General features: G+C 40.1%; 4 protein-coding genes across 5 annotated transcripts; 3 read left to right on the top strand and 1 right to left on the bottom strand.

Annotated features, from left to right (window-relative positions):
* Positions 1 to 568: 568 nt before the first annotated feature.
* LOC121505156 (photoreceptor-specific nuclear receptor-like) lies at positions 569 to 13,276 on the top strand. The gene is made up of 8 exons (XM_041780271.1): positions 569 to 662; positions 6,328 to 6,478; positions 7,350 to 7,453; positions 7,789 to 8,088; positions 9,546 to 9,724; positions 10,322 to 10,562; positions 11,647 to 11,752; positions 13,144 to 13,276. The coding sequence occupies exons 1-8, from the start codon at positions 569 to 571 to the stop codon at positions 13,274 to 13,276; spliced, it is 1,308 nt and encodes a 435-aa protein (XP_041636205.1).
* A 7,954-nt stretch (positions 13,277 to 21,230) lies between these two features.
* Positions 21,231 to 37,218, top strand: LOC121510364 (receptor for retinol uptake stra6-like). The gene is made up of 17 exons (XM_041788415.1): positions 21,231 to 21,346; positions 21,760 to 21,826; positions 23,682 to 23,767; positions 23,846 to 23,985; positions 24,894 to 25,060; positions 27,750 to 27,857; positions 28,843 to 28,910; positions 29,309 to 29,388; positions 29,497 to 29,558; positions 30,797 to 30,959; positions 31,041 to 31,116; positions 31,520 to 31,653; positions 31,989 to 32,106; positions 32,190 to 32,291; positions 34,014 to 34,177; positions 34,389 to 34,526; positions 35,945 to 37,218. The coding sequence occupies exons 1-17, from the start codon at positions 21,333 to 21,335 to the stop codon at positions 36,202 to 36,204; spliced, it is 1,947 nt and encodes a 648-aa protein (XP_041644349.1). The 5' UTR covers positions 21,231 to 21,332; the 3' UTR covers positions 36,205 to 37,218.
* Positions 37,219 to 41,133: 3,915 nt separating this feature from the next.
* Positions 41,134 to 48,120, bottom strand: LOC121529026 (immunoglobulin superfamily containing leucine-rich repeat protein 2-like). The gene is made up of 2 exons (XM_041816718.1): positions 47,987 to 48,120; positions 41,134 to 45,671 (listed from the first exon to the last, which is right to left on the bottom strand). Exons 1-2 carry the CDS (start codon positions 47,996 to 47,998, stop codon positions 43,527 to 43,529), a joined length of 2,157 nt encoding a protein of 718 aa, XP_041672652.1. The 5' UTR covers positions 47,999 to 48,120; the 3' UTR covers positions 41,134 to 43,526.
* A 98,557-nt stretch (positions 48,121 to 146,677) lies between these two features.
* mpped2a (metallophosphoesterase domain containing 2a) lies at positions 146,678 to 259,748 on the top strand. 2 transcript variants are annotated; one of them, XM_041794994.1, is made up of 7 exons: positions 146,678 to 147,112; positions 150,137 to 150,449; positions 190,000 to 190,181; positions 200,199 to 200,424; positions 253,574 to 253,689; positions 256,735 to 256,848; positions 257,442 to 259,748. In XM_041794994.1, the coding sequence occupies exons 2-7, from the start codon at positions 150,337 to 150,339 to the stop codon at positions 257,558 to 257,560; spliced, it is 870 nt and encodes a 289-aa protein (XP_041650928.1). In that variant the 5' UTR covers positions 146,678 to 147,112; positions 150,137 to 150,336; the 3' UTR covers positions 257,561 to 259,748. The 2 variants fall into 2 exon arrangements, with proteins under 2 accessions (XP_041650928.1, XP_041650936.1); XM_041795002.1 differs by lacking the exon at positions 146,678 to 147,112 and adding an exon at positions 149,172 to 149,247.
* Positions 259,749 to 267,690: the final 7,942 nt, after the last annotated feature.

The raw sequence follows: 267,690 nt of genomic DNA, 5'->3' as shown, positions 1-267,690 counted from the left end.
TGACAGAGGAGACAGGAGCAGAGGAGCTGGAGGGGAGCCGGTCTTAAGTTACAAACACAGAAGTTTCCGGACCTCATCCTTGTTTGTTTTTTTTTGTTGATGAAGATCCGAGTGTGAGCACCCATGTTCCAGCAATGTGACTGATTGATCCAGTAGATGAACAGTAAAGATTAAGAGGATGACAAAGAAGCATGCTGCTTACACAGCGCATGGGGCTAATCCCTAACCCCCCCTCCTCCTCATGGACTCCCTTTTGAGGAGCCACCACCGAGGAGGAGCACCCACAGACACTGACGGACCCCAGAGGGAGGGAGCATGCGCAACCTGTCCACGAGCAACAAGTGTTAGTTGATGGCAGGACCCCGACCCATCTGCAGCTCCACACAGTAGAGAGGGACTCAACCCACCATCTGCCCACCCGGAGACCACCGGAGGCCCCACAGTGACACGTGTTCACTCTAAAGAGGAAGTTTTAGTGTGGAAATTTTATCTACAAACTCGACAGAAGAGGACCTGAAGTTTGTCATATCTCCTCTTCATCAATCCAAGAGACATTTAAAGAAGAGAGATGATGGAGGATCACCTGAGCAAGATCCCCATGATGGCGTCCTCGTCCCCCACTGAGTCCTCGGGGAGCGGCGGCACAGACGACAGCAGAGGAGGTAAGAGTTTCACACGGGTGCTCACAAAGATGGAAGGATTGAATACAAACCCTGCCTGACATCAGAAAGAAAAATGCAGAGAATATTGAACTTCTCATACCAAATATTTTATTTTAAATCATATTTCACCAATTTATAATCTTTTTTCCTCTTTTTAATTAAATGTGTATGGATATAAGTTTTGAAAGCTTCACTGACACCAGACAAGCATTAAAAACTCACTCTTTCCTTGTTTTATACTTTTTCTTGATAATCTGAACAACTATTTCTTGATTACTAGAAAATGTATGTTAATTTATTTTCAAGTAATGCATGATGTTAATTTTTCATCAGTATCTGATCTGCCAATATTTACAAATTTAGCCTCAATACTGACATCAGTATGGATGTATAAATTAGGGCTGAACTATTTAAGAAAATAATCTGATTGCATTTTTTCCCCCAATATTATGATTGTGATTTGATATGCAATTATTCCTTAAGTTCCTCATCTTATGTATTTTCCAACAAACGCAAGCAATCAACTGTTCTGTATTATAACTAACATAATAGGATATAAAACTAGGGCTGAAAAAATTGGTGGTTTTGATATGAATTGTTGTATTGAAGGGAATAATCATTTTTATGTCATCCTCATAGTACAAAAATTAAGAAAGTAGGAATTTTTGTTGACTATTCAAAAAAATAGGTCTTGAATGTTCGCATGATATGTAACGCATCATGTATCTGCTGCAAAAAAAAAAAGTTTTAAATCGGTATTTTGACTCAAATTTCAGGTTAAAGAAATATTTCAACTTTTGTGATTTGAAAGCTGCAGCAGGCCATTTTGCGATTTAATCTAATTTTCAAATTATTGCCCAGGGCTACTATAAATAAGCCAAAACCTCCATAAAAAGCCTACTTTACAGCCGATAAAGTCTGATATTAATAAATGATACATCAGTTGTAAATATCTGTCGATACAGATAATTTATTTCTTTTAAACTTTTATCTTTTTAATGCAATATTAGTGTTGGTTTACCTTTATTTGATAGGACAGCTGAATAGAGACAGGACACATGGGGAAAGAGTGGAGAACAACAGCACCAAACATGCACCATCCTGCAAAAAGCATCAATGACAGCAGCTTCTGTGAATGTGCACGCACTCTAGCAACTGAGCTAAACCAGAACATAGTAATTATCTTTATACGTCCCAGAACTGATATCATGCCATATGGTACATCCCTATTATTTTCTGATTTTTCTTTAGTCTAACATTTTTTGTACTTTGAACTCATTTCTTGTCAAATTTACAGTTTTTCTTGATGTTTCTTTACTGATTTTTTATATTTGATTTAGCAAAAACTCAGAAGAAATAGACTTTAGCTGACGTAGATCTGTTGGTCCCTCCTAAAACTACATCTACTTATTTGAATATTTGGTTGATATTTACAGCTCATATAGGCCTATATCTAAGGTCTTTGCATGCTGAGTCTTTTGTTTTCAGATTCATTTTTCAAGTCAAGAAGACTTAATGTTCTTGTTCTGCAAAGAAAAAATGCATTAAAGGTGATTCTGTGCCTCTTTCACTCCAAAAAGAGAAAAAGGAAATACAGGATCCATCTAGACAGAGACCTTTATATTTTGGTTATCGTACAAGCTTCTGCATCACTGTGCTGCGCCAAGATGGAGAGCGAGCTCAACTTTTAAAAATGATCTTTTTTACAGGCTGTGAGAACAAATTTTTACTGTAATCTTTTATGTTCAGTGGTTGGTGTCCACAGAATTCATTGGCAAATCAGGGTATTAAAGTTTTAGTGTGGGGGAGAGACAGAAAGAAAGGGAGCTGTAGCCACTTAAAAAAAATTAAAATACCCATTTCAATGACTTGGATGGATGAGAAATGAAGCAAAGTATCAAATCTGTTCGGAAAAACTGATGACTGATTAGCTCAAAATTAAGACTGTACTGTAATTCAAGCCATGAGCAGACTCAGTGTGCTCAGGCCGTTGCAGCTGATGTGTCAGCTGTGAATAATGGCAGAAATGTTCATATCTGCCAAAGTTGATATCGTGAATCCCTGTTGATCCCCTATTTAACCTGCTTTCCCTTTTTGTTTTTACTGATTTGTCTTCAAAGTTACATTTTTTCTTGATTTTTAAAACCAGTTTTTCATATTTGTACAGCATTTTCAAAATTTTTAAGCAGTTTCTCTTAACCCTTGCATGGTCTTTACATTCTCCTATCCTTGGCATAATGGTCAAAAAATACCAAGCCTTTAGTTAAAACACTGATCACCAACCTGTGGTCCAGGCTTCCTCTAGAGGGGCACCAGATATCTCATGGCTTGATCATGGCTAAATTTGTCAGAATTAGGTTGCATATATTAACTAAATATATGTTTACATTAAACTCTTTTAGTAAGAAAAACACGTGTAACATATTTTTTTAGGTTTTATGCGACTATAATCTATGCTTTTTCTCTAATATTTGGTATGCTGATACTTCAAAGCTTATTTTAGCTAATACCACTATTCAAATTATACAGTGGCTTTTGGGGGGCTCTCTCTCCAGTGTGCACCACAGCCTTCTAGGTTACATGCAAATATAAGAGTGGAGCATTGGTCAACGTCAGAGTTAACAGACGTTCTGCTACAGCAGGAAGTTAATGTCAGTACCCTGTTGATTAGGCACAATACCAAATCAAGTATTGCACAACAATTTCATTTAGAGAAAACCAGAGCAAAAATACGTCAAAAAATCATTACAGGAAACACACTGTTACACCCAAAAAATGCTTGAGAAAAACATCAACTCACTAATAAGTTCAGGTGCCTACGTACGAAAGTCTGGGCCTTATGTCAGTGCAGCACTGCCAGGCATGAATGACCCCAGCAGGTACAGACGCAGAGTTTACTTCATTTGTGGATGATTAAAGAAACTTAATTTGACACTAATGGTTTTATATTTCAGGAAATTGAATGTATATGAAATAAAATAATCTACAACTTTTCAGAGCTCAGCCAAAACATCACATTTAAGGCTTTCAGGTGAGCTGAGCTCCCCTTAGCTCCCTGGTAATTCAAACTACGGCTGATTCCATACTGATTTATACTCACCCATATCCTTTTTTACTGTAAAGAACAAGTGACTCCTGTGCAAGAATGGATGTGTATCAGTGAGACAAAGACAGGCTGAGTCGCAACAGGAGAGTAGACAGTCTGGTAGTTGTTCAATGGTTCATCTTAAATGTTCAGAGAATTCCAATTATATTATGGACTCATAAACAAGCCATATAGTTATAGTAATATAAATATAAGATGCTCACACTAATGTACTATCAATACTTCAATCAATTTAAAATAAAATGATGAAAATACTGACAAAGCTTTAAGTTGAATGGAACTGAAGTGGGGGCATTAGTTTTTATTGATATTAAAACCATCATTGATTCTCCTTGATGAGCTGAGTCTTTGTTGATCATATCAATACTTGTCTGTTGTTTTGACGAAAGATTGGACATCAATACATTTTATCAGAACTCTTGTATTTATTTTTTTTTATTGCTGGGAGAGTAAGAACATATCTCCTCAAACAAGTTACTCCAGTTAAGTTTGTTGTAGGGGCGGTTTAAGTCATTTAGAGGCCACAGGCAAAGACCAGTATGAGGCCATTCCTTATTTAGCTAAAAGCAGTCAAAGCATGTGAGAACATTTTGGAGCAACTCTTTTCAGGGACATGTTTCCAGGCCAGGTGGATCTTAGAAAAATTAAAATGGGAAATCTCTATTAGTTCAAAAACTCATTCTTCTGACACAGATCACACTTTATTTTTGAAGTGATTATACCATACAGTAATCATCATTTCATTGTCATCATCAGCTTGATATAAAGACCTTTATGGGCTTTTTGAAGGGTTTAGACCTGGCTGTTGGGATCAGAGGCTATCGAAATGGGCTTTTTTGGATAAAGATCTATTTTGACGCTATATTGTTCACTCTTATTTATATTTGATATCTTTATTATTGAAGGTAACTTTAGGCATATACTTCACTCTGATGCACCTTTATTGTAACCTGACATGCCAGATGGATGTGTTTCACATGTCCATCTGGGAAGCCTTCAATACTAATCGTCTGGGAAAGGGCAGAAAATTTGAAAACAACTCCAAGGATGACTGGATGAACGTTCTGTCACATCTTTACAGGCCAATCAGAGCAACAAAACACGTGACGTCGTCGCAGCTACCGAGGAAAAAAAAAGCGAACCATGGTGACTGTAGCGAGTCAGTACACGACTTCTGTCATTTTTGAAACGAAAACAACTCACTGCTGTTCTTTGTTCTTCTTTTAACGAAGACATGTCGTCAAGTTCTGATAAAACTGGCGCTTTAGCAGCATCCACTCTAATGCCTTCTGCCATAATTGCACCGGCCGTGCCTGAGATTACTGCCCCTCGTCGCTGATTGGTCCTGTCACTTTCTAACCAGGCCCAGACAGTTCAGACGGGAGCTTTGCCAGATGGATTCTCCAGTGAGAAACACAGAAATGGGTGTATCCATCTGCTTTGCAAGGTTACCTTTATTGGCCTTATCTTGAAGACCCTTGAAACAAGAGGCCCCCAGGTACTAGTTTACCTTTGCCTGAAGGTGAAACTGCCTGTGTATTCATTTTTACTGTACAAGGAGGAATTCAGCTACAAACGCTGGTCTTCTCCTACTTTTAACGATCGATCCCATCCAAAGAACATGATCAGCATTATATAAGAATAACATCAGGTAATAGAGGCAAAATAGATCATGAAGAACATTGAAATAGAGGTTGAAGTTTTTTTTCCTCAAAACACAATTATTACAAAATGTTCCTTGAATTATTTATAATTTCCATTTATTTTCTGCTGTATGTTTTATATGATAAATTATTTTGAATTAATTTCCTTAAATGCCACAAAAGTTTTCCCACAGTTTTAGAATAATTTATTTGCTTTTTTAAACTAATTTTTCTTAGCTGACATGATTTCTGTTTATTTTAATGCTACCTTTTGCCATTTTTACTATATTTCTTTGCATTTTTGAATTATTTTTCTTAATCCTCAGCAATTTCTTCATGATTTTCTGAGCTGCTCTGCTTTTTAATCCTTTTTTAAAATTCTTATTTATTCCTTTAACAAATTTAGCTGTGTAGTGTTAAAAGTTGAGGTGAACACATGGTGAATGTTTTTCCAGGGAGAAGACTTTTTAATGACTTTTCTTGTATTCCCGTATGGAACACTGAGTAAAAACTGAGTTCAATTTCAAGTGCATTTCTTTGACATAAGTAGTAGTAGTAGTCTGCACAAGAAATCTAAAATATAAGCTGTGATGTATCACCTCATTTAACCAGAAAAATGTGAAAATGGATAAATATGATGCAACCAGAAGCTAAATGTATAATAAACAGGTTAATTTGGATGGATATGTTTGAGTTGTTAATAATCCTCCAGTTCTTTCTTGTTAATGTCAGTGTCGTGTATTATAGTAGTTTTTAAATGGCTGTTGTTATAGTAGATTGTGGTCCGTCCAGCTTTAGTGCTCCATGCAGGCCGAGCTGACGGTGCAGATGGCAGGCACACACGTCTGCTGGAACAATAAGACTAACATGAATGCCACTAACTGACCTGCCCCGTGTCGCTCTGCTTGACTCACAGCCAAGAGCCCGGCCCCGGGGAAAGCTCTGAGCCCAGCTCTGGTCTGCAAAGTGTGCGGAGACACCAGCAGCGGGAAACACTACGGCATCTACGCCTGCAACGGCTGCAGCGGCTTCTTCAAACGCAGCGTGAGGAGGAGGCTCATCTACAGGTCAGAGAGATCATGACAACCATGTCTGCTCTTTCTAGATTGCCGTTAACTGTAGACACACACATTAACAGTTCCATGAACCCGATAGTTAGTGCTCTCTTGGTGCCCTTTCAGTGAAAGTAGCAATGAAGAACATCCTCCGGGGTGCTATCATATCAGACAAAACTTGGTTGAATGCCTTCTAAGGCCTTGATTTTGAAATGGCTGGTCTAAACCCAAAGGGGGATCACAAAGCCAATTCTAGAGCCTGGAAAAAAAAATTGTGACAAAAAGTCTATGATGAGCTTTTATTTTGAAGGATATTTCTCCCTCTCTTTTTCCACCACATCCTTTGCTCCATCTCAGTCCAAAGTGCCCCACTTTCCATTACAAACATTTTATGATGGTTATGATGGAAATATTTAAATAACTTGGGCCACTCTTGTTAAGAAGATGGTGGTGGGTCCTTCTGGTAATTCCTCATCTTTTTATTAGAGGTGTAGTGGGTATAATTACAAAATAAAATGTTTCATCATAACCTTATAACCTTTTAGACCATTTTACTAAAAATGTAAGACGACCTTTGTGCACTGATCCCCCAATGCATTAGCAGGTGCCTTTTTCATCATTTTCACCCTGCCCCTCCAACATCCTGAGTCCACCACTGCATGATTATCAAATTAAGGAATGAAAAACTGATAACAAACATGTTAAAGATGATAATTTAAGGTTGTGAAAGCTCATAGAACTTGTATATGGCTTGTGTAGAGCTGACTCTGGACATCTCCTTACATACAGTAGGTAATAGGTGACTTTCAGGTGGATTTTAGGCTGGATTTCTGTTTCTCGGATGACGTTCTGATGGTGTTTTGTCTTGTTTGTGTGTACTCAGATGTCAGGCAGGAACAGGGATGTGTCCGGTGGATAAAGCTCATCGTAACCAGTGCCAGGCGTGTCGGCTGAAGAAGTGTCTGCAGGCCGGCATGAATAAAGACGGTGAGAGAGCTATGACTGCCTCAGTACATATCACTCAGTCCAACGGTTGATACATTTTTTTCAGTTGCAATGACCCTTAAAGGCAGAAACTTTAGACATGAAAACTTCTTCCTTGGTTGAATTAACCACTGTAGATAAGAACATTTACTAAAGTCACACAGCTGCACCAGTGATAACAATATAAACATGGAGCAAACATTAAATTCATAATTAATGGAAGCATTCACTGTCACTGTAAGAGGTTTGAATTTGAATCTGTGCATGGTAATAGTGAAGGCTTTAGAGGAGATTTTCCTGTAGTCTGACTCTGATCATTCCTCCCTTATTCCCTGCAGCGGTGCAGAATGAGCGTCAGCCCCGCAGCACAGCTCAGGTCCGTCTGGACTCCATCGACTTAGACCCTGAAAAGGAGCACCTAGCCACCACACGGGAGCCCACCTCCTCATCCTCCTCTTCGTCGTCGTCCTCCTCTTCCTCCTCCAGCAGCTCCGTCATCACGTGGCCCCACATCAGCTCCTCTGTGGCCATCACCTCCTCTGTGGCCCCCCAGCGCTGCGTCAGCCCCCAGAACAACCACCGCTTCATGGCCAGCCTCATGACGGCCGAGACCTGCGCCAAACTGGAGCCTGAAGATGGTGAGGAGGGTTTAAAATCCCAAACCTAGAAGTCACAGATTATTGTGAAACATTGCTTTGAAATCATGGTGAAAAGACTTCAAGAAAACATTACTAAAAGTTCATTTTTTCCCTTTAAATGTATTGTTTTTGCATGAAACTTGCAGAAGCAGAGATATCAGGTTAATCAAACTCTTTATTGGTTTCTTTAACTGAAATATTGTGCGGCTATAAGGGGAATTTTTAATTTAATGCCACTGAAAAACTTTGAACATTTAAAACTTAATAGTTTTTTTGCAAGACATAAAGTGCTACTCTGTAAAACTATCAACAATGTTTTGAATACCAAGTGTGCAAAGTCTACCACCAGGGGGCACTCAATCAAAACAGTGACAAATGATTACTTCAAGGGTCACAGGGAATCAGGGGAGTCATTCCCATCTATCAGTCAAGCTATATGTTATAAAATGCAAAAAAAATACTACCAAACTATTCAATGAAAAGTCATGACACTAAATTATGTCAATTTCAGTGATAACATTTTGTTTTTTGGTGACATTAAAAGGACTTCCATGATATGTTTTGATGGTTAGGTAAAGTTTAGTTTTGGTCAACATTGTATATACATTACCTGGATCATATTTAACACACAAACACCGGACTAATGTGCAGAGAAAGAGAGCATTGGACAATATGCTGTGTTACGTTCAGGTGCAACTCCAAAAGGAGGACAAATAAGCTTACAAGGCATTTAAATTCTGTCCAGCGGACATATGGCCACCCTACTGTGAACCTCCTCTGTTAGTTGTTGAAGCATAATTGAACATAGCCATGCACACTCAAGAATAGTCGTGTGCAGACTTACATTTTAAGATTGTTTTAGACATTACTTTGATTTTAGTATTAATCTCACCAATGACCATGTTTTTATTTTACACTTGATTAATTTTATGCGTGTATTTTTATAAAATGGGTAAGATACACAATTTGAAATCATTTAAAAATATTGGAAGGCATTTCGTGAGTCCCAAGTTGGTCTTAGCCTCCACATTGAGAACTACTGCTTTAAATGATGTTAGATGCACACCAGTTAAGTCATCTGAACTGTGGAAAAAAAATCTGACTTTTTTAAGTGAAGGGATCTTTACTCACTGTATGTAGAAATTGTCTAACTTCACAGGTCTATTTAGAGGTTCAAGATACTAACTTTCCCCTGTTCCCATTCATTCCTAATGGCTGTCCCACACTTCCTTAACCCCAACGGACATTCACACCTCATCAGAGTCACATGACTGCAAAGAATCTGTATCCATATTATGAAGGATCAGTGAAACTATTTATCATATGTGAACTGGTGGCTCACCAGGCTGATGGCTTTATGCTGTCTTTCCTACACAAAAACACAAAAAGAGAGTTACTCTTTAGGTGGGTCACCTCCCCCTGTACCATCGATCCTAACTGGCTCTTCTCTGTTTTAGTTGACGAGAACATTGACGTGACGAGCAATGAGCCAGAGCGAGCGTCCTCGGAGTACCACATGGCTCTGTACCCGTCCAGCTCTGAAAACGTGTACGAGACGTCAGCCCGGCTGCTCTTCATGTCGGTGAAGTGGGCCAAGAACCTGCCCGTGTTTTCCAACCTGCCCTTCAGAGACCAGGTGAGCATTTATCAGGTCAGGCACTGATGTTGGACGAGAAGGCCTAGCTCATTATCTCTGTTCCCAGTTCTTCCCAAAGGTGCTGGATGGGGTTGAGGTCAGGGCTCTGTGTGGGCCAGTCAAGTTCTTCCGCACCAAACTCATCAAACCATGTCTTTATAGTCCTTGCTGTGTGCACTGAGGCACAGTCAAGTTGGATATGTTGGATAGAAAAGAGCCTTTCCCAAACTGTTGCCACAAAGTTGGAAGTATAGCACTGTCCAAAATGTCTTTGTGTGCTGAAGCATTAAGATTAGTTAGGCCTTCACTGGAGATAAGGGGCCTAGTCCAAACCTTTTAAAACAGCCCCATGCTATTATCCCTGACTCCATCACACACATGCGTTGTGTATTTCTTTGTGTAAAATGAACACTATAAACACAAGTTATAATTGTTTTACTATGGATATTTTTGTCAGTAACCTGCAGTTTAGGGGTATGTCACCTCAAGGCCCTTTTGTTCCACTCTTCTGGGCATTTAATGTGAAATCAAAATTACATTTCTCAGCCAAAAACTGCTACATTTTTTTTCACATGTCTTTTGTTCATCTCTTACCAGGTGATTCTGCTGGAGGAGGCGTGGAGCGAGCTCTTCCTGCTCTGTGCTGTTCAGTGGTCTCTTCCTTTGGACACCTGCCCGCTGCTCTCTCTGCCAGACCTCTGCCCCGGCATGCAGGGCAAAACCAGCTACACCAGCCTGGACCTGCGCCTCCTGCAGGAGGTCTTCAGCCGCTTCAAGGCCCTTGCCGTTGACCCTACGGAGTTTGCCTGCCTCAAGGCCATTGTGCTCTTTAAACCAGGTCAGTCCTCACTATTTTCCTGCGGTCACCGTCAGTGACTGGGGCTGGAAAATGAACCAGATACTTAAGTGCAAAAAGCTTCAGTTCCTTAAAGATTAGTAGATAGATGAGAACATTAAAGGAAGTAACAGCAGTACATTAGATAAGAGATGGGGCCAGATAGACATGTTAAGATCAATAAAATCACCTGACATCACATGACATGACATCACCTTCAATAAGTGAGCCTGTAAAAGTGAATTTTAGACATTTTAAAGAGTATAATAATTCTGCACACCATGACTCAGGCAGGTCATTCCAAAGCCGAGGGCCCCTGATGGCAAGTTTGAGCCTCGACTTTGGAATGACCAGAAGGGTCCCACCTGAAGATCTGAGGTCACAAGGAGGCTCATAAGGGACATTTCTGAAATTTTGTTTGCTTTAGCTTTAAATGTAATCAGCAGATTCTTAAAATCGCTTCTAAGAAGAGACGGGGAGCCAGTGGAAGGGGCCGATGATTGGAGTGATGTAATATCATCTTTTAAAACCAGTTTCAGCCTAACTGCTGCATTCTGGAGAAGGATTTATGAGTGACACCAGAAAGGAGGGAGTTACAGTTGTCCAGACTAGAGTGAGATCAGGGAATGAATAACTCTTTCCAAGTCAGCAGGGGGCAGTATGGACTTGATTTTGGATCTGGATCTGATGTGTATGTGGAGTATGTACTGGCATGTGCGTCAGACATTGATTTATTGGTGGCAGCCTGTGCATGGGAGTCAGGATTGTTGTTAGCTTTCCACATGTATGAGCAGTGGTGACAGAGGGAAGAAGGAGTGATAAGAGCACCAGTTATGTGTCCATTATCTGCTGGTGTTGATCCCTGTGAAAGATTTGAGCTCAGTTAGCATTCTAGGTCTAATTATTGAACAAAAATGGTCTATTTCTTCAAAACTAGAATCATGTTTTAGGGTAAACACATTGTAAACAGTATTTCCTCTCTTTGAGACAGATATAGATAATCCTACTATCATTCTGCATCGATATGTGGCAAGAGTGAGACCAGTGTTTTTCAGACTTTTGTTAAAATTTGTTTGTTCGTCCTCAGAGACTCGAGGTCTTAAAGATCCAGAACAAGTGGAGAACCTGCAGGATCAGTCCCAGGTGATGCTGGGACAACATGTCCGCTCACACTACCCGAGTCAACCAGCCAGGTAACAGCGCCTCCTCAGAGCTGCTACAGCCAGCTGAAACCTAAACACTCTTTAATCTGTAGATCTTAATTCAAGATTTGAGGACGTGAACAGTTACATGGATGAATGAATACAGGGCCAATGAAAAGTACTCATGCCCTTGGATGTTGAACCCTAACCCTTTAGTGATTTTATAAATCAATCATGGTAAAGATAATTAAACTTTTTTGACCAAAAAAATACAAAAACGTCTCTTTAATGTCAGAAATATTTAATTTTAAATAAGTGCATAAATATTTCCCCCTTTAAAGTGTTTGACCTAATTCAACAGAGATCCAGCCAGTTGGTGCTAGTAGTCTCACAGTTAGTGAGATGGGGATGGCCTGACTGCAGTGAATGTGTCTCATGTAATTGTAGTATAAAAATGCCTGTTTCTGAAAGGTCTAGTCACTGGTGAATTAATATTCCTGGCTACCATTACACCATGAAGGCAAAAGAACACTTCAAGCAACTCAGAGAGAAGGTTTTTGAAAAGTATAAGTCAGGGGATGGATACAAAAAGGCACTGAACATCCCCCAGAGTTCAGTTAAATCCTTCATCGAGAAATGGAAGGAATGTGGTACATGTGTAAATCTGCCTAGATCATGATTCCTCACAAACTGAGTGACCGTGAGAGGAGCAGACTAGTGAAAGAGAGCACCAAGACACCTATGACTACTCTGACGGAGTTACAAGCTTCAGCAGCTGAGATGGGAGAGACTGCATACTACAACTGTTCTTCAGCAGTCAAAGCTTTATGGGAGAGTAGCAAAAAGAAAGACACCGTTGGAGAAAACTCACCAAAAGCTATGTGGGAGAATCCATGGTCAAGTGTAAGAAAGTTCTATGGTGTTTCCTGCCTCCTGGCAGCTGGCCGTAGAGGTCTTGTAGAGTTAGGGTCGTAAATTGAATGTGGTGAAATACAGGAAAATCATGGAGGACAATCTTATGCAGTCTGAAAGAGAACTACAGCTTAGGAGAAGATTTTTTATTTTTTTTTAAGACAACAACCTGAAAGCGTGACTGAGACCTGTCCGCTCAGAGTCAGAGCTGTGATTGCAGCCAAAAGTGCATCTACTAAATACTGACTTGAAGGGGATGAATATTTATGCACTCACTTATTTGTTATTACATAAATCTAATTTGCATTACTTTGAAGAAATCTTTTATTACTTTGACAATAAAGAGCTTTTTATTGATGTAATTTTGGACAGCAGTCCAGTTAAATAGCCTAAACAAGCTACAAATGGAATTAGTTTTACTATTAATGTAAATGTACCATACAGTCAGCATCATTTCTGTCTTAACAATACTGCAGATATGGAATTGTTTGAGCTTATTTCATATTTGTTTCTTGTGTTTGTCTCCACAGGTTTGGAAAGCTGCTACTCCTTCTTCCCTCTTTGCGGTTTGTAAATTCAGAGCGGATAGAGCTGCTGTTCTTCCACAGGACCATCGGAAACACGCCCATGGAGAAGCTTCTGTGTGACATGTTCAAAAATTAAAGCCCATGCAGTCATCAGTGACCTCTGTGTTTAGAAGAAGGATGTTTGCTTCTTATTTCTGTTTACATATCAGAGATTCTGCATGCTGTTATTTTGTCTTAAAGCCACTTTAATGTTCATCTGTGAATGAAAATGTACTCCAGCTCGCTGTATCATATTTAGACTTGGATTTGTGTCTGCAGTGACTCACAAATTTCAACATCTAGCACTCTATACTTTTGAGTTTTTTGTGATAATGCAGTCATTGTTAGTGATAGATCAACTGTAAATATCTGCTTTTTTATTGTGACTGTCATATTCAAGTTGTCATGCCCTGATAAAGTTATAAAAATGTCAACGCTGTAGGTGGTTTTCATTTATTTTCTAATGATTTCACACATGAGAGTCTTCAGACTTTATAAAGAAAAGTAATTTATCTTGTAGAGTGTGGCTGATTGTGGTGAATGTTGAGCTGAATTCATGAGTATAGTGTGTTTTTATGTTTTACCATTTGAAATTGACGACATTCCAGTGCAGAAATTCTGCAAATTTTAGCGTTAAATGATTAATCTATGTAAAATATGAACCAAAAAAACACTGTGTCTTATCAAAAATAAGATGTGTGTTCCCAGAGACCTCGATACTTCTGTAGCTCTGTCAGACAAACAGTGCCCTCTTGTGTTTGACAAAATATAACAGAAAATCTTTAAACACCCACTCCCCCCCACCCCCCACCACCACCACACACACACACACACACACACACATTATACGTAACAGGATAAAAGCATGGACTGTGGTAGAGTCCTATTAAATCTGGTTCAAGATTTCTGTTCAGATAATTGATGAGAAAGTTTAAAGTTTTGACAAACCCACAACCTTCCTTACTGTACTCTTTGTTCCAATTACTATCTGGATAGAAAACTTGATTTAAAGGCCAATTAAAAAAGTTTTTCCTGGAATGAAACTGGAGTTTTCAGGTAATAAAGCTGCTCAGAGTCTCTGCTGACTTAAGGTTTAAAGACTGAAACAATGAAAGGCATGGCTGTCAATAAGCAACAAAAGTTTTAGGTAAAAATGGGCCAAGTAATGATGCTGGCCTGACTGCATGATATTTTTTGAACATTTCATTTTTCACTCCCTGAAAGCCTCTGTGTTTGGAACTAGTTTGCAATGTGAGGTTCGGCTATCTCCTCTTCCACCTCAGTTTACCTGAACAGCTGTTTGGGTCTGCAGGCTTTGTCAGAGGAAACAACGTCAAACTAAACTAAAACTAGTTATTTCAGCTCAGTTTTCCCCTTCAACAGCTTAGACAGCGTTCTCATACAGTAAACATATGGTACCAACTGTAGCTTGTCTAATTATCAGCTATTATTAGAATTAAGCCAAAGCCATTTATTTACTTAGATGACAAACTTCCATTCAGCTCTTCTGGTTGGGCTCAGTTTCTCCAATTTATCTTCAGAAAGTTAAAGGAGGTGGAGATTCAGTGTTTAGTAAGGCAGGGAACTCTGGATGAGAGTGATGCAGGCTGCAGGCATCTGTCACTTTTCTGACAAAGAAATACAAAAATACCTTCTTTAATGTCAAAGTGAAAAATGATCTCTATAATTAATGCAAATTGACTAAAGATATGTAATGTAAAATAACTGCATGAATATTCACCACCTTCATGTCAGTATTTAGTAGATGCACCTTTGGCTTCAATCACAGCACTAAGTCTGTGTGGATAGGTCTCAGTCAGGCTTGCACATCTGGACACTGCAGTTTTACTCCATTCTTCATTCAAACCGCCAAGCTCTGTCAGGCTGTACAGGAATCAGGCGTGAACAGCCCTTTTCAAGTCAAGCCACAGACTCTCTATTGGATCGAGGTCTGGGCTTTGACGCTCCAGAACATTCACCTTGTTGTCTTTAAACCATTTCTGTGTAGCTTTCTCTGTGTGCTTTCAGGTCATTGTCTTGATGGAAAAGAAATCTCCCAAGCTGTAGCTCTCCTGCAGACTGCATAAGATTGTCCTCCATGATTGTCAGATGTTTCACCACATTCATTTTACTTTCTATCTACGAGCCTGCCAGGGCTGGCTGCCGAAAAGCATCCCCACAGTATGGTGCTGCCACCACTGTGCTTCACAGTAAGGATGGTAGGTTTATACTGATGTGCAGTGTTTGGTGTCCGCCAAACATAGCATCCTGTCTAATGGCCAAAAAGCACCATTTTGGTCACATCACACCGAAGAACTGTCTTCCACTTGACCATGGAGTCTCCCACATGACTTTTGATGAACTCTAGCTGAGATTTGATATGAGTGGCTTTCTCTTTTCCATTCTCCCATAAAGCTTCAGTTCCTTAAAGATTAGTAGATAGATGAGAACATTAAAGGAAGTAACAGCAGTACATGAGATAAGAGATGGGGCCAGATAGAAGACACTGGGCAACAGATGTTGTATGCAGTTTCTCCCATCTCAGCTACTGAAGCCTTACAAGTAGTCATGTGTGGTGGTCTCTCGCTAGCCTCCTTCTTGCACAGTCACTCAGTCTGTGTGGACGGTCCGATCTAGGCAGATTTACACATGTGCTATATTCCCTACATTTCTTAATGATGGATTTAACTGAACTCTGGGGGATGTTCAGTGCTTTGGAATTATTTTTGTACCCTGACTGGTACTTTTCAATAACCATTTCTCTGAGTTGCTTGGAGTGTTCCTTTGTCTTCATGGTGTAATGGTAGCCGGGAACACTGATTCACCTGTGAGTTGACCTTCCAGACACAGGTGTCTTTATACTTCTATCCCTTGAAAGTCACATTATATTGACCATGATTGATTTATAAAATAAATTAAAGGGTGATACATCCAAGGGGGTGAATACTTTTCATAGGCACCACATCTCTTCATCTTAAATGAATTAAAGGCATGCAAACATTGTAAAACTGGCAGAATAAAGTGTCCTGCCTCTCTGGTTGAGTTTCTCATTCAAAAGGGTGAATCCAACAGTATTTTGGTATTTTGTAAATTCAGTTTCTCTGTTCTTTTAAACAGGATGTATGGGCTGATGGTAGAGGTTAAAACTGGTGGTGGTTTAGCTTAACCAAATGCCATTTTGATAAGAGATGTCACTCAGTATTACTTCTATCTTCAAACAGTTAAAACACCAGAGGAGGCGGATGCTTTGAATGAATGTTTTAGTACCAGATGACTCAGACAGCTCTGCTTTTAGCGCACACATTCATCAGTCAGCTTTAATTCAGCTGTTTCAGGAGGTAAGAATAGCCCCCCCACATGTTGAAATAGCAGCAGTTATGGGTCCTGAGCGAGTCAGAAAATCCAGGGATCAGATCAGCTGGTCCTCTGCAGGCCCCTGTCATATGAGTGAGCTCACACGTCTGGATTAAGAAACTTTGAACCCGCACAGTGAAGTGTGAGCGAGAAAATAAGACCAGTGGTTGATAACGTTTAAAGCTCTGTAGGACACAGTTTTCTAAGTCACACTTTAAAATCTGAAAGTGTGATTTTCACTTCCTGCTAAGTCACTGTCTCGCTCACATCTCTGCTCTTTTTTAAAATTATTTAACTGACATTTCCTGGGCTCACAATAACAACTGCTGGCTAGTATTTAAGTCTCTTTAATAAGAAAAAAACTTCACCCTAAGTTGTGTATTTACTGGACAGTAAACCAGCACAGTTTACTTTACATGCCCGGGGACTCCTTCTTCCTCCCAGTGTCCAGACATGCTTGTTAGGTTACTTGTTGACTCTAAATTGCCCTTAGATGTGAGTGTGGTGGCTTGTTTGTCTCTCTGTGTCAACCCTGTGATTGAAGTCCAGAGTGTAACCGAGCTCTCTCCCAATCATCTCCAGCCCCCTATGACTCTAAGATTACAAAGTTAACGGATGGATGGATTCAAACATGAAGTACCTTTGACATAAAGCATAAGTTTAAAATGATCCTGAGCTAAAGCTTTCCCTCACGTGTTAAACGATCCACATTCTCACTTTGGCCTTTCTCAATCTCTTTTCACACAAAGGTCTCTCCTGTTTCAATCAGAGGTTTTCATCTTATTATGAGATTAGTCTCTTGAGTAACAGGCGGAGGGAGGGACACTGGTTAACGGCACGTTGCAGAGAATAACGGACATTACTTAATCTCACACAGAGGGCTTTTAAGAAAACACCAGATCTCACACATTATGAGTGAAACTGCCCAGAGTGTACAAATGATAAGTGATTATCACTGTCTATGGGAGGGCTGAGTAAGAGTTCAGATATTCAGTGTCCAAAAGCTGCATAAAAGATTACAAAAGCCCAACTGAACATACTTTTCACATTTTTTAAAAGATTTTTTGGTGGCTTTTTACCTTCATTAAGATAGGACAGCCTAAGAGAGGCAAAAAAAAAAAACAGTGTGTAGAGGACTCCAATCTCTGTATGTTCTACCAGCTAAGCTAAAGTGGTGTCCAACCTGCTAATTTTCTTTTTTTCCTCCTTATAAAAATATTTTTGCAGTTCTCTCAAAAAGAGAATGTTTCAGTATTATTTTTATGATAAAAATGCAGGTTTCCACACCAAAACCAACAAGATCTTAGAGAAAACAAACAAGCAAACCAAAACAAACCCTTTATCATTAGAAAACCAGGGTTGTTTAGCTAAAACATTGTGACATTAGGTTAATGCTGGGGCTATTTTGCTTTCCTTGACATAGGAAGGTGGATAAAGTTAGAAACTAGGGAGAGAGAGAGGTGAAGTGACCTGGGGTAAAGGAGCCACAGGTTTGATTTGAATGCATGGACATCACACCTAGACCAGCCCAGAAAACAGAGAAAAAATCATGGGCATATTCGCTCAAGGATCATTTGGAGAAGTTGTTCCAAAACTAGAGTGCGTTCCCTGTTTGGCCCACTTTGTTTGGATAGACAGGTGCATTTCCAAATATAAGAATATCAAATCATAGTTTTTTTCCCCATGATTTATATCAGAGCATTCATGCTTCCATCTGCTGAGAAGCTTTATGGAGATACAGATTCCAGCAGGACACCTGCCCAAGGTGAAGCCAGAACTAACAGAAACTGGTCTGATGACCACAGTATTACTGTGTTTGATTGGCCAGCCAACTGGTCTGACCTGAACCCAGTAGAGAGTCTCTGGAGAAATACCAAGAAGAAGATGAGAGACACCAGACTCAACAATACAGATGAGCTGAAGGCTGATATCAGAGCAACCCCAGCAGTGCCACGGACTGATCGCCTCCATGCCATGAAGCAGAGATGCAGTCATTTGTGCAAAAGGAACTCCGGCCAGTTACTGAATGCATAAGTGAGCATCATTTTCCAGAAGGTCAACATTTCTGTTTTATAAATCCTTTTGTTGGACAGATGTTTTGTGATGTTCTAATATTTTGAGATTGTGGATTTGTGTGAGCAGTAATCATCAAGACTAAAACAAAAAAGTCATGAAATATTTCACTTTGTATGAGATATATCACAAATATATGAAAGTTTTACTTCTTGAGTGTTTTCCTTGAGGCCCCTTTCATTTTTTTTTAAAGCAATCTCATTATTATAAAATAATATAATTTATCATCTTGAAGAAGGATCTGCCTCTGTTTTAAGTAAGCTGACAAAAGTATTATTGTTTCTCTGGTGCTCTGACTGCAGTACTCACAAACCCTTGTAGGCAGTATTAAAGGCATTTATTCACTGCTGGTATCAATAGTGGAACAAAATATCAAATCTGTGATGAGAGAGATGCCAGTTCATTTTTTCCTCCACTTCCTCTCTTATTGACTGAAATAACTGAACCGCTCCCTCCTCTCACTCCCCCCGGCAGCTGTTAATCTGCAGGCTTTCAGCCTTAGGTTGACTGGATTGTACCCAAGACTTCAGGGAAAACTGTCCCAACACTTTGCAGCAAAACCAGCAGATCACCAACCAAAGCTGCTGAAGTGAAGGACGACCAGGACGATTTGGGATTTTTAATATTTTTCCCCCTGTCTGACTCAGCTGGAGTGAAGAGATGAATCAAAGCAAGGTGGAGTTGGAGCCTTTTGAATATTCATACTATGACTATTCAGACTGGTACTCCAACAATGCAGAGCCAACCAAACCGCCCAAAGAGTGAGTATCAGAGTCATTTATTTCATTTTTACAGTTAGATTGGACCAAATCCTGTATAGTTCTTTCCAGGGCACATTTTCTGCTGAAACATAATTATGACCACTGGTCTTACGATGTTTAAGACTAGCTGATAATATATTACATAAATAACCCAGAGCAGAATATTTGTTTGAAGATAACTGTGATTAGATTATTGCTTCTATTAGACATACAAATTGAAAGATGTTTCAACAACAGGAAGTGAGTTTGACTGAATCTTGAATTCTGCCACCAGGTCTGTGCCAAAAAATGTCTATTTTTAAAAGTTATAATTTCCCTCCTTAAGGAAAAGTATGATAACACCTAACACATTAAAGACAAGTGGGAGAAAGAAGCAGGAATGGGGCTCATGAAGACTTGGGAAACTTGTGGGTTTTGATGGTCCTCAGTGAACTTCAGTGATCAGAGAGAATACGGTCTGGGTTCTTCAATTCACCGCACCAGGAGAGATACAGGGATAAAAAAGGAAGTTTCAGTGACTATGTGGCTCAACAGAGAGGAATCATTTCCATAAGTTCTGGGATAGCAAAAAGCTTGTATTCAAATGAAACTCATAAGCAGGGGGGTTCACAGGGTTTGAAACACTCCCCCCTCCTGCACCTGTTAAAACCCCCCACCTCCATGGCTAAAGGTTCAGCATCGAACAATATTTAGCAAGGAAAAACCTCCCTTACCAGGCAGAATCCTCAAGCAAGAACGACTATGTAGATGGATCACTGTAATGCCAGCATTTATGACAAAAATGTGAATCAAAAGGGCGGGAACCATGGCATTTTGAGTCAGGTAAAGTATGGGACCATTTACCGGTTTGGCACTTCGCAGTGTTCACCTTGGCCTTGTACGGCCTCCTGATGGCCTGCTCCAGACCCATGCCCTATCTCTCCAGATATCCTCTCAGATCAGCCCTCCACAAGACCCCAAGACCTGGAGCAGGCCATTGGGTCCTGGGCGCCCAGTATGCTGTGAGCTGGATCAGGCCCGAAAAGCACACCAGCAGCTGACCCTTCCCATCCCTGCTCTCCTGAGCAAGTCAGCACTAGGCACAAAGGAGTCCGGCTGGCATTTCTGGCCCAGTGAACCCACTGCCCCATGCGCAATTCAAGTGCAGTTCTTAAATTCACTTTTACATTTATGGAAATAATAGACTTAAGGCTGATATCAGTTGTAATCAGTCAGGCAGGTTCGCACCAATAATCCAGAGCAGTGGCTACTAAAGTGGGGTCAGGGCTCCTTTGGGGGTTCCCCAAAAAAACAAAGAGAAACTTAAAATGATCAAATGAGGTATATTTTATCCATTATTGTAAAATATGCTTAAATGAGTTCAATTTCAAATAAAACCACAGCAATTGGAAGCAATATGTTTGCTTTAATGTAAGTATGTGTTCAAGAATTGTAAATTTTTACATGACGCTCAGAGCAACATCAGATGCTTTAACTATCTCTGGGGATGGTGGAGGTCACCAACCTCTGGTGCAGGCTAAAGAGTTTGTATGATGTGCATCACAGGAGTTTTAGAAGTGGGTTTACTCTATAGAGACTAAAGAAAAGTGGGTTTTTATGTGGTTTCAGTTTAGAGATGGTACAGGGGCTCATGCCAAATACTGCTGCAACATGGTTTTGCGGCGCTTGAGGTTGCCCTGTCCACATCAGTCAAATGTAACATGTTGATTCATGGAGCAGACACCTCCTGACCACTGCAGCAGGGCCCATACCAACAGGTGCTGACAATCAAGGGCCAATCAAGGCCCTGATTGTCAGCACCTGGGGGCACCAGAAGCTTAAAACAAGAGTCAATAGCAACAGCAGAATAAGCTGTTTGGTATTGGCGGGGAAGAACTTACATTTTTTTCATGGGCATAAGCCACATGCTTAGCTCTGCTGTTCATGCCACAAACGCATGTTTCTTACAAATATGGCACCATTTAAATGGGACATAGACGGTATAAGATTTACTTACTTTTAGTGCTAAGATTATCAATATACACATCACAGAAGATCTGGAAGGACATGCATGCATAGCCTTTTTAAAAATTTTTACTGTTTTCTGTGATAACTTGCACATTACAGTTGCTTTCCAGAAACTGTGAGAAATGAACACACAATCATATGAAAACCAGGATTAAAAGATAAGAAATCAGGATCTCACCAAAACAAATATCATTAATTTATTATCATGTCAAATGGATTTAAACAAAATAGATAAGCATACTGTATGTCCATGTCTTTTGGTGTCCAGTTAAAACACTGGTTAAAGGCTACCACTCATAGAGATGTTTCAGATGATTAACTAAAAAACAGCTGGTATAATGTTCTGTGCAAAGTCTTGACCACTATGTTGTCTTTATTATTGCAGAGTTATCCTACCATGTGACCCCTCAGTGGATGACAAACTCTTCAACATTTGCATGCTGTCTGCATCTGTAAGTATTCTCCAGACTCAAAGAATTCTGCACATCTCAACACTGAAAGGACAAGTATACAGAACTTTTATGATGTGTGATCACAGATTACTGGTGAGGTTTTTTTTTTCTGTTTTCAGAGTTACAACCACATAAAAACACTTGAAGTTTTTATTGCTGACTGCAGGTCTGGAGCAATGCAAAACAGCCTGAAATTGTTTGCATTTTTCCAGATGCAAGACAATATAACCCCTTAAGATACAATATGGCACAAGGCCACTTCAAAAATATGATTAGTGACCTTTGACCTAAAAGGCTGACCAGTTCACTCAAGTCCAAGTGTAAATCTGAGTCAAATTTCACATCATCTCTCATAAACTGTTGAATGATTGTGTACTCAAGATCTGAGGTTACAGTGACCAAACATTTGAACAGTCTGAAGAAGATCCTTGAAAGCATTCTTGAAAAATCATTCATAAAGAAGAGAAGAAAACCAGGCCTAATGGCCTCAGTCTTTGACCTATGACCTCCATAGTACAGTCAATTTGTCCCTGAGGAAGTCTTGATGTTTGTACAAATTTTGAGAAAGATAACTCAAAGTGTTGTTGAGATACAGTGTTCACAAGAATCACCTGGATATTAGGAGGAGGAGAAGAAAAAGTTTTTTGTCATTCTTTATTAAAGTGGTTCACAAATAAGGTCATGGTAAAGTTTTTCTTTAGCATAATTAAAGTCCTGAGGACAAACTCTCTCCTTCATTTTAATGATGTCTCAGTAAATATCTTGTCATAGTGCAGAATGGATTGAGACAGCTGGGTCACTACAGCTGATCAACAATAACGAGGCTTTAAAGTCCAGGGAGTCTTTCTGCAAAATGAGGCATTTTCTCTGAGGCTGGAATTACTCATAAACGTTTTCATCTTGACTTCCAGTTTGGTCCTCTATACAAGGTTGCATCACTTTGTTGTTTCAAGAAAGTCCTTTTCTGCAGAAATTATTTTTATCTCCACTTTGTTGCCTTTTCTATTTTATTTTTGTGCTTCTTACCAGCTTAACCGTACTGTCATTTGGTTGTCATTTTGTTTGACCACATATATTGTAGATATCTGCTACACTGTTGTCTGGTTTAAGCTTTTTATTTTTGTCAAAACCACTTCATAACTGTTCTTTTGGAGTGTGCCATATGTCCACGAACCTACAACATGACAACATGTTTATACTAGAAAAAACATGCTATACAGGTCATTTTCAGAAACCTGGGTTGTGATTTCTCATAAATGATGTGGTGGAGTCTGAGTGAGTTTAGGACAGATGAGAACCACAGTTTATGTGTTTTTTTTAAACTGAAAATGGGGAAATGTATATTTCATTCAGGAACACTCTTGTCATACATTTAATAATTTTACTGCAAAATGAATTTACAGTTTTACTTGGAGGAGAAGGTTCTGCTCAAACCATGCTCTCTAGTTTGTCAAGCAGCAGGCTTTGAACTTTCCAGGGAGTGCAAGGCTAGAAACCCTCATATGGGTGGATACTTTCGGTATTGAATACAGTAAAGTTAGTTCAAAAATTAATCCATACTAGCATGAATCTGAATATGAGAGTGCAACAAGCTTTATGCTATAAAGGAGGAGGCTGGGGTGGAGGAGGTTAAGCTTTGCCAGCAGCAAGCAGGGATTAGTGAGAAGAACCTCATATTTAAATGGGCTGCTGTGTTGAGAAAAAGAGCTGTGATAGGCTGTGGGAGCTGCGAGGTCATAATTAGCATCAGTTGGCCGATCATGCCTGGGTGAATGACTGCTGTGTCCTGCATAAACTAATGCTAAGCTGTGTATAATGTTACAGACTCCCTAATGACTCTCATCTCACCTTGTAGCTAGTCGTTATGCTAATCCTGGCCGTGGTCGCCAGGAAAAACAAATTCTGCCAGGGATTCACCCGAGGATCCTCCAGTATCTTCAGGTGAATTAAGGACTTTTAATGTGGTCTTACACTGCAGGTTTATCTAGTTTATTGAAATTTCCTTGTACTTCTTCTCAGTCCAGCCAACTTCCTGGACCAGACACAGCACAAAGGCATAGCCATGGCTGTCTTTGCACTGGTGTTCAGTAAGCTGTCCATGTTGGTGATCGCTCCAGACCCTCTGCCGTTCTCCAAAGACACATCAGCAGATGCTAAAGGTGGACAGTGTTTACTTTAAATCTTTCATTTGTAATGAAATAAGCAGCATGATCCATGAATTTTGGTCTGTTTCCAGAAGAAATTCCATGCCTAACAATACTGAGGAACTCAGGGTTCAGAATGGTGAAACTACGGAGGCTGACAAGGGCAAATGATCAACAATTGTTGGGATAACATAAATTAAGACAAACAGAATGTCCAGAAGTGCTGTGAATTGAAAAGGAAATTGCAAACATTCAAAACTAATGCAATAACTTAGTTGCACTGCAAATGTGCCTCAAAGTAATAAATGTACTGCAAAAAGCCAAAACAATTAAAACACGGCAAAATTTAAAATTACACATTTAAAAAGCAAGTACCCGAGATAAAAACTGCAGATCCGTCTGATTTGAAGGTTGCTTGACCCTTCAGTAGCTTTGCATCACAATTGGTCCATTTAAAGATTTGCAGTTTTGCAGCTTTGCAGTATATTTACTCCATTTGTAGCACCATTTTTTTCTTTCTGCAGCGTATTTATTCCATTTTGTTGTTTGGACCCTTTACAGCATGTTAGTATTGTTTGCAGTGTTTGTTTCATTTATGGCTTTGCACTGTGCTGTAATCATTGCCTTTGTTTATGATGTTTGAATGAACTTTTAAATTTGCAGTTTTTTCTGAATATACCACCCATCTGACTTATTGTTTGTCATTTTGTTTTTTTCATCAATTGTTTCCCTTATCGACCACCATTAAAAGCAGAAACAGGAACATTTAAACAGCTTTACATTATGCAAACCAGTCTGTATATTCTCAATTTTTTAAATCTAAACTTTAAACTAACTTTTAATGGTTTGGTTCATCCTGAGTGTCCTATATGTCGTCGGTCATTATAAAATGCTTCATCCCTTCTCTTGTCCCTCTTTTTCAGAGTACATGAAAATATTGGCCATCTTCTACTACCCTCTGCTCTATTATCCTCTGCTGGTCTGTGCCACTCTGCAGCATAAAGTGGGCTATGTGCTCGGGGTTCTGCTCTCCTTCAGTCACTTCGGGGTCCTCGTGTGGCAGAAGTTCGATTGTCCCAAGACTCCAGAGGTTGGGAAATGATCTTTTAACTCTTTATATAATCACTCTGATCAATTCTAGAATGTCAAAATCCAATACTATCATGTATCAGTGCTGTCCATATGTTAACTGAAGGCATTTTGAGTGCCTTTATCTCAATCAGGGACAATATATTTTGGTCTCAAGTTTACCTCATTTTAAAATAACTCCCTTTTATGAGCACTGATGTGGTACTGTGATGAATGCCACCCTGCTGGATAGTCAACAATCAACTGTAAGTGATAGTGTTAGAAAGTGAAAGTGTTTAGGAACAACAGCAACTCAGCCGCAATGTGAAGGCACATGGTGCCTGAAAGTCACCACCACTGTTGATTCCATAACTGAAGAGTTCTGGAGTTCCCCTGACATTAATGTAAGCACAAAAACTGTGGGGAGCTTCATGAATGGGTTTCCATGGCAGATCAGCTGCATGCATGCTTCACATCACCAAGTCCAATGCCAAGCATCAGATAGAGTTGTGTAAAGCGCAGCAACATTGGACTGTGGAGCAGTGGAAATGTTCTGTGGAGTGATGAATCACAGTTTTCTGTTTGGCAGTCAGATGGGCGAGCATGGGTTTGGCAGATGACGTGAGAACGTGACCTGCTTGACTGCACTGTGCCAATTGTGGAGTTTGGTGAAAGAGGGATGGTATGGGGCTGTTTTTTAGTTTGGTCTTGGTCCATTATCTCCAGTAAAGGCCATTAAGCATACCAAGACATTTTGCACAATGCTATGCTTTCAACTTGGTGGCAACAGTCCAAAATGACTGTGCTCCAGTGCACAAAGCAAGGACTATAAAGACATGGTTTGAACTTTACTGGCCTGCACAGAGCCCTGACCTCAACCCCATCCAGCACCTTTGGGATGAACTGGAATGGAGATCACGTCCAGCATGAGTGCCTGACCTGATAAATGCTCTACGGGATGAATGGATACAAATTCTCACGAAAACACTCCAAAATCTTGTGGAAAGCCTTCCATGAAGACTGGAGGCTGTTATAGCTGCAAAAGGGGGGCAGCTTCATATTAAAGTACACATATTTGAATACAATGTCATTACAGTCCCTGTTGGTGTAATGGTCAGTCATCTGAAAACTTTTGTCCCTATAATGTATGCTTCTATGACAAAAATTATATCCAGTATACACACTCCTTTTGTTCCTTTTTTAGTCTCCACCATCGAAGAGAAAAAACGTTTTTGTTTCTACTACACAACTCTCTCAAACAGTTCATTGAACTCCTGGAACCAGCTGCGTTAGGTGGCACATCACACTGCCTACACCGTTTTATAACTGCACACAACACGAGAGAATGTCAGCAACAAGGTCAGGTTGTTCACACTGATTCCTGTTTTAATAACCTGACAGCTTGCCAGCAATGTGGCCATCTCCCTTTTCCCGTTATCCTTTTGGGTCCTTATGTTGAGATGGGCGAGGAGCAAGGAAAAAGGGAGATGACAAGATACCAGGAGTGTCCGAGAAGAAGATTTTCTTGAGTTCCTTTTTTAAAAAAATGTTAACTTGTTTTAAAAAGTGGAAATAGTTTTGCATCAATATTATTCATATCCATGTTTAGCTGTGAAAGGCTCATCAGTACAAGGTATCACACTTCCCTTTGTCAGCAGGACATCCAAAATGCTAAAACGTCCTGATGGGTGGAGCAGATTCAGTGTGACTTTGTCACTTCTCGGCTTGGGCAGAAAATCAGGTTCAGGTGTGGTATGAATGCTTGTCAGAGCTGAGGGCATGCTGATGCTAAAGAATAATCAAAGTCACATCACAAATAAGCAGCACAAAAAATGAAGGAGATACAGCATCAGAAAGGCAGCCTCCAGTGGCAGATAACATAAGATTAGTATCTTTTAACCCATTTCAGACATCTTAGAGCAAAAAATTCAACATTTTTTGTTTTTTAAAGAATTATTTTGGGCTTTTTGAGCCTTTATTGATAGAGGAGGAAAGTGGATAGAACCAGAAACAGGGATGAGAGAGAAGGGGAGAGACATGCAGGAAAGGGCCACTGACTGGATTCAGATGCGTACATGGGGCATGGCTTAAACCATTAGGCCCAAAATTAACCTTTTAACTCAATCAACTTCACTGGCGAATCCATCTTGCAAAGCTCCCATCTGAACCGTTTGGGCCCGGTTAGAAAGTGACAGGACCAATCAGCGACAAGGGGCAGTACTTTCAGGTGTGACGGAGTCGTGACATATGCAAGCAGCAATAAGAGGCCGGTGCAATTATGATGGAAGAGCTTAGCGTGGACGCTGCTAACGCACCAGCTTTATCAGAACTTGACATTTCTTTGTTTAAAGAAGAACAAAGAACAGCAGTGAGTTGTTTTCTTTTCAAAAACGACAAAAGTCGTGTACTGACATGTCTACAGTCGCCATGGTTCATGTCATTCCTTGGTAGCTGTGTACGTGCACCTCGATAGCAGCTACGTCACGTATTTTGTTGTTCTGATTGGCCCGTAAAGATTTGACAGACAGAACGTTCATCCAGTCACACTCTGAGTTTTTTTTTTTTCAAATCTCTGCCCTTTCCCAAACACTTAGTATTGAAGGTTTTCCGTTTCCATGTCAGGTTAGGCATACTGCAATATGCGCTGAATATGGTGGGGGCGTTTTACTGCTGTCCTTAATTTTGTTTTTTTTTCCTTGTCCTCCTCACAGATCTATAAGTACTACGCTCTACTTGCCAGTTTACCTCAGATGTGCTGCTTCGGATATCTCTGCATCCAGTTTCTGATTCTGTTTGTCAAAGGACCGAAGACTGACGAGGTGAGAAAAATCAGAAAATCATTAGGAGCCATTAAAAGCTGGTGAAACTTTATACACCACTGTGTCTGCCTTATCTAAACCTGTAAAGTGATCTCAGACTGTTTTTTTAGAGCTGCTGAAGTAAGAAACATGAATTTCAACAATGTGAGACTTCACCGTGATTACTGTAAGCAGCTTGTGCTGAATAATGTGGGTTTAACTGGGCGTCAGGAGCAGATTATGACGATGGAGGTGGTTTTGTTTTTCTTCTTCGAACATGAATACAACAGAGTTTTTGTTTCAGCTGCACCATTAATCTGTTGAAACTTATTTAGAAGAAATCTACCTCAGGGAAAAAATAGATGTTTTCAGTCTGAGGCTGAGGTGTGATTTACCTTTAGGTGTAAAGAGTTTTTCTAGTTGGAAGCACTTGTCATGGCTCAGTTTTTGTTTAACGCTTAATTCTTTTAAACAAAAGGTCTGTGGCTCACATCAGTGGTGTCATAATCCGGAAAGGGTTAAGTTAGAGTGGACTGTGAGAGAGTCCTCCCGAAAAAAATGAGAAGAACTGTGCCATTTTGCATTGTGCTTTTGAGAAAACCAACCACTCCACCACTGGCAAAAAACAATTTCAAAGGGGTGTGAGTGATCTCCCCTCTCTCTTCCATCACACGCTGAGGTCACGTCTGTCACCTGCAGCTGTGTCTCTGCAGGTATCAGACAGAGAGGAAGAGAGAGACAGAGCGAGACCAGCACTGAAACATTGCTGCTATTAATGCATGAAAAAAGTGAGAGTTCTGGTGTTGAATATGAACCTCCTCAGTGAATGTTGACAATGTTATTTTGTATTTGATGAAATCAGGATGGTTGTGTTTCACAAAACACTCAAAAATCCGAGCTCAACACCAAGAGTAAAGAAGAAACTACTTGTTATTTTGAACATAACCAGTTACAAACACTGGTCATATGTAATGGACTAATGATTATTCTGCTTTTTTGCTTACAGGATCTGGACAGCAGCTACTACACTGAATATGTCAAACTAATCCTCAAGAAAAAACCTTCACCTGTCAGGTGAGATGACTGATTTAGCCCCTAATTATATTTATAGAAATTATGTCAAAATCCTATTTATTGACTCCGTTTACACTTCCTTTACCTGATCACTGGAACATTTGCATGTGACATCATATTTACAACTTGCAGCAGAGTTTGCACAGTTTTCCACTGACAGTTTTTACTCTGTGCATTAATGTTTCTACCCTTGTCTGTAAAATAAATGAAATTATAAAAAGATACTTAATCATAAGCTAAACAGGTATACTGCAGAATTGTGATGGTGCTATTGTGTTTTAGCCATATCAAATGAAAGAAATAATACATCATAACTATATGATATTTATTACTTTATATTATAAGGAGCTCTTATTGCCTAATCTGATTGTTTTTATCTTTTTATTCATTTATTTCAGCTCTCCATCAGCAGACAAAAAAACTCTGTTTGAGAGAATACTGGAGGTGCCAAAGAGTTACATTTATGTTCCTGAAAAAGGTTTGTGCTGTTATTTTGTGTTATGTTTAAAGTGCACATTTTAGTTTCTTTTGTAAAAGAAATAGATGAACAAAGTCCAATCATTAATGTATTGTTTTTGTCTTTCAGTGTTTTGTTTTCCTCTAAAGCTGGCTGTGTCCACGTGTGTCTCCTTTGTGGCCATTTATCACGTGAGTCCACCATCACCCCAACCAGCCACCAGTCTATTTTAAGATTCAACACCAAGTCCAAAAAATTGGGGCATTGTGTAAAATGTTATTAGAGAATGCAATGATCATTGCATAGAATCCCCTCTTTTTCTAACAACAGTCAGTAAACATCTGGGAAGTGAGGAGACCACTTCCTGGAGTTTTGACATTGGAATGTGGTATGTGGTTTATCACTGTCAAGGCCTACCCTGAAAGAGGCGTTGTCCAGATGGAAGCATATGTGACTCTAAAACCTCTATCTACTTTTAAGCATTGATAATGCCTTTCCAGATGTGTAAACTGCCCACGCCATAGGCACTAATCTAACCCCATACCATCACAGATGCAGGCTTCTGAACTGCTGATAAGCTAGTTGGTCCCTCTCCTCTTTGGTCCACAGGACACAGCATCTGTTGTTTCAAATTTTGACTCATCTGACCACAGAACAGTTTTCCATTTAGTCTCAGTCCACTTTAAATGACTAAGATGACTGTTGTAATTCTGTTCACATGGCTTCTTCAGCTTTAACCTGCATTTGTGGATGGCACAGCCAACTGTGTTGACAGACAATGATTCGTGGAAGTGTTTCTGAGCCCACGCAGTGATTTCCAGTCCAGGATTAGGTCTGACTTTAATGCAGCGTCCTGAGCATCCAGTATTGACCTTCAGCCTTGCCACAGAGATGTCTCCAGATTCTTTTAATCTTTTGATGATATTATGGACTGTATATGGTGGGATGTTCAAAGTCTTGGCAATTTTATTTTCAAGAGCATTTTTCTGAATTTGTTCAACAATTTTTAGGCACAGTTTTACGTAGATTGGTGAACCTCTGTCTATCTTTACTCCTGAGAGACTCTGCCATTCTAAAATGCTCCTTTTACCCCCAGTCATACTACTGACCAGAGCCAATTAACCTACCTAGTTGCTCCTCCAGCTGTTTTCCAGCCTTTTGTTGCCCTGTCCCTACTTTTCTGAGATGTGTTGCTGCCATCAAATTCAAAATGAGCTCAAATTTACCATTATACAGTAAAAGTCTCACTTTTAGTATCTGATATATTGTTTATGTTCTACTGTGAATAAAATATGGGTTTATGAGATTTGAAAGTCATTGCATTCTGTTTTTATTTACAGCGCTCCAGCTTTTTTGGAATTGGGGTTGTAGACTAAATAATGCTGATAGTCTTGGAGGAAAATTGATCCATGATTTGTTTACCTCTCAGACATCGTTGTTGTTGATCGTCCTGGTCGTCCCTATCCTCCACATCGTTCGAGCGGGCATCGATGAAAACATCGCCTTCCTGTTGCTCGGGTTTGGGATCGTCCTATCAGACGACAGGATGGAAGTCGTCCAAATTGTGATCTTTTACACCTGGCTGCTGGAAGGTATGTGTGTGAAATTTTTTTTGTCTAACAACAGTTTCCCATTGCAAATAATGACTACTTCTGTCTTCTTCTGTGTATCAGTGTGCTACGTATGCGCTGTGACGCTGTCTCTCCTGGTCAGTCTCGTCATGCTCATGAAGTCCATGATAATGCACAGGTTAGTTGATGAGAGTCCAGCACAGAGATGCTGGCTTTAAATGCTCTGTATTCCAACCAAAGCAGGGTGGATGAGGTGCAATTTTGAGTCGACTCTATTAATGTTGTGCTGGAAATATCAAGGCAATGGTAAGACTGAACTCTCTGAACTCTCATTTATTTTGGAAAAATACTGGCCCTGTCTTGGGAGGCAAAGTGGCGAATTGGAGGGAAAAAAATCATTCCTTTCAGCTCCCCTCATTTACATAAAAGAGCTAACCCTTTAAACTAGCTTGTTCATGCTGTTTTTTCTCAGCACAGTATCTTGTAGTTTGTATTTGACCATTAATTTCACCTCACCTCATGTTACGTGCTTAGACCTTTTATGTCTGACACTGAAGTACTGCGGATTTTATTTGTTACAGGACAAACCTGAAAGGACTATATAGAGGAGAAATCTACAGTATTTATAACAGCAAGAAGACCATCCGTCCATCGAGGCCTGGGATTGTCTGTTGGATGGGTTTGACTGGATACCAGACTGCCATCATCTGCGTCGGTAAGCCTCAAAGACCCTGTTTAGATAAGGCATAGACAGAGATTTCTATCCATTTTAAGCAGTCAGATACCAAGTGGTAATCCTTAATGCTTTGTAAACCTCAAGTAGTTTGATATGCGATAGCTCAGACTGCATACAGGCATGTTCTGAAATGCCTTCATCAGGATTGGATTGGTTATGTAGACACGGCAGATACTAGCAGGTGTTAAATACAGACCTGTTATCCGAAGAAAAAGTTAACCATGAGATTAAAGAAACCATGAATCAAATTATCCTATCATAAAGTAAGATTGTAAATGGTACTAAATGTGTTAAAATGCTGTCTCTGTGTGCAGGAATGGGCATCCAGACTGTTGTTTTTTTCATCTGCTTCTTGTTCCTGATCTTCATGATTATTGTTCCTGTTTTTCATGGACGTAACTTGTTTGTCTTTGAAATCCTGGGAAGAGCATGGTGAGTTCATAACCTTTATACCGTATATATGCTTGGTAAAAAAATCACTGTCTTTCTCATTTTGTGTCTCTGTGACGTCTCAGGCCAGTCTGGGTCACTCTGCTGCTCGCCTCCGCTCTCCAACACGTGACGGCGAAGTTTGCGTTCATCAAAAGAGAAGCTGGAACGAGAGACTTAAACAACAGGTTTGTAGTCAAGTTTATTTATAGAGCCAAGATTCATTTAGAACAAAGCATCTGTGCTGTTTATCTGAACTTACCACAAACAGTAAGGAAGTTAGTGTTTAAATGAATCTTATACTGTTAGAAAGCCTGTTTATTTCCCTTTTAAATGGAGCCACATTTGTAAGAAGCATGCATTTATGTGATGAGCAGCAGAGCGGAGTATGAGGGATGCACCCCTAAAAAATGTGTCAAATCTTCCCTGGGACTGCCAGACAGCTTGTTCTGCCATTGACTCTCTTTCAGTGTTGGTGGATTGGATGATTGAAGTCTGAAGAAACAAGACATTTTGGCAATTTAAAAATGTATTCATTTAAAAAACAGGAGCCTCAGTAGTGTGTGGAAGAACCATACACACCTACAACAGCCTGGCACCTCTTCCTCATGCTGGTCACCAGCCTGACCACACACTGCTGTTGGATGGTATCCCATAATTCAACCAGCATTTTGGGTGCCCAGCAGGACACCCAGACTGATCCCACAAGTGTGTGACTCTGGATTCTTGAGATTTTCTGCAACCAGTGGCAATCCCATATCTCCACAGTCTGGGGCAAAACTCATCCCCACAGAGGTTTATCAGAGACTACCTCCAGAATTTGGGAGTGGAGAGGATGGATCAGCCTGCCAGCAGTCCTGACCTCAACCCCACTAAACGCTTGTGGGATCTTCTTGGGCATGCGGTTTACTCCAGAGTGACCAACATAAGCTCAGTGGTTGGTTTCAGGACAAATGCTGGTTAAAGAATGGGATGACATCCCACAGCAGTGTGTGACCAGGCTGGTGACCAGCATGAGGAGAAGGTACCAGGTTGTTGTGGCTGTCTGTGGTTCTAACAAGAGTCAATGGCAGAATAAGCTGACATTGGCAGAAAAGATTTTTTTGCAGTTTTTTCATGGGTGCATTCCTCATACTCAGCTCTGCTGCTCATCCCACAAATGTATGATCCTTACAAATGTGGCTCCATTTAAAAGGGAAATAAACAGCCTTTCCAACAGTATACTATTTATTACCAAGAAGCATTGTACAATTAAGAAATGATCTTCCAAACACAAATTTCCTACTTGTTCTCAACTAATAGGTCACAGAGAAGCTTTAAACGGTGTCAATGGTGTTCCCCCAAAACAACAGAATTTCTGATCATAAATACTGAACGTTTTGTTTCAGATTCCAAATCTGAGAGGCCATGATTATCTTTCAAGTTGACAGGGAAGATAAAATCACTTTTAACACCACAGACAAATCTCTCAAGATTATATTAAGGAGTCATCCAGTCATCAGGCCTTGATGACTTTATTTCGAAGAAGGGATTTTTTGATCCAAGATCAGACTGATTATCTTGTACCCCCGTACTCTGCATTACCTTCCTGACAGACCCGGATTCCCCCGCGGGTCTTGCCTAATCCGAGCAGATTCTGTCTAATAAACTACCCCAGAACATCGTCCCAAGTTTGCTCCATCTTCAGAAGGAGAGAATCTGGCCCAACATCAGTTCAGTTGTCTTGTGTTTCACTCCTATGCTATCTGCATTCCTATGCAAAAAAGTCATGGTGTTCATTTTGTAAATCCAAAATAAAAAATTATTCCAGATATCCAGAGTCTAAGTTTGAAAACCCTCTGTTAAAATATCACTAAAAGCTCCTAACAACAGCCCAGATTGTGAGTGAAATACCTCTGTTTTACCTGCAGGGAGAGTCTGTTCCTCCTGACCTACCTGTTCTTCCTCATCAACACTGTGCTGGGTCTGATCGTCGCCATATGGAGGGTGGTGATAACCGCTTTGTACAACATCATCCATCTTGGACGTCTCGACCTCAGTCTGCTGCACCGTACCTCAGAGGCCTATGACCCAGGTACACATGTTTGAATAAGTATTTATGCAGCACTTTTACAGTTTTTTGAGTATAATTGAATCATATTAAACGGGGGAGTTATTCAAACTTGAACAACACCAACTTAACCCATTCAATAAAAGAGTAAATGTGTTATAAGAGACTTAGAAATATAATTTTCCATAGACTTGGTCTAATTTTAGTTATAATTTGTGAGTTTGACTCCATCCAGCCTACAGTTACTACACCAACGCCCTGCGGGTAGAGATCAGTCAGTCCCACCCAGTGATGAAGGCTTTCTGCGGGCTGCTGCTGGACATGATGGTGGAGGGCGGACGAGTCGGACAGAAAACGAAAGATGCAGAAGAAGGTAAAGAGACAGCTTCAACAAAAATTACAGACCCACATTTCATAAAAGTTGGGACATGGTGTAAAGTGTGGTTTGAAAATCCTTCAACTTTTTCAACAGAATGCAGCACAAAAATATATATTCAGTGTTCAAACTGATTAACTTTATCGTACTTTTAGAAACACACATGAATTCTGAGTTTGGTGAATTTAATTTAAGATGTTCCACAAAAGTTGGGACAGAAGCATATCAACCACTGTAATAGCACCTTCTTCCTAACAACACCGATAAGTAACTGGAGACTGAAGACAAAAATTCTTTCCCATTCTTGATGTTCATCTTAAGTTGCCTGAGAGCGCAGGGATTCCACTGTCATATTTTGTGCTTCATAATGCATACAGCATTATAGATGCTGGCTTTGAATGTTGACAGCAGTCTGGATGGTCCTTTTCCTCTTTAGTCCTGAGGACTAGGTGGCCATTACTTTTGAAAAACAATTTCAAATGTGGACCTGTTAGACCATGGCACACTTTCCACCTTAGGTGAGTCCATCTCTGATGAGCCCGGGTCCAAAGAAGTGGATGGGGTTTCTGAATGTTGTTTATCTATGACTTTGGTTTGGCATGGTAGATATTTAATCTACATTTGTAGATGCTTTGATGTTTCTAAGCCCATGTTGCAGTATCCACCACAGAATGATGACAGTTTTCAATTCAAAACCACCCTTAGGAGTCAAAGGTTATGTGCATTCAATGCTGGTTTTTGTCCTTGCCCTGAGATTTCTCCAAGTTCTCTGATGGTTTTATGAAGTGTAGACATTTAAATCTCTAAATTCCCTCCAGTTGCATGTCCAGGAACTTTGTACACGAATCATTGACTATTTGCCCTCACAGTCTTTTAAAAAAAGGAAACCTTCATGCCATCATTGATTGTGACCTACTAAGCCTTTCAGGAGTGCTCCTTTCATACCCCATCATGGTATGATCATGGTTCCCCTGTTACAAGTTAGCTCACTTACCTGTGGATTGTTTCAGGTGTTTTTTAGCACTCCAAAACTTCCTTATTTTTTTCTTTCCCCTGTCCTAACTTTTTTGGAATATACTACAAGCATCAAAATCAGAATGTGTAAAAAAAAAAAAAACAATTAAGTGCTGTATTCATTTGAAAATCAGTTGAAAAGGTTTTGCAAATCACTTTTTTCTGTTTTTATTTACATTTTACACAATGTCCCAGCTTTTTGTGAAATTGGGTTTTGTTCATTCATGCATAAAAACAAACATCTCCAGTCACCTGTTTTTGAAATGCTTTAACTTTCATAAAACGGTAACTCCATAAGAGATTTTCCAATCTAAACATACTTTATGGTTTTGAAGAAACTTTACTATATCTTATCATTACGTTATCTGTCTCCGCCCTGACGCTCTGCTCCATGTTTTCAGGGATTCAGGAGAACGGGTCTAACAAGGCGGCCAGCACTCGAAGGATTCGCTGTCGCTGGCAGCTGATGTACACTCTGGTCCACAACCCATCCCTGCTGGGCTTCAGGAAGCACTTCCAGACATCTCAGACGGCAGAGAGCATCCTGAATGGGACCCCCAACCACTCTGCCAAGAGCGGCAGCAAGAAGGAGGCAGGCAAGCCTGAAGCAGAGCCGGACCAGTCCTCTGAGGCCCCAACGAACCAGGACAAAACTGACTGAGATCTCTAATGTTCAGAGTTTTTGGCAGTATGCCCCAAACAAGATAATATAACATCTAATTGAGCTCTCTCCTCTCTTTGCACAAGGCAACTCCTGTTTGTTTCTCATGTGGTTGCCATGGCACAAAACTTATTATCAGGGTAGTTTTGCAAATTGCCGCCAAACTCCTGCAGAAATTTTACATTGCAAATGCATTTATACAATTTAGACTTTGTGCAGGAGTTTGCATGCATTTGCCTGAGTTTTTTTGATTCCTTCCACTCCAACACACCTCATCTTGTCAAACAGACCTTTTTTAAAGCTTCAGTACTCTTTGAGACTATATCTCTAATTCAGTTCTCATTCATCCAGGCCACATATATACATATCTTGGTTTAAACCTTGAGCATATAGACATTTAAATCAAACAGAGAACGTGACCTTTTAAACTGTAGTATTAATAATATCAAAATATAAGCATTCTGAGAAGTGTAGTTGCATTTAAGGTTCAGTTTTTGTGCATTTCATGGCTTAAATTATGTCTTGTTTGGTGTATTCTGTCAGTCATATTTACAACTCTATTTTTTTAAAGTAAAGTCCAGGATAATGCCACTAGAACACTCTTAAAATTGCCCTTCCTTCCAAAGAGTCTTTAAAGCAGGTTGCTTAAAACCCAACAGCAGATTTGTCACTGCAACAGTACAGTCTCTGAGTTTGAAATGTGCTTCAATAGTTCCTCAAAGATGGCTGCTACAGCCTCTTGAAATGAAATAGCAAATGCTTAAAAATACAAGAGACCAGCAACATTAAAGGACAACACACCAGGAAGCTAAAAGAAAAATCCTATATTCACTGTTAAAGTATTCAATCTGAAATGTAAAAATTATTTTAAAGAACCAAAAGGGGCTGAAAAAAAGAGAAAAGATGGATAAAGCCAACACAGCAGTGGGTCAAAGACCCCTACTCCCCCATAGGAAGGCCTAATAAAACTAACTAAAGAAAAGTTTTTTTTTTTTTTTTTTTTTTTGACAAGGACAAAGATAGTATAATCAATAAATTATAGCCCAAACTGAAACAGCCAATTATTGTAATCCAGTCATGCATGGAGAAAATGGAGAAGGAAAACTGCTTGGCTAACAACAACAAAAAATACCTGAACTTTGGCTTGTTTATCCAAAAACAGCAGATCTCCAGTTGAAGTAAGGGTATGGGCCCAAGAGGCTTTTTTGTAGACGTTGTCGAGCTGAATCTACCCACCAAATTTTAAAACTCTGGGACAAAGTTAAAGGAGGGGGTTTAACTTTGAAAACTGTCTTTTGCATCTGGAACTCTGAAACCTACAAAGTCTTCAATTTTTTGCAAGACCCGGTGCATCTGTATTTGATGACTTTTTAAGCATGTTGAAGCCCTCAAAAATCAAACAAAAGATTATTAGTAACAGTGTTTTGGATTTTGGAATGACAATAAGGTTTTTTAGGCTCACACTCTAAAAAGACATGCACCTCTAAATACCCCTCCCCCACTCTGATTGCAGTTTGCACTCAGGTGTTCTGCAGTTAGAGGGCAGAGTGAGACCAGAGTGCTATGGCCAGGATAAAAGTTTGTGTAGCTTTTAAGGTGTGTAACCTGACAAACCAGATAGTTGGTTTCACATCTCCGAGGCACAGGATATATTTCATATTCTTCTGCAAAAACAAGAGTGTTTGGGAAGGTCAGAACCTTTTAAACACAAAAGAATAACAAAAAAATACTCTGGTAAATGTTGAAACTTCCAGTGTTCTGCTTGTGCTTTACAGTCGAGCTCTGTGCTCACATCATAACACACAGGACGGAGCAAGAGCTGATCAATAGCTGCACAGGGTGTCACTAGGAGGTCATGGTCCATTTTTGCCTCCTATTAGTGCCACATCCATGGATTCCAGCTTTTCTGACACTCTGATTTATTTACTGTGCATTCCAATATCTGATTGTGGATTCAAACACCTGAAAATGGCCTCAACATGAATGTGTCACAGTTTATCTTTAAAACCAAAATCATTAAAGGTGATCAAACCTGGAGTCACAACATTTCCTAAGAGATGCTTCAATGAAACCTCAAACCATGTTGAACTATTCACCATGTAATATTGTTTTAGCATTTTAAAGAAGTTTGTGTAAAAAAGTTTGTAATTGTTATTATTCATAAATCATACAATGACAAATTTAGGTTAAATTTTATTGCATTTTTTTCACCTTTTCAGTGTTTATTTCTTGAATACAAATGCCTTAAATATTAAAAAGTGTTCCAAATAATTGACAAAAGGCTGCTGAAGAAAGTTGAAAATGCTGACATAGCAATTACAGGTGTGCCTTTGATATACAGTTACATATACTGTATGTTATTTTGAAATTAAAATAAAATGTTAAAGATTCAAAGTGTAAAGAGTGCGGTCTTTGTAAAAACAAAACACACGAAGAAGAAATGTTAGCTCTGCCTGCAAGAGAAGCAAAGCTACGAGACTCGCTGACCTTTTTTCCCCTCTCCTCATCTCTGCGTTTTTTTTTTTCTTAAACAGAAAGAGCTGAGGATATAAACCATGCAAATACATTTCAAAGACTTTACATGAACACATATAAGTAGAGAACAGCTATAAACGTATTTTAAGACATTTTTAAGACAAAAAGTTCAGGTGAGACTTTTAAAAAGGTAAAAAAAAATAACATAGGGTTCAGTTAATACATCACAGGACGTCCCAACTCCCACTGACAGTTATAAATAACACTGAACTTGAATAGTTATATAATCGTAATAATAGGTGAGGAAACCAAACCCATAATGAACCATGATCTCTTCGCACCGTTACGACCCTAGTATAAGGTAAGGTAAAGTGAAATGAGACTTTACGGAGCAGTGGTGGACTTATTCTACATCTCTGTGGCTGCAGGGAGACACTGATATGACTTAACCAAAGTGTGCTGAAAGAGACAATGAAGCATGAGATTAATCACAATCAAAATAATTAAAGCACTCATTATGGACCTTAGTTGCGACCAATGAATTAATGCTTACAGACCTATAAAGAATGTATAAGTATGGTGTACTATTGCAAGGCCCTATCCTCATTTTTTTATCACCTTACTATTTTTTCATTTGAATTGTTTTATTTTATCATTGAAATGATGAAAATGTAATAATGTATAAGGCCTTTTTACTCCTCTTTAGAAATTCAGTCTGAAGTAAATAACTGTATTAATGTATGACTCGTGATTTAAATGTTGCCAGTTCATTTATCAGTAGGTAATAAATTACAGAGGACTCATACTCAAAGTATTGAAAGTTTGTGTATTGGCATAAAATGTCATATTCTGATCAATAAATATTAGGAGAAAGATAGAAAAGTCAGCCAAAAGGGTTTAGAAAAACTGAAGACACAAAGGCAAAGACTCACTCAGGTTTCCTTTACTAAAACTTTATTGAGGCACAGAGTAAAGGGAGTGTTAGTGAGAATATTTAAACACTTTAGTAAAAACATATTTCCTTATCTACAGGGATAGAAAACAATAAAACACTGACCTCAAGTCATTCTTTGGCTCACTACAACAGGCAGCATGCAGATCTTCTAGTTACCACAGAACTCTGGGAAATACGACAGCATGGACAAGCATCGACACATGACCCAGATACAACAGAGCGACAACATCACACACACTCAGAGCGTGTTACACACTGCAGCAGACTGCTGGATAATACAGCTTTATTAGTGTTTTAGCAGAGAGCTCATTTAAGACAGTTTAGTCAACATTATAACATTTTAACTGGACAAACAGTTATTTTATCAACATTATATCTCCTCAAGTTTCTGTATGTTAAATCTACTTCACTCTTGAGATGGCAGCACAAATCCTCTGTTAGCAGTTTAAAGCTGAGTATTTGTTTCATTAAGTTAGTTAGCCCATTCACAACTGTCTACATCTACAGCTGATGTTCCTAATCATTTTGCAACAGCACCACAACACAACATGTGACACAAGCCTGGAATAATCAGTTTTTGTTGTTTGTGTTGGACAAACTTTCAGCCATGTCGAGTCTTTTCAGTGTGTCGGTAAAAAAGTGACTTAATTTGGTTCCTTCATCAGAGACTCAAGATATCCTCATCCTAATCCAAGAGTATTTTTCATCCTAAACCGACAGTTGATCATGAAATGACTTATTCAAATTCAAATTACGTACCTATGCTCTAAGGGATGATAAAACATTTTAATGGTGAAGATATGCAATGTTCTGATCATGTTAGGTAGCTACAATTTTAATGTTAGCTTACTAGCAAAAGTGGTATAGTGCTGTGAACAAATGTCTGCCCCTTTCCTGATTTTTCTTCACATGATTGCCACAATTAAATGTTTCAGATCATCAAAAAACTTTAAATATTAGTCATATGTAACCCGAGTTAAGGGAAAAAAGCTACTCGAACCTGTTTGGCCCTATGCAAAAAGACCCCCACCCCCCCACCCCCTGCTATTAAACCATGAACTAAATGTGGTGAACCCCAATATCTGGTAACCTGATTTCAGTTTCACCAGCCACACCCAGCCCTGATTACTGCCAGACCTGTCGAATCAAGAAATCCCTAAATAGAGCCTGTCTGACAAAGTGATGTAGACTAAATGATCCCAAAAAGTAAAACAACATGGCACCATGTAAAGAAATTCAAGAACAGATGAGATACGAGGTCACTGACATCCATCAGTCTGGGAAGGGTTAAAAAGACATTTCTAAGGCTTTAGGACTCCTGCCAACAACGGTGAGAGCCATTATCCACAAATAGTCGAACTGTGGTGAACCTTCCCAGGAGTGGCCGGCCTACCAAAATTACTCCAGAAAGGCATCTATGGCTCATCCAGGAGGTCACAAAAGAACTGAGAACAACATCTTAAGACCTGCAGGCCTAACTTGACTCAGTTAAGGTCAGAGTTCATGACTCAACAATAAGAAAGACACTGTGCTAACCATGGGAGTTCCAAAACCACTGCTGACCTAAAAGAACCCAAAGGCTTGACTAAAAACATCTCGATGATCGCCGAGACTTTTGGGAAAATATTCTGTGGACTGCTAAGACCAAAGTTAAACTTTTTGGAAGGTGTGTGTCTCGTTACATCTGGTTTAAAACTAACATGGCATTTCATCAAAAGAACCAACTCAGACACACTTAGGTTATGCAGCAGGACAAAAATCTGAAACACACCAGCAAGTCCACCACTGAATGGCTTAAAAAACTAAATGAAGGTTTTTGAGTGGCCTAGTCAAAGTCTGGACTTAAATCTGATTGCGGTGCTGTGACTTTAAACAGGCCTTTCATTCAAATTCAGACAACTTTATTAAAGGGCAATCAGTTTCATAGTCTACCAAGCCTTATCGACAGAAGAAATCACACACAAATGGAGGAACAAAATCAGGGAAACAGTCACTGCAGCATTTAGACAATCACATTCACATGTCAGTTACAACAGACTAGCAGAAAACATGGGAGCACCAGTAATATACACATTATATACAATGCCAGAATGCATAAAGAAGTAACACACATCTGAGAACAAAATAGCACCAACGACATGTAAGTTTCAGCTTTTAGTGTTTAGGAGCCTGATAGCTGAAGGGATAAATGAGTTTGAGTATCTGTTACTTTTCCTTGGGGATGCGGCATAGCGCCGCCCTGAAAGCATTAGAGAAAAGTCAGAGGAGAGACAGTGGCCTGGCTGATCTATTATTCTTTTGGCTTTCTTGACCATCTGTTCCTTCCAAAGAGAGCTCAGGTCCTTCAGCTTTACTCCAGTAATCTTGGGGCAGACTTTTATTATGTGGTTCATGCTGGAAACCCTCTAATGTAGCTGAATTAAAACACTTCTGCAAAGAAGAGTGGGTCAAAATTCCTCCACAGTGATGCTAAAGACTCATTTCCAGTTATCACAAACAACCATTTATTAGGTTTTCACAGAGGGCCAGGTAGGTTTGGGTGCTTTTTTTCCTTAATAGATAAAATCATCATTTAGAAACTGTATTTTATATTTATTCGGGTCATCTCTGTCTTCTGTTAAATATTATGCATCTATATAATCACTGTATGCTGCCTCTTACTTATCTCTTTTTTGCTATATACTTTGTTAATGTGCATTGGGGACTAAAATACAAAGTTTAATTACTGTAACTCACTTCTTAATAAACCAAATGGAAGATCTCCATCCATGTTCTACACTGCTTATCCTGTTTGGGGTCACAGGGGGACTGGAGCCTATCCCAGCTGTCACTGGGCGAGAGGCCAATACCAGCTGGGACTGGTCTCATTCAATCACACGTCTGACATCAGGAGAAGAACAACCAGGCACTCTCACACTCACACCTTTGGCCAATTTAGAGTCACCAATTAACCTAACGAGCATGTCTTTGGTGGTGGGAGTAAGCCGGAGTATCTGGAGAGAACCAACGTATGCAAACTCCACACAAAAAGGCCCTGAACAAACCAGGAACCTTCTTGCTACAGTGCCAACCACTGCACCACCATGCAGCCGTAAAGAAAGGGATCATCTCTTCAGATTCTCTTCAGAAACTTTTAAGAACAGTTTATTAAAATCTCCATGATGGATGATGGGAGAGCTGATATTTGATTGTCAATGTGGATAAATTCCCCTGTAGCTGTATTACTACTGCTCCCTTTAATACCACAAGGGTGTGATGAGAGACAACCGGTTATTTGTTGAAGCTGGATTAACTGTGTTCTCACTGCAGACAAACTGCCTCAACTCTACAATTTATAAATAAAAGATTATAGTCTTGGTAAGAACTTCACCAGGGACATTTTAATGAAACAAGAGTTGGAAACTTTGATTGCAATCCTTTGAAAACAGCCATGAGTCATTTTCATTTTGACTTGGAGGAACCAGCTTCTTTCCTAGATGCTGGCTTTTTTAAAGATGTGCATGCATTATTGACAGAAAACTTCCTACACTGAAGAGAGAAGTACAAACCCTGAAACTACCAATGATTTAAAGTAAGAGTAACAAGGCTACTGTGGCGTAAACGATGCCTGATTCAGCTTTCACTGAGAGCATTTCTCTAGAAAACCTCCACTGATGCCAAAGAGCGTTCCTTCTGGTCAGTTAATGCTGCACTTTAGGGAGTGGTTGAAAGCAAGAAAAAGCATTTGGGTCTTGACGGATGACAGAGGAACAATGCAGCATGTCTGGGCTGCCTTTGCAAGCTTGATGCAACTGAAATAATTGGCACTAACTTAAAAAAGAACCCTTTCATTCCCTTTAAGTGCTTTCACATGACAAATGCAAAACATAGCTTCAGAAACACTTTGGATATTTTAGTTACTTCCAATATTGACTGCTTCTGCTCCTAAAGGCAGCCTGTCGCTGTACTCAGATCCTACCTCACAGTTGTCTAAATTCCCCCGGCACTGAGACAACGTAAACGACTCAGTCACGACACTTTCCTCAGTATCGGCTTCTTTCTCTCCATCGCCGCTCTCTGTCTCCGTCTCCCCCTCCTCCTCGTCCAGCTGGCTGCCGTTGATCTTCCTCTGGGAGTCGGTGTGATGCCCGTGGGTGTTGAAATTCACAGTGAGGTTCCTTTCCATGTGGTACTGGTCTTTAGCCTTCAGGATCAGCTTGTAGGTCTTGCTGCGGTATTTATAAACCAGATGGAAGCACGTCGCACCCAGGAGAGGCACGGTGGACACGGTGAGGAGACAAATGCTGACTGAGATGATGATGAGCAGGTTGGGTACCCTCCTCCTGGTGGTGAAGAGGACCTGCACTTCACAGTCCTCGCTTTGGTAGGTCAAACACAGAGAGTAGTTGGTGCCAGGGCGCAAATCGCTGAAGACGTACGTGTTGACACCTTCTTTGATTCTCGACCACTGCACGGCTGAGTGTTTGCGGTCGGCGGTGACGCACAGATACAAACCATTCGACTGGACTTTTTCTGAAGAGTCTGAAAGGCCGTTGTGCTCTTCGCTGTCATCGTCAAAGCCTTCAGATGTGGCGTCTGCAGCTTCGCGGTTGGTGACTCTTCCTCTTGGTATGAGCAGGGGATTGAGTCGCACTGTTGCCTCTGTTTCTGATACTCCTAATGCAATGACGCCAAAGTCAAACGTGTACTGCTTGATGTCTTCCAGGCTCCCATTAAAGACGTGGTTGGAAATGTATCTTGTGTTAGCAGTCAAGCCACATTTGCTAGCATGGGATGGGTTTTTCATTGCCTCTTCAGATGAACGGATCTCCACGGTTGGCTCCAAAGTCGGCACAATGTCAATGAAGTCTTCACTCTCTAAATCTGGAAGACTTACAGAATCAAAAACGGACACTTTGCCTGTTGTCTTGTGCAGAAATGGTGGGGTTTTTGTGTAGGTAATTGTTGTAGTAGTTTGTTTTGTAGATGCTGGTTTAGGTGAATCAACAACGTCCAGTGACACCGAATCTTCGGCTCTTCCAAATTCATTCGTGGCAGAGCAGCTGTAGTTGCCGCTGTCTTTCCTCCTGAGGTTTGAAATCAAAAGAGTTCCATTATTGAAGATTTTAACTGGATTATTAGGGAGTAAGGAGTCCTCCGCTGCCTCTGCTGAGTCATCCTCTGTGAACGACAGAGCCACTTGTTGCTTCTGGCTCTTGCTGAGAATGCTCCAAATCACCAACGGTTTTGGGTTTCCTGTGAATTCACAAGTCAAGACCAAAGAACTGCCCTCTTGGAAAGCTGTGTTTCGCATATTTGGCGTGGTTTGTATTGCAACTTTTGGGCTGGTGCACTTTGACTCAGGGAGTTTTTCAATCGGCACCCCTTTAAGTTTTTCTGGAGATGCACAAATGATCAAATTCTGATCTGAGACTGCGACCACGGTGGTTGCAATCCAGTCTCTGAGCCAGTCGAGGGAGCAAGTGCATGAATATGGATTTTTATAGATCTGCAAATGGGACAAAAACACCAAACCATCAAATGTCCCTTCAACTATGGTTGTGAATCTGTTGTCGTTGAGTCGGAGGGATCTCAGGTCTTTAAGGTTGGAGAAAGCATCCCTCGGTAGGTGGAACATCTCGTTGTTGTTCATCTTCAGCAGCTGCAGGCTGGTGAGGTTCTGCAGATCCTCCCAAGGAAAGTCTACAATCTTGTTGTTGCTGATATCAAAGTTACGCAGATGAACCAGAGGCGTGAGGGCTCCCTGTTTGATGGTGACTATCTCATTGTGGGCCATCCACAGCGACGTTACTAGAGTGACACTATCGAAGCTCCCCAGTGGTATCAAGCTGATCTTGTTGGTCGAAAGACTCAAAGTGGATACATTAGGAGGCAAACCGTCTGGGACTTGAGTCAGTCTTTTGTAGGAACAATCAGCAAAGTGGCGGTTGTATTTATCCGTGCAGGTACAGAACTCAGGGCATCCAAGAGCAGCATCGAAGGCTGTGAAGATCCAAAACAGGAAGAAGAGGAAGTCTGCAGTCGCCATTTTCAGCTCCTGTAAAAGATCAGCCAATGAAGAGTTAATTTCAAACAAAATTTTTCAAAGTTACAAGCTATTAAATCTAAACAAAGAACAGACTTCCTCTTCAAGAAAATAAAGTAGTAACATCTCAATTAGAGATGCATCAAATGTGAAATTGGGGAACTTTTGGTGCAAGACTACAACCAAACAAAAATATGTAACGTATAATAAATGACTGCATGAATATTCCCCCACTTTAAAGTGACTGACTTAACTCAACAGAGGTCCAGCCAATTGTTGCTAGTAGTCTCACAATTAGTGACACAGGGATCAAATGAGTGCAGAGAATGTGTCTCAAGTGATTGTAGTATAAAGGCACCTGTGTCTGAAGGTCCAGTCACTCATTAGTCCTGGCTACCATTACACCATGAAGACAAAAGAACACTGGACTCATAAAAAATGTTACATAAAAGTAGAGGTCAGGGGATGGATACAAAAAAATTCCACAACACTGAACAATCCCCGGAGTTAAGTAAAATCCATCATCAAGAAATTGTAGGAATACGGCACATGTGCAAATCTGCTTGGATCAGAACCTTCTCACAAACTGAGTGACCATGCAAGAAGGAGACTAGTGAATGAGGCCACCTATGACTAATCTGAAGGAGTTACAAGCTTTAGTAGCTGAGATGGTAGAGACTCAAGCTTTTTTTCACCAGTTAAAGCTTTAGGGGAGAGTGGCAAAGAGAAAGACAACGTTGAAGAAAACTCATGTCAAATGTGGACTAGAGTTTTCCAAAAGGCATTTTGGAGTCTCCATGGTCAAGTGTAAGAGAGTTCTTTGGCCTGATGAGATCAAAATGGTGCATTTTGGCATCAGAGAAGTTATTATGTATGACGCCAAACACTACACATCACCACAAACACACCATCCCCACTGTGAAGCACAGTGGTGGCAGCATCATGCTGTGGGGATGCAGCCGGCCCTGGAAGGCTTAGGGAAGAGGATAAAATGAATGGAGCAAATTAAAAGACGATCTTATTCACAAAAACGGTTTACAGACAACAAGGTGAATGTTCTAGAGTGACCGAGTCAAAGCCCAGACCTCAATCCAATAGAGAAATTGTGGCTGGACTTGAAAAAGGCCGTTTATGAATGATCCCTGTGCAACCTGACAGAGCTTGAGCAGTTTTGCAAAGAATGGAGTTAAATTTCACTGTCCAGTGCTGTGTTTGCCACCAAAGGTGCATCTACTAAATACTGACTTGAAGGGGGTGAATATCTATGCAGTCACTTATGTAATATTTTTCATATTTTTATTCAATTTTAGTTTTTTTTGTCAAAAAAGGCCAAATTGTATTGACTATAACTGATTTATAAAATCAATAATAGGGTACAACGTTCAATGTGGGGAATACTTTTTTTTTCAGCCTATGGACTTGTTTTTTTGGTCTAAGTGGTGTGTGGTTACTTCCTCTGTCATTTTGTCATTCAGTTTGTAAATAATACGTCTCTTCATTCTCATGGTCCTCCCATTGTTTCCTCCCCTGACAAGTCAGTGAAAGCGTCAAGGAAATTTGAAAAGCAATGTGGGCACTGAAAAGAAAATAATACATACACATACAGTACATAAAAATAGGGCTGCATGGTATCAAAGCTAATACTCAAGAAAATAATGTAAATTTTTCATTTATCAGGTGAGAAAATAAACCCTTTATTATCAAACCCTCTAACCTCATACCTCTGTTCTCCTGAATTCTGTTATTTCATAATAAAACTGCATGGACAGTATAGTACCTGATTAAATGCCATTTTACTCTGAGTTTAATCTTTTCTGACAGGACTGCCCTTTTATTACAGGAAGGCCTTGTTGTGTCTGGGAAAGCAGACAAAACAAATGTAATAAACTGCTGCACAAGCATCCTCCCAGCTCATCCTGACACTGGCTGGGTTTTAGCTTGATCCTTTTTGGATGCACTGCTGCTGATAACAGAGCTGAGTCCAGGTTTAATGAGCATTGACACAGTTCAGCTTTCTGTTGAGTCACCGGCAGAAGCGTCTGGTTTTTAAAGTACGCAGCAGCCTGAGGAGCGTGTGTCCTTGGAGCTGAAATCAACCGCATGTCTGCTGTTTGTTTACTGCGCTCTGCCCAGCTGTATGCCGGTATATTCACTGCTCACATCCAGAATATCAAACCGCTACTGTCAGTGAAATGTGAGTCTACAGGATCAGAGTTCATCCCCGTACAGGCATACATGCAGGGTCATGCCTGAATCATTGATGCGGAAGGAAATCTAATCTATCAGCTCTCTTTAAAAGCTTCATGCAGTGAGGCTGGCGAGCTTACCTGCGTTTTCATCCTGATTACGTGCTCTGATATCCGGATGCGTCAGCGGTGTTTTCGGTCAGAGCAGAGCAGGAGACATGCTGCTGCAAAGTTTGAAGATGAAGAAGACTCCGACTGTTTCTACATGATGAAAACACGCATGTCCTCTGCTCGCTGTCTCCTCTCTGTGGATAAATGTGTCAGTCTGACAGAGTTATCTCCCCCCTCCTCATCCTCTCCTCTGACTGCCCCCTCCTCACAGCAGCATTGACGGTCTCAGCAATTAGGCTATTTAAAGGGAAACGACCTCCAGCATGACTGATCACTGGGGATGATGGGAGTCTCACTGACGCTGTTGGGAGATGTTCCTATGGATCAGAAGAGGTTATTGATACTAATCAATACTTCTGATAGGCTCGGAACTATAATGTGCATGAATAGGGTGTTTGAACTCTAAGAGACAAAACAAGTATGATAATTGAATATTTTATGCGTTACTATTTGCAGGTCTACATCTTAAGACCAATCAGATTGAGTGCCTTGAGTGATGTCACATGAGTCAGCTTCACTTTGGGCTGACGACTACAACTGTGCTCAAAATAACACACCATTGTGTAGCAGTGTTTGATTTTATAAGTGGGCATAAATACCCTTCATCAGACTTTCCCTAACTCAGTGGTTCCCAAAATGGGGTTTGAGACCCCATGGGGAGTCAGAAGACACTGAGAAGAGGGGTCACACTTGGAAAAAAAAAAAGAAATTATATATTTCTTTCCCACTGTTGTGAAAATATGTAGAAAATTTTGGTTTAAGTTGGGGTACGCTGATGGTCCAGTGGCTTAAGGTGAGCCTCATGTATGCGGGCGGCCTGTGGCCCTTTGCCACATGTCTCTCCCCACTCTCATCCCTGTTTCCAAGGCTATCCACTGCCCTCCTCTGTCTAATAAAGACCCAAAAATGAATCTTAAAAAATAAAAATAAAAAATAAATAAATAAATTTATATATCTATATCTATATCTATCTATCTATCTATATATATAAATATATATATATGTATTTATATAAATATAAATATATATATATATATATATATATATATATATATATATATAAAGGTTTAATTTATCCTCCTAAGACCCTGCATATTAGGACATTACATTCTGGCTATCCTACAACATATTAATAATTTAAATTATGAGAATTTTTGTTATTATTTTCAAGAATGTCCTTTAAAGTTGAAGTAATTCACTTGGAAAAATAAGAGAAATTGACAATGACATTTCAGGAATTTTCACTGAGATTTTTGGGAACATATCTTTGAAATACTTTATCAAGTATTAAAGTTTGGGTATATATATATATATATATATACAGTGCTTAAAGGGATACTTCAACATTTTGGCAAACTTGCCCATTGCCATAATTCCTACAGTCTTAGTAATAGGTTTGTTACCTTCAGTTGTCGGTGCAAGCTATTTTTAGATTGCAGCTGCCAAGTTTGGACCTGCTGTGCCAACTCAATGTAAGCAGACGGTATTCCGGCTTTCCCTCATCAAACTCATCGAATACACAATCCAACAACTCCAAAACGCTCTCGTGGACAAGTTGTGACCTGCACATTCACCAAGGTAACAAACCTATTACTAAGATTATAGGGATTATGGCAATGGACGAATTTGCCAAAATGTTGAAGTATCCCTTTAACAAATTTATTAGACCACCACCCAAAGCAAGGGTTATAACAGCTGCCTTAAATTAACAGCACTGGTAATTACCAAAATCATTTTTTATGTTTCTGCAATGGTTCATACACCAATATGTAGAAGCTCTTTAACCCAAATGATATTTTTAATGCTAAAATATAATTATTATTGTTATCCATGGATTTGCAAATTTACTGATTTACAAAAAAACAAAATAGTAAAGCACATTAATATTTCTTGGTTAATATGTCAAATTATAGTTATTTACTTGCATTCCTGAACAGAAAAATTCGTTTTGGTGGTTGAATGTTATGCTTGATTAATTTATGACTTCTCAGAGAAGCCCAGTGAGCCGGCTCAAATTTGCGTGAATTCAGTTTGAAATTCCTCATTCCTGTTCAAAATGGTAAAACGTGGAGAGCTGACTGAAAATGAAAGAGTCTGCATTAAAGCTTTAAAGTTAAAAGGTGAATGAATATTTTCATGGGAATTTGGGAATTTTTATATTTGAGGGGGATATGTTTGGATGTTTGGAAATTTTCATTTGTTTTTTCAAATTTGGGAAATGTATTTGTAATATTTAGGAATTTGCTTTGACATTTAAAGATATTGTTAAAAATCTCAAATCCTCAATCTCACTGAGACAATCATGGCAGAGCAGGGAGGAGGGGCCTCAAGAGGTTATTTAAGAGACGGGTGTGGTTATCGGCCTCCCTTTGTCCTTGAGCCCGCTCTGTCCATGCTGCCTCAGCACTTAAGTAAGTTTGTTTGTTGAATTATTCCACTTTTTACTTTGTTTACCAAACAAGTGCATCCTTTAATTATTTCATAGAAATTTCAGGGAATTTGTAAGGATGTTGGGGCAAATTTTCCATCATTTTCATAAAATCTTGAAGAATCTATCTGTACATTTTGGGGAATTCACTTTGACATTTTTGGAGGATTTTTTGAAAGTTTTTACAAATTTATATGACATTTTTGGAGATGATTTTTTAAATAAAAATTTAGACTTCATGATAAAGTTTCAATGAAACATATGAGTAATTTTTGAAGAAAATTTTGGGTACTTTTTCTGTTAATCTTTTAAAATATCTATAAGAACTTTTCACAGGGAATTTGTGTTGATATTGATCATTTCAGGTGAAATTTATTTCCTGTTTAAAGTGAGGCTGAGCTTTTAAAATGATCAGATCCTACTTATCTCCAAAAAGGGAAAGAAACTAAAAATGCATCTCAGACAAAAGCTCAGGTCTCAGGAGGTTAAAATAAAAATATTAATCTGCTGAGATTTATGCTGAAATTAAAGTAATCTTTTTCAAAAATCCTTAAAAGGTGGGCTAGTCCGCACACATCTATCCATGAATAAGCATGGCTGTGCACACCTCCAGTAGCAGTGGGGGTCCCGGTCTCTGGTGCTGTTATTTTGGGGGACATGGGCTGGAAAGTTTGTGAACTCCTGCCCTACCTTACAGTGGCTCTACAAAGATAACTGTTTAAATGCCACATTTTTGTGATGTAAAAATATTAGGGGTGCACAATATCATCGGCATGATATCGGAATCATTGGATATGAACATTCCTGCCAATATTTACATCCGATTATTTCAGCTGTAGGAATCTGCCTTCATCAGCTGTAAATGTTGGGCGAAGTGTGAGGTTTGAGATCTTAATGACATTTGAATATCAATATCAGCCGAAAGGATTTTGTAAATATCAGCACAACATAAATCTGCAAAAATCCAATACTGTTCATCTCTCAGAAATATATCATTATGGAACTTATTTCACCGTCAGTGTGACCTACTGAATACAATAATGCAGAAAAGAACTAAAACCTTTCAATGGGAATTGATATAAATAGAAAAATAACAAAAGCCTGGTTTTGTACACCTGTACATGCCAGACTGATACTTCATTGAAACACCTTTTACAACCCCAATTCAAAAAAGTTGGGACACTAATAATGGTGCTATAATGAACCCTGCTGATTTAAACATTTTGTTCGTGCAGGCTAACTAATCAAACCTTTCTATAACCTGTAACACCTTATACACTATTCTACATGGTAATAAATATCAACTCTGCATTTTCATAAATGATTCTTTATCTGGAATCACATATTCTGCTTTTTATAAAACAAATAACTTTAAGGAAAGTGCAGCAGCCTTATAAAGCTAAGAAAAAAGCAACAGAGCTTCATGACAAGAATGGTGACCATAGCATGAAGCTCACGACTTTAAGTGATGAGCCAAGCTAGTGCTCTAAATGTTCTCATTCACTGATTTAATGCATTCTGCCATTAATAAATTACAACAATGTGACCACACATTTCTGTTTCACAGCTCTCTCCAGGTACTCCGGCTTCCTCCCACAATCCAAAGACATGCTTGTTTTGTTAATTGGTGCCTCTAAATTGCCCGTAGGTGTGAGTTCGAGCGTGTTTGTCTCTATATGTCAGCGCTGTGATTGGCTGGTGAACAGTCCACAGTGTACCCTATTTCTCACCACATTTTTAGCACTTTTACTAGGAAGAGTGGGTGAATATCACCGAGTTAAGACAGGCCAGTTGAATCCTACCTAATAAAACTGAACTGTGCAGTAAAATAACAACCCCGATTCTAAAAAAGTTGGAGCACTGTTTAAATGTGCATAAAAACTGAACGAACCCTAATTTATTCACAACATAAACAACATATTTGATATTGAAACTGAGACATTTTACCGTGTCATTAAAAATGTTGCTCATTTTGTATTTGATGGCAGCAACACATCTAAAAAAGTAGGGACATGACACAAAAGGCTGGAAAAGTACTGAAGAAAAACAGATGGAGTAGCATTTTTCAGACTAATGGCAGTAGGTTAATAACCTGACTGAGCATTTTAGAGAGACATGGTCCTTCAGAAGTAAAGATGGGCAGAGGTTCCCTGATCTTTGAAAAAAAAAAAAAAGAAAACATCTAAAATTATGAGAACTTCTAAGAAAAATGTTTCTCAACCATAGACTGTAGAAAGAATTGGACAACCCCTGTGACATCAGCTGTCTGCTTAAAATAGGCGGACTCAAACTGCTTTGGAAGCCAATCCGCGGCAGGTTCCATATTGAAATCGCCGTCTCAACCGAACTTTGGATCAACCTTACGGCCCGCCCACTAAGCTTGACTTCCTGTCAGCTGGCTAGCTGGTTCTCAATGTGCAGTTGTGACGTCTTTGGATATCCCATCATCTAAAGTCTATAATATCCTTAAAAGAGTCAATCTGGAGGAATCTGTGAGCAAGGGACAATGCAGAAGGTCAGCATTGATTCCTGTGTTCTTTGGGTCCCTTTGGACATGATTCTGTCCTGGAGATAACTGCACGGGCTCAGGAACACTTCTAAAAATAATTTCTTTCAACACTGTTGGCTGTGCCATCCACAAATGCAAGTTAAAGCTGAATCATGCAAAGAAGAAGTCATATGTGAACACAATACAGAAACACAGCTGTCTTTTCTTCACCAAAGCTCATTTCAAAATGGGCAGAGACAAAAATGGAAAACTGTTCTGTGGTCAGAAAAATCAAAATTTGAAATTCTTTTTGGATGGTGTGTCCTGTGGACTAAAGCAGAGAGGGACTATCCAGCTTGTTATCAGCTCATAGTTCATGGTAAATGCTACATGGACTTGATCTTTTATAGCGCTTTTTCAGTCATCGGAATACTCAAAGCGCTTTTACACAGTAGGTCACACTTACCCATTCACACACCCAAGGATTGGCCATAAGTATTAGCTAATCCCATACCAATATACATGCCACTGAGCAAAACTGAGTTAAAGTGCCTTGCCCAAGGACTGCAGGAGCTGGGGATCAAACCCACAACCTTCTGATTATGAGACTCTACCTACTGAGCCACAGTCGCCCCCAAAAAGTTTAAAAGCCTGTGGTATGGTATGGGGTTGCAATAGTTCGATACGACGTGTGCCAGAGAAGAGCACCTTATCATGCACCGTCTCTTTACTGCTTAACTGTATATCAGACACTATTGAGATACTGCAATTATTTTATAGGAGGCCCTTTTATGTTTCTATATTAAATCTATAGGTGCATCTCTAAAAATTAGAATATTATGAAAAAGTTTAATTTTTCCTATTATTTAATTCAAGAAGTGAAACTTCTATACATTCTTTATTCATATCATGCATAGTGAAATATTTCACTATAATATATATTTTTGTTTTAATCTTGATGATTACAGCTCACAAAAATCCACCATCTCAAAATATCCAATACCACGAAACATGAGTCCAACAAATGTCAACCTTCTGGAAATCTATGTTAATTTATGCCATCAGTAATTGGTCTTACATAAATAACTGAATCTGTGTGATGTGGCATGGAGTCGATCAGTCCATGGCACTGCTGGGGTTGCTCTGAAAGCAGCCTTCAGCTCATCTGTATTGTTGAGTCTGGTGACTCTCAACTTCCTCTTGGCATTTCCCCAGAGATTCTCTACAGGGTTCAGGTCAGACCAGTTGGCTGGCCAATCAAACACAGTAACACCACGGTCAGGAAACCAGTTTCTGGTAGTTTTGGCTTCACTGTGGGCAGGTGCCAAGTCCTGCTGGAAAAGTAAATCAGAACCGGCATAAATCTTCTCAGCAGATGGAAGCATGGAGGTCTCTAACATCTCCTGGTAGACGGCTGACAGTGTTGACTCTGGACCTCCAATCTTCCTCCAGACTCTCAGATCTTGATTTACAAATTAAATTAAATTGAACGGCTCAACATTGATAACACACTTGTAGCCCATGTCCTGGACCCGTCTGTGTGTGATGGCTCTTGATCCACTGTGGCTTACCCTCCTTCTGAAGGGTGTCAGTGATTTTCCTCTGGACATTTATCAAGTCAGCAGTCTTCCCCATGATTGTGGTTGTGTGTGCTGAACCAGAGTTAGACACTGAAGGCTCACAGTATTTGTAATATTTTGAGATGTTTTTTTTTTTTCATGAGCTGTAAGCCTTAATCATCAAGATTACAACAGAAAAGTGTAGAAATATTTCACTTAAGAATGAGACGAATCTAGAAGACATGGATGTTTCACTTTTTTAATTAAATCACAGCAGATAAAGAACATTTTCATGATATTCCATTTTTTACATGCTCTAGCAGATTTAAAGCAGAGGCAGATTAGGCTTAAAACACAGACTCACATGCAGTTTAATGATACATGAATAAGAAAGTTTACCTTTTATTGTAAATTTTCTTCATTCTTGCTAAAAAAAACATTGTGTTGTTGGTTTTACTACTCAAATACAGGTAGCTTTAAATCTTTGCAGTGTTAGATGAATGAAACTAACAGTAACAGAGTTAAAAGTCAGGAAATTAAAGATATTGTTCAAAGTTATTTCCCCTTAGTACTCTGGCACAGTAACACCTAGGAAAAGTCAAGTTTTTGAGTTTTTTTTTTTTTTTGGCAAATCAGGACATTTTTTTAAAACTTTTTTTATTTGAGCTTTTGTTGTCAAACTTGTTCTCTGTGCTCTTTTGTTTAATAAAAGCAGTTCTTAATGTCTGAAGGGAAAAAACAGAAAATACAGACACCACAACTTATAAAAACTACCAGTAGTTATGCTTTTATGGTATGGGGGAAGCCGCATTAATGATCCAATATTTCTGTAATTACCCAGATTGTCCAGAAGATGGCACCACAGTCCTTAAAGTGGCAGTGGTAGGTTCAGGAGCAGCAAGAACACCAATAAATTTCTCCTTATCAGAGCTGTTTAAAGGACCAGTCTGTATTAAAAACAAATATCACAGATTATAACATGTTAGTGAAGCACCTGTCTGTCACTGATCTGCTGTTAGACTTTTTTATACTTCAATAAAATCAGTAAGAAAATAAAGAAAGGGAAATATGACAACATATAAAGCACAGAAACACACATTGGGACCTTTACTTATCCATGTCAGAGGTTTACAGGCTTTCTGAATGGATTTATTTACAGATGATATTTGCTTATATTTTATTTCAAAAGCCAGGTGTGTCTTTATAAGTATGTTCTGTGGTCTTAGTCACATTAGTGTTAAATTAATTCAGATTTTACTGACAGTGTGACCATATGTGAATATATATGGTTCAAAATTAACTCAGACCAGTCTTTCAATGAACTCTAAAGTCTCTTGTTCCTGTATTTACTGCAGCCATAAAGCCTAGTTGATCCAGCAGGGGACAGTATCTGCACGTAAAGTAACTGAACTTTGCTACAGGGCTTTCTGTGAATTTTTTTGCCCAAAAACTTTAAGTGTTGAGTACTAGATGGGATTTATTAATTCTTATATACATGAATTTATTAATTTGTTGTTTTTTTTTAATTCATTTATTTAAAACATCCTGTTCAGATTAAGCATCTAAATGCCCTGGTGGTCATTGGCACATTTTACAAAGTAACAGACAAAAGTCTGGGGCCAACCCTCTGAACCCCCTCACAGCCAAAGATCCAGAATTCTTTATTTAAAAAAAAAAAAAAAAAAAGTAAATAAAAGTACCCCCATTTAAATCCCGACAGCTAATAACTCTTGAAATGATAATAATAATAATTTAAAAAAAAAAAAAAAAAAAAAAAAAAGCCTTTATCTTGTTAATGGCATCGCTTTTGCAATTCATCGGCTAATGGTTTTATTAAGAATCTGCACATAGAATTTAAAATACTGTGCAGCTGCATGTCATTTGATGGTCAAAAGTTATTTTTTGAAATCAGGCAAGAGACGGCAAAAAGGGTTATTTAACCAGCGAAGGGTCTGAGACAAAAAAGACAAATACGTTTCCTGATCCCAGAGCACAAAGTCATCAGTGAAAACATCAACAACCTGACTGACGAGGTATGGCTGTTAAATAATGAGACTGCTCTGAGGATAAAACCAGGCGGTTCACAGTCACACTGAAAGTTAGATATTAAAGGTAGGGTTTTAACACACAACTGCTGCAAGTTTCCAATAAGTGACGTCTTTGGTTCACTGCTAGCTAGAGACTGAAGTGCACATGTTTTTACTAAGGCTTCGGAAAATGATTAGCTTAAAAGTGAGGCGATGCATTATCTTGAAATTTTTGTTGAAATTGAACAAAACAGCAGCTGAATCTTTTGGTACATCATCTGAGGTGTAAAAGAAAGCACGAGAAACAAGTCCAAACTCTCAGCCATGTTGATCGTTTTCTTTGGTCTAATAAGTAAAGGCCGTAAGTCTTAGAGCAGAAACTTAGTTTAAACTCAATTATTTTTTTACTGCTGAGAAAAAAAAAAAAAAAATCAACAAATTGCATTTCCAAACAACTTTATTTACTGAAGTTTCTTGCCTTATTTCTTTTCTTTAAGTTAGATTCAAACTAGGACTGTTGAACAGTTTAAAAATCTAATTGCTAATCTCCCGTTTGTGGCATTTTGAATTCCTCTGTTTATCCACTTTTTTAAAAAATTATTCTTATTTCTGGACGTTTTTGCCCTTATTTTTACATAACAGCTGAAGAGCGACAGGAAATATGGTGAGAACAGAGCGTATGGGCTCCTGCGTTGCATTATAAAAAAGAAAAAACCTTGATGGCTTTACGTTATTAAATTATGGAACGTAAAATAAATACGTTGAACCAATATAACTGTTTTTTGTTGGGCCAATATAAAAGAAGCATGTTGGCCAAATGCAGGTGTTTAACTTTGGCTCAGCAGTTACTTCTTGCTAAAAGCACACATTTAACTTAGGTGGACATTTTTCCATATTTTAGTTACATTCAGCAAACAAGTTATTTTTTTAGTGTAGCTCTTCAATCTTCTTTAAAGACCTACCAGTTAAACACGACAGTAAAACTTCAACCAAAACAAAAGGCATCATTTACATAGCTAAATTCAAATAAAAAGTTTTATTTCCATTTAAAATCATACACTCTCATACAGCTTACTGAGATGTTACAGGTGGTAAAATATCTCTAAACTAACTGTTGCTATAGATCTGTTTTTGCAGAAATTGATGATAACAGATAACAGTTTGTTGCAACAGCTGAGAAATGTGCCTGACTGTGAAGTGCGACAGAAAGCTTCCTCCTTTTTAAAACACAAAAAAATCCTTAACATAAGATGTTTATGCAATAGATATGACAATAAATAATACTGATGGATATAGTTTCTTAGACCATATGAAGAAAACTTCATCCACATTTTTCAGCACGTCAACAATGGTGTTAAAAAAAAAAATCTGCACAGGAGTCAGTAGTGATTACTTCAGAGAGCTGATCCATGAGTCAGGTGTAGCCACAGGTTTGTTCACTTTATTGAGGGCGACTAAGGAGAAATAATGTTTTGTAATCTTGTCCTTTTTTGTAGGGTTTGTTTCCATCCAGATCCATGACGAAGTTCTGCAGAGCTTTGAATGGACACGAACGTTCACTTTGGCTCTGTCCACACGGAGACGAAAACGATATATTTCGATACGTTTCATTTTGAAAAAGTTTTCTGTAAAGACGGGGTCGTTTCAGGAACCACTGAAACTACTGAAAATGCTGTAGTGCATATGCCAAGCCTGTACGTGGTGCTGTAATGCTGCCACTGAAATGCACCAAAGGAGAAGAAGAAGATCACAGAAAACTGACACAAACTTTCTTCTAGTCATCCTTCTGGTTGTTCTCCACGTTGGATTTAAGAAAATGTAGTTTATTCGTTTCGTGGTGGTGGTAAAAAAAGCATCAGATTTTGCTGTAAAAGCCATAACAAGCTCAGTAGCTTCTACAGCACGAACACAACCCTGTAGTCCGCCATTAATGTTTTGGTTGGACGCGCACAGGCGCTTTAAGGGAGATATGCTATGTGTGACGTAATCGTTTCAAGAAAGATGCGGATAGCTGTCCACACGGAGACGAAACGGTAGTCGTTTACGGATTTATGCACTCTGGGACCCGTTTTCAAAAAGTATCGTTTACAGTCACCTGAAACGCCGTTTCCATGCGGATGAAACGCTGATCTGACATAACTTCAGCGTATACACCTGAATTTGTTTCCGTGTGGACGGGGCATTTGTCTTGCAGGTCAAAGATTATAAACGTGGACAGAGACCCAATAAGGGGGTGTGTCTTTGAATAAAAACAGTTCCGGGAAGACTGCTCTCATGTGTCTCTGCTCATAGGTCTTCAAATCTCAGTCTTCGGTCTTTGGTCTTCAGTCTTCAGACCAGCTAAGGGTCTTTGGGACGGTCCTTAAGATGGCGGATCAAGAATCACTTCTGGTTTGACTGAAGACAGAGGACTGATAAATAAATGCTATGGGATACGGCTTTGGTAAAGATCAGAGCAGTGCAACGTCACTTCCTGCTTTCCAATGTGACCACGCCCCCATTTTGGGGAAAACAAGCCCTCAGATTGAATGGTGGTAGGTTAGAAAACGTCAGTAACAAAATTAAAAGCAATTTTATTTTGTTTTGTACCTTAACAGTTAAAAAAAAGCCATCATTTAAGGGTTTGTTGTTCTGAAATGACGACAGTGTCAAAGAGTTCTGTCTTTTAGCTGAAACTAGAGAGGAGTAAAGCATGCAAATGTTGGACCGCTGCTGTGGTCTCAATGACCTTAAGCTAGTGATGGCTCTGTGTCTGCAGCTTTGCCACACTTCAACCAACTTAATAACCACATTCAAGCATTCAGATCCAGCACACATAAGGCATGATGCGTTACAGAGTAATCTGTTAGAGTACTCAGATTACTTTTTTGTTGTAACAAGAAACGTAACACAATAGTTTTACAATTCAGGTAATCCCGTTATTAGTTACATTTTCATAAAAGTAATCCCTTTCTGAAAGAAAAATCCCAAATTTCCTCTCTTTTCTGTGGCTTCAAAAAGAGAGAGAGAAAAAAAAAGCTCCTTGAAGCATCTGCTCTGTTTGTCCTTCTCTCTTCCTGTAGTCACGTTGGCACGTAGCGCTGTGCCAGCGGAAGGTAAACATTCTGTGCCGTTATGCACGCATTGTTAGCTTGTTGAACCAACGAGATGACAGAGAGGACAGCATGACACTGTGGAATTATCCCCATAATGATGGATTTTTGGATAAAAGGGACTAGAACAGCATCCTGGTGAAACGTAAGTTTAAAAGCTCAGTTTGCTTTCGTTGAATCAGTTGTGCAGTCGTTCCAATTACGTGCTGTTATTACGCAGTGATCCTGTCTGCCTCTGCTCAGTTTGTTGTCTGCTTGTGCATGTTAAAGAGCTGTAAAGGTTTTCCTTTGAGCGGTGTTCTCAGGCTGCATAGATACAGATTTTGGACTGTAAATTAGGCTGTACATTGGCATTGGAGTCTGCACATTCAAATGGAGACGTGCGGTCGTTATCTGTCGTTTCTACAACCTCTGAGTGGAACATAATGTATTTAGCAACGCAAAAGTACTGTAACACATTAATTTTAAAAGTAGGTAATGCGGTAACGTAACTAGCTACTTTTCTAAGTATGTAACCCAGTATTCTAATGAGTTTGTTTCAAAAGTAACTACCCAACACTGGTTATGATGCAAGTTGTTTTTCATAAATGCCCTACATTACATTTATCTCCCTGGCCATTGGTCATTTTTTTTATCTGTACAGTTTTCATATTTCCAGGTTTTAAATCCCTCATGACCCAATCTTTGCTGTTGACTCATTTTTAAGGAATGTTTTCCCTCAGAAAGGGGCGGGGCTGGCATCATTTGGGAGAAGTACCCCGATGGGTTGCTCTTACTTATCCTTTAAGTTGACTCAACATAAAGTCAACATAAATTTAAAAATTTTACATTTTATGCTAAATCATGATATAACTATGTCCAACCTTAAAGCATGAATTATGTAGAAACTACATACCATCTTGCAAATTTAGCAAACAGCTAGTTTTATTTGAGTGTACCAGCTGAGCTAAACCAGGCCTGGATTTCCCTATTTTGCATTATAAAACAGTTTTGTTTCATTTTGGGTTTTTGTGCTGCCTTAAACGGAAGATGATTGAATTCCTGTTTGGATACATGCCTGCTTTTTTTTTGGAAAGAGAATAAGGAACTTTGGGAGGATTAAAGATCATGAAAAAAGAACTTCTTATGGATTGAAAAGAAAATAAGAGAATGGTAGAAAGGTAATGTTTGCTGACTTTGAACTTGACCAATGAGCTTTTTTTATTTTAACTTTTCAAAAATGAAATGAGATGTTAAGGAGCAACAGCGTTGTTATTTACATCACTGCAGACACTGGCGAGATTAATGCAATTATGAAAATTAATGCACTAGTTATGGACCTTAATTGATCATGTACGATGCATTAAAACTGGCAACCCTGTTTTGAACACATTATGATGATCTTTGATTTCATCATTTAACTTACCAGAGCTTGAAAACATAGTTAAGTTACATTGCCTTATTTCTAATCAGCTTTTATTCTGTTGGGAGCATAAAATACACATGTACAGGGCAGTTGTCGTCACGTCGTTCCAACTTTTTAAAATTTGAAACCAAAAAATGATTCAATTTTCAGCCGATCTTTTAGTGTAAAAGTGGCCTTATTTCCCCAAAAGCATCAGCCTCCTTGTGAATTTGTTAAAAGGAAACTGTTGAGAGGATAAACCTTACCCCCACCTTCCTTCTCCCCCGTGTGCTCCATCCATTTCCTGGATAACTTACACCCCTAAATGTGTTTCCAGCACTAATGTGTTTCTATTGCTCCTCCCGTGATGCCCCACGGTGTCTCTGCTGCAATGCATGGAGTGCTCTGAGGGCTTTGGAGAGCCTCATTTCCCTCCGTAATCTTCCTCCACCGTCGACATGCTAGCATGGTGTAATGCACTCAAACACACACAATGGAGAGGTAGAATAAGTCCAAAAGAGAGTCCTTGTATACGGCTGAGTTGAGGGGAGAATTAACATAGTGAAGACGCTGCATTATGCAAATGTGTTATGGTTCTTCTCTCTGACAGTGCTGCTAAATTGGATGATGTTTTATGATGATGTAAGAGTGAGTTAAGGCACGATGGATCAGTGCGTTTAATACCTCTTTGATATACCTCCTCCTCCTCGACTCCTTCCCGCTCAGAGATGCCGAAATTCTCACCAGCTTGCCTCTGTGACGCCTCCCACAAGCGGTTATGATTCTTGGCGTTGCGGCTCAGAGAGTCAATAAGACAATAACACAGTGTTGGATTAGTCTGCGGATGAGCCGGGGACGGTGCTGACTGCAGGAGCTGAGAGTGTTAAACCTTTACCGCGGGGATAAAAAGGATTGGAAATGTGTTTAGGCTGCTGAGTGGCTCGCCCTGCAGTCATTTTATTTAGTTAAAAAATAAGAGAAGAGACTTTTCCCCAGTCATGAGGAGAAGGAAGGATAAAGGGATCATCAGCAAGGTCAGACGCTTAGAAATAAACAAGAATTAATCCTGTTATAGCGGCTGAGGTTGAGTGAAATAAGAGCGTATAGCAGTAACACACACATACAGAATCATGCACACTCACACAGTGGGTGGACGTTGGCCTTGGCTTTGTTCTGAAGCTCTTAGCCGTTTGTCTGCTGTTACACAGGCTCCATTTACTCCTGATTGCCTGTGACTGGCGGCCTTTGAACCCAATCCACACAGGTGCTGCAGGACGAACCATCAATACTGGCAGCAGGTTGTTTTTGCCTCTGGGCTGCTGGATAAATGATGCCCTTGGTCGACAACCACACACTCATTCAAAGGAGAAGCACACACTCATAAAAATACGAGCAGGGAATCATGAGCCTTTTCTCTCTTACAGTGAATCACGTCTATCTGCCTGTGACTAATTACAATCAGGTTTATAGCCAAGCTTGACTTCATGTTTTGGTGCAAAAACAATGAACACAGAAGCTGAATAAAGGAGGAAAAAGACTGTGAAACTGCAGAACTCACTGGCCATACGTGACGATTTAAAGTTGGACCAGCTTCCCCTCAGCAATTAAGGGGGCATGGCCCAAATCGTAGCATGTTGCGACAAACCCATAGACTGTAAAAGAATTGGACAAACCCTGTGTGATGTCAGCCGTCTACTTACAATAGGCAGACTCAAACTGCTTTTGAAGCCAATCTGCGGTGGCTCCCAATATTGAAATGGCTGTCTCAACTGCACTTTAGATGAACCTAACGGCCCGCCCATTAAGCTTGACTTCCTGTCAGCTAGCTAGCTAGCATTCTAGTTGACAGAAACGTAGCTTCTGCCTGTCAAGCTACCTGTCAGTCAAATGAGACGCACCAATCAGTGCGCAGTGAGGTTTTCCTAAATATAATATATTTCCAAAAGTATTCATTCACCCATCCAAATAATTGAAATCAGGTGTTCCAATCACTTCCATGGCCACAGGTGTATAAAATCAGGCTCCTAGGCATGCAGACTGTTTCTACAAACATTTGTGAAAGAATGGCTCGCTCTCAGGAGCTCAGTGAATTCCAGCGTGGTGCTGTGATAGGATGCCACCTGTGCAACAAGTCCAGTTGTGAAATTTCCTCGCTCCTAAATATTCCACAGTCAACTGTCAGTGATATTATAACAAAGTGGAACGATTGGGAATGACAGCAACTCAGCCACGGAGTGGTAGGCCACGTAAAATGACGGGTCAGTGGATGCTTAGGCGCATAGTGCACAAAGGTCGCCAACTTTCTGCAGAGTCTATCGCTACAGACCTCCAAACTTCATGTGGCCTTCAGATTAGCTCAAGAACAGTGTGTAGAGAGCTTCATGGAATGGGTTTCCATGGCCAAGAAACTGCATCCAAGCCATACATCACCAAGTGCAATGCAAAGTGCCGGATGCAGTGGTGTAAAGCACGCCGCCACTGGACTCTAGAGCAGTGGAGACGTCTTCTCTGTAGTGACGAATCGCGCTTCTCCATCTGGCAATCTAATGGACAAGTCTGGGTTTGGCGGTTGCCAGGAGAACGGTAGTTGTCTGACTGCATTGTGCCAAGTGTAAAGTTTGGTGGAGGGGGGATTATGGTGTGGGGTTGTTTTTCAGGAGCTGGGCTTGGCCCCTTAGTTCCAGTGAAAGGAACTCTGAATGCTTCAGCATACCAAGAGATTTGGGAAAATTCCATGCTCCCAACTTTGTGGGAACAGTTTGGGGATGGCCCCTTCCTGTTCCAACATGACTGTGCACCAGTGCACAAAGCAAGGTCCATGAAGACATGGATGAGAGAGTTTGGTGTGGATGAACTTGACTGGTCTGCACAGAGTCCTGACCTAGAGCAGAGACTGAGAGCCAGGTCTTGTCCAACATCAGTGTGTGACCTCACAAATGCGCTTCTGGAAGAATGGTCAAAAATTCCCATAAACACACTCCTAAACCTTGTGAAAAGCCTTCCCAGAAGAGTTGAAGCTGTGGAGAAAGGAGGGTTTCAGCACAAAATGTATGCTGACACAAGCCGTTCTCAGATTTTCCCCTCATGATGTCATGTGGGGAGTTAGCACTGCCCCCAGGTTCGGTTGGCCCTCCCTGCTTGGAGGAAATTCTGCCCGCCTCCATAATTTCTCTCAGGTTCCTCCCATTTTTCTAGATCTTTGATTAGATGTTTCTACACCTTGATTGGAGTCCACCTGTGGAAAATAAAACTGATTGGACATGATTTAAAGGCACACCTCTCTATAGAAGACCTCAGAGGTGAAGATGAATATCAGAGCAAAAACCAAGCCATGAGGCCCCTGTAGCTGCCTGCAGAGGTCAGAGACAGGATTGTTGACAGGCACAGATCTGAGGAAGGCTACAGAAAAATTCTGCTGCATTGAAGGTTCCCAGGAACACAGCGGCCTCAAGAATTCTCAAATGGAAGAAGTGTGGCACCACCAGGACTCCAAGAGCAACCGGCCTTAGTAAGAGAGGTGACCAGGAACGCGATGGTCACTCTGATATTTAGTAATGATTTGTTTCAAAGGGGGACTGCTGATAAATTTATGTATTCAAATGCACAAAAAAGATTTAAAACCTTTATAGTTAACTTTTAGAAATATTTTCTATTTTGATTCAAAAGAATAAAGAAATAAAGTAAAGGAGGTACATGCAAAAGTCATCAGCATGTGTACATATAAGCATATTCTCTCTCTCTCTCTCTCTCTCTCTCTCTCTGCAGGGTGATGAATCATGGCTGTGTGGCAGGAGGCCTTGATTTTGGGACATCATCCAGTATCAGGCCTTGGGGAAAAAGAAGCGACGATACTCACTCATATATATAAACATACAAACACGAACCCCACCTCCATCCTCCTCCCATCCACTTTCCACCCTCCCCCTCTCCATCCCCGCTGTCTGAAACCCTTGTTACAGATCCTGCAGATTTAGTTAGGGAGCCAGGTGCCCAGGGACACCCCTCTCCTCTCCCTCCTCCACCCCCTCCCATCACACGGGGAGTAAATGTATTCATCTCATCCTCTCCGGCCAGAGAGGTCACAGCCTTATCTCGCCCTCTGCTGTAGCGCTGTCAGCTCACCAGCCACAAACCATAACTTCTAACTGCTAGCAGGAGTGCCGTGTGGTCGGAGGAGGATGGCAAGGAAGAGACAAGGGGGGAGACAGGAACAAAGAGGAGGACGGAGAGGAGAGGGAAGAAAGAAAGAGGGAGGGAAACGATGGAGAAAGATGGTGGAGAGAGGTGTGATAAAAAGGACAGGTCCATGAAAGAATGAAGCATATTTGTGATTATAAGCATTTATTAGGCAGCTTTTTGCACATTTTTACATTATCATATGATTAATGTTTACTCAAATATTATGGATCATGGCAAGTTCATTGTGTTTTATGGAGAAATCAGAATCATACACCTAAAAAACTCTGGGTGTTTTTTTAAGAGAGCTTCAAATTTAGACCATCAGACTTTGGATAACTGCTGGAGAGTCTGTGATCATGTTAAGGAATTTTACTTGGACAGAAATAACAGGAATAAAGGTGCCCATGTATAGTATGAAAAAAATGTTCACTTCCTTGGATGTTTTACCCTTTTATTAAGTCAGTGTTTAGCAGAGTCACCTTTGGCTGCAATCACAGCTCTGAGTCTGTGTGGATAGGTCTCTTGCACATCTGGACGCTGCAATATTTCTCCATTCTTCTTTGCAAAACTGCTCAAGCTCTGTCAGGTTGCACAAGGGCTGGCTGTGAACAGACCTTTTCAAGTCCAGCCACAAATTCTCTATTGAACTGAGGTCTGGGCTTTGACCTGGCCACTCCAGATTATTCACCTTGTTGTCTTAAAACTATTTCTGAGTAGCTCTCACTGTGTGCTGCAGGTCATTGTCTTGCTGGAAAATAAATCTTCTCCCAAGCTGTAGTTCTCTAGCAGACTGAATTAGATTGTCTTCCAGGATTTTCCGACATTTAGCCGCATCCTCTACCTTTACAAGCCATCCAGGGCTGGCTGCTGAGAAGCATCCCCACAGCATGATGCTGCCACCAACATGCTTCACAGTGGGGATGGTGTGTTTGTGGTGATGTCAAACATAGCATCTTGTCTGGCCAAAAAGCACCATTCCCATCAGATTAAAAAATTTCCTTCCTCTTGGCCATGGAGTCTCCCACATGCCTTTTGGCAAATTCTAGTCCAGATTATGAGTTTTCTCCAACAGTGGCTTTTTCTTTGCCACTTTCCCATAAAGCTTTGACTGGTGAAGAACCTGGTCAACAGTTGTTGTATGCAGAGTCTCTCCATCTCAGCTGCTGAAGCTTGTAACTCCTCCAGAGTAGTCATAGGTGTCTAGGTGGCCTCTCTAGTCTCCTTCTTGCATGGTCACTCAGTTTGTGAGGTTGGTCTGTTCTAGGCAGATTTACACGTGCCATATTCCTTCTATTTCTTGATGATGGATTTAACTGAACTCTCTGAGATGTTCAGTGCCGTGGAAATGTTTTTCTGTCCATCCCCTGACTTAAACTTTTCAGTTACCTTTTCTCTGAGCTGCTTGAAGTGTTCCTTTCTCTTCCTGGTGTAATGGTAGCCAGGAATATTGATTAAACAGTGACTGGATGTATCAGAGACAGGTGTCTTTATCCATGAGACACCTTTTAAAGGAGGTAAATATTTTTTCAGTCACTTATTTGCCAAATTATATTGACCATGATTGATTTATGAAATCAATAAAAAGGTAAAACAGTGTCTATTATAATAAAGCACTGCCTTTTTTCTCCACTCATCAGAAATAAAGCTTGAACACAGTCAGAGTTGAAACACATCAGATTTTATGTGGAAAACAGTAGAACACATAACATCTGCCACTAGATGTTAGTAAAGATACACATTTCTCTGCCTCTAAATCTGTGAGCATTCAAAGAATCGTCTTCACAAACAGAGAAACTGCAGTGGACAGAGTCGCGGCGTTGAAGAGTGTTACAGAAGATTTAAAGCCAAATGAGGGCTGGGTGAAGAAAGCAGCTTGAATGAAAGACAGCGGGATGCTGGAGCTGCTGGTTTTACATGCAGCACCCCTCCCCTCCACAGGAAGTGTTTTACAATGCAGCCGTCAGATGTAGAGGAAGCCGCTTCCACCAGAGTCCAGTTAATTAAGCACATCAGTTTCTTAATGTGATCAGTTTTAATTAAAATGGAATTTAATCGTGGTAGTAACAGGAGGGTGACAGACGGGGGGAGGGGAGGCGAGGGTGAGGGTTACGCCACAGTGGGCAGGTTGTTTCAATGTGCGTGCGCGTTTGTGCGTGTGCAACGGGTGCTGCAGCAGCCCCGGTTTCCCTCACTTCAGATTTGTGGGTGTCTAATTAATATGGATGGAGCATTAAGCCTTTTGGACTCTGGTGCCTCTCATTTCATGACTATTAATGATTTTAATGAACTGGGCTAATAAGGCCGTTTTTCTCCGCTGAGCTCTGGAAGGGCTCTCCGACACACGCCAGGGTCAGGAGGACGGGCTCCCGCGGCCTCCACATGGGAAATTAAAACAGCACTCACAAACCTATTAACGCTACATTGTCCGAGCACTCATCAGACGCTCAAACACAGAAAGCAGCGAGTAAAAAACTATTTTCTATGAAGGACGACAGAGCCGTCCGTCTGTTAGACGAACACGAAGCAGAAATGATCACTGGAGAAAATAAAACATGATTTCGTTTGTTAGAATAGTTCTTATTAGACAGTCGGGCGTTCAGAAGGTGTCAGACATGATCAGCAGATGTCAGTTATTACTCAAAGAGCTACTGTTGGCTCTCTGAAGTCCCGCCTCTTTTTGCTCTCTGCTCCAACAACAGATGAGCAACCAACTCTGTAAAATCCAATTAGACAACCATACTCTAGAAAAACCTGCAAACTGAAAGCCTTAAAAAAAACTAAGTAAAAATAGGTTTTGACCTCGGTAAACTAGATATTACGTGTTGCATTTATAAACGTTTAAGTGTTGGGCCCTTGAGTTTAAGTAACTTTGGATACTCTGTTATCAACATTTGATAAATGAACTAAGATGATTACGTAAAGATTAAGTAAATGACTAAGTGAGAGTCCAAGTAATACCTTTTTCATACTAGAAGACAATTTCAAGCAAAGTTAACCATAGTCAGCTGATTTTACCACTTCAGCCATGGAGAAAACTTGGAACAGTGGCGAACCTTCCCAGATACACATTAGACACTTTTGCACTATGATTGTCACATCCCCCTGGTTTATTTAGATACGTCTTTTTATTTTTTCCTCATGTTTCCCAGTCTGGTTATTTCCTGTTTTAGTTTGTATTCTTACCTTGTGTCTCTTTTCAGATCACTCCGTCCTGCACATCCCTACCTGTTCCCCGCATCTGTGATCACCTCATGTGTTTCACCTGTGTGTGATTGTCTGATTCCCCTCACCTGGTGAGCATCGTCTGGGCTTGTCTTCCCTCTCCTTGTGTATATTCCACTCACTACCCTTCTGTGTGAGATTGTCTTGACTTACTCCCCTTTGCATTACTTCTGAGCCTTCTTATTCCCTGTTTGATTCCCTTATGTTTTGACCAAGTTCAGCCATTGATTACCACGTTTTTGCCTGGCATATTTGTGCCTTCGCCCAGTTTTGACTGATCTCCTGTGTACGGAACCTGTGCTCTGATTAAACAGATTCTGACTTTTATCCTGTGTTCTGAGTTCTGCTTTTGGGTTCTTTTCCTCTGGCATTTCGTTACAATGAGTGAAGTAACTGACTCAGTCAGAGAAGTCCTGCCTGTGGGGAGCAACCAGTACCCTATGGAGGGTACATTGAATGTGATGGAAGAGGACTGCAGTGTGCACTGTTCTGTTATCGTCACTTGCAGTCATTTACGTTTTTCTACCTTGAGTGTCATAAAAGTTCATGGTTAAAATACATTAAAGAAATAAGGGAAAATTAAGGGGGATGAACAGTTTTACAAAAAATACTCTGACAGTTTGTTTAGAGTTGAATTGAGAATTTTTGAGTCTAGGAAAATTTAAAAACTTAAAAGAGTCAAGTTAACCTGACATAAATGCATGAGAAATGTTCACTCAAAAAATTCATTTCCACTATTTTAAAATGTAGACATAATCAGTTTCAATAAAAATGTGGAGCATTTTCAACTTCTTCAGATTTGCTAACCTTGCAAAGCTGATGGATTCGCCCGTCTCCGTGTTTCTCACTGGCGAATCCATCTAGCAAAGCTCCCGTATGAACCATCTGGACCCGGTTAGAAAGTGACAGGACCAATCAGCGACGAGGGGCAGCACTTTCGGGAGCGGCAGAGTTGTGACATAAGCAAGCAGCAACAAGAGGCCGGTGCACTTATGGCACAAGACATTTGCGTGGATGCTGCTGAAGCGCCAGTTTTATCAGAACTTGATGACATTTCTTCGTTAAAAGAAGATCAAAGAACAGCAATGAGTTCTTTTCAAAAGTGACAAAAGTCGAGTACTTACATGTCTACAGTCGCCATGGTTCGCGTTATGCAGTTCTCCATAGAGTTTACTCTTTCGGTAGTGGCTACGTTGCGTGTTTTGTTGTTCTGATTGGCCCATAAAGATGTGACAGATTGTTCATCCAATCACCCTCCAAGTTTTTATTCAAAGACTCTGTCCTTTCCCAAACGCTGTCTACGAGAGGTTTCCCAGATTGATGTGTGAAACAAATCCATCTGGCGTGCCAGGTTACAGTTTTGCAATGTAAGTAATAGAATAAAATTATATTCTATTAAATTGAGTTTCTGCAACTTACAGTTGAGTTTGAAAAAATTATAAATTAAAGTTGAGCCAACTTGAGGACAAAATTTAAAGTTTAATCGCCAAACAAATTTTTTTTCAGTGCAGTACCCTCTTTAAACCAACCAAGCAACGGCTTGATTTTCCAATGGCTCTAAAGGTTATCTTACCAGATTTTCTTGTGGTATGAGGTTTGATTAGAAATATTTGACACTCTCTGGTCTGCTCAGAAGACTCCAGTTTGAATTTTTAGTCATGTTCAGTATTTACGATCATGATGACCCCGTTGAAGGCTGCAATCTGAAACCTGCTGGTCTAATAAAGTTGTTGTAAACAAAGTGTCGCTATGTTTATGGTTTCCTCCAAGCACGGTTATAATAGCTTTGGATTTTTCATTTTTTCTTTTTTATTTCATTTTCACTTTCTGCATTCAATTTAAGATTAGTTTTAATGGGTTTTTACTGCTGGTTTGTTGGTTTATTTAGTTATTTAGTTAGTCTGAGTTACCTACTTTAATATTTACAATAAGAAATCTTGTTCTGTGAGACAAACCACAAGGACAGCTGACCTTGCACTCTGTCGATTATAATCAGGAAAAGAACCATCAGGAAGCAAACTGACTAAAGGAAAAGTACCACAAAGACAGCCACAGCAATGATAGTAAACTTCATTTATAAATGAAGTAAAACTTAAAGCCAGGAACTGCTGCCGGAACTCCTGATCTGATCTGTTGTATGAATAAAAAGTCGTTTAACTTGAGAAGGGAACGGCAACCTTGATGCATGCTGTATTTTCTGCTTCAGCTCCAGCCTAGTGATTCTCCTCTGGAGAGCTTCTGTCCTGTCCTGTGGGAATGAAAGTGTCTCATCTCATTTTGGTTCATTGAATCAACTCGGAAACAGTGAAATACTATAAGGTCGCTGTGCTGCAGAGGTGGCTATGAATAAAATAAGAAATAAGGTGCTGTGTGACCATGAAGTGTATTTGTTTCACCGTTAATAAAGTGAATTCCTTTGCTTTTTTATTAACCGTCTGTGTCGACTTTCATCTCAGACTTTGAGGTCCAAACCAAAGGTTTCTCATGCACAAAACTACAGACCTTTGCTGCCTGATCACTCTCCCTGACTGCCGCTCTTTTTGACACTTTCTCCCCCACAGGTCATCAGAAACCTTCTTCTCTCACTGATTGGCCAGCATGTGTTGAACTAAAGCCCACTTGATACCATCTCCATTTTTCCTCCCTTCTTTCCCTCCTCCTTCCATTGCTGGCCGGGTCACATCATGGCGGCGTCACTGGCCTTGTGTGAGGAAATTTACAGCCTGATGTAACCATCTGTTATGTAGCAAATGCATGATGTTCAGGCTCCTTCACCTTCTGGAAGGCGCTGCTTTGTATTGTAAATGTGCCATTAGCATTCATGAAGGTATTTACATGCATTCACAAGACACAACGCTGCTGGTATTTATATCAAACACCACAAGTTATGGCGTTCTCCTAAGTTCTCATGGTTCCTCTTAAAGGGACAGTACCCTAAAACATCTATGTATGTGAAAGAGGATATCATGCCAATAGAATAAGTTAATTTATCTTAAGTCTGACTAAAAACTGGACTTTATAAAATGCATGTGAACAGGTTAGTCCATGTGAAACTTGTACTAAGCTGAATTTCACAGTTAGACTAACAGGCCTAGATAAAGTGATCTGAGATTAATTTGCTCTTGCATTCATCTCCATCAGGCCCAAATTGGCCTGGCGTGCATGGTTCTGCACCAGGCGTTTACAGGCAATTGGGGGAGAAGGGCCTAAACGCAGACAGCCGAGACAACACAGGAGTGGTCTAACGTCCTGGAGTGGCCCAGCCAGAGCCCTGACTAGAACCCTATCGAACATCTCTGGAGAGAAAATGGTTGTCAACCGACGGCCCCCATCCAACCTGAACGAGCTTGAGAGGATTTGTAGTGAAGGATGGCAAAAAAATCCCCTAATCCAGGTGTGCAAACTTGATATCAATAGATTTGCAAAAATTTCTAAATCTCTGTTTTCACTTTGTCATTATGGGGCTCTGAGTGTAGATTAATGGAGAGAAAATGAATTTAAATGACTGTAACATCAGGCTAGAGCAAAACAAATGAAGCGTAGGTGGGTCTGAATAATCTCTGAATGCTCTGTGCTTATCTGCTAAACTAAGGCAAATATGGATCTGTATTTATCATTGTTGGGGCTATTTAGCCGAAAGATGGGCAGCTTGAGAAAAAATTGGCAAGCTTTCAATTCTCAGGACGCAAAAGTTCATTCAGGCAGTCTGAAAGCCCCGACTGTCTACATGGATGCTAGAATAAAAATCAAGCAACGGAGATGCAGCCCCCACAAACCCTGAAACAGCTTTGACAGTCATGTATGCATTGAAATGCATGACTGATACAATTTGAATGATCATGTAGTTTCGGACTACTAACATCGTGCTATCAATGATCAAGGCCATCCAAGGGGGGATAAAGGGGAAAGGTTTCTAGGGCCCAGCCAAACTGGGGGCCCATGGCGGTCAGCAAAATCATGGTGCATTGTAAAACTAAGCTGCCACAACCATACTTATTTATTTATTTTTTTTTTTACTTTAATAATAACCATTTTTATTTTAGTGCTGGAGTATATAGCCCTCTTCACAATGTGAACCCCTTTTCTGAAAACAGAAAAGAGGTTTAAAGTTGCAAAATCAGTTAAGAGAGGCAACAATAGGCAGACAGCTGCAAAATGGGTTGAAAAGGTGGAAAAATAGGATTAAGAAATAGAAAAATGGGGAATAAAGAGGCAGAAAGTGGCAATGTTGGGTGCAAAAGTGGCCAAAAGCATTAAAAATTTCTATTTGAGATTGAACTTTGAAATAATGGGCCTAAAATTGTTAACAATTGGTTAATTGTAGCAAAATGAGATAGAAATGGCAAAAAAATGACAAGGAAAGTTGTGAATAGGGGTAATGAGGGACATAATGGGTTTAATGTGTCAGAAAAAGGGGGAGAAAAGGTGTTGGAATGGGATTAAACGACCAAAAATAGGCAGAAAGTGGCACAAAATGAATTAATATGGCAAAAACAGAAAAAGTGGTGAAAATAGATTAGTTGTGGAAAAAACATGGCTTAAAAGTGGCAAAAATGGATAGAACAGTGGCAAGAATGGGTTATGAGTGATGAAATGTTTTTAAGGTGTCAAAAGGGGAAGAAAAGTTGGTGGAAAAGGATTACAAGGTGGCAAAATAGGTCAAAAGGGACAAAAATGTATAGAAAGTGGCAAAAGTTGATTTAAAATGGCAAAAACAGACAGATAAACTGGTGAAAGGAGATTACAATGGGCAAAGAATGGCAGAAAAGTGTTCAAAGGGGGTAATGGTGCAAGAAAGGATTAAAAAAGCCAAAAATGGGCAGTAAAGGTGGCGAAACATTTTAACAAATGGGCAAAATAGTGCCACAAATGGATCAAAAGTGTCAAAGTAGGCAGAAGACGTACCAAAATTGATGAGAGGTGGCACCAATGCTACTGATCCAACACACACATGTTCATACTGTCAATAAATCACAGCTGGGGAGCGTTCAAGTTTTCCTGCTTTGTCAGCGGCCCAGCCAAATCTGTGTGCAGGGCTGACAATAATCTCAACTTACTGTTTTTCCCCTTCGACTCTTTTCCACAGGATTTTAAACACCATCCCGTCCCTGTCTTTTGGGAGAGCGGGGTTAAACGTCTGACTATTAGCCCCAAAAACTCGACACTTGATAATATTGCAGCCATCTGACACTGCTGAACTCTAATGTCTGCACAGCACAGACAATGAATGAGCATAATAACAGTCATGAAACATTATGGGGAGATAAATGAGCATGGCCCGCTGGCATTTAGCTGTTTTCTTCTCTGTATGCTGCAGACATGCCTCCTCTCCTTCAGGCCTTTAGTGGCTGATATTCTGCTGGCTTTTTACAGCCACATCTATTAAAGCCTCTAACTATCTCATTTGTCCTCCTGAACAAACAGAAGCAGCGACGGACGGGGTTTCTGCAGGTTGAGGTGGATGTAAAGTCCGTTGTATGTGAGCATACAGTGAGTATTTCATTTGGTCGTTACTGGGTCCTTCTCTGACACAGTCATTATTTTTGGTCTCCATTAAAGGCTTATTGCCTCTTTTTTAATTAAGCAAGTTTCTTAATTAGATGTGCTGCATTCAGGGCCTGTCGAGGTAATGAAGTAAAGGCCCAGGTTTATGGAGGGAGAGTGGATAAAGAGAGAGAAAGTGCATATGCGTGTGTAGGGGGCTGGCGGCTTTCTGCAGCAGAGAGTGATGGTGTTTGTTCGCTTATTGTGTTTCTCAGTGATGAATGAAGGCGAATAAAGACGGAGGGAAAAAAAACATCGCCACCAGGCAAATAGTTTCTTCATATTAGTCACCATTGACATCCTATTTTAGAGCGGCTTGATCTGGTTAGAGCTGCAGCAGTCAGACGTTCGCCTGCCAAACATTAGCCTCATCTGTGCGACACATCACACGCCGCCTCACAATGAGGACGTGCCCTGAACGGCAACAACCCGCCGTCACAAATGGAGGGACAGAACCTATCCGTTTGTGCGAGATGTTTTGTGCGCTTGCATCTTTTAGCAGGGTAATTCACGGTGCAGGCGTCAATACATCATAGGCCTCTCTAAATTGAGCTTTGAAACACAAAGGGAAGGGCAAACAAGATGGACACAGAAATCAATCTCCCGCCTGATAAAGCAGAGGGAACGCACATGCCGCCGCTCCGAGAATTGACAAGGAGTCGGCACGCAGCTGTATCTGTCTATCTGCCTGTGATGTCCTCCGAAAACAATCGTCTTTGACACGCTGTACACAAAGCACCAGGCGGCCTCAGATAAGGCTATTTAGTCCTGACCATGCTTGAAGAATGCCATACACAGATACTGAAAGAAGAAAAGACAATCAGTGTGGACATTTGAAGGAAAATATGTCGCCCTGAAAACCAATACAACAAATAAAGCCACATTTTTCTTCGTCTATGTGAAGCAATTTTAATTTCAAGCTTTAAGAACAGTTCAAACTCACTTTGAATAAAAAGTGTGAAATAAAAGCTCTGTATTTGTCTGTGGGTGAGAGAAAGAAGGGATGGCATGGTGTGAGAGCAGAGTGGCTATGTTTCTGTGGCTGTTGTGCAGACTTTATCTCAGTCCTGCCTTTGAGCTACTATTGATCTGAAGCACATTAGTTCTGCACTGGGGGACTAAACGAGGCCTACAGAGCTCTGCCACAATCACGCAGCAGGCTAAGATAGGCTTTTGACCGGAGACCTCTGCAGAAAACACTGAAGCTCAGGCACAAACACGCAGGACAGCTGAAAGGAAAACTCAAAGATTTAAACCCCAGGTCTTATTTTCATAGACTTTGACCCAAAGTATCTTGTGATTGTCACAGCAGGCTGCAGAAAAAAACATTTTAAGATTCCACAGTCTCTTAACATCTCATAAAAAACTTTATTCCAGCCTTTTCCAACTAAAGATCGCCAGGGATGTCAACAGAGAAATGTAACAGATCATCAAACAAGTTTTAATATCAGGGAAAGATATTCTGGCCTCATAATTTACAAAATTCAGTTTTTCAATGATGGTTTCATTTATCAAGGGGAAAAGCCAGCCACACATACTGCACCTGGCCCTATGTCTGAGTCTTTGACATCACTGTGGGGGAATTTTGGCCCACTCTTCTTTGCAGGATTGTTCTAATTCGGCCACATTGGAGGGTTTTTCGGCATAAGCGACTTTTTAATGTCATACCACAGCATCTCAATCCACACGTTGACCAGGCCACTTCAAAACCTTCATTTTGGTTTCTTAAAGGTCACATATAATACCCTTTTAAGACAAGTTTGTATTGGTCTAAGAGGTCCCCAAAACATGCCTGTGAAGTTTGTTGCTGAAAAAATCTCCAGTATTGGATTTTTGCACGTCTATAAACCCCTCTGTTTCAGCCCTGCTCATTGCCGTTTCTGTTTCTGTGGCTTTAAATGTTAATGAGCTGTCTTACATCGCCCCTGACTCCGCCCCTCTCAGGAAATGGATTTGGCTTTATGGATGTGTCTCAGCTGGCGGATCTTTCTTCCAAGTGGAGAGGGCCAACCAAACCTGGGGGCGGTGCTAACTCCCCACATGACATCATGGGGGGAACATCTGAAAACTGCTTGTTTTAGCACACATTTTCTGAAAGTTGGAGGAAGGGGGAGGGGTTAGGGCAGGCCAGGGGCACATATTTTTGTTAAGATTTTCAGTGCAGGAGTTGCAACACTCATACAGATGGTCTGAAAGCCCAGACTTCTTTATGTGAAAAATCAAAATCAAAGTCATTAGCAGCCAGTCTAGAACAGCCCTTAGAGTATAGGACACCTCTGTCAAATCCTCTCTTAACAGTTATACATAAGGAATCACACAGGAGTGCATGTACAAAATGACTCACTGACATCACAGGATAGAACATATTAGCATATAAAAACAATCATTTGCCTAACAGACTTATGACTCTGGTGCTGATCAGTGAGAGTGATGATTCTAGATGACTAAATGTGTTCATTCCTATACATACCAGAGCTTATCAGAACCCTTTTTGCATTATATTTTGTCTCCTAATCCACCTCTCCCAATAAGGCTAGGATTGTCTGCAGCTGTGCATGATCTGTGAAAGAGGAAGCAGCCTGTGCTGAAATTTACTGAAGTTTACAGACATGTCTGAGTGAAAAAGGCTGAACTGGGAGTTAAAGGTGCAGACGCCACTTATGCTTGTTGAGAGGAAAGAACATTTTCACCAAAGCCATATATAGTGCTGCATGTTTCTGTCCCTTTTCCACATGTCACTGTGTCTGTGTTAGTGCTGGTCTGAATGTCACAGGTGACGCTGCGAGCTGTTTACTACATGCAGACACTTTCCAGGCTAGATGCTTGAACTCAGCCTCGGATTTTTGAGAGTGCAGATGCCTTCCAGAGCCAGATTCCCCGAGTGTCCCTGGAGAGAGACCTGACAGAGAAAAGCCATAAGACAAGCTTCAAAGGACACACAGAGATTGCCTCCCTCTCCTCGACCACATCATCCTCCCCCTCTTCCCTGCTCGGCTTCATTCATACATCAGATGGAAAGGATGGAGGCACGCTTGTAGGATGCCGGGAATGGGTACATTTGCAAGCCATTCCCTAGAGGGAGAGTAAGATTGCCTGCATTTGGATTGACTGTCAGTGGCCAAGGGGCTCTTCTCCCCCGACAGCCCCAGCATCATGCCCGCTTCTCTCTGATTTTCCTCAGCAGCTTCAGCCCCGGGCATCCGGCCTCACTGAGAGCCATCTGTGCCTGCCGGAAACCCAGGCTGGAGCGCTCCCTCTCTGGGTAATCTTCCCACCGGAGCCCCTTTGATCAGAGTCGGTGCACCAAGCGTGGCCACAGGGAGGCCTGCTGCACCGAGCCACCCTGAAGAACCAGTGAGAGGGTTAGTGGTAGCAATGCAGACCCGCTGAGCTATTATTGAACTCATTATCATAATGATAGTGTACATATTGACCATATTTAACCATGAAGAACCACACATTATTAAATAAATAACACTTAGAATGTGTGACATTGTATTACTCTCTGCTGGTCAAAAAGAAGTGTTTTTGATGTTGACTTTGTGATAAATTATATAAAAGAGTGCTGCACTAAAACACCTGTGTGATCTGTCAACATGGTTGAACATTAGGAAATATGCAGGAGTGCATGTACAAAATGACTTTTGCAATTTAAAATAAGAAAAAAAAAATATCACATTGACATAAGTATTCAGATCCTTTGCAAAACACTTGAAATTTAGCTCAGATTCCTCCCATTTCTCTGCATCACTGGAGTCCACCTGGGGTAAATTAAACTGATTGGACATGATTTGGAAATGCACACCCCTCTCTATAGAAGGCAGCCACAGTGAATGCATATCAGAGCAAAAACCAAGCCATGAAGTCAGAGGAACTGCCTGCAGACTTCAGAGACAGAATTTGTTGCAAGGCAGATTTGGGGAAGGCTAAACAAAATTCTCCTGCACTGAAGGTTCTCAAGAGCACAGTGGCCTTGGCTTTTATTTTTTAGTTTTTTGCAAACTCTAAGGCCTTGTCCACATGGAGACGAAAAGGATATATTTCCGTTTCATTTTCCGTGAACACGGGATCATTTCAGGATATGTCGGCGTAAGCACAGAACCACTGAAAACGCTGTAGTGTATATGCCAAGCCTGTAAGTGGTGCTGTAACGCTGCCACGGAAATGCACCAAAAGACAGAAGAAGATTACGGAAAACTGCCCAAAACTTTCTCCTAGTTGCTCTTCTGTTGGTTCTCTGCGGTGGATCTAAGAACATCTGGTGTATGTTGTTCTCGCCGGTGGTAAAGGAGCATCAGATTTAGCTATTACAGCCATAATAAGCCCAGAAGCTTCTGCAGCACAAACACAGCTCTGTAATCCGCCATAAGTGTTTTGGTTTGACACGTGCATGCGTCTTAAGCAGGCTCTGCTTTGTATGATGTAATCGTTTCAAGGAAGATGTGGTTGGCTGTCCACACGGAGACGAAACGGTAAGCGTTTACAGATTTGCTCACTCTTGAACCCGGTTCAAAAACTAGCATTTACAGCCTCCCAAAATGCTGTTTCCATGTGTATGAAATGCCGATACGACAAAAAATGTTTGCCTATACTCCTGAATTCGTCTATTTGTGGACGGGTCCTAAGTCCTTCTGAGGACTTGATGTGTTTCGAACCAAGGAGAGGCTTCTGTTTACCCACTCTGCTATAAACTCAGATCAGAGGAGGGCTGCAGTGATGGTTGTCCTTCTGAAACTCTGACATCTCCACACAGGGTCTCTGGAGCTCAGTCAGATTAACCATCAGGTTCTTGGTCACCTCTCTAACTAAGGCTCTTCTCCTGGGATTGCTCAGTTAGGCAAGGTGACCAGCAGGCTTTCAAGAGTCCTAGTTGTGGCAAACTTCTTCATTTTAGAGTTATGGAGGCCATTGTGCTCTTGGGGACCTTCAGCGCAGCAGAATTCCCCAGATCTGTGCCTTGCAACAACCCTGTCTCTGAGCTCAGTAGTATCCTGCTACTGGTCTATTATTTTGAGTATATAATGGTGCGCACTTTGTCCCGATGTGAAGAATGAGGCTCTTTATGTCCTCCTTGTTTGCCTGTATAAGCCTGTGGAGTCATTTCTCTGTGAAGAATTCGGGCCAAATTCTCCACGAAATCTTGACGGAAATGACGTCGGGTACGCACACCCCCACACACCCCCTTGCTCTGTTTATACCTGACAACGGCGTGTTGAATGAAGAAGAGAGAGAGAAATGGCAATGGAGAAGGCTGCTTCTGCGAGTAAACAACCGGCTAGCTCAGCCCAAACACCCACACAAACTCTGCGAAAAGATAAAAAACTAAGATAGTTTTATCTGCTGAAGCCCATCAAGCTAAAAGAGAGTGTGACCGACGCAAGGGGAAATCAAGGAATAAATATCAGTGGAGCATTTCTAAATCTTGCATAGAGCCCCTTTAATACAAAGTTTCATTGCAGTTATTTCTGACCTAAACTCCCTTGCGGTTAGGTTAATGCTGACAGCCCAAAATAAAATTAAACTGCATATCAGTGAGAGTTGTACAAACTCCAAACATGCTAAATATCATGAAAAGCAATACACCCATATAATTCATAAGTAGAACCTTAACCCCAACAGTTAAGACCAACTCCAGATGACGCTGTCTGACTCCATAGTACCGCCATTTCTCTTCCTCACGTTTACTCCCAGCTGAAAACAATCAGTCATCATCTCATGAGTTTATCTTTTAACCTTCCAGCCAACTCACATTTCCTGCCACTTTATGAGTTTTCTGACACCGTTTTGTTGCTACAAGGCTCACAGTTAGGAGGATATGAGGAGTGATATTACTTCCCTTAATTACAGCACTCAGGATGATTGTTGTCCAATTGCCTGTTTGCTCTTTTTTGTTGTTGCTAAGCCGGCATGTTTCCTGTAGATGTCATGAAGTAAGGTTAGAGGGGAAGCCGGGTGTGTGGAGGCTAATTTCAGATTTTTTTTGGCAGATATTGGTGAAAGAGGCCCATTCTTATGTGCTTGATTAAAGAACAATTTTAATATCTTAAGATCTTTCTACACAAATCTTGGCATGAAAGTCCCAGACAAAGCCTCCATCCAGGCGGCTGCTGCCTCAGAATCCCGATGGAGCCTCTCCAAGTCATCCCTCTCTAACAAGATCAGAGCCTGCCCTCATAGATTCTATTACCCAACCACTCTATTACATTACATCTCCATTTACCAACCTTAAGCAGCTCGGAGCACGGCTGGGGCTTCGACCTTGTCAAAGAGGAGAAACTCTGAGCAGATTCAGTAAGAGAGTGAAGGAGAGAGAAGAGACAGGATGAAAAAAAAAAACCTCAGAGAGAGTCTGAGCTGCAGGAAGTATGTTTGAGAAGATGGAGAGAGCTGGAGGACAGAGGGGGAGAAAAGGGAAAATAGAAAATCGATAAGCCAGGGGAGCAGGAGGATGAAGATTGAAGGGTGAGGTGGATGGGATTTGGGGGTGGAGTGGGGGAGGAGGTGGCGTTTGGGAGATTGCGGAGTAGCTCAGGGCTTTGAAGGTGATGGCCATCGCTGAAAACGTATCGATGGTGGAGATGTGAGGTGGTGGGACAGCCAGACTCGTCTCCTGAGACATTTGAGGGTCAAGACTTCCTGACTTTACCTGGTCGTCTTCAGTTATTGAGACATGTCCTTTTCCTCCCTCTTCTGATCGGAAAACAGCCCCCAGCCTGACACTCCATCTGCCTCATTGTCTACAAGGAACAATCGGTTTGTTGATGATATATTTTTTCAAGGTGATGGTCTGCTACAAAGAAAAACGCACTGATGTGTCAATCGTCACTCAGAGTCGAGTGTCCTTGGCTATTGTATTGAAGTAACATCGTCAACAGACCAGAGGAAAAAGCCATTTGTTCAGAAAGCATGATTGATTTATTTTATTTACCCATCTCATCCCATTCAGGGTAGAAGACTGAAGGCAAGATCCCATCATGCAATGAAAGGAAACTCATCTTTGTTTCATTCTGGACAAAATACAAACAATATCATCAAAACAGTTCGATTCTTTTTTAATAGCCAGACTGATGCAGCGAAGTATCGGAGCTGCAACTTCAGACGGAGTCTTGTTTGCAAAAGACTTCAACTCACCTACAGAACTGCACAATAAGGGCAGGAAATGATTCCTGCATAGAGTAGTGCAATCAAAATGCCAAATATTTGAGGTTTACAGCTGGTAAACTGGTCAAATTGGAGGAAAAAACAAGCTGCTATTGAATCCTGAAAATAGTGACACATACAAGTGAAAGGCTTAAAAATCTCACGGAGAAATGGTGGCAGGCATGAATTAAAAACGGCATCTTAAGCCTGCATAATCTGAGTTAAAGCATACACGTGTAGTGACCACTTTGTGAAAGGTAAAGCCCAGTTCAGACCAAAGAGTCATTAACAACAAAGTTCATCTTTCAACAGCTTGTGATGATGAGTCACCCTGCAAAATTTTGAGATCCTGAATTCACACCGCTGAGTGACATGATGGATCATTTCCTTACAAATCTCACAGTCATTCAATTTGATTTTAATTTTATAAGATATGGCAATAAAGTTGTCTCTATGAGAAGGACAGTACTGTACATTTAGTGTTGTTGGCTGACTGCAGAGGTCAGCCCTACCATGGTAAGTGACTGACTGACTTACTAACTATACTTTCAGAGCATGTACGGCTATTGTGGTGTCCCTTATTTCTGTGGGTTGTGCTATGAATGGGGTTTAGTTGTACTGAAAGCCCTCAGTAAAGGCTGCATCCACTGTGGTGATGATCTAGGACACTGATCATCAACTGGCGGCCCGAGGGCCATATCAGGCCCCCCAAAGCTTCCTAGCCGGCCCCCAGAAGATCATTCAATTCAGAAAAGGAGGAAAAGAAGATGTTGTGGTTTTAAGGGTATTGTTTAGCTTTAAATGTCTGCAGCTGTTAAACCCACCCCAAAAATTATATGATAACTTTTAATATTGAAAACGTTTTAGAATAACTAAACATTTGATCTAGTTTTACAGAAGTTCACTTGTCAGTAAGTATTTTTAAAAAATATATTTCAAAAAAATAGGTTAAGACTGGTGGAAATGTTGCAAAAATGGTCAGATAAAGATGTGAAAAGGGGTTAGATAACAGCAAAATGGGTTGTGGGGTGGCACAAAGGGACAAATATTGGCTGGAAAAGTGGTGAAAAGAGGTTAAGTGTGGCATAGATTGGTAAAAAGGGGCAAAAAGTATCAAAAATGGGTTAAAAGTGGCAAAAAAGGTGCAAACACAGTAATGAAAAGGGGTTAAAAAGTGGCAAAATAGATGAAAAGTGGCCAAAATAGTTGAAAATTGGCAATAATGGATAACAAAATGGCACAAAGGGGATAAAACATGACGGAAAAGTGGTAAAAGGGGATTAAACAATTGAAAAAAATCTGGTTGGAGAGGCCAAAAGGGGCAAAAAGCATCAAAAATGAACTAAAAGTGGCAAAAATATGGCAAAAATAGCCTGGCAAAGTTCAGTCACATGTAGATCTCAGTGTTTTTACATGTTTACAGCAACCATTTTCAAACATATATCTAGTGTGTTTTAACACAAATTATGGATTTCACTTTACTGGGTCTTTAAGGAATTTTTAAACCTACTATTTTTATCTCCTGAACACAAAGTTACCGCCTAAACAGCTTCAGTGGGACAATTTTTTGTGCCACATAATCCTCTTCTTCTTCTCCTCATCCACTCTAGGCCAAAATAATTCACATGGCCTCCTCTGGATAAAGAACAGCGTGTAACTTATAAATTATTCTCCATTTGTCAGAGTGAGCGATTGTGAATCGGAGGCACCCATCGGTGATGGTGATGCATTTCCCCTCAGCTTGCACAGTGATTATAACTCTCATTTGGTCTCGTATTACATCACTGGAAAGCTCGCCAGTGCTCAGGGCGTGCATTACTTCCAAATAAATGTACCCACCCGGCTCACATACACCATCACCAGGCCTGCTGCTCAGTAATGCGGCCTTTATTTGCCAGCATACTGATGCTCTCTCATCATGTTTGGAAACTGAGAATGTGCAGGCAAATAAACACAAACTCTGAGTCTTCTTCTTCTTCCTGTCTCTCTCCTCTCCTCGTCCCTCTCAGCCTCTCTATCTGAAGAAGACCTAATGAATATTTCCCTTTGAGTGGGAGAGTGTAAAACAAACACAAGCCCGCTGGAGCTCCGTTCCCTTTTTTTGTGTCGTTCCTTGGAGGGGGAATGTGAGACGCATGAAAAAGCTCTGAGACAGAAGATCACATGCAGTATTTTGGCATAAGCTCTGCATCCTCTCCTCTCACCAAATCCTCTCCAGTCCTCTGATCATCTCCAGAAACATGCACACGCTGATGGCAGAGAGAGGAGGCAAGGCTGATGAGGAGGAGAGAGAGAGAGAGTCAATTCTGCGGAATAGAACGACTCAAATCGAGCTTACAACTCTGTAGAAAACTTTGTGACTGTGATGCAGAGAGAACTAGATATTGAGGTTATAAATACATGCAGTAAAAAAAATGGAGATCTTCACCTACAGTAACCTTTATTTCTACAAGTGCATAAAGCGTTGTTTTCAGAGGAACTGTGCATTGGCAGTTTATGAAAATGGTGCAGCTTTCAAAGTTTGCCCTCAGGAACCATCCAAAACTCTTACTTTGCAAAACCGAGGGATTGTCCAAATTCCATGTCTGTCATCAGGAAGATCACACTCGCAGAGTGTGTCAGTGTCATTTAACCATAACCCTGAGTCAGAGTCCTCATTTCTGCATCAAACCTGAGTGATATGCCAGAAATACTTTGTGATATTACTTTCTAGAAAAATGCAAAGGCAAGTAAGCATTTCTGGCTTCTAACAACTTCCATCTAGAGCCGTAAAAGGACTGAAGATGAATCTGCACAGTTCACTTTCTGTCTTAAGATGTTGCAGGAAAGTTTTTATACACCCAGAACCATTTCTTCTCTTAAAATTAAGATTATTGTTTCAGCATTAGCTCAAACTGTATGTTAGATAGAACACAGAACAAAACAGTTATTAAAACAGTCTAAACATTAGGCACAGTGGAGTCTATAAGATAGATCAAAATGAGCTCCATATTACTAAAAATGTCAAATTTAAATTCTTATCTTAAAAAAGTTAACTTCAATATGATTAAGAAGTGATAAATTAAAAGTCTGAGTTATTTTAGCCTTATTTATCTTACTGTAAGACATGTCTGACTGAATTGTGTGTTCTGGCAGAGTGATTAGTTTTTAGGGTGTGTAATTGTGCTGTCCCTAATGTCTGTGGGTTGAGAGCTGGAGGACCCCAAAAGTTGAAAACATAAAGTCCTGTCGGCAGGAAACAGCGAAACTGACACGCCAAGACTGACTGTTCCATACATAAATACAGTTCATATTTCACATGAGAGAAAGCTCCTATAGAAAGCATGTTGGGAAGGGACTTTTAAAAAATTTATCAAAAGGTAATTCTGTCTGTCACATTCATGACGGGCAATTCAGAGTGACAAATGATGTGACCAGGGGAAGAGCGAAAACATCCTTTCTGTCACAGAAAGCTTTTAGTGTTGTGCTCTGCCCTTGTTTTAATAAAGACACATTGTCCAGTTCTGACCAAACTGCCGCTGTGGCTACATCCAAGCTAATCTTTCCACTAGCAGCCATTGTATACAACCACTAACAATACACTAGAGCTATCACACTCTTATGCCAAGCAGGTCTGCAGAAGAGCAACATCTTTCATATCATGAAAAGCTTTTACAGTTGTTTTTATTCTTTATTCATACAGAAGCGTGGTCCAGTTCTAGCAGAAATGACGCAGTGCTGATGCTATATCTGAGGTATTTACCACAGTGGAAGCAGCCATTACAGGTGGCTTTCATTATTAAACCATGCCAACAGTGTAACTCTGTATGCCTCAAAATATTATCACTTAGTCAGTCAGTCGCATACAGACCCATGTGTAGGGCTGACCTCGGTGGTCAGCCAAAAAGTACTGACCCTGGACCAGTATTTACATGGTATCGGATCGCATGGAGCATGTGTGCCACTAACCACACCAGTGCATCACGGCATGTGGCACAGTAATCGTTTAGCCTCGATTATCTTAAGGAAGCTAGAATTATAATCATAATAGAAACTCTGTGAGTTGCCCAGCACTACTCCCAGTTTTCTTGAAAGGTTCTGCCCCTCCCAAACACCATCTATGGGGTGTTGCCCAGATGGATGTACTGGATGGATGCCATGGAGATGGCTGGATGGTTAGCAATTTCATAATCTAAATCAAGTACTGGGTTGCCAGTGTTGTTCAGCCAAAATATTTGCGTTTAATCACCATGCTGTTGAGGAACTGTGATTTAAAAAAGGGCCTCAGCTGACATCATGAGTTTTTTTCTGAAACCTATCATCTCTACCGGCTCAGATCTCATATTTCATAAGATATTGTTTAGTTTCCAACACCTAATCCTCTCAAAGTAGAGAGAGATCTTACAGAAGCAGCGTGACATTTCCAAACTTTCTCTAATTTTTAAGTCGTTGAGCTTTTGTTCCTGAGCGATAAAAGAGTCGCTGTGTAGAACACCTGCAGCCGTGACCTGCTGTTGTGCTGCAGTTTGATGTATTCTTGCGTCGCTTCTGCAAGAAGCGGCCGTTTGTTTGGGTGATAGATCCTCGGCGGTGGCGTCCTTGCCTTAGCGGTGGCCCGTCTGGTGCTGCCAGGCTGGGTGATATCCCACTGCATCAGAGTCCCGCTGAAGGTCACTGCTGATGGGACGGTGGAACCAGCAGCGATCCATCCTGAGACGGGACACGAGCTTAACAAGGCTACAAGGCTGAGGAGGAGGAGGAGGAAGGGGTAGAAGTAACAAAAAGTGTCTTTTATGTGAGACAGACAGTTGTTGAACTGTCTGGTAGCCTCTACCTCTTCTCATCAAACTGGTTCAATGAAAAGAAGCCTTGAAAAGTTTTATTATCAAACATGTCAGGAAGTTTAGACACAAAAATTCTTTTTGATGAGACACATTTTATAAATGATCATTTACTTTGTCCCGATCTTTTTATTATTGACTTACTTTTATGGATTTCTGTTTGTTAAACTTTAATTTGACAGATGAATGTAGTGCAAGGAAATAAAGAAAATATACTTTTTCACAAGTTCTCAAGGACCAGTGGTATTTAATGTTTGGCATTTTTTGATTCTCTCAAACTCAAAGAAAATTCCATTTAAGATGCTATGTGGAAGAATTACATTTTTGACCCAACCTTTTCAGAATATATTTTATTCCCATAAATAAACCTGGTATTAAGAACATTTCTAAACTTTACAGTAGACAACAAAGAAAGAAATTGCTTCACAAACTATATAAACATGACAAGTTTAGGTCTTACTTTGACCGTAATTCACACATACACTGGGGATGTCGTGATCCACTTGTGGAGCACTATGTTGGGCAAACTGCTTCCTCTCTCCTCAGTCAGAGCTCTCACACTGCCCGCGCTCTGGTCTGTCTTCAGCATGTCCCAGAAGCATCTGCCTGCTCTGCTCCACTGGAGATACGCAGCGGGTCTATTTTCAGCTCCAAACCAGGTTAATCCACGTAGAGCAGATCCATCCAAACAGCTGGAAAAATGTATCAGGTCAACTTCAGAATACAATACATGGACTCCTGACAGTTAATCCTCACTATATCAACATTACATCTCATCCTGTGGCACAAACAACAGGGCATCGGGATAACACAACAGCCTTCTCCTCTACCATCCTCATCTTGCTCTCTGTCCCTGCTTCCTTCTCCTCCATCATCCTCATCTTGCTCTCTATACCTGCTTCCTTCTCCTTTGTCATCTTCATCTTGCTCTCCGTCTCTGCTTTCTTCTGACACATCATCCAACCTTTTTCTTGCTCCGTCCCTACTTCCTTCTAGCCTGTCATCCTCATCTTGCTCTCTATTCCCGCTTTCTTCTCCTCCGTCATCTTCATCTTGCCCTCTGTCTCCGCTTTCTTCTCCTCCATCATCCTTATCTTGCTCTCTGTCCCTTCTTTCTTCTCTATCATCCCTCCTCTTTCCTCTCCTCAGGCTCTGCTCTCCCTTGCAGAGCAAGTGGTGGACTAAAGCATTTGGACATTTTTGAAGGGAAGAGCAGGGGCTCCTCAGTGTTTCACTTTACTCGATTTCATTAAAATTTCCTTCTGTTGAACAATTGATTTACTTTCTTTTGATTCAATGATGGTATTAATGACTAATTTTTTTTAAATCCATGCTTCTCTAGGCCTCTACCTACTGTTGGCCTGGGTCATCAGTTTCAAAGTTTGTAATTTTTACCTGAAATGTCAAAACTAGCTCAGGACTGTAATAAAATGTGTAAGTATAAATCACCGTTCAGCTGCTCACTTATCGTGCTCACACATTGTGCACACATCGCACATCACTATTTTCAGTCTGTTATCTAACAGCCTGACACTACAGTCTAAAAAATTCATTTTTATTCTCATTCATCTACACCCAGTATCCCATCATGACAAAGGGAAAACAGAACTTTTGAAAATGTTTGCAAATTTATTCAACATTAAAAACTAGTATTCAGATCCTCTACAAGAACACTCAAAATTTAGCTCAGGTTCCTCCCATTTCTCTGGATCATTGCTGAAATGTTTCTACACGTTGACTGGAGTCCACCTGTGACAAATTAAATTGATTGGACATGATTTGGAAAAGCACACACTCTCTCTACAGATGGCCTCACTGCTGACAATGCATGTCAGAGTAAAAACCAAGCCATGAGGTCAAAGGAACTGCCTGCAGAGCTCAGAGACAGGATTGTTGACAGGCACAGCTCCCAAGAGCACAGTGGCCTCCATGATTCTTAAATGACTCTTCAAAGAGCTGGTCGTCCAGCTATACTGAGCAGGAGGAGAAGGGCCTCAGTGAGAGAGGTGACCAAGAACCTGATGGTCACTCTGACTGAGCTCCAGAGATCCCGTGTGGAGACGGGACAAAACTCCAGAAGGACAACCATCACTTCAGCCCTCCACTGATCTGGGCTTTGTGGCAGAGTGGCGAGACAGAAATCTCTCCTCAGTGTAAAACACATGAATATAGATAAAAGGGTATTAATACTGTCCTTCATCCCTTCTAGCCAGCATGCCCATGTGGGCCCCACATGGGTTATATGTGGGATCGCTAGAGATCGTAGATAGATCCTACTTGTAGTAAACATGCACAATTGCAAGGATCTCTAGATGGGGCCTATATGGGCTGATCCACACTTGCAGTTCACATGGGCAATCACAGGTGGGGCTGACATGGCACCCATGGACAAACCCACATGAGTCCCATATTGTGGCCCATGAATGACCAATATAGAGCCCACATGGACATGCTGGCTGGGCTGCTGTAAAAATGCCCTGCTGCTTTTGAAAGTCCTTCATTCACTGTATGTCAGTATTTTCATCAGTTTGAAGTAAATAAAAAGTCAAGTCATTTAATCCAGACTAAGAAAAAAAAGACTAAAATGCAACTATTGAGCATTTCTCTCATTGCAAAAATGATCAAAGTTGCACGACTTTATTTTAAACCTGGGTAAAAAAGTGTGTATGGACAGTAAACATAAAAGTCTCCAGTATTGATTTTTTTTATTTTTTTGCTTTCAAAGCAGCGTGCACATTTTTTTTTTACCTTATTTTCCTGTGAGTACCCTCTCAAAGCCGAAGAGTCCATCAACACCACACTCAACAAAGCAGATAGGAGAGAGCCTGCAGGCCGGCGTTTTTAAGAGTACTTCATTGAGTCATTTTTTCTAGTGTGCATTTACTAAACACTCCACAGCATGGTGAGAATGTGCGGCGCGCTAATGACGAGCAGGTACCATTAAAGAAATAAAGACAGTCATAAACAGAGCAGCAGCCCTGACATTTCTGCAAACACAGTCCTTGCTTTTTCTCTCCGTTCAGCCGGCGTTTGATAAACTTCCCCTGACGCCTCGTATGATTAATGATGGTTAACAGAATTGAATTAAGGTTAAGAAAGACACGGAGGGGCGGTCAGAGGGGAGGGAGGGGGCAAGGTAGCAAGTGCGGTAAATAACTTCTTTAGAGGAAATATACAGCGGCCCCTCCTCTGCGCCCTCTCCGCCATGCCAAGTAATTACTCGCCCCGGCCTCCTGTAATAATTCCTATTACAAGCAGAACGGAAGAGTCGGTAACTCAGCGCGCAGGACAAGGTGAAGGCAAGGCCACGGAGCAGCGGATCAATATTTCATTTACTCACCCCGCTTCGCCATCCCGGGCCTGGATCAAATTCACCAACAGAGGTGGACGGCAGAGGGAGAGAAGAAGGGAAAAAGAGGGAAGGAAGAGAAAGAAAAGAAACAAGGTCCACTGAAAACAACGACACAAGGCCTCTAATTTCCTCTGGGCTTTGGCTGGAGGAGGAAGAGGAGAGGGAGGAAGGCTCTGGAGATGGAGCGTGTGGAGGTCAGCTGTACGACTGTGAATGTATAGAGATGCTCCCGCAAGGTCGCCGATCACAAACGAATAACAGAGAGACGGAATAAAGACTTGGTAGGAAAACACTTGAGCGTTTTTGTCCTTGTGCTTGAATTTCCAAGGCGATTCCTTTTTCCTGACTTGATGTAAAAAGGTTAGCAGACCTTCTTATATAAAAGCATTTCAAATCTTAGAAAAGTCCAATGTGAACCTCCTGTTTTTACTTCTTATTGTAAAGAACAAGAGACACTGTTTATTTTTTTGCCCCTGTTTCTACTTCACTTCTTGTTTGTCTCTATGACAAGTCTTCAGCTTTCCTGTCAGAGCTCTGTATCAGATGGTTTTCTGAAGGATTCAGACCAGACTAAATGAACCAGAGAGTCTGTTTGATTCTCCTTAAACAGCTGATCACTCAGCGTTGATTATGTCTGAGTGAGGGGTCATCATGGCGGCGAGCAGAGCGTTAGCAGCTTATTTAGTCAGATTAACCTGCTGTTAACATCTGATCCAACTATCATGAGGACGATCATGTAGAGGAGGGATTGATCTTTGCAATCATGATGCTCCTAAAGTGCTGTAAAACTTCTATAATCAATTAAATAAGCTAAACTGTTTAGCTTTAAGATGGGACTGTTCTTTGTGATACCTCTATAGGTTGTTTGCAGCCAATGCCTGAGGCTGGACACACTCTAGATGGTTTTCAAATCTTAAAAACATGAGAGACCACAGACAAAAAGACAATATCCAACACTTTTTCATTATAAAATCCACTGTGTTAGAGTTGCAGTTAAAATCAGAAAACAAGGAAAAGAATATGAATGAAATCCTGGCTGGAATAAAGGTGAAGATTTTATGTTTGTAACATCTGGCTGGTGATGCTACCAGGTCTGCTCACTCTCATTGGTTGTTGCAGGTTTTCCATGTAATATTTCTGCAAAAATATTCACACATTTCAAGTCAGGATTTAGTAGATGCATTTTGGCTGCAATCACAGCACTGAGTCTGTGTGGAATTTTACTCCATTCTTTGCTAAACTGCTAAAGCTCTGTCACATTGCATGAGGATTGGACAGCCCATCCTAATTCCAGCCACAAGTTCTCTATTAAATTGAGGTCTGGTCTGATTCAGCCACACATTCACCTTGTTGTCTTTAAACTAAATTTATTTATGTGTAGCTTTCGCTGTCCGCTTCAATCATTGCCCTGCTGAAAAATAAATCTCTCCCGAGCTGTAGTTCTCTTGCAAACTGAATAACATTGTCCTCCAGGATTTTTCTATATTTTGCCACATTACACCTACTGTCTCTGCGATCCAGCCCTCTACCTTTACAAGCCTTGTGGGGCTGGCTGCCGAGAAGCATCCCCACAGCAAGATGCTGCCACAAGCGTGCTTCACAGTGAGGATGGGGATTTTGTGATGATGTGCAGTGTTTGGTGTCTGCCAAACATAGCATCTTGTCTGATGGCCAAAAGCACCATTTTGATCTCATCAGACCAAGAACTTTGCTCCACTTGACCATGGAGTCTCCCACATACCTTTTGGCAAACTCTAGTTGGCTAGTTGTTTCCGCTGCTAAGGCTTGACTTCTCCAACAGATGTCTCTGTGGCCTCAATTACAAGTCTCCTTCTTGCACAGTCACTCAGTTTGTGAGGATGGTCTGATATAGGCAGATTTACACATGTGCCATAGTCCCTCCATTTCTTGATGATGGATTTAACTGACCTCTGGGAGGTGATAAGCGCCTTAGAAGTTCTATTGTATCCATCCCCTGACACATGTTTTTTAATAACTTTTTCTCTGAGTTGCTTCAGGTGTTCCTTTGTCTTCATGTTGTAATGTTAGCAGGAATACTGATTATCCAAGACTGAAGCTTACAGACACAGGTGTCTTGAGACACATTCACTGCATTCAGGAGATCCCCATTTCACTTATTTTGAGCCTACTAGCATCGTCTGAGCAGTCCTCTGTTGAATTAGGTGAATATTAACCTTGCAAAGCAGATGGATACGCCTGTTTCCGTGTTTCTCACTGGCAAATCCATCTTGCAAAGCTCCTGTCTAAACCGTTTGGGCCTGGTTAGAAAGTGACAGGACCAACCAGCGATGAGGGGCAGTACTTTTGGGCAGCAAGCAGCATCAAGAGGCTGATGCAGTTCTGGTGGAAGACATTAGTGTGGATGCTGCTAAAGCGCCAGTTTTATCAGAACTTGGCGAAATTTCTTCGTTAAAAGAAGAACAAAGAGCAGTATTGAGTTGTTCTCTTTTCAAAAATGACAACAGTCCTGTAATGACATGTCTACAGTCACCATGGTTTGCGTTATGCAGTTATCTATGGAGTTTACTCCTCGGTAGGGGTGTAGCTCGATAGCGGCTACGTCACGTGTTTTGTTGCTCTGATTGGCCCGTAAAGATGTGACAGACAAAATATTCATCCAATCCTCCTCCAAGTTTTTTGTCAAAGTCTCTGCTCTTTCCCAAACGCTGTGTATGAGTGGTTTTCCAGATGGATGTGTGACACACATCCATCTGACGTGCCAGGTTAGGTGAATATGTATTCCGTAACTATTTCACATTACACATTTTTGTTAAATTGATGTTACTTTGTAGAAATTTTTCAATTTGACATTAAAGAGTTTTTTGCCCAAAACCCCCCAAATTATACTGACCATGGTTGATTTATAAAACCAATAAAATGCTAAAACATTCAAGGGGGTGAATAGTTTTATAGGCACTTTATCCACAGCGGAGAAGAAACCTTCTTGCACCACCGTGATGAAAGTCTACAAAAGTATGGACAGCCTAATATGCTTAGTGTGAGTGGACCTTATTTACGTCTGTGTTGCGTTGTGTCCGTTTTAAACTCCACAATTGCAGAGAATTTTGGTGTGTGTTGGACTCATATATGCTGTTCAAAGTCTTCCAGTAATAAATATCCTGCAACAACTATTAGCAAATCTGTTATTCAGTCAACACACTGCATGGTAGAAAATGAGGCATGATGGGCCATTGCTACAAAATTTCTGGCAATAAATTTCAAGTGCTTGCTGTAGTTGACCTATTTGGTAAAACGCTGTTTGTTTAAAACACCACAGATTGTCACGTCATTGTGTTTGATTGTTCTTAAATCCCTGCAGTGGGACCACAGAGGTGTAAAAATCTTCCGGGTCGACTCGCTTCCTCTCCAAAACCAAAGCAGCTCCCTGTCTTGTGCTTCAGAGCTGACGGGGGGGCGTCGGATCGATAAGCGGGGAGCACTCCTGACTTCCCTGGTCTTCTCTGGCAATCGTTTCGGTCCTGACGGAACCACAAAGGTCAGATTACCTGAGGAGAGGACGGCGGAGAGAGAGGCAGCTCATGCATTAAAGACCGAGGCGAGTTATGGGGTTTGGGGGCGAAGAAGGTGGAGGAGTGAATTTAATAAATAACAAATTCCCCTCAGCTCCACACAGCCATGCTTTGTGTTTAATTGCGCTGTATTGATTTTTCCCTCTCTCTTTCTTCTCCTTCTTCGGCCGGGCATTGCTCTCATTTTGGAGCAATCAGGTGGCCAAGGTGGACCTCAGAGCCGAATGTCATTTATTCTCCCCCTCCTCCTCCCCTTCCTTCTCCCCTTTCTCCCCCTCTCCTTCCTTATGATGCCTTTTGTGTTCCACACTGTCTGCTCCTCAACTGTCAAGGTTATCTTAAAATGACTTCAGCTCCATTTGTGATGCTTTTTGATGAAAATCAAGATTGCATCCACAGCCGTAAATGGTCCTTTTACTTGCCGGCATATTGTTATTCTTTATACTTGTGAAGATGGATGGAAAGAGGAGAAATAAGGCACTGGCTACAAAAGTCTAAAGTTGTAAGAAAAGAATTTTCACTCATCTAAGCTCAGGAAATTGAGTACTTCTCTTTGCAGACAGTAAAAAACACTCCAAACTTGAACCTTTTTCATGCACAAAGGGGACAGCCTTTAATTACATCTTACACAAGTCCTCTAAGTGTTTATTATCGTAATTTCTTTGTCCTTTTCCTTCTTCAGCATCATCGCTCACGCTAATCAAAGTGTCAGAAAGTTTGGAAAATACTTCTGAAGGTGACACAAAGCTCGGCGGAAGCATGAAACACAAAATAACATGAAAATCCATCATGAAAAATAATCAAACCGAGCTGATCTAACTCAGCGTGTCAGCAGCCCTCACCTTTAAATAAGCGTGTGTGTAAATTATGTGTTTTGAGCTGACGGAGGTTCAAGTTAAATGCCATGAATAAAGCTACAGGAACACAACCTCTGCTATGATGAATCAGGGAGGAAATCAACAGTGTCGACACGCCGCTCAGAGCGCCATCCGCGTGTGGATGGAGGTGTATATTTTCATCTAAAAGGAAAGCAATTTGCAGGGATCCTCCCCTTTAAAAGCTGACTTGACATTTCCTGCCATTATGAGCACAATGGGCTCTATTATAGAATGAACGGCAATTAAGCGCATGTGAAAATGTCAGGTGAATTACAGCCCGCTGAGGTGAACCTAGTGACACGCGGTCACTGTCACCCGCTTTGATCACCCACCCCGTCCAAGATGACAGCACGGCTCATCTCCATCTACAACCACCTGAAGGAGAGAAGTCGAGAATAAGAAACTTTAGTGGTTCTCCTAATGAGAGAGACATACATGCTTACTGCTCACTTTATTAGGTACGCCTGTTAAGCTGCTCATTAGCTATTTTTTTAACTGCTGTGTCTCGTCTGGACTTTTTGTCTTCAAAAGCTTGTAAAACATCAACCCTGTGGTGCACAGTGAAGCTTTAAACATCCTGGAAAACCTGGGCTTTAAGAATATGTGTGCTGCAGCAATGTCATTAGAATAAAAAAAAAAAAGATATGAAAAATAAAGACAAAAGAAAAAGCTAAACAGAGATTAAAACCCAAATATTTTTATGTATTACAGTAAACAGTAATGACTAAGGGTTCTTTTTTTTGCACAGATTTGTTCTTTGATCTTTTGGAGACCAAGAAATGAAAAAATAATCAATCTGTGAAAAAAAGCCATCCAAATATTCATATTTTTACAAAAAAAGCTCTTGCACTTTTGAGAATTTGAGTCATTATTCAAAGCAGTTTCTGTCTGCAAAGACACAGAGGGACACATCACAGCCTCTCTGTGTCTCTTTCTCTCTATTATGAGTAATCCAGGCTTGCATGTGAGCTGCTCAGCCAAGTATGACCTGATGACAAAACAGCCTGATATTGTTGTCACAGCCCAGTCACAACACATCGGACACAAACAGATAGTACAATGGACAGCATTAGCCGCTAGCTGCACAAACCATCGATAAAAATAGATTATAAATGGATTAAAAGACAGTCAATATCAGAGTTACTGGTGTGGATTTACTCTTGAAAGACCCCGGAAAGTCACCCAAGTCCCAGGCTTGTTAGAAAGCATCCTAAGAGTACACCCTTAAAGAGAGCACTTTCTCACATTTTGTCCACGGGGAGGGCTCAAATCTTCATCACTGGGGGCAGCTGGACTAGATTGAGTCCACCCCCCCATGAAGATTTGGGTAATCATGACCTGGATGAATGAGAGCCTACACGGACATGACACTAGGGGGCATTTTGTTGAATTTGTCACCTTGAAGAGCACCCCAGAGGATACTTTGTGAAAAGGGCACTTTATAACATTTTTGCTAGCATGTAGTGATTCAGCTCACCTCGTGGTGTCCAGGACCCGTTGGTTGGTCCAGACGTCAAGGGAGGCTGCATACATTGTGGAAGGACCAGCTGGGAGGATACCTGGAGAGCTGGGGCATGACCATGGTGCAGACCTAGACGATGGCACTCAGAGGGCCAGAGCAGTACAGGACCAAGTGAAGAACCAGCATACGCTCCCGTACCTGACCTGACCTGAGGGCAACCTGGATGACACTTAACATGTTTATTTAGTAAAGGAGCATCCAAGAAGGCCCTTTGCTGTGCTTTTAGCACAACCTGGTGGAACATTGCAGAGCTACAGGGACACACCAACACGCAAATATGTAGTCTCATGACGGTGTACGACAGAGGAATGAACCAAGCTTTAAATGCAAAGGGCTAAATATCAGCATTTACAGGTATCTTCACTTTTTTAATGATCAAAAACCAGGTGGAAAAATCTTATGGACCTGCATATTCTGTTACAGTGACTCAGGCTGATTGATATAAAGGGAGCAAAGACTCAAACACACACACGCCAACATTCCCCAAAACAGCTGATGCCTTCATTGGTGCCCTCTTACCTCATACTGATTCACTAATCTTCATCGACAGATTTCCTATGAAATCACCCTGAGGTCTCGCCTCTTTAATCATCCAAACGGGTCAAAGGTCATAGACACTTATCATGTGGTGAAGGGTCATAGGTCATCCTGCAGGGTCACACAGGTCAGAGCACAGGGAGCAGAGAGAGAGGTTTCTGCTGCAGATCTGCTGCTTACTAACCAGACGTGATTAGTGTTGGCCATCGGGGATTTAATCACTGACTGTAGCCTGCTGCAAGGTCTGATGGGTAATTCAAGAAAGGTAGAAGGTGCATCTGCATATGAAAGGAATGTTTTACAGTACAGATCACATATCTAACAGAAAAATGTCTCATTCAGAAGCACAGAAGAAGAAATGTTATTCATGCATGGGTTAAATGTCTTGTGTTTGTGTTGTGATTTTTTCAAAAGTAGTCATAACAACCGATCACAGAGGTGGCAGAGATCATAGCTTCATAAAGAGGAAGGCCAGGCAAAGAAAGTTTGATTGTATTGGTTATTGTTGATGTTTTATGTTGAAATTATCCATCTTCAGAGGAAATGACAACCATGTGTCAAAGCACAAAAAGAGTGTTTTCAGGGTGAAGGGCATCGGAGAGATGGCAGGCAGCAGTCAGCTATAAAGATGCTAAATACTGCTAGTGCTGAGCTCATGCTGATTACTGTTGGGGCTACATAACAATAACTCAAAAAGTATAGCCTGCACTGCTGTCTGTGCAAGGTTATTATAGTTCTGGATTTTTCATTAGTTTTTATTTCTATTTTGTTTTCACTTTCTGTGTTCAATTTCAGTTTAGTTTTATTAGTTTTGACTGCTGGTTTGTTAGTTTAGTTTCTATTTTGCAAAAATACTTTGTTTTACTCAGTTTTTAGTAGTTTTAGTGTTAGTTGAAGTTTTTTACAGATAGATATCAGGGCTGAGTGAGCATCATACATTTTTAGAAACATATTAAAACAGGCTACTCTTCACTTGTCATTTTATTAACTTAATGATGATGTCTGAATTCAACACCAGGCATAAAACTATCAGGTCAGGCAATTTTACTTTCCCCAGACTTGGGTGTCAGAACCAGTCAGTATGGTTGTGTCAAAGACTGAAACTAAAGATATTTTGTCTCCATTTTTATTTGATTTTAGTTTTGTAAGCGCACTATAAAGTTTTAGTTAGTTTCCGTTTTTTGGTAAATCTTAGTTTTTTTAGTGTCAGTTAACTAAAATGATTTTTGAATTTTAGTTTTAGTTATTTAGTTAGTTTTAGTTACTTATAACAACCTTGTGTCTTTGTGAAGTGTCCTAAAACACATCAGTACAAAATGTTTCAAAAACACCACATCAAAAAATCATCACAGAATTTGTTAAAATTTGTTAGAATATTAAAATTATTAGATAATCAAAATCCATTTGGAAAGCAAAGAGTCCCTTACAAAGTTGATTAAAATATCTGATTTAAAAAAAGAATATTAATTGAATTAAAACACTTGTTTAAACAAGATTAGAGAAGACTGAACTTATTGGAATGCAGCAGTTTTAAAAGCTGTTTTAGCTCGCTGATGCAAGCCTCGTGCTCTGAGGTAGAAACTACACCTACATGAAAAGCTGGCTCTCCCTGCTAGAAAGTACTGTGATGGATGCCACCTCTGCAGTAAGATGATTCCTGAAATTTCTTCCCTGCTGGATATTCCACAGTCAACTGAAGCGATATTAGAAAGTGGAAGCGTGTAGGAACAACGGCAACTCAGCCATGAGGTCAAGGACCAGAGTAAATCACAGGGCATAAAGTCACCAACGCTCCGTTGTCTCCACAGCTGAAGAGTTCTGAACTTCCACTGACATTAATGTTAACAAAAACTTTAACAGGAGCTTCATGAATGGGTTTCCGTGGCTGAGCAGCTGCACACAAGCCTCACATCACCAAGTCCAATGCTTAGCATTGGATTGAGCAGTGTAAAGCACACTGACACTGGACTGTGGAGCAGTGGAAACGTGTTCTGTGGAGTTATAAATCACGCTTCACTGTTGGGCAGTCAGATGGGTGAGTCTGGGTTTGGTGGATGCACTGTGCAAACTGTGAAGTTTGGTAGAGGAGGGATAATGGCATGGGGATTTTTATCAGGATTTGGGGTCCTCTCTTCATCTCCAGTGAAGTCCAGTCTTAATGCTCCAGCATACCAAGTGTTCTGGCCACAGCTGCATCCCCTCTCCTGTATGAGTGTGTGTGTTACTGATGGTGACTCTTCAGGCTGATTCCTTCCACCTGTGCTGCTGCTGCAAGGTGACGCTGATTAGTGTGCTGCTGCAGTCAAACGATCAGCCAATCAGAGGAAGGCAGCAATCAGCCTGAAATCTTTAAAAGCCTGGACTGCAAACATTTGGGGTGCAGGTTTGTTTTGTGTTCCAGCACACTACTGTGTCTCTTTGTGTTGAAATTCTGTTTAAATCCTTAGAACTTATTTTGTGATTTTGGGTTGAGCCACATTTTCCATGGACTTGGCCAGGTAACAGTTTAGTTTCAGGCACACACATTTGCACATAGATTTTATGTTGGTTTAGACACACTAGGTTTAGGAGGGCTGTTCTTTTGTTGTTGAGTTTGGCTGGTTAGTGTAGTTAGGATTTAATTTCTTTTTGCCAAGTTGTTTTTAAAATACTAGTTTAGATTCTGTTTCATTTGGTTATTATTCGAGCAGTACTCACCAGTCCTTTGTCTCATCTTTGTTTACAACACACTTTTACTTCTTTTTAATAACTTTATTTTGCCAACACCATCTGATTTTATGTTAGTTCTCTTTTCCTATAGATCAGCCCCCCCACAGCTTCCCATCTGGCCCCCTTAGAAGATCAGAAAATGTCTTATGGTATTTACAGTGTCTTTTCATTTTCAGGAACCCCAAAATTAACTGGGATTATTTTTTTTCCTGAATTTTCTTTATGCTTGAACAGTTTCATGAAAAATCCTCCTGCCAGCCATTATTAGAAAATAAGATTCATGATAAACACACACTCATCAGTCCATTCTTGATTAGGACTGCTGGTTACAGTGTCAACCTACCAATTTCCCTGCCTGGATATCAAAAACAAGACCTGTGTGCTGCATGTGTGTTTCACCAATCAGGAGAACACATATTTAACTCAAACACAGTGATGCACAACATGACAGCCCTAGAAATATGTGGTTAAAATATCCCAATCGCCCCCTTGTGGCTGGCTGCAGTATGGGCGATAGGGGCTGAATTTACTGCTAATGCCTAAAAACAAGGTACATTTCAAAGGAATTTAAAACACCTCAGTAGATCTTGTTTGCTTAATCAACAGTCTGGTCCCCACAATGTCTAACAAGAAAAAAAACTGGCCCTTGTGCAGATGTAGTTGGTGATCCCTAGCATAGTAGATGAGTTTGGCGTGGAAGAACTTGACAAAGCCCTGACCTCAACCCAATCGAGCACCTTTGAGATGAACTGAAACAAAGATTGTGAGCCTGGCCTTCTCCTCCAACACCAGTGCCTGACCTCATAAATGCTCTACAGAATGAATGGGCACCAATTCCCACAGAAACACTCCAAAATCTTGTGGAAAGCCTTCAAAGAAGAGTGGAGGCTGTTAGAGCTGCAAAAGCGAGACCAACTCCACATTAAAGTACATGTATTTGAATACCATGTCATTACACTCCCCGTTGGTGTAAGGGTCAGGTGGCCAAATACTTTTGTCCATACAGACAAAGTGGGAACAGCCAACCCAGAAGTTGCTAATTAACAATTAAAGATTTAAAGGTGAGGATTACTGAGGCAAAAAGTGATTCCATTTGCTGAAATATGAAGTGACATTTTCATCTGGAGGATCTGAACATAAACTGTAAAAACCTAAACCTGATCCCCGATGATGCTCCGTTCATCACTGAGCCTCACAAATCTACAACACACACACACGTCACACTTTTAATTGATTTTGCTCTGATTTAATTACTGCCTGTCTGCATTTGAATTTACAGCACCGTCCTTCCCTCCCCGTCTTAACCCCGTTACATTTCCCCCTTAAAAGACGCTCTCACACAGCAGGAGGAGACGACAACACACTGCACATTCACTCACAGAGATGCCAGCTGAACACACTCTGATCAAAGCCGACAGGGACGACAGGTAGAGGCACAGCAGCCAATCAGAGCGGAGCAACGGTGGTGACCTTGCTGAGCTGCAGCTGATTGGTGGTGTCAGAGTTGTCAGTCATGTCAGGAACCTTTTGACAGGAGACAGACAAAGGCGTGAGGGGAAGTGGTTCAGAGACGCACGCTGATTAATCTTCCTTTAACGTGATTAAACCTCCTTTTTACTGAATTCTTTTTATCCCTCTGAATTCATATGATCATATATATTCTCTTCTTTTCACGTCTGTTTTGTTTCTGTCTGAATCATTCATTCATTATCTGCACAAGGTGGAGAGATAATAGAGACTCACAGAGCAGAAAACATTGTGTATCTCCAGCCTCTTGTTCGAGCATCAACACACCAAAATGTAAGCGGGCAATTATGAGCGTGTGTTTCTTTATTCTGGCCGCCATCACAGAGATTATGGGAATAATCGGCTTAATGAGCTTCAAACTGAAGATGGGATCCAGATTCCCCAGGAGGGCGAGTCTATTGTACGAAGGTCGCAGCCTACACATGACTGTGATGTCAAACAGCCCCACTGCTCAGACACCGTTTACTGCAGCACCATGGCTGCAGAGCTCTCTGTTGTTGTGAGACCATGTGGTCAGGAGCTCAGGGGTCAAATCTGCTGCTAAGAGATATTTTTACAGTTTACATCTTATTGAAAGTCAATAGTGTCATTTACTTTCCTTCTCTTCTGTGCCACTCTTTAAAATAAAGCTCATCAGCCCCGTTCCCTCTTGTAGCTCCTCCTGTATTTTTACTGTCACTTTCATTTGGACTTTAAGGTTAATCTTTTTGTTCACCTGCATGAGGAATGTGATGAACTGGGCATAAACTTTTCTTCTGGCAACAGCACGACTCTCTTGTAGTAATAAGCCTCAAACATGCATATATATGGTGGCCCTTGAGGTCAACTACAAAAACATTTCAGGAAGAATAAAAATATTTAATAATATACAAAAATATCAAACAGAACAGAAGATATTACATAAGATATGAAAAAGTGTTTCACAAGATGTTTTGTGTAAAGTTTAAATTTTTTATATTCCTATAAATTATTTTTGTTATGTGAAATATTTTGCATTTTAAAGATTTTAAAGAAATTAATATACAAAATGTTTTATGACAGGTTTTTATGTTTCATGGAAAAATTTCTCAGTTTCAAGCAGCAGTTTTTTTTCTGCTTTTTTATGAAATGTGTGTTTTACCAAAACTTTTTGAGTTTCATGAACTGTGTTTACATATAAAAAAAACAACTTGTGTTTTATTTGTAATGCTGTAATTTTTTTTATTTATTATTTTATTATTATTATTTTATTATTATTTTTTTTTTTTGCGTTACTTGAAATGTTTTTCTGGTCAACAAAATATGTTGCGCTCCATGATTTCTTTATTGCTTTTTTTGTGAATAGTTTATGAAATTTTTTTTCGAAAAAGAATTTTCAAAATGACAACAGAATTCTTTCATGAAATGTTTTTTTTTTTGTCTTTCTGCTTTAAAAAAAAAGTTTTTGTAATCCATTTTTTTTTTAATAATAAAAAAAAAACTTTAAGTGTGTTTCATGAAACGTTCTTGTGAATAGTTTTTTATTTAAAGGAAATCTTTTCTGGTTATAAAATATTTTAGATTTAACAAAATGTTTTACAAAAGGTCGTAAAATTTCATTGAATATTTTGGCATTTTTAGAAATGTTTTTATGCATTTCATGAAATTCTCGCTTTACCAAAACATTTGTTGAGTTTTATTAAATGTATTTATGTATTAAAAAAGATTGTTTTATGAAATGTTTGTTTTGCTAAGGTTTGTGTTTCAAAAGTGTTTAAAATGTTTATGTATCAATTTATTGTCGGCATTTCAAAAAATACTTGTTTCATGAAATATTTTTGCAATTGAAGAAACTTGTCTTTTGCATTCCATTAGATGTTTTTGTGTTTCACAAATGATTTTAAAGTCAAAAACTGTGTTTTACCAAAAGGCTTTAGAGTTTTTTTGAAGAGCTTTTTTTTCACAAAATTTTTGTGTTTTGTGAAATTCTGTTTTCTTCTCAGTGATTTATGAAAGTTTTTTGTTTTTATTGAAATGTTTATAATTCAAGAGATGTTTCTGTGTTTTTTAAACCATTTTTAGATATTCCCAAAAGTGTTATGTCCATGAAACGTTTTTGTGGTTGACCAAAGTTTTGAGTTTCCCAAAATGTGTTAACATCTCAATAAAGTTTTTGTGATTCAATGATGTTTGTTTCATTAAACATGTTTGCGTTTAACTCAATGTTTTTTTTGCATGTTTAAAGATATAAAATCATTTTTTTTAATATCTGTGGTCCAAAAATTATTTTTATGTCCAAAAATATATGTTTTTATGTTTTTAGAAAAAAGTTTTTCTGTTTCATAAATGTTTTTGTTCTCATTAATATTTATATTTTTTGATTGTCCTTTAGGGCCTCTGTACCACACTAACAATAACAATAATATCACTAAGAAGTTACACCCTGAAGATTGACCTTAAACTGATGATCAACGCAACAAAGAATAACAATGTAGTGAGACTAAATTAATAACAAAGCAATATTGTCAAAGGAATGTTTGATAATGAATTCAGAGATCCTCACAAACATTTGTTCTGGATAAATTAACTAACTAGTTAATTTATCCGCCATTAGCCCTATCTCAATAGTGAATCCTTTAAAAATTCCTGGATCCAGACGGTGATCCGGATCACTCCCAAAATCTAATCACTTCTTCCTTATGCCATTTCTGACATTTCCTGAAAATTTCATCAAAATCCGTCCATAACTTTTTGAGTTATGTGGCTAACAAACTAACTAACAAACCCTGCAGATCACATAACCTCCTTGGCGGAGGTAAAAACCATCTTACCACTGGGACACCATGTTGCAGATGGACAACAAGAGCCAGAGTTCAAGAGAAAGTCTGCAGGAGCTCCAGCAGAGGGCGCTCAAGTACCAGTCCCAGTGGAAACTCATAAGCACCAATTCTAAAAAGAATTGACACGATGTAACTGGTAAAAGTACAAATTCTGTAGTGTGCTGTCCTCAGAGAACTTCTAATTTTAATGCTAGCTCACTTTCACTCTGCTTTGACCTCCTTCCACACTTGATGTGGAGCAAAAATAATTTTTTATCAACAGACTTGATGTTTTTTCTGCTATGTCGAACATCCTGATGGCACCTAACTTGTCTATTATCTTAAAATCAACCCCTCTGTATGCCTCAGAAGGTTTAGGAGTTCATCCATCCCACAGTTCAGATGAAATGGCTGAAAATGAAAATGACGGCTGGGGTTTCTGCTTCCTGTGCTGCTGGACGGTCGGTCTGATCTCCTCCTCTGCTGACGGAGCTGTCAGGAGCTCTGTGCTCTGCACTACATTGACATTTTATCACTGCAACTAGGATTACAGTGGACCTTTTATTTCCTTTGATAGTGTGACAGCCCGGTGACATTTTCCCTTCAACGGCCGAGGGAGGCTGGCAACAGCAGACGAAAACCTCCGTCTCATGGGTAAAAAAATGAGACTCTCAGACCCAGAATGCAGCTGGGGTTTTGTCTAAGGAGCCACTTTACGAGAGCTTTTTATCACTTAAGAGGCTTTTTGAGGTTTTAAAGGCATCTTAATGTAGGAAGAAAAATCTCTATGTAAAGCATGATGAAGAGGAAGGGAAAGTGACCCTTTTAATAGCGCAATTTCTCTGAAGAGGAGTCATTCTGTAAGCATTTTTTCAGATGAAAAAGTCCAACTATAAAATTCTTATTTATTCTTACCTTTATAAATCAGTCAGAAACTTCATATGAAGCACACAGTTAGCCTCCAGGATGTCAGCTTCTCAGTTTTTTATGCATATTGACTAGTTCTCATGTTAAACCCACATTAGACCAGAGATTTGAAACAAGAAAAAATGAGATTGAAAACAGCTCCCATTTGGCCGCTCATCACTGTTCTGAAAGCTCGTCAGGTCACATCACTGCCACTGTAAGAGACAATGCATCGTTTCCATGGCAATAACTCTCACAATCACTCGACTTAAAACTATTTGTATTTTTAAATTACAGTGAAAAAATCAATCACTGCTAATTCAAGATGCTACATGTAACTGCTGGTCATTCAAAAACTCACGAGACAACTGATGTCCGCGTTAAGGTTTTAATCTTCATGGAAGAAAAGACGTGGAGCACCGTGAAAACTGAAATTATAAAACAATGTACAGTTTGAAACAATATATGTCATACATACATCTTAACAAAACTCACAAACAATAAAACAAACAAAATTTACGGTGTCTGCCTGAAGACTAACAGAAAAAGCGGAACAAAAGGACAGTTGGAGCGCAAATCTCTCTCTGAGTCCTAGCTTGCTTCCGGTAACAAAATCACGTCACCATAAAACTTTATTTACAGGAGGAACACGGACAAATACATAAAATAATAACTTGACTAATAACATTATAAACATTGACAAAGTAGAAATTTCATGACTGAAAACAAATTAATCTAGCAACCCTGTAAATCAAATTTATGTATTTTACCTTTTACATTGCCATGACAACCCAAAGAACTCTCAAAGCATCAGCTGCACTACATGTATGTTTCTTGTCATCATCATTTCTTAGCAGCACAATTCCACAGCACATACGAACACAAAAAGCTTGACTTTCTCATGTATTATCTAGTCTATTGCTGCACTTCCTGTTTATGTGCACAAAGGGAACAAGAAAGATGGTGCAGCGGTGCCTGGATTACTCAATTTAAGCCCCACAATTTTCACATCGATCCTTCCAGAAAAGGACAAATGTCAAAAGTTTTAGCCATTTTTGCATATTTACAACACCTAAAAATATATATTTGTCTTTGCACATGGACAACTTTTGCTGCTTAACAGTTCACCCTCTGAGGTCGGCTCACTTGCCTGCACGTTTTGAAGTCTTTATTTTACACCGTAGAAATGCTGTTCACACTCATCTTCCTCACATGCCATCCCAAGTGATTCACAGCCGGAGTTCCAGGGCCGATAAGAGAGCAGTGGGCACATGTCGCCACTGCTCACTGTGCATCATTGGATGAACGCTTTGTCATCAACTTGCACATACACGGTTGGCTGAATCCTTCTTTTGCCAACTAAATGACTCCCTGGAATCTCTCAGACCCTCCCTATGACAGTTTTTGCAGGAGAGGAAAGGCAAGAGAGTTCGGCCTATTGAGCTCTGACAATGGTGAAGCATTTCAATGTTGCCGTGAAGCAGTGATGAAGATGACAGCTTCATTCTGGTGAGAATAGAATGAAAGTCAACATTTATGCTCAAAAAACGGTATGGCAAATTTTAATTTTAGACATGTTTTCTGCACTTCCCTGTTATTACATTCATATATTCCACTACTTTTGTGAAGCTAGGACTTTGGCAAATCTATTTCAAGCACCGGAACACTTTATCCACATGAGTGCATGTGAGAGGTTCAAACAATTTTAGAAATTTGATTTTAAAATTCAGCATTTGGGCTGAAATAACACTTTACAGTCCTCTTGGACAAAAATGTGCCTCCGTTATTCATAAAGCTGAGACCGTCCAGTAAATTTTGATATAAAAACTTGGGTGTGGTGTTATTTGTAAGTACCATAAAAAGGTGAATTGAAAAATAATGTAAAAATCAAGGAAATACCCTTTAGACCTCAGAGGGTTAATAATGATAATTATGAAAAAATGACACCCCCAGTGTACTTTGAGTCACCTCTGGGTGGCGTATCCCTGTTATTCATACTTAGGACTTGCCCTGGCTCTGTCTCTGGTGCGTCACAGCTGCGGTTTGTCTGCGTGCCCCATCAACATGGAGCAGCACTGCTGGACTGCGCACTGAATCACGGTAGGAAGGAGGAAGAGACTTCTGAAGTTCTGTAAAAACATAAACACACGTAAAGATATTGTTCCAGGAGTTGCAGAAGGGTGGACCTGCTATGATTTGTCTCTTTTTTGTCCTTTCATTTGAATTTTTGTGCGTCTACCATGGGTAAGTCACCAATTTATGAATAAATGTGGTCAATCAGTTTATCAATCAGTCTTTGTTTATAGCACCAACTTAATTCCTAAGTTATCTTAAGACCCTGTACAAAGAGGGCCCGTCTAGACTGTTGTGGCCTATTATAGACCAGTGTTAATGTTAATATCATAATAAAAAATATACCCTATTACAGTGGTTCTCACAGTGTCTCGCAATCCCCACTGAGGGGGTTAAGAATATTTTTTGATTAAACATTTGCCACTTCACAACAATTTTGCCAAAATTAAAAACATTATTGCCACTTAGAACCCATTGTCCATTTTAAACCCTTTCCACCAGTTTTTGTCTGCCTAGTTTTGTGAATTCTAAAACAGTTCTTGCCATTTTCTGCCTATTGCTGGCCTATTGACCCATAATTGCCAATATTAACCACTTTTTATGCCCATTTTAACCACATTTCACTATTGCTAAGCCCATTTTTGCCAGTTTAACCCATTTCTGCAGATTTCTGCCTATTTTTCTGCCTCGGTTATCCCATTTTTGCCAGTTTCAACCAATTTTTCATCCCATTTCAACAAATTTTCCACCCATTTTGCCACATAAAAACCCATTTCGGACACTTTTTTAAAATCCCCTTTTACCTCTGTTTAGCCTGTTTTTGCCACTTTAACCCATTTGTGCCATGTTTTGCTTTTTTGCAACGTACAATCCATTTCTGCTACTTTCCAATTTCACCACCTTTTCCACCAATTTTTTGCCATTTTAGCCATTTTTGCTGTTTACTCAGCTTTATTGAACGTTTCATAATCAGGTTTTGCCACCAGGTTTTTAAGCTTTAACTATTGGTATTAACCCTAATCCTGACAGGAAGTTAATCCAGTTTTATTACTTTAGTTTCAGTGTGTATTTCTGTCCTATGGCATCTCAGATGTCTGTGAGAGTGGCAGTCAGTCTGCAGCCAGACTGACTTGCTTTGACCAAATTTCCATGCTTTTTTGCTTGATGTTTTTCATTTAAGGTCCAAACTGAAATATTTTTCATCAGATTCAAATAGTAGAACATTTTCTAAAACGTGGGTCAGGATTTCTCTCATGGAGGTGGTATTGGGTCCTGATTCCCGACCAGTTGGGAACCACTGCTCTAAATAACAGACTTTGTCCCAAGAAAGACGAATACGGTTTTCCAAATAAAATTCCTTTTTGGCATTCATAAAATTCCCCTCTTTCGTACGTAACACTTACATTCTGAAGTTTCCGTGATGCAATCAACTCTCTTGTAGGGATATTTATTGAGGTAGAACTTGTGAAGAAAGGCTGTGACACAGCCAACATGCAGAAAACATGCACCCTGAAACAGTGTGAAATGTGTTGCAAATATTTGCTCTGAATTGGACTTAAATCAACACATTTCTCTGTTTTCTTGTGCTGACAGAGTACAGTAAGACATTCGAAACAGAGAGAAGCAAAAGAGTGTGTAGAGAGTGTAAATCTATTTTTAGTCTGATGGAGAACATATGAACCCCGCTGAGGGCTGACTGGTCTTGTTAAAGAGGCGAGGGCTGTTTAATAGTGTGACTCTGACAGCCGTGAGGTCATCAGAAAGAGACGGTGGAGAAGAATCTGATGGGGCCACATTGAGATAGAAAAACCAGACATTAATTATTAAAAAAAATCATCCATCCTTCATTTTTTAAGAGTGCAAAAGTGCAACTCTTAATGTTAAATAAATAAATAACAGGACATGAAAATGATTTGTATAAATCAGACTGCATACGGGCAGAGAGTCTCTGCATTCTCGCTTTTGATTTGCTGCTTGTGTCTCATTTGGGTTTATTCAAATCAAATAATAATAAATCTCTTTAATAATGAAGCAGTAGGAACGAATTTATGTAACTGTAACCAGTGTAAATTATTTAGACTCTGTGCCCGACACTTCTTCTTTATGTCACTTATATTTAGAGGATTTAAATCAAACTTTCTGCCTAAATCTCTGCCTCTCTACCATCAGGGTCTGTGTCCACAGCCACCGTTTTATTTAAGCTGGCAATAACCAAAGCGCGGGCAGAGTTTTGTAGAACTGTAAGCTGGTAGACATCATATGCACTGTAGTTCTCACTGGCCTGTAATGAATGAGACAGACAAAACGTTCATCCAGTCACCCCCACAGATGTTTCATCAGAGGTTCTGCCCTCCCAAACACTTTCATTGTTTGCCCAGATGAATGTGGGATACGAGGTATGGCTATTAGAAAATGAGATTAAAGCCCTTTTCACACTGCCGCGCGGCAGCTCGCCGCCTCCAGTCATTTTAATGAGGGACGGGTGGCAGACGGGAAGCGGTTTTAACCGTGGCGGTAGGACCCAGAAGCGGTTGCCGCCCACGTGAACGTGCACAGATTTTGCCCTGCCGCTCGGAGTTCGGCGTGTTGAACTTTCTGGCGGCAGCCCCCTGGCAGCAGCCAATCACTTTGAAGGAGGGAGAGAACCCAGAAAAAGCAGTCTTAATGGATCCAAGCAAACAATGGAGGAGCTCATAATGTTGGTGTATCCTGAATATCCTGAGCTCTACAACACGGCTCTACCTTCATATAAAGACAACTAGAAGAAAAATTCTGGAACCAATCACTGAAACATATTCTCTAGGGGGAATTATTTTGATGACGGAACCGTATTTTTCCCTGCGTTTTATAGTACATTATACATGTTAATATACAGAGATTGTGAGGTACTCTACTGTGTTTTTGGGGAGGGGTGTGTGATGGACTTGTGGGTGGGCTCTGCTGTAACGTTCACCGAAGCACCTCTACGTCATTGCTGCGTCGTACCGCGGCGGCAGCAGCCGCTTTAAAACAAGCTAGGCATTTCGGGGGACTCCTCCGGCAGGGAGGCGGTTTTCAGGGTAGTTACCATGCGGCAGTGTGAAAAGGGCTTAATGCTGTAATACAATTTTATGGGACATAAACATTTTTCAGCATCCTTCTCCTTCAGTCTCCTCCCCTTCTGCATCGACACACCGCTGCATTCAGGTCTTCACTGATCAAAGCAGTGCAGTCGGTCTCTTTCAGGCAGTTCTCTCAGAATCTCCGTTGTTCTTTTCTTAACTTTATAACACAGATTTGATCTTAGGAAAAAAGGAAATGGTGCTAGATCAGGTGAATGGGGAGAATGATCAAGCACAGTGATTTGTTCTTGGTCCAGAAACTGCTTTACTGAGAGTGCAGTGTGAGCTGGAGCGTTGTGTTGATGAAGAATGAAAACATTTTTCCACAATTGTTTCCTTTTTGACTTTTTCTCAGTTTTTTTTAATAGAACCTGTTTGTAATAGTGTTGATTCACTGTTGACCCTTCTGGAACCCACTCCTCAAAAAAAGATTCCCTTTCTGTCAAAGAAAACGATCAACATGCTCTTGAATTTGGACTTGCTTTTCACGTTTTCTTCATCCTTCATCATTGACTGCTGCTTCGTCTCAGGATTATATTGGAAGATCCTAACCTGGCACGCCAGATAGATGGTAAACCACTCATAGACAGTGTTTGGGAAAGGGCAGAGCATTTGAAAAAAATCTCGAAGGGTGATTGGATGAATGTTTTGTCTGTCACATCTTTATGGGCCAATCAGAGCAACAAAATACGTTACATAGCGGCTACTGAGCTGCGCCCCTACCCAAGGAGTAAACTCCATAAAGAACTGCATATCGCGAACCATGGCGACTATAGACATGTCAGTACATGACTTTTGTTGTTTCTGAAAAGAAAACAACTCACTGCTGTTCTTTGCTCTTCTTCTAACGTAGAAATGTCGTCAAGTTCTGATTAAACTGACGCTTTAGCAGCATCCATGCTAATGACTTTCCCCATAGTTGCACCGACCTCTTGTTGCTGCTTGCTTACGTCACGACTCTGCCGCGCCTGAAAATACTGCCCCACGTGGCTGATTGGTCCTGTCACTTTCTAACTGGGCCCAAACGGTTCAGACGAGAGCTTTGCAAGATGGGTTTCGCCAGTTAGAAACATGAAAACGGGTGTATCCATCTGCTTTGCAAGGTTAGGATGATCCAAGTTTCATTGCATTTAATACCTCCTAAAAAAAAAAGTTTCCTTCAACTTGTTCAAAAATGCCTCCATAAATGTGCAATTGTGATGCAAAATTTGCTGAACTACTTCTTCATCAATGGAGACCATTTCTGTCATTCTGATACTGAGTTGTCGTTCATCAGTGAAAACATGTCACTTCATATAGTAGCTAGCTGTGAACCAAAGACGCCACTTTTTGGAAGCTTATAGCAGATGTTTGTGAATACCCAACCTTTAATATCCAACACTCAGTGTGACTGTGAACCATGTGGTTTTATCCCCATGAGCAGAATCCCTTTATTTTACAGACATACGAGTCAACGTTTTCCAGTTCTCTTGGTTTATGTAAAACAGAGGATAAAAATGTGACAGGAGTATACATACACATACAAAATGCACAAGCAGACAAAAGACAGGACTCAGAATTCTTTAAGCTGGTACATTTGTTCTTACAACAGCTGTGTCGTGTCATTTTTGATCTCCACTCTTATTTTCATTTTTTCACACAGTGTGAAATTTGAATATATGAAGATCTTAAACCTTAAAAGTCAGTGGAAAATCATGTATCAACCCTGAAACTACAACAGCAGAAGGGTGACTTCCTGCAGCAGAGCTGATCAGAAACAGAAGCGTTCTGTAGTGAGACATTCATGATCTTCACTAACTAATCACCTATTTAACAGGGGTCAAAGGTCAGAGGGACTCTGGTGGAGCTGGCTTCAATACTCATCTCTTTACAGCTCATTGATGCTTTCTGGTGATGTCATGCGACCTTCTGACCTGGCAACTGTTTTAAAGCTCTAATTAGCTATTGACCTCCTCTCCTCCCACGTCACCCTTTACACCCTGCGTCACCCTGCCGACTCCGGCAGTGAGGTCACATGGCAGCTGACATCACCCTTCATCACTCTTCTCTGACTGTTTACATCTCTCTGAATCAAGTGGTGACAGAAACTCATTGGTGGATTTCACATAAACGTTTGCATTCTTGACCCCATCAGAATCACAGTGTATAAGAAGTTTCTGTTGCCTAGTCATCTGCATGTGAAGGTCAGAGTGTAAAGACAGTGACTTGAACCTGCATTCTTTATCATGGCCAGCAGGAGGCAACCCCACAAGTTGTTAAAATAAACGTGATAAAACGGTTTTTGATCACAACAGGCAATAAAAACTGAATAATTAAAGCTGAATTTTAGACAGCCCTTTCTATTCACATCAGGAGCGACACCATAATTCTTGAAAGTGAATCGCTAAAGTCTGCAGTCTTTTGCACCCTTCTCTGGTTATCTGAGATACATTAAAGGATGATGGAATGAAGTTTTTGTCTCTTTTTCTTCCTGTTCTGTTCATAATGAAGTTGTCAGTGCCACTTCATATCTCTGTGTCATTATCAAAGCTGCTTCCTCTCTTCAGCATCAGTGCTGTTTAGAAACTGCTCCTTGTGGCATTTTAATCCAAATTTAAGGATCATCAACTGTATTTCTTTGTTAGCATGAGGAACAGAAGAACTAGAGACCTTAGGACAACTTCACTAAGAAAAAGAATTTGCAGAAAAAAAAGTGGTGAAAAGTGTTTACAGTGGCAAAAATGGGCAGAAAATGGTGAAAAGTGGTTCAAAGGCAAACATTTGTTAGATGTATCAAAAATGGGCAAAAAGTTGCTCTCTAAAATGGATGGCTAAAGTAGTGAAAAGGCATTAAAAAGTAGCAAAAGTAAATTAAAGGTGGCAAATAAGGGTCAAAGGTGGAAAATGGGTGGAAACTGTAAAGAAAAGGTGTTAAAAAGTGGAACAAATAAGTCATTAGAACAAAGCCCACCAAGCCAATTCTGTGGGCAGGCCTGGCTATTGTAAGAATGAGACTGTAGAAACTGTGGCGTCGCATTGAGAGAAAGCACCCAAGTTTGTTGACCAAGCTGTAGCTGGGTTTCCATTACAGTTTTTCGCAAAATAAAAGCAATATTTTTAACATTTAGACTAAGTACAATTGTGCTTTGAATGTGTTTCCATTGAAGGGAGTTTTAGGCATGAACCTTGTAGTTTCGTAAAATCTCATCTTGCGAGACTCTGCTGCAAGAATGATGGATACTAGAAACCTGTTGGGTGTTGGTACGGTTATGATTACATCTACAGAGGTTGCCAATTTTGAACAAAAGACGAAAACGTCAGATGATAGTTCAGAGGCAAAGTCCATATGTGTGGCAAAAGCCACATATAAGAGTATAAGCATGATATTAAGAAAAGTCATGCCATGGTGTCTCAGAGTGAACTGGTCACGTGACACCATACGTTACATCCTGTGATGTATAAATGCGGAAAAGTGTTTTCATTCCACTTTTGAATTACATTTCTATATCAAAATGTCAGAAAAACCTCCTCATGAGAGCGTAAACACTTTTTAGCGATATTTGAGAAGTTTAGCAAAATTCAGGTGTTTCTGTTACCAGTTTTTTATTGCACTATTTAGATTTTGTGCATTTCTAAGGGTAATGGAAATGCAGCAAAGGAAGTATTTGATAGATAGCTAAATGAATGGGGTCACAGAAAAGAGAAACCAAGGCAGCTGAAGCCTTGTAATGAGTGGCATTATGTACGTTAAAGGCAGGAAAATCCCACAGCAAAGGTGAAACTCTTCCCTTCTGCAGAGGTGTCCAGTAATGATGGGAGAAGCTGCTGCTGTTGAGATGACCCTGATCCTGTTCATACAGTCAAACAGATGAGAGGAAAAGGTGCATCAACTGCAGACAAAATTGGAGTTTGGGTATGTCGTGCACACTATTTCAGAGTGTTGTGCACATTTAAGACTTATTGTCTCCACTACAACAAGGCTGAGAATGATAATAAGCCTGTGATGGTGATTAGTTTCATGCCAAAAGCATATAGGAAAAATTATTTTCACACAATTTTGAGATGGTAAAATGAACAAAAGGAGTGAGCATACATGCAATAGATGTTTTATGCCTTCCTTTCTCAGCCTTTTATGTAAAATGTAAATGTCAGATGTTTTAAACGTTAAGACATGTTGGCTGAGAAAAGATCTATTTGATTTATATTAAGCAGCAACAATCAGCACACTAACATTTTCTGCGCTCTAGATACCAGTGCGCAGCGTGGCATCGCTGCTGTTATTTGAACACTTGTTTTTCAGAAGTCTGAGCACAGGAAGTTTAAGACCTCGTCCTTCCAGGTCAGATATCTGACCTGACAAAGGTGAGTCTGTTTCCCTCTATGACTCCATCAGACATAAAGATGCTGACAGTACGCTGGGTATATGTAAGGTGATAGTGTAGTATTCAGAGAGAGGAGATGGGTCATCCATCCACACCCCGACATTACTGATAAAATGATAACAGAGAGGAGACGTTAGATTAGACGGTCTCACTGTGAAGAGTCTAAAGCTGAGGGAGTGGTGCAGGGAATACTAAGCAACTTGTACAGTAGAATCATGTGAACCAATGTGATCAGATACATTTATAGTTTGATTAGGTCACTTCACTGCTCTGTTGTTCTTGTTGTAGCACAAGGGGAAAATAAAATAAGTCCTGTCTCACCTTTGGCTTTACCTGCCTACTTAAAGAGAAACCACACTCTGTTCTTTTGTTATCCTACCTCTGTGAGATTGGTTTCTCTGTTTATATCAACATATGTACTTGTCTTGGTGTGTATGATGAGGGGTAGGGGGCTTGAAATACATCTGCCAGAGGGGGTCCCAGCATTTAAATGTAGTTAAAAAAAATTTGAGTGTTTGTCTTAGTCTGACTGAACTTAGATTTTTAAAATGCCTGACCTGGAAGTCAAACAGTTTGAAAGCAAACACCACTTTCAGACTGGGTGCATGTTTGCTGTGTGACATCTGTGGCATGGTGGATGCGGCTCATACCATAACAGCTAATCCTAACCCTGTTTCCTGCTGCAACCTTCTCTTTTTAAGCACCCTCACCAACAGACTGATCAAAAGCATGCCCAACTTTTGCTCTGATATGCATTATCCGCTGTGAGACGTGCAATAGAGAGGTGTGTGCCTTTAAATCATGTCCAATGAATTTCATTTACCACAGGTGGACTCCAATCAAGGTGTCAGCAGAGATCAGGAGAAATGGGAGGAACATGAGCCAGATTTAAAGTGCTCCACTTAACTGTTCATGTTCACTGCATTCTAAATTATTTTGTAAATTATATTTTTCTCTTATTTTCCTAAATAGTTGGTGCAAATGACACAGTATAATTTTCAAGTAACCAACCTTTAGAGCATGATTCAAATTGTATTGAGAATTGCAAAAGATTTTAAAGGTTGTAAAGAACTGAAAATGGTCATTTGTCAAATTTGGAGAGTTTCTGCTTGAATTTCTTTGCAGGATGTCAGAATAGCCTCCCAGAGCTGCTGTTTTGATGTGAACTGCCTCCCACCCTCATAGATCTTTAGCTTGAGGATGCTCCAAAGGTTCTCAACAGGGTTGAGGTCAGGGGAGGATTTCTCTCCTTTTATGCCCATAGCAGTCAATGACACAGAGGTATTCTTTGCAGCATGAGATGGTGCATTGTCATGCATGATGATTTTGCTACGGAAGGCACGGTTCTTCTTTGTGTACCATGGAAGAAAGTGGTCAGTCAGAAACTCTATATACTTTGCTGAGGTCATTTTCACACCTTCAGGGACCCTAAAGGGGCCTATCAGCTCTCTCCCCATGATTCCAGCCCAAAACATGACTCCACGCCCTCCTTGCTGATGTCACAGCCTTGTTGGGACATGGTGGCCATCCACCAACCATCCACTACTCCTCCATCTGGACCATCCAGGGTTGCACGGCACTCATCAGTCAACAAGACAGTTTGAAAATGAGTCTCCATGTGTTTCTGGACCCACTGCAACCATTTCTGCTTGTGAGCATTGGTTAGAGGTGGCTGAATAGTAGATTTATACACGACTGCAAGCCTCTGGAGGATCCTACACCTTGAGGTTGGTGGGACTCCAGAGGTACCAGCAGCTTCAAATACCTGTTTGCTGCTTTGTAATGACATTTTAGCAGCTGCTCTCTTAATCTGATGAATTTGTCTGGCAGAAATCTTCCTCATTATGCCTTTATCTTCACGAACCCATCTGTGCTCTGAATCAGCCACAAATTCCTTCACAGTACAATGATCATGCTTAGGTTTCATGAAATATCTAGTTGTTCCCATACCTTATCCAAGGCATTGCATTATTTGAGGCTTTTTGGCAGCAGAGATCCTTTTTTTCCCATATTGCTGAAACCTGTGGCCTGCTTAATAATATGGAATGTCCTTCCTTTATTTTTCCTTTAATTGGGCTCACCTGGCAAAATAATTACCACAGATGTCTGAGACTGATTTCAGTGATCCAGAGAGTCCTGAGACACAACACCATCCATGAGTTTCATTGAAAAACAAAACATTTAATGTTTATGATACTAAAATCCAAATTGTGTAATGATGTGGAACATGGTGTAAACACAATGACAAAGAGAGATATTTAAAAAATGAAAAAATATAAGTTAAATTGGTGCTTTTTTGTCTGTGTATAAATAAAATATTGTCTGATAAAAAAGTCATGATAGAGAATTGTTTAGATTTTACCTCCCCCACTATTAGAGTAGCTCCAAAGTTTGATTTCACGCTGGGTGTTTAAAGAAACACGCTGTGCTGTAGGAATGGCTCTCTGCTCCCCACCTTGAATGTCCTCTGTGACCTGAAGCCACAATAAAGCGGCCAAATCCAGGAACTATAGAGCATATGTGTGTGGGTAAGGGGAGGTGAGATGGGTGCTGAGTTACACTGTCAGGGTCACCTCTGCAGCCCCTCGTCAACACCCCTCACAATACGCCACCTTGAGGTAACAAAGAGTCCATTGTTCAGGCAGACAATGCTGTCTGAAGGACAGGGTTAAAGGGGCCGAGGAGGAGGAGGAGGGAGGGACGGGGCAGAGGGGACAGTGGGGGACTCGGCACCTGGTAACAGTGTAAGGATGGGAGCTGGAAGAGTGGAGCAGTGGGGGCATGGTCACAGTCCATTGGTCAGCTTTGGCTGTGTTTTGGCGTGGAGAGGGAACATGAAGCACTGATGTCGGGCAGGACCGCTGACCTGAGCAAGGCGTTCCCAAGCTGTGGTTCATTAGCCAGCAGGTGGCCATGAGAGGGCGTAGTTAAAACTACAGTAGGTAGGAAGGAAATCAGAAGGACCAACACCAGACCCCCCAGTCTGGGAGTGTCTCAGAATTAGCCAGGGTTTAAAGCAGAAAAGAAATAAGGGAGGGGGAAGTTAACACAGTCAACGTCTGGAAGCAGCTTCCTTTTACTGGGGGGAAAAGTAGAAATATCTGAGCATGTAGAGGCAAATTGTCTGCTTTTCCCATTAAACACTGAGGGGACTATTCAGCAGTCCAGACTTTAATTTGTGCTTCCTGAGGGACTTAAAGGTTTTACTCAGCTATTAACAGGATTTCATAAAGACGATGCAGTGAGAAGTACAGAAGGGCAAAGATTTATGTGCCAGTAAAAACAATTTTTTGTTGCCCCCCCTAACTAAATGCCAAAGTGAGACACCTGGACAGGTAAGAGTGATGATTTCAAAAACATAGTGTCAGAATATTTACAGGAGGCCTTTGCTTCTTTTATAAATAAACTCAGAGAACCTTAGTCTGATTTAAAATGATCTTGTTTCCTTGTCTTTCTCATTTAAAAGTTAGTGGGGTTTGATAAGCTATTTGCATCAGATTAAATCTAATAGGACTGTATTGTTTGAGTGCCTAAAGAAAGTATTCACCACCTCCGGTGTTTCACTCTTTTAATGATTTTATAAATCAATCATTTTCAATATACTTTACAAAAAAGAAAGAAAGAAAGAAAGAAACTCTTAAATGTCAAAGTGAAAACAGATTTCTGCCAAGTTATGTCAATTATTAACCTTGCAAAGCAGGTGGATACGCCAGTTTCTGTGTTTTTCACTGGTGAATCCATCTTGCAAAGCTCCCGTCTGAACCGTTTGGGCCCGGTTAAGTGACAGGACCAATCAGCGTCGAGGGGTAGTACTTTCGGGTGTGGCAGAGTCATGATGTAAGCAAGCAGCAATAAGAAGCTGGTGCAATTATGGCTGAAGACATTAGCGTGGATGCAGCTAAGGCTCCAGTTTTATCAGAACTTGATGACATTTCATCGTTAAAAGAACAAAGAACAGCAGTGAGTTGTTTTCTTTTTAAAAATGAGAAAAGTCGTGTACTGACATGTCTACAGTCACCATGGTTCATGGCGTTATTTTCGGACTTCAGTTGTGAGGTGGAGGTCCTCGGCTGCATCCAGGTACTCTTTGAATACTTATGCAATTACTTATTTTACATTACATATTTTTTAAATGGATATAACTTTTGTAGAAATCTGTTTTCACTTTGATATTAGCTTGTTTTTTCTTTTATTGTCAAAAAAAAAAAAGGCCAAATTAAAGTGACCATGACTAATTTATAAAATCAGTTAAAGGATAAAACATTTAAAGTGGTGAATACTTTATATGGGCACTGTACGTGAGTTTTACTGGGAAAAAGTTGACAGAAAGTTTAGTTACTCTTTAAGTAAAAGAGGAAAGATCTCCACCTTTTAATGAAACATACTGTACATCTTTATTAGTTGGACTCTCCCTTTTTAAGCAGAATTTCCCTCAGAGCTTCATGCATAGGACAGTTCTGTCAAGGTTTGTTTCTTTCTATTCAGTCTCTTGAAGCTGTATAATGAACTTATATGAAGTTTCCTGCAGTGGCTCCACATGGCCTTCAGTTTACTGCATAAAAGATACAACAAAGGTCAAAGCATGCAAACATGTTAAATATGTGACCCGTGCATATGCATGCATGCATACAAACTCACCAAGTCACCACTACACTCAGGGCCACAAACAAATATATCCCATTACTGCTTGGAAATAATGGGCCCATTTCTCTCCCACACAGAGGTCTTTATGAATAGTGTATAAACCCGGCCACGCGTTGGATCCTTGGGGGAGGGGGTCGGCTGTGTGAGGGGGGAGTGACACTGCCATGGGAGAAGGGAAGAGCTCAAACATATTTCTGCCTTTTATCCTCTCTGATAAAGAGCCTCCACTTATACAGACACACAACAAACACACACATGCATGTTTTTTTTTCTACAAGACATCGGAGTGCTTAAAAGCTCTGTCTAAACATAGACCCAAGGCCAACAGTGAGTGCTGCGGTCCTGAATGGAGCTCCACCATCACTGCACTCTGGTGCTCGTACAGCAGCAGCCACAAAAGCTGCTTCTGTGTGCAGAAAAAAAGGAGGCATTAACATGCATTTCCTCTGAAAGAGCACTAATGGATAAATATGCCTGGTAGTTTTATCAGAATAAATTCCATCATGTGTTATTAGCAGGGCGCAGGAAGACGTATGTGGTGGCGTGTTTGGGGATTACTGCAGGTGTCAGTGTCTCTCGGCCTCTCTCTCTCCCCCGTCTTGTCCGTGGTGTTGTAAAAAAAGCCCTTTGTTGTGCTCCGCAGTATAAATCATTTACAGGCTTTGCATAAATTTGTGTAATCTCCTTCATGGGGGCTGGGCAGCATATCTGATGCACTCTGGGAAGCAGGAGTGGAGGAGTTCATGTTAACTCTGTGTGTGTGCAGAAGTGAGAGAGGAAGAGAGAGTGTGAATAAGACATGCATGGAACAGAAACCTGAACACGGCTAGTTACAGCATCGCATGCAACATGTGTGAGGAAACGCAGCAATATAGCATTTCTGTACGTCTAAAAACATGAAATAAAGATTTCTCTTTTCAAAATTATTGTCAGCTAATAACAAGGCCCACACTTTACATCATTTCCAGTCATTTGTGATAAAAAGGTCTTAAAGGTGATGTATAAAGGGTCTAAATTAAACATCTGGGCTGTGCTTTAGTCAAAATTTGTGTTTTGACCCTGTATAAATCAGGGCATTACAGCCTTTCTCATTTTTGGTGTGTGCTTTTAAAAAATGCAAATGAGCCACTTCTCCTCCCGGCCCTGTCTTTAAACATGTGTATCGACATGTGTGTAGCTGTGTGCTTTAATGGCAGTGCGTGGATATCTAAAGGCGGAGATACCAGGTGATAGACAGGTGTTATTGTAATGAACCATGTGATGTAACAACAAGCAGATTTTGAATTGGACTGTTGGATTTTGTGTTTTCAGACATCAACTGCCTTTTATTGATTTTGTAAATCAATTGTTCACCCAGCCAGTCAGTATTTCTTGCAACCATTACATCACAAAGATGTAATGGTTGGACACAGAAAGAATATGGCACATGGGTAAATCTGCCTAGATCAGACCGTCCTCACAACCTGACTGACTGTTCAAGGAGATTAGTGAGAGAGGCCACCAAAACACCTATGACTACTCTGAAGGAGTTCCAAGCTTCAGCAGCTGAGATGGGAGAGACTCTGCATTCAACAACTGTTGCCGGGTTCTTCACCAGTCAAAGCTTTATGGGAGAGTGGCAAAGAGAAAGACACTGTTAGAGAAAACTCAGATTAGATCTGGACTAGAGTTCACCTAAAGACATGTGGGAGACTCCATGGTCAAGTGAAAGAAAGTTTTTTGGTCTGATGAGACCACATTGGTGCTTTTTGGCCATGAGACAAGACGCCAAACACAGCACATCGCCAAAAACACCATCATGGTGGTGGCAGCATCATGCTGTGGAGACGCTTCTCTGCAGCTGTCCCTGGAAGGCTTGTAAAGGTAGAGGGTAAAAAAAATGCGGCAAAATCTAGGAAAATTCTGGAGAAATGTCTTATTCAGTCTGCAAGAGAACTACAGCTTAGGAGATGACCTGAAGCATACAGAGAAAGCTACATAGAAACGGTTTAAAGATAATGAAGTGAATGTTCTGGAGTGGCCAAATCAAAGACTAAAGCTAAATACAATAGAGAATTTATGGATGGACTTGAAAAGGGTGTTCTCACCTAATCCCCTGCAACCTGACAAAACTTGGGCAGTTTTGTAAAGAAAAACAGTAAAATTACAGTGTCCAGATGTGTAAGCCTGATTGAGACCTATCCACACAGACTCAGGCGCTGTGATTGCAGCCAAAGGTGCATCTACTAAATACTGACTTGAAAAGAGTGAAATATTAATGCAGTCACTTATTTTACATTATTAATGGAGATTACTTTGTAGAAATCTGTTTTCACTTTGACATTATTACCACATCCTAGGTTTTCAGGGTATGTCATATATTTGATGACTACATTTGGGGGGGGGGGTCAAATTTTTGGGAGCCCCTCCATTAAAACACAGGTTGTTTTGAATGTTACATCTCATATGCTGTCTTGCAGCCTTGCCATGAATTTAAAAAAAAAATCCTACCTTAAAAAAAGCATTTAAGAAAGAGGTCACTGCACCTGCTCCATCAGTTGAGTTACAGCGTCTTTGCATGCTGACTCTGCACTACTAATATCTGATAAACATGATTAATAAAAGGAAACAACCTTTGTTTACTTCTGATAAAGACTTTATTAAGTTGTTTTCTGGAGATAACAAACTAATTAACTTGTGATCTTAAGATAACAGCATTAAAATAACTGCAAGCGTAGGCTGTAATCTCCTTCTAGTATTTTTTATACAACATACTTCTGTTTATTCCTGTTGATAGTTTTCTGATGTTTGTTTCTTGATGATTTATATTGTTTTCCACAATTTACAATACTAATAATGTCTCTCAATAAATTAAATCATAAGTTATGTCTTTACGCTGCCTGCTTTCACCCTCCTGCACATAGCTCTCCCCATTGTTCCATCCAAGTGAGTTTTATTTGAAGGGAGAGCTCATCCCAGTAAAACCAACATGGCTGCTGTCACCGTGTCCTTGCAGTTGTTTCATTATTCACCGGACACGGAGGAGCTGCAGGAATTTAGTCTCTGGGTGACATCATTGTTTCTCTGTCCTTCAGTTTAATGAAAAACGGCACAAATTCATTAATCACGCAATAACAGAGTTGTACTTTTTATTAGAGAGATTAAATCTATTTATTAAGGCGGATTTTGCTCGAAAAAAGGATGAAACAGTTAAAAAAAAATTTCATTTTAAAGCTAGAGTCGACTTTACTTTGCACTTGATAGCAAATATTGTAAATGTGTCCATTAAATTAACTTTTTGTGAGGCATTATTTGTTCCTTAAAAGATCTTCCTCACATTATATTTTCTCATTTATCTCTCACATCATCAATTTCCATCTCCGTTAAGGCACACGCACAGATTCGCACGGTTCCCCGGTGCAGTGACGAGGCTGCTGTGAGACAGTAAATCACTGAAAGGCGGAGCGCGCCGCTGAAAGCTCGCTGACAGAAGATAAAACATGCAGCGGCAGGAGGACTCTCTGCACACCTCCTCCAGGAAACGGTGTCCACGCCACGTAGAGACGGAGAGACACAGAGAGGAGACAGTTTTGTTCACACATTCATCACCTCGGACAGACGACTCAAAACAGAGGAGGGTGTAAAAGGATGTGAGTACGTACAGCAGAGCAACAGGGAGACAATTAAGTCCTACATCACTATGTCAACTAAGATTCTATCAGGTACAAGAGTCAGGTACAAACTGTATGTTGTGAGGAAATGGTTCCAGTCTACTCATGACTGTCAGGCCTGTAGGACAAAAAGATCATAGAAAGGTGGCAGCTGCTGCTAAAACATAAACTGTTCATTTACGCTGCAGATGGATTGACCAGATTCTTGTCCTGTTATCAGGAGGATCCACTTTGCAAAACTTTAAGCTGCTAGGCTTGTTCCTGGCCAGAGAATAACTTAGCCAATCAGCATCAACTAAGGAAAAGAGGCTAGCTACAGATGTGGTTTTCTTGAAGTGACTGCAAGCCTGGTTTTGAAAATGGCATCTGATGAAGAGATTACTATGGATGATGCTGTAGCAATAGTTTCATCAGAAGTGGACATCAGTTCTTCGTTAAAAATGGCAAAAGCCACACTGAAAGCTTTTCTTGGTGTAAAAAATGTTTCTGCTCTTCTCCTGGCCAGCTTCAGCAAGAGATTAATTCACTAACTGGCTCCACTAATAGTGAAGAATCCTAGATTGACATGATAAAGGCTAACTGTCTCTTTGTTGCTCTGATTGACCCATAATGGATGTGAAAGACAGGATGTTCATCCATTTACCCTCTGAGATCTATTTCAAAATATTCTCCCCTTCCCAAACACCGCATATGGGGTGTTGCCCAGATGGATGTTAACAAACTTAGCACAAAATGTAGATATTTGTGTTCGCTAGATTGATTCTTTGTTGTAACAATGCTTCTCGGCAATAAATCTTGGAAAGCCTGTTTATTTCTCTTTTAAATGGAGACACATTTGTGAGAAACATGCATTTGCAAAGAACTTCTCTGCCTTTGCCAAACAGCTTATTCTGTTGTTGCTACTGACTCTTGTTTTGAGTGTCTGGTAACCCCTGGTGCAGGTAGTCAGGTGCCTGATTAGTAGTTGGATGGTATGGCCTAAATGTGGAAAAGACGCGGGGAACGCTGTGCTGATTGCTGCACTGATAGAGTCAAATCTTGAGGTAGATGCAACGTGAAAAGCATCGGAGGCAATCTCAATGCAGGGAAATATCGAGATGAGATTCTGCAACCAGTGGAAATCCTACATCTCCTTGATGCTTGAACTCTAACCTATCCAGGATGACAACTCTCGCCCCCACAGAGCGGGGTTAAATCAGAGACTACCTCCAGAATTTGGGAGTGGAGAAGATGGAATAGCCTGCCAGCAGTCCTGACCTTAACCTCATTGAACACTTGAGGGATCAGCTTGGGCGTGCTGTTGGTGCCAGAGTGGCTAACACATCTACACTGGCTGACTTGCAACAAATACTGGTTGAAGAATGGGATGCCGTTCCACAGCAGTGTGTGACCAGGCTGGTGACCAGCATGAGGAGGAGGTGCCAGGCTTCAACACGCTACTGAGGCTCCTGTTTGTTAAATGAATGAATTGTTAAATATCCAGAATGTCTTTTTTCTTGAGATTTCAATCATCCAATCCACCAAACAAGAGAAAATGGCAGAATAAGCTGTTTGGCACTGGCAGAGAGGGGTTGACGAACTTTTCATGAGCTCTCAGCTCTGCTGCTCATCCCACAAATTAATGTTCCTTACAAATGTGGCATCATTTAAAAGGTAAATAAACAGGCTTTCCAATGGAAAGATTTATTGTCAAGAAGCATTATTACAACAAAGAAATAGTCTACCAAACACAAATTTACTTACTTTTGTGTTAGGTTTACAAATGCCATGGAAAACCCAGCTCTCTGAATGATTTAGGTAAAGTTACAAGGATTTTTCCCTCCATTTATTTGCCTTTTGGTCATTTTCATTTAATTTCTTCAGCCTCATTGTGTCCAGCTGTCCTGGCTACCCTCTGATGATGAGTTGAGACGAGTTGAAACAGAAGAAGAAGTGTTCCGAAGATTGGCAGACATTGAAATAAGTCACACAGCAACAATCAAATGGGCTTCCAGGCTGTTGTGAGGTAAAATGAGAGCCGCAGCGTGAGATCACTTCGCCCCGGTTTTTCAATCAGACTCGCTTCCTATCTCACCTGTTCGAGCATAATTGTAACACACAGACAGAATACACACAGCATGTCACATTACACAGCAAAGTCTGCCTGCGTTTTTATTACACACCCATACCACACACGCTCAAATCACTTGCCGGGATCATTTTGCACGTCCTCTGTGGGAAACCCCATCAACTTTCACAGCGGGGATCAGAGCAATGAAACACATCCTGGGCTGGTGTTCCTACCTAGATACATTTACTCTAGAGATAGAGATAGGCTATCAGAATCCAACATGGTGGCCACATTCATGCACGCCACACAGGGATGCATCACGCTGCGAGTGAGTCCAGCACTCTCTTTTTGTAAGATCCAAAACAAGGAGAGGAAAATGTCTCCTTCAGGTAGCGCTCATTCAGATCGCCTCTGATAGCAGCGGCTGGAAGCACGCTTCGCTTTAATGTGCTGTGAAATAAATAAATGCTCTTCATGCTTCTCTCATCTGAAGTCCAGTTTTGTACCCGCTCAAAAGAAGCTGTACATTGTTGGAGATAATGATGAGCTCTGCTACTTAAGAGTTTCTTAGAATGCATGTATGGTGTAAATGGAATGACGTTTCTGAGAAATGCTCCCTCTGAGTGGAGGCTTTCTTGGAAAGACTGCTCAGATGGACACAGAGGAGGCATTTTTTTCCTCTATTGCAGCATGAGTTTGAAGTTTCTGTTCAAAAGATAAGCATGGCGTACTCCTACATGAAATTGTGTGCGTTTAGAAAGAATAAACTCATTTTGCTTTCAGTTTTTCTCAGATATGGGAGCATATACCAGTTTGGCACTTTGCAACGTCAACCTCGGTCCTGCACTGGTCTGGCCTCCTGATTGCCATCATCCAAGCCTGCGCCAGGTCCACACTCCATCTCCCCAGGCCCCTCCCATGATCTATAAGGTTGCCCTAGCATCTGGACAAGCCCATAGTGATCTGGGCACCTGAAAGCCTGTAAAAGCACAGCTGTCATTCCCGTATCAACCCGCTGTCTCTTCCCATCCTCACTCTACTGATCATGTCAGCATCAGACACACAGTCTAATGCACCAAGAGAAGTCGTCACAAAGGAGTCCAGCTGGCGCCTCTGACCATCGGTCAACATCCAGGCCACACAACAGTATAGTAAGACCGGAAGGACCAAGGACTGAAAGACTCCGGCTTTCGTCCACATGCTCAGGTAACAGGAACGCCACACTGTCTTGCTCAGTGAACACACTGCCCCATTAGAGAGTGTGTGGTAGGTCTCAGCTTTGCAGTCTGAAGAATAATGGATTATACTGCCAAGCCAGGTGAACTGCTCCACAACTTCCACGCTCTCACCATTCACAGTCACAGATTCGATGGCAGAATCCAAGCATCCTAAAATGCCTGGATCTTTGATCTGGCACAGGAGACATGCATTCCCGGTAATACAGCTTCCTCACTCAAAGTTTAGAGCCCCTACAAGGATGTCTACGGTCTCTGTGTCACACCCCTGAAAAAGGGGAGAAATAATCACAACAGTGATTCTGTGCTGTTTCCTCATTAAGAGCTTTTGGTAGAATCTTTAACACATTTTACAAATATAAACACTCTACAAAATATGCATGTACAATGCTTGTTTCAACACAGGAAGAGGGAGAGGTAGGTAATACTCATATTTCCTTAAAGCAGACAAGATAAACAGTATTAACTTTGATGAATTCTTTTCTTAATTTCCTTTCTTTAAGTCAAAAATATATCTTAAGTGCTCAAAAACAAATATTCCTTCTCAAACTAATGCTAAATGTATAAATAAAAACACATAGAAAACAAACATTTTCTCAACACTTTTCTGCATCAGTTCACATGAGAAACAGAAGAATAACATAGACCACGCTACACGCAGCACAGCTACGGGTCATTCTGCAGCTCTGAGCAAGGGCTCGCTCACTAGCAAAGTTACTCTTCACAAACACGTCTTAAACTTACTCAAAACATTACAACAACATCGTCACAAAACTCTAAACATGTTAGAAAGTCATTTCGGACATGTTAGCTGTACTTTTTACCATAAACATACCTGAAAAATGGGAGAAATAATCACAACAGTGATTCTGTGCTGTTTCCTCATGAAGTGCTTTTAGTAGAATGAGGAAAAGACCGCGTGTCCCCCTAGCATTTCTGTGAGGCAAAAGCAATCGATCACAGATGATCTTAGCTCAGCCTACTAAGTAGAGCAAGGATAAACATAACCAAATCTCACTTTTAACATTAAAGAATGAGGTAAATAATGTATTTTAAACCCTCTTTTAGTACTTGAACTATTTCTCATTACATAAAACTGATATTAAAAGTATTTTAAATGTTTTTAATATTTTTAGTCATTTTATTCAACTCTTCTTGTGCATATATCATGCTCTTAAACTTAATCAACTTTTTAAATAATCTTGCAATAATAATAATCTTAACTTCTTTTTATCCTTACTTATTTATACATAACTTTTCAACTTTTCACATCTGCAGGGATCACAGCATCATCAGCAAAGTCCAGATCAGTGAACTGGACTTCGACAAATGACACTCCACAGTTCGCTGCCCCAGTTACCCGCCCCATTATCCAGTCCACACAGCTGGCCCTGGCTGGCAGATTGTTTTCCTAAGAGGACAGCTGTTTAGTACATCTCAGCTGCAGAGAATCAGCTCTGATAGAGCAGGAGAAGAAATTTAGCACTGTCCATTCTAGCAGTAGAATAAGTGGGAGGCCTTGGCCGCCATTAGATTAACTTCTTATAAAATTTTAACTTGCACATCATCGGGCATGAGGCAATGCTCCATTAAGTTTCTACGCTGAAATATCTCAGCCATAACTAAATATCATTTAGCACAGTTAAAACAAATGATTGAACGCATTAGAAGACTGCAAAAATAATTTTACTATGAAATATAGGCTGGTCAAAAAACATGCAGGAGTGTTAATTTTACAGTTTAAGTAGTGTGTGCATTCATTTACCGGTTTCTGTGTTTTTATGGAGCTCAGTGAAAGTTCAAGTTCTTCTTCTCATTTATCAGCCATCATTGGTGTCCCTTCTTTCATTCTCTCTCTCTTCCTGCCCTGGTGATCAGCTGATTATGGGCATTTACTCTCTTCAGTACTTAGCCAATCAGATTCTACCACAATCTTGTTTGACCAATCATGCTGCTGTCTTATTTTAAAGCTGTTGTCCTCTCTTTCACAGTTAGCCTGTCATTTCAGTGTGGATGCTGCAACCCTCCTCCACCCCAGCTACCTCCATTCAGTTCATCAGCGTCTCCTGCTCATCTCATCCTGCATACCTCGGTCTCCTCCTCCAAGCCAGCTCATATGCTCCTGGTCCAGCTTCTCAGAAGTCTACTCCTCAGGTGATCCTGCATCCTTCATCAACAACAACACCAGCGTCTAGTCTCTAGTGCAGTCTCGGGTGGTATCCTATTCCTATTGTTTGCATCACTACCCCTCAAGTACATGAATACATCACGATGGAGTCTAATTGCCAAAATTTTTGCACGTTTCTCTTTCATTAAAGTTGTAAAATAAATTATTGTTAAACTAGTATTAAGCTAACTTTGCAAAGCAGATGGATACGCCCGTTTCCGTGTTTCTCACTAGCGAATCCATCTTGCAAAGCTCCCGTCTGAACCATTTGGGCCCGGTTAGAAAGTGACAGGCGCGGCAGAGTCATGACGTAAGCAAGCAGCAACAAGAGGCCAGTGCAATTATGGAGGAAGAGATTAGCATGGATAGTACTGAAGCACCAGTTTTATCAGAACTTGACGACATGTCTTCGATACAAGAAGAACAAAGAACAGCAGTGAGTTGTTTTCTTTCAAAAGTGACAAAAGTTGTGTACTGACATGTCTACAGTCGCCATGGTTCGTGTTATGCAGTTCTGAATGGAATTTACTCCTCAGTAGCAGCTACGACGTCACGTTTTGTTGCTCTGACTGGCCCGTAAATATGTGACAGACAGAGCGTTCATCCAGTCACCCTCAAGTTTTATTTTCAAAGGCTCTGCCCTTTCCCAAACACTGTATATTGAAGGTTTTCCAGATGGATGTGTGAAACAAATCCAGCTGGCGTTTCAGGTTAGTATTAAGCCTATCCTGATTGGATTATTTTTAGTCCAGTCCCAGACATCCTTAGATCATTGTTGTGTGAAGACTGAGTAAAAGAAGATGCTGTAGGTAGCTCATTCTTTGAAGAATTTAAAAGAGGAGAACAAAGAAAGAGGAGGGCCCCCATGCCTGTGTTCACCTTGGACCCCAAAATTGCTAAGTTCGCCTCTGGTTACAAGACGTTGTGACGTGTATGAATTTCGTGCTTTTGTGCTTCTGTGTTTGTTAGGAAGTGAAAAATGAATTAATTTCCTCCCAACAGCAGCACACTGATTTCTTCTTTAAAACAAAGATCCTGATCTTTTTCTTAACTCAAACTTCTGTGAGTGAAAGTTTAACCATTCTCTTTTTTCAGTAAGTGTTGATATTGTCTTGGAAGATTAGATATTTTGGCTGAAATTAAACTCCTTCCCTTCTCTGGAAACATTTTCCTGACTTGTTTGTTCAGGGTCAATATTTTTGCCACTTCCCAGATATTTTAATTATCGACTCTTTCTCATTCAGTGAATAAAAACCTAATCCATGCAGCATTAACTTTTTATTATTGCTGTTGCAAATTGGCTCCATAAAACCATCATTTTAAGGAGAGGGAGTTGGCTTTGTTAGTCAGTGACACATGATGTGGTGGGATGCGATGGATTAATTCACTCTTTATTTTCTATCCAGACCACTTCATTTATTATGCTGCAATTTATTTCAGTGTCACCTCTTTGTCTGCCAACAATGCACCAAACATAACCTTAAAAACATTGATTTTTGGTCACAGTCCAACCATGCAAAGCTTCGCCTTTTGTTAGATTTAGCAGCCACATCTGTTAGTAATGATTCGTAAGTGTCTGAAATATCATTTTTGTTGCTGGTTATAGATCAAACTTGAGTTTTATGTGCACAAATGTGTAAGAGTGGGACTTATTTCAGACAGCACTGCTCTCATAATACACACAGGCTCTAAATATGAGCTTTGAACAATGAAAACCATCCCAAATTAAGCACTATAAGTAAGATTTAACTTGTGGAAATAGAGGGTAAAAGTGCAAAAAAATCAGATGGTTATACTAACACGCTCTCTCTGAGATTGAACAATGTTTCAGGGTCAATTTTCCTTCCCATCCTGTCCGTCTGGTCTTTTTTATCTCTCTTTGTGCTCGTGTTTGGTTTGTCCGATGTGTTTTCTCAGACATGTCTGCCCTCTTTCTGTCGCTCTGTTTTCAGGGTGCGTCTCAGTGTTTGGAAGTTGATCCCTCACTGCTTGACCAGCTGACCTGCTGACACGCTTTTATCCGCTCGTTATTCTCGCCTCTTTCTCTTCCTCTTCCCCTCACTCCCCGTCAGTCTATCAGAGACGAGTGTGACCAAAGCAGACACACACACACTAGACCATGGGCTGGAAAAGGAAAAACAGTTTACTCTGAGCTTTTTGTGAACAGCATAACTGTTGCATCGCTCTGCAATATTGAGCCCAGGTGCTACTCTGCAGTGGGATTTTTTGTGCCAGTTCCTGGTTTCTTGCAACATTTCCTGCTTGTTTGCATCCAGTAACCACGGTTACTACAACCAAGCGTATTAGAGCTGATGAATATTGATCAACAGTTAAAAGAGAGGAGCCATCAGAAGAGATGTAAAGTACGGCCGCGGAATCAGCTGAGACATGGATGAGGAAATGCATGCCTGATATTTTCAAGCAGTATGCTTTCATTGGCGTACATTGCCTTTAAAAAGTTTTCTCCCCCTTGAATGTTTTTAACCCTTTTATTTCAATCATGGTCAATATAATTTGGCTTTTCATACAAGAAAATGAGACTTGTGAAAGAGGCCACAACTAGACACCTGAAGGAGTTACAAACTTCAGCAGCTGAGACGGGAGAGTCTCTGCATACAACTGATGCCCTGGTTCTTCAGCTGCCAAAGCTTTATAGAAGAGTGTCTAAGAGAAAGCCACTGTTGAAGAAAACTCAGATTAAATCTGGACTAGGGTTCTTCAAAAGGCATGTGGGAGACTCCATGGTCAAGTGGAAGAAAGTTCTTTGGTCTGATGAGACCAAAATAGAGCTTTTTGGCCATGATGCACCAAACACTGCTCATCACCGCAAACACACTATCTCCACGGTACAGCATGGTGTTGGCAGCATCATGCTGTGGGGATGCTTCTCAGCATTTAGAGGGTAAAATGAATGCAGCAAAATATAGGAAAATCCAGGAGGACAATTTTATTCAGTATGCAAGAGAACTACAGCTTGGGAGAAAATGTATTTTTCAGCAAGAAAATGAACTGAGGCATACTGCAAAAGCTACACAGAAATGGTTTCAATCCAATAGAGGATTTGTGGTTGGACTTGAAAACAGCTGTTTATGCCTGCACCTCGAGTTTTAAAGGTCAGAATATGAGATAAATTTTTAAATTTTTGATTGGAAAGGTCAATAATTGGGATTAAAAGTTAGGACTTGAAAAGGTCAAAATATGAGCAAAAAAACCCCAAATCATGAGTTTAAAAGTGAAAATTTCATTTCATTTCAAACCTTTTTTTATTCTTGAAAGGACATTGAGGTTCCCCTCATTTTCAATGCCGTAGAGATTACAGGCGCATTAAAACCGCAGCACAATAAAACAAAGTACAGTGCATAGAAACAGTCACTGAGAACAACAATCACTGACAAATGTAGATGAATTCAAATCAGGTAAAGCAGTTGCAAGGTGAAACACTGGCTAGAAATCAAAGTCCTGAACTCAGAAAGAAAGGGAAGAATGTCAGTTTTTAGAATTTGTTGGAGGACGTTCCATGAGCTTGGAGCATCACAGGAAAAAGCTGTTTTACCAAGTTCAGTACAAGCTCGAGAAACTTTAAGAAGTAATAGATCAGCAGAGCAAGTCGTGTCGCTACCAGCATTCCACTCCACTAAGGTTGAGATATAAGGTGGTAATTTTCCTACGAGGGCCTTAAAGATATATAAAAACCAGTGTCTGTTGCGCCTCTCTTCCAGAGAAGGCCAACCGACCTTCTCATACAGAACACAATGATGAGTTCTGTACCCATCACCAGTAATAAGTCTAAGAGCAGAATGATCCACACTGTCCAAAGGCTTTCGAGCTGAAGCTGCAGCAGGTCTGTAAATCACATCACCATAATCAGTAACAGATAACAACTCTCTTTCTACGAAACAAAGGAAAGCTGGATTTGTTTCTGTACAGAAAACAAAAAACAAAAAAAATTGTCACACTTTAGTGACAAGTGAAAATATGTAATAAAGTTTAAAATCAAAAATAGAAGCTAAAACTCTACATCATGAATTTCAAATGTAAAAATATGAGATAAATTGTGGAATCATAGGTAAAAAAATTTGATAAATATGTAAGATTTCAAATCAAAAAGGTCATAAAAGTCAATCTAAATGGTAAATGAGGTAAAAGTCCAAATTATCTTTTGAAAAAAAGATCAAAATATGAAATAAAAACAGTCTTTCTTTTCTCACATTCCTGAGTTTTCATCAGATAATTTTAACTCTTTACTCTTTCTAATTCTTCTGATTTAACTAGGATGTTTTCAGTCATCAAGGTTAAGTTTACGTTGCTATATTGGAGGAAATCTGCAGACCTCCTACTGGTAAAATATCATGTGATCTGGTGGGCTGAGTAGAACTGTACCACGGACCAGATTCGCCCCTGGGCCTGGAGTTTGACACCCCTGACACAGAGGCTGTGACCACTGTTTAGTAAATGAAAGTGATAATGTTGCAGAGAGAGGATAAACTGCCCGTTCTCCTGCTGGGAAACCTAAACATGAGGATGAACATCAGCTTAGGGCTTGAGTTTGAGGCATTTTTCTCACATAAGGCTTCTTGACGAACTGGGTGTAGATGTAGAAAGTAACCAGGAGAGTTAGAAGTGGACAGTGGATTAATTGTGAGTGTGGGTGTTGAGGTCGTCACCTGAACGAGCAGGAGCCACTTTAGCGGAGCAGCCGAGGGGCGAGCGTGATCTAATGTTGTCCTCTCCTGAACTCCAGCTAATCAATTAACGTGATTTAATACACAGTCACTCTGCATGGAGGCCGGTGAGGCTCGGTGTTTGCCTAATTTATACTGTATCGACCCATGCACACACATGCATGCGGAGAGGGGAGAGAGAGAGGGGAGGCAGATTGTGTGGAATATTTGTGGGTAAATCTGGATCTCAGGGGAAAATCAAGTGATTGTTTTACTTTTTCTACTGTTAACATTGCTAAAGTTTAAAGAGCTGGAAAAGAAAGAGACGGAGAGGAAGCGAGGCAAGCAGAGGGAGACTGACTCAGAGCATCTTCTCCTCTGAGCCTTCGTCTAGCCTTTGGCATAGAAAGTGAGCCTGCATATTACTCAGTCTATCACAACACAGCAGGAGGATGGGAGGAGAATTAATACTCTTGGCTTTCATGCCAGTGTGCTCCCTCTCTCTCTCTCTCTCTCCTCTCGCCTTTCTTTTCTGCTGCTCCCTCTTTCTCTTCAAGCTCCGCTGGACAAAAGCACTCTGTGTGCTAATAAAATTAACTTGTATATTGCTTTTCTCCTTTTTCAAGCCAATAACAAACAAACTGAGAAAAAGGGGGAAAACCTTGAGATTGTGCTCTGTTTGTTTCCTGCAGAAGCTTTTCAGAGTGCTGCAGAGTGAAACATCTTAAGACACAAGCCTGGCAACAATTTAAAGATTTTAAACCTGATTATGGGTCTGATTTACCCCCCAGTGGTGGGGGCGGTGCAAGCAAATATCTTTCCAAATAATCCTCAAATATGTGGTGTCAATGTGATCACACCACCACAATCATAAACCTTACTGAAACATGTTTGACAACACAGCAACAAAGTAGAAGTCTGGACCCCCAGGTCCCTGAGTGACCGCCATGGTTCTCAGATGGAAGAAGTTTGGCACAACCAGGGCTCTTCCAAGACCTGGTCGCTCGGCCAAACTGAGTAATCAGGAGAGAAGGGACTTATTAAGCGAGGTGACCAAGAACCTGATGGTCACTCTGACTGAGCTCCAGAGATCCTGTGTGATGGGACGAAGTTCCAGAAGGACAAGCATCACTGCAGCCCTCCACTGATCTGAGTTTTTGCAAATTCCAAGCAGGCTTGTTTGTCGACTAAACTATGACCAAAAATGTTTGTCCACAGCCTTAACCTCCATGAAAAAACTAGACTAAGACAAACCAAAAACAGATCTTTGTTGACAGAAACTTACTAAAAGTTAGTTAATTTTTTCGTGAGGATGACTAAACGAGACTAAAATGTTCAAAAAAACCATAAGGAGTGCTTCTAGGACTCAAAGTTTGTTTGAGGTGCTCTTTGGAAAAAGGATTCATAAAGTTGATAACAAGGGCGTATACCAAGTCACAGTCGAATATTTGTCTGAGAAGTCTGCATGTGTGTGGTGTCAACACAATTAATTTACTGCTCCAAATTGTGTCGTAGCCTCCCAGACCCTGAATTGTTTGATAGTTATGATTCTGGGTCGTAGTGCCACTGACCGAGTACCCACAACAACCAGTGAGAGTGAGCACACTGGGTAGCGTCACCAGACAGATCATATGTACATTCTTCAACTTTACCTTAATTCCAGTCAGGATTTCGTTCTGAGTCTTTCCCTTGTTCTATGATTGTTGCTGCACCTGTAACACATGCCAGAACAGCCTGTTGTGGAGAGTCAGCAAGACGGTATCGACAGACATCCGTAGGTGTTTTTTTCTGAAGTCACATGATCACACAAGGTCATGGGCAGGTCGGCAGGTGTGTGGTCTTCAGTGATGTGACAATCTGGCTGAGTAAAAAATCGTAAAGTAAAAGTAAAAATCGTCTAGTGTGTGGCCGGCCTAAGACCTTAAGGTCTACACATGACCATGCCGTGAAAATAAAGGCATTTTAATGCATAAAGAGAGTGCCTTGGAGTTTTCTTCCTGTTATCAACTTTAGAGACTAAAATGTTATTTAGTTTTTGAAAGAGATTCAAAATCAATATTTCTCCATTGTGGCTAAAGCTGCCATAAAACAGTACATCTGTATCTCTTCTGCCTCTCAGCAGTAGAAAGCAGGGACCTCAGGTTAGGCATAGTGCGGAGAACACAATAACATGTTTTAGTACCAGATTCAGGCAAGAGAATAAATGCTTAGACTACAAACAAAAACTAAAATGTGAGACCTGTTAATGGACTAAAACTAGACTAAAACTATAAAGGGTAAAAATGACTGAAATGTGATTAAAACTAAAAGGCATTTAGTCTAGAGACTAAGACTGAGATTAGAATTAAAAATAGCTGTCTAAATGAACATTTCATTTGGAGTATTTTTGCAAACTCCAAGCAGGCTTTCATGTGTTTTGCACTGTCTATAGCCAAAAAGATTTTATAAACATGTCATTACTGAAGCCTAGAGAGAAATGTATTTTACTAAAGCTGAGATTGGAGCACACTTAAACAATTTCCCCCTTTTAGCTGCGTCATTAACAGAAAAACTGTAGAGCTGCCACGTAGATATGTCCTCTAGGGTTGCTTTATTACTGGTCGTTGTGTTTTTCCACACTGTCTTTGTCAGCGTTCGATATGCCTGTTCAAAATTACTCTTAAAGACACAGCACACCTGAGAGCCAACTTTTCAAATTTTGTCAGACATGCATTTATACAGTTCATTTCCTGTGCTTCCCTGTTTGCTTATAATTTAATTAAAGTTTGAATATTCACTAATGATATGTAGAAATGAACACATTATCATGGGAAAACCAGCTGTGTGATTCCATAATAATGAGATCAAAAAGCCAAGATCTTGATGTGTAATTATTGGAAAAGGGAATAATATAAAATTAAATTAATAAGTGGATGTACAGTTCACATTTTTTTGACACATTTTTGTTTTCCAGGCACACATCTACAACCTTAGAAAACACTTTAACAACAAACCTTTGAGTTACAACCCACCAGATGAGAATCAGTGTGTAGGCGTTAAGAGCAGGGGTCATCGACTACATTTGTACAAGGGCCAGCTTTTTCCTCAACAGGACCTTTGGGGACTGAACTTTCAAATAATAAAGAAATTAACATATTTGTGTTTAGATATTTCTATTTACTGTGGAATATTTGTCATTTTTAGGCTCCAACAGTGAGATCAGTCCCTATATCACAGCCAGCCACAAGGGGGCGACTGAGATATTTAGGTGAATATTTCTATGGCTGATATGTTGTCTGTTACTGAATTTGATGCTAAAAAACCCAAGCAGGAAACTTGCATTTCCAAGACATCTGAAGCCAAACATTTCCACAGAAAATGTCAGTTTTTACCAAGAATGAAATGATAAATACATGTTTGACATGCATTATAAATGCTACTAACAGCTGACTGGGGGGTTTCTGGAAAATGGATGAAACATAAAGTCATTCCTGATTAAACTGTTTCAGTCTAAGTTGTTTTTGGAGTTGTTTAAGAGCTGTAGAGAGTTGATAAAAAAAAGACACCAGAAATACAAAAATGTACAAAAACAAGTTTCCTCTCAATGCTCAATTCTCTCAATCCTTTTTGTCGTACTGTTGTCTAATGTCTAATGTTTTTTGTCTGTTCTGTGATGACACCGTTGATGTGAGCATCCTTTTCAAGTGCTGTATTGAAAGCAGATTCCACCAAATTGTTTGTGTGGTCATTAATAAAGATTCTGATTCTGATTCTGATGCACGGTGGCAGGGTTAGCACTGTTGCCTCACAGCAAGAAGCTTCCTGGTTCGCTTCCTGGTTCGCTTCCTGGTTCGCTTCCTGGTCAGGTCCTTGTGGAGTTTGCATGTTCTCCCGCATGGGTTCTCTCCGGGTACTCCAGCTTCCTCCCACCACCAACAACATGCTCATTAGGTTACTTGGTGACTCTAAATTGGCTGCAGGTGTGAAAGTGAGCGTGCCTGGTCGTCTGTCTCTATGTAAGCCCTGCGATTGACTGGCGACCAGTCCAGGGTGTAGCGTAACTAAAGGCCAGAAATATAAATGTTAATTTAACTGGGCGCCAGACAGACAATTAAGTCTATCATTTAAAATTTCAGGGTGGAGAAAAGATATTTAAGGCCTAAAGAAAATAACAATTCTGCTACAAAAGGATTGAAGGCCAAGAATCAGTTATGTCTCTTTTTGTCTTTGCTTTTAACCAAATTTCAGGGCAACAGAACTCAAAAATCCTTTAAGGACACGATTAACAGTACAACAACACAACACTTTTCAATTAAGGCAGATTTCTCCATGCATTTCATCAATTTACAACATAAATCAGTTCATTCAGGGAATGACCCCAATTGTTCCAACAGTTCAACATAATTCAAATGCCCCACAGCACAAACAAAACAATTTCAGTGTTCCCAAAGTTCATCAGACCATAAATCAAACGTCCCTTCCCCCAAAAGTTCATGTAAAATCAAATGAAATGTTCCTCAAACGCAAACAGTCCATAAACGAAACGTTCCTCCAGTGCAAACAGTCCATAATTCAAGCGGTTCTCAAGCGAAAACAGTCCATGATTCAAATGCCCCCCCCCCCAAGGTTCAGGCAAAATTAAATAAATATTCCCCAAGTTCAAACAAAATCAAAACCCAATGTCCACTGGTCAAGGCCTCTTCAGCCAAAACCCAAAATGGTGCATGTGTGTGAAAGTTAGGATATAGGAGAAATAAAAGTGAAACATAGATGTGGGAGAGAAGGTAATGCGTAACTTGCAGTTAGAAGAGTCTTAACATCCAAGACTGGAGGGTAATCCGGCCACAGAAGATTTCAGTGCCACCACAGACACAGGATCTCGCACTGCTCCAGGATTTCAGATTCCCACTTTTTGAAGGCTCCAAGAGATTCTTTTCCGGTTTTTAGCAGATAAATCACTTCTTTTTACTGTTTTTTTGTATTTGCACTCCTTCTGTTCTTTCACCCTTCCTCCAGAAATCCATTGTCTCCCTTCTTCTCCTCTCTCAGCTCACAGGTGTCTACAATTAACACCCTCTCCTCTGCTGCACCACACCCCCTCCCTCTCACTACTCTGCTGTGCAGCAGGAATCACCTGTCTGCCACAAGGGTGTACCCCGCCTATCGTCCAATGACAGCTGGGATAGGCTCCAGCCCCCCACGATCCCCAACGGGATAAGCAGTATAGAAAATGGATGGATGGATGTTTCCTTTGCACATGCTCTGAATTTGATAATGGTCCTGGGGGCTGGATGGGAAGATGTGCGGGGCCTGATGTGGCCCCCCAGGCTGCCAGTTGATGATCACTGGTTTAGAGGATTATAATTTTAACTAGCCTGGTGGTTGTATGCCTCTATGAAATTTCCAGTACAGTAATGGGTACAAAGAGAAGGACTGGGGTGTACGACTACTTTTGAAATCTAAAATCTGATCAGTTCATCCTTGGGTCAAAGTGAACATACAGTATGTGCAAAGTTTGATGAAAATCCATCAAAGCCTTCTTGAGATGTTGCAGATGTGCCTTGTGACCTTGACCTTTGACATATGACCCCCTAAATGTAATCAGTACTGGCAGAGTGAACAATTATGCAAAGTTTGATAAAAATCCATCGGTGCCTACATACAAGAGAAACCAAGACAGACCAACTACCTGAAGACATAATACCTCTGTCGGCTTGAAGGTATGAAAATTTGTTAATCAGCCCTTTTTTTTTTAATGCGGTCTCCAACGTTTTTAAGCTTGGTTAAGGTTTAAGAATCATCCTTTGAGTAGCCAGCCTTAGCTTGTGTTCATTTCAATGACATAAACAGTATCTACCCCAGTCTATCCTCAGCATCCACGTATCTGCCTCCCATAAATCTGAATGACATTAACATTTAAAAACCCAACTGTCTGTGGACAGGCCTCTCAGACAGACAGGCCTCCATTTTATTCAACCAGGATAGATGAGCCGGACCGCAGACGGGCATAAATCTGAGCGGGTTAGAGCCGATGAACCGCCTCGGCCGCCGGGTTAAGTGAATATCACCCTCCGCCTCCTGGAACCTTCTATTTCCCACTCCCATTAAATATGTGTTTCATTTCTGCCTTATTTGGATGGAAAGTCATTTTACCCTCTTTTATAGAAGGTCATAAAATATATAGTGTTTTTTAACACTCTGCATAACATTTACATTTTCTATTGTATAAATGTGATCGCGGCGACACGGAGCTGAATAAAACATTCATGGCAAAAGCCATTTCTTCTGTGACATTTGCTCCTCTATCTATCATCAGTTTTCTATATGCAGCCCCGAGAACAAACGCTGGTCAAATGTTTAAATGTGGCCTCTCCACATAAAATTCAAACCCCTGCTTTCACATTAACACCCGCTGGCTAGTAGATGGAAATGCTTTTTTCGTGCAGATAAGAGAAAAGTCAAATGGAAATGACTCGCAGGGCTGTTGTGGCGGCGGGGAGCGGACTGATGGGCCCGGGAAATTGAAGCATGTCAGTAAAATTAGAAAACGGCGGCTGTGCCTCAACTGGCAGACATGTAAATGTGGCAGAGCCCCTCAGATGAGTCCATTATGGACCGTCCCACGCAGCCTTTTCTCATCAAAAATCCCATCAGTGTATAAAAAAGGTATAGCCTTGGCACTGACAAATTAATTCTTTCTTTCCTCTGATTGGAATCACAGCTGAACTCCACGATGGCCAGCAATTCAACATTATAATTCATCTTTTCTGGACAGAAAAATATCAAACAGGAGAAATGAAATTATTTATTGTAATGCAATTGTGTTTTCCAAACCAATAATGTGAAGAAAAATTGCCCAGATAACACAGAGAGCATTATTTGAAAATTTCAGGAGCATAATACGACCTGATAAAACAGATAAGGAACATTTATTCTCCGTACATTTAGAGATACGGGCCTGGATGTTGGTACAGGATTGAAAAATGACCAAGAATAGATGATTTTAATGCTGCTTTTCCTCATATATGGAGCTCTCAACATTAATTCAAATACTAAATAAACCAACAAAGTTCTTTTATGAAGCACTTTTTAGATTCAGGGTATTCTGTGTGGTAAAGATTGACTCATAGGGCCTTATTTAAACCCCGGTGAGAAACATCTTGGCATGCAGCACAGGTGTCTTTCTTGTTTTTCTCCTCAGTTGTCATTTTTATGTCCAAAGCTCATGCTGTTTACTGAACTTGCCCCCTGCTAGCATTCATTTTCTATGATATGTAAAAAAAGATTCTGAAATGTCTGTATTAATTAAAAAACGTTGACTCCTGTGTTATATTTTTCTGAAACCCATATACAGTACCGCAAAGAAGTTTTAGGCATGTTTGGGGCAAAAATTGAAACTAAGGAGAGGTGTAGATGTGGTAAGTAAGCAAGGGCACCAGGCAGGAAGGAGGATTGACACAATCCCGGTTGTGCTTCAGGTGTCCTTGCACTTACCACTAACATGGGAAAATAATCTGCTGGGAAAAAAAAAGTCCACACCGTTTCGGTGGAGTAAGGGGTGGATGTGCCAAATAAGCACAGCATAAGGTACCATCTGGGTGGGGAGCAGGGTTGCCAGGATCCCCTGGTCATACTAAGGATGTTCCAAGGGCTCGAAAACTGCCAGTGGTCTCCGGATGTATGACCACGGGTAAAAAGGCCCCAAAAAGAGATAACGTTGAGCTTGACCTCGGCTGCCAAGCAAAACAGGTGTGTTAGCATGTCAAGCTTGGCTCTGGATGTGTCCCCAAGCACCCCAGCCCCTCTGGCCCGGGGTTGTGGCATATCTGCCCTATGATGAGTCCTTAAAGAGGTAGTGAACACTAACATTTTTACCCATGTTGATGAAATCGGCAGGTGGTTATGTAAAGGGTTTCGTATCTTTGTTTGTTTGTATGTGTACAAGATAACTCAAGAACGGAAAGTTGGATCTTCACAAAATTTTATGGGAATATTGGGATAGTGACAGGGAAGAATCGATTAGATTTGGGTGATGATCCGCGCACCCGTTCGGTTTTTCTCGAACTTAGAAATTTTGAACACCATAGTAACCAATGGGAGCGTAAGTTCCTTGGTGGCGCTGCTTAGGCGTGGGTCTGCCGGCTCAGATGGCCATTCTAGTTTTTCATCTGTACACTGAGGTATCTGACTGAACCACGATAAAACACTTCAGTGTTGGTTTTATAGCTGAAATTTGCACCAAACTGATAAAAATCGGGATTTTATAGCTTTTAATTAGCTCAAAAGGACATCTGCTTTGAAAAATCTTTTCTGTAAAGGTGGAGCTTATGTGATGTAGAAACCCACCATAGGTAGGTTTCGGGGGCTATTTATTCATTTATTTATTCTTTTCTTTTCTTTTCTTTTCTTTTCTTTCATTTTATTTTATTTTAGTTTCACTGAAATATTTGGAGAAATTTTTAAAGACACTTGTATTTTTTTTTCTTTTTTTTTGAAATGTTGAAAAATGTCATGGATTTTCTATAACATCTTGAAAATTTTAGGGAAATTATGGAATTTTTTATGTTTATTTTCTCTGATCATTTTAAAGGGAAATTTCAAGACCCTAGAACTATAAGAAGAACTTTAGCTCTTACTTGGTATTAACAAGTTCTTGTGGTCCATCATCAGAAAAATGACCCCATCCGTCTCTGTCTGACTGACACCATTTCTCTCCCACTGAACCACCTCCTACCAACTGGCCGACGCACAGCCAAAATGTATGATCAGAATCTACTCAGTGAAATTTTGTTCCAGCAGAAATAGGGCCTTCTGGAGATGTGTTGTTCTGCTTACATTGCTCTTCAGGTTTTACACCTATCAGGTCCCAGTTATCCAAAATAAGTCAGAGAAACCAAAAATGCACTACAAACAAAAGCTCAGGTCTCAGGAGGATTTATTAGTTTAGCAGAGTTTTTCTTTCTCAGATATTTACAACAGTTGAACTAGGAAGAGTCTTGCTACACCATTGTAACAGAAATGACTTGTTTATCATTGAATTATGTGAAGCTGGACTGAATGCTGCCGCTCTGTTGAAATATCTCATTCATGTTCTGAGCTGTATACTTGCTTGCAGGTTAAATCAGCCAAATTCACCCCTGGGACAAGGAGGTCCCCCCTCCCCTGTAATGTTGTTGCTCCACTAATTGGAAATTTTGGTTTCATGGATGAGTTTGTTATAAGTGGCCTACCTAGTTAATGCTGCAAGCTTTCCCAGAATGCTTGGAGTAGCTTACAGCATTAATCAGGATGACCACTTTTAACAGCTTTTCTACCTCATTGTGTGAAATTCATCATTGAAACCAAAATGTGGGTTCAATGTTAAGTAAAAATACCTTAGTGCACACTAATTTATATCAGAGCAACTAAATCCAGCCTCACTGTGCTCAGTGCATGGGGTTGCACCCAGATTTTGACTCGTGTAGATAACAAAATCTAGTTAAAAATACCCCAAACAATTTGTGCCAAGCACTCTAGACAGCATATTTCCAATCATGTCAGTAAATGCTGTGGGCATCAAAGAATGGTAGGAAAAGAGAAAAGAGAGCTGGAAACTATGTGATCCAGCTGTACTTGTATAAACCATGAAGTTTCATTATTAGCTTATAAGAAAGCTAATTTCAGCTCTGTCATCATGTACAGCGTGCATACTTCAGATCTGTTTTTAGTCATTCTCTGCATGTGTGATGCACATGTGGAGTTCAGTTGTCAGTGTGCCATAGATAGACCATGATGCAGCATGAACTGATGTTATTGGGATGGATCCATTCAGCAGAATTTGACCGTGATGTGTGGCTGATAGGATTCATCTTCAACAGCGCAAAGGAGGAAGTGCGTTTGGTGCTGGATGTAGCTCTGACTTATGAATAGGCAAAAACATCAAACAAATTCAAACACTCTTTGTGTTGGTAAAATAATCAGTTCCAGTAACCATGGAACACAACAGAGCAGCCATTCAGACATATCACTCATTTAAAAAAATGTATGTTACACTATATTGACAAAAGTATTTGGACATCTGATCATCACATACTGTAGTGACACTAAATTCAAATACAAGTACTTTAAAGTGGTGGTGGCCCCCCTTTTGCAGCCTCAACAGCCTCCACTTGTCATGGAAGGCTTTTCACAAAATTTTGGAGTGTTTTTGTGGGAATTTGTGTCCATTCATTCTGTAGAGCATTTATGAGGTCAGGCACTGATGTTGGACGAGAAGGCCTGGCTCACAGTCTCTGTTCTTCCACACCTACCTCATCAAACCATCTCTTTGTAGTCTTTGCTTTGTGCACTGGGGCACAGTCATGTTAGAATAGAAAAGGGTCTTCCCTGAACTGTTGCCAGTTGGAAGCGTAGCATTGTCCAAAATGTCTTGGTATGCTAAAGCATTAAAATTGCTCTTTACTGGAGATAAGGGGCCTAGTCCAACCCCTGAAAAACAGCCCCATACCATTATCCCTCCTCCACCAAACTTCACAGTCGGCACAATGCAGTCAGGCAGGTACTGTTCTCCACTAAACTCAGACTCATCCACCTAACTGCTAAACAGATACAAGTTATTGGTCACTTCACAGAACATGTTTCCACTGCCGGTGTCTGTGTGCTTTACGCCAGTGGTTCTCAAATGGTGGATGGGGACCCAAAAGTGGTTAGCAGAGCAGTTTTCTGTGGGTCGCGACAAGGTGTCTGAAAAAGTCCTGAAGTCCTTATTGGACATGCATCAATACCTTTTTTTTTTGTTTTTACCCTGTTTTACTATGAAATTGGGTAAATTTAAATGTTTGGTAAATATTTCAACTAATTTATCTCCCCTTCTTTTCCCATGATAATGAAATATTTTCACAGGTTCTTTAGACAACTGGCAACAATTGACACATAATGATGGGGAAAGAGGGTATAAAATTTGTCAGTTTTGTTCCTTTGTCTTTTTTATATCAGGTGTTTTGGTCCAATCATGCTCCAAACTGCAACATTCAATTAACTAAACATGAGTTGTTGAAAATGTTTTGGAAACTTGGGGTTGCGATCTGTCATAAGACAGACTGGTAGGTCCTGAGGCCGGATCAGTTGAGAACCACTGCTTTACAACACCCAACACTTGGCATTGGACTAGATGATGTGAGGCTTGCATGCAGCTGTTCAACCATAGAAATTCATCTCATGACGCTCCTGTTGCCTTAATGCCAGTGACTTTTACACACCATGTACCTTAGCAGTCCGCTTCATGGCTGAACCGCTGTTGTTCCTAAACACTTCCACTCTCTAATAACATCACTTACATTTAACTGTGGACTATACAGCAGGGATGACATTTCAGAAGCTGTTGTATTGCAGAGGCGGCATCCATCACAGTACCTTGCTTGAAGACACTGATCTCTTCAAAACAACCCATTTAGCATCCCAAATGTTTGCAAATGGAGACTGCATGGCTAGGTGCTTGATTTTATACAGCTGTGGGAACGGGTCTGATTGAAACACCTGAATTCAAAAATGAACAGGTGTGGCCAAATACTTTTGTCCATATAGTGTAGATGACAAATGTAGCTGTTTTCAGAGTCCTAACAACATTCCTCTGAATCAGGGAGAAATGAAAACAGAAAATACTAAATAAAGAATGCAGAAAAGGACAAAGAAATATGGTGTACTCTTACTGACAAATTCTAATGGTGCTGCTCTAATGGTGCTGCTGTCTTGGCCAGGACTCCCTTGTAAAAGAGATTTTTATATCTCAATGGGAATAAATCCTGGTTAAATAAAGGTTAAATAAAAAAAATAAAATAAATCCATTGATACAACTGCGTTTGATATGAAAATACACAAAAATGGGTTTAACTAAATCTAAAAGGCATTGCCCTCTAAGAGCAGTGACAATGTAAGGAAGTGTTGTTTTTATCAGGTTGAACCTTGCAATTTTCCCTATCATTATACCTCAGATTTTGTCCACATATTTAACAGACAATCAGAAAACACTGAAGATGATAAGGAACATGAAGGCTGACTTCTGCCAGATTAAATCTATAATTCTGTGCCTCCATGAGTGAAGAGACAAACCTGAGGATGAGGAAGCTGTTTTTTCCCGGAGTCCTCAAAGTTGCAGGGTTTTCTCAGTTTGGAAACTGTGCCGCCTCATTTCAGGTTGTGTGAAGGACTCCCACAGGTACTCATTAGTATTGTTTACGTTTACACCCAACGGGGCCATGTTGTCTTCTAATCATGGAGTTTTTACAACACCTACTAGAGTCTGGCACAGTTTTCACACACAGCTGTGATCTCAGGAAGGAATATTTCAGGTCAGCATTAGTAGGAAATTCATACGCAGTGATTCAGTACGGGAACTTTTAACTCTCAGATGAAGTGATATTCATATGCCGCACATTATTTCAATAAATAAATGCTTCTGTTGTGTCTAAATTTCTCTGCTCGTGTGTATCATGAGCAGGTAATCGATTGGTTTCAGCATATGATGGTTTACAAATGAGGCGGTGAATGCAGAGTTCAAACTGCAGCCACAAAACATATTGAGTTCTGCATAAAATATCGTGGAACAGATCAATAACCTTCTTGTTATGCTCTGACTTGAAGCCATGGAGTAAACCTACAGGAGATACACCTTTCTTCAGGGCAAAAAGGGGGCATGCGAGAGTGAAGAAAAGAAGGTTACGAGCAATTTAAGAGCCATAGATTTACCGGATCGCCACTTACAGTCTATGGGAGGATGAAAGTTACAACAAAAGTGGATGTTGTGTTTGGAAATTTGCTGATTTTTCTTCATATAAACAATTTTAAACAAATAAACTTGTGTAAGAATGTATAGAGATGTTTCATCAATTTATAAAGTGGTGCTGCCAGGTTATATTTCATACTGGAAAGTTCTTCATAGATTAGGATAAGGCATAAATGCCCAGTAAATTCATTAACCAGTAAATGTCTGTGCTTTGATTTAAACCAAATGATTAATTATATAACAAAATATTTCTATACAACCATGCAAAGCTCTATTTGTGCCAGGTCTGAAAATGTTTTTGACCAATCAAAGTCATTTTAGGAACCAAGCTGTTCTACAGGCTGGGTTTAGTTACAGTGGTTCCAATTGCAATGGCTGCCACCAGTGTAGTGTTTAGCTTGGATGTAGCTGTAGTACAGAGGCAGTTTTATCAGAACTGGACCATTATATTTTCTAAATAAGTGCACAGAGCCACAGTGAAAGCTTTACTTGGTGGAAAAGATACTTTTTCTTCTCTCCACCGGTATCAGCATGACTTTTATCAAACTACAAGCTCTGCCATTCGTAACCTGCGACAGCGCAGCTTCACATGCCTACCTCATTTTTTCTTGTTGCTCTGATTGGCCCGTAATGAATGTGACAGAATATTTGTCACGTTTTGAAAAGTCCTGTCCCTCCCAAACCCTTTGTATGGGAGGTTTCTCTGATGAATGTGAAATATTTTATTCAGGAAATGGATATGTCAAAGAGTCTCTCCGACATGCCAAGTTAAAATTAGTGCATTAATTATTTTTAATTACAATTGATCACATGATTTATTGTCTCTTTCAGGACACTTTGCATTAACTGAAGTCAAATTCCTTGTTGCCTAAGCATACTTGGCCAATAAAGCTGAACCTAACTTTGACCCAAAGTTCGTTATTGTCTTTAAAAAAAGCAAGTTTGTATAAAAACAGGAAGTCATTACTCCCTTAGTTTGAGACAGTACAAAAATCCAATATGAAACAGTATTAAATGCAATGATAGTTCATAGGACAAGTCAAAATTCAGCTAAACATTAACCTTTTACTGTTCACTTCTTTCCCTTTTAATCAATGACAAGTTCCTTTTTCCATAGTTAAGATCATGATAAAATCTTGAATCTACCTATCAAAGCAGGTCTGTAGTTGGACACCTTAAATGGCTACCTTCTACTATGTGATACAAAGATACACAGACAGACAGATGGACAGATACTTTATTAATCCAATGGAAATTCAAGAAGCAAAATGAATTTTAAATGTTAGAAAAAGGATGCAATTAATCAAAATTAACACAAACAATTCTGAGATTAATTGTGATTTAGAATTTCATTATTTCAGCACAATAAAAAAAAAAGATGTATTTACTATGTTATAGCTTGAGCATCTCCATCTTCTACTACAGTGATTGACAGCTGGCATCCCGGGGGCCTCATGTGGCCCTCCTCCTCACTCCATGCGGCCCATGGGTTATTTCAAATATTCTGAAATTATAAACATGTCAAATACTGCCATGAAAAATTTCTGTAATTATTTTTGATTACTCATATGTGTCAGGTTCTTAACACAAAAATATAATAGAGATGTAATTGACTTTAGTTATTGCTGTAAAAATCTACTGTATGCATCATTAAATGCACTTCTATAAAAACGGTAGCTATGCAAAAAATAAATAAATAAAAATAAATAAATAAATAAGTATATAAATAAATAAATAATAATAAAAAAAAAATAAAAAAAAAAATAAATAAATAAACTAATCAGTTCTATGTTTAAAGTTTTATGCCTGATGCATTAGAAAGCAGTTTAAATTGGTGCAAGTTCTGTGTTTAGCCGACTGAATCAAGTATTTGCATTTGAGTTTAAAATATAAATGGTACAACAGATTGGGTTGAAAGCTAAATATATTCAGATTTAGAGATTCCTAAGGGGCAATGAACTTGCAGATCACCCACATCAACAGGTGAGCTACCTGGATCGCACGCTGTAAAGCTGGGTTCCTTACATCAAATCATAAATAACTGTAAATATCAATTTGGAAGTATCCCACAATTTGTAAAATAGATGACCCTGGCAGTGAGGATAAAATATTTTTTGAATCTTTTTTTTCAGGCAACAATCACCAGCCGGTTTTATTTTCTCCCAATAGAATCCCGTGGTCTTTGAAGTGCATCTCAACGGATGTCCATCATTTCCGACAGTAAGTAAACGCAGCACTGAGCTAGAGCGCCGCCTCCATCTCTCCCGCGCCTCACCGCGCGTGTGCCCGCCGGTGAGGGCGCGCGCACGGGAGGTGTCGGGGGGTTGTGCTCGCTCCTGCTCTCTCTGCTCTCTGACCCCAGTGGCTGCTCCGACTCACTGCACTCCGGCTCCCCCTCCGTCACACCGAGGCTGCTCTCCCTCTCTCTCCCCCCTCTCTCTCTCGCTCTCTCTCTCTCTCTCTGCCTGTTGTCTGTCAGTGTCTCTCGCCCTCCTCTCAGGCTCTCTCCCCCTTCGCTCTCTTGTCTGGTTTCTTTCCACAGGAGCCAGCCGAGGTCCCGCCGGGTCGAAGGTTCTGCCCTATCCGCCCAAACTGCCGCAACCTCCGGACAGCGAACGTTCGAACCTGCCCGCCTGCCGCATGGACCCGCGTCTCTCAGCCGCCGCCGCTGCTGCTGCTTCTGCCGCCGCCGCCGCGTAGAGGGCGACCCTGACCCGACACTCTTCCTTCGGCCAAGATAAAAAACGCACAAAAAAAGCCCCACACGACGAAGGTAGAGCAACCTTTCCGCTTTGCTTTGAGAACCAGAGAGGGCGGGAGAGGAGAGGGGAGGAAAAAAGAGAAATTCCTGACACAAAGCCGACGGTTGAAAGGTGGCTTGTCATTTACGAGGACGAGCGAGAGGTTAGCGCGGCGGTGCTGACACTGACCACCTTTGGGTGTTTTTTTATTATTCCAGGAGCAGAGTTCAGGATCCGCACGGAGCTTTCTTTTTGTGCACATTTCTACAAGCGGCAGCGTTAACATAGCTCACATCGTGTACATGCATGGTATCAGAAAGGGTCAATTTATTCAGCCCTTCTGCTTACCGTAGTGATTTCTCCTCGTGAACTTAGCTCAGCCACAGCACCGACTAACGTGTTTATGTGTGAGCAGTGCTGTTACAGAAAAGCGGCTCAGTGCGAAGCTACAGCCTGCATGATAATAAAAAAAAAAATCCACAGCCGGGGCAGGTTTAGCAGGCTAAGCTACACAGCTAGTTGCTGCTACTGTAGCCACAAGGTAGAGACAGACAGCCCGACACATACACTCACTGCACACACTGGAGCATGCTGCACACAAGTCTGGAGTTTTTTCGGCCTACATTTGCAGAAATTTCTAGGAGAAGTGGCACTTCAGGTTTAACGATTTTGCCTCGGGAGGAATGATAGCAGAGGTGAAGTGTGTGCAAAGCGAGGGGAGCTTTTAATTAAAGGGGAATTATTAAATTGGAAAAGCCCAGGAATATGTGCAAACTTGTGCAGCCAGCAACTGCAAGGATTCATGGAGTTATTTGATTTTAACTTTACAGTCTTAAGGGTTTGTTCTGCTGTTCAACCTCTTTAAAATTGATCTGCATATATGTAAATCACCCACTTCATTGATGGGGCTTTTCTGGCTCTAACTGGCTTAAGGTCAATGCATATAGAAGAAGATAGCTTTCATTAGAGGCTGACAGGGATGCACGATAATATCGGCATAAAATCAGTATTACCTGATAATAGCTGAAAAATGTATTACATAAATATAGGTGGTAAATGTAAGCTGGATATTATAAGTTAAGCATCAGGTTTGTGGCGTTTTTAAGTCGAACAAACAGACCCACCTCAGATCAAGCTTTTTCTTTAAACAGAACTTTGAATTTCTTGCACTTGAGAGAAATGTACTATTTCTATTATTCCGAGCACCTTGTCAGGATTGTCTCTTGGCACTGCCATGCAAACCTGCTGTTTAATTAGGAGGATTAATTTTAATTTGAAAGAATACACTCCATAAAAGAAAGCCAGATTTTTATTTAGTGCACCGTAGAGCTCATTATGTGTCAGCAGGTTGTTTTAGTGCTTTCTGTAGCTCTCACAAAGTGGACAGATTCTCTTTTTATTACATTTTGCACACTTGTAACCCAAAGAAATTGCTTTTTTGTTACTGTATGTGTTTATTTGGAGATAATTCATCTTTCATTTATTCAATTTTTCACCTTCATCATAGAGAAATAGAAGCATCATAAAATGTGGTGTTCTTTACAGTAAAGAATAAAGACCGTGTGTATATCAGTATCGGCCGAAGTGAGTTAGAAAATATTGACATATCAGTAAAAAGCCCTTATCGTGCATATACACTCAAGGCCTAGGGATATCTGCTAACTTGTGCAGCTAATTTTAACTCTGCAATCTTAAGAGTTTGTCCTGCAGTCGAACCTGTTTAAATTTAATTTGCTGAAATTAAATTCACCCACTTTCTTTTTCTGTCTAGTGCCGTTAAACTGACTTAACTTCAGTGCATACATCATATGAGGCTGACCCAGAAAACATAAATCAATGCTTTTGCAGAAAATAGGACGGCTTCATTTTTGAGGTTGTTTGGTCAAAGATACTCAACAACTCGATGTTTTTTTTTTTTTTACTCTCATCACTTCATCACAGGATTTAACCATCAAGTGAACTCTGGTGCTGCTGATGATTACCCTACATAAAAAAAGATGACAGGCTTGTAAAATCGAGGGCATTTTTTTTAAAACCCCTTTTTTCTTCTTCGGCTGCATCAGGAAGTCTGGTATAAAAAGCCTGTCAGTGCCCACAGTGGCCACTTTACTATCAGTCAGGGAGGTCAGGAGGGAGGGAAGCTCGCACACTCTCACCGAGGAGCCCGGTGAGTGACTCTGGAGATGCAGGAAACACACTTGTTGTGCTGAAACTCGTCTGCTTTTCTGTGCAGAATCAAAGGAGCAGGAGTGTTTTTATTTTCTACCTGATTCAGCCGCTTGTGCAATGATTAATTGTTGCCGGTTCATTTCAGAATTAGAGCACCAGGCCTGGAGTCACAAAAGCTGATTTTTTACTTATTTTGTGTGAGTTATATCAGCGGGGACTTGCTCTGTTGTGTGCATGCTTTGTGAGGAATTTCTTGTTTTATTGCAACGATTTCGCCAGCTGAGATTACACCTGCAGCTTCTTAATTTTTATTACGTGGTCTAATTTCAGCAGGCTAATGCCTCTGAGACTGTGCCTGCAGCGTTTCTTTTACATTTGAATATATTAGTTTGCATTGAAGCCAGCTAGGTTATGAGCAGCAATTAAAAATGAGCCTTTCAGATTGTAATGTGTTGCCTTAGCGGTTCAGTTTTTACAAAGAATTTTCACAAAATGCCGCATTGTTTGAAAAGTTGAGTTAATTTGCTCATTAGCTTGAAGCTTTTTTTCTCATTCAAACTTTGACAACCTGGTTAATGGGTTGTTTTGGGATTGATTTGTGCAAAAATTCTGTCTCTTTTTGTACTGATTGTAACCAAAGGAGCAAAAAAACAACACAGAGTATGCAGGGAAATGTTGACCTTTTTTTTTTTTTTTAATGTGTTCTTTGCTGCATCAACCCAGTCATTTGAACTCTGAGTGTGCCTGTTTTTGCTTGTGTTTTATTTCTTTAACAATTAAGACATATATAATTGTATTCAGAGATGTTTTTACTTTATTTCTACTGGTGCATGTGTCGTCGTTACGTCTAAAGCAGCTGATGTTTCTCTCTGCTCCTGTCGCTGCAGACTGCAGTGTGTCAGGGTCGAGTTGGTCGGCTGGGTCGCTGCTCCTCCTGCTCCTGCCGCTGCTGCTCCCGCTGCTGCTGCTGCCGCTGCTGTTGGGAGACTTCCTGGACTTCTTAAAGCGGCTCTGAAGGATGACCGCTGCACGGCTCGCTGCTGAATCCCGGTGAACGAACGGCGTCTCATGTCCAAACGGTGGAAGGATGGCTCATGGCAAAACGACCATCACGGTGGACGAGTACAGCTCCAACCCCACACAGGCCTTCACACACTACAACATCAACCAGAGCCGCTTCCAGCCTCCACACGTCCACATGTAAGTATCAAACGCACAGACACTGCACCTGCTGTCAGCTAGTTAACTAAAATAAGACAAAGGAAGAGTCAGCCGATATGGACAAAGAATATCTTTATTCTTTTTTGCTGAATAGCAATTAATGGTCTTTATATTTCCATAATTTCCCGTAGAGAATTAAAAAAAATATAAATTTTGATCTGATTCTAGTAAAAAAACAAACAATATTGAAAATAGAAGTCCCACACATCCAGTTTTGTTTTTAATGATCAAAATTGCATACAATCTCTTAAATGCTGTCTACATTTGACTTAAAACATTGGCAACATCTTCATATTATGAGGTTGTTTAAAGTTTTCCATACCCATATATACCATGTCTTTCAATATGATCAGCTCTTCATTATTTTAAGGATCGGTGGTATCTACAAACTTAGCGGTTTAAGTCATAGCACTCTAATTGCACAGATACGTTGACAACAATTGGAAAAGTAGGTGGAACTGACAAGGACTCTTCCAGATGTTGCCAATATATTCTTGCAATTTGATCAAACACAGTGGGTTTTCTGCAACCTTTGGGATTATAAAGAAAAAAAAAACTCTCAACATTGCGTGTCTGGGACTGCAATTTTTGTTGCCAGTCATTAAACAGGCATCATTTTACTTCATTTTAATTCATAACAGTATAATTTTATGCCATGTGTTCTAAAGTGATAAAATCTCCATTACTTTAATCATCAGTGGTATCAAAAAGCACATCAACATAATGATTTTCTGTCAAAATAAAGAGAGAGCACAGTCTTGTTGCACAAATACATTGGCAACATTTGGAAAGTAGGAGGCCAGGCCTGATGCTCAGTAAATGACTGTTTACAATAAGGACCACTAACAGTAATATGCTCATTGACCACAAGATCTATATCCTCAGTGTTTAATTCCTTTTTTTTTCTTAATGATTAGATTTGCAGAAGCATGAAAAAGTGCAGAGCTTGCAGATCTGAGACAGGTTTGTTTTAATTGAAATGAACATGTATGTCTGACATACTTGGTGTGCAAACTTGCATTGGTTTAGGCATCATTGTTGTATGCACAGAGACTAAAAACAGTCCTAATGTAAACCAAAAGAGTGAGGCAACAGTCTAAATTGCTTAAATATTTTGGTGACATTTTGAAAGTGATTTTCCTGGCCAAAACGATTACAAAAAGGGGTGTTTACAATAAGAGTAATGTTCTCAATGAGCTTAAGATAATCTCTTTGAAATGTTTAGTCTAAACTGGGAGTTTTCCTTTGATTTATTTTGTTTAATTTAATCTAATAGCATTGATATTATTAGTAAAATCAACTGATAATGATACCTGTTTGATTCTAAAGCAAAAAAAGAATTTGAATACACCCTATATCAGGAAATGTTTTGTTTGTTTGTACTCCTGCGTACCGTCTTAATTGCATACATTGGCAACATCTGCAAAAACTGGTGGAAATGGTGAGGAAAGACAGAAAAATGTTCTCTCGACCAGTTCATCTCACTTTTCCAAATGTTGCCAACAAGTTGGTGCAATTTAGACGGTGCTCCCTAGGGATGCAATAGGCTATTTCTTACTACAATCAGAGGTGAAAAAAGTACAAGACTGTTGCTCTCATGTAAAAGTACTGCTGCTTTGGTTAAAATGCACGTAAGCAGAAGTAAAATTACTAGCTACTCAAGTAAAAGTAAAAAGTATTACTCAAAGTAGCGAGTATCTACTGAGGAGCTGTACAGTGAAATATGATCTTCCCTTAAAGGGCAGTAACAACATGAGAATTTCAATCTCCAACCTGGTTGTTTAGGTGAAAGCAAACATTTACAATAAAGTGAAATGCAACAGCTGAGATGTGGAATCATTACTATGCTGTAATGATCGTCATGTGTAGTCAAAGCCAAACAAATGGCCAGTATCATAACACTGAAAGAGAGCTCTTTGTTGACTTTTAGTCTAATTTTTCACTCATTTTTGATGCTTATAAAAATGTAATTGAAGTACAGTACTCCTCCCAAACTATACTTAAGTAAAAGTAGTATGACTGATTTTTCGTAGTTCTTTTCACCAGTAAATACAGTATTGAACAGTTCTGGGTTTGGCATGACTACCTTCCATGTATGACATATTTCGTTGAGTTAGCTCTGTTTGTGCACCTGTGAGATCTGCACTAGGTTATGAAACCCATCACCATGAGTACACACTCAGTCTAGCTTCTAAAATCAACATCAGCCAAGTGCCAAAGGCAGGTAGAAGTTCCTTTTGGTGGGTAAATTTCAGAGAATGATGTGCTGTTTGGTAGGTAAAAGTTTGTACCTAAACAGTCACATATAAGAAAACTGTTCTGAGTTTGAATTGCCTTTAGTCTAACTTCTTCTGCTCACTGCACACACAAGTGTATGGTGAAAACCTGGAGTCAGCTCATCTCTCGTGCTCCTGTTGAGGCTTGAATTGACCGAACCACACTAAGAGTGTGTAACATTCAAGGACTGATGAAAAAGTAGCATTGTGATTTTAAATGCATTTACTAAGCTTGCATATGCAACATTAAAGATCTGCTAAAACAGTTTTTCTCCTTTTGTGTCTGCACTTTTTAAACACAGGGTTCCTGCAGATCCTTGAAAAGTCTTAAAAAGTCTTAAAGCGCACATTTGAAATTTAAGGTCATAATAAGTCATAATAACGTCTGATTTTACTGGTGAGAGGTCTGAAATTTTAGCAGACACTTCAGAGAGGAGAGATTCAGTCCTGGTCTGGTGTAAAGAGAAATCTCATGCCTCTTATTGTTGTCAGTTTGCTGAGCAAAAATTGGTACAAGCTTTTCTCAGTGCAGGTCTTAAAAATTCTTTAATTTGATTTTTAAAAGCTTTAAGGAACCCTATACACAGGTAACCAATAATAACCAGCAATTTAATGGTCATACTGTTATCCCACAGCCTAGTTTAGACTTATCCATGCAAACTCTGTTTAACAGTCCTCTAAAAACTGAGCACTCAGCCTGTGATGTCTGAGCAGCCGGTGACAAAACCTCAGTAAACTCAACACACATACATGCCAGGTGTGAAATGGCTGAAGATCATGCAATTTCTGCACTTTTTATACCACTGATCATTAACAAAATAGTTGAGATTTGATCTTTTTGAAACACATAGTATTTACCCCAATATATGGAAATGCTGCCAATATGTGGAATTAAGACACCATGCAGCAGGAGTTTCCTGCAGTTTTTGATAAGTAAAATCAATAAATTATTACCCACTTTTTGGTGGGTTGGACGGTTATTTTTGTTGCCATTGTATCAAACTGGTTTCAATTTGGTATTATTCTTACTAGCAAAAATGCTCCTAAATAAAATGTAAACCTTCCCTCATTAGCCTAAACATTTCAGATAGATTATCTTGTGGTTAGTAAGCAAATTGCTGTTTATTGGTCTTTCTGTTTACTAAATGATATGCCTGAAATCTATTTTTTCTTTTTAATCAATATCAGCATAACGTAAATAGAATAGAAATGGTATTGCCTTTCCTTATATCTTGTTTAGAAATATATCTTAAAGACCTAAATATCACTTGGCCTCAAACTAAAGGAGATTTTAATGTTCAGAAATGCATTTTTAATTTAATGTATCATTCTACATCGGGCAGAAATCATACTTAAAAAGACAAATTACACATGTAAATCTTTAAAAACACTAAATCTAGTTGATTTTGTGATGATTTCTTTATTCCGTCATATTTCTACTTCAAATTTTAAGTTTTGGTGCCTTTAAGCTGTTTTTTATGCAGCTGTAGAGGAATTAAAAAGAAAATAAATTAAAAGCATAAATATAGGCAGTTTGAATTGTTAAAGGAAGCCAATCAGGAGCTGGTTTGATGTGGAGTCTTTGTTTATTCTTTGATTTAATTGGCTCAGTCTCAGAGACGGTACGGTGGCCAGTATGGACGAAATTTGAGAAAAGGCAGATATCAGAAACTGCAGAAACTTGCTGCTGTAACATCTAAGGGAATAAAAAAGCAGTCAGTGTGGAGAGAGAGCACTTGAAACACCAGAATAATGTTTTTAAAAACATGCAGTGTGAGCACAAAGACTTCCTGCTTTCTATGTTTCACACAGGTTTGAATAAAAGCTTTTCTGACTCAGGAGTTTTTTCCTCTCCGCGATGTGTGCCGCTGCTCGCCGTGGTCGCTCTGTGAGGCTGTTATCATTTGTGCCATGTTGCCATCGTGGTGCATGCACACTTTGTCCACATTAGAAGGCTCTCTTCATTTATTTATCAGACCAGTTACTTAGCGTTGCTCTTGTCTGATGTGCTTACTCTCTGCCTCTCATTAGTGGGTCAGAGCGCCGTGACCCGTCAGCCCTCGCCACGCACACACTCGTCAGAGTGCTGCATGTGTGTGTTTTATCTGTGGACAGCCTGGAACACACTGCTGAGTGTTTGTGTGCTCTCTCAGTTACAGCAGTTTTATAAAAGGGTTGTGAGTGATTACTGGCTGTGGTTATGTGAATGCTGCGCTCGAGATATTTTTGAATCACTCAGAGCGTTGTGTAAAGCGACGACCTGCATGATGTTGTCGAAGAGAGGCGACAGAGTGATGCTTGTTGGCTGGTTTTATTGTCACCACAGTGGATTTGTTGGTCTCCTCATTGTATTTCACTGAGTAGTTTTGATTAAACTAGTTTGATTTGGCTGCTTTTATGCATAGAAAAGTGAAACAAATGGTAGGGATGTACAGAAATCATGCTGATAACAAGTGTAAGTACTCATACTAATCAAACACTACAGATGCTGTCTTTGATGTTGCTGCATGGAGTTAGATGTTAGTGTTTTGAGTTGCAGGGTTTTTCCTGCCGTTCTTTCTTCATTAACAGTGCATCAAACCAGTTTATTCAGCTCTGGCCTGTTTACTGAGGAATCTCACATCTTTCTTTTTTGGCTTTTTGCAGCACAAAATACGTCTAAAAAGTCTTAAATTTTAAAGTGTTTAGGAGCCCTGATTAATGTTTATTTCCTGTTAAGTGATAGGTCTGATTAACACTCAACCTTTGCAATCACGTGCTGACACCCTGAGGTTTTATCATTTAAGAAAAGAATATTAACGGGGTATTAATTAAATAAATTAGGACGCGACCCAGCTTGTGCATGCATGAGAAACAGAGACAGTGGAAGCGTGTGCACACATGGCGCAGTATGCTTTCATATGCCGATCTACAGCATTAAATGGAGAGGAACAAGTGCAGAGAAAGCTCTCTGCTGATCCTGAAATGCTTAAAGGCTTCTCTAGTTTGTGTCTTAAACTCACACACATAGAGCACACATTCGTCGGTGCAATACCGCCAGTTAGGGTTGAAAATGACATCCACCTAGTGCAATGCTTGTTAGAAAATGAGAGTTTTCATGATGTCAGAGCTTTGAAAGCTGGGGTGACATGAAATCTGCTGGAGACGGCCTTGCAGGAAAACCCCTGGGGCTGGTTGGCAAAGTTGGAGCCATGGTTGCAGTTTGGAGATTTTTTTTTTTTTTTTTTTTTTTACATGAATGATATTGATAAAAGTAGAACAGACTAAAAAGTATGCACTGATACATTTTTAAGAGGGCTGAGGAACCTCTAATTGAAATAACTTTAACAACTTTAACTTTAGCGTCATCTAGTGCTCATATTTGTGCTCAGTATTACTGTGTACCTAAATGTAAGTGACTGTACTTGGTCTGTTAGAGTGTAATCAACATAATGAACACATTTCTTTTGCCTTTATTTGGTTTCTTGTAATAGTTTAGAGCCTTGGTTCCCAACCTGGCATCTGGGACCCTCATGGGGGAGGGCAAGGGATTTCAGGGGGGCGCGACGGCCTGTCTGCTCTGAGGCTGTTAAAATTTGGCACTCAAACTACCTAAATTATGATAATACCCATACGAATGCTTTATACCAAAGTCTCTGGTAATAACACTTGTGGTTTGGGCTATTTTGTTTGGCTTTAAAAAATGAAATTAATTAATATTTCTGTGTATTTTTAACAGAAATATGTCACTTCTTTCCATGTGGGTCCTGGGGGGGGGGCAGCGCTTCTTAGATATATGAAGGGGGGCCTTAGTGGAAGAAAGGTTGGGAACCACTGGTTTAGAGCTATCAAAATTCTAGGGATGGGCATGATTTTCAAACCTCTTAATAGTCATGAAACAATAAAGAATAAAAGTATTCAAGCAACTTTTATCGCTCATAAATTAATTATTAACAGCTAATTGACTATACTGGAGGAATTGACAGCTACTTTAAATAAGGGATGCACAGATGCATCAGTTTAAAACACTGGTATCAACCAAAATCGTCCCTGTTGAAGCACTGACCATCAGCAAATAGGGATGTACGATATTTGACTTTTGCCTCACTGAGTGTGTAGCACTCCAGACAGTTGCCTGTACTCAGGCTGTACTGCTGATATATTTGGATGATATATTGTATATATTGTATATATTGGCGGGCATCTAATTGAGTTAACCATTATGATTTTAGTTTTCCATGATCATAAACACACAATAATCAAAAGTAATCGATCACTGTTCCACATGCTGTGATGTGCTCCTTTTTTATTGTGTGGTAAAAATGGGTTGCTGCAGCCTCCCTTTAGAGGACACAGTGTGTGCTTGCAGCCAAAACTCGCTAAATGTTCATGATTTTGGTGAGAAGTGAATTAAATGGTTCAGTTTACTCATGAATGACAGCATGAGCGTAGCTCGATCTGAATTCACTGAATGAGCATATTTGTGAGGCAAAGAGAACTGAAAACCAGCATTTGCCAAAGCAGATTCACTGTAAGCCTGTCAGGCACAGCGCACTAATGGATTATATTTCAAGGTGAAAGTGCAAACAGTTCTTTTAAAAAAATGTCCCAAGTTTTAAACAATGCTTTTGTTCTGAAGTTATTTCTGGGGCAGTTATTTAGCTACTGAAGCCACTTTGCAACATCTGTATACTGCACAGGCCATCTGAAGATACTATTTAGTATTTAAATCACCAGGCTATGGCAATATTTATTCATTTAAGGTCTCTCTCTGACTCTTGAAGTGCATGCGTTTTTTTTAACCTGTATGTTTCTTAAGCTTGTGATTTTAAATGTAAAAAGAATAAGATGGTTTTACTGAAATCCCTAAAATAACTAAACCTCTACACGTTTGGTAAATGAATAATGATCAATATGTAAATCTTAGACATGAAAGAAAATATTTTAATGAAAAGAAACATCAGCATCTGTATCAGAAAACTGAGCCTTTTAACTCCATGCATTAACTACAGAATTGCAATCTTTTAACCTTTAACATTTCCTAGAAGTTACGTAAATTCAACACTGCATTGCCACATGACATGCAAGGCACAGAGGTCATACATGTTTGTAAATGTTAAAAAGGAGGCTCGTTCTTCTCTCTACACAATGTCGTTAAATTGAGGGCGAAAGGAAGAACAATGCAGTGGTGTGAGATGTGTGTGAAATGTTAAAGTGCCCCTGCTTCCTGCTCTCTTCTTCACTTGGAGCAGCACTTTTCTTATTTTGTTTTTCTCCCACAGTTCTGGCTGCATAATCATATTCATAGAAACAGGATTGTTTGGGAGACTTGGTCAAATAATGGATTCATATAAACAGCTAGATTGGTCTCTTACCTTCCTCTGTGTGTTGGCTGTGTTCACATTATTGTGTTACAGTTTTTTGTTGTGGGGTTCCTCAGCTGTGAGCGAGGCTGCCAGCAAACAACGAGCAGACGCAGTGAAAACAGCAGACGAGGTCACCTCGCAGTTCGTGTTACGTCAGCCTGTTTTAATAGTTGACAAAGAGGGCAAGAAATCAGGCCAAATGCTTCAATAACAATCAAGATGGCAGCACCAAAACAGAACAGTAGAATAAACAGTTTATGTATTGCACAGAGATTTGTAATAGGTAAGGATCAATAAAATGATCAAATGTAAGAGCAATTAAATCCAAGTTAAAATCACACACAGGCTCATGCTCTCAAATGCCTAGACAGTACAGACGTATTCATGTTGACCTTAAACAGTGGTATAATACTTCTATAATAGATAATATTAATTAAGAAATGCACCTTTATATATTAACAAACATTTGCTGCAGAACTTTGTAAATAATAAACTGTAAACATTACCTTCATGCTGCAAAACATGAGAGAACAACATGTGAAATGTTCATCCTTGCTAGATGTCAATGCAGAGTTCTAGATGTATTATTTTATGCCGCCATTATTTCCAGGTTTAGTTGATGTCACCTGGCATGTTGGTGTTCTGCACTTGTTGTGCTGTACTTTTGCACCAGTGTTATACATGTAGTAAGGGTGTAATGAGACAGGTCACAAGACTAAACCAAAATTATACTCTTAACTTTGAGAACAAAACATGAATGGAAAAATCTTCTTTTATTCAATTGAAAGTCACAAAACGCAACAAATATAGGTCCAAACAGGTCACAGCTGTGCTCAGTTTCTCCACTATTTGTTCATTTGTGTATTTGCTTATCAGATATACAGTTTGTTGAGACCTTATAATATATATTTTACAAGGAAAGAGTTAGGAAACCTGAAGGGCTGATAATTAAACCTCACCATATTATATTTAGACTTTGTAACAAAGAGTATAATCAAGAACACATTAAAATACGACTTGCTAAGCAAATAACTTGAAAGTGTTAGCAGCAGTTGCAGGGGCAGTTTCCAGTTTAGTATTAGACTTCTGCTGCGCCATGAAGCCCCTTGATCTTGGTTTTCAACTTGACAAGAAATCCTACGTTTCATGGCTCTAGACCTGCCTTGTATTCAGGCTTAAAAACATGACAAACAACATGTAAACTTTTTTTTTTGTTTTTGCTAAATTTCAACACAGACATGGCTCTACTTATTATATGCTTCTGGTATTTAAATGTTTTGTTGTTAGTTAACTGGGAAGTTGCAGTGTTTATCATCTGGGATTTTTGCTGCAGTTTTGTATCAATATCAACACTGTAGGCTCAAATAGCATGAAGGAGAAGCATGTAAAAGACTCCTTTGGAACAATTTCACTCTAACTTAAGTTTATCATTATATCATGGTATTATTGTTCAAAACACTGGTTCTCAACTGGTGGGTTGGGACCCAAAAGTGGGTCGTGGAGCAGTTTTCAGTGGTCGTGAATAGGTGTCTGAAAAAGACTGAAGTCCTTATTGGACATGCATTGATACCTTTTGTTTTACCATGTTTTCCTGTGAAATTGGGTAAATTTGAATGTTTGATCAATATTTCAACTAATTTATCTGCTCTTCTTCCAATAAATGGCTACTTTTCACATGATGATGAAGTAATTTCACAAGTTCTTGGGAACATCATTAAAAATGTACACATAATGAGGGGGAAAGAGGGTATACAGTTTGTCAGTTTGTCCCTTTTCTTTGTATATCAGGTGTTTTGGTCCCATCATGCTTGCTCCAAACTGCAACATATTCAATTAACTAAACATGAGTTGTTGAAAATTTTTCACGATCTGTCATAAGACAAACTGGTGGGTCCTGAGGCCGGACCAGTTGAGAACCACTGGTTTAAGAATTAGGTTTTCTGTTACCAGGAAACTCTTGGTGTTATCTGGACTTCAACTGATGCACTCTATTGAGGATTGAAAAAAGACTAAAATCATGAGAGGTTCTTTTTTGTAGCCAAACTTCAGTGGACTTTGCATTCATTATTATTATTATTACTAATTTGGACATTTTGAACTACACCTCTGCACCAATATATACTTTATGTTGTGAACACATGATCGAAAACCCATGAAAGTTGTTATTGATTCATATAATCCAAGGATCAATCTTCATGCATAGGCCTGATCCATTTCCTGACGGCTCCTTGCACAATGAATCTTGGCTTTACGTCGCTCGTGCAGCTAGAAGCCTGTAGACTCATATTTAAGTTTTTTTTTTTTTTTTTTTTTTTTTAAAGATTTATTTTTGGCCTTTTTGCCTTTATTTGATAGGACAGTGGATAGAGTCGGAAACAGGGAAGAGAGCGGGGAGAGACATGCAGGAAATAGTGCCACAGGCCGGATTCAAACCCGGGTTGCCTGCATGGCCAACATCCCAACATGAATCGTGAATCAAATTTAATCAGGACTTTGTGAACTGGAATCGAATTAGTTCAGGCAATCCCCAATACCCAGCCCTAATAAACAATGCATGAAAGGTTGATTTTATTGGCTGAATTTAATGCAGACTTTGCATTTTATGCTACTTTCATTCAGACATTTTTTTCAGTCACCTGGAAAGTCCTGATGTTGTTCATCTTGACTGGGCTGCATTGTTGCACCAGTATAAAGTATGCAGGCCTAAGAACAACATTTTAAAGGTTCTATTATTTTAATTTCAATGCCATTTTTTAGATGTATTATTTCTTTATGCTAGTGTCAATTATAAATGTTTGAGGCTGTCTGGGGAGTTGTGAAATACTGTTAATTTGCATTTCTTGTATTGTAGAATCACATATCTTGCCTTGCAGCCCTTTTATAGATCTCTCTGTGGGAAAGCATTGATCTGATGTTAAAGAGGGAGATCCAGTCATCTGGAGATGTTTTTTTTTTTTTTTTTCCAGATTACTATGTAGAAGAAAACATTGTGGTTGATGTCTACTTCTTAAATAAGAGATTTATTTATTAGGTTTAGCCATTAGAAGGGTTGTAGGGGTGCTGGTAGCTTATTGGTTATGTCTGCATGCACAGAGGCTGGTGTCCTTGGCCCGGGTCACCTGGGTTCAAATCCAGCCTGTGGATCCTTTCCTCTGCATTTCAGTCCCCACTCTTTTTCCTCATTTTCTGACTCCTTTCTTATTTTGCAAATAAGGAGAAAAAGCCCAAAAATATATTTTAAAAAGCAAAAAGTGTATTTAATGACAGAAACAATACAATGAAAACAGTTGCATCACTGCATTTCAGATAGCAGAAAACACATTCAGACTCCTTAAAACTTGGCGAGAAAGATTGCAGCATTAATGAAAATAAAACGCAGCATAGTCTGGCTGTTTTTATCCTTCCTTACTGTTGCAGTTTTAGCGGTGAAGCCCCCCGTAGGAAGGAGATGTGTTGGAGCCGTGGGGCCTCTCAGCAGATATGTGTTTGGATAAATACATTAGGCTGTTTCCTGGCTTCCACAGAGCCCGCAGTGTTTTACTCTGCCATTCTTAAACTCAGACTGGGAACCCCGGGATCACACAGACACGCTCTTATAAGCCCATCCCCCCGCTATGTTTAAGTGCTCATAGAATACCAGCTCTGTTCTGGGAAAGTAAAGGCTTGTTTAGATTTCAGAGATAATGATCCCACTTGCTTTGGGGTTTCTCTCTTGCCGCATCCACACAATATTTGGACATAAATAAAGTTGTTGCTTCCCTGAAAGCCAGAAGAGGAGGGGAAATATGGAAGGGGTTGCCTGGCTTTTGAAATATAATCCCCGCTCTAATGTCCAACCCCCCCTTCAGACAGAATATTTAGATTTCTTTGATGGAGTACAGCAGCGCCTTTTGTGTGGTGTGGAAGGCATCGCTCTCTGAACCACATATGAAAACATGCATGTGGAGCGTGTACGCACTCAAACACAAACTCAAACACTCACACAGTGGCAGTTAGAGGCTAATGCTCAGGAACGTGACCCTGAAGTCAAAGTGTGTTTTCTCCAGAGCATGGGACGTCTCTCTCTCTCTCCCTCTCTCTCTCTCTCTCACTCTCCGTCTGTCTGTGAGTGAGCGACAGACTCTCTTCAGCCATGTTTGTGTCTGGTTTATTTTTCTTCGCCGTCTATGTTTTCTTTCTTCCTCTCTCTCTTTCTTTCTTTCTGTCGTTCCTCGGCCCCCTCGTTGTCGTCTCGTGAAATGAAATGCTCAGCAACTTGGAACATATGCTTCGAGTTGGGACACTAATGGCTTCAAATCCAATTTGAGCAGCAGGATCTGGGCCAGACTGCAGGGAAGGCCCGACACAGACGGACAAACAGACCGAGAGTTGAAACAGGAAAAAAAAAACCCACTGAAGCCTGGGTACTGCTGGGCATTTATATTATTAGTAGGGCTGTTCATCTTTCAGTATCTCACAGTTTGTTTTGTTTCTCATTCTGGGGTCAAGATTCAATTTAGATTTAAATATTTTGAATCTTGATTTTGATCAGATTTAATTTCCATCTGATTCCTGTGGTTTATGATGAGTTCAGGCTTTTGTCTTGTTCCTAGACTACCTCACTTTCATGTTGCACACTTAGGGGACTGAATACATCGAGTCATGCTTCCTCTAACCAGGGGATTGTAAAAACAGGAAAGGCTGAGTGTCTTACAGCTCCGTACGCTGGTAGTATGTCAGTATGCTGGACACTGTCATGTTCACACTACTGATGTTAAGCGCTATCACAGCTAATGCTACTAGCAAAGCGAACAAGCCACACATCTAAAACATCAGCAATGCCCAAACTGGCTTCTATGAAAATGCATTTAGGATGAAATAAAGAACAATGATAAATCTAGATTTGTTGACATTTTCAAGCGATAAAGAATTGTAGAAATTATCGTTTGGAGGCAGAAATATTTAAACTCCTTGTTTTTGGTGTTTTGAACTGTAAGGCGGCTGAAATAAGTCTCCGTAGTTGAGGAGATACATCTGTCCACCGCTGGGCCATCTTCTATCTGACATGTACGACTTTGGCAGGGAGTTTACAGCAAAATGTTTGCGCCCAGACAAATCACATATTATGGGTGGGTTAATGAGATTTTTAAATCTTGGCTTTTCAACATCAATGGGGTCATGTCTTCAGCGACATGTTGTTACTGCCTCTGTTATCTCGGAGTCACCCTGTGGCATACTTTATACTGTTTTTTTCAGGATTATTTTCTGTAAAGAATTAAAACATTAATGCCAAACTATCAAAATAATTAACTTAAGTTAAAAATCAAACTTTCTTGAAACTTGTTTGATATAACAGTAATAAAAGTAGAAGCTCTTGACACCCAGTATTTGGCAGTTTATTGATTTTTATCATCAAAATTTGCAGGCAAACTCCTGCGTGCTTTGTAATTTTCACAAACACATTTGCAACATTTGGAAAAGTGAAAGAAACTGGTGAGAAACGAGGGAAACCTGTGGGGGAAACCCTCGCTTACCAGTTAGGCCCACTTCCCTGATGTTGCAAACTTATTTGTGCAATGTAGACCATGCTCGGTCTCCTTTGGTTAAAAAAATTCTAAAGATCAGCATTTTTTCATAGCACAAATCATTAAAATTAGAATTCTTTTACTATTATTATCCTAATAATCCAATATATGGAAATACTGCTTTGGTGTTTGTGCAAATTAGGCAATGTGTATGAGATTGCGATTAGTTTTGACGATTAAAACAAAAATTGCTCAATATTGAGTGTCAAGGAGTTATATTTCTCTTGCCAAGGTATCAAATTTGTATCAGCATTATCTGTTTTTTATTTAAGTTAAGATTCTTTTTCATTAGATAAAATGAATAAAATAATTCCCCATTAAGACAAATCATTTAATTCAAGTAGGTGATCTTGTGGTCAATGAGCACATTACTGTAGTTTGCACACTAAACAGTCTTTTTTTTTTTTTTTACTGAGTATTAGGCCTTACATCTATTTATTTAACTCAGCATAGCATATAGTGATTTAAATAATATTTTCTGACCCTATATACATTTGAAAATATATCTATATAATTAAAAACTTGATGTATTTCCCAGCCCTAGCTGGGACGTAACTAGTATAAAGTAGGACAGAGAAGTTAGTCTGAACCCTAGAAAAAGAAGAAGAGATAAGTGTCTGCTTGAAGCAGCGGAGGGAGAAACTAATCCAAACCCTAAATAACACCGAGTTAATCAGATACACCACGCTGGCTCGTGCAGGGATGATGTTGTTTGTGGTTAATCTTGATCGCAGATGTGCTGGCATTTGTCGCTCACTGACTTAACCGCATTACGCCATTAACGCTGCTAAGAGTGTTAATTTATTTAATTCCCACCGGACAAGCGTTGTGAGTGAGCCAGCAGGACGGTCAGAGGAGAAAGTCAAAGAGGAAATGTGAGTGAGACGATCCGAGGACGGCAGAATGCTCCAGGGAGTTTTTGTTTTTTTCAGATGAGAATTTTTAGACAGAGCTCCTGATATTTGGATCAGCTGGGTTAAAAACTGCGGGAGGTTTCTGTTTAAGTTTCTTTTTGCCTTTTGTAATGTTTATGTAATTCTACTAATGATACTTTAGAGCATTGGTTCCCAACCTGGGGCCTGGGCATCCCTTGGGTGGGTGGGTGGGGGGGGGCACAGGTGATCTCAGGGGGGCGCAGGGCCTGTCTCTTCTTTCGCTGTCAAAATTAGATGTGCATATATTTCTAAAACATCGAGATTAGGAAACGAATTATGTTAGCCACTATATTATATATAAGATAATGTATTAAATAATGTATCAGGGCCACCCTGCAAGATAATGGAAAAATGAAGGATCTGTTTTTGAATAAACAACATCACTACTGGATAAAAGCATAGCAGGGAGCAATAGTCTATCCATAATCTGTCAGAACAGAAAGATTGAGATATCATACCGTCAGAATATAAAAGAAATGTTATTTGCAAGACCAGTGCAAAGTTTGCACATCAGATGACATTACAACAAACTTTCAGACAATTTCAAGAGTCTCCCAAATGCTGTAGGCATGCTGGGAGTCAAACAGTAAAAGGTTGAGGTGCAAATCTAATCCTGTTCTTTCATTTGCTACATCCAAAATTATTCTGCTCCCTCACTGTTCTAGTTCTTGCAAATTAAATGAAATATACTTGATTGACAAAAAATAGTGAAAAAGAAAGTTATGTGGATAAATTTCAGATAATTTGATGTACAGCCTGTACAGATGTTTTTCAGGAAGGTAGAGCAGTGGCAGTCAAACACTAAAATAAAGTGAATTGCTAATAGAAGAGCCATTTCTCTGCAAGTTCTGTTATTTTTTAAATCAGGGCATTTCTGTAGCACATTTACACAAAGCAGAGTGAGTCACAGCTGAGTTTTAAGAAGGTAAAAAGTTTTAATTGGAGCAATATAGACACTTAGCAGCTTGTCAAAAATAAGAGTTTCCATTAGCACTGCTTGTTTATAAAAAGAAGTGATGATGCTTCCTGCAAACTGAATTAGAAGCGAGCGTGCTGTGTAAACTTTCTTTCTTCTCTTTTTTCTTTATAAGGTGTTTACTCATTTATCACATATTAGATCCTCCAAACACCTGAGCTCAAAACATTGATTTCTGATGCTTTAAAAATAAAATTTCCTCAAACAGCACTGTTCACACATGGAGGAAAAACTCCATATTTAACCAACTCCTTCTCCTCCAGATGCCTTGTTAATTATTCTCTCCTTCTGAATAATTGAAGAGCTCGTAAGTATGAATCATTTAATGACCCCGCCGCCTGCATCCACACACACGTTTATTTTCTAACTCAAGCTGGTGAGAAAAGCACCGGAGGAACACGGCCTTCACACATTAACGCCGTCCTGGTTTTTATTAATGAACTTCCTGTTTTTTTATGTGCCGTATTCACATTTTCTTTTTTTTTTTTGTAACGCGCTGCTGTCAATGAGGTTGAGGAAATAGTTTGGGGTTTTGATTTTTTATTAAAGGTTTCTGCACGGTGAGAGGAGCCGCTCCAGTTTCACAGCTGAGACTTTAATACGCTAGTGCTAGGTGATGTGGGCCAAAAATCATATCTCAGTATTTTTACACACATGGATGTTTTTAGTACCCTTCTGTTAAAGAAAGAAAAACCTACAGTAATCACTGAAATAACTTAAAACTGACAAAAGTAATAAAAAATATATGAAAATGTACTGAAAATTAACAAATGAAAATCAGACATTGCTTTTGAATTGTGGTTCAACAGAATCATTTTAAAAACAAACATGACAAATATGATGGTACCCCTAGAAAATATGTAAAATTATTTAACAACAGGGATATTTTAAACCAAGGTGTGTCCTGTAATTAGCATCACAGGTGTCTTCAAACTTGTTATCAGTCAGTCCGCCTATTAAAAGGGTGAAAAGAAGTAGGGCTGGGCAATTAGGCAAAACTTAGGTTCAGTCACAGTTTGTCCTACTGTTATTTTCTAATTCCAGAAGGTGAAATATCTCTTCGATCTGCTATACACATCATAAAAATGCTGCTTCACTCTACACATGATGAAAACATTTGAGTATCAATGTTTTCAAGGACAATTTACAAAAATACCTGCTTTCCTGGGTTTTTTATATTTTTGTCAAATCAAATTTGCAATCAGTCAAAATATTTGCAATTAGTTGTCTTTTCAAAATTGTTCAGCCTTAATTTAACTTAGCAAATATTGATTTTTATAATAAAGAAGGATTTTATTGCTTGTTTGTTGAGAAATAAATAAGATGAAGTACTTAAAAAAGTCAAATCACAGTCACAATAATTGCAGAAAAAAACGCAATTAAGTCCTTTTTCCAAAATCATTCAGCCTTAAGAAGTAGTTGCTGTGCTGTTTGGTATCATGGTGTGTACCACACTGATCACAGAAAGCTAAGGAGAGAGTTGTCCCAGGAGATTAGAAAGACAATATTTGTCAAGCATGTTAAAGGTAAAGGCTATAAGACCATCACATAGCAGCGTGACGTTCCTGTGACTACAGCTCCACATATTATTCAGAAGTTGAAGGTCCACGGGGCGGTAGCTGATCTCCCTGGTCGAAGCCATAACCTGCAGTTTCCACATAGGATGACCAAAGGCGAGCGACCTCGCCCACTGGAAGCGAGTCTAGAGTGCTGCGAGCAGCCCTGATCAGCAGGAAGAGATCACAGGAGAACCGCAAGTTTATGTGGGAATAATATGTCAACAGCAAACTATTTTACCTTTGGGGATTAGTCCATGATAATATTGCTTCTGCCATTGGGCAAGTACAATAGGAAGTTAAAAGGTTCATGTTTGCTTAAAGGATCTGTGGTTTTATGCAAAATTCTTTGGCTAAATATCCCCAAAAGTTAACTTTTCCCCATCAATGGCGCCGTTGTAGCTCTGTGACCCACTGACCTCTCACTGACCCTTTGCTCTCGCTGCAGGATGAGATGTAATGTTGATATTTATGATCTGGAGTCCGTGCATTGTGTTTTATTTTAAAGAACCAGATATTCTACACTTGTGACTTCCTCTTCTGGAGCTTTCTATTGACGCGGTTTGGCAGCAGCGTATCTCGAACGAAGTGAAGTGTCGGTCCAGGCATGCGCCGCTGCCGGTCTGGAGCGCTGGCTATGGAAATGCTCTGATGGACTAGAGAGGGAGCGATGTGCTAAGCAGTACAATTTGCTTGCGGCGCGCAGCACGTTCACTATATGTGGAAATTGGAGGTAAGAGGAAAATTGATGACAAATTGAAGAGGCTGGTCGGTTCAACATAAACTGCATTGATAAAAAAGCTTTTGTTTTACCTTATAACTTGTTTGATAATATGTCCATATATCTTAAAACTTCCATATACTGCCCAGCCCTCATACACACGGTGACTCTAATGATTTTTATTCAGTCTTTTTTAATGACTTTGTGTTGGTATGGGGGGGAAGTGTGTTTGGTTAGGTGACAGAATAAGCCGATGGAGACACTCAGATGATAATTAAACAGGACATTTCTATCTCTGAGCTGGCTATAGAAGCTCTACCCCACATGTGACTCCATTTCAGCACAAAATGGAAAGTCCAGAAATCAGAGCTGGTGTGTTTTTTTTGTATCATGTTGTGTCGTAAACAAGTCAAACCTTGTTTACTCAAACCCTTCAGCGACAGGGGCCGCTTTGAAGATGAGAAAGCTCTGAAAATTGGCTATTTAATTGTGGAAAATGTCTGACTTTCAAACAGAATTGTGGACATTTCAAAACTGCCTGTGTTGTCTTATTTACTGTTGAAGACATCAGAGGGGTCGCTGTGTGTTCACCCTGCAGCTAATAGATCTCAAATAGAAACAAAAACAAGGAAAATGTTCCTTTTTTCTGAGAGGATCGTTGTTTGCTGCATGTTTGGCTGTTTAATCAGTCGTTTAGGACAACAAAGCTCTGTTATGTTTCCTCTCCATGTTTCTCATGTTGCTAAATATTGTCCTCAAACCTATAAATAAAACTTACTTGTCTTGTTTTTGAGAAAACTTTTTGAATTAAACATTGTAGCTCAAACATTTCCTTTTCCACTGTAGTTCTTCTCAAAGCAGCAGCAGTCAAAAGGTTTTCTCTGGTTCTGTTTTTGCTCCAGCTGTTTTTATTAGCTTGTGGTGTGACTAACCTGGAGGTAAACTCTGTCCAGGGTCTGTTCTTGTTTGTGGTCGTCTGGTTGCAAACCAAACATCCCCAGATGACAGATGAGGATCCGCTTTTAGCAGCTAAATCATGTTCAGAGTTTGTTCTCTAACCTCTGTCTTTTGTTGCAGTTTTTAATTTGATTTTCCACAGATACTCTGCAAGGTTTTTCCTCTTCATATTTTACTGGGTCAGATGGTTCTGATTGGTCATTTATTGTAGAAACACTCTTATTGTTGTCTGATCCCAGATATTTACATCTTTGCCCACAGCTTTAGATATTTTTATTGACTCAAATGGATATTTGCATGATGAATATGTCTGAAAGGAGCAAAAAGGCAAACCCACATGGCCTCCGCGCAATCTCCACTCACCAATCCAGGTGGCAGTAACGCTCTTAACTGTTTGCTTACTGCTTGTAAACAACAAATGAAGAGGAAGCAGGGACAAAAAAAAACACACAAAGAAGAAAAGTTACATGCAGAAGCAACTAGTAAGAAAGCCAAGCAAAGCTACGAGACCTGGCTTATCTCTTAACTTCTCCGCTCTGTTTTTAAAAAAGCCTCTGGATGTGAAGCACTGAGAGACAAATACGCCTCTGATGCTAATACATAAAGGTTATGTGTGGATATACAGTGGTGTATTCAATAGGGCTGGGCAATTTGAAAATTAGATTAAATCTCAATAAGGCCTGCTTCAATTTTCAAATTGCAGAAGGTGCAAGATCTCCTTTAACCTGAAATTTGTGTCAAAATTCCACTTTAATACATTTTTGCTGCAGAGATCTTATGCCTTACATCAGAGATGCACACAAGTCATTTTTTGCAAGTCCAAGTCAAGTCTCAAGTCTCCGATGGTTGTAATGAGCGTTCTGTGACCTGCCTCTGACGTCCAGTCTGCTTAGACCACTGCATTGTTCTATCTAAAGAATCTAAATCCTGTACTCTAATATCACCATCACTAGGATGGGGTATTGTCTGTGGCTGGCTCGCCGTGGTGTGCGCATGTATACACTTACATATGAACAGGGCTTGACATTAGCTTTTTCACACCAGGCAGCCACTGCGACTAATGGTCACTAGCCACTCAGTGTTTTCACTAGTCACTGTTCTGTTGTTGGGAATGTATTTTCTATATATCATATGTACCTCAGCTATAAGATGAAGCACATGCTCTCTCTTTTTCCCTCATCAACATGATCAGTTTAAGCTCTCCTCTTAATAAAACTCCTCTCTGTGTACATCTGAAACACTACAGAAACATGAGTCAGACTTCACTGATAGAGACAGACACTGAGACACTGGAGATTAAATGTTCTTTTTATTTGTCAGATAAATTTCTTTAATGGTAGTGATTTTATACCAACACAAAAACACTAACTGTAAATGAACTGTTTATTCTGAAAAATAAAAAAAGAAAAAAAGAAAAACTCAATCAGCATTTCCAATTCTCACTCGGGCAGATCTTCAACAGAGTATACTGAGTATTTCTCCCTCCGTTCTCCTTAATAAACTTCTGTCATCATTTATGGTGTAAATTTTTTTATATGGGTAAAATCAAGCAAAATTTCACTCTATTCAGCTGAAATTTCCTGGACTCCTTAGTTACTGATTTATCTAGCTATTGTCTTTTATGTCTGTTCATTATCAATAAGCAGCAATGCAGAGATTCTAACAATAATTTGTTCCCCACAAACATATGGTATTAAGGGAATTATTAATTATTAATATTTTAACATTGCGCACACCTATTGCTCACACGGGCGACACAGAGAGACACACAGCTGGAGCGCACACACACACAGCGCTGACGCTGATCCTCCGTGGAGAGGAGCTATAATGCAGGAGAAAAGAGTTTAGGTATTCTGAAACTTTTGTCCTCAACAGTCTGAAGTCTGCAATCTGCACAACCAACGTGTTAGTGTGTGTTTCAAAGTAGGTGTGTGCGTGAGCGTCGCATTTGTGTGTCATATGCAGCATGAACGAGGATGAGGAAGAGAGGCTGGTGCTGCGTAAAAGGCGCACAAACTGTCAAAGAGAAGAGGAGGAAAGGGAAAAAGAGTGACAGGGGGACAAGAGATCATGATGGAAAAATCAAAAACTGAAGGTTGTGCACGAGTCCCACATCACGAGTCCGAATGAAGTCACGAGTCTTTTGTGCATGAGTCCAAGTCAAGTCTCAAGTCACTGATGTGTGTGACTAAAGTGCGACTCGAGTCCAAGTCGCGGACTCAGTCCCCATCTCTGCCTTACATATCACGCAATGATTCAAGTGCATTTTTTTAGAGTAGTTAACATTACTACTTCCTTTTATGCATGTTTTTCTTATTAAATTTGATAATGACATAAAAATGATCACTCTCTTCAATACAACAATCCATGTTTAATTTGCAATATGAGTCAAAATCATCACAATTGGATATTTTTTCAAAAATGTTCAGCCCTAGTTTTATCTAACATTTTTGTTAGTTACAGTATAGAATGATTTTTTGCTTGTTTTTGTTGGAAAATACACAAGATAAGGAACTTAAGAAGTAATTGCACATCAATTCACAATTGGAATATTTGGTAAAAAAACAAACAAACAAACAAATCCAAAGATTTTTTCCCCAGATCTTTCAGCTGTAGTATTAAAGACTCAAATCTGTGCCAGTCATAATATCCCCTCCCTGGACTGGCTCACACAAGCAGTGATTTAACACACCCCTACACCCACTGTTCTTTAACAACTTCAGGACTGCACACTTTATCAATCATAAATATGATACATTGCTTTAGGATGCACAGATTTTGTTTTCCTTATTTGATCATTTCTAGTCTGGGGATTCTCATTTCTGTGTTGCATTTTATTTTGCAAAGTTTTGTTTTGCACCACTTTCTCTTTAGAGATGCACAATGTCATCTGCATAACATCTGTGTTGGCAGATATTAACTTAAAAGGTAAATCATCAGTATCTGCAGATATGAACATTTCTACTGTAAGTTTCAGCTGTGGGTATGACTAAATTGTGGAGTTTTAGTCAGGACCCGCAGACCTACAAGTGTGTATTAAGGTCTTAGTTTTAGGTCTGAACTACATTAATCAAAGGCTCACTGATTCAGGATAGTTATAGTGAAGATGAAAAGGGATTTCTCAGTTTCTGTCCAAAAAATGTTTTGAGTTTTTTTTCTCCTCTGCTAAAGTGAAGTGAGGTTAGGCGTATTTCTATGTATCAGTGTGTGTGTGTAAAACTGCAGCACGAGGTCTGTCTGTACAGCTCTGTCCACAATCCAGAGCTGTTCCACTTTATGCACAGTATGAAATGACTGGCACTATAGCTGTTTGATCATAGCAAAAATTATAATTACAGGCATTTTGATTGATATTTAGATCATTTACATGATTAATCAATAAATTTTGCAACATCTGCATCACATGCATGAACTTAAACACTCTCAACACTTGAACATTCTGAACAATAAATGAAATTATGAAATGCTGAAGTCTCCTCAGCTTCCTCACAGAGCAGACAGCATGCTTCCCTGCCCATCTAGAAAACTCTCCTCCATGCATGTGCATTTTTTCAGAATCGGGGGGGGGGGGGGCATGAGAGCAGAGAAAGTAAACAGAGCCAATGCAAGTCAGTTAGTGTTCAGAGATGAAAATTTGAGATGGAGACTGACAAAATTACAGCATTGAATCAACGATAATCTGTAAAAAATGCTGCAAGATTATGCTGAAATAATGGCAACATAATACAATACATTGTTAGGGACATAGTCCAGTAAGAGAAGTTGAAAAACCGGATTTAAAAATCTCATGTCATTACCACTACTTTCATTACCTTTCAGAATTTCCTTATTTTGTTTCAAAATAAAAGCAGGAAGTAAAAGTCTGTTCGCTAAAGGCAGTGTGTGTAAAGTATGGAAAGCATGACAAAGAACAGTTTGATGTTAAATTTTGCTTAACTGGTTTACTTTTAAGAGAAAGCAACTAAACGTGAACTCCTGAAGAGTGTAAATGCTATTATGTAAGCCTAGAGTCATTGATAAAAGTGAGTCATTTTGTACATGCACTCCTGAATACTTCGTAATGTTTTTCAGTTAAAGCTGCAAGATAGACTGGGTGAGGACCAGAATTAAAGGTTTTAGGGCCTGCTCAGCCATGGCTTGTGACCAGCTGGCCCGTTCTTTTATCACTGATATATTTGTTGATCTCTTACGCATTTACACAAGCTGTTATATGCCATTTCTGGCTGTGCACAGAGCAGAAAAACATGGATGCATAATGATGAGTAATGAACTTACAATGACAGCACAGTTCATTGAAAATACAAGGCTGTCAATGTGCCACAGTAGTACTTTCTAATTGAAAAGAATTGTATTATTTATTGGAAAAATGAAGAGTTTCCAACTAAGAGAGCAGTCTCATGTTTACCTCTGACCTTGTCTTTCCTCTGCTGAACAGTTTTTGGAGGAGCATCGGTCGGTCAGGCCTCAGCTCTCGTGAGAACAAAGAGCCAGTCCCATTTGTGGCCTTTTGTTTCTGTCAGCCTGCCATGGCTCGTCTGCAGGAGTGGAGGGGCTTTTGTAACAAGAGAACCCTTGATTAAGTTCCCTCTCCACCCCTGACCTGCTGCTGGAGCCCCGACGGGACGTGGGTGGTGCTGGTTGTGGTTACGGAGGGGGTTAAGTGACAGTTGACATAGGACAGGTCTGCTGTTTCGGGGAGATTGAAGCCCTTTTGATGTTTTTGTAGATTTTGGCCGCTGAGCTTTCAGAGGCTGGCATCGCAGGGCACGATCTCTTGATGAAGTCATTCCAGCTCGACTTGAAGTAGAGGGAAAGCTGCCTGAGCCTGCAACTCCTCAGTGTGACAAGTCCTCCGTTTGTGTAGTTTAAGACTTGTTTAGCTTGCTTTTACCAGCAATCAGGGTTTTGTTTATAATGCATGACTCATTTTCAACAGTCTGCTTGTTTCATGGATGCATAGAGGACGTTCTTTTTCTTTTCTGCAAGGTGAATGCATCCTACCTTCAGAAATGTAGATAAGTCACTTAGTATCTCCTGAGAATGATCAAAGGGACAGGAAAGTGTTGAAGTTGCTGTCATCTTCCATTTTAAAAAACTAAAGCGTGAGCTGAAATGGAAACATTATGTGCTGATGAAAAGAGGACGGATTTTCACAAGAATTTTATACTTCTACTACAATCGGTGTTATTGTCTTAACAGCTGCAGACACTTGAATATTTTAATGTTGAATATGATATCAATAGAAAGGCCAAGCGATATGCTCCAAAAACCTATCTTTAACTTTTTCTAGATGAATAGTAATGTGTTATGAATGCCTCCAGTTTTTTCAGTTTTAAAGAATATCATAAACTTTGATTTATTCAAGTAAAAATCAATCCATGCTGAAACTATCAGTGCAAAAACTAGAAGTCCTAGACACCAAATACTGATTTTCTTTTAATTATCAAACATCTAAGGCAAACTCCCACATGCTGACTCAGTTGTACAAAAACCTTGGCAACATTTCCATATATTAGCGTTGTGAAATTTTTCCATGTTCTTAAACACCATGCATCATTAACAGCATCATTACAAAAAAGTATCAGAAGTACTAAAACTTCATGATCTTAAGTCATAGTTTGAACTGTGTTCACACCAGGCATGTCTGTGCTGTGTCTTGGCCGCGTATTTCTGCTGTAAAAGCCCTGTCATTCTTCTCAAGTTTTACCTCAATAAACCTCTCTACGAGTGACTTCATCTGAGTGTAGCAGAACAGTGCCAAAAAATCAAAATAAAATCATTCCGTATGAACAAAGGGAGTTTCTCAAAAAAAAAGGAGCTAAACTGGGCTTTAACTTTGAAAAGCACAAAGTGGAATCGCACTCGTACTATGTTTGTCTTTCCTGTGACATATTGTACCATTGTGAAAACCAAATGCTTCACAAATAAAGGTTTAGAGAACAACTTTATCATACAGACACATTTCCGCTCATGGCCTTCCATAGGGCCATGAAGAAACACACTGCAAACATATTCTACCAGTGTGGATGAACATTTTTGCTACAACAAGGCAAATATGGCTCTCAATATATAATTTTCCCGTCTGTTTTGGCTGGACTTCATTTCTCAAGATTCTCAACAGCCATGCATATCAGGCGCTTGAGTTGCCGCGCTGACACAGTCAGAAAGCCCTGACTTGTTAACATGCAAACAAGTTAAAAATCAAGCTCTGTCACATTAAAATCAGTGTTATTTTCCCTGTGGTATTCAAGTCAAAATGTGCAAAATCAGGACCCAGACAGTGAGGATCATACTAAACGGTTAGCTTTCTGTACTATGGCATAACTTATCTTTACATGAAAAGGAAATAAGACTTAAGCTAACCTAAATGCCACCTTACACAACTAGTCTGATAACCTTTGAGCTGTTAAGTGAAGGTGTTTCTCTCTATTTAGTCTCTGTTGTGATTGGTGCTGTTGGTCCAGGTGAGCACTGCTCTGCTGGTTTATTCTCTGCTGGTCGGCGTCTGACCCCCGGGGCCTCGTCGAGCTTGTCTTCTCAGCCTTCCTCCCATCAGCCCTGCAGCCAGGCCGACTGTCAGCAGCACAATTAAGGGTTGTGGCGTAATGAAAGGGGCATTAGCAGAAGCAATTTATTTCCCAGCGCAGTGCCGGAAGGTCTCTGTGCTGCTGATATTCCAAACGCAGGCTTTGTGTGCCTTATTCTGCCATTATGGGAGGCATTAGGAGGATGCACCCTGCCTGAACAAATGGAGTAAAGGGGAGAGGGGAGGGGAGGCACTGAGGCAAAAAGGCCATCATTGCCCATTCTTTAAAATCAACTAATTTGAATATTTTTTCTGCAGTATAATCTTGTTTGTCGGCATAAACTTCCTTCTTTTTCCATTATTTATTCTCTGCTGGTTCTTTTCCTTGTTTGTTGGTTCTTCTTCCACCTTTGCCTTGCTCTCCACCCCCTTCTCTACCACCAGCACCACCAGTACCACCCCCTCCTCCACCGCCACGCTCCTCTCCGTTATTCCTGTGTTCATTTTGTTCCTCTGAAGTTTATTGAATTAGCGCAGACAGCTGAAATGCAGAAGATAAGAGAGGCGCTCTCTCTGCTCCTCTCTGAGAAATGGTATTGCACCGTGGATGAGTGAGAGAGCGGGGGAGGGGAGCTGATGCAGAGGTTATAGACAGAGGAAATGGGGGGCATTGTGTTTTGATGTTTTTCCTGAAAGAGCGATAAAGACAGTGCGAGTTCAGGGGAAGAACAGCAGCTATTTTGTCTCAGTTCAGCTGTGATTATCTCCTAAACGCACCATCTTTTGGCAAGGTGGACACACAAACATTGAATTTTCTCTGGGTTGTGAAGTTTTGACGAGAAGGGGATGAAAAAATACCTCTTTTTACAGCTACTAAGGTTTTAGTTTTCATCTTTGAAGCTGAGCTTGTCTTTTATTTCTGTGAGCATAGAAAGTTCATTTCAAGGCAGATATAAATCACAATTTATAATATTTATTTTCGTGCATCACATTGAGCATGGAAAATATCAGGAGTTAAACAATGCATAATGGAATTTGAATTGATTTTGGAAGCTGCTACATTTTTCAATACCATGTTCTAAGATAACACAGCTCCCAGTTATTTCAATGGCAATACTGTCAAAACTACAAAAGCCTTTTAAATATGTCAAATCGTCAGCCATATTCTCAGTTTTTGTATTCGTCAGACATGGTGCAGGAATTTGCCTGAATTTTTTTGTTTTTGAAATAAGAAATCTCCCATTATTGGGTGCTTAGATCTTAATTTTTCTTGCTGTGTCACATTTTATGTTTAAAAATCTGCTATTGTGACGCTAATGTCAGGACAATCTTGAAAAAGAGATTTTTAATCTCATGGAGTTTTTCCTGGTTAAATCAGGGTGCCAGCAGGGGCTTAAAAAGCATTCAAAGTTGATAAATCAGTTTAGTGAAAATTAAAACCTTTAAAAAGTATTTAAAAGTCTTAAATGCGAGACAGTAAGGTCTTAAATTCTTAGCACTAACTGTCATACAAAGCAACATAAAACACATTTTCACTGGACAGTTTGAAAACACCACATTAGCTTAGTACAGACTTATAGAAATAGATCAATAAGACTGATAGATCTCAGAGCTATCTCAGCAGCTTATCACCTGCAACAATAAAGTGATTAGAGACACATCACTCTTAAAAACCTGTCTTAAAGTTCTAACTGCATTGCAAAACCTGTAAATAGATACTCTGAGGCTGTGATATTATTACATTTGGGCCACTTAAGTAAAAATATGGACTTTCCATTGCCAGCTTCCTTACACTACCAAACCAAGTAACTAAAAATGTAGCTTTATAAATGTGGATTAAATAAAAACAAAGGATGGAGGAGAAGAAACTGGCACTCAATCAGGAGCTAGCTATCGTGTGGCTAACATAAAAGAGCTGTTTTGTGACACAGACTCGTTCTTGAATGGCCCATCATTACTCAGTTACTTGCTTCACAGGGTTTATTCTGTTGATAATACATCACCGTTTCAATTAAAAGCATGTTTGTGACACAACAAGGATTTTTTTATATGTTAAAGGGGCACAGCCATCCTCTTCGCTCAGTCCAAGACTCTTTAAGAGTCTTGTCTCCTGTCATCTGACTTGATGACTCCAGATGCTAGAAGGCCTGCAGGACTGAGTAATTTGTGATATTGATCGCCTCAACGCCAGGTAAATCAGTTAAACTGTGGTACATATTATTTTATTGTGAAGTGTAGGGGTCATATTCAATGTATGTAGAAATTTTATGATGATAATTGCAGCAGAGAGGTCATTTTGAACTGTTGGGTACTGATTTTCCTCTACTCCTGTTCAGTCTAACGGCTGTCCCCCACTTCCTGACCCCCAGTGGACTTTCGGGATCACATAATTCCAAACAACCTATTAAGACAGGAACTTAACTGTAATGGAAACTGAAATCAGTGAACGGTATAAAGGTAGATGTTTGAAAACACAAAGTTTAGATGACTTTTGATTTGCCCGCTGAGCTGTCTGAGTTTCTAAAGTGAAATGAGATATTAAGGAGCATTGGTTTATTTGGCATGACTGTGACAGTAGGGAAACGCTGATGTGGATTAACCAAAGTGTGTTAGAAAAACCTGATAGCAGAGTAAAATTACAAATATTCGTTTTTAAACACTGTCAGTGAATGTGAAGTATATCCCATGTAGTGTGTCAGGTTAGTCTCCTTACTCTTTATTTCAGGTAAATGGCTGCCGTTACACACAACTCCTCAGTCACTGGAATATCTTTTTGTGTGTTGCCATTCTTGGCAGAAATCCTTCTTATTAATCTTCCTTCTGAAGTTGCAGTATGGATTCACAGCCTTTGTACTGTGGACAGAAATGCCATATGTTGTTCCCTAAGTCCAGCCTAACTAGGAAAGAAAGCTTACAGTTTTCTGCCTCTACTGCTGAGATCAGTGTACAGTCTGATCTTAACCTTAAAAACTAAGTGAAACAAAACTTGGCTTATAGATTTTAAGCTATAAATCTATTCTGTACAGTCCATACTGTCTGTGTACAAACAGTTCTATCTAATCTCATGTTTTTCTAAATTATTTGCGTGGTTGTTAATTTTGTGAAGCTGTGAGTTGCTGCCAGTTTAGCAAACTTGGTTAAACACAAGCTAATGAAATTAAGAAAAAGCAATTAAATACTTGATGTGATTAGTACAATAAGCTTAAATTGGTTGCCAAATAACAGGAATGCATTGTGGTATTTTGAGCACAGTTAATCCTCTGCATGTAGTGTGCGTTCAGTTTCACACGCACAAACAGTCGCTGCCTTTACAGCTGCATTGACTCGAGCTCCGTCCCTCTGTTGGCCTGTAAACCAGCAAGAGTGAAAGCCTTGATCCTGGTTGTGATGTATGGACAGAGCAGCTCTCTGCAGTCTATTTCAACATCGCCCCCCTGACCTCAGAGGTTTTAGGTGGCTGCGTCCCCACTGATGGCCGTATTGATGAAAAATCATTAGCAGGACGTGTCCATTAACAATGAAGGAGCAGGAAGCAGAGAGAGGGAGGCTAATCCTCCAGCAGCAGGTGGCAGCAGGTAGAAAAAGAACAGAAACCATCGCCGGGCTTTGATTGACAGATGTTTTTGTTTGAGACGAGCAGGCAGCCCAGAGGTCGTTGACCTCATTAACCCTGCCGGGACTATGAGGGGCCGCAAGTGCAGACTGGTACCAAATTAACATCCTAAGAGTGAGGAGTTTATGAGTGAAACTGCCATACATGTGACTTTAAAACAGGAATACTGTAGTAGATAATAACTATGATCTGTTATGGTAAATGCAGAGCTTTACAGAAGAACTGTCAGCCAAACAACCGACTACTCACTTAATTAGAGCTGGCTACTTTCTTCCTGATGTTGACTTGATAGAATAGCTTGACAAACAAGCTGTGACTCATTTTCCTGCATATTATGGATTGATTTTACAGGCGCATCATTGCTCATAAACAAAAAATACCTCCAAGTATTGAAGAAATGACTAAATTATATAAACTATATAAATATTTCATGTTTGGTTGTTGTATAAGGTTTGTGATTCAGATTTGAATCTCTGAAGTCCTCCTCTAATTGAAGTGTTTGAAGCTGTAAACATTTCTCTTGTGAGGTTGTCTTTTACATTAAACTATTTTCTTTTAAAATGACCAGTTGGAAAATATCAGATCAAATCTTGCAACAATTCCAGTGTCATGCATGCAGTAGATGAACTTCCTTTAGAATTAGTTAAAAACTCTGTCTGTATTTTCATTATTGGATTCCAATCACAAATTGTTGGCTAAATATTCACCTGATTGCAGGGAAGTAAGTTTTGGATACTCAAACTTTCCTGGTAAAGGACCAACAGACCTCCTCTTATTGCTTGTGCCCCACTTTGTTTAATGAACCAGAGCGGGTAAGCATCCTGACTGCTTTATTTCCCACAGGCTGACTACTTAATATGTTTGTGGAGAGCCCTGTATATGTTGGGAGATTTTGTCTAGTTGCCACAGTGGCCGCTGGATTTGAAAATCTCGTAGCCACTTCATTTTAGCCAGAAGTGTAATGTGATGACATAGAACTTTAATGTTTAAAATACTGGAAAAACCACTGACACGCTCCTTGTCTTATTGAGAAACAATCAAAAGATTGTTTAATCCAGTGGTTCTCAACTGGTCTGGCCTCAGGACCCACCAGTCTGTCTTGCGACAGATTGTGACCCAAGTTTCCAAACATTTTTCAACAACACATGTTTAGTTAGTTGAATATGTAGCAGTTTGGAGCATGATTGGACCAAAACATCTGATATAAAAAAGAAAAGGGACAAAACTGACAAGTTTTATATCCTCCTTCTCCATCGTTATGAGTCAATTTTTGCCAGTTTTCCTGAGAACTTGTGAAATTACATTATCATGGGCCATTTATTGCAAGGACAGAGATAAATTAGTTGAAATAATGATCAAACATTTAAATTTACCCAATTTCACAGTAAAACAGAGTAAAACAAAAGGTATCAATGCATGTCCAATAAGGACTTCAGGAATTTTGCCACCATTTTTCTTTTTTGAGACGCTTAGTCACGACCCACTTTTGGGTCCCATCCCACCAGTTGAGAACCTCTGGTTTAATCTATATTTATTATTTTAAGGTTGTAAGAGTCTTCATTGCAGACATATCCTTGACTGAGGGGCAAGATAACTAATCTATTGTTTATGTGGATGCAGAATGTTATCTGCATGATACCAGTATCTGCATCAGTACCTGATAGGGAAATGTCTGCAGATATCTGTAGCAGATAAATCAGCTCTATGTATCAGCAGAATATTCAAATATGTTTGTAAAGTTAAAGGGGTTTTTTTTTGTATTTTGCCCTTTTTTGCCCAATTATATCAGCATTGGCAAATATTAATTTTAAAAGTAAAATATCCGTATTGGCAGATAGGAAAATTTCTACAAATATTCACAGCTGATATATCAGCAGAATAAATCCTATATCAGCCTCAAATCAACAAGCATGCCATCAGGTATAGATGGTTGCCTGGGGTATGCCACAAACTCAAGGAGGCCCACCATGAGGCTTAAACATTTAAAATGAATCTCTAAACGTAAAACAACTGTTTCACTACTCTCTCTTTCTTTGCACATGAGACAATTGGTGTTCTTTACTATAAAAAAGATGTGATCTTATCCGAATGATATCAGCATTGACAAAATTTACTCAACTTGGTGACAATACATTTCATTGATCCAAGATGTACAAGTACTTAGAGTGAGGTTTGATTGGTTTCATCTCAACAGGGGCTTGTGAGAGACGGAGGTCTCCAGGCTGCAGACATACACTCAGGTATGCAGGGAGCAGAGACAGAGATGCACCAAACACAGAAACTTGATATAGTTACTTATACATGTCTAAAAACTTCTGCCTGCCATGTGGCACGTCGTCCTCTGAAAGTTTTCCTCACCAAAAGGCATTTGAAGCCTGGCTGGTGTTGATTTCAAACTGTAGATGGAGTGTTTACCTGCATGAGGAGTTTCCTTATTCTAGACTGCAAACTCACAGACACACATACAAAGCAGTTCGAATAAATGTATAATAAATGGAAGGAAGCTATGTGCAAAGACACACCTCACATGCCTGGTATTGAACTGTGGATACCCAATAGTCCCATAGTATTAACAATTGTATTCCTGCGGGGGATGCACCATATTATTGGCATATAGGATATCAACAATATCAGCATCCCTGATTTCTCTTATCTTGCTTGTTTGTTGTGGTCTGAGCTACTCATACTGTTGGGCAGTCCATGAGTTCTGAACGTCATAATCAAACCTTTGAGGTTATTTATAAGTCTAAAATCTTTGGTGGTCTTGTTTCTTGTTAGAAAACAATTGAATTAAAGTATAGTTTCAAATAAACCTTAAAAGATAGATTTGAAGTGCTTTTAACTCTGATTTTTTGGTAGCATTTTTCTTGAAATAAAAAAGAGCATTTACAGGGGAACATCAGGAAACTGATACATCCTGCTTTGAATTTTAGAAGTCTTAATGTACAAGTACAGTGGTTGGATTTAAACAGTTGAGTGTTTTGTCATTTCAGAGAGGAAATGTCTGCATGGCTAATGTTTGAAAACCAACAGTACTCGTCTAAAATCTGCTGAGTTCACTTTTCTCTTCAGACTTTCTGTGGCTAAGTGGCAGATTTCAAAGTCAAAGATTGCAGTCCTGTGATTATTATTTTCATCAGGTCTTGATTACACATTAAAGATATATGAATACGTCTTTTGCAGTGATAAAAAGCAGAGGTCCTTTGAAACGAATACCTAAATTTATTAGTGTGACAGCTTTTTGGATGCACAGCAGCAGACTGGGATCTTTTTTGGACTGCCTTAAAACTCAGGAGGTTTTAAAAAAAACATGAAGGAAGTGTTGTAATCAATCACAATGATTATGTGGGCTCCTGAAAGAGCTCGGCGAGTCGGAGTGACTTAGACGGCGACCTCCTTATCTGCTGCGAGTAAAGTGTCTCGTTTGAAGAAGCAAGCTCAGCCTGATCTTTGACCCTGTTTACTTGTGTGTTTTTCCAAAAGGCCACGGAGCCAAGTGTGCTCTGTCAAAGTGAATATCCTCCTCCAGACAACGGAGAGCACTCCTCTGTCCCTCCTTCCGTCTCTCCCACGCTGATTTATCCGTCTCCCGCTCCTCTCCTCTCCTATAGGACACATGTAACCAATAAATGAGCTGGTCCAGTTTGCCAGGATTTACTGGTGTGTCATGTTAAGTTTCCGTAGATTTCTGATCTGCAAGCACTTGGTGAGAAACAAACCCAAGCTAGTCATCTTTAGAGTTGGTTTACACAGCCAAACAGAGTCATTTTACATCAATGAATAATATCATGTAATATATGCTAAATGCTTTTTGTATCGGACAACACGGTGGGGAGATCACCCCTGTGTTGTGTAAGACTGTTGGGTAAGGTTTGTGTCATAGCTTTCAAACTCTAGAATCATCAGTTAATCTTAATTATGTGATGAACACAATTTCCACATAAGATTTGTATTCACTTTTTCATGATGGGGTACTGAGTGTAGGTGAATTAGAATAAAAAGAAACTCAAACGACTGAAGCATCAGGCTGCAACTTAACAAAACTGAACAAAGTGACAAGGGTCTGAATGCTTTCTGAATACACTGTACCTTTCCACCTGATTGCAGGGAATTAAGTGTGGATTCTGAGAGGAACATCAGATTCCCCTTTTATCACTTGTGCCTTTCTTTGTTTAATGAACTGCGGGGGCAGAAAGCTTTTTTTATGCCTCTTGCTGGCTGCTTCGTCACACAGGCTGAATACTCCACATCTGTGGAAAGCCCTGCAAGGTGCAATGCTGTCTACAACCCTAGTATGCTTTGCTGCTAAAAAGATGACCCCCTTTAACAACTTTTCCCCCTCATAATGTGAAATTTATCCACTAAATGAAGATGCTTTGGTGAAAAAATGTTCCGGGGTGCAGATTTTATCAAGTAAAGTCCTCAGTTGTTTTGATTTAGGGGCCCCTGGCTCTGTAATTTACATACTGTGCATTTAATTGAAGACTTTTTGCTGTAGTGTATGTCATGGTGAAATTTTATATGCTCTGGTGTAGAAGTGTTGCGTCACTCTGAGTTACAGGAGCTCAGGGAAATAGATGTAGTTCTGTATCTTAACAGGCCATAAATATCATACTACATAAATACAAACTGGTTGATAAATTGACTTTATTACCCAGCCCTTTGGTAGCCTGATACTGAAAGAAAACAGATGGTATAAATGTAAAAGAAAACCCAGCTACATAAGAAACAAGGAGGAAGAACAAGCAGGTTTAATTTTGCTAAAAGAAAATAGTTTCAGCTCTCAAATGTTCAACATCTGCCTTCTGTCAACTGTGAATTTTATAATTAAGAAAACAACGAGAGCATGACAGGAGAACACGGTTTTCTGGCTGGTGTTAAGTGATTAAACTGAAAATGAGTGTTGACTTGTAGAAGTGCTGCGTTATAATTTGTTCCCTAAAATGAAGACACATAAACATTGTTCTGGTCTTATCCATGTGGTTTTTGCAGCCGTAGGTGAGGAGAAGTTAATGCGTTGAGGTTTCTCAGCTGAAGGATCACAGACGTTTTCTTCATCCAGCAGATATTTTTGCAGCCGCAGACCTCGGTTTTGTGTCAGCTTCAATGTCATGGCGGATTTGAGAGTGTGCTGCTGCCCTCCTCCAGCGCATTAGCATTTCTGCTCTCCCCGACTCCTTTCCCCTCCGCAGTCTTCCCTCTGATGTCACGCTGAAGCTCAGACATGTTAACACGAACCTTCATGCTAACACGGTTCACTCCACCGCTGGAGAATATTCTTTTACCTGCTGCCGGAGTGCAGAGAGACTTTTTCATTTTCACCGTCTCCGTTTACAATAGATCAGAGGCCTGTGCTGCACTGCTGAACTCCTGAACTCCTGTATACATTACTAATGAACCTCTGGATTGTTATACAGTCGTACGTTAACAGGAAAGACAGGGGCCCTGGCTCTTTGTGCGTGCGTGTAAGACTTATGCAGCGCTATCATGAAGGTTTCTTGGCCCGGGCCGACTCTAATTGATAGGGGCTGCTGGTATTTACTCACATTCTCAGGGTGGATTAAATCTCAAAGGAAAGAGGAGGAGATGGAGGTTGTTTTTCCTCCGGCTTTGTTTTAATATGCACGCTTGTGTGTGCATGCACCCGAATGTATATTTATGTATATCGCTGTGTTTTGTCATCCCATGCGGTTCTGCGTTTGCCCTTCCTCCATGACTGTCGAATCCTGTAAAGCTGCATGATGTCCAGGCACCACAGAGCACCAAATCTAATCACCAGCTTCACTCTAATGTATGTGCTGCTCTGCTGGCTTAACTTAATGCGTGTCTATAGGAGCACTGAGGCTTATTTACTGTACACGGTCAATAGTAAATATCATTATCTCTGCAGCTACTATTTCATTTTGTCTTGTGGGTTTAATATGGAGTCCAGTCCTGCTCTGCTAACAAAGAAAGCTCACTTTGTTTCAGTGTTTTAGGACTTCAGCTGAAACATCACCAATGTTTCCTGCAAGAAATTTACCAGTCGGGCACAAATCTGACACATCTATGGAGAAAGAAACACATGCTCCATTCTCCCTGATCAAAGTAAACTCTCCCTCAGTGACGCACTCCTCCCTGCACATTTAAACACAATACAGAGAGATGTGTCTCGTTTTGCTGTTAGAGACAATCACTGGGACATCAGCCATTTGAGGCCTAGTCCACATGAGGATGGGTGTTTCTTAAAATGTAGGTTTTCTTTGCTGTTTGACTTTTCAGAAACACAAAAGGAGAGGGGTCTGTTTACGGACCGTACAGACCGTCTCTGACGGTCACTCTCACAGACAGAGCAGAAATACACGCTAAAGCTTTCAAATAAATCACATTATACTTCTATCTAAGGTTAGAGTAAGGGTCAAGGCAATGGTTAGGATACCAAAAGTTAAAAATCTGACCTGTGAATCCTGATTACAAAGTGTTTCATAAAGCTGAGTAAACAGTCTACTACAGGAAAAAAAGCCCATCCTCCATTCTACACAGCAAGGATAGTTCTGTTAGCTGTGTAAGCTATGTTGCTAACGGTGCTACGTAGATAATGTAGCTACATAGCTGAAGTTAAGCTCACAAACTACGTGAGGTACGTAGCCACATTCTCTACTTAGCTTTAGCTTTGTTTATATAAGCTCATGTTTCTAAAGCTAACTTAACTACATTGGCTTACATAGGAACGTCAATTGCGTAGCTAGCATAGCTTTATTAGCCTAAGCTAAAGCTAATGAAGCTAGAGTGAGCAAACATTAGTCTGGAATGTTTGTAATGTGGGTATTTCATGAATGTAGCTGCTTTATGAATTTAGTTGAATTTAAAAAAAATCTAAAACCAGAAATAAGTTGGAGAAATTATTGGACTTCTATTCTGAAGAGACGGCGTCTCAGATGGACGGTCTTTAAGAGTGTCTGTCAGAGATGTACCGTCTGCAGTCAGAATGTCTTCTACAAATTATGTTTAAAGTCTTTAAAAATATACCTTCTCAAGAGCTGAAGTTCTGTTAGAGGTGTTTGTGTGTAGAAGGGAAAACAAAGTTTTTGGACTCACAACATCAAACTCTGGATTCTCCTCCAACCACAGACGTTGTTATAGCTCCTCCAATGTAGCCGTTTTAGGTTAATCAGGAAAAGATAAAACATCATTTGTTTCTGGGTTTATCACAGGGGACATTTACTGCAAACGTATTGAATTTTATTAACACAGCTTAGTGCCTTCACATAAAGAGATCTGGGTGTCTGTCAGATGTTTATCCAGATTATTTATGTTCATTTTAACTTTTTTCCAAACACCCTTTTCCAGCGGCCTTCCTTCTGCATCTGCCTTATATGTAAAATATTGTCACAAAGCACTTTTTTTTCTTTCTCCACTAAAGTAAGTTTTAGAGTGATACTTGTCTCACTATCTGGCTTCTTGTTGACTAGTGTTTCATTCATGGTTCTGCTTGAACTGTTGAGCCTGGTCATGTGAAGGGTCTGCTGCAGCTGCACAGCAACAGATGGAATCTGATCTTCATTCGTCCTTGGAGCCCTGGTTTGCAGAATCTGATCACTGATTTGTTTTTTTATTTTGTATTTCTAATTTTGGTACTTTTGATACTACTGAACGTAAAATTAAAGTGTCAGGTTTTTCTTTTTTTGACAACCTTGCTTACACAACTACCATGAAGCTTAGATGAGATTGTGGACCCATGCTGCTTGGATACAACGGTTTTTGAAGAGATGGTAGATATTTAGACTTGACCTACAACTCTACTTACTGACAAGTACCCAGCACCCAGACACATTTGCATGCTATAGTCCACATGAATCATGTCCATGACCAATTCTTCAAGCGAGCTCCCTGCCAGAGTACAGTACGTCACATGTAACCTGTCTTTGGGGTCAAGTGTACTCAGATCCAGGACCAGGTCCCTAGTGTAAAACTACCCTTAAGGGACTTAGAACACTAGTGACCAGTAAGGGATTTATAGGTTGAGATCAGAAGATTCAAATGTTATCGCAGAATACTGTAGGCAGACAAATCTAAAGAAAAACACGATGAAAATCATGTATGACTGATCATGACTTAATAAGGCTGTGAACTGACTAATTTAATGAGAGTAACATTATCATCTGCCTTTAAAGTCACCAGATTTCTGTGCATTTTTTCTATTAGTCACTGGTTTGTTTAACATGATGGAAAATGTATTCACCACCCACCTAGGCTTCAGACTTGTGACCACAGGCGGCGGCTGCAGATGGCTACATGCTACAGATGGCAACCAGCTTGTCCACAGTTTGGCTACCACTAACAAGACCTTAAAGACGACGGTGCATCTGTAAAACAGGGCATCAACAGACTACTGCTTCTGGTTTTTAAGCCTTTTCACATCTTTGAATCTGTCATAGAAAGAAAAACAGAAAATGTCTCCTCCTTAAATGTTTCCTCCTCCTAAAATAAGATGTTCTTTTGTGCGGAGGCTCCTATTTTCTCTGTCTCCGTTAATGACGTCCCCTCCAGTCAGAAACCTTTTGATTTCATCTGCTCCTGTGGCTGATTTCAAGCCGTGTTTGTGCACACATGCAAGTCAACGCTGCATGTGCACACGTGCACGTGTGCGTGCTTGTCAGGTTGGAGATTGCAGCGTTGATTATGTGTCTGATGTTGTCGACAGAGTGACATCCCTTCTAATGAAATAATGGTCTAGTGGCAGAGTGCTGGAAGATTGCACATTGTAGACTTCAATTACAGACAAGATGATTTTTTTTCTCTCCTTTTTCCATTCAGTCAGAAGGAAGTACACGTTTTTCTTCCTTTTTAACGGACATCCTTACATCGAACAAAAAAGGCTGAAGAAAAGGCTTTTTCCAGCCAGACTCGGGTCTAAGTGTTTTTTTTCCTTCAGATAATGGATAGAAAGAACATGCCATGCGTTAATTCACCGTCTCTTTAGCTAATCTGAAGCCACAAAACAGCCATTGCCCTCCTTGTGTGCAAAAATCAACCCAGACTGGTTGTTTTCTAGCCCAAACAACACTTTTTTCATCGCTGTAATGCCTCCTCTTACTTTGAGATGCTCTCGGTGCATTATTTTGCAGACCATGTTATTTATTTTGCACAGCAATTGATCTGCTTTTAAGATTCCACTTTTCAGTGCACCTTCTGCTTTCTGGTGTGATATTAGCATAAATTTCCTAAAAATATGCCTCAGAATTGATTACATCTTTAAAAAAAACAGAGGGAAAGAAAAGGACACATTCTTCTCTCTTTTACAAAGAAAACTTAAAATAATGAAATGTCTGACTAAAAGCAAGGACAGAAGTTGAATAAAACGTGGATTTAACTGTTAGCCAGATGGTTTGAGAGTTACCCTGTTTTGGTGGAATGTTGCTGAAACATGCCCGTCTGAGGGCAGCTTTATTTGGGGCAAGAAAATGGCTTTTTTTATTGATACCATGAAGCCAAGCACAGAGGGCAGGCTGGGGATTACTGTAAAGTTACAGCTCAGTGCAAACAACCTGAAGGACTGGAAGCTATCTCAAACTGTGACGACAATTTTTGAAGTTTGAGGTTAAAAGTTCAGCTCCTGCAGCTTCTGAGATGGCTGCTGCAAACTGCATTTTACAGTATTAAAGTTTCATCTCTGCCCTTTGAAAGTTTAACAAATATTTAGTAACAGACAGCACAGGGATGCATTCTCTATAACAAACAACAAGTAAGCAGTAAAACACCTTACTACGTTAATGAACACTTTGAAACAGAAACTCCTCTTTGTGGGTTATCACAAACCTCTCACCATTGTATTAAACACAGCAAAAGGTGCAAGATCTTGATTTTTGTAATAATCAAAGCATACTAGCCGAATTTTAAAGAGAAACGAGCCCTGTGACTGACGGCAGCTCAGTATAATGTTTTTTTCCCTGCGACACTAAAGAGCAGCCATATAAGAAGCAGTTACTCACTTGTGTCTGTGAGAAGCACAGTAATGAGGGAAAAGGTGCTCTCTCCTCCCAAAATATGAAGTCAGCAATAACAGCAACATGAAGCTTTACACAGCGTCTCAGGCTGGGCTCAAGATAGTTTTTCTTTAGTGCAGCAACAGCTTAAACAACTGTTCTGAGGGTGTTTGAACTAATGATTTGCTTGTTCTAAGTCCATGATGATTTAAAGAAGCAGGCAGTGGCAATAGATAAGGTTGGAGAAGCTGCTGTAGACTCTGTAGCAGCACAAACTCGCTGGTAGTGCTTCTAATTTAAGCTAAATCAATGATAAACAAGGTACTGCTGTGATATCCTGATCTTATGCTCAGACGCGACTTTAGTATGCCATCACTGATTTATTTTAGGGGGAGAGGGGGGTTGTATCCTCTTAATATGCATTTCAATGCACTATTTGTTTTTTGTAACACTGTGATATGGTACCACTACTACAAAGGACAACGAAAAAACACAGATTTTATATTTAGGCCATATGACCGAGGCCTGGGGGATACCACTCAAGAGAGTCTTCTGTCTGGGTTCAGCAATGAAGCATTACTTTTTATATATTATGTGCAAGACTATCAGGATACTAATGGACTGTATTCATGAATCTTCTTTTAACAAGCTCCAAGAGGCAAATATCTAAGAAAATTCTTTGAATTATGATATTTTTAAACATTTACTCCTGGCATAGAAGAAGAAGATCCCTGTAAGATAAAAGTTATGAGTAAGAAAGTTGATCATTTTTAACATTCACTATCTGGTCTTTACTTTTTGTTTACTTTTACTGTAGTTCATTACTGAATGCATGACAAAAAGGGAAAAATAAGGTTCTGTTGTGTGTTTTCCACAGCCTCCCAAGTTTTTGAATCCTGATGCACAGACCCATGAAAACAAAAGCCAACAATTCACATGACAAGAATCGTTAACATTTCAGTCTATAATTACTACAAATGGATGTATCTGAATTAATTAGCAGGCGCTGATTAATCATAAAAGACTAATCATGGAGGTTAATGTGGGTTTATCCTGACATAAATTCTCACCAGCTCTCCGTCTCTGTGTTTTCAGGGTGGACCCCATCCCGTATGACACTCCCAAACCAGCGGGACACACCAGGTTTGTGTGCGTGTCAGACACGCACTCGCGCACAGACGGCATCCAGATGCCCTACGGCGACGTGCTCCTGCACATGGGCGACTTCACCGAGCTGGGCCTGCCCTCCGAGGTTAAGAAGTTCAACGACTGGCTAGGTACTAAAGCTGCTTAAGACACAATCATGCACCCGCCGCTGGACGCTCGCATTGTTTTCACTCTCACACAAAAGCTAACGTGCTGCAGCGTCTGGTGAGCAGGGGGACGGGCGAAAGGCACGAGACATGTTGTGTGTACAGCCATCAAGTAGACCACACAATGACGCCCTAGCCCTCCCCTGTTGACCTCAAACTGCTGCTCTAAAGTGTCCAGTTTAACCCCCCGTGACCCAACACCCTGCCCCAGTTAACCTCTGACCTCTCCCTCTGGCCCCATGCTGTGGGTGGGAGCGCTTGCCTCTGTGTTTGTGTGTGGCTTCTCTCAGCAGCAAGTGTTTCATCTGGGGACCCTCCAGGCAAGCACTGAGGGGCTTCTGAAGCAGTTTGGAACCTTTAATGTGGTCATGTTTCACACATAGACGAAAAAATCTGACATCCACTCTCCAAGTGCTGGAATCAATAAGTGCCACCCACTAAACAGGCCTGGAACCATCTAGATGTTTGAGCTATTCTGTCCATATTTTATTTAAATGGTGCCTTCAAGTTATTTTAAAAATTGAACTAAATTAAATTGTTTGAAGGATAGAGATATAATAAATACATAATTTTCCTTCTGATATCAATCAGAATCTAAGCTTTCAGGCACACAGACACCTGAATACCATTTTATGTGGCTCAGCTAGTTAAACCTTTACATCTGATGTTTTCATTGTTTTGCGGAGAAAAAAATGCACAGTGCTCTGTGCTGCTGTATTAGTTCATTTATTTCTTTATTTTAAATAGGATTTGGCTGTGTCCAGTTTTTAATACTGTGAAACCCTTCCAGAACATTCCCTGCCGTAGTGTTCGGTGGTAAACTGGTATTTATACCATCTCAGGTAAAATTTCTGCCATGGAATGGATTTTTTTTAACATCGTCATCACCGGTTTAAGGGCCTACATTGTGCTGTGATGAAATCGTAAGGCACAGCTGGCAAAGAGAGTGATTTCGGACGGACTGCTCAGGCTGAGTCAAGTCATTAGCATGTTTTGCTCTAGCGTAGCGTTACGCTTTGCTAGATAATAACCAGTGTCGCCCACTCTTGCTGTTGCAACTAAGCACAGTTAATAGGCAAAACGTGCGTTCTTTACTTTTCAAGTTTGGTGACTATAAATAACTGCAACAAAGTCAGCGTCTCGTCTCTTTCAGCCTGCCCTGGGTTTTAACACAAGCTGCTAGCTGTGTTCTGTGCTCGGTTTGTCTTGAGCTCAGTGCTGTAGCAGTTCATATTACAACAGCTTAGTGTTTTTTTGTCTTTGTCCACCGCGTGGATGGACAACCAGACAAAAACCCTATAAGAAATCATATAAAAATCATACCTAACCCACAATACAGAGGACTTACTATTTCAGTTTGTATACAGGATCATTAATGGATAAAGGAATCCGATTGACATGTCCACACTTTAATCAAGCCTTTAAAATTTGGCAGATGAAGTTTAAAGTTTGCTGTAATAATTCCACTGTGTCTTATTTTGAACTCAGCAGTGGAATAAATATCAAGAACCACTTCTATCAAAGATTACTGTGTATCAACTATGCTGTAGATTCAATGAAACCTCTGAAAACGATCATCAATCATAAAAAAGCACATCAAACCAAAGGTGTGATTAGAGATACTATCATAACAGTGTAAACTAATTCAACTCGGAGGGAAAAAAGTCAGAAAAATTGAGATTTTCCTCATATTTTAACAGAATAAAATTGAAGTCGTAATTTAGGAGCTGAGAGTAAAATAGAAATGCAGTTTTGAGGAGCCTAATGAGGTTTGTGTAGATTTAGGGATTGTGTGGATTTCTTTGTGCTCCTTTTCTCCCTCTCTGCCTCCTTTGTCTGCTCCTCTCAGACTCTGGAGTAGGCAGCAGTTTGTCCGCTCTATCGACTGGTGTTTTGGCCCGTTGATGGAGATCATTGGAGATCGATGTGCAGGAACGAGTTTCCCCTGACCCAGCTTGTCTGATGGGAAGCACCAGCTCTGATCAGCCTCTTTAAACAGCTCCCAGAAGCCTTTATAGGCCATGTGGGTGTGTCGGCACTCAGATGTGTAATGTGTGTAAATATAGGGGCTGATTGTTTGTGCTGCTATAGGGAAGAGTGAACATTGATGCTTTCCTTTGCTCGCTGTTCAAACCTTCTGCAAACTAGGCTTGAAATACAAAGTTTTAAAATGTGATATAAAAATCTGATGTGCCAGTAAGCATCCAAAATAATCTGAGAGGAAATCACGTTCAATAACGGCTTATTTTGGTAGTTTAAATGGTTCTTCAGGACTGGGTAGAATTGTCAGCTCACATTTTTACTGACAGATAGTCATGGAGTGCATCATTACCGTAATGACCCAGATATACAACCAATATCTTTAAGTTTATTCAAAGCATTTTGTCTGCATACTTCTCATATCCACACATCTCCTCCCGCTCCCCTTTTTCTACGCACAGTGGCATGTCTTACCTGTCTCTCCTCCTTGTGTGTGCCTACACATATGGTGCCTTAAAAAGTTTCACTCATGATTCTGTTGCACCATATTCCATGTTTTTATGGTAAGACCTAACTGACTGTCGTGACTGCTGCTCATCCTGAGTGGAATTGCTTTGTGGATGAGTGGCTCTGTGTATTGTTGTAAACTTAGATTGGCATTTCAGAGTCTACACCCATAGTAAGACGTGTTTCAAGGAAAATTCCTGTGTTATACTTGGGTCAGTGGCTTTCTTGATAGAGAGGCTGAAGTGCTATGAGCAGGGCTGCTTGGGTTAAAAAGGTGAAGCTGTTTGGCAGAGCCTGAAGCTCTCTGGGAAGGGTTGGTGTACAGGTATTGGAAGGAAATGAGTGAATCATGGAGGGCTTTTTTATGTCTCCACAAAAATTTATCTAAAATGAGACCTGCTTTTTTTCCAACTCTGCTGCCATCTTAAAAGAGTTTGAAACAAAGGACTAGCTCTCATCTCCAGGGTTGGATGTGCAGATTTCAGACACAAACAAGCACCAGATACACAAAAAATCATACTAAGCATTGTAAGCAAGGAGTACAGGGGGTGAGGCAGAGATCGGATGAAGATGTAGGTAGTTAGGTAGATGGGTAGATAGGTAGACAGACAAACAGATCGCAGAGCAGTATAGGCCTGTGCTCCAAAATCTGCACCTTGCAGATACATGTCATATTGATGCAGATGTCACAGAATGGATATGGCCTTAAATGCTGTGATGGCAATTTTAAAATAAACAATGGTGCAGTTAACATAAAAGCCATCAGATGGCAGCAGTCATAAAACTCCATGATGCAGCACACTCCTCACACACCTAAACAAGTTAGAGGTGATTCTCACACCAGTCACATAGAACAGAGTGTTTATCTACAGCCAGAAAAGCAAAGATAATGGATTATTTCAGGTTTCTTTAAACACTAGAAAGTCCGGAGTTGGACATGAGCCATGCAAGCTGTACAATGAACAAGGTAAAACACTGCAGCAACACCAATCTTTACTGACCCATGACACCAGACTAATAAGCAGTAAGCGACTGCTCCAGGCAGCCTGAGTAATGCTGTTTAATCTCCCCAACTTGTCGTTTCATCATAGAACCTGCTGCTGTTTTATGCAGAAATACAGCAAAAAGTCATTCTTACAAATGCAAGTGGGCTTATAGTGTTGTGACATCAAAATTTGATGTGAAAAGTTTGAAAAACAACAACAAAAGAGACTACAGAGAGGGCCATTTGAGGTTTCAGAAGGTAGCTATCACTATGTTTGTATCTTTGTATAGCTTAGAGTTTATGAATTGACTATTTTAAATCATTTGGGTCTCTGACAATCTGAATTTAAGGGTTTTAAAATGTGAGAACCTTAAAACCACCTGCGGCTGTAGTGAATTTACCCTGAATCAACATGTAATACGATATTTATCATATCATGAGGCTGTGGAAAATACCTAGCCCTGCGACTGTACTTAGTTAGCTTGTAAAACATGATTCAGAATGAAGTCAGTTTAAACTCATGCAGAGGGGCAGAGCAGTTTTGCTGCACTTCTGTGGGCGTGTCTGTTTTATTATTGCTATCAAATTTATGGCGTCATAAATCTTTGAATGAACTGACCCTTTTGCATTCAATACCGTAAACATTTTAAAAGCGCAGGTGATAATATTCACGATTGAAGATCAGGTCTAATATTTTAAGATGGTTGAAGGGATATTCCAATATTTTTGAAGTTGAGTCATATGAGGTACCTAGTAGTAGTAGTGGTATCAGCCTCCAGGGATTTCAGTGAGCATTGCTCTTTAAGAAGGACTCGCTGGTTGCACCAACCAGGAACACAGGCTATACAGAGTTTTTGGTGACAATGAGCCACAAAAAATGTTGGTTAAACATACGCAATATCAAAATTTTTAAAGTTTTTTTATTTTATAACTCTGTGTTTTTGTCACTATATTGCAATGCAAGAGCACGTAACCGGTAGCCAAATCCTGCATTAGAAAATAGTGACAAAAACACAGTGGCTTTCTGGGTATAAAATAAAATGCTTTGAACGTTTTCAATAGTGTGAACATTTGGGCCACCATTGTTTTGTGGCCCATTTTTACCAAAAACTTGCTAAAGTCCACTGAGAAACTGTACCCATCTGTTACGCTGTATGGCCTAGCTTCCTTTCCTGTACAACCACTGAGTCCTTCTTAAAAAAGAAATGCTCATTGAAATCACTAGGGGCTTACTACTGCTAGGTTCCTCATACGACCCAACTTAAGAAAAAAAAAGTGAAATATTCCTTTAACAATGGGTGCACTTTAACATTAAAATCATAGTTAGGTTAAGGTTTTTATGGATCCAGGCTTTCAGGATCTTTAAGATTAGACATCATCATTTAAAGTGGTGTAGAAAATGCACAAACTGGTTTTATAAAATGGATCAGACAGCAGGGAAATAGAAGTTTGGTGCCTGAATTATTGTGGAGGAGACCTCCAGAGCCCCCTTACCTGATGGTGCAAACCATGAAATGGCAAACATTTAAATATTTCATGGTTTGCACCGTCCAAAAGGTTGTCACAGAAGAAAAAACATAAAAACACCTGACTTTTAAACACTGTATTTGTGCATTTTAAAAATTATATAGGAAATTAATTTGTTTTTTTTTTTCTTACCAGTAACTCAGAAATTAGTCTTAAGACAATAAAAATGAATCATGACAGAGAGAAAATTGTAATTTTTCTTTTCTATGCCGCCCACCATTACTGGTGGTTTTACCTGATTTGCTGAGACCTTTAACAAACACTGGAATAAATACATACATAAATAAATTAATAAATAAATAAATACATCTTAAATAAAAAAGAAAAAAAAGCTAAAAAATACACAATTTTCCTTTTTTAAAAATTATAACATGTAGGCGTGTAAAGGAGTAGTAGACTGAAGTGTTCAAGTTTTGTTTTTTTGTGATTTAGGCAGTTGAACTGTGAGGTTCATTTAAGGTGCATAATTTTACCTTGAGGTGGTCTAACTTCATACATATGTCTGAATATTTTCAAGACTTCTTTTACAGAACTCTTGCACATTTGCTGCTTCTGCACTAATTGGGTGACATGTCGATTTCCTCAAGGATTCATTTGATGAAGGGTTGAGATGTTTAGAAAATGTTTAGATATTGAGCAGTTTAATGTAAAGTTATTTATGTGTACCCTGGTTGGAAGAAGGTTTTTCTGTTGTTTTTTTTTTTTATTAGATACACGTAGAGTTTTTGTAAGCTCCTACAACTGTGAGTCTACTTTTCGAGAGATATGACAAACATTTCTCTGCTCACAGCTCTTTCTTCTTCGCTAAGTTTCGTCTTTCACGCCCCCTGTTTGTGTGCAAAGAATAGAAAATAAATCTCGGTGTATCACTCCAGCAGCCCGCTGTAAGATGTATCACAGCGGCAATAAAAAGCAGAAGAAACTCCCAGTAGAGTAATGGAGGTGGAGTTGTTTGATGGTAATTATGTTTTGCCCACCTTTTCCCTGCCTGCCGGTGGAGGAGAGGATGATTCGCTTTAGGTTGTGTGTGAGTAAATGGATGTGTGATCCAGTTAGAGTGCTATGGGACTGAGAGACGTTGCTCTCATATAAGGTTAGACTGGAATTTATGATCCTGAGATGCGACAAGAGCTAATTTAGAGCAGCGGGAATGAAACCTGTAGACCGAGGGAACCATGATTCTTTCATTTTCAGCATTAGAGAACACACACTCTTCACACACTCAGACGGATATGCTCAGCTTTTTTATTATCTGCATCCAGCTGCAGTTTCTCCTCTGAATTTATATTCTCCTCTGTTTCTGTTGGTTTTATTTCCAGTTGTGAACCAGACTGCTGCAAAATTGAGCACATTGCTTACATCTTCTCTCTCGTCAGCCAAAAGTGTTTTTATTCAGCTAATTCCTGATATTAAATTCTTTATCCAATGTTTCATTCAATCTGCCCTCCTGACATGGATCATAACCTTCTGTAATTGCTGGCCGCAGCACTATGTTATAGAGGAATGTAAGGACAAAAACACCCGATCTTAACACCTTCCTTTCTCCTGAACCCATGTTACAGGTGATGAAGGTAACTCTGTTAATACTAATCCTGTATTTATGAGACATGGTTCACTTTTCACTGCTTTTTCTAATGTTTTGGAGCCAGAAGATGATATTTAAATTAGTGCTGTCAGCATCAACATGTTTCTAGTGATGAGATTAAACAGATTAATTCACAACCTAACAGGTGATCTGTGAGACAACGAACATTTCAGTTTGTTTCATTTCTTTTGCCGTAGTCACGATCATAATTCGATAAACCAAACTTTGATTTTCTTTCAAAATAAGAGCTTTTCTTTAAAACAAGAAATAAAGAACCCCAAGCATTAGACAAACAAAAGACAAAGTAAAAGCAGTACAAAAAAAGCATTACTCCAAAGACAGAACTCTGGGAATTAGAGGTGTGGTGAGACTCTTTCCTCACAAGACCTGATTTTACTCTGTTTTTTAAATTTTGGAACAAAATACATGAGTGAAAAATGTGTCTTTTATATAGTCACAAAAAGTCACAGATTCAAAGCAATTCAGTTCTTTTCAGAAATGTTTAAACAAATCCTCTTTTGCTAAAATCAGTGCTTGCATGTAGTTTTTAACTTGGCAACTGTGCCGTTTAACAGCCCTTCAAATCAAATCTCCATTTATTTAAATAAAAATGCAAAAACTACACAACTGTTGTTACCAAGAAAAAGTGCTGTTTCTTTGGATAAAAAGTACTCAAGTAAAAGTACTGGTTAGTAAAAGTAAAATGTATTGAATTTAAAACTAACATTACCCAGAGTTGTACAGCAAAAAAATGTTTTTTCTTCTTCTTGGTAAGAACAACAAGAGAAGAGATCTCCAACCTGGTTGTTCAGGTAAAGTCAAGCCTCTCTAATAAAGTCAAATAGACAAGAAAATTGACAGTGTTAGGCTAATGAAACTCATAAAGAGTGAATGTTAATAAAAAGATTTCAACTTCATGTAGTATTATAGAAGAATACAAATTGATTCTAAGCAGATAAACTTAAGTAAAAGCGTATTATTGCCACAAACTGTGACTGAGGCAGGGCAAGAAAAAGAGGTCAAAGTTTATTACTATACTGTCACGGTCATGGAAGCAGCTTTACACCTTTAAGATCTGATTTTCAGGTAAGGGGTTAGAAGTCAAATTTTTATAGCAGATCACTCACGAACAAAAAGATATTTTTGCAAAAATGATCATCTTTGACAATAAAGATCGTATTTATGTGTTGTAAAAGTAGAGCTTTCATCTGCATCATTAGACCACTGCATGAATGATGGAGATTATTTCTTGCTATATGTGAAAGTAATATCCATGTGCAAAGTCCTAGATATGTTTTATATTAAATATTTTCACATTTAATAAAGTATAGAGAATATAATGACAGATTAGAGCAAAGAAATAAACTTATGTTTAAGAAATAAAGCTGTCAGGGTCAGCACAGCTTCCTGGGGAGGCATCCATATTTCACATGGCTACAGTCCAGTTAACGCCAGTTAAGAATGGGCAGTGATATGGTAATACCGGGGTATTAAAAAATAGCCACGGTATTGCCTCTTTAAGAAGGGACCATGTAAGGAGTGCAGGTTTTTAAATAAATGCCTTGAGAATATGTTTCCCTCTCCACCAGCAGCACCACTGCCAGTGTGTTAAGATATTTTAACATGATAAATGATAAATGAAATCCTGCTTATAATTTCATTTCAATTTGGCAAATGATGAAGGCGCTCAGAGCTATACCTGCATATTTAAACTGGTGCGCTGCGCACAATGGCGAGGTCCTCTCTAAAGTCAAAGTGTTTAAGTGCACTGCTGGCAGTGATGTGATCCACGGTATCATGGGGATTAAAAAACATGCTAATTCTTCTTTCTGTGCGTAGATCAGTGATGAGAAATGTCAAAGTTTAGGCTGTTAATAACCACAGGTGTTGCGTGCTGCAGCAGCAAAGTCGAGCATTACCCCATCAACAGATTTTAAAAATGTCCGAACTTTTCTTACCCCCTTTTTTTTTTTTTGGAAAATGTACATGAAGTTTATCGATGTTTGTACGTTATTTAAAGTTCTAAAGTAGTTCATAACTTTTTATGTTTCCTATAAAGTGAACTAGCGGCATGACGGAGCTCACCAGGCTACACAACGCAGATATAAATAATTAATGCTGTTTGAAGCACATGGGATATGGTGACGGTCATACTGTATACCCCAGTAAAATTTGGGAAGGGTATGACAGTGTTAAAAAATGGGTACCGCACAATCCTAACGCCAGTCAGAAATTGTCCTTCAGAAAAGTTGTTCTAGGTATTTAAGATCAGGTCAAAAAGACAAAAGGAAGAGTATAACCTGATCAAAAGGAGCCTGAAAAAGAAAAATAAAGCGACAGAATGGAGGGTGATGAAGGCCAGAGCCTTTGGTTGAGTGCTCAATCAGCTGGAATAAAGCAGGAAGTCAGATTCTCGGAGGATGAAGGAGGGCCGGGACAAATCACCCCGACAGAGGAGAAAGAAAAGGGCAGAGCAGGAGCTGAAAGATGAGAGGATGAGATTCGTAATAGATGTTCTTCTCTATTTAGTTCAGGTTCATGCTTCCCTCAGCCGCCCCGTGTCTGCAGAGATGGACGGTGGTCTGCAGGGGTCAAACAGAGGCGTCACATGTGGTTGTAACCTCTCTGACTGCTTGAATTGAGGGTATTTCTTTTTCCTTTCACTTATCTGAGGCTTTTCTTCTCCTGATCCTGATCTGTGCTGGAGGTTAGGTGTACAGGGAGCAACTCAGGGAGTGCGCAAAATATTAAGATGGTCTGCTGCATCTGCAGAAAGCCTCCTCAATACTTTTTTTAAACCGTGTACTTTAAATGACACGATATCTATTATTTTAATGTCAGTAGACCTGAACATTAAAACTTCATGATTTTGACAGAAGTACTTGAGTATTTAAACTACCCTTGCATGAATTTATTTGATCATGGTTAGAAAGAAATACCCTTGAGATATGGGGCAAATTCTTTTGGAAACACAATGTACATAAGGAAAGTTGTGGTTGGTTCTAGGGGGAGGTTGTCCAAAGATTTTCAGAAGTGCCTGTATGAAACACGCTGTAAGTAAAGCAAAGTGATTGTTTTAGGTTTCTTTCTATCGTGCTGCTTCATGCAGTGAGCGTGTCTTGCTATGTGGATGTTTTATTTATACAGGGACAATACATGCAATTCAACCCCTAGATAACTGGTTTTATTGTGTTTGTGTGTGTGTATTGGTGTGCATTTCCTTCAAAGAAAACAAAAAATGTTGGATCAGGGGTTTGAAAATGTTAGAGGGGTTTATATGTATCAAACCTTTTAAAAATGACAATCAGATCATTTGAAGTAGAGCTTCACATGTGGAAACATGGCTACTTCACTACAGCTTCTGACCCTCTTTTGTTTTTTATTCTGTCTCGTCTAGGTGGCCTCCCGTACGAGTTTAAGGTGGTGATCGCCGGAAACCACGAGCTGACCTTCGATAAGGACTTTATGGCTGAGCTGGTCAAGCAGGATTACTACCGATTCCCCTCAGTGTCCAAACTCAAACCCGAGGACTTTGACAATGTCCAGTCGCTGCTCACAAACTGTGTGTACCTGCAGGACTCGGACGTCACCATAAAGGGATTCCGGATATACGGAGCGCCATGGTAAGAGCACAGACTGTTCTTTCTCCTATCTGTCGTATCTGCTGAGTCGCATTTCTGTCTTGTTGTGTTGGGGATCCCTGAGGTGAAGGTGTGTCTTCTCCTCTGTCAGTGTCTGGCAGGTTTCCAGCTCCCACCCTGCGGTAACTCTGTACTCTGTGTGCTGATCGCTCTCACCCAGGGGCCTCTCCTACATGCAGGGTGCTATTCCCAGCTCATACGCTCCTTTATGAGCTCGAGACCTTCGCATGCTCCCCGGGCTTACGTTACACTGGTGTTTTGACACGGGGTTAAGTGATACGCGTGTTACGGGACACTCTGTCAATAGGCTCTCAGGTGTGGAAAGAAAGAAAACAAACTGGGAGGAAACGAGTGTATGCATGGAATAGATGCTGCTCACAACAGTCCTACACAAAAACAGGACAGTGTGAGTGTGTGCAACAAGAGTGTGTGGTGATAAATTCTACTGAGATTTCAGCTTGATTAATAGTGGGTTTTTTGTGCAGTTTTAGATTGAAATGCAAGACATTGATACCTGAAAACCAGAAAAACTTCATTTAGTGTCAGTAAGTAGATGCTGCAGTTTTGTTTTGCATCGCCACTCTCAATTCTTTTAAACAGGTTAACATCCATATTCCTGTCGTCACTAAATGCTTTGGTTATATGCAAGTATAAACTGTTTCTGTTCCTATGAGATGCTATCAGTGCCATCATTTCACTGCTGTTTACCTTTGGGTTAGAGAGCATTGTGGCAGCATAGAAGTGGCATTTACCAAGGTTGCTGTGTTACAGTCTAGACAGAGAATTTAGCTGGACTTATAGGCCTGAAAGGATTGAAAATATGAAGAATTTGGTTAAGAGTGGACCAGAAAATTGAATTGTAAAGCCAGCTAATTTGTGTGCATGTCTTAAGTAAACTTCTTGGGAAAAATGCATGCTTGCCTTTCCAAATTTTGTTTAAAAATATTCTTGGAAGGCAAGTGCTTTCTCTTTCAAAAAATAAGACGTTGAGAACTTGCTTTACAAAACTACTTGCTGCTGTGTAGCCTGCACTTGAGCATGATTATGGTGTCACTTGGTGTACCCCAGACCCACATCATACTACATGAATCATGCTTGAGACCACCTCTTCCAGTAGTCGTCATTAGGGCTTTAACAATGAACCCGGTTAAAAGTGCTGGCAACAAATTTCTCATCAATTTGTTGTGTTGCATGATTATGGTGTCACTTGGTGTGGCACAGAGATGTTTATGTAACACAGTGGTTCCTAAAGTGGGGCGTGGGCCCCCCCAGGGGGGCACGGCAAGGCAACCCCTGCTGATAACTCCAGCACTGCAGAAAATGAGCAATTCATTGATTTCACCTTAGATTCAACTATGTGGTTGCAGTAAAAGTGCAAGACATTGTGTTTTAAAATTGGAGTGAAAAAGGAGTAACCCTTGCTGGGCAGGGGAGCCCTGATAACACTTATCCCTTTGGAACATCCTACCAGTGTGAGATGTTTTTCTGCTGTTGCCTCAATCAGACAAAATCCAGATCATAGCTGGACAAAAATGATCTGGGACTGGCCGTCTCATCACTACACCCAAGACCCACGAAGGTCTATAGCACCAAATAAGCCCACAGTCATGACTAGAATGATTGCAGGACTGGAAATGTAAACCCTAAAGATGTTCAGTAAGTTTTTATTTTCAGAGAATTTCATCTTTAGAATCTGAATTTAAAACTTTGTTTAAGGTGATAGTTGTTATTTCTGCAAATTTGGGGTTATATGGAGTGGTAAACTGTTTGTTGTATAAAAAAAGGTGCCTGACAATGTCTTTATCATAGGTTTACATATTTTGACATGTTGATTTGTATGATGAGGGGTAGGGGGGCCTGAAAATGTTTTCGTCTGCCAAAGGGGGGCCTAAAGGAAAGAGTTGAACCACTGATGTAACAGACGTAACTGGATAAAAATAAAACAATAGCGCTGGGCTGCTGGACATTCATTTAATCCATGACATTTCCCCCACTTCCTGTTTAAATTGTCCACTAAATTTTGAGAGATGAGTATGAGCTGCAGTCACAGAGCGGGAGGAGCAGTTGTGTATTTGTACATCCGTGAATAAGGGCTGCTGTGACAATAAGCTAATGATAGCTTTGCAGTGGCTGTTAGAGATCTGTAAGTCTTTATATCAGTAACCACTGAGGGTTGAGGCTTCTCTTCATAAATATGTATTAAAAGCTGCTCTATTAGTTAAATTTTTCACTCTTCTGTGATTAATGTTTGTCAGAGGTAGCAGTAAAAGCATTAGTACACTGAGATAGTTAAAATCAATTCAAAGCACATCACTAGGCTGTTGTCATCAGTATGATCTTACAGTGTTCATGCATGTGTGTGTGAAAAGAGGTAAGGAGGAGAGAAAACTTTTACACATTGTAAAGCATATATTAATTATTTTTTGTGTTTGTTCTGTGGCATATTAAAGTTATTTAACCCTTAGAGGTCAACTGGCTAATTTGCAATTTTGTCAATACTTTTCTTATGACAATATAAACCACTCAGAAAATGTTTACCATGCTCATGTTTGGTATCATTTTTTTCTGCACTACCTCAACTTTATGAAATGAAAACTATATTTTAAGTTTAACTTCCTGCATTATATACAGGACCTCTAAAAAACACAAGTCCCCTAAAATAGATTTTAAAAAAAATTGTGTTTTGTAACAATATATTTTCATTTTGAAAAAGACAGTACAAAATACTGAAATTATAAAAAGAAAATAGCAGTGCCAGTCCTGTATAGTATGTTCCACTGTCCTCTATGTGTAAAATAAATTTACATCAAATTCAAATGATCAGATATCCTGTTTAACTCGACCTGTTGACATCAAACGAAAATGGAAAGAATGCTTAAAAATCACACTTTCCACACTTGGTAATTGTGATGCAAAATGTAGCTTTGTTTTCATGCTATCATGTGACAAAAATAGCAGATAATGAAATCCCACCAGCATGACCATGGACCCCTAAGGGTTAATCTAACAGAATTCATAAAACTGTAGTTTTCTTCTAATTTTATACTTGGAAATTAGAATTATTTAACTGCCCTAGAATATCTGTGTTCTTTTTTATTTTAGGTAAAGGGATTTTATTTTTTTAGCCTATCCCAGCTGTCATTGGGTGAGAGGCGGGGTACACCCTGGACTGGTCGCCAGTCAGTCGCAGTGGTTGCTTGTTTCTTCTTTTCGATTTGCAGACTACATGCATGCCACCTCACACCTCAACCAAAGGTGTACATATTCAGGTGTGCTGGGGCATGGAACGGGACCCTTGTGTTCACACAGATCAGATGATCTGGACTTGGAATCAAGTGCAGACAGACCTTGTCCCAGGCCCCTAATGTGGAACTACCCTTAAAAAGGCAGTGAATGAATATTGTAGTCTTAATAATTAATTTACTGATAATTGATCATCATTACAACTGGGCAAAACTTTAAACTTTTGAGTAGAAGTAATCTTAGACTGGTGCTGGTAGTTAGGACTGTGTCAGGATGTACTGTTTAGTCTGATCTTTTGTCCTCTCACTGTATTAAAAAAAAATCTCTGCCTGACCTTGGCTGGCCTTTTCTGTAGCTGTGTGTGTTTTAGTATGTGTTTTTTTTGTGTTTTTCGTTGTGCGAGGGTCAAGGCCCAAACCTCCTCTGTCCTGGTGTGGCTCCCCCTGCTCCCTTTGCTTCTCACAACTCTGCTCCAGACTTAAAATAACTATTTAGGTCACACCTTCATCCTTTGGCGGCTATAATTAGCAGGTTAGCAGCTCGGCTTCAGAAGTGGCTGAGGACAGTAGCAGGGTGGGAGGGAGGAACTAACAGATCCCAGCATTCCTCAGACTTCACAGCAGCAGGAAGAAGAGATTAGCGACTCTTCTCCCTCCATCCTTCCTCTTCTCCATCCTTCTGTTGGACAGGAAGGATGCTGCCCCCCTCTCCCCAGTGGCTGTTTAGTGTGAGTGCTGCTAAGTGTCTGTTGTGACAGCTGGGGGTCTCATGAGAGGCGGAGTGGACAGCTTGGTCCCCCCCCCATGGCCCCTCATACCCCCACTCCTCCTCAGTTTCCTCACCTCCTTCACACCCATATGGCCCCGTGGCCCCAGGTCTGGCCTGCTTGTCCACTGTGAGGTCTCACTTAGCCCTGCAGTGACCCCTCACTTCATCAACAGCTCACCAGCTCACCGCTTGGGTGGCCGAGCTCCTTCAAGCCCTCAGCGGTTTGATGCTGCTGCCACTGCAGGCCGAGACTCGACAGCATCACTCAGGAAATGTAGCGTGTAACGACCAGCTGATAAACGCCACTGGAGCAGCAGGAGGCTGCCCTGCTGATGTTTAAAAAACACAAATAACACGCTTGGCCCTGTCTTCAAATTCTTTCTAATTTAAAAGAAAGATGAATCCTTAGTTTAAATTATGTCTTAACTCACGATGTGGAAGTTCCTTGTTTTAATGATATTCTGTACAGACCATTCAGCTTCAACCAAAGATCACTGTTCCCCAGATGCAGGTGATGGAGGAGACATAGGTTTGTTTACTGAACTGAGTCCACAGGTCAGGACGTTAAGAAAAATGTTCAGGGACCAGGAGACATGACTGTCTCTCACTTTGTTCTCAGTCTGACTTCAACAGACATTAACACTGAAAAATCTTTGTTTTGAACATATAAATAAATAATAACTTAAAAAGGAACAACTATAAAAAAAAGCAGGTTACATTTTTACTGGAAAACAAGCATCTCAGTTTGCATGAGCGAAAAGGAGAATGAAGAAGTACAATCATATTGAATTCTACTCCTTCATTTTCAGATAAATTTCAATCACATGAAATAATAATGTCTTAATTTTATCTTCAATTTTTTAAATTACTAAGTTGTCCATTTTAATAAAATGGAAAAGGGACTTAAATGCAACTCCTGGCCTGTGAATAAAACAGGAAACTGGGTAGAGGCTGTGATGGAGGGCGGAGCAGAGACACTACAGGCAGGAAGGACTACATCTTCAGCAATAACCAAACAAAATCCTGCACTTTCCTGTTTGTTTGTGTTGACAGATTTTTAAAGTTGTTTATTGCATTGCTCCCCCCTTTGGACCCACCACCAACTTCATGAAGATCAGGACCCCAATTTTTGAAACATTTCAACAGACCAGATTTATTTGATAAAGAAAAAAATGCAGTTTGGACCTCAAAGAAGATGAAAACCATGTGGAAAAACAAAGAAACTGAACAGAACAATGTTTCAAAAGCAGATCAGTGTATAGCTGAACTTAATAATGATTTACAACAGCAGTGGTGATGGGCGCTGATTCAATAGTTGCATCAAAGGTGTGATGCTAGTCATGTGACCTGGGGCATGTTATACCACCACTTCTGTGTTGGTGCATATCAACCAAAACCACAAATTTTCACATTTTCATGATTAATCTGCATTAAAATTGATCATCATCAGCAGTCAGAGAATTGAACTCTGTGCATGCAGAGTTTATGTCTCCTGCATGTCAGAACATTCAGCCTGCTGCTGTCACAGATACACCTGCATGATGCTCGGGGCAGACGCTCATTTATGTGAGGTGAATCTTGGTGTATCAGCAACGCTAAGTCCCGGTGCTTGTTAAAGCTATGTCCACATGTATAGTCTGTTAGCACGGCTGTGCTGCTGATGTTTAGGCTACAGCTTCAGGTGTGTGCTAAGATGTGTATGCCACAGCAGGCTGCTTAAAAACCGTGAGCTTTTCTTTTAACAGAAATTACAATCTCAGGGCTAATTGTGCAGACTAAACATGTTAGAAATGGTTGATGATGTTTTTGTGACATCACGTTTGTTTGTTAAGTGTAAGGAGTAATGTATTAGTTCTTGGAGAAGAAGTTAACCTTTTCTTTCTCCACCTTCCCTCCTCAGTTTATGAGACAAAGGCACAGAAGACTTGGGGTGTGATGGAGGAAGTATGGAAAACTTTGACAACCTTATAGTGCCACTTTTTAAAAATGTTGTTTCGTTTGGCAGATCATTTTTTCACATTTTTATCAGGCTCATAGAGTTAGAGTTCTACAACAGGTCAAAATGTTTTCTAAAATTTATAACTCTTTACCTTAACATGGAAAGACGCTGCCTGTGTCTATGCAGTAAGATAAGATTTTTGTTTTTGATGCTGTCAGCCGTTCTGCTGTTGGAAATTCCTTTGATTAAAGTTTACACATCACAAACCCTAACCCTGAGCATAGGACTCCTCTGTGGTACTTAATGAAATCTTTAAAGTAATTCTTTCTGCTTTTTAAAACATGTTAACAGCTGGATTAGTCAGATTTTCTGAGCTTAAGAAGCAGCATGTTACATTACTTGATCAATGACTCTGCAGGTTTTCTGCTGCAAAGATGGAAGGGAGCTTTGAGCTCTGACAGATGACAACGTGAATCACTTCTTTCCATTGCTGTTCTTTTTTTAATCAAATCATCATTTGATTACAGGTTTTAAAGGTCTTATTATAAAACAAAAAGACTTGACTGCAGTGACAAAGTTATCTGCAGCAGGTTCTCAGTTCAGCATGTGTCCATTTAAATTGAAGAGATTTTGATTCACCACTGAGAAACACTTCATTCAGTACACCGTTTCTCCTTAAAGTACTCTGGACACTTCATGCCTGCTGGTTTAAAGGAGCACACGCAAACCAAACATGCTCTCACTTCCTATCAGTAAAAATCTGCACTTTCCCACGCTGAAAGTTTCATCTTTTTATCTTCAGAAACGGAGGAAGTAAAGCCTGATCTGAACTCGACTCTTCAGGGATCGAGGTGGATTTGAACAAGGCCGAACTCTCCCTCTCTCTCACAGACGCTCTTTTTGGGTTACTTAAATATGTGCACACATTGAAATTGTGCACAAAAGTTGCCTCAGTTAATTAATCTCACAAGAGTTAAAAAAAGAGAAATATAAGGAAAAAAGATCTTCCATTGGGAGTAAATTTTCCCTTGGTTTTGAAATCCAAGCACTTCCCTAAACCCATATACAGCAGGAAAGAAATTAAAGATAAAATCTGAAGACCGAAGGATTGTGAAAATTTTTTTTATCCCTTTATATTATTTACTTTTATTATGTTTATGGTAAATGATAAAGACCTGTGGCCCGGGGGCCACATCAGGCCTGCCTCAGCTTCCCATCTGGCCCCCAAATTATGATCAAAATCAGAAAATGTGCAGAAGAAAATATGTTGTGGTATTTATGGTATGTTTGAAAATATGCCTTTAGACCCTAAAATATTGGCTTAGTGTCTCATCAATTTCACATCCATCTGTCAGCCATTAGTAGTGAATATGATGCATGATAAACACATACTCATTTGACTGTTCTTGATTAAAGCTGCAATTTTCTGTGTCAACTTTCCACTTCAGGCACTTACAGAGTTAAAATTTGCTGCCAGAGTCATAACAGAAGATTAGTTTCCTGCCTATTTTTCCCACCAATCACAACACAGTTTTTAGAATTTTAGCGTCAGTTTTAGTTTTTGTGAAGTTCGGCCCCTTTAGTGTCATGCAAGAAAAAAGCTGGCCCTTGTATAAATGTAGTTGATGACCTCTGATCTAGAACTTCTAACAATCCCTGAATGATTAAAAGAAGCAGGTTGTGGCTCTGATCATGGTCAAAGAAGTGGTTGTAAACACTGTCGCTCCATAGACTCAGATGTATGTCATCCAAACCTCTGGTAATCCAAAGATAAATGTGATAAATCCAAGCGGCAACCTCCAGTCCTGAAAAATGAAGCCAATGCGGAAGTGCAAAAAATTGCAGTACAGCGAGTGTCCACGAGGCTGGCTGCACTAACACAGGAAGTTCCGTCTGAACACATGTTAAAAAGCTGGTTTTTACACCAGATATAAACTGGTTTACAGCCTGGTTCAAAAAACCAAACGTGTCTCATTAGCTAAAGTCTTCACGTCCTCTCACAGTACGGGGGGTTAATTTTATGGCACCACAATCGTTTTGATTATCTTTAGGAAAAACCTCACTGTGGACTAATTGGTGCATCTCATTTGACTGACCGACAGGTGGACAGGCAGAAGCTATGTTTCTGTCAACCAGGGCCATTAGGTTGATCCAAAGTTCAGTTGAGACCACAATTTCAATATGGAAGCCTCTGCAGATTGGCTTCAAGAGCTGTTTAAGTCCACCTTTTGTAAGCAGACGGCTGACGTCATACAGGCTTTGTCCAATTCTTTCTACAGTCTGTTTATTTCCAACAAGTTCCTAACGATACAAGTCCCCACTTTTTATGTTGTTCAGATGTTACTATTATGAAAAAAAACATATCACGGAAATACATTGTTTTCTGCATAATACAACTCAGCAGGAGAGAATTGACAGTGAATACAACAGGTTCAGTAAGGTGATCTGAACAGAGACTTATTTGAGCATCTTTCTGTGGTCTTTAAACAAATATTACTTCAGTAGGAAGAGAGAGGGGTGTTGCACTTGAACCTACATTAAATGCAAGATTTTATTTAATTTTGTAACACTTATGAAATACCATTACTGCAGAGAGAAAAAATTGTGCTTGGATAAAGAATTTCAGATCATATCTGCTTAGATATTGTTTTGGTAAAGTTAAAATCCACAACCATTATGATGCATGAGTCAACAATGTAAGATATTCTTTTCATTTCCATATGAAGCACAGCTGTGATAACTGGCCACAGGTTTCTTTTATGCTTTTCAGTAAATGTAAACCTAGCTGAAAAAGCAGCAGAGTAATGTAATATAGTTGTTTACTTTATGTAATCTGAAGGTTTTCCATCTCCTGGTGATTTAAGATGTTAGAATAACAGAGTTGTCTCTATGATACTTGAAGATTCAGCTGCTTATGCATGAACCCAAACATCTTGAATAAATGAAGGACTTCTGTGATAAAATATCCTTGAGCTCTCATTATCAGAATAAATAGATGATATGAATAGTTGGCAAGCAGGGGGAATTAAAAGTTTCCAAGGCTGCAGCTAAACACTGTTTCCTTATTAATTAAGCTGCTGATTATTTTTATGATTAGAAGCATTTATTATCACAGCTCCTTCTATTTCTGAGTCCAAGGCTGTGCTATTTCACTCATTTTTCATGTTTTAGTGAATATTAAACCTAGAAACAAATCAGTGTAAATACTGACAAAATGGCCTGGGTAATATGGACTGAAATCAGATAATTATATTATTGAGCTGATTGGGGATACACAATTTGTTTCTGATTTTTTTTCTGTAAAGAAAAATGAAATGGATGTTACAACACCAGAATTTTAAACTTTGACAAGATACTGGAAGAGCAACTCATATTGAGACCTGTTTGTTGCTATGGCAACAGAAAAATAAGTCCTATACACTGAGTATTGGGCTTTTTTCTGTTTTTATTATCATAATTGCAGAAAGAATTTTACATAGTGTCTAAATTGTACGAAATCATTGGTGATATTTCTTTGTATTGAGGTTATCAAAGTTTTCCATACTCGTTTTTCTTAAAATGATTAAAATTTAATTATTTTAAGGATTAGCTGTATCACAATGTACAAAGGTACAGCTTTATGATCTTAAGACAGTAAGTATGTATTAGCCCCATTAGGATGTTGTTAGTGATTTACCTCTATCTGCTACAAGGTAATATTAGAATATGTTTATTGATACTTTTATAACACTTCTTAGTCTTCGTTTGTTTTTTATGGAGTAAAATTTCGCTGTGACTCATTTCTCTGCTGTGTGAACTGAAGCAGCGTACCATGAAAGACACCCAGCACTCACTGTTTAATGACAGATGCTCAACAGACCAAATACCTACACCTCCTCCTTTTAAACAACCTACACACTCTCTCTCTCACATACACATACACACAAACATGTACACACTTCTGACAGAGGAGCAGGTTTCTGCTCTGTGTCAATCAAACCCCTTCAAGAGGAACTGAAGGTCTCAGAAAACTTCTGGACAATTTTGATTTTATTCACATCGTTAACTCTTCTGCTCAAGGCCGCAGCAGTTTTGAACTTCATTGCCTTTAATCTTGTCTTTAATCTTCTGTATTTGAGGTAGAATAAACATTTCTTTGTTTTGCCCATTTGTTTATGGTAAAAAGTTGATCTGCTCTGCCCTCAGTCTGATAACTTTTGCTTTAAAAGCTTGAAACACTTAAGATCTGTGCAGAAATGTCAGGTGATTATGTCAGTTCATTAGTATGGCACTTTGTTCTAAACAAAAGTCCCAAAGTGCTTGACAAAGAGAAGACAAAATTTAAATCAATACAATTATAATTTAAGTAACCCTAAGGAGTTTTTAACCCTCTTCAGACCTCTTCACCTTTGCAGTCAAAAATAAAATGGATTGTCAAATTCAAGTGGATCCTGCACAGTAATAAGCTACACAGGCGAGAAGCAGGATATGACCAGCATGGTATCGGTATTGGCAGGTATTAGCTTTAAAAGTTAAAATTTAAATTGACTGTTATGGAAGTTTCTGCTGATACTTGCTACCGATTGTTCTTTGCAAATGGCATCATGCAGCAGCGGAGAAATCCCAGTGGGGGGCAACAAGTGATCTCTGCATAGAGAAACTCTACCAAAAGGCCATGCTCTTTCTTTCACTGGGTTGAGCTGTTGGCTGTATTATTCAACACTGCTTCTAAGATCGATGGTGGTAGAGAGAATATAGCCGGTATGGATGAGTGTATGGTCTGTTTCCACATAGGGGTCCAGCTGGGCTCAGTTCAGTTTTGCCTTAGTTTAGCACAATTAACTCTAATCTTACCTGAATTTCCTCAGCTGATGTCCATCCAGACTCGCTCGTTGTGACAGGAACTCCCTTCTCTTTTAAGAGATTCAGATGATTTGGCACAGCTCAGTAAAGCTGGTTGTTTGGCTCCCAAACTTCCCTTTTTTTTTTTTTTGAACATTTTGGCTTTTTTTGACTGAATAATGACAAAGGATGGAGGAAAGGAAAATGGCACTCAAACAGGCGCTAGCTACTGTCGCTCACTTTAACGAGCCGTTTTGTAGAACAGGCTTGTTCGTGAATGTCTTATCATTACTTGGTCGTCACCTAACAGGTTTGTGACTGAACAAGGATTTTTTTAAAGGGGCCCAGCTAGCCCCTTAGCTCAGTACAAGACTCCTCTAGGCTCCTATATTCCTTCATCTGACTAGACAAGGCTAAACTGGAGGCCTGCAGGACTGAGTTATTTGTCATTTGATATTGATTGCCTCCAAGCCAGTAAATCTGTTAAACTGTAGAAAAATAAATACTTTTTTGTAAGTGTTGGGATCACACTCAATGTATGTAGAAATTAACTGATGATAATTGCAGCTAACAGGTCCATTTAGAGCTGTGAAGTACTAACTTTCCTCTGTTCCCATTCATTCCTAATGGCTGTTCCCCACTTCTAACCCCCCTACAGGTGTTAAGGATCACATGAATGCAACCAATGTACTGGTTGTAAATATCGACCGTGTGTATGATTAAGGTTTTTGAGTTTTTAGCCAGACCATGATGTGTATTGTTTTTGGAAAAAGTACTTACGATATTTTCTCTGCTGTTACATGGTTTTACTATTGTTCTGGTTTAAAAAGGGAAACAGAAAATCGATATTATCATGATACAGAATTATGTTGTAAATCTAACTTGCACCTGTGAATTGTGGTTAAATTGAGTCGTGACAGAGGTATATCATCCCAGCCCTAGTTGTAGCTCTCACACTCAGAGGTCAGACATCAGAGGGAGTGACGGCAGGCCGGTCTCAGATATGTGAGGAATCCTGCGGCTTTAACAGACTCTGATAAGCTCTGCTGACTGATTCAGACCAGAGAAGTACAAGCAGGAAGGAGAGGGGGAGGAGGAGAGAGAGGGGAAGACAAAGGAGGGAGTCTCTTTCCCTCGCTCTGTGGGGATTAACCTGTTTGGTGATTCTGGACTTGACCACAACTTAACTCCCCGGTCGTAGGTCAAACTGTTGCTGCTCCCTCTGCTGCCTCCCCCTGATCCCCCTGGCCCTGCCCTCCCTCTTCGCTCTCCTCTTCTCCCTTATGCATGGGGGGACTCTCTCCCCTCTCCTGCCCAGCTCCTCTCTCCCCATAGTCTAGTCGTTGTACCTCCGTTTTTACACCTCCTCTCGCTTTCACTCTCATCTTCATTTTCTTTTCCTCTTTCTTCTTTTCATATTAATTCATAATCTTTAACTAATTCTCCCCATCTTCATCGCTCTCCTCACCTCTCTTTTCACAGTATATACATCACCTCCTTACAGAATAAAATAGCTCTGTTTGTGTTGGTTTGTGCAGACCAAAATCAGTCTAGTGGCTTTACTGCCCGTTTGTGTCTGTTTAAGAGTGTGGGTTTTTTGTGTGTGTGTGTTCGTCCCAAAGGCGGCAGATTAAATCGGACTGCCCTCATTTGACTCTCTGAAGCTCACCTCGGGGGGAAAACCTCGAGGGCCAAATGCAGATTTGTCATTTGCAGATTTTATTTTATTCATGTATTCATTTTTCACTGTAAAGGTCAGCTGCTTGTGTGAGGAAAAGAGAGAGATTGGGGAATAGGGAGTGAGAGAGAGAGTAGATACACAGTAGTGATGTTTGAATACCAGCATCTTTAGCCTCACTTGTTTTCATTATGAGGAGGGCAGAGATCTTTGCGGTCAACTCTGGATTATTTTTGTCTCCTCTCCTCATGTCTGGCTCACTGTTTGAAAATATGCCAAAAGTTTGTGGATTAAAGTTGGCAATTAACTTGGATTCTTCTGCAGTACTTGATCAGAATCAGTCTGGCTTTAGGCGGGGCCACTCTACTGAAACTGCACTTTTGTCGGTAACGGAATCACTTCGCTTGGCCAGAGCAGCTGGTCAGTCCTCAGTTCTCTTACTGCTGGATCTGTCTGCTGCCTTTGACACAGTAAACCACCAAATCCTCCTCTCCACACTCTCTTCACTTGGTATCTCAGGATCTGCCCTACAGTGGTTTAAGTCCTACCTCACAGGGAGATCTTTTAGAGTATCATGGAAGGGAGGAGTGTCTAAACTGCATGGCTTATCAACAGGGGTGCCTCAAGGGTCTGTGCTTGGTCCCCTACTTTTCTCAATATACACCACCTCACTTGGTGCAATCATCCGCTCCCATGGCTTTTCTTATCACTGCTATGCAGATGACACACAGCTATTCCTGTCCTTTCCACCAGATGACACAACTGTCTCAGCTCGGATCTCATCCTGCCTTGCTGATATTTCTAAATGGATGAGGGAACGTCACCTTCAGCTCAACCTGCCCAAAACTGAGCTCATTATCATCCCAGCCAGTCCCACTATTGAACCGCAGATCAGTATCCAGCTTGGATCAAATAATCTCTTGCCCACTAAGTCAGCCCGGAATCTGGGTGTCATGATTGATGACCAGCTAACCTTCAAGCTCCATGTGGCCTCGATTGCTCGGTCCTGCCGTTTCGCCCTCTACAACATCAAGAGGATCAGACCCTACTTGACAGAGCATGCTACACAACTCCTAGTACAGGCTCTTATAATATCACGTATTGACTACTGTAACTCATTACTGGCAGGCCTACCTGCATGCACAGTTATACCTCTGCAGTTGATCCAGAACGCAGCAGCACGTCTGGTCTTCAACCAACCCAAGAGAGCTCATGTCACGCCTCTTTTAATCTCTCTACACTGGCTTCCAGTTGCAGCTCGCATTAAATTCAAAACTCTAATCATTGCTTACAAAGCAGTAACTAAAACTGCTCCTGTTTACCTGGAGTCCCTCATCCAGGTCTACACCCCTTCTCGCCCACTACGCTCAGCCAGCGAAAGGCGCCTGGTACTTCCAGCACATCATGCTCCTAAGTCACTAGCTCGACTCTTCTCCTCTGTTGTCCCTAAATGGTGGAATGAATTACCCAACTACATTCGATCTACAGACTCCCTGTCTACTTTCAAGAGAAGGCTAAAGACCCAGCTCTTCAGAGAACACTTTGCACTTAGCTAGGCAATTCTCTACTGTTGTCCCCAGTAGTAGATTGAGTCTCAGCCAGACTATTCTCCACTGCTGTCCCCAGTGGTTGAATGAGTTTCCCAACTATAGTTAGCTCGCACTGTCCTGCTCTACTTCTGGGATTTCTTTGCCCAGCTCTTTGGGAATGATCCAGCACTTGGTACTTGGTAAATAGTTGTTGTGAAGCCTAATGAATGGCAATTAGTGATCCCACATTTTCCTTGATTCATTGTTGCTGTCTAAAAACAAACAAACAAACAAAAAAAAAAAAAAAAAAAAAAACAAAAAAAAAAAAACAAAAAAAAAAAAACTACATAAACAACGTATATTTTGGTACTCTGCCTTAAACTCTACACGGCAGCACTTGCGTCCAATTGAACCTGAAGCACTTGATGGCACTTACTGATGTTGTTTCCTCTTGTCTAGATCATTGCTTGTGTTGTTCTTGCTCTCAAATGTACGTCGCTTTGGAGAAAAGCGTCTGCTAAATGACATTGTAACATTGTAACATTGTAACAGTATCATGTATTTAAGATAGGCCTGTCAAAATAACGTGTTAAATTTGATTGATTAAAGATGCAATATGTTTGTTGCTTGCACTGAAATTTCTATATTGATTTTAGGAATGACTCATTTGTAGCATTTGTAATTTAGTTGAGGTCTTAAAGCATCTCAGATATTTCCTAAAGTTTTCAGACATAGAGAAACTCTTAATTTGTAAAACCGTAATGGAAAGTGTCTGGTCATGGCCACTGGTTACACGTTTAATCACCTAAACTCACCACCTTAACCTGGAACGACCCACCACTCTGCATATCCAGGGAGTAGAGACCAGCACTGCTCAGGGCCACCCACTTTTGCATCCCCCTTCTTAGTACTACTACTTGTTTTGACTCGAGGACTCATTAAATAAAAAACACTCTCCGTAAGGATTATTTACTAAACAGAAATCACAGTTTAAGTTTCATTTCTAAAATTCTCTTTGAGGGAGAAAAGCTTTTAAAAGTGCACTTCAGTGTTAATGCAAGAAGCGTTGCAAGAAAGCATGCACATTCAGGGATTTTTCTGGCGCAATCGAAATGAATGCCTTGCATCTGGCTTGAAATTGAACCAAGGCAATCTTGTCATAAAAATGGTTTTAAAAGACATAATCAGGGCCCGACAGATTGATCAGCCAGCCAATTCCATTGGCCAATTATAGCCAGTTAAGAATAATAGCAGGTCAGCCAAAGGTTGGCCGCAATGTTCCACACCAATAAAAATATTTTTACCATGAATTCTACGTCAGTAAAAATGTTGTTGTGAATGTTATTGATACTGTCGGAGAGATATTCATCGTTTTCTGTGTTTACTACTGAGATTATAGTGATTGTAGCTGTTGCTAGAAGAGGTGTTCCTAATATTTTGACCCTCTGATGCATGTGAGTGTGTTTGGCAAAGTATCAGACTCCTCTATATGATGCTCCTCAAACCAGCACCCACTACCACCACAATAAGAAGCATACAGAGGGCTATTTGTTTTATTTATTCATTAATAAGAGAATTCATGTAAAAATGTACTTGGCTGATATATCAGTTATCATAATAATAACAAAATTGTACCAAATGAAGAGCCTTTTGGGAACGGAAAGATTGACTTTTATTACTGCGCTGAGAAAAATGTTGATTTTGAAAAAGGGCCTGAACTCCCTTCACTAGACCAAGGCTGTATGGTCATAAATAAAGCTGTAATTTTGTTCACTAGCAGAATCCTGCACGTCACATCAGTTGATGCTGTGGTCTTTCGTGATTGCTAGTACTTACATCTGCACAGCCAGTCCAGTCCTGATAAAGGTATCCCAGACCAACTCTTGCAGTCTGATCTATCCAACATCATGCTGTTTTCAGTACACACTGAGGTGTATCCACATAAAGCATTAAGGATTACCACTTAGTATCTGAATGTCTAAAATGGATATAAATCCCTGTTAATACTTTTTAAAATAAACTATAGTTGAGAAGTTAACTGTTGCCATTAAGAATAGAAGTGGAAGGATATTACCATATTAGACCTAGATGACAGATCAGCATATAAAAGGCGGCCAGCTCATGTTTGCTCTAGCAGGCGTTGACCCCTGCCAATAATAAGAGGCTCAGCTGTGACCTGACCACTGGACTTCATGTGTAGATTTATGGTTTGTAACTGCCTTGTACCTATGCCCCAAAAGCTGACCTTTAATTTATGATGCATGCAAAAAAATAAGGCTGAATTAAAGTTTAAAAAGTGTAATTTTGGAGTGTTTGTTTACAAGTATGGTGTGTTTGTGTAACTGTAGAAAGTGAATATTCAGGTTCAGTCTCCATGTTTACATTTGTCAGTGTTACTGAGATCTGATATTTTCGCCGGCTGCTTTTAGCTTAATCACCCCTAAGTCACCTCTTGGCCGGCGCCAGCCTGTGTCAGTTTGTGTTGGCCGTCTGCCCGCCACACACACAAACACTGTTTTCTCTGTCAGAGCGAGAGCACATGGCAGCGGTACCTCCGATGAGGTAATGGGTCCTGACAAATGTCCATCACCAAGAAGTCGAAGGCTTCAAGCTCGCCGTGCCCTCGCTCCTCTCACTCTGCAGACGGTTTGTTTTCTGGAACATTCTTAATGTCACGCTTCAATCAACACTGTGAAGGAAACTTCTGACACTGTTTACAAGAAGAAAAAAGATACAATTTAAGGAGAAAACTAAGGGTAAACACTAAATAATTCAGGGACTTTTTTTTACTAGTGATGAAAATTTCTAGTTGCTTTAACATCTCCATGTGAACTTTAGAGAATTATCAAAACAGTATTTTTCTTCTAAAATATTTTTAATTTACCTTGTTAAAGATTTTTTTTACCATGTTAAAAATCTAAATTGTCTTTAAGCATTGAGACTAACTCACAGAAAATTGATTTGCAATCATTTCAATCACCAAGTATTTGTTATTTATTCAGATAAATTGACGGCAGTCCTTTTATTCTTACTTTTTCTACACTTAACGTTTTCTTCTGTTCTTCCTTTATTTATGATTTTTTGACAAACAGGTTTTATATTTGTTACTAATTAGGGAAAGGAGACAGATTTTCTGACTTACAGCCTCAATTATGAAGTTATTTTCTGTATTAGTCTAAATAGTTGATGGGTTGTTTATCACAAAAATCCTGTAATCCTGTTATTTCAATATATTTTAATGAGGTTGAAATAATTTATTATGCAGCAAAAAGCTAATTTAGTTTATTTCTAAGATCATTTGGACTGACAGGAGGAATCACTGACCACACTGCCAATGTAAGGGTTAATCTAGAGAAGGGGTTGTCCAATACTGGTTTCCAAGACTGATACAGACCCAATTATGAGTAGTTCACGAGACCAGTAACAGATTTTTGTTGCATTTATTCTGACAAAATAAATGTAATAAAAGTGTAGTTGCATGATCAAAAAAGATCAAGTAAATGTACTTCTTTTTGCTCTGTTGGCAAGAAAAACAGCCAGTGGCACCCAGGCCTGAGTGTTGATTGGCTAAACCTGTGTGACATCTAGCCAATCAGACAGTGTTGTGGGTGTGACTAGGAATTCAAAGATGGATGAAAGATTCATAGGCACAACATTGGCCAATAATATTTGACAATCATCAGCCTTTGGCAAATAATGTGGCGTATACTGACATCAGTAACAGATGTTTTCAATGAGGCCATTTAACACCTAACTGCAAAACCCTCCTGGAAGAAGAAAACACGGTGTAGTGACAACACAATGAGACATGGGAACAGCATACTCGGCAATGAGATAAAGTCTTGGCTAATAGATAGGAAGCTGTGGTAGCAAGATTGTTGTCTTGTGGCCTCAAGATAGTAAACGATTGAAATAGCCCCAAATGTCGGTAATTTCCCTGAATTTGCTATGGATCATTTTGAACCAATGCATTCTATTTTAGCCTAGCCTTTACTTTTTAACCCTCCCTGCTTGGCCACAAGACAACTACCTTGTTCTGGTGACTTTCCTATCTTGAGGCCACCACTTTCTTTCTTGTGGCGTTGCTTTAATATCTTGTTTCCACGTCTCATTATGTCGTGACCACACCGTATTTTTTTTTTTCTCCCAGATGTCACCGGGGGGACTCTGTACCTAACTGCTGAATAAGAGAAGGCATTTATTTTGGGGCAGAAGATTTGTCCTGTTGGACAAACTGATCAGTTTTCATAGTCAAATATAAGTAAATGTTTGTATTGTGGGAGTGTTACACCTGAAGAAGTGATGGAAAAAAACATCAGCATCAGTACTGACCGTCAGCTAAATTGTTGCTTTAAATGTTGGCCCTACAAGCAGTGCATCTCTAGATGGGACAATAGGTGAGACTGTGGAGACTGAAGACAGAGCCAGAAGGGAAGACAGACCTCACAGTGGAGCCAAAGCAGCACCCTTTTTAATGAATAAATTATGTCTGTGATCTTTAAAATAAAATTTAGATGAAGAAAACTGGTCATATGCCAAATATTGGCCATGATAATGGACCAAGTATATAATTACAAGTTTTTCTTTGGTTGACTACAGGCCTACTTTTTAACTTTTAGATCAGTGGTTCTCAACTGGTGGGGCCGTACCCAAAAAGTGGGTTGCGGTGCTGTTCCCAGTGAGTCGCAAACGTGTGCCTGTAAAAAGTTGTTTTTTTTAATCACCTTACTTCTCAAATCAATCTCTTCTTGCTGTTAATCAGCAAAAGTAAATATTTTTTAAGCTGAGCTGTTTTTTTCTTTACATTTTCTTTTAAAACTTTTCTAAAATAAAATGTGTTCATTCATCAGCGGGGTGAAATTAATCACAGTAATGTTTCAGAATTAATGAGATAATGATTTATTGATGGTAAATGTGACACCTTTGCTTAATGAGGCGGAAAATACAAGTCGTCAAGCATCTGTTAACAGTTGTGATGAACACTTCTGCTTCTATGTGTGTGTGTTTTAGTCTGTGTGTTACTGCTGTTGTTGTTATTGTTGGCTTGTCGTGTCGTCGTGGTGCACCCATGGGTGCTGCCGCAGCTGCAGGTGGTTGTCGGGTTACAGATGCGAGGAGGTTCAGACTTTGTGGAGCCTCCTGCAGCTGGTGATGAAGGCTGGAGGAAGAGGAGAGGGTTTTTTCATGCAGGTCTGCAGCTGTAGTTTTGTGTCAGAGTAGTGAATGAGAGGGTGAAATGATGGATTTATCATGGCGCCCTCGCTCTCTGCAGTATGACGGCTCACAGCACTCCCTGCTAAATGACTCACCCTGCACACAAAAACACACAAACACACACTCCTCAAACTTTGATTATGCAACAAAAATCACAAATTAATTTTAAACTCAAAAGTGCAGCGTGCTGGAAACTAATAAACACTCCTTTTTACTTCATCATAAGTTCAGTACAGAACTAAATATTTCACAGCACTCGTCCACTCCACCCCCACGCCAAGGTGAGCCCCCAATATGTCAGAGGGAGAGTGATGGGCCCTCGCCGTCGTTTAATAAAGCTCCCCTCTGCGGCCTTGTGTGCATCAGTCACCGGCCAGGCAGCCAGAGGTCTGCCAGACGACGGCCGGCAGCTCCATCAAACAACCGCCGAGGCGAGGAAAGAGCTGACACAGCCAAAAACACGCTGATATGGATCCAGAAGCCAACACACCACAAGAAAAGAGAAAATCATGATTTTTAATTCAGCAAGCATGATTTAGGTGTGACATTTTCTGTTAATCTGTTACTGATGCCTGATTGTAAACAAGTTAATTTCTGAGAGGAGACATACAAGAGGTGCATTTTGATCGTTCTGTCCGTGAACTTGTTTGACATGGCTTGTATGTAGAGGTTGTAAGCTGGGGAGACACTGATGAAGTGACAATGTGTTCTAATGTAGCTAAAAATAATATATTAATTATTAATCCTTTAAGATATTTCAGTGCAAAAGTTCAGAAAAGTGGGTCAGACTCTATTTGTTAGAATCTTGAACAAACGGATTCTAATAAAGTAGTCTTTAGTGGTAGTTTAGCGTATGTTTTACACTGTGATCAGAGTTTACCTCCGTGCATGAAAAGATGTTTAGGGGTTTGTACCGAGATGATAACGTCAGCAGACGATGGATCTGGCATGCTGACTTCCCTTGTCAGCTGTTCAAATAGAGAAGGAAGTTTGATAAAGTTTCCAAACTAACCGCTATGCAGTTCAAGTTTCGGGGAGATTGCAGCCTGCTGCCTATGTGGCGAGTGTGTGTTTGTTCTGAGAGGTTTTGCATCATGTTTTTAAACAAACTGTTCCACTGGATCAATACGTCCTGCTGCAGAAAAGTAGATCTAGGGATGGGTACCTTTCACATTTGAACCGGTACGGTACAGATTCTTGGTACCTGTGAACCGGTGCCGGTACATAACAGTACCAGTTTTCAGTACTTTTGTGTGTGAATAATGTGTAATAATAAAACTCAAAACTTATGAATTTTAGTTATTTATTTCTCAATATCAAAACACTATCAAATATCAAATATATCAAAACAACATTAAACACCGTTTGTAATGTAACTTCACAAATGTTTTACAAATTATTCCAACATTGAAAACCTAAAATACTAAAACTACCCTGTGGTTTTTCTTTAAATTGCACAAATTAAAACCCAGCCCCACTGCCCCCATTCCTCTAATTTCCCCTCTTGTAAAAATGTGTGTTGGGCGCCATGGAGGGTGAATAAGTTTAAAACTAATGAATAATAGAGGCTGGAAACCAAATAACAATATAAATAAAGGTCTAAAATTTTACCAATTAAAGTATTACAAATGAAAGTTAATAAACTACTTCCTCTACCATGAACTATGTGTACTGCACATCTACTTTCCTCATGCAGTTTTTTTCAACAAAACTAAGATGTCATCTTTCCCTGGTTAGAGCAGAGTCTGCTACTCACTCGTCAATCAATCATGCAGCCGTCCATGCAGAAGCATAAACGTCACACACCCGAACCGTGCACCCTGGATCCGTTACGTTCTATTTGTATTTACTGCAAAAAATCAATAGAGAGTGACGCATTGTTTCATTCTGCGATGAAAATAAGCAGTGAAGATGAGCCTGTGGCTCTGTCACTCCTTCAGAATCACTCTGGATCCATCCGTCCCGACAGAGCGCTTCATACAACATCAGCTGTGCCAAGTTGGAGAGATGGAGAGAAACTTTTAGGACACAGTCACACTAGGCAGTTTGTACCGTGCCTTAATCCAGTGTCTGTTAGGTGACTGAGCGAACAATCGTATCCTTTTATCTACTATATTTCCATGGTTGATATGTACATGATAAACGGGCAAATCACGGTGTTTAAAGTGAGGATTCGGTACGGGGGAGGCAGGGGCAAATGAGCAGGAAGCAGCAAGAGCTGATCTGAATCATCAATCATCACGCTGCTTCCTCAGAGTAGAAGTTTTGCTGTGGTAAACCTTGAACTTAATGTCACAAATTTTGCAGCGTAACCTGCATCGTATTTTGAAATGCGGAGTGCTACCTTCAACCGTTTCCTATCAGCCATGCTTGTTCTGTTGATTCAGTTAGCTGCTACTGACGTCATTACTCCCGTGCGTGCAATGCTGCGTTCGTGTCCAGCATGGAAAATTGACTACTCTTCCACTCTCTTGCAGTTACAAGGATGCAATTAAGTACAGAAACATGGTACTGTTTGGGTTTACGTGAATCGGAGTACCAATGGAATTCGGTCAGTACCTATGAAAGTACCCAATTCAGTACCCATCCCTAAGTAGATCAGACTTTGTTCAAATCTTTTGCGAAATTAGCCTTGAGTTGTTTAGTTAGTTCTTATGCTGTGATCAGAGTCTACCTCCATGCATGAAAAGATATTTCAGGGCTCTTACCCAGAGGATCACATCAGCTGCATCTTCACAGTCTGCTGGTGCAACTAGACAACAGGGGAATGTTTGAAGTATCCCACTATTTTTCCCACTATTTAAACCACATCAGAGATGCCGTGCACTGCAACTCAGCTGATCTGGACTGTCAGCTGGAGGGTGCACGTGACAAAAACTTGTCAGAACACTGTCAGTCAATGCTTTTGACATGTTTTAGCATTTTCTCTCACAGCAGCATGCACTTCAGATTTGTCTGTTTTCCATGTTTAGCAAACATCAACAACTGATATTTGTGTGTGTTGGATTTTTTTGCAGCCGAGCCAATGATCGTTCACAAGGCCACCATCGGCAAATTGGGACGTTCCACCAGTGCATTGGTGCGTCACTATAATTGACTGTATTTTCAAATAGCTGCAAAAATGTGGAGTTGGAGAAAGTTTGAACTCACAGAGCTTTGTCTAGCATCCCGAGGTTTAAATTTCAACCAGCATGCTGGTGAATACTTAGTCGAGCTTTGCTTGCAATTTAAACTCTAGAAAGAAAAACGTAATCTGACAGGTTGATGTGTGCATCCAAAGTCTGGTGACATTTGCCGTTTAGGATCATTTGCATACCAACACATGAAGGTTTTGTTTTAAATTCTGTCCATTTAAAGGTTTTTACAGTGAAGTTCTTTTGATACAGATGAATTGATTTTCATTAACATTACTTATAACTTCTCAAATACAGTGAATCCCCTCTGTTTGTTGAGTAAGGGTTTGTAAAAGAAGTATTTCCCTCCTCTCTTTATACTTTGAGTCACTTTTCCTTGTTAAACCAGGACACCTTGAGTGTTGTTTTGACATTTTCTTACCACCTGTGATAGAACCAGTAAAAGAAAGACGAGTCATTTGGTCTTGTATTAATTTGGAAACATCACGACATGTCAGGGTTTTGGACTGTATTGGTTGTAAGGCAGAACACTATCTTTTTTGTAACATTTTTATTGAGGCTTTGTTTGGGCATAAGCATCTTTAAAATTAAGTGGAATAAAGATTAAACTTCTTTAAACTATGAAATAACTTTTGCTTTGTTTCTAAACTTGTTAAAGGTAATGTAATTCTAACTATTGTTTTCTGTCAGCAGCTGAAGCTCCTGTGATGTTCCTGCCTTTTTCTGTGATGCATTCTTTCTGTGAATAAACGTTATGATGTGAGATAACGCAGAGAGACAGCTGTGTTTCAGCCGGAGGACTGTTTCGGCTCTGGAGTTGTGTAGCAGACTGTTGGCACTGCTCTGAGGTCAGATCTGTGTTTGTCCCTGTCGGTCTGGACTCTATGTGGTTACAGTGCACACAAATACTCGGCCTCCGGCTGGGAGGTAATTGCTGCTGTCAGTTCTCATGTCTTTGCTTGTTTCTGTTTGTGTTTGTTTTTTTTCGTGAGTGTGAGATGGCCTCGTCCTTCTGATGAGGAGACAGACAGACAAACACACCGCTTCAACTCTTAATTTCTCGTACTTATGTAACTAGACTTATAGAAAACAGTGGATATAAAATGTTCTGTAAAGCTCTTAATGTTCCTCTGAAAAAACATCTATATATAACAGCGAAGCACTAATGCTCCTATTACATCAAACAACTTTCAAACAACTTCACTTTCATGCTCGGTCCGTCATTTTTTTTTTCAATTCCAGCCACTAAAAGATGTGCAACATACATGTTTAAAATAAGGTGTTTCTCTGTTGCTGCTGATTCAATTACCTTTATTCAAGTCAGAAATATTAAGGAACATCTGCACAGTTTGTTCAAAGTGAACATGCAGCCAACACCAAGAAAAAAGCATAAGGTTTATATTTGGGGCAGGAGGAGGATGTTTGACATCCTACAGCCAGCAGATCTTTGTGTTCAGAAAGCAGAGCAGCACAAAATAAAGGCTGAAAACACTGTAGATGAAGTCTCACTGTCTGCACTGTTGATTCCCCTCCTCTGCATCCTTCAGAGTCTGACCTCGAGGTCGACGTGGTGCTGCAGCTTCGACCTGTAAACAACAGACCTCGAAGTCCATGTGACGTCTATTTACAAGCTCTGGTTCACTCGCACTTGACCAGGATACATCAGGGACTCCTTTTCACTCTGGTTCAGACTCTTTTTCTCCTTTTTTTTTCTTGTGATCATGATAAATGACTTCCTTCAACACTGTTTCTCTCTCCACCTCAACACCAGCGTCCTCGAAGACCTTTTTTTTCTTCCTGTATGTCGGCGAAAAACCACCAAGGTCCGGTTCCACTTTGTTCTTAAAGGACGGACATGCAAAGGTCAACAGCACGCTTTTGTTCAGAGAGGATCGTTCATAAGAGAGGCATACAAGGAAGTTAATTTCTCCACCAACTATATTTCTTTTTTCCACTGACATGTTTAGCCCTTGATGATGGCCTCGGCCTTCACGGCGGCGTTCCCGCTCTTTCATCGCGCTGAAAAGGGCCCTGAAGTGCAAGTTTCCTATAGATGTTCTGCTGCTGTTTGAAAGCCTTTCCTCTTCCCCCCCTCCCTCTTTTATTCTTCCCTCTTCTGTCTCTTTTCTTCCTCTTACATGTCATTGAGTGGATAAATGTGTAGAGGCGGGCGTTTTTTTTTCTTGTCTGGACTAAACTTGGAGAGGAGCAGTGGAGGGAATTGGAGGACAGGAGCTGGAGCAGGTTAAGGAGGTGGAGGAGGGGCTGCTGCTGGTATGTTTGGGTGAGGGGAGGGTTCCTTTCAGCCCATTTCACAGTGGCTGGCTACCTGCTTGTGTCAATGGCTGCATGGCGATCTTTGACCCAGGGGCTGGCGGGCTTCAGCAGCAGCGTCAGCTTTAATTAGAGCGCCACACGACTGGACGCTCAGCAGAGCCTGTGATCCTTCACTGAAAACACTCAGAATCAGGATTAACCATAGAAGAGACGACAGATGTGTTTAATGACGACAGATGTGTTTAATGACGGACTAATGCACACAAACACACCAAAAGAGGAGAAGAGCATCCACTTTCTAAAGGAGAAAGACTGGGTTTATTACAATTCTGATCAGGCTGGTTTTTAATTCTTATTCTTGTCAAAGAAACCCCAAAGTTGATCAAGACAGTGCCAAAGAAATTTGTTCCTTTGGAAGAATATTTTTGTATACTAATTGGAAATCTTTTTACTAATATTTCTGCTACTTTTTTGTGTTTTACTATCATCTTTTGGATTTTTTTTTTTTTTAACTTCTTGCCGACAGAAAAACCTTTGAGATTGACATGAAAACTTGGGGATGCATGCAGTAGTGGGAGGTAAAACAATGTTAGTATATTCACTGCTAAAATTTCTGCCACGCATGGATTTAAGCAACACCATCATCACCGGTTTAAATGCCCATGTTGTCTTGTGGTGCACACATGAGGTTTAAACCACCGTTTATGTAACAGAGTGATATGTGACAGACAACAGCTCAGTCTGAGTCCAGTCATGTGAAACTTGTTTCACTCCCACACTAAAGAGTAGCTAGGTAGCTAGCCAAACATCGCCCATTCGTGCTGGTGTTATTATTAACATGAACCAATAATCAGGTGAAATGCTTGTTCTCTCCTCTCCAAGTTTAATGTCTATAATAACAGCAGTATGCAGCGAGTGTCCTCACTTTGCAAAGCGTCTCTGTCGGCCTGTCTGAAGTTGTGAGCTGCAGTGGATCGACTCGGTTTGCCCTGGGCCCAGCGCTCCTGTAATTTATATCATAATGGTTACAAACAGCTGTTTAAAGGTGCGTTTTAACTCGTGACTCACTTGTTGTAAGTTCATAATGATTCATAAAAGCAGGCTTTGACTTTAAAAGAGGTCGGCGAAGCAGCTGTACCACAATCCCAGATCAAGGAATGCTCTCTTTAAAGGGATACTTCAACATTTTGGCAAATTCGCCCATTGCCATAATTCCTATAGTCTTAGTAATAGGTTCGTTACCTTTAGTTGAAATAATAATGTATAATTATGTAACATTACGACACATGAAGCAAATACTCTGAACTATTTCTTGTGTAAACCACTGGGCGGGTGACACAGTGCAGCAGCCATTTCTGGAGTGTAGTTCCAGCTTTGCATATAGCTTTAAAACATCTCTGTCTCGTAATGTTCCATGATTATTTCATAGCGTGGTGAATGTGCAGGTCACAGCTTGTCCACGAGAGCGTTTTGGAGGTGTTGGATTTTGTATTCAATGAGTTTGATGAGGGAAAGCTGGAATACCGTCTGCTTACATTGAGTTGTCACAGCAGGTCTGAACTCGGCAGCACCGATCTAAAAATAGCTTGCATCGACGACTGAAGGTAACAAACCTATTACTAAGACTATAGGGATTATAGCAATGGGCGAATTTGCCAAAATGTTGAATGTTTTTTATTGTTATGCTGATAAAGATACAAACCAAAGATAGTAAAGGCATTTTTTTCTCACAAGACCACACATTCCAAAACAGCAGGTGGCACCATGTAATGTGATCTACTCTTAAACACCAGAAAGAAAGATGAAGAAGCCTCAGTGCTGAGAGGCAGCAGCATGTCTAATAACACAGTGTCATTGGTGAGGTTATTCAGTGTTTTAGAGGAGGATAACACAGCAGTGTTTGAACAAAACATGCCCCGCGAAGATCCTGAGGAGTGGAAAAAAGTTTTACCACAACAGATCTCGATAGTCACGAAGGAGTCGTCATCCCAATGACGCACTGTTATTACAAAGTGGCAGTAGCCACTATCTTTATGGCTAGCATAAGGACTAGGCGGAGACTAATTCCAGGCAGAGTGCTGATTCAGCAGACATTAGAAACTGCAGAATGTTTTCCAGAGTGCCAAAAGGCAAATCTATTCATGACAAAATCAGTCTCAAGGACTCCAGATCCCTCCCTGCCATTTGATGTGGTTTCATTCAATCTGATCGACAGCCAGATTTGCATAAATACAGAAAAATAAACTTCTTTTTAAAATCAACAATTGAAAAAAAATCAGTTCTTATTCGTTATCGGCCATCAGGAGTAGGAAATGATTGGTTATTGATATTGGTTCAAAAAACCACTTACCGTGCATCTCTACTTTAAAGCATTTCTCAGGTGAAGTAAATATATCAGTATTGCCTTTATTCAAATGCACTGTCTGATATGGAAAGAATTTAGCAGGATGCAGGCAGGATTGGACAGGAGTGGATGAGATGCGCTGCAGGAGTGGACAACAATGGTCAGAAATCCAGTGAGAACGGGATCAAGAAAAGAGTCCAGTGCAGGGCTAGTCTTCTACTACTGGGACAAGCTTTTATTGCAATGATGTATGATGTGCTATGTCATCACTTTTCAATATGGTACAGCACTTGTCCCATCTTTTTCAGCAGATAAGAGGTAGAAGTTCTAATTAATGTTTGCAGTAGTACTGGCACAGATTATTCCCACTTTTAGGGAACAAATTACATCAGCAGTTTTTAATTAACCTTATTTCAGATACAAGATCAGGGAGAATGAGGATTATTTGTATTGCTTAGTTAAATTTCAAACAGGCTAAGGTAAAATAAGAAGAGACTAAATGGAAATGTGTGCCTTGATGTTTATCTGTTCATCGCTGGCCCTCTTGTGGTCAGTTTGGTGGGTTTGAAGTGTTTGAGAAGATTTGATGCATTTACCATTATTATCCACCACACAAACTTTTTTTTAACTATAAAGAATAATTTCATTTTCCCTGACTGTTTGTTTCCTCCAGCGGCTCTACAGTCGGCCTTCAAAGTGTGCCTCATTTCCGTGAGGATTAATTAGATTAAACAAAGTGTTTGCTCGCTCCTTAAAGTGTTTGTGTTTCCTCCTGCAGGACTGTGTGGCGGCGTTTTTTTTCTTTCTTTCTTTCTAAAGAGAATAATCGGTCGCATTAAGAAATAATGAAGAGATTGGTGGGCGGTTAAAGCCTGTGGGACCAAGCCGCTGTTTGTGGCTGCGACGTGAATCTTCCCCGTGTTGATTTAAAGACTGTTTGGATGTTAAACGCGCCCCCTGCCTAGTCCGCGTGTTAAGTTTGCCCCCCATCAGAACTGCTCGGTTCTACGATTACAGTGCTTTCATGTGATTGTAAGGTTGTTTTTCGAAGAGAAGCGGGGAAACATGCTCATATTCAAGAAGAAGAAGAGAAACATGAGCAGAAATAAACAAAGGGAGGATTTGGTCAGCATCATAAACTCATTTCTTTATGTTTCCCTGGCAGCTGATATAAATCCCTGCTGTTTCCTGCTCTCATCTTCTCTATAAAACCTTGTGAAACCACTTAATGAGTTTTCACATAGTGTGCATCTTTTGTCTTTCATTTTGACCTCCTGCCTCAGTTAGCTTGCAGCTTGGTGACATTGGTTTGTTTAGTGTTGAAGCAGAGGCACAGGCGGTTAAGCCTGAGTAAGGGTCGGCTTTTTTCCATCAGCCTGGTTGTTTCACGAAGGTGAAACAGGCAAATTTGTGCAGCCAGCTACACCTCTGAAAGGTGACATTCTTCTAAAACACAAACATTTCTTCCATCCTTAAATATTTGTCCAGTTGTGTGTTTAAACCGAGGCTTTTCAGTGGTGAGCCATGGTTAATTTGTGTCATCAAAATGAGAGGAGAAAAGAGAAGAAACCTGGACACACTGGTGCAATCCTTTTAATTAAAGCAGGAAAAGATTGTTGTGGAGCAAATGGACTGAGATGTGAGCGAGGGATGAAAAGAGAGCCGGTGTGAGGAATACAGCGGGGGATTAAAGACAGTGAGCGAGTGTTACAGACCCCTGGCCAGTTTGCTGCTGTAATGAACATTAGGGCTGCGGCATAAATTTAATGACCTGTGAAACAAACAGCGTGGCTGAGACCGCTGCTTCTGAATGCTAAGTGGCTCTATTATTAATACCAGCTCAGAGATGCCTCTGTGTAAACACTGTAAGTTTCTTTCCCCTATGAGGCCCGTTAAAAACACGGCAGCTGCGTGTTGGCGGTGCACTGGTGCTCTGAAACAGGGTCACGTCTTTCTTTGTACCTGCAGAATTAATGACACGATTCCCGTTAACAGAATACCTGCACTAACTAACAGGATATGAATAGCTCTGCAGCTAATGGCTGTGTAGGTTAGCCACCCTGATAATGAATAGCCTAGTGATGGGGCAGGTTTGCAAAAGGAAATAACTAGAGTGAATCAGCCCAAAATCATCCTGCACAGTTTAGTGACCGGTCATCAAGTTTGTTTTGAACCGTATAAGTTTAGCCCTCTATAAAGAAAAGATACTGAAAGAAGTCATCAGCAGGGAGGCAACTTTAGATTTTATGAACCACTGTAAATCATTGATTTGAAAAATAACACTCACAATAAGTCAGTAAAAAGCAGGGTTTCATGTTACTGTTAATGTTAATGATAAGCCCATTAACAAGGAGAAATATTAAGGAGGTTAATTTTTGATTTTTGACTTCATAATCTACATCTAGTTTTAGTTTTGGCAGCTATTTTTCATTTCAGTCTTAGTCTTTAGATGAAATGTCTTTTAGTTTTAGTCCGTTTTTTGTCATTTCTTTCAATTCCTTTTTAGTTTTAGTTGACAAAAAATCAAGACATTTTAGTCTGGTATTAGTCCACAAAAGTCCTCACGTTTTAGTCTTTGCTTTTAGTCCAGGCATTTATTTTCTTGCCTAAATCTGGTACCACATTATGGTAGTGTGTTCTGTGCACCCTGCCAAACCTGGGGTTCCTGCTTTCTACAGCTGAGAGCCAGAATAGATATAGCTGCAGTGTTTTTTGACAGATTTACCAGCAGTGGAGAAATATCATGGATTTAGAATGTCAGACGAAAACTACATTACATTTTAGTCTAGTTTTACTCATCTTGATGAAAACTAAACCTAGTTTTTGTCAGTTTTAGTCATCACAGATCTAGTTTTGTTAGTCTTTGTCTAGTTTTTGTCATGGAGGAAATGGCTGTCGACAAATAGTTTAAGTCATAGTCGAAGAAATTAACAGTGTTGGGTAAGGAAAGAATGAGAACTCTGGTTCAAGCGGTCAAAATAAGATTCCTCAGGAGGGTGGCTGACATCCGGAGGAAGCTCAAAGTAGAGCCACTGCTCCTTTGTCTTGAAAGGAGCCAATTGAGATGGTTTGGCCATACATCATGATGCCTCTTGGTCGTCTCCCTTTGGAGGAAAAAAAGAAGAGCATCTCCTCCACCATGTCAGACTCTGCAACTAAGTCTTGTCTCGTCTTGGCCGAAAGCCTGCCCACACTACAAGTGTGATCTGGACCACTCATCGTATACTAACATCACCACTGTCTCTGTGACTGTGTGCGAGTTCAAAGGTCAGGGCTGAGTCTGTAGCCGTTTTTACACAGAGATTTTGCAATAAAGGCAAAAAGGAATGCTCGTCTCTGTTCCGCAACATGCAATTCACACAAAGGTGTAACAGAGCCATGCATGCCCGAGCTTGGTGAATGTGCAGGTCACAACTTGTCCACGAGAGCGTTTTGGAATTGTTGGATTGTGTATTTGATTAGTTTGATGAGGGAAAGCCGGAATACCGTCTGCTTACATTGAGTTGGCACAGCAGGTCTGAACTCGGCAGCACCGATCTAAAACTAGCTTGCATCGACAACTAAAGGAAACGAACCTATTACTAAGACTTGAGGAATTATGGCAATGGGCGAATTTGCCAAAATGTTGAAGTATCCCTTTAAGTGTGGATAGATAATGATAAAACTGGATTCAAATTGAAGGTGTGTTTTCACCACTTGGACCAGGGTTTAAATAAAGTTCTTAGGGACATTATTTTATCCCCTTAAAATTCCTATTTTGCAGACCTACTGGAAAAATCTGTTATCTTTTTATCAGTACTCTGATTTTAGCCACAATTTTTTGATTTCTGCAGCTTCTGCAATCAAAAGCTGCAAATATGCATCAGGTGAAATGACATATGGAGAACTTCTGATCATTATGTTCAAATAGCAATAAAAAGAAGATGTCTGGACTTGTATGTGTTCTCTTAATGCATGGTTGGCAAACTTGGTCTTTCTTTATTCTTCTGTACTTTGTCTGTGGTCAAATATCATGACCAGTTTAGTTGTAAGGAGGCCCACTCGCACACAATCTAAAAAACATCCACACAGGTAAAGCATAAAAGAAATCCTGGGATTCCAATGGAAGAAATTCTGATAAAAGATAGAAGAAATATCCTGATTTACTGAAAATCACTTCCTGTGAGTAAAGTCTGGAGGTATTTGCTCAAAAAAATTTGGCCCTGTTTCCCCCTGGAGACCTTTTTGCACCTTTCCGAGCACATCATTGTGGTGACTTCTGTTGAAGTGGAAAATGTGTCACACTGGAGACAAGGGGCTCAAATTGCTGTCGCCTTGTGACTTTGATGCAGTGGGAAGCAGGTCTGCATGCATTGGAGGAAGGTTGGAGCTTTGAGTCTGATTATGAGCGATGCAAGTTTAATCAAACGATCCAGCACAGCGGGGGGCACAGGAGAGTCCAGAAGAGCCCAGAGCTAACCAGATGTCTGCGACACGAAGAGGGATACATGACATGAGGAGGCTGCTCCAGGCTATAAAATGCAATCACAATCCCCTGGAAGGGAGCCCAAGATGGCTCAGCTACCAGCCGGGTAGTGAAGACGATCTGTCAGCAGACGGTCCCTCTGCTCTCCCCTTGAACCCGACCTGAGGCTACCTGCTCCTTCAGCTGAGAGGATGCTTTAAACTCCAGGTTTCATACTGCGGTCTTGGTTACAGAGACCGTGAATGTTTGTCCCTGACATCTGAATGTGCCCGTCTGTTTGTTTTGACTCTGCTCTGTTTGTGCTGGTGTGTAAACTGGCAGATCCGGGGCCCAGCAGGACTCCATCTTGTTTTCTGTCCCATGCTGAGTCTCACACTATGAGGGGATAAATATTTGAAAGGCAGAGGAAGCCCTGTGTCCCCAGCTGCTGTGGCCGGAGGTGTAGCAGCCCTGCATTAGCTGCACCTTTTACCACAAGTGACTCTTTTTTTACTACCTAAACATAGATCTCAGCTCAAAGCACACCTCTCTGTCCTGGCCATTATTCTCCATAGAGCGTGGTGTGAAAGGTCACCAACCTAAGTGCTGGCATAGCTGAAGCTCAGATGAATAAGTAATGCTGTCAATGACAACATGTCTGTATGCGACCATAGAGATGCTAAGTGCTGGAAGGTCTTTGATAGAGAGAAAAGAAGTGCAAGCTCCACTGAGTTTTCTTGCAAGTTTTAAAAAGAAGAGAACATTAATGATTTAAGATAAAGCAGAGAAATGGAGAAAGAGGAGCTAAAAGCTCAATCAGAAAGCTCAAGGTGTTATTTTCTGCAGATGGCATCCTCTAAAAGCTGCCCACACTTAATGCTCAGTCCTCTGTTTACAGTTTATCTCAGCATATTGAGAATTGCACAGCTGTTTACTCTAAGAATTAATAATTAAACATGTGGACATTAGGGCTGGGTGATGGGGACCAAAAATCATATCTTGGTGTGCTGTAGCTGAGTGGCCAAACGTGATATATCCCCTATTTTGATGTTTTTTATCTTTAAAGAAATGGCGAATGGTTGTCCCAATACCAAAACTAAAAATTACACCATATTGAAACCTGTTTGATACCACACCAACTAATATGGAAGTCTTAGACACCCATTAATACAAAATTGTAGAGAGAGTTGTCTAAATTCTATTAAAAGATTGGCAACATTTTTTCATATTGAGGTTTTCAGCATTTTCTGTATTCTTATATATCCATCAAACTTCTTCCACACATCAGTTCTTCCTGAGGGATTCTGAGGCGTTCCCAGGTCAGATGGGATATATAATCCCTCCATCTTATTCTGGGTCTAGCCCTGGATCTCCTCCCGTTTGCATGCCTCCAGGTTGCCTCCCTGTGGAGGCAACCTGGAGGCATCCTGATCAGATGTCCAAACCACCTCAACTGTCTTCTTTTGATATGAAGGAGCAGCCGCTCTACTTCAAGCTCCTCATTCTATCTCTAAGGCTGGACCTGGACCCCCTCCATTCTTCTGGTCATTACCCAGAGTTCATGACAATAGGTGAGGGTTGGAATGTTGATTGACTGGTAAGTTGAAAGCGTTGCCTTCCAGTTCAGCTCAATCTTCACCACAACGGTTCAGTACAGTGTAGGACTGAACGATTCTGAAAAATAATCTAATTCCAATTTTTACCCCTCAATATTGCGATTGCGATTTGATATGCAATTATTCCTAACTTTCTTTGACTCCTAAACAAGGGCTGAACAATTCTTTTAAAGTGTCTAATTTTGAAGGGTTTTGTCATTCTTATATTTAATTTAAAAAGGTACTCAAATGAAGAAGGCAGGATTTTTTGTAGACTATTCTCAAAAAAACTCACTTGAATGATTGCATGATATGTCATGCATAACATCTCTGCTGCAAAAAAAAAAAAAGAAAGTTTAAACCTGTTATTTTGACACACATTTCAGGTCAAAGAAATATTGCACCTTTTGTGATTTGAAAATTGCAGCAGGATATATTGCGATTTAGTCTAATATTCGATTCATTTCCCAGCCCTAGTAGACAAAAGAAAAAATGGACTCGAACTCCTACAGCTCTGGCTTTGCACAAGTAGCCTGTTCATTTGCAGTTTCATATGACAGAGTTCATTTTGCCTTGTTTAGAGACTGCAGAAATAAGTAAACATGAATATTATCCAGAATTTGATTAATTTCTGAGACACATAGTTATGCAGGAAAGCAGTGACTGTATGTTATTTTAATGTAATCTTGAAAGAGCATAAGGCTAGAAGTAAAAGAGCTGATTCTATGATAGAACAGCTTTAGCAGATTGCAGATACATTCTCTTCCTTCACCACCTGAGATCGCCCTATTGTGCATCCATGGTTAGCCCTTATTTCCCAGCCCTAATGGACTCCACTGGACTCCAAGGGTTCCTCTGATGGAAGCTGCAGTCTTTCAGACAATGGTGTTATTCTAACTTTGTGGCACCAGTTTGGGTAAAGCCCTTTCCTGTTTCAGGATCACAATGCCACCAAACACAAAGCCTGCTGCATAAAGAAATGCTCCTTAACCTCAGCCATCACCTTTATCTAGAAGAAGCCAGGCTTTATCATCCCAACATCAGAGTTGGATCAAACTGAAGCTATTGTGACTCAACTCCTGATGGGAAGTTGCAAGACTTGTGAATGTTTTCCAAGAATGGAGAAGCAAGTTCATGCCTAAAGTTTGGAAATGAGATGCTTAAGCTGGCATGTAAGATACAGGCACAGTGTCACTATTTAAAAAGTATAATTTTGTGTTTATCAAATCCTGATGATCAGTAAGGCTTGAGCTTGTTGATGCTGCTATAAAGAGTTATTATAGTGACATTTCTTGCTGAATAATTTTAGGTTAAAGGTCTTAATACCCACTTTCTTTTACTAAATATCAGTACATTGTGCTTAAGTTGTAGGTGAGTGTGACCTGGCATGATCTCCCTGCACCTACTAGATGTAGAGCCGGCCTTCTTTAAAAAATGCATCATCACAAAGAAGTCTTGATCCCTTTAAATGCCTTTTGGCAGCACAAATCCTCACCAAAACCTACAAATGATTTGAAATTGCTGGGACCTTTGCATGTAAAATCTGCCGTTTATGGGAAAGGAAGACTCTTATAAGACAATGGTGTGGCTAGTTTCACAAAACAGCTCTTCTTTTTCCCCCGGTGTTCAGCACACAAACACTCTTTCTCTCTCACTTGGTCTCCCACCACACCGTGAGGGAGATGTGGATTGTCTGTAGCGAGCCATCAATCACGGCGGTTACGACAGCTCCATAAACAGAAGGGCAGCCTACCTATCGGTTTCTGCTCGGCAGTGATAGCATTCACGTAGCCCTGCAGTGCTTCCTTTCCTTCCTGCTGACCTCTGCACAGCTTCAGCAGCAAGGACGGGACTCTGCTTATCTCACTGTGCTGGATTTAGACACCCGAGGTGGGTGGTAGGAACACCCAGGTGTCAGCAGGGATGTAGTGTCGTGAATAAAAGGTGGGAAAGCTGTGACCTTCTTCAGTGATCAGTGTCAGTCAGTTGCAAACGGTAGAATCAAAACCAGGGGATAATTGGGAACCTTTTAAAGGAATTATGGCTAAAAGAAGGACAGATAGTGAAGTTCCTTCACCCTTAGAAAAAAATTGTAGACAGTCTTATACATGTGGCTTTTTCTTTTGACTCCTGTTTGCATGCTGAATCAAATGTTTTACATGAGGTCGACTGATATTGGTTTTAAATAGTAATTAATGAGACTGTTAACTAATAATCGGAACATGTTGCAAAAGTAAAATTGCATAGTCAAAGAAATAAAGGAAACACTTCAGATCAACCTCTGTCAGCATGAGAAGTGGCACAGAGCAGCACAGCAGCAGCAAGAACAAAATGCTGAATAAATGATTGAATCAATTAAACTTATATTTTGGCTATCAAGTTAGCTGCTGAGTCCACTGTTCTGCTGCAAATTTGTCCCCATCAAGAACAAAATTTCTCCTTCTCTCTGTGTTTTTTGTTCTGTATTTCATTGCCATGTCTGTCCGTCTCCTGAGCTGCTTCCTTCAGTCTCTGTTTTGTTTCGTCTCTGTTCCGGCTCTTTGTATACAAACCCATGAAACTAACAATGCCAGCTTGTGTGCTTTCCTGTGCTCATTGTTGCTGCCGAGTCTCTGTGCCCCTGCTAGCGTCCACTCGTTGTAAGGTCGAGACAATGACCACGAATTGAGTGCCATGTATCTGCACTGGTCTGACCCTGTGGACCTTCCTGTTGCCTTTAACACCTCCTCCTCGCCCCCCAAAGACCTTTGGGCCCCCCTGCAGTAAAGACTGCTCGGCCTGTCATGTCGGGACAAGGCAGGGTGTGCTCCTGGTCTTTTGACAGGAGGCTGTGAGAACCTGCTGCTTTCTTTCTCCTAATCCTCTGGAGAGGAGTGACTTTCTCCCTGCAAATACCAATAAAATCAAAGCAGTAATGTTGTTCAGCAGCTTGCTTTATGCTGTATTGATTATGTAAGTCTTCTGGCACTATTGTAAACTTAAAGGCCTTTCTGCAGGCATTTTTGTAAACCTTTGAAGGACTACTCAATACTAAATAATTGCCATGTTTAATTTGATGTTATGTAATTAATATTATCATGTAATTGCACAGCCTGACATCGCAATTGCAATTAGATTAATTTTGCAGCACTACTTTAAATGCAGGATTATGGCCTAAGGAGAGATTAAGCAATTTAAAAGTGGCAAAATCCTGAGTTTTTAAATAAAATAATTTGCATTATCTCACTGCTCAGCTGAGTCAACATATTAGTATGTTGGAAACAGCCATGTAAGCATTAGCCAAAAGCTAGTGGTTGATACACCAGGAGCGTTAGGTCCATATGTGGAGGAATATACCGTAGAAACAGAGTGCAGATGGTGTGGTACGACCAACAGTCATCTCTCTGAGTTGATCTGATGTTACTATTGATTTCTGATGTTTAAATTATGTTTTGATCTTAGAATAACATCATAAATAACCTCCTCGAGTGTCACCATGATTGTAGTTTACATCCCACACAACAGGTTGTTATATGGTCTCTTGTTGACCCTGTTAAGGAATCCTCCATTAACATACGTGCATACATGCAAGTAAATTTACAAAAACACTTATGATGGAAATTTACAAAGCATGCAGACAGATGAACATGCAAACACAAGGTGAAACTGAAGATCTGGACCACAAACATATGAGAGCATGATAAAAACACTGAGCGCCTCTCATGTAGAGCTCCTTTGAAAGTGGGTATTTGAAAGTAATCTGTTCTCAGAGGAAGAAAAGATGCCCTCCACTCCATCTTTTTTCTCCTGCTTTCTTTTTGTACTTTGGTGGAGAGTATAAGATTTAAGTATAAAACAGTTCAACAGTTTCCAAACATTATCCGTGCCCTTCTTATTACTAGCCTGTTCTACTATTGTTAAACCTTTCTTTGACCAAACTTGAAGAAGAAGAATTAAGATAATGCCGTGGTTATGTTGCATTGATTTTGCTCTATGTTTAACCTTCAGTTATTAAAAGCAGTTTAATTTCCAAGTGGTGGTTTTTTAATAAAAGGAATGAAGGTCAGTATAATTGTTCAGTTTCTCTCCAAAGTTATGTAGAGTGTAAATGTGAACTCTGCAAATGATTTCCGTCCCAGTCTAGCTTTTTTTTTAATGAAAGCAGAAAAGTTTTAAAGTTTGAATAACCCAACTTTTAATGTCACTGCTCCGGGCTAATTTATGTCAAACCACCTCGATTTGTTTTGGTTTTTCTTCCTCTTTTGTTGAAGCTCTGTTTGAGTGTGAAGAGGAGCAGACCTTCAGCTTTCAACCTGAACTGGCACAATGACTAACAGAGGCCAAATCACACAATGGTCCCTTTTTTAATAATTTCCTTTCATCCCCTTCCTGCCTTTTGTATTGTAAGTCATAAATGAAAGTTTTAGATGTTCCAGAATATTTTTTAAATAAACTTGCAGACCTGGCCAGCCATGGCCTTAGAAAAGCAATGTGAGGGTGCAGCATTATTGAGACAAGGCCAAACACGAAAAAATACAAGTCTTAGTCACCTAATATCAGGCTGTTGGTTGCTCTTAATCATCAAAAATTGCAGGCAAACTTGCATATTGTCTTGTCTTCACAAATGTGTTGACAACATTTGAAAGTGCTGGTGGAAATAGTAATGAAATGCCAATTTTTATGCCTTTGTGGTGTTTTATCTTCATCTCTGAAGGTCATAGAAGTATAAAGGCGAGATGTGGTGATCAATCTGCCATTTTTTGAGGAAGCAGCAGAGGCATAACAGACATGAAAACAGGACCGCAAGACTCAGAGGGGAAGCCCTCTGTGTGCGTGCATTTCTTCTTTTGATTTTCACTCCCACAGTACCATCTTTTCCACTCATGAAAACTAATCAGAGTTTTTCCTGCAGGTTGATCAAAAATTTCTTCCCTAAATCAGTCATTATCTATGCCAAATTCCAGCATTAATTGATTCAACATCAGAAAAACATCTGCCACTGGCATTGGTAACGCCTGCATTATTTGCCAATGGCTGGTGTTGTTAAAAGGTCTGATGTCAGCCTAAACTATGGCGGTACTAACCACTGAGGTCAGGACCTCGGTCTTTTCCGGGCCAGAAAGAACTCATGTTCCCTGGGCAAATTCAAAGATATTAAAAAGCCGTAACAATAACTCACTCCTCTGATAACAGTTATTGATTGCACTGTTGATTTTGGCAGCTATTTTTAATTTTAGTCTTAGTTTTAGTCTTTAAATGAAATGCATTTTAGTTTTGGTCACATTTTAGTTATTTCTGTCCTTTTAGTTTTAGTCTCATTTTAGTCAAAGAAAACTCAAAAACATTCTAGTTTCAGTCCATAAAAAGTCCTCACATTTGAGTCTTTACTTTTAGTCCAAGCATTTATTTTCTTGCCTAAATCTGGTACCAAATCATGTTAGTGTGTTCTCTGCACTCTGCCAAACCTGGGGTCCCTGCTTTCTACAGCTGAGAGGCAGAATAGATACAGCTGTATTATTTTTTGACAGATTTACCCACAGTGGAGAAATATAATGAATTTTGATTGTCTGACAAAAACTGCATTACATTTTAGTCTAGTTTTCGTCATCTTGACGAAAACTAAACTTAGTTTTTGTCAGTTTTAGTCATCACAGATCTATTTTTGTTAGTTTTAGTCTAGGTTTTGACATGGAAAAAGTCTGTAGATGAACATTTTTAGTCATAGTTTTAGTCGACGAAATTAACACTGATTGATTGTGTGTGATTTGGGGATAAAGTGAATGCCCTTGTCACCAATATGCAATCTTTGGCAAATGCAGAGGCCATGGCAGGTAAAGGAAAGGAATACATTTTCAGCAAAGAGAAGAGCAGATTTCCAATAGTTTAAGGGATAATTTAGTTGATGGCTGGCATTCAGCAGGTTAATTTAGCCGGACACCTCTGATTTAATTACTGAATGAGAAAAATGTTTCAAGAGAACATCATTCCCATAGATAAAGCCTCCTCATTTTGCTCTAAAAATAGACAAGATTGGTGCAATTGACTTCAAAATGTCACAATTTTTCTCCCAGGGTAGCAAGCCCCCAGACTTTGAAGGTTCTTGGTCCCCCCACCATCGTCTTCTAACATCCTGTGGGAAGCTCTACAGTCATTTAATTTTCATATCACCTGATTGCACTAATTTATTGTTTCACTGCTGGTAGAGGAGGTAACTTGTTGACAGACATCAGCAAACAATGTGGCATGTATTGATGTCTGGTTATCAATTTAATTCTGGCATCAAACACACTTGACTACAGATTTAGAAAGGAGGCAGAAGAGTGGACTTCTTGGAAAAACTCTGATCTGCTTTTGCGGTCAAACATGAGAGGAGGTGTCTTACACGATAATAGAAGACATGGCAATACTGGTTCAGGTATCTTCAGTCAGATAAAATGTTATTTTTAACAGTAGTATTGGTATTGGCCTTGATTTTTACATTCAGGTATCCAAACCTTGCCGTGTTTGAAACCCTGGGTTAAAAATAAAAAGCTTGATTCCTCTTCCTGGGCTGGGAAATGAAACCCTGCCTGTCAGTTATTGTCACAGAGGAAAGCTCACTTATTTCCCAGAGATCTTATCCTCCCCCTTTCTCCCTCTGCCCTCCCCCCGCTCACATTGTTCTCCAGGATCAAGTTCACGGAGGTCGGGGCTGGAGGAGGGTAATGAGACCCTTGTTCCTGTGTCTTGAATGGGTCTCGGCCCCTGGCCCCAGCCCCCACATGGGCTCTTTGAATAGGACCCTGATTCCCCTGCTCATTATTAGTCCAATCTCCAGTTTCCCCCTGGCTTCAGGATCCATATTTCAAAGTGTTTAGGTTCCATGTTCACATGTAGATACATCCGTGTTCCCACAACACGATGCTGCTCCTCCCAAACCCCACCTGTTAGAGCCGCTGGCAGCTAAAACGACACTACAAAGACATGAATTCAAACACACCTGCAGTTCAGGGACATCCAGACACATAAATCAGTCCATCTGACATCTGTTTATACAGGAATATTTGAAGAAGACAGCAAACCTGGAAAATATCATCCTGTATCATGTTGGCAATGCAGAATTAAAGCAAAAAAGCTAATTTTCAGTAATTCATGCCAAAGCTGGGTAAATGAGGTCATGTGACAGAAAGGTTTAGGTCAAACATTGTTGGTGCTGACTCCCTCACAACCCCAACTTTTCCTTTTTTTTCCACCTCACCACAACACAAACCCCCCAAATAATCCTGCATACTGTAGCTTTATTGACATCATTGGAATAAATGCCTGATCAGAATAAAAATGCCTCATGCGAACAAACCAGTTATAATTCTGGTCTTAATCTGCTTATTTGGAAAGAAATTCGATTCCAAACAAGAGGGATAGTTTTTGTCGATTGTGGGAGCATGGGAGCAGTTTGGACCGCCAAGCTTTATATATTTGATTTGGAGAAAACGAATTGCTTGCAAGCCAATGATGTAGGTTCTTTTTTAAAATGAAGAAGAAAAAGCAGAAATCAAAAGTCATAGATGAGTTATAGTTGGAGGATGAACTCCCCATCACACAGCAAGGGGACGAGCGGAGGCGGCCTGCAGTGACAGCGGTGTTTGTTAACACAGGCAGTCAATGCCTCTAGTGTGCCCACCAAAAACTGGACTAAAAATGATGACACAGCAGGACATCTGCTCCGACTGAACTGGATCTCACTGTAGAGAAAAACTTTTAACATACAGCCATTAAAACTCTCACTTGATTTATCCTGGTTTAAATTTACCAGAGTTTATCGTTGGCTGCTGCTGCTGTCCATCATGGTGAATTAATACTGAGCAGAGATCAATTTCTTTCAACTTCTAATGCATATATTTTTTATCATTGCAACAGGCAGGAAAGTGTCTGTCTTGAAGTTTCTGTCAACTTAGACCAAGCAGACAGCTCTGAGCATGTCTGAATGATTCTTTTTTTTTCTGATTTAACAATTGATGCATTTACAGTGCTGTGAAAAAGTATTTGCCCCCTTTCTGATTCCTGATTTTTATCATATTTATCACACTTAAATGTTTCGGATCATCAGACCAATTTTAATATCTCATAAAGAAAACCCCAGTAAGTAAAGAATTTAGTTTCTAAATGATGATTTTATTTAAAAGGGTAAAAAAAAATCCAAACCTATCTGGCCCTATTTGAAAAAGTAATTGTCCCACTTGTTAAATGATGAGTTAACTGTGATTAACCACAGTTCTTGGAAAGCCGAGTTCAATTTCACTGGCCACACCCAGGCCTGATTACCGGCCTGGTGTGTGGCCCGTTACATCTGCTAATGTCTGTTTTTTTACGTTTCATCATTCCTTACACTTTAAAGTGTGTTTTAAGGACTGAAAATAGTTGATTTGTTCATTCTCAAGCTTTAAATTGTTTGTTTTGAGGACTGGTTTTAGGTCTGAACTACATTTAAATATCAGTATGAGTATCGGCTGAAATTGATTTATTAATATCAGCAAAATCCAGTATGGTGCACCCCTACTTTTTAGGCCTACTTGTTTTATGTGTGACAGACAGTCACAAGGAGTGAAGCCTCCTCCGCCTCTCTGACATGTTTTTTTTAAATCCCCAGTCCACCTGTGGATGATTTTTTTTCCCCCCATTCCCCTCAGTAAAAAGACCCATGCTGTCTGGACATGATTTACAGTGATATTAAAGTGCGGTTTCACTAATTCTTTTGATGCTAGTTAGAACATAAAGGGTATGATAACTGTGGGGGAATTGTATCATGGTTATTCTTTAAACCGTTTCACCTCTAGTGACTATCCTTCTCTCTTGGATGTCACAGTGTCAGGGAAACGCTCAAAATCTCTTGCATGATTTCCTGCTCCAACATCAGGTCACCTGCCCCCTTTTTTTGTTCTTTTCTCCTCTCTCTTTTGCCCTGACTCTCTCTGACTTCACTTCCATTGCAGACCAGTGTGTGTGTAGTGGTCACCTGCTAGCTGCTGGGTCGCTGAGAGCAGCTGTGTTAGCTGTGAGTGTCTTCTGGCTGATGCAGCGGTTGTTTTACATCGGCGGCCGGCAGGTCAAACTGCAGCTGGCTGCGTCTCAGCGTGGAGACAAACCCTGGGGAAAGTGTGTGTTAATGTGTGTGTGTTTCTATGTTTGTGTGTGTGAACCATCCGTCCCCATGGTAGTAGCCTTTCCTAAGCGGGCTAAGTCTGGTGGCTAACCCTTAGCGCCTCTGAGCTTGGCAACATGACGGCAGCGAGATTAATCCATTCCACACTCCATCAGTCACTAGGCACAGGTTATTAGTGCTGGTCAGAGCAGAGCACACACAAACACAAACACGGAGCCTTCACCCGGCTGACTCCGCCTTCTACCTCGGCCCCAAAGTTTGCAGAGGTGGCCTTGGTGTTGAGAGGCCATTTGTCAAAACGCAGCCAGAGACTCCACTTGGCTCCTTTTAATAAGGCTACCTGGGCCCTGGGATTACACACACACTTACACACACACTAACAACCCCACTCACACTCCTGGTATGCACTCTGCTCTGCACATACTCATACAGCCCTGAGTGTCAGGTGGTGCGTCCCGCGGGGCTTATAAAAGTCCCATTAACATGGCCCTCCTCATTGGTTCTGACAGGTTGATCAATGAGGCCCCTCCCCCGCTGACCCCGGGGCTGCTCTGACTCAGAGGTCAGACAGGATGGATCGCAGGGTCTGCATACAGACTCTCTCCCTGTCTCTGGTTTTATCTCCCTGCTAGTCACGGTGCAGCTCGGTCTTTCCTCCTCATGTTCAGTGCCAGGCTGATATCTCAGGGTGCTCTGGCTTTAAGGTGCAGGATCATGCTTCACCTGAGACATGTTTTGATCTTATCTCTGCTCTTAACACAACCAAAACACACCTACAGAGGTCTCCGTTACAAACCTGCAGGGACATGTTCATTTACTCTAGGGTTGTAAAGGTACACATATTTAGACCAGTCTGTTTCAGCACAGGACTTTTGGCAGGGTGCATACTAAGGGTGTAACAACCAAGTAATGTTTATTGATATGGTTTGGTTAATTAATTATCCAATCAGATCAATAGAAAGTCAAAACATTTGTCTACACCATCACCTTTAAGCTTTTATTTTGAAATTCCTCTCTCCTGTTGAAAGTTTATGCCCCACAGCATGTCCTCTGTAAGCTAGCAGTAGCAGCAGTCGCTGACAGTTAGCAACGATTACAAAAAGGATACTCACACCTCCCTCAGCTTTGAGTACATATTTCAGACACTGCACCAGGACGGGGCTCTTGTCTTACTTTGCTCTAGGGATGCACGATATTATCGATCTGCCATTGGTATCGCAGATATTAGCTTAGAAGGCAATTATCAGTATTTACATCTGATATTATGCCTATGTGTTTCAGCGCACATCGACTGTAAATTTTTTCCATATATACTAATAAATTAGTGAAGTTTTAGGCTGAACCAACAAACCTATGTCAGTTGAGGTCTTTTTCCTTATTTATCTTCATTCTTTAAACTTTAAAATGTTTTGTAAGGACTAAAGTTTGTTTCCTTGGTCATCCTCAAACCTTAAAGTGTGTCCAAAAGGACTAAAATTTCTTGACTGAAAAGCAAATTTAAATATCAATATGGGCTAAAATGAATCTGTTCATACGGCATATCAGATATTGGCAAAAATCCAATATCGTGCATCCCTACTTTGCTGACTTCTGCATTTTTATTCATATACTGTACAACCAGCTCCTTCCCTCGTTATGGCTGAAGTCTGGCACAGACTCTGCAGATAAACAGAGAGGGAAAAATGCACTGTTTCATGCTTCCTTTGATACACTTATTGTAGTCCACCACTAAACTTATTATAAAAGTATAAGCTGTCCGAACTTGACATGGTTCAAGCTGCTATCTTCATATTATCCTCTCTCTGAGGGCCCTATGAAACATGTTTTATTTTTTGACAAATTCTGTTTTTACCTTAACACTAATTGAACCATCAGATAGAGTGTACGTTTTATGTAAGTGAATAAAATAGATATAAATAACCTTAAATTTAGTTAAATCATTGAATCTATTGGCAAGCCACAATTGGCCTGAGAGCCGTAGTTTGGACAACCTCGATAAAGTAATGATACTTGGGATAAAACTAAATTACTTCTAGCGTTAAAAGACATTCATTAAAAATTGTGAGAATTTGAAGAATTCTGTATTCATAATTCCTCTAGGTCCTGACTGATGATATAATGTAAATGAAGTAATACTTCTGTTCCCCTAAGCACAGAGTGATGGTAACGTAATTAGAAGGGAATATTTGAATTAAATGATACGACGTAAACCTGTTACCTAAATTTCTGTTTACTCTCAAAATACTTAACAGTTCAAGCAGTGTGATGCTGTGCGGTTCAACTCATAACTGTACCATACACTCTCATATGGGACCTTTACGTTAAACGCAGACCTGTACTGGCACTTAACAAATCAACATGACCTACAGTATCAATGAAGGGAAATATGATGTATTTTATGGATGAAGCTGGAAGCAGAAGTTACCACAGAGACTGAGACCGCCGTCATTTCAGCGACTGTACACTGACTGTGACTGTCTGTGCTTAATCAGCGAATGATGACAAGAAACAGAGAGAGAGAGGGGAAAGACGACGCAAACAAGATTGGGGAATTATGATAACTGATATTTAAAATTATAAAGCCTACAGGCCTTCATAAAAACACCTGAGTCCAGCTTGAGTGTGAAGCCTCTGAGGGACAAGTAGTTAAGCATGAAGTTACAGCCGTGTACCTGGAACGGACGCACCTCAGTCTCTCTGCAAATCAGTGCGGTGAATAAGCTCATAGCACAGACTAGGTTTTGTGGCTGCTGCTGCTACAGCAGGTAGCTAGCAGGGCAGGAAAGTGTTTGTGATGGACAGGATGTGCCACGCATTGGTGATCCCTTGAAAATTCTCCCCAATATGTTCCTCTTTCTCACAAAACCCCCCAGAATTTTAGTCAAATAAAATCAGTTTCTTTGGTGTTTAACAGTAGATTCTGTTTTTATTGGCTAATTCTGTAACTTAGTTCACAGTTCTGTTCATGTGGAAATGATAGGTTGAGTGTCAGCTGTACATCGAGTGAGACACAACCAGAGGTGACTGAAGGTGTGCTGCATGTTTGCTAAACAGTCTGATCTAGACAGGGTAAATAAAGGCAGCTGTGTTGTAGTTCAGGAGAAACAGGACTAAAGAGAGGGTTGCTTCAGTCTGTAAAGTAGAAAAGGGGAGCATCAAGGACTGACCTTTTAAGAATAACAGACCTGATGGATGAAAAAGATATTTAGGGTATCTTTCCATCCATCAGAATTGTATTAAAATAGGCCTTCTAAACTTTAACAGGTTCATTTTTGTTTACAGGAGCATCACCAATGGTTCATAATTTTAAAAAGCACATAGCAATCCCACTTGTAGTCATTGAATGTTGATGCTTAATTGGTTTTGATCTGAATGAAAAATGAACTCAGTGACCGCAGAAAAAAATGTTAAAATGATCAATAAAGCGAGGGAGAGGTTCCGGAAAAGGTCATAATGAGACGACTGAAGGTGTGTGAGGAATCTAGGGGGGATGAGAGGGTATCCCAGCCCGTCTAGGGACACAGAGAACGCCGTTCAGGGGTTCAGAGGGGTTAAGAGACGATGTCACGCCCAGAGAGACGCTGCTCCGTCGTCCTAATGATGTCCACCAGGCTAATTGAATATTGACGTTCTGCACACAAGGGCTAAATGGCTTCTGTCTGCTTCACCTCCTCTGCTGGTCTAAGCTGAGGATTTTCAACCATCGTTTGATTCTCTCCAGAGGTCAGGGGATCTTTACACTCTCCTGTTACTATGTGCTTTTAGATTTAGCTTTCAGTTTCTGTGTGAGTTAAAGATACCCCTCCTCTTTTGGAGTCGATGCACGCCTTTAGGGAGGCAAATTCTCTGTTTTATTCTCTGTCTTACCTTGTTTACAGCTGAACTCCCTCTTTATAAAAATCATCCTTTCTTCTCTGAACGTCAACTCCTTCCTCCTTTTTTTCCTTTGCTTCTATTTCTGTGACTGCGCTTTACTTCCCACTGTGTCTGCCTCCAGACGCTTCTCCTTTGTTGCCACGGAGACGCCTTCCAGATGGCGAGTGTCATGGCAAAGACTGTGCTCCGAGTGTAGTCTGACAATAACACGTACAAAGACACAGACGCTCTATAGGTCGATGTATATACACACACTGAGAGCAGACTGTCAGCGTACATTCTGTTCAACACGTCCTCCTCAGGAGATGCTGGACCTGATCTCTGATCACACACTAGGGCTGCAGATAAGGGTGAAAATCATCACAGTCAATATCATTTTAATCGATAATGATATCAAAATTAGGATAAGATTTCTCATATGTCACTGGCTCTTTGTGTAACTACAATTGAACACATCATGATGGCATTTTATTTACACTCACAACACTCATTTCACTGAGACCTTTAACGCTTCATTAGTGTGAGTGAGTTTGTTCAGGCAAATTAACTTTTATCTGTCCTATTTCAACTTTGGATTAATATTTTTAACCAATGAAAATCTATATAAAGCTTGGGAGCGCTGTTCGTAAGGAATAATGCTTCGTTTCCACCAGGTAGTCTGGTTGTCTACGTTGGAGATTGGAGCTTTTCAAGATGGATTTGCCTGATGACAGACATGAAGTGTTGCCAATCTGTAGGCTTTGCAGGGTTAGATAGCATGAACTAGAGACCGAAATCAGTAGGGCACAAGCAGTAAGCAGCTTTATTTAAGCTGTAAACTAACTACATCTTGATAATGTTAACTGTTGTCAGTACAGATCCTCAGCTGATGGAATATGTTTACAGAAATGTTTGGAGCCATAACGGTACGTTAGTAAAGACAAAAGAAGCTGAGCAGTTGTGTCGTGCGTCAAAGTGATGTCAGTGTCAACCTTCTGTTGTGTGTGTAGCTCAACGCTTTTGGGACAGACAAGTAAGGGTGCCAGAAAAGTGGGATGGTGGGTCAGTTGTTGGGACCCTTTCCAACTTTTGATAACAGAAATGCAAAAAAATTGTGCACCATACTGTACCAAGCTGAAGCGGACCGTTTAATGAAAATTGCCTTTAACTAGGGATGGGAATCAAAGTGGTTCTGTATTTTTCAAATACCCCAAAATCACATTTTAGCTTATCGATACTGCTATCGAGTCTCACAGGCTCTGTGACGTAACGTCATTTTAAGATACAGCTGGTGTAAGAACAACCATCAGTTCTTGCAAGGGAAACAAACTAAAAGCACATCAGTATTGTGCATCACACTAAACCAGAATGTACCTTCAACTGTCAGCTTAAGGAAAAAAGACTCCACCTATGAGCTGCATGCAATCATATCCGCCTGTGCTGGGAGTTCCTCAGGACAGTTTTTTTCTTCAGCTGCTCAGATAAATGCTGAAAAGTGCTCCAAAACTTTGTTCAAGTCCTGTTCGTTAAAAATATCAATCCAGTGTAGAAATCTGTGATGGGATCAGCAATATTAAATCAAATTAGCAAACTTAACAAGCTGAAAGATGGAAAATATGATGCGTTCAGGTAACCACAATAAATTAGAAGACTGAATTCTGTTACGATGTATTCAAATGTCACATGAAAAGAGGAAAATTTAGTTTTTGACATGAAACTTCAATAAATCCAATTGCGAATATGAAGAATGTGTTTGTTTAGTTTATTAAGTTTATTTGTTTCAGGGACAATATTAGATTACTTTAGTCTCAAAAAGAGAAAAGATGCTTTGTACCAGATTTAGCTTGCTAGCTAATTTCCATTTGTAGTCCCTGGGCAGGTAAACAACGTCAGTAAAATCAATTATGTACACACGAGCACACATGCACACACTTGCATTCATTCAGCCACAATGCATATTTCATAGCAAAGGAGATAAAAATGCATAACTTTAATTCTAAATATGATATTTTTTATAGTTATAAAACAGTGATTTAGATGTAAGAGACTGATTTCTTAATATCCACTTTTTCACTTTCTGAGAGAAAATGTGGAAGTCTGTGCAAAGTTTCAGATTGGTGGGAAGTTTATTCCATGCTCTGATAGCTTTAAAATTAGTATTTGAGGATATAAAATAGATGTGGCACTCATATATAGCTTTCTGACTTGAACACTACTCAGTTTAGACTACTTCTAGGTTAAATATTTGTCCTCATTTTGTCTTTCTGCCAAACTAAAGAGAAGTATAGTGGTATCACTAAGGACTCAGATCAATAAAGAGTATTGATAAGGGTATCAAATCAATAAAATGAACAATCCCTATCCTTACCTATAGCTGTCCTGATTTATGTTTGTGCAACAGTTTTTCAGTCTGTGTGGGAACTAGGGCTGAATGATTTGTGAAAATTATCTTACCGCTATTTTTTTCCAAATATTGTGATTGTGATTTAATATAGGATCGTTTTAATTGAAAAATGGGAAATGAAAAGAAAGCAATAGGCCAAATTGGATTTGATGATCCATTTATGTATTTGAGGGACCTGGTGCAGGTATTTTGTAGAGAAGGTGCTGAATATTGCATGCATATTGCAGGAGCACAACATGGCATGTTGCACAATAATCATTTAATCTTGTTTTCATGATTGTGTGAAGTTAAATTCATAATTGAAATAAAAACACGATTAATGGTCCACCACAACTACACACACTCTAAAAACCACTCTTACACACACTCAAACTCACAGCTGTACGGTGTAATGGTAAAACCTGTGTCACAGCCACACAGGAAACAGCCTCTCCTTTATGTGACCGCTGTGTCATTAATCTTGGCCGAGGTTAACAAATGCACTTGCATGGTAGGTATATTTCATAGGCAGACAGCAGACAATGGGGGCATTGTGGCGTCGAGCCGCAGCACCGCACTCTGCATTCAGTCAGGACCTTTTTGGTTGGCTCTGGATCCACGGCGCATGTCCGGGGTCATGTTTCATCCCTGCAGATGAATGTGTTTATGCGGGAGAAAACATGTGAAACACGGAGCGAAATGAACGTTCAGGCTGTTTATTCATTTCTGCTGCGAGAAACCACGATTTATTTTTCTGAATGGAGGGAAAATAAACGTGTTCGGCCATTTTTCAAAGTTTGGCCTTGTTGCTATTAGTCAAAACTAGAACCAGACAAATATCCTGCTGGTGCTTTTTGTGTGCAGACGGCTGACCGGGCCAGCTCCGCTCTGATTCACTGCTCTCTGCATTTCTCCAGCAGCAGAGCTGTTTCCATCAGAGAAGTCCTCCCAGTAATCCATTAGACTTCCATTAGCTGCGATTTGTGTGATTAGTTCTAATTAATCAGTTCAGTCTGTGGCCTTCACTCCCCCGCACGCTCCTCACATTTCATTTTTAACCTCATTTCTCAGCTCTCCACCGAGCGAGAGAACGAGGCGACGACTGAGCGAGCAAATCAAAGAGCGAGCTGCAGGTCTGACGCTTTTCAGTCTGAATGCAGAAACACTCGATACAGCTCGAGCACGGACCCAAACAGGCTCAGCCGGTGCTCAGACTACGCTTTAATGCTCTTTTCTTTTGCCAGGCTGGATTTTTTCGTCTCTGTAGGGCTCGGTTATGTTTTTAAATGAACCAGGAGGGATTGGGATCTCATGTTTTACACATCTTGAGTCTGCTTGGGCGCCTGTTAGCCCCACTCGGCCCTCCTGTCGAACAATAAGTATTGATTTGTGCAGGAGCATCCATCCCTCACTGTAACAAAGCTTATTGATGTTTGTGGAGGCCTGATTTCCCCTCGGTCAAACACCAAACGCAGCACTATCACTAAATAACTGAATGCTGCACCAAACTCTGTCCTAGCGTGACCTGGGAGCAGAAAAATCATCTTTCTATGAGCGACTCTCTGCTCTGGAACTCACATTAGAATTAAAAGATCATTTTCTGGTAGGTCAGCTTATATACTGAAGTATTATGTGGTGATAATCTGTCTTCTTTCCCGTGTTGTCAGCCTTCTTCTGCCATTACCACTATTGTGATAAATGAAGGCTCAATTTAACAACCAGCGTCTACTCGATTTCTTTCTCTCCCTTCGGTTTCCCTGCCCCCTCTCCTACATTTTACCTCTGTATGCTTCGTTTTATTTCTCCATCTGTTTTCATCCCCCTCCTTCCACCTATCCATCCATCCATCCATCCATCCCTCGCTCCCTCTCCTTCACATCGAGGTTTTCTTTGTGTCTGCTCCGGAAAGCTGAGATGCTGCTGTCACCCCAGAGCTGCAGACTCCCATCCCGGCTGCCGGAGGTGGCCCGTCTGCTGTCAATCAATCTGGATGTGGTGCAGCAGAGGGGATGGGGGTTTGACACATGATGTGGCTCCCTGCTGCTCAGAAATTCACTTTTTATGTCTTTGCCCAGAAGGCCTGTGCAGACTCTCAGAGAGATTTTGGCATCTAAAATTAGTTAAATGTGGTTGTTAAATGGTTTGATGTGCTGGTGCATGAAAACAAGCGCTCCTTCCATGCCCTGATGTTTTATACGTTTCTGCTACTTTTACTGTTTAAATTAACGGTCTGTTTTGTGTCCTTTAATGGCAGATTTTTTTGTTTTTCTTCAATGCAGTTTTGTCAGTTTTTGACGCACTTTGGCCAGGGATTACAGATAAAAACAGCCTTTTATTTATGAATAGGGACGGTATTGTGTATCCTTCATATTGATGAGTATGGGGAATCTTTCAGTATCTCATGATTCCATTTAGTTTTGACTCTCAGGGTCTCTGGTTTACAAAAGAAACATATACTTCAACAAAAGGATGCTTATTTTAGGATCAGCTCCAGTCTGCTGTGCACTAAGAAGCTGTAAATCACTGCTTGACATTCAAAAGGACATAAAATGTGTTCAGGATAATGCAGCATCTATGTGTCTAACATTTATCAGCTGATTGCAACAATAAGGAAAACAACTCATGTCTAAACATACAATCACAGAAAAATGATGTCTCAAGTACCTGCACTCAAAGTTTTATATTTCATTTCTCCCCTGCTAAGGTGTCAACACCTCATCAGGCTGTAATTGTGACTTTAATTGTGAAGAACTTGTCTTATAGCATGTTTATCATTGATTTAACTTAGCAAGGTCCATGGTCTTAAAAATGAAACACATCTTTAAATTGTTGTTAAAGCAGACAAATTGCTGCAGCATGGGACTCAAACAGTCAGTCCATTGCAGCTCACAGCTTGTGTTAAAGCCCCTGACAGGCCGACAGAGACGCTTTGCAAAGCGAGGACACTCGCTGCATGTTGCTGTTATTATGCACATTAGACTTGGAGAGGGAAGAAAACACATTTTACCTGTTTACTTTGCTTCATGTTAAAAGTTGACCATAGCTGCCCCCGTCAAGGACCTCGAGGCGCAACCGGGGGAAGGAGGGTCCTCAGAATTCCATCTCTGCTTGTTGCAGATAATGTGATTCTGTTGGCTCTTCAGCCAGAGAGACTGACTGGTGCAGGATTGGACCGTTGTGGTGAAGAGCGAGCTGAGCTGAAAGGCAGAGCTTTTGATTTACCGGTCAATCTACCCTCTAAATCTTGACCATTGGTCATGAACGCTGGGTAATGACTGGAAGAATAAGATCATGGATACAAGTAGCCAAAAGAAGTTTTTAAAATAAGTTTCTTTAGCGGGTGACTGGGATCAGCCTTGGAGAAAGGGAAGGAATTCAGACCTCCAAGGGAGCTAGGAAGGGTCCAGTTAAGGCCTCCTGAGCCATCTCCCTTTGGAGGTATTGCAGGCAAGTCTAGCAGGGATTATATATCCTATCTGGTCTGGGAACACCTCAGGATCCCCCAGAAAGAGTTAAAAAGGGTTGCTGGGGAGAGGGATGGCTCTATTTTATCAGGAGTTTGTTGTTCACAGTGAATAGTTGAGTATGCAGACACATGCTCCTCTCACAGACTGAAGCTGTACTGCATCTTTTGAGATTTTAATGTGTAAGAGAGACAGGATTGGTGCCTTTCAACATCACTGAATTATCAGTGTAATAGGCAGATATTAAATCAAACATCCTGCTTTCTCTGCAGAATTTGTGCATTTCTTTGTCAGTGGCAGCTGCACGTGTGTACCTTTAGAATTCATTCTCCCACACAGTCTTCTTGGTCCCTCTCTTCCTGCCTGTAGGTCTGCCTCTTTTGGCCTGCCTGTCAACACCTTTGTCAGATTGGACTTGGCACAGTGTGTCGGCACTTACTGACACTGTTGCCTCTTGTCTGCATCCTTGGTTTTGTTGTTCTCTCTCTCACCTGTATGTCACCTTGGACAAACGTCTGCTAAGTCAGTTGTAGTTTTGGAGGCAATGCAAGGAAATTTCGTTCTATGTGCAGTTGAGGTGTATCTTCTGAATGACAATAAAGTCTCAATTTATCCAAGCCATGAGCAAGAACATCCATCCTTTTATCAACAATCTCTGCTTCATGGGATCGAAACTTCTTCCCAAACTGTTGCATGCTTCTGCAGCTTTTGTACTTTAAGTAATCCAGAATGTTGTACAAATAACTAATTAAGACACCCTGTTTTTAATAACCCTGCAGCTTCTTTACAATAAAAGTTTTAGAAATTTTTGACCCCTTGAAGCCTTTTAGAATTTAGAGGAAATCAGTGCAGAGTTTTCATTTTACCACTGCATTTACATTTCTAAAAACTACATTAATTTGTCTTTGCTATGCTTGGCCTGTGCACCGCATTTAAATGCAATGTCAATGCCAGAATATAACATATTTTTAAAATGTTGCCTGCTAAGATAAAGCCAGGAACAAAGCCTCAATAGCAAGCAAACAAAAACATTGGAAGTCGTGTCTGGCATGTGGAGACTCTGCTTTTGATAGTGATCGTTTCATATAAACAGATTTGTTAAAGCTTTGTGGATGAAGTGAATGTTTTAAATGAGCATGCAGGATCAGGATGATGAAAATTAAACTTTGTTTTTGCAGCATCTTTAACTGAATGTCGTGCTGAAGCCATGATAAGGGGGATGTTTTGCCTGCTGAGTGTTATAGATTTTCTTTAAACCATAATCATGTTGCAGCTGCTCTCCAGAGCCTCATGTTAATGTGATCTCTGTCCTTCCGTCTCTGCAGGACTCCGTGGTTTAATGGCTGGGGGTTCAACCTGCCTCGCGGTCAGTCTCTGCTCGATAAGTGGAACCTGGTCCCTGAAGGCATCGACATCCTGATGACCCACGGACCTCCGCTCGGTGAGTCCAATTAACCAATCACAGCCCCCTCATCACCATTCCTAATGAGCTTGTACCTCATTATTCGAAAATCTGTATGAAGTCACTGGAGGCGTCATAGCAGGCCGCCCTGTGTTTACACCTTGCCGTGTACCTCGTCTTTATCTAAAGCCACACTCAAACACGCTCTGTCATTCAGTATTTGTCTGTGACTTCATAAAAAGGAAATTCATATTGTTTGGTTTTCTTTTATTCCGGTTTGATTCAGTTTTCCTTCCAGTTGTTCGAGCACCGCTTGTTTTTCTCTGCGTGCTTTTTTTCACTCTCCATCTGGCTTTATTGAGTGATTTCCTCCCTCTCGCCTACGGAGGGTCTGTACTGCTGCTGCGGCAGCCGCTGTGGCTGTTTGATTGCATGGAAACTCGATTTTGCTCCAGTGTGACAGACGCTGCAAACGATTTGAGAGAGACGAGGGGAGAGGAGCAGAGGGCCGAGGGGGGGGTGAAGATGAAGGGACGGCTCTCCTAAAGTGGAGGAGACAAAATGGGAAAAATCTGTGTTGCATGACGAAATATCAATATAGTTTTTTCATCTTCCAAAATGTATTAAGATTACTGCAATAGTGCAGAAATTATTCATTGGAGTGATTCGAATTTAACCAAAGTGCACAGGGTTCAGAGTCACAAGTCTGTAAATACATAAGAAACGTTTATATAAAGTTATAGCCTACTCTTGAGAAGAATCACTCCATGTTACATTAGGGTTCTCTAAGCCCAGGTCAGACCAAAGATTCATGACAACTCCCACAGTCACTCAAATTAAAGAGATTTATTTCTGACATTGCTGCACCATAAATCAATCACCACATTAGAGACAGTAGGGCACACTCACTGCCTTTTTTCTTGAATCTTTATGATCTTGATAATGTGTACCATCCGGCTGTGTGATACCTGCTCATCACTAATTCATCACCCTTGTAGTGTGGCAGCAAAATTTCAAAACACATATGTAACCAAAATGTTTTCCTTGCCCAATTCTGTTATGACATGAGAATGCTTAAGTTTCCACTTTGCTCCTACAGCCTTGAATTTCTCATTTATTGGATTTAGGGGTGTAAAGGTGCGCATATTCATACTGTACCGATTCAGAATGGGCCTCTCTATACAGTACAGATGTGTACAGAACAAATCCATGTAGAGTGAAGCTCATACACAGACAGAAAAACAGAAGCACAACCCACACCGTCCAGGCAACCACACAACTTTAGCAAATGACAGCAATAGCCTGAATATTCCCAGCTAAAACCCTTCCTGTTTGTTTATCAGTGAAATACAACAGTGGAAAAACACAAAGAAAAGACAGAGGTAGTACAGGCGTTATTAAGGGGTGCGTCACTCGCTGTGATTCCATGACCCTTAGAAATGCGCAAATTCTAAATAGCGCAATAAAAAAGTGGTAATGGAAACATCTGAATTTTCGAAAAACCTCTCAAATATCACTAAAAGTTTTAACGCTCTCATGAGGAGGTTGTTCAGATGTTTTAAAGATAGAAACTTATCGCAAAAGTGCAGTGGAAACACTGTTCTGCATTCACACATCACAGGACGTAACATTTGGTGTCACATGACCAGTTCACTCTGAGACAACATGGCGTGGTTTGAGCTGACGTGTGGACAGAAGAAGAGACCAAGACTTTTCCTAACATCATACCTACACCCATATACGTGGCTTTTGCCACACATATGGACTTTGCCTCTGAACTATCATCCATTGCCTTCGTCTTTTGTTCAAAATTGTCAAAGCAACCACTGTGGATGTAATCAGAACCATACTAACACGCAACAAGTTCTGAGCGTCCAGCTTCCTTACAGCAGAGTCTGGGGAAATGAGATTTTATGAAAATTGCCCAAAACTCCCTTCAATGGAAACACATTAGTCAAAATTTTAAAAATATCACTTTTATTTTGCAAGAAACTGCAATGGAGTGCAGCTAGTGACAGCTATCTGCTTAAATAAAAATAGGGATTCTAAATTAAAGTAGTTTTCCTAAACATAAATGAAAGAAACCCAGCCAGGAATTTAAAGCAACTGGAATCAACAGGCAGTTTGAATCAGAGCAACTAAAAAGATATTTGTTTGTTGCAGCGATTGAGTTTTTAATGTTTTTACCCCGTCTACATGAAGCAGTTTAAGATGCCGTGTTCACTTTTTTAGAACTAAATTTATAGTTTTAAGTTTCATTTCTCTCCTGCTGAGGTGTGTCAAGCTGCTACTGAAAACACAAAATTTCCTGATGTAGGCCTTCACAATAAAAGCACATAGGGAAAACCACACTACAGACTTCTATTATGAAGGATTTGTCATTAATTTAACTTAGCTACAGCATCAGTGTGAGCAGGTTTATGCTACTACAGAGTCTACAGCTGGTTCACTGACCTCATTTAATGCCACAGCCTGCTTTTTGAATCATCATGGACTTAAAAGAAGCAAATCATGGGTTTAAACCCACCTTTCAACATGTGTTTGCCATTGTAATACGAGTCGCTGCATCGCTGGACTAAAGACAAACCATCTAGAGCCAAGCTTGTATTAAAGCCACAGACAAGCAGACGCTGTACAAAGCAAACACTCTCCTCATGTTACTGTTATTACAGACATCAAATTTTGGGAGGAGAGGGCACACCTTTTACCTTTTTATTGTGCTTCACATTAATCACACAGACACAAACTAGTGACGTTTGGCTCATTATCTGGCTGCCCTTTAGCGTTGCATTGAAACTTCATGATGACTGGAGCCAGACTAAGCTGTTGTCTGTCACATGTCTCATGTGTCTCATGTGTGCACAACAACACAAAACAAGCTTTTGAACAGTGTAGACAGCGTTGTATAAATCCATACTATGGCAGAAATCTTACAGGTGATGTATTGATGCTGGTTTACCGTCCTCCTCTATCCTGTGATTCAATAAATGTTGCTTTACTTGTGTAATTATTAATTTTTCCGATTTGATGACGAAATTTTCATTCATTGATGAAGTGGTTGTCCTCCTCTGTCTGTCTCTGCAGGTTTTAGAGACTGGGTTCCTAAAGAGTTGCAGCGGGTCGGCTGTGTGGAGCTTCTCAACACGGTCCAAAAGAGAGTGAGACCCAAACTTCACGCCTTTGGAGGCATTCATGAAGGTACAGCCCACTTCAGGTTTTGTTTTTACACATCAAATCCAGACTGTATAAGACATACGGTTTATTTTAAGCAATGTAAAAAGTTCAAACTAAAAATTGAGTAAAATAAGGGAATGCTTGTTGATAAAAGTTTGTCTTTAGTAGAGATTTAATACAGATTTCTGACTCAACTTTTTGGGTCTCGGGTTCTGCTTTCTGGTTGTGCCAAACTTCTTCCATTTGAGATTTATTGAGATCCAGAGAAATGGGAGCAACCTGAGATAAATTTCAGGTGTTTTTGCCAAGGGTCTGAAAACTTATGTCAGTGTCAAAAATTTCTAAAATTCTGTCTTCACATTGCTACGGTGGGGTACTGAGTGTAGATTAATGAGAATATAAAGGATCATCAATCATACTTCAGTGGCCATAAATCTACCTGGGCCAACCAAGCATCGTATATGTGGTTGGAAACAATGAAAGCTTTTCATACCATCAGGAGTTCAAACTTCCCCACCAAGGGCATGAAAAAAGTCGATTTAGTGTTTTTAAGTATGGATTATAGGAAGCATTTACATCATTTTAAATCCAGTCTTACTCATTACTTTCCCTCTCAGGCTACGGGATCATGACAGACGGCTACACGACGTTCATCAACGCATCGACCTGCACCGTCAGCTTCCAGCCCACCAACCCCCCCATCGTGTTCGACCTGCCCAACCCCTCCAGCTCCTGAGACCAGAGGAGGGGGGGACAGAGGGGAGGGGCTAACAGGGCAGGATAAACAACGTTTTTTCTATAAATATGTCAAGTTTATAAAAAAAATTCTAAGTGTTTCTTTGCAGACTTTTGGTCTTCTCTAAGCTGTTGTTGAGGTTGAGAAGATTTGGAGACTTTGGGGTGGGGGAGGGGAGATCGTGTGGGAGGGTTAAGGAGAATACCAGTGTTTTAATTCAGATTTTTGTGCCAACGGTGAACATTCATCTCTCATATTTAGGTTCTCCTACACAGACATGCCTGGGATTGTTACTGAAGAATGTTTAACCTTTTTCAGTCTAAAACTAATGTTTTATTTCCTGATTTTTTTTCTGTGCAAACTAGATTGATAAAAACATGATGCTTTTCTTTACATGTAGATTTTTTGTTTTTCTCCTAACTGGAGGAAACAAAAACATCTGGTTACTTCTGCAACCAGAGTCAACCGAGAAGTGGGCGTTTGCCGGTGGGCTCTGTGATAATGAAAGTTGCCCCACAAACATTATCTGCTCCACGATCAGCCAATAGAAAAATCAGCTGCAGTAGCCAGGTATAAATCTAAGAATGGCTGCACACTTGATGGTTTTTAAATCTCAAACTTGAAAACATAAGAGACCTTTGACATGAGGACAGTTTAAACGTAATCCTCTAAATGCAGGATGCAGCCAGATGATGAGACCACAGGGCTTCTGTTGTCCACAGACATGAGATCTCACAGAAACTCGTGTGATAAAACGTGACTTCAGAAGGAAACAAATATGGTGTGAGTTCTGTTTTGCAGTAAGAAAAAAAAAATAGATTCTGTCTGAGAAGCAAAATAGTTTTGGGCTTAAAGTGTAGCCAGTCCAACACATTCAAATACTTGGTACTCAGACGTCAAGATTTGGACCCAAATTTATCAACACTATTTGATACCTGTATGCATACTGTAGGTTTACAGGAAGAAAAAGAGGTCTGAAGGTTTAGTTACCTTTGTCATAAAATCCCAGATTACAACTTTCTTTAAAGAACACAAACAGAATAGATAGTGCTTTCTGTTCTTAGATAGGATAACATCTGCTTTGGACAGTTTTCATAAGGAGAAAATAATTTAAAACACATGTATTAAAGTCTAAAAAGTACAGTTTGTGAGGAGGAATGAATGTGAGAGGGGAATATGACAACAAGCTCTGATAAACACCGGTATTCTCCCCATTTTCTGAGGGATTTTGTGGTTAAACAATCTTGCTCTTGATAAATATTGGTCAGATCTGTAAGATAAATGATGCTTTGTGAATTTGTACAATTTCTTTGTTTGCTTTTGCATTGGCCGGACAATGGAGGCCGTTGTTTTATGTTGTATCATCATGATATTTTGTGTTTAGCTCTTTTTTTTTTTTTTTTTTTTTTTTTTTTGTTCGTTTCTCTCGTCAGTTGCTCTTTTCTTATTGGCTGAACGGGACGCTGCCTTAAACTAGCTTTAATGTTCTCACAGCTAGAGCCCCACTCTCTGCGAGCTCGGAGAAAAGTCCTTATTTATTACCCATCATCCCCGCACAACGACACCAGACTGATGCAGGGACAGAAAACTATCAAACGACAGCCCGAAAAACTTCACGTCTCATTCTGGATTTCTGATCTAATTTGGAAAATCTATGTATAAAATATATAAATATATATTATATATTCATGTTGTAAAACATCTGTACTAAAAGTTGTGTTGAAAAAAAAAAGAACATCTGGTGCATTTTTTTGTGTATGCACCCGTACGATGACATTTTTCACTAGACGATGTTTCTTTAATGTTTTTGGTAAACGTTCATTTTGGATGAGAGAGGAAAATTTAGTCAGAGTCACAATCCAACAGGTGCTGCTTGTCCCAACAACACACCTGCCTAAACATGCTTACGTTGTCCTTTCAAGTGTAAATCTGATGGTATTTGTGTTTTATTGCTTTCTTTTTCTAATTTTGCACTGTGTGTAAATGCAATCTTGCTAGCACAAAAAAAAAATGTTGCCAATAGTTGTCTGAACTGCCGCTGTAAATGCTCTCTGTGCTCTGTTCCTCTCTCGCTCGCTCTCTCTGATTGTACCCTCTTCATGGAAATGTTAGTTCTCTCTTTCAGTTCATTGTGATATATTTAGCTGCCTTTATATGCAAATAAAATTGCAAGATTTTTACTTATCAAGCTCCATCTTTGTAGTGTAGTTTTTAAAATGTGACTGGTATCAATGCCCGCTCTTGTCGTGATTGTTTTCTCTAAACTCTTGAGTCTACCAGGGCAAACACTTGTCATGGTGAAGGCTGGGCAAACAGACCTATCTATACTGCTCTTCCTGTATGGTGTTATGTAAATGTATGCGTGCAAATCCTCCCAGGGCTTCTATAATTATCATATTTATATACATTAATAACTTGGAAAACAGTGGACACAGCTGCAGAAAGGCCAGTCCTACTTATCAGAGCCATTTGTTTTCTTATCAAGACCTTGCTTCAGTACAGCTTACTATCACAGCAGGTGTTTAGCCTCGACAGGAAGAACACCTGCTGGCTGAGAATGTGGTCACGCCACAAGATCATCAATATATTTAAAGACTTGACCACTCCATGACCATGGAGATGACAACAGAAATGTCAAAATGCATGACAAAATTACTGAGCTTATGTTTTATATTTGTTGTTGTGGAGTACTTTAAGGTGTTTTAAAAACCAGAGAAGTCCAACTGTAATGAGATGTGTCTTGTCTTGGTGGCTGTCCTACTAGAAGCTTCTGTTCTGTTGCTTCATCTCATTCATGTTTTGTGCTGCTTAATTGTGAGGAACCATGATGATTCTCTACCATCGGCCGTGTCAGCATGACTTCCCCTCTCATGACCAAAGTTTTATTACATTGAGGGGTTGGGGGATGAAGTAGCAAATAATCTTTACCATGATTTTCTGCTGCCTGCTCATCTGTGTCATAGGTTCTTTGCAGATGATGTCACACAGCAAAGAACTCCATGTAGGGGGCAAGAAGGGATTTCTGCATAGAGAAACACTGATTAATAAAAGGCCAGGAGTGTTGAGTGTTCATCAGATTAACTCTGCGACTGTTGAGTAGATTACAAAGTAAAGACCTTTGCACAGCAGACGCGATTTTTTTATGCAAATAATTTGTATGAAATACAAACCTGTTGCAAGTCAATGCAAGCTTCCACACCAGCAACGTAATTTTCACTGAGCTAAATTGTGCCATATATTTTCGAACTGTGGTCAATCTTTTTAAAGTTTTGCTGCAATGTGCGCACATCTGGCCAGTCAAAACAGTCACTGCTGCCAAGTTTTAAGGCATCAACACCATATGATGTTTGTCATCTTCTCATCTGTCTGTAGACAATGCTTGTGGTTTTTGCCTTACTTAGCCTGGTTAGAGGCTAACCTGAGAGCCTAGTTTTTCATTTGGTACCAGTTTGGCTTTTTGAAAGTGAATTAAATAATAAAGGATGGAGGAAAGGAAACTGGCACTCAAACAGTAGCTAGTTACAGGAGCTCACATTTAAGAGCTGTAGCTTAGAGCAGGTTCAGTCGTTAACAGCCCATCATTACTGGGTTGCTTACCCCACAAGCAGTTTTTGTCCATCCCTAATGTCCAGTGTATTTCAATTTTGAGAGTAGATTTCCATGCAGTCATTTTTTGCCGGTTTGTGCTTTACTGGCTGGTCAGTTTTTAGGAGAGTGAGGATAAAGGAACATCTCAGCCTCGGTTAATTTGCTGGTAATATTTTCAGTGAACACATTTTAAAGCCTTGGACTCAAAGAAGTCTTATCAGATCACAAACAGCGCCCAAAGAGAGCAGATCAGCAGCTGACTGAAGACTCTTCACTCAGCAGGATCAAAAAAATCAAAAATGGTTTCTGTTTCTCCCACTCTTGTTATCTGAACAGTCAAAAATGTCGCAGCAGCTCCAGATCTTCATCCTTTCTCTTTGGTTTCATCAGGTTTCCTTCCTTTTCACCGCTCGCCAGCTCACATCCCTCGCAGGCCAAAAATAAAACGGGCTCGAGTTGTCGGGCGCCTTCGCCAGCCTTTCCCACCAACCCCCTGCTCTCATCACCACAACATCAAAGCAACCCAACCAATTAAGTATTCCCCGAAACGAGAGCGGCAAAGCATCGCCCCACACCCACCAGATCCCCCTGCACATTACCATAATCCAGTCTAATCATATTAACACGGGCCACAGATGAGCAGGAGGAGACACGGCTGCTCGGCTGCGTTCATCCGTGTGGGTGTGAGCGCTGCACATGTTGTCTCTGCAGCAATCAGCTCTGTGATATGCACGCTAACATGCTAAACGTTAAAGGCTAATCATGCCTGTGTTAGGAGTGAAATGAGCCAACCAAACAGATCAATATATCAATACAGTGATCAATGATGCTGCTGCAGCGATACAAAGGGGAAACGATAAAAACTTCATGTCTAAGCTTTATTTACAGAGCAGGTTTTAGAGTCATAATTGAAAACTTCTTCCATAAGTCAACAAAATAAAACAAAGTAAAAAAAAAAAAAATCACCAAAATTTACAGTAAAATAGAGGCAAAAAACAGGAATTGAATGCTGTAAAATCAATAAATCTTCTTAAAAGAATATAAATAATACTAGATCAAAATTGCAATTTCAGCTGAAATTGCATGGGGATGCTGAGAGCTGAATTGTGGAAGAACTGCTGACGATAGCCAAAAGAACAAAAATAGCTGAAAATAGCATAAAAATAGCATAAAATGGCATAAAAGTAGTTGAAAGTGGCATTCAATAGCTAAAAAAAGATAAAAATAGCTGAATATAGCCTAAAATAGCTGAATATAGCCTTAAAATAGCTGAAAATAGCCTAAAAGTAGCTGAAAATAGCCTAAAAGAAGCTGAAAATTGCATTTGATGACTGAAAAGCATAGAAATAGCTTAAAAAACATGAAAATAGCTGATTTTGGCCTAAAAGTGGCTGAATATTGCATTCAATGGCTGAAAAAGCATAGAAATAGCAGGAAATAAATTAAAAATAGCCATATTTAAAAAAAATTATAAAAGTTAGAAATGAGAAAAGTCATAGCAGTCGAATAATGAAGAAACTGATTTTTTTTTAAGTTTAACCAGTGTCGATATGACAAAGTATGAAGAAGGAGATAGCCAGCGCAGAAGAAGACGAATCAGTCATAATCATTGTGCTGTCTATTAAAGTGGAGAGCCTTTTTTTCTCAGAATTCTTGGTGCATGAGATGCAGCTCCCTGGGAAGTGGTCTGAGAGCTCTGACTCATTAACAGTTACCCTGAAATGATAATCAAGCTGTGGCACAGCCAACACGCAGACAACACGCACCCAACCTGAAACATCTTTACCCAACACGCAGGTATACCACACCATGGTTAGAGAGTCTCAGAAATGATGCCTAGACTGTCATCATCACCAAAGACGGGTTGATAAAGCATGGTATGGCCACATTGTACCAAAGAGCAGTCAATGTGGTGTCTGAATGCCCACAATGCATCATTGATATAAAGTGTAAACACCCTCTGTGTCTCAGATTCGGTGCTGGTGCACAGTGGCTGCATTAACTCTCTGCAGGTGGTGTTGGGTGTTTGTCAGGTTAGCCTTCGTCTGCTGCTGATGGATTTGGGCCGAGCCGCGGTGAAGGCTGACATAACGTGTGTGTGTGTGTGTGTCTGTGTGTGTGGCTCACATGGTGCCAGCGCTCTGCATGCTCTGTTTATGTGGACTTAATTGCTCCTCGGTGGTATTATTGTAATCTGGAGCTCATTTGGCACCAGAGGAGTTACAGTGAATCAGGCCCATGCTTTCCATGCTCTCATCTCTCCTGTGTGACCTTATTTAACCTCTAACTAACCAAATATTTAACTATGAGAAGTTCACACTATTTTAGGGTTTGATATGAGAGAGATATTTGGTCACAAACGCTGCATTTCAGTCATCAATTTGATTCTAATGAAGTCGAATCTGAATGTAAACTTTGATTTAATTCATTAAAAGTATTCTATAATTACTTTCCATGTTAATTCCCCCTCTGTTTTCCCTTCATGTCACCATTCATCTTTACATTCAGTGTTTTTAAAGGAATTTCTGATTGAACATTGAGAGATTTAACCCTCCAACCTCACTAACAATACATGATTATCACAAGTGGATCCTCTGAATGACAAGAGAAGATTAAACCCTCGGCTGTTTCTTTACATCACACAAAAGCTCCTCTTCTAACCGTATGTCATTCACCTCCTTCCTGATCCTTTCTCTCCTGTCTCGCTCTTTTCTTGCAGACATTTTGTTCGAGCCTCATTGATTCGTTTAGAAAATGACTGTAATTACATCTGCAGGCTGCAATTGTCCCATTATTCATTGATTAGAGGACAGATGATAATAGGAGTCCTTCACAAGCACAAACTTCAACATACAGAAACATCTTCAAATCAACTAATGATGGCGTACCATTCACCAACATGCTCGCTGTTTTAATTATTCTCTAAGATAGTAAACACAATCAACAGGAATCTAAAGGATATTCTATTTTACATCTGATGTTCAACACAAGTAAGAAAATACTTCCCATGAGTCTGATGTTGGAGAAGACACTGATTTAAGATCAAATAAGTGGATCTTTAGCTGAAGATTAACAGTCAGTATGTTTATTTTTAGATTTGGATAGGCCAACTAAAACTATGTTTAAAATGTAAACACAGTGGTCCGGTTTCAGTGGTACTAGATAGAATTTACTGAAGTCGGACATCCTGATGATGATTTACTCCTCTTTAAACTCCACAAAACCTGCATGTACCTCTCAGTATAAATGCTGCCTTCACAGATGTGTAAGTGACCCATGCCATGGGCACTGATACACCCCTTCACCATTACAGATGCTGGTTTTTGAACTTTGACAGTAATCTAAATAGGCCCTTTTCTTTTTAGCCCAGAGGACTCAACAGCCATTATTTCCAAAAACAATTTGAAATGTGGACTCTTCTACCACTGTGTTAGGTCGGTCCATCTCAGATGTGCTCATGAACAGAGAAGTAGGTGAGGCTTCTGGATGTTGTTGTTACACAGCTTTGGCTTTGCATAGTACAGTCTTAAGCTACATTTGTAGACAGAGCATATAAGGCTTTATTCGTTTGTTAGACATTTTCAGCGTATTTGCTTACATTGTTAAAAATCTGTTAAAACTGCTCTTACGTCTGTGGTCTCCACAGTTTTTAAAACTGGGTAAGATCTGAAAATGTTGTGGTGTGTAGCCAGCCTTGCTGAAATAACCACTTCTACTGCTTTCTGTGCTCTAGACACAACAAAGCACTTAAAGTAATAACCAGAATTCCCTTTAATTTCAACCAGACATTTCAGGCATCTTTTAGACTTGAGAACTCACTCAGACAATAATTACTGAGTAGTCAGTCATAGTTTTTTTTTCCATTGTGTAATTTTGCAGCCAGACCAAAGTGATTGCACGTCCTCTGCAAACCCTTCCAACCAGCCTCTAGAGTTTCCCTGGTAACTCCTGGGTTTGCAACTAATTTCAAATGAAATAGATAAATACGTTGACAAATGTTGTTACTTTTGTTCCAGATAGAAAGTGGATGAACATATTTATGAAATAAAATAAAGAATTTAATAGTACAATAAAATTTAGCTGTTTTCCCTTGGTTGTACCACCTGACATGAAAGGTGTACCGCACACCTGAGCAAAATTGGAGCTAATTAGTTTTTTAGAAATTATGTTATACTTTTTTTTTTTTTTACCTTATTAGAAGTGAAGTAAATATTCTTAGAGCCTTCAACAATATCATTTATTAATATATTGAAACTTTTTTGCAGTTTTACCACCTGAAACACTGGATGCACCAGCTGACATTTGCAATTTATTTCACATAAACAGGAAAATACTGAGACACGTTACTGTTGTTCTAGATAGAAAGTGGACTTATACATGTTTTAAATAACATTAAAGGAGTTTTATAGGAAAAATAATTTTTAGCACTCTTATATTGGTCGTTCCACCTGACAGTGAAAGTGTACCTGCCCACCTGTGACTGAAATTACATGATTGTATTTTTATTTGAGAAGCATCTACAGACTATTTCTCTCTTCCATGAGTGTCAGCTTAAGTTAAATGTTTTATAAATTATCAGTATGTTTTTATCTCTTCACTTTAAAATAAAATACCCATGATAACAGTTTCTCCACACTGACATTAAAGAACTTGCAAATTCAGGGGCAGGTTTGTAGAGGCTCTTACTATCTTTGGAGTCAAACATTTTAATCACATTTCTTAATTTCAAAGATTTCAACCATAAAATCATGCAGAAGTATTCTAATTTGAATTTCTCAAGATTAACAATGCAATTTTTCAGTTTTTATCAATAACCTGTTCATTTATTTAAACAGTTGAGCCCCCGGATAATTTTAGGGGTTAAGATGCCAAAATGAGAGTTTACTGATATTATTCAAAGTTAATTCAAATAAATTTGGTTTCATAAAACATATTGATATCTGCCACTAACGGAATCATTTTCTTAAAAGGAAATAAATCATTCAGACTCAAAAATGTGCATGCAGTGTCACTGACCCTGATGCAGAGATGTTCTGTGTAGGCTGACATGGTTTTCTGAAGTGTTTCCAAGTCCACGTTGTAATATCCATCACAGATGATGACAGAACTTAATGCAGCACGTCCTCAGAGGTCAAAGGTCATGTGTATTCAGTGTTGGTTTTCAGCCTTGTTTCTTACGTGCAGAGATTCCTCCAGATTCTTTGAATCTCTTTATGATAACAGAAATGTCTACATACACAGAAAACAATATTGTTCATCAACACTTGGGCTATTTGTCCACACAGTCCTCCCATTATCACTGATTGTGAACAACTGTGTGTTTCAGGAGTGCTCCTTTAATACCCATCCATAGTGAATATCTATCCCAGTGTTCCCAACTGTTTTTCCTTGGAGCCCCCCCCTACACGTACCTAAGAAAAGTGGAGCCCCCCTCAGGTCCCAAGAGAGAAGAAAAAGTGACACACTAGCACCAAAAATCAACACAGATTTAACTGTTTCACTGATAAAACCCTAAAAAAGGCCTTTGCATGCTTTTCTTATCAAAAGACCTTTTAAAAGACTACTTATTACTGCTTTATGATGGTTTTAGTCAATGATTGCAAATCTAATTTTGGCAGCCTCAGAGCAGACAAAGCCTCGCACTCCCCCCCCAAAAGATCTTTAGGCACACCCACTTGGGGGTCCCGGACCCCAGGTTGGGAACCAATGATCTATTCTACTTACCTGTGGAATGTTCCAGGAGTTTTGGAGTATTCCACAACTTTTCCAGTCTTTTCTTGCCCCTGTTCCCACTTTTTGGAAAATTTTGCAGGCATCAAATTCAGACTGTGTAAATATTTGATAAAGCCTGACACTCTACACATCAGATATCTCGTCTTTGTGTTGTATTTGGTTGAATAAGGGTTGAAAAGTATTTGGAAATTATTGTTTTCAGTTTAATATTCATGTTTGACACAGCATCCCAACTTTTTGGAATTAGAGCAATCAGGCACCAAAAAATACCTTCCAGATCAATACAGTTTGATCTTACCTTGGTGTGTAGCCCGGATATGGTTTGTATTTGTGTTTATTTTGCTGCCCGGACTCATAAACCATTCTGGAAACACTAAAAGAGAGGATTTGTTCTGGCAGCGTTCACCAGACCCAGTGAAACTGATTATACTTCCTGTTTAATATTTGCCTTTGTTTGTTACCACTCAGCAGTGGTTGTTTTTGAATCATCAAACAGGACGGTCCACAGCATCTTCAGCTTTTATCCGAGCTTAGTGAAAAAAAGGTTTTTAACAATCAGAGAAAAGCTTTGAGGAAGGAGAGCAGCAGGTCGATCCGTCTGCAGACGTAAACATGAAGCAGACACAGTGAACAGCAGTGCAGTGCAGAGGTCAATACTTCATTAATGTCTGATTAATGTCTTCAAGCTGATTAATTCAATTGAGCCCTTTATTACACTGTGTGTATTAATAGAGGGGAACGAGTCCCTCAGCAGGAGATGATGCTGCCATATGGGGGAGCATTATGGCCGCGTTTGGAGGGACGGAGCG

Source organism: Cheilinus undulatus, linkage group 1, assembly GCF_018320785.1.
Source record: "Cheilinus undulatus linkage group 1, ASM1832078v1, whole genome shotgun sequence".
Taxonomy (NCBI): Eukaryota; Metazoa; Chordata; class Actinopteri; order Labriformes; family Labridae; genus Cheilinus; species Cheilinus undulatus.
The sequence above is the reverse complement of the archived record's forward strand: the minus strand, read 5'-3'. Positions and strand labels throughout refer to the sequence as shown.

Excerpts from the sequence above, each read along its gene's own strand:
- LOC121505156 (XM_041780271.1), top strand. The coding sequence starts at position 569 with ATGATGGAGGATCACCTGAGCAAGATCCCCATGATGGCGTCCTCGTCC. Across the intron at positions 9,725-10,321 it reads ACCTGCCCTTCAGAGACCAG|GTGATTCTGCTGGAGGAGGC; the intron begins GTGAGCATTTAT and ends ATCTCTTACCAG. Across the intron at positions 10,563-11,646 it reads CATTGTGCTCTTTAAACCAG|AGACTCGAGGTCTTAAAGAT; the intron begins GTCAGTCCTCAC and ends GTTCGTCCTCAG.
- LOC121510364 (XM_041788415.1), top strand. Across the intron at positions 28,911-29,308 it reads AAAAAACCTTCACCTGTCAG|CTCTCCATCAGCAGACAAAA; the intron begins GTGAGATGACTG and ends CATTTATTTCAG. Across the intron at positions 30,960-31,040 it reads TTACACCTGGCTGCTGGAAG|TGTGCTACGTATGCGCTGTG; the intron begins GTATGTGTGTGA and ends TCTGTGTATCAG.
- mpped2a (XM_041794994.1), top strand. The coding sequence starts at position 150,337 with ATGGCTCATGGCAAAACGACCATCACGGTGGACGAGTACAGCTCCAAC. Across the intron at positions 200,425-253,573 it reads CGGATATACGGAGCGCCATG|GACTCCGTGGTTTAATGGCT; the intron begins GTAAGAGCACAG and ends CCGTCTCTGCAG. Across the intron at positions 253,690-256,734 it reads GACCCACGGACCTCCGCTCG|GTTTTAGAGACTGGGTTCCT; the intron begins GTGAGTCCAATT and ends CTGTCTCTGCAG.